The sequence below is a fragment of the Callospermophilus lateralis genome, chromosome 4, assembly GCF_048772815.1.
Source record: "Callospermophilus lateralis isolate mCalLat2 chromosome 4, mCalLat2.hap1, whole genome shotgun sequence".
Taxonomy (NCBI): Eukaryota; Metazoa; Chordata; class Mammalia; order Rodentia; family Sciuridae; genus Callospermophilus; species Callospermophilus lateralis.
Genome location: NC_135308.1, coordinates 138,432,572 through 138,720,929, shown reverse-complemented (window position 1 = coordinate 138,720,929; position 288,358 = coordinate 138,432,572).

Here is a 288,358-nt window from a genome sequence, read left to right as displayed (position 1 = left end):
ATGACTGGCCCATTCAACTGCTTGGTGAACTGTGGAGAGCAAACAGAATTGTTTTCCACCAGTTCTGTTTGCAGCAAAGAATTCTTTCTAATTCCCCTGTCCTGTGTGTTGCCAAAATTCTTAAAATACTGTTCATGGAGATTTTTTTTTTTTTTTTGTAACCCCCCTTGGAGCCCAGATGTAGGAACCAAGCCAGTGCAGCTGGTGTAACTTGGCTGAGTCTCAGAGATAATTCAGTGTTTGAACAGTCTTCCTTTTCTTATGTTGATATTATTTTGGAAATTTTTGGAATAAATGCCCATGGATGTGCAGGTTGACGGACTAAGCAGCAAAACAGACTAATGTTCTATCCATGTAAGGGCTTTATCAAACTAGATAGATACAAAAAAAGAAAAAAATCTTATTTCTCCTTTCCTCAAACCCTTTGCCCTGAATGGAAGAGACACACTGTCAGGGGAAGGGAGAAATTAGGACAATACTCCTTTAGCTTTATCTTTTCTTCAAAAGACTACGTCGTGAGTATAAACATATTATACCCAGAAGCAAAATTTAACAAGCAAGAGAATTTTAGGAGTGAAAAATACTCATTCAGAAATTCCAACACAAAACCCAGTGCTGCTTAGGGCAATAAAAGTGATTTTACACTAGACTTTCCTTCTGCTAAATGCTGGCACCACATTTACCACTTATAAAGCAATTGCATTTTATAGCTGACACCATATTATACGGATATGGCATGAATATAATATTAATCTCTCTGACCTACATTCCAATTTGCATTCTTCCATGGAATTTGATGATAATAATAGTAGTAACTATTGGTGGAGGACTTACTGAATTGTGTTATGTGTGTTACATGGATTAACTCATTTCATTCTCCCAACAAATGTACAAGGAAAGTGTAATTACTGTGCCTATTTTACCAATAAGGAATCTGCAACCTAAAGAGTTTAAGTGATGGACCCAAGGACTCAAAGCTAGTAAATGGCAGAGCTGGGATTTGAGCCTAAGCCAACTAATCCCAGAGCCTGAATCAGAATGCTACATTGTGCCACCTTTTCAAGGAAGGGGAAGGATGCCTGCTAAAATACAAGGAGCTGTACACAGCCACCGCTGTGCACAGAGAAGTGTGTTCTGCTTTATTATCCATCAAGTATGCCGCAATGCAAAGAGCTTAAGAACTGACTAGTCAGCTATGCTGAAATTTCTCTCCTCAAGGAAAATTACCTGTTTTTTTTTTTTTTTTTTTTTGCTTTTTCTCTGCAGACTACTAGTTAATCAGATAAATAAATAAAAGAAGGTGGTATTAATTATGGGTAATTATTTGATATGCATCCCTTCCCTGACTCATATATGTTTTATCGGAAATCATTAGTGCCTTAATAAAGACTGAGTAATGTGAGAAACTCCAGCATTGGATGAATGGCAGAAAAATTCTCCATCACTAGATGTTTCACCACTCTTCAAACATATAGCCTTTTATGTTACAATCTACGGCACCTGTGCTGATCATTAGGCAACCGTAAAACAAAACACTGGAACTTCCTTACAATTGCTGATCTTAGAATTCTCAACTTTTTCCTTCTCCCTATATATTTATTAACTCAACAACAGTATTAAATGTAAAATAGAAGACCCTACCTTGTTTTTTTTTTTGTTGTTTGTTTGTTTGTTTGTTTTTTGGAGAGTGATTTAACACTTTCTCCTAATGCTGTCTGAATTCTAATGGTGTGCTATTTGTACAAAGGAAGTTCTTTTCAAACTTCAGATCCCACGAGCTTTTAAGACATCAGCATTCGGGCAGCAATGCATGTTCATACTAGCTACAGATCTTGTGTTGTGCCAAACTTTCCAGACCATACAGAATTGTAAGGATAGACATATGAAGATAATGTTTCCAATATGAAATAGCTTTCAGAATTGGGAAAAAAATTAATAATCAACTCTAACTTGAGGATATTAAAGGTAATTAAAAATAGCAACAGTAAGTCTCTCCCTTTGACCCTTATAAATCTAACCTGGGCAAACAAACACAACATAAAAACAAAGAAAGAAGAAGGGGAACATCAGAAATTTTAGAAAGGAAAAAAAACGTAAAGCCGTCTTCCAAATATGTAAATCCTTTCAGTGTGGACTATTTTGTACATGTTGTTATTGCAAAAGCCATTAATGTTATGGTTTGTCCTGGAATTTAAGTGTCAGATAATAAACACTTACAGTGGAACTGGAAATAATGATATAACATCATGAAATCATCATCATATGACTCTAAAACATTAGAGAACACATCATGAAAATAATCATGATTTACAACTGGAGTAAAGCTTGGTGGCTCTATTTTTCAGGGGGAACTTGGGAAAACGACTGGAGTCAGCAAGAGAGAAAGGGTCACAGGATTCACTTTCATGCATGTAGAGTGTCTTTGGATCATAATTAGAATTTCACATTTTTATGGCTTTTAGTCAATAACTTTCTATTCATCTGACATAAAACGTAAGAGGAAAAACTTCATCTGTGTTCATCAAAAGCAAATATCTTAAAGTACTTAAAGAACTGAAGCACTGTATGTTAGTGCAAGCATGTTTCAAAAATAGCCACTGAACCAATCCCATTACTGGGAGGACTGCTGCACTCTATAATTACATTTGACAGGTTTTCAGAACTCTCCTCCTTCAAATTACCTGAATTTGAGTGAAAGCCAGAGGGCCATCTTGAAAATTAATGGAAAAAAAAATGAATGTACTTTTCTGAAGTATCAAACCTGATATGACATAGCACAGAATTCTGATAGCCTTAAAAGTTAATGTTGAAAAAATAAAAGGACTTCTCAAGCACCTGTCTTCAAGTGTATATGCTATCATATATGAATAATAATGTCTAATGGAAAAAGAGCTACTAATAAATCAGAGAATCTGGTCACAGTGGCACATACCTATAGTCCCAGCAATTCAGGAGGCTGAGACAGGAGACAGGAAGATTGGGATTTCAAAGCCAGCCTCAGCAAAAAGAGAGGTGCTAAGCAACTTAAGGAGACCCTGTCTCTAAATAAAATACAAAAAAAGGGCTGGGGATGTGGCTCAGTGGCTAAGTGCCCTGTGTTCAATCCTCAGTACCAAAAAAAAATTACAGAAAGTATTCTTGTTGGCATTGATGTTTTTAATCTGAGGTTATTTATGTAACCAATGACCAGTAACTCCAGTGAATTTATTCAACACCCGTCTGAGAAATTGCCAAAACTATACAAGAAAAGAACAAAAGATAGTCTCCTGTCCTTGAGATGGAGAGACTCATATGCTTAACTTAATAGAACACACTGCCATCCCTAAATGTAAGCCCTGATGCTGTGAAACTACTAAACAAAAACAGGAAAAATACTTCAAGACTTTGGGGTAGGCAATGATTATGGGAGTACAAGCCCCAAAATATAGGAAGTAGTAGCAAAAATACACAAATAGAATTACATCAAACAAAAATGTTTCTGCAAAGCAAAGAAAACAATCAACACGTGAAGATGCTTTCTACAGAAAGAGGAAATATTTGCCAACCATTCTTCAGATAAAGAATTGCTCTCCTGAATATGTTAGGAACTCAAAAAAATTTAACAACAAAAAACTCCAACTAATCTGATTAAAAATGGTAAATGATCTGAATAGACACTTATCAAAAGAACACAAATTACCAACAAATATAAGAAAAATGATTTAAAGTCATTAGGCATCAGAGAACTATAAATCAAAATTACAATGAAATATCTCACACAAATTAGACAGGCTATCATCACACGCATGAAAATATGTGTTTTTACCAAAACACACATGAAAATGTGCTGGTGAGGATGAGGATAAAAAGGACTCATTTATACTATTGGTAGGAATATATACTTGTAAACATTATGGAAAACAGTACAGCTGTTCATAAACTCATAATTGCTCTACCATATAATCCCTCCAGCCCATTTCTGGATAGATGCTCATAGGAAATGAAATCAATATACTAAAGAAGTACTTGTGTATCCATATTTATCTTGGCAACTATTCACAATAGCTAAGACATGGAATCAACTTAGGTGCCCATAAACATTGAATGGATAAAGAAAATGTGCCAGGCACTGGTTCACCCCTCTAATCCCAGTGATATGGGAGGCTGAGACAGAAGGATCTCTAGTTCAAGGCAAGCCTCAGCAATATAGCCAGGCCCTAAGCAACTTAGTGATACCTTGTCTCAAAATAAAAAGAGCTGGGGGTGTAACTCAGTGTTTGGGCACCCCTTGGTTTAATCCTCAATACAAATAAAATAAAATAAAGTTGATATACATGTGCAATGGAATAGTACTCAACCATAAAGAAGAATGAAATCCTGTTGTCTGCCGTTAAATGGATCGAACTTGAGGACATTATGTTACATGAAATAAGCCTGATGTAGAAAGCAAATACAGCACATTCTTTCATATGTGGAAGTTAAAATAAAAAGTTGATTTGAATGTAGAATAGTGTTTACTAGAGGTCAGGAATGGGGAACAGAGTGGATTAAGGGAGGTTGAGTTTGATCTGTGCACAATGCATGTGTGTATTGAAATATCACACTAAACCATTAATATGTAAAATTAATATGCATTAATCACAAATAAAATAATATAACGTGGCATAAAAGATTGTTCATCAGTATATTTTAAAAATTGATAAAAATGATAAATCATAGCTGGTTTTGTATATTTCTCACAATTAATATCCACACATACTCTTCTTGCATCCACTGAGTCCCTACTGAGTTAAATTTTAATAATCCAGAGTTCACAAAAGTCATTATCTATTAATCAACTGATGTTTGATAAACATGTTCTGTTTTACCCATGCCCTTGGCTCTTAGAGACTTATCTCAGTTATAGAAAAAATATTTTAGAACACTTTAAAACACCATTTCCATTATTATGTATTCCTTATTTGTAGGCAGAGACATTGAGGAATAGAGAGGCATTAACATGATCTATGGGAAATATATAGGAGAGAGAAGGGATATCCATGAATGTCACAATCGAATAAACTTGCAGTTCATCTCCCCAGCTGTATGTTGAGAATCAAATAGAGATATTTATAACATCAAGCAATATCACATTTCTGAATGAAATTTATATTTTGCAAATGAATATATAGTACATTTCCCAGTCTATATTTCAAATCAGATTGTGATATTTCTGTCTAGATGCATCATTGGAGATTAAAAATACATTCTTCTCAAATGTACTGTCTTACTTTTGTGTGTCTACAGTTTATCATTCCAGCCATAACATTGCCAATGCTCCTTAATATTATATTGCACATACTTTGCATATGTTTAGGGTAGGTTTATTCTTTTTTACAAGTTAATTTTTCTCAATTATTTCCCCCTACATAATATTTTTTTAAATTTAGTTTTGATTTTTAAAAAATCACCATGTTCACTTTAGAAAAAAACAGATGGAAGAACAAATAATTGTCACATATTTTCATATTTAGACCATATAAAGTAAAATAAATTATTGTCAGTTCTTAATGATTATAGATATTTATTGACCTCACTCCACAACCCCAACCCTTCTTCTAAAGTTTGATGCTTCCTTCCCATGAAGGCAAATGAATGAATATAATTTTGTGTCTGTCTTTGTCTTCTTTCACTCTCTCTCTGGGAAGAAGTCACTTTTGAGATTGTAAACTTGAGCGGAATAACTGAAGATATCCAGTCCCATCCTCCTTCCTTGGGGTGTAAGCTTCAAGGAGAGAATAGGTGACCACCATGATGAGTCTCTGTAACTACAGCAGTGTGGCCTCAGCCTGTTTAGATAAAGCTACCTCGTTCAGCTGAGAAGGTTTATTTGGTTTCCACATATGCCTTCCAGTCTGGCCTCTATAATTAGCGCAGATGCTCTTTTGACTTCTATCTATCTTGATTCCGTTTTTATGTATGTGATTTTCTCAGCCAAGAAAGGTAATGTGAGGTTATTGTAAAATAGTACCCCCCTTCTCCAGGTGATTTCAAAGATTAAGAATCCCATGGCAGACAATGAGTCAAGCATGTTCTACACATGATCCCCATGTATCTCTTAAAAAAAAAATCAACAAATTAATTAGAAAGAATTTAATTATCTAATAGGAAATAAGTAATTTCCCAAATTACTTATTTCCTATTAGAAAGAAAAAAATAAAGACTTCTTCCTCCTTTCAGCATCTTTTCATGGTCATTTGTTAATAATGTTGTGGTCATCTTATATAAGAATAGAGATATATAAGGAAAAAAGTCCTTTTGATGGTAATGAAGTCTCAGTGTATTTAAAATATCTCTCTAAAATATTTAGGCTTTGTTTTTTCTTACTTTTTTTTTTTGTGTGTGTTTTGATTTTGGCAAATTTGTTACACTGGGATCACACTAATAGTACCAACTTTGGAAAGAAAGAGGCACTGAGATGGAACAAATGAACAAGTATCCATAGTGTGTGTGGTTTCCTTTAGGAAATGATGTATAGTTAAAGGTGATTAAAATACTTCCAAGGAATCTGGCAGTGCATTAGATAATACTGTAAAAATAACTACATAGTAATATAGGACTTTTGTTAAAAGCTGAAAATATCTCTTGGATTTTTTTTTTTCCATTCAGCATCCTTAGATCATAAACCATTTGGGAACACTGTAGTGTATTTGGGTGTTTAAAATGTGTAAAATGCATTGTCAATTATTTTCAATATTATATCTAGATTAATGCTTCAGGCTTTATGCTGAAATTACAACAATGCTCTTTAAAGTCTTTAACTGTGAAAAATAACTAGAATAAGATAGTTTTCTCTCTTGAGAAGGCATCACTAACTATTCTAAAAATAACTTTTTATAAAATACCAACAAAAAGGAAATAAAACATTAATTTTCTTATAATTCCAAGAATATCTACTATGTATTGATACAATTAACAAAATCTAATCTCCTATTAAAGTGTGAAACCAATCAATATATTGGGTCCAGTAATTTTTCAATTTTAATTTTATATTTGAAACTAATCATGCATCTGTTAATTTCATAAATGACTGTCTTAATTTGATTTCCCTGAGAAACATATATTGAGACTCTGAGACAGATATGTGGATGCATGAGTTTGTTGAGGAAGATTCAGGAATAATATCTTTAAGAAAGTAGGGAAGCAGGATTAGGTAAAACTATGAGGAATTCCTACAGAGACTTCAGTGGATCTCATTGACAGTGCATCCTTGGAGTAAGGATGGCAGCTCAGAGATGTTTCACTAGGAGACAAGACACCTGGAACCACTTGACCTGTTTCTGCACAGAATTGGATGCATACTATCCCTGGGAATGGACATCACCTTAGGTGAGCCAGTTCTTTTTGGCTAAGATCAGTTTCCAGGGAGGAACTCAGCTATAATCTGTCAATAGCTAAAAGAATGAAATCTTCCCCACTGACAGGCAACTAGGTGAAGCTTTGCACCATCCACACTGCACTGCCGTGAAGGGAAGGATGAGACAAAAGAGGTTGGATGAATTGCTTCCTTTTATAAAAAGCACATTGGTAAACAAATCATGATTATTATGAGGACAGTTGTACAATACTATAGTAGAAGTGGATTACATACTTTAAAAGGAACATAATTAGGGTTTTGTTATATTTTTTTGTCTAAAGCAATGCTCAATGTCTTCAGTAGGGGAATTATTTATCACACAAGGACCACTCTTTTATACCTAATGTATTGTTCCTTCACTTCAGCGATGTTGTATTTTGGAGGCCCCTATTGCTTTAATTGAGCACTTTCCATAAGCCAGAAATTGTACTAGAACTAAAAGATAGGGAGAAGGAGATGTCTGTTTCCTAGAGCTCACTGACTGGTGGAACAAAGCACAACTGAACAGGAAATAGCAAGCCAGCGACAAGTGCTTTCATAGTGCTGTCCTAAGGTTTACCCAGACTAGATTAGGCTTGTGTTTTCACCAGGTAGCCTTGAGTGAGGCATGATAAGAAACTGCAAAAAGAGTTTTAGTTTTTATACCCACAGTTCCCAAAAGAGAGCATAGCCTCCTAGGGAAGGGGCCAAGAATGGTCACGAGGCAGTGGAAGGGAGAAGAACCACTGAGGAGTGCCTTCTCTATGGTTTCTAAAGGAAGAAGAGAGGATGCAGGGTGAACAGGTTTAGGATGGGACATCCTAAACATGTGCAGAAAGCTCTAGGCCACAGAGGGGAAATCACCCTTCCTTTGCTTTTTCATTTCATTCAGAACCTCAACAGAGGGGATAATGCCCACCCACAGAGGTGAGGGCAGATCTTCACTCAGTATACTTATTCAAACACTAGTCTCTTCTGGAAAAATACTCAGGAACACACATGGAAATAGTGTTTGCCAACTACCCATCTAGCCCTTAATCCAATCAAGTTGATTCCCCAATTAACCACCACACCTGGGTTATATGGTACCTGGTTCTGGGACAAATAGGGTGGGTGAACTGTGGCCCAGAGTATGAAATCCCAAAAAGAGGGAATATCAGGTATGTAGACTTAGTCGGCTGCTCAGGAAGGGGAACTGGTTAGCCTCAAAACTAGATGAAGATAGAAATTTTTAAAAATTATATTACAGCCTGATTGGGGGGTAGGAAACTTCAGAGATGATAATTTCCCAGAAAGTATCACTGAAACAGCTGTGAAGTAATGGGTGGTGTTTATTCTTTTTGTGTGGGCCAGATTTATAACACTCATCATCTAGTAAGAGACACAATGATGGTGGAAATTAGAGTTAGTATTTATCCTTTTAATTATAAAGAAGGATACAGATGTAAGAAATCAGTATTATTATTAGGGTGAAATACTTGCTTCTTTGGATAAAAGACTCTTGAAATTTTTCCACCCGATTAATTGATATCAGCTATAATGTTACACAATAGTGACTAATAGAAAGCAGCTAGAATTTATTGGTAAACATTCTGTTTCTGTGCTATTAATTTTCTTAGGAAAGAATATTACAACAATACTGATTTGAATCCAAATGAAAAAATGAAAAGTTCTTTGCCATTGTATGAATAAAGACCACTGCTGACAAAAGTCAAGAATGGGCAAGGTCACTCTTTTTTTTTTCACAAAATATAGCAACATCCTCATCCTTTTCTTCTATTTCCATGTTATTTTCTTCTGAGATATTCTCTTTTCTCTTTCTTTTTCTTTCTGGCTCTACTCACACATTTGACTTATATTGATATGTAATAATTGATTCAATATCCTTATGGCCTTTCAAATTAAAACCCCTATCTATATTGGTTTTGGTCCTTGATTTCTCTAGACTGTGCTGTCTTATACTTCTTATAACCTTAATCTGTCTTCCCTAAAATCCATTCAGTAAGTGGCAATGGAGAACAGACCACCAGCTGTGTTAACTCCTATAAAACACTAATCATACAGGTGGCTTTCAGTTTTCTATTGCAGAGTAAATACACTATTTATTGGGGTTCAGAAAGAAACCATTCAAATGCCTATTTATGTTTAAAATTAATAAAAATAATTAATGAAATATTAAACATTTCTAATGAGAGTATATGCCAACACTATCCACAGTCAGAAACTCAGCTGGTTTCTTAAGAGAACATGCGATGGGGTCCATCCATATGGCACCCTCTCTCCTTCATTTATTTTGGCATTACAGAGTGCAAGAATTTGTGTAGCATGTAGCCATTTTTTAGGAGGAAAAAAAACACTTTCAAATCCTTAAATATCCTTTGTAATGAAATTAAAGGTACTTATAAATTTATGTACAATACACAGTTTTGTTGGCTATTTCATGGCAGAGCATTTAAAAGGGATATAACAATATTTAATAAAGAAATAAGCAGTTTTCCTTGTCAAGTAGACCAGTTTCCAAATATGCTATTTCCTTCTGTAATGAGGAGTGGTTTTCAGGATTATGTTGCCCAACATATGTTGAAAAAAAGAAATATGCTAAATCTATCTATACCCCTAAAGTAAAGATTATAAATGAGCAATGAGCTAGAAAGTAACTCCTGCTCAAAAGAACTCATGCTATTTAGAAGGCATTTTTACAAGAGATATTTAGAAAAGTAGCTGTCCAAATAAGATATTATTACTGTAAAAAAAACCCTGTCTTATTTGCAAATATTTAAAAGTGGAAAAAGATTTTCTAATGTGTTAAAATACCTTCCAACTGCAAAATTTTATTAGGTTTAGAAGCTACTTGCTAATAGGATAAAAATATAACAGCTTTTCTTAAACTGGGAAGAATAAATGATTGACATTAATAAAGATGAAAATTTTCTTCTCAAATTTCATCAGAAACAAATTAATGGATAAGTTTTAAAAATGAATATCATGATTTAATAATGACAGAGACTGGTACATTTATTCCACTTGTACCTACATTCCTTTTTAAGGTACCCTTCAGCAGTGAGTAAAACCAAATAGAAGTAGGTAGGATAAGATTTGGGGTTGCTATTATCATATAAAGTTAAAATGAGACCACAAAAACAATGAAGCATTCACTCCTATTTTTCACACTCTAATATAGTTAATATTTAATGGTGTAATAAAATATTAACAATATTTTGGGGAGAGAAAAGTGAGTCATATATGACTAATAAATAAGATTAAATAATATATAAATATATTAAAGATTTAATTTATCTTCATTTAATTATATATATATATATATATATATATATATATATATATACATGCTAAACTTTTTGTTTGTAGACAATGTGCAAAATTTAATAAGTTTGGGACTCATTTTCATTTCACAGTCTTGGCAGTATGAGATTTGGGGAACTTATATACTTTGTTATAGAAAGCTAGCTTTCCCATGCCTAATATGACTTGTAGCAGCATCCCTTGTACCAGTAGATACTGGGTAGCACACAAGCACACCATAAAATTGCAAAATGTTTTCAGACATTGCCTTCTATCTTCTGGGGAACTAAGTTTTCTTCTATTGAAAAGCACTACTATATAACTTAAAACAAAAATTGCCAAACCCAAATTTGAGTCTTTTTTTTTGGGGGGGGGTGTACCTGGAATTTAACTCAAGAGCATTCAAACACTCAGCCATATCCCTAGCCCTATGTTTGTATTTTATTTAGAGACATGGTCTCATTGAGTTGCTTAGTGCCTTGCTTTTGCTAAGGCTGACTTTGAAACTGTGATCCTCTGGCCTCAGGTTCCAGAGCCGCTGGGATAACAGATATGCGCCACCACTACCGGCCCAAAGTTTTAGTCTTATATTATCTAAGCCTGAACTAATGTTTCTAAGTGTATCCTCTAAAATCTGTATTTCTTTTTTCTGTTTTTGGTATTGGGGACTGAACTCAGGAACACTTAACCATTGAGTCACATTCCAGCCCTTTTTATTTACTTATTTGTTTTAAGAAATGGTCTTACTAAGATACTCAGAGCTTCCCTATACTCAAACTTGAAATCCTCCTGCCTCAGCCTACCAAGTCATTGGGATTACAGGTATGAGCCACTTCGTCCAGTTTATATTTCCAACTTTTGCTTTACAACTTTGTTCACTGATCACCCTTCTTTCCCATCATTCTGTGATCACCCACTGTAGAGCAGTTACATCAAATCTGTCCTTCATTATTTACTCCTAGGTTTTTGCTCATGACCAGAATGATTTTTACCCCATTTATTTACAAGCAACATTTTACTTATTGTTATGTCTTGGATCTGAAATGTTCCCCAAAAGCTCACATGCTGAAGATTTGGTTCCCAATTTGGCAATGTTCAGAAATGGGGATCCTGGGAAATAATTGAATCATGAGGGTTTTGATTTTATTAATTATGAATTAATAATTTGATGGCATTATTGGGAGGTGATGGAAACTGCAATAGGTGGAGCCTGGCTGGAAGAAGTAGGTCACTGGGGCATGCCCTGGAGAGGTATACCTCATCCCCAGCCACTCCCCCCATGTCTCTGCTTCTTGATTGCCATGAGGAGAGCTGCTGTGCCTCATCATAGGCCCATAGCAATACAATCAGCTAACCATGAACTGAAACCTCTGAAACTGTAGGCCAAAATAAATTTTTCCTCCTTTAAGTTATTTTTTGCAGGTATTTGCCACAGCAACAAAAATAATACACTCGTTGTTTGAAATCTGTCTCAACCCCATCATTTTCAAGATTTATTTCAAATTCGATTAATATCAAATTTGCCCACCAAGAATAAATCTGCCCACCAAGTACAAAACATATCAATATGCCTTAATTTTAGTTTTATCACAAATTATCTTGTTTTTATTCTCTGATGAGTTTTGTGGTTTTATTTTGTTTTGCCCTTCTCAAATCTACACTAGATCCCTTATAATAATTTTGCACAAATTAAAATTATTACTGATGCTAATGTTGGATGATTACTAATCAATGAGCAATGATGAACTATGAAGCAGATATGAGGGGAAAACAGGTGAACAATATAGGTTTACAAAGAAAAATGTTCAAAATATATTGTTGAATATAAAGTGTCACTAATGAAATACTACATAATTATGATAGCCTTGAGGAAAAAAAATATAAGTATTATGTTATATATGGAGAGATATTACTTTAACCATTAACAATGATTAACTCAAAGAAGTGAAAAAGGACTAAGGAATTAGAAATTTTTTTTTTCTGACTCTATACCTCTATGTGCCCTTTGGATTTTTTTCTCTCATATACATGAATTAGTTTTAAAATTAAAAAGTTATAGTATTGAGTGTACTTTTTGTGGTTTATCTGCATTTTTTATTGAAAATATGCTTCCTGGGAATGCAAATTGGTGCAGCCAATCTGGAAAGCAGTATGGAGATTACTTAGAAAACTTGGAAAAGAACCACCATTTGACCCAGCTACCCCACTCCTTGATTTCTACCCAAAGGACTTAAAAACAGCACACTACAGTGACATAGCAACATCAATCAATGCTCGTAGCAGCATAATTCACAATAGCCAAACTGTGAAACCAACCTAAATGCCCTTCAATAGATGAATGGATAAAGAAACTATGCTATATATACACAATGGAATATTACTCAGCAATAAAAGAGAATGAAATTATGGCATTTGCAAGTAAATGGATGGAGTTGGAGAATATCATGCTAAATGAAGTTAGCCAATCCCCAAAAAACAAAGGCAGAATGTTTTCTCTTGATAAGTGGATGCTAATCCATAATGGGCAGTGGTGGGAGATGGTATAGGGGTGCATGAGATGAGTGGAGGAATTTTGGATGGGGCAAAGTGGAGGGGAAGGGGGCATGGGGGTAGGAAAGATAGTGGAATGAGACAGTCATCATTACCCTAGGTACATGTATGATTGCACAAATGATATGACCCTACTTTGGGTACAACCAGAGAAGTGAAAAATTATGTTCCGTTTGCATACAATGAATCAAAGAGCATACTGCTGTCATGTATAACTGATTAGAGTAAATAAGTAAATAAAATAAAAATCTACTTCCATTTGGACTACAAGTTTCTATAGGAATGGAGTCCTAGCTCAGCCTGTGCATGGCAATGACAACCATTTTTATGTCTATAACATCTATAACACTGTTCTCCCAGGTCCATTATCCTAACTCAGTCTTGTTGGCTTGACAGAAGTTGTTTCTGGAACATCATCAGTGAGTAATCAATGGATAATTCTACTTTTATTTTCTCTGTAGCTATTCAGAAAGGTAAACCAAAATTTCTAGCAGTAAGAATTTATCTTAAAAGAAAAGTTTAAGTTGGGATTAAGAGGATCAGTTTGTCTTCTGGTTTTACTTTAAAAGGGGAAAAAAAAAAGTTTGCTCAAGATGGTTTGGTTTTTCCAAGGTCTTTCTTGTTACCTAAATTAGGTGCCTGACCAGAGTTGATGCTTTTAAATTAAACTAAAAGAGAATTTAGGTTTTTATACTACAATTTTACAAATAAGAGAAAGGAACTCATGAATATACACTGTGATACCCAACTTTTTTTTTTTTCATTGAAGGTTAATTAAGTTGGTCATAATTCATAGTTTTGGTCAAAAGTTGTGGGTGCCCAGCTTTCCATCTCCTGTGCTGGGGATAGCAGAAGATTCCCATGCTTCCTTCTACCACAGTGACGGAAATGCTGACTCCTGGCTTAGAAGAGTCTCAAATGAAAATTACAAGGATTGTGGGATTTAGGGGCACTTTCTTTGTAAGACACACAGTATAAAAAGCCACTCAAAGATACAATTTTAGGACCAAGAATATTTTTTGCTGATTTTTACTGCAAATTGCCACAGATAACATGGTAATTATGTATGTTGAAAATAGTCTAATTCTGAGTCACTTGGTAAGGATTAAAGGAAAAAAAATGATGGAGAAAAAAAATCTATTTGAAAATCTCAGATAAAATCCTTTCAAAATACAGTCCTGCTTTTCTAGGAGAGTCCTCCTTTGTTCAAGGGTCATTTAACAGAGAAACTGATTTCTCTAAGCAGCTATTTTATTTCTTAGAGAAATCATGAATTTTTAACTCATGAGAAGATGACCAACCAATACAAATAAAGGAGGTTACGAGATAACATTATTAAAGGAAAACAGTCATTGAGAAAACATTGTACCACTTGTGCTTTATAAAATGAAATTGTGAACAGGAACATGCACAAGGAATAAGTGGGAGAATATGGAAGACAGTGGCCAGGAAACAGACAGTGTGAGCCACTGGGAAGCATGTAAGTACAGAATTATTTTCATCCCTGTTAGGGATGAAAGTTCCAGAGTCAAAACACCTTTTTAGTAAGAACGAAGGCAAAAAGGCAATCTGAGATATGAGTGCTGGAGCTCAAGGTCCCAACAGGATTTATGACCATTGTTTGTCATTTCGTACTTGTGGCACAATCAGTGCTTATTGCATTTCAGCTATGCAGGATGATACAAGCAATGACCTGCTGTTATCAGAAACAGCTTGGCATTCCAGGAATTTCCTGACCTAGCATGCAGAGGTTTTCCATCTTTTGTTGACCTCTTCTTCTTGAGGTTAAAGCAGGATGTTTCTTTTTCTGGAGGTAGAAAGGAGGAAAGAGGTTTCTCTTATCAGGTTTTGACTCCCTACCATCGGGAAGGAACCATAAATTTTAAAAATGAAGGCCCTTTCATTGTTCAACTATGAAATCTAACAGAGTACAATGTTGTACTCAACAAGAAATCTTGGCTCCCTGACAGGTCCAGAGGTGCACACCTATAATCCCAGCAACTTGGGAGTCTGAGGCAGGAGGATTGCACATCTGAAGCCAGCCTCAGAAACTTTGCAAGATCCTGTCTCAAAAGAAAACTTAAACCAGGCACAGTGGCACATGCCTGTAATCCCAGTGGTTTGGGAGGCTGAGGATCGTGAGTTCAAGCCAGCCTCACCAACAGTGAGGTGCTAAGCAACTCGGTGACATGCTGTCTCTAAATAAAACATAAGATAGGGCTGGGAATGTGGCACAGTGGTTGAGTGACCCTGAGTTCAATCTCCAGTACCAAAAATAATAATAAAGCAAAAATAAAAAGGACTAGAGAAGTAGCTTAGTGGTAAAGTGCCCCTGGGTTCAATCTCCAATACCAAAAAAGGAAAAAAAAGAAATTTTGGCTCCCTTTGGCTATCCTAGAAACAATTAGAAAGATACCCACCTATTTATTTCTATATTCCCTTCTCTGCAAACACAGAAGAGGCAGAGTCTTTTCCTGTTTGTTCACTGGTGCAGTTTCATAGTTTTAGGATATAAATAATAAATACCTATTTGTGGAATGAATGGATGAGTACTTAGATACTACAGTGGTGACCGCAACTCCGGAACGCCAGCAGCTAAATGGAAGGTAAAATTGTTGTCTTTGGAGATAAAACACTGATTTGTGTTCAAAATAACTACAGTCCTAATGCATACTTTGATCATATGAATAAGTTTAAGGTCTTTAAGACCACATCAAAAAGCATAACCTTTTTGAAATAGTAAATTGTTCCATACTCATTCAAAGTTACAGAGGTTTATTCAATTTACTTTCAGCAAATGGTATCAAGTAGAACCAAAATCCATTAAGTTTTTTTTTAATCAATTAACATTATTAAAGGACCTAGAGTATACAGGTAACCTGGGGTGCCATTCAAAGCTCAAACAGAGAAATGGATCCAGTAGGAGAAATATATTAAGGGATTTGTTGCAAGGAAGTAGCTCCTATGACTGTGTGAGCTGGCAAAGCAAGTCTGAAATCTGAAGATAAGTCAGGAATTGCTCAGCACATGCTGAAGGTGCTCTCCACAGGCAGAATGTCTTCTTTAGGAAATCCTCAAGTCTGTACTTAAGACCTTTTGATTGATTGAATCAGAATGACTCATGTTATCTAGGAAAATTTCCCTCACTTAAAGTCAATTGATTATGAGCTCTACTCACATCTACAAAATACCTTCACGGAAACGTGTGTTTGACAACTTAGTGTTTGACAAACTGGACAATGGTTTGGCTGAGTTGACACATGAAAGTGTCAATCACACTGCAGTAGTTTATTTATAGGAAAGTAAAGGTGATAGGATAACCTTTTTATTTTATAATTATTTGGAGGAGTACTGGGGATTGAACTCCAGGGCACTCAACCACTGAGCCACATTCCCAGCCCTTTTTTTGTATTTTATTTAGAGACAGGGTCTCACTGAGTTGCTTGGCGCCTCCCTATAGCTGAAGCTGGCTTTGATCTTGAGATCCTCCTGCCTCAGCCTCCAGAACCTCTGGGGTTACAGGCATGCACCACTATGCCAGGCAAACTTTTTATTTTCTCAAAAAGCTGATTTAAAAAATAAGAACTTATTCCACAAGGCAGAATGTGATGGCTTCTTGTAGGAAACTTTAACTGAAGTGCTTCAGGGGAAATTTAGGAAAGAAAGATAGCTTTCAACTCGAGATGAGAAATCTCAAGATTAATATGGCATTTGGGCAATAGGATCGATTAGAAGGGCACTGGACCTAAGTGCAGCCTTCACTAATGACTGTGTGACTTTGAAAAAGACTTTTAAGCACTGAACTTCAGTATGAATTTTAAATTGAGATCGTGTTGCATATGCAGCCTAACAGAACAATTTTCAAAAATAAAATGTGAAAATACTAAGCTATAAAGTAATTTATAATGACATTTGATATTTTCTCCATATTTAAATCTCTAAATTTTTATTTAATGATGGGTTGAATAATGCCTCCCAAAGATGCCTGCATCTTAATCCCCAGAATCTGTGAATATGTTACTCAAAATAGGCAAAGAGACTGGGCAGATGTGATTAAAATTAAGAACTTTGACAAAAGGAGAATATTCTCTTACCCATGTGAGCCCACTATATACCCAAGGATGTTGGAGAAAAAGGAGACAGGAGAGTCAGAGATGGAGAGAGTGATATAGTGAAGGCAGCAGAGGAAAAAGAGGAGGTGTGCTGAGAGAACTAGAGGTCAGGTGACATGTTGCTCCTGGAAGTGGGTTATGAGCTAAGGATTGTGGGTGGCTTCTTGATGCAAGTAAACACCAGGAAGCAGATTCTCTCTCCAAAAACCCTCTGGAGAAAGCATAGCCCTACTTACACATTGATTTAGATCCAGCAAAACTCATGTTGGACTTCTGGCCTTCAGAACTATAATAAGTTTATATTATTTTAAGTCATCAAGTTGTGGCAATATGTCGCAACAGCAAATAGGAAAATAATATAAGTGTATTGTCCTGAAAGATATTTGCTTTGTCACAGAAAGCTACTCATCCCAAATATCCATTCTCTCATTCTCTCATTTTTCACCATCTTCAGGTGAAAATAGTCGGAATAAAGACAAAATTTTCCAGCTTTCTTTCCAACTAGGATGGAAAAAAATTAAGAATAGGAGGTAAAGGAACAAGGTGTTTGCAACCTCTGCCAAATATGCTCACAGAAAGTAGGCCTTTATCTTGTTCTCTTCTTTCTGTTTGGCACTGTGTGCATTAAAGGCATGACAAGTAAAAAAAGAGCCACCAGTGTTGATCATGAGATGGAAGCTCATGTTCAGGAGAGCAGAGAAAAATGAAAAGAGCAAGGGTCCCCAGGGTTATGGAGTATGTATTGACCCCTGGCCAAGTACCCAGACTTTCGTTTGAGAAATTAACTTTTGTCTTCTTTAAAACATTTTGCTTTTGAGTTTTCAGCCCCTCACAGCTAAACTTAACTTTAGTAAAGATATTTCTATTCCTTAATGAAGTGGACATTTCTTTTGTGTACTGTTGCTATTATGGTTTAGATATAATGTGTCCCTCCAAAACTCATGTGTTAATGCAAGAATAATCAGAGGTGAGATGATTAGATTATGAGAACTGTGACCTAATCAGTTCATCCTAGTTTGACATTAGGCAGGAGAGCTGTGGCTGGAGGAGGTGGGTCACTGAGGGGGTGTGTGCCTTGGAAGGGTTCGTCTTCCCTGTGGCTCCTCCCCATCCGTGACATGAGCTGGCAGCTGTCCTCCACCATGCTCAGAGTGATGGAATCAGCCAACCATGGACTGGACCTCTAAAACTTGTTAGTCAAAATAAACCTTTCCTCCTCTAAGTTGTTCTCATCAGGTACTTTCATCATAGCAACAACAAGCTGACTTACTTAGAAATTAGTTTCAAGAAGTGGAGGTTGTTACTGTTGACCCAACCTGACCATGAGATTCAGAAGCCTTTGGAACTGGTTTTCAGGGTGAATTTGGAAAAGATGGAAGAGGCTTCATGCTTACATGCTTCCACGATACAACAGTGGAACAGTTACAGGGTAGATATGCCCCATTCTGAAAGGAAGGAATAGAAAATGGAAGGGTCCCCTGCAAAACTGAAAAGGAGCAGGAAAGACACCCTTAAAGCTCCCTTCAGAGGAGCAGCATGAGCCATGCCTGATGAACCTGGCTGGATGGGCAGTGTGTGCTTTATTAGAAAGCAGCCAGCTGAATACCCTCAGGAGCACCAGGAAGCAAACTTGCAGAGAGTGTTGAGCCCGTTTCTGGAAAACACTCAGCCATCCAAGGCCTCTGGCTCTGCTATAGGAGAGGTGGACTCCCAGGTGCTCTTGGCCCTCATTCCCACTGTCCTCATGCCCAGCACCTGAATTTGTTTTATCTGTGCTAATCCATTTAGCAAGTGGTTGCTGGGCTGCACCCTTGTGTGCTTTTCCTTCATTCTTTCCCTGGTTAGGCTCCATGCAAATTTTCCAAATCTTTTCTCTCTGCTTTTCTTTGAATTATAAATTTTGTCTTCAAGCCATTCCTTTTCCTGGAATCTCAGCATAAGTGGTTACACGTAAACACACACAGGCCTGAAGGCTTTGTTGTTTATAAATTTTCTCCACCAGATAAACTAGTCTCTCTCTCTTAAGTCTCAAAAAGCCTAGGGCATGGATTCAATGCAGTCAAGTTCTTTGTTCCTTCATAACAAGGATTGGCTCTATCTAAATTCCAATAATATTCCTCTTTCCATCTGAGACCAAATCTCCATGACCTTTATAGACTGTATTTTTATCAGCATTCTGGTCAATACCAGTTAGCCAATCACTAAGGAGTTCTAGCTCCTACCTAGTTTCCTTCTTTTCAAAGACTTCACCAGAATCATCCATGATCCTTCATTTACATTATTCTGAGCTATTTTCTAACCTCTTCTTCCAAACTCTCCCAACTTCTGCCCATTACCTAGTTTCAAATCTGCTTCCGTGTTTTCAGGTATTTTTCTAGCAACAACTTCAGTCCACAGTACCAATGCCTTGTCTTAATCCCAATTGTATTCATATAACAAGATATCCATGGCTGGAAAAAAAAAGAGAAGATTTTCATTTTGATCACTGTTCTAGAATTCAAGAAGATCATCCTAGCATCTTTTCAGGTGTATTGAGGGTCTCATGGCGATGCCATCACAGGTGGGAATACGATTAAATGCCAAAGGGAGATTCAAGAATGGCACCAGGCTTCCTTATAATAATGGATTCTGCAGGATCTAATCCATTCCCACAAGCCTGCATTAGTCCCTTTTTAACATGGTGCCCTAGGACCTAATTACCTTCTACCTAATTGAGCTCTTAAAAGATTCCACCACTGCAATACCACCACCCTGGTGGCCAGGGTTCCAGTGCAAGTCCCTCTGGGGACACATTCAAGCTATATCCAATCCATAGAAGCTAAGTAGGGTTTTATAAGATGAAGATACTAGAGAAGAGAATGCCATGAAGAAAACTGTGAAATCCAAATTCATATACTTTCTTAGCAAAATGTAAGTAGGATGATACATTCTCAATAAAACAGAAATTTACTGATCTTAACTTTGCCATGTACACAAACACATCCTGTTATTATGTTTCTAAATAATCACCATCTATTACCATAACTGAGTTTGATACTGCAAATCCACTTAGCCTACTGAATGTCTTAAGAGATACTCTGTCCTGAATTTTACTTTGAAAGTCAAGAGGTTTCCATTTATATATTCTCCATCATGCTACAGAGATATACTATGCATTTACAGGTAAGGGAAGTCAAAAAATAATAATAAATAAATAAATAAAAGAACAAAACAAAAAAATGGACTTTTCATTCAGATACCAGAATATACAAAAATAATTAAATTCTACAGAAAGAGATAAATAAAATCTATGTAAAGCTATATGCCTTCACATATTGGTCTTGGCTTAATATTGCATGATATGATGGATAATTTTAGATATTAACTTGACCTGATTAAGGGATCATCAGATCACTAGTAAATTCTGAGTATGTCTGTGAAGGTGTTTCCTGAAGAGCCTGGCATTTGAATCAGTGGACTGAATAAGGAGCAGCTGTCCCCAGCATGGGCAGGTCAACTCAGTTGGCTGAAGTCCAAAAATGGAAAACAAATGGCTAAAGAACAAAAATGGAAAAAAAAATAGTGAATTTGCATTCTTTCCAAGACCCGGGACACTCTTCTCCTCCCATGGGTACCAGTATTTCAGGTTCTTTGGCTTTTGTACTCTGATGTGTACCCTAGCAGCCCCAAGGTTCTCAGGCCTTTGGATTCCAATTGAGAGGTATGCCATTGTCTTTTCTCATTCTGAGATCTTAGAACTTGGAATGAGCCACACTACCAGCCTTCCTTGTTCCCTCACTTACAGATGGCCTACTGTGGGACTTCTCAGTCTCTATTATCAGGGGAGATCATCCCACATAGCCAAACCCCCTCATTTATCTACCTTTCCAGATATCTTATTGGTTCTGATTATCTGGAGAACTCAGATACACATGCCATTTGCCAACATCAGTATGCAGAAGCTTTTCCTCTATGTTCTTTTTCTTCTAGGAATTTTGTAGTATCAGGTTTGCATTTCAATCTTTTGTCCATTTTGACTTTTTTTTTTTTTTTGAACTGGCATTTGAATTAGTGGCACTCTACCAACTGAGCTATATCCCCAGCCCTTGACTTATTTTTATGTATTTGTAAAATCACTATTACACTTCTTTAGTTTTTCTTTTTTTTTTTTACATGTGGAAATCCAGTTTTCCTAGAATCACTTATTGAAGAGACTATCTTTTCCCTTTTGTGTCCTTTTAGTGTCCTTATCAAAGATTAATTTACAGTGTATGTTTGGTCTCTCTGCTTGGTGAACACAAGGCCATCCTTAATATCATCCCTTATTTCATGGCATACTTTGGTAACACTACACCACATAATAGCCACAGACTTGGAGAGTGAGTGGTACCCCTACAGCATGAAATCCACGCTTCACTGAGTATTTTCTCTTAGAAGGCACCTCTGCTATGCCTCCAACAGTCATTTGATCATTCATTCTATCAGTCATTCTATCAATCTGGCCACTTCTGGAAGATGCACACAAGTGGCATAATTCAACACAGTAAGACATACAAGTAAATAAAGGGAAAATAATTATTCCCTGCCTTTACGTATCTTGTATTCAATGGTGGAAGATAAAATCTTTTAACCAAAAAGCTATAAACAATCCAAAGTTGAATCTTTCCAACAGCATAGCATAAGTCAAAATAAAACAAATCTAAGCACGGACAGAACTAAAAGAGGAATGGACAAATATACCACCATCATGGGAAATCTCCATATATGTCTGTGAGAGTAATGGTGGAACTAAAAGCAACAACAAGATGGTAAAAATATAAAACATTTTAACAACATAAAAATAGCCTGATAACAATTATTACGAAGAACATTGCTGCAAACAACAAGCCTGGACTATTTCTAAATATTTTCCACATACTCACCCATAAAGCTTATCTTCACAAGCATTGAAAGATTGAAATCAAACTGCAGGGCAGTTATGTTAGCAATCAACATTCAAGGACTGACCAGAAGCATCCCATATGTTTGAAAATTAGAAACTCCTAAATAACTATTGAGTCAAAAAAGAACTCAAAGAAAATGACAAAATAGATAGAACTGATTCATAATGAAAATACTATATGCCATACTTGTAGCTGGCAACTAAATTAGTTCTTAAAAGAAACTCAGCAGCTCCAAGGTGTTGTTTTAAAAGAGAAGAATAATTCAAAATTAATGAGCTAAGCATCAAATTTAAGAATTTAGAGAAAGATATAAAATATACCCAAAGAGAATTCAAAGAAAGCAAATAATATATATAATAGCCAAAATAATGACATAGAAAGCAAAAATAAAAGAAGCAACAAAGCCAAAAAAATGCTAATAAAATTAACAACATTCTGTATGAAAGTCATCAAGAGAGAAATCAAGAAGACTCAAATAAATAGAGTGAATGAAAATGAGCATATTGGAAGAAATACTTATAATAGACAATTACTGATAAAACTAGATAATACTAATCATATACTAGGTCTAAGTCAAGAAAAATATTAACGTTTGATTTATCTTACCTGTTGAACTAATATTCCCTAAAATAAAATAATAGGTCTATTGGCAACTTCTTTTCAATATTCAAGAAGTGAATATTTCTATTGTAAAGCAAAAAGAAAGAGAGACCGAGTGGAAAAGAACTATGTTCAATATAATTAATGAGGCTATTAAATCTTAATGTTAAAATATGACAAAGAAAATATTAGAAAAGGCTTAAATACAATATTACAGAATTGACTCCAGCAATACATTTTAAAAGGATAATACAAAATAACTGGTTTAACACAGAAATACAAAGATTTTTAACATTAGAAAATAAATTAAAATAATTCATCATATTAATGAATTTAACAACGATAATGATCTCAATGGCTGATAAAATTCAACATCTCCATAGTCCAAAGGAAACCAAAAAGAAGTCTTGGTAAATTGGAAATAAAATGGAACTGTTTACCCCGATTAATAGCATTTTACTCCCCCATCCCCACTCCTGGAAAAAGCCAACTGAAGCATTCCTTTCACAAGTATTCCAAGAGAAAGTCACCCCCTATTACCGTATCTATTGAACATTGCACTAGAGGTTCTAATCAGCACAAAATGCAATGAAAGAAAATTAAAGTAAAATAATTGAAAATAAGGGAATAAAACGATTACTCATCAGAGTTGATATTATGTTCTACCAAAAAAAAGTAAATGAATATATAGTTAATTATAAGAATAGAGAATTTAGCAGATGTTCTAAACACAAAATTAATTAACAAAATCAATACATTTTATAACCTCTCAGCAAGTATTTGTAAATTATAATTTTAAAAAGATGGTTTCAATAGCATATTAAGTAACTAAGAATATATCTTATCAAATATGCACAATTTTTATAAGGAAAAAAATATTTTTGGACAACACAAAACAGCCTTCATATATATTGAAATAAATCATGTTTATGGTCTGAAAGACTTAATATCATAGAAATGTCTGAAGAATGATAGAATATTTAAATATTTGGTAGAAAAAGTGGCTATGTATGTCACATCATCTGTAAAAATCAACTTGTGGTGAATGAAGTTTTCACTGTGTAATGCAAAAGTATAAAATTTAAGGACATAAGTTAAAAAAACTTATTTATGACATTAGAAAAAAGATGTCTTTAACAATATACCTCCCCAAAAGGCAGAAAATAATAAGGAAAATTACAAATAATGATATATCAAAACACAATATAAAGAAAGTCTTAAAAAGGAAAAATTTGGAAAAGTTATTTTAAAAATAAAAGAAAAATATAACAGGATTGAAATGAATGAATTAAAAATACATGAATCAACATGAATATTTTAAAGAAAATGTAGAAAAAGAAAATGACATAGAATTATTCAGTATGATTCTATTTATGTAGAGTTGAAGAACATAGAAAACCGTGAATTTAATTTCAGGAGTGGGTCTTTGAAAAGATCCCTTTTGTTGAAGATGAAACATTTGGCATACAGCTGATTGCAAGAACTTTGAAGAAAGCATCAGAATAAAACAATGACCATCTGTGCATAACAGAGACTTGTAGTGGCTGTGGTTACAGGTGTGGAGAGTTACTGAAAACCATGCAATTCACAAGAAAATGTTGTTATTCTCACGATACACATTTTGAGAAAATAACCAGAATTATGATTGATAATATTAAACAGGCCATGTGATGGACAGCAATAGCACTGACAAATTTCTAGCACCTTTCTATAACTTTGAAACACTTATGCTAGTAACATGTATCCATGCAAATTGCAATCCTAAGGTTATGTATGTCAAGTTTGAATACTTGATTAAAAAGGATTGCATGTAGCTATAAAACAATACTTAGTTATCTAACCAAGCAACAATAAAAGATGTTAGGTATAGGAGATAACATGATTTTTAAAAAAATTAGAAGAAAACTTATCTCTTTTAACCTTGAAAAGACTCATTCTCTGAAAGATGTAATAAGGACAACACAGATTATTTATTTGTTAATGCTATTGTATGTCTTATGCCTATTTTAAAACTTATTTTTATGTGGTACATGATGAACCCAGTGTCTCATACATTCTAGGAAAAGGCTCTACCACTGAGCCACAACCACAGCTCCCAGATTATTTAAATAGTAGACATAATCTTTGTTTTCTAGGAAAATTAAAATATATAAAATCCCTCTTTACAATTTCATGTTGAGAAAAGATCTATTTTAACAGAATAAACAAACCTGTAGTTTTATACCAATACACTGTTTATATTAGGGTTCATTAAAAATTGTAAACAAATCAATTTATGTCGGAGCCAAGTTGGCTACATGAGATAGTATTTCTTTTCCATAAACCTTTACCAAGTTTCTATATCCGTTGAGGTTTAGTTCCATACCTCTCTTCTCTCTTCTCTTCTTCTTTCCCTCTCCTTTCTCCCCCATCCTCCTCTTAGGGGGAACACCTATCTTTTCCTTAACACAGCACATCCTAAGTTTCTTGCATACCTGTTATATAAAATGTTTACATTCATCATTATAGTTTTATTAGCTGTTTTACATATATTAAGTATAATTATTAACCTTAAGTAGCATTTATTTTGTGGAAAAAATACGAAGTAGACAATTATGAAATCATATACCATCATTCTGTGGCAGCTTATCAAATTTTATAAGTATATCATCTTAAAATTTCTAGAGGTATATTTTCTTCACAGTAAATGTTTTTAATGCAGGAAAAGTATATGCTTATTAACTGATCCAAGAGTATTCAGTCTCCCCATAAGAATGAAAAGCTGGGGCCAGGGTTGTGGCTCAGTGGTAAAGCACTTGCCTAGCATAAGTGAGGACCTGGGTTTGATACCTGACACCACATAAAAATAAAAAAAAAATAAAACAAATAAAATAAAGGTATTGTGTCCATCTACAACAACAAAAAAAGAAAGAAAGAAAAAGAATAAAAAGCCAACAGTATATAAAGTCAAACTTTCCATCACTTCAGTATATTATTTACTTAGAAATTATTTAGATAGTTAATGCATACCTATTATTTGCTAAGCATAACTTTAAGATTGTAAGTTACCCAAAAGATTCTGGAGGCTATTTTGGGGCAAAAATATTTATTTTACCTTACCTTGTACTTCATTATGCAACATGAGATGTACAACATTTTATCATAATGTTTAGGTATTATTAATCTGCATCATAGTTTTAAATTAAGGGGTATCAAGGAGAAGAATGTGAATTCTTCATCAACAACTTCACCTTCTTTTCTGAACAAAGAGTTAGCTAAACTAGGTATGGTGGCCCATGTGCATATAATCCCAATGATTTAGGAGCTTGAGGAAGGAGAATCATAAATTGAGGCCAGTCTCAGCAACTTAGTGAGATCCTGTCTCAAAATGAAAGATAAAAAGGGCTGGGGGTATAGCTCAGTGATAGAGGGCCCCTGGGTTCAATCCCCCAATATATATATATATATATATATATATATATATGTGTGTGTGTGTGTGTGTGTGTGTATTTTGTTATTGTTGTTGTTGTTGTAAGCAGGACAATTGTGTCATGTTAGGAGAAATACAACCTTATAACTATCTTTATTTGGAGCACAAGTTTGATTTAAGAAAATACATATGGGCACCACTTCAACAAAGAATGAACTTGTTATGATTAAGTTTATGTATCAATTTGGACAACTGAGTGCTCAGCTATCTTGTCAAATATTTTACTGGATGTTTTTCTATGAATGTTTTTGAATGAGTTTAACATTTAAATCAATAATGAGTAAAGCAGAATTGCCGTGGGTCGGCTTTAGCCGATCAGATGAAAGCCTGACTAGAACAAGAGGCTGATTTGTTCACAGACAAGAGGGAATTGCTCCTCCCAGGCTGGCTTCCAGCTGGGACACTCCTTTTTCTCTGTGCCCTACAACTGAAAAATTGACTCTTCCTGGGGATTGAGCCTTCTGATCTTCAAGCTATAGCTACACCATTGGCTCTCCTGGTTATCAGGACTTGGGACTTGGGCTGGAATCCACCATCAACACTCCTGGTCTATAGCCTGCCTACCCACCCTGCAGATCTGGGCACTTACCAGCCTTTGTAACCACACAAGCCAGTTCCTCATAAAATCTCTCTCTCCAATATGTGTTTGTGTATATTTGTATGTGTAAGCAAATACACATCCTATTGATTTTGTTTCTCTAGACAACCATGACTAATAATAAATTTATTATGAAATGATTATTCTTGAAAGTTACATTCATAAAACTTATTTTACATAGATCAACTTAATGTTTGTGCTCTTTACAATTAGACTTGGACTGTGAAAATCTCATAAGATATTAGACAAGCTAAACAGTATCACAAGTTCTTTCCTTTTTAACTGCTTTTTAAAACATGTTCACATTAGGCAAGTATCAAAAACATCACAAAAGCAGATAGTCAAAAAGTTAAATATATGGGTTTTTATCTGTTTGATTTACTACTGCAGACATCTGTGAAATAATGGACATAATGCAATTCATTTTTATTGTATCTTATATATGAGGATGAACTTATAATTAGCTTAACTTATAATTTATATAGTCATAAACATCTAGTAGATATAAATTTATTTGACTTATAAATCAAGGCACAATAAAAATATATGCTCATATCATACTTAATTCTGATAGCTCAGAAGACATAGATGCTTTTATTAGACTAACAGTATTAAATAAGTCTTATTTACCAAAGATGTATCCAAATCATGTGGGCTTGAAAAACATTGGACACTTTTAGGGATAGTTAATTTACATAAGCATTTATTTCTCTCTAAGTCAACTAGAGTAGAGATTCTTTATTCATTTGGTAACATTATCTAGATGTCATATTATAGATTCTTTATTCATTTGGTAACATTATCTAGATGTCATAATATATCGCATACTTATACACAGACAGACAGATTCAAATAGAGGCATTATGGGCTTTGTTCTCATATATCAAGCATAAACACAGTAATATAAAATTAACTAGTATATAGATAAATTAGCTCTTGTCTTTATTTCTCTGTATATTTTTATTTAAATGATGTTTCTGGACATGAAGGAAGTTGTTACCTCTCAATGTTTTTTTATCCAATATGTGTGAACGAAACATTTTATAGAGGCTCTGAACTAAAATTTGGGTGAATCTGTGCAGCAAATGCCCATTTGGATGCCTCCAAAGCCTGTCTGAGTAAATTAAATATACAATCTATTTCAATGAGACTTTTAGTTCCAGGCGGTTTATTTTGCTGTTTCTAAATCCTTTAAGAAAACCCTGGTGTGGTTTAGGGGTGGGTAAAGTTCCAGTGACCATAGAGAATTGAGTGGCTGTAAGGGGAAGAGAAAAAGGAGCCAGATTAGGAGATCTCACATGGAAGTTCTAAGTTATCTTTAGTAAAGTCATGCCCTCAGAAAGTAAGCAGACAGCATGAGTACTGTAGTGACAAAACACATCAGCTGTAGGGACACAAAAAACAGACACAAGGAGAACCTCATCCACTTTGGTGTCCCACAAACTCAACAGTCTATGAAGCCTTCTCAATAGGTTTATATACCTATTTTCTAACTGTGTTGCATCCTACAATTCCCTCCTTATAACAAACAACACAAAAGACAGGGATAATGGGAAAAGACACAAGGTGTGTCCCTGGCAGGAAAAGATCCATAACAACAATTTTCAATTCAAGAGTCATAGTCCTCAGAAACGAATTCCTACCAGTGTGTTCTCCTGATGATCTAAATTTTGGAAAGACAAGAAAAGGCTCTTACAATCTTGCTCAACTGGACCCCAGATGGAGATCCAACAGTTGGATTAGTAAGAAAGTTTACCCTTCCTGTCTTATTCAGAGGTTCTGAGGTCTCAGCTGCAGTCCCCAGAATGATCAGGGAGTACCAACACTCCCATCCCCATCTTTGAAACTGTTGAGATCAATCTGCTATCCTCTACCCCTTAGATGGTTGAGGGCCTGAAAATTAATTAATATCAAGTGGATTAACAGGAAAGAAAGATAAAGTTTATTTATAAATGCACACAAAAATCTTTGGGGACTATTCATTCATTGAATACCCAAGAGTAAAGGTTTATATACCACCTTAAAACAAAGAGGGTGAGGGGTGACTCAGGGCTCCAAGAGGAAAGCATCTTTTCTTATTTTATGCTAATGAGATAAGCAATTTATTTTTTATTTTTATTTTTTGAGTTTGAAGGAAACTCCCTTGGAGAAGGGCTAATGGCATCTGTATTTGTGGAGGCTGTTTCAGCCAGATAAAGGAAATCAGGTAAGATTTTAAATGTTTTCACTTCATAAGAATGAAATGGGAATAACTGGAAACTATCTTATTATGATAAGAAATATGATAGTTATAGTTGAACCTTTGCAAGCTCTGAAATATCTATGAACTTGGAAACAAGACACACTCCAAATCCAAATGGGATTTTCTGGTTGTCTTGAATTATACTGACAGGGATATTATGCTTTTGACATAAGACGATCTCATTACTAAAGAAAAGGAAGAGAGAGTACTCATGAGCAATCTTTATTACTATTCTGGCTGGCTATTTACCTCAAGTCAGTAACTAGTCCTCTATATTTCACAACATTATCATAAGCACCAAGTATATCATTCCCTTACATTGTTCCTGCATTGGTAATTCAATTGGAAACCCTTTTTACAAATTTGCATAATAATTGCCAGTTTCAATATGCTAGTAAATTATTTTCGATTGCATGAAATGTGAGAGCTTAGTGATGTGGGAAGTTTTTCTTCCTGCTTAATGTATTGAATGACCTCTCTCCTGTGCTTTCCATCTTTATATGGCCTTCAGGCCAGTGGTGGCCCTGAGATTCCTGCCAGTCTGAGGCAGGAATGATAAATATATAATATTCAAGACAATTTCATTGTTTTACTTATTCATTTAGTCAAACGCTTATTAAGGACCAGTTAGTATGGTGAAATATGGGATAAATAACCGAGTTTATGTCCCCATTGAGGTTATAGTAGGAATGATAGACTTGTAAATTAGAATTTACTGGATTAGATTCTGTCATGTAAATGTATCATGGTGTACAACTATCACAGAAGAGGTAAGAGTGGGGAGGAAGCAAGGGAGAATTTTCAGAGTTGATATGTGAGTTGGATATGGGAGGAAGACAGGACTTGACAGGGACAGTTCTAGGAAGTCTCCATTTGTGGACACCAAAAGCAATTATTCAGTAACTTTAAAGTTCTAAATACTGCTAGGCACCTATAATATAAAATAAACAAAAACAAAAACAATTATTGACTTCAGAAACTTGTATTCAGAGTTGAGAAACTGATCCATGTATTTGAAATATCAAAATACAGTGCAATAATTTTTAAGCATGTGATTGAACAAAAGTACAAAACAACAATTTTGTCTGCCCAGAAAAATTGGGAAGTGCTTTCCAAAGGTGTCGTATTGAATAGCAAAATTTCTTCTAAAAGACATTTGCACATATTATTTAATGCTTGTAATTTGGGGACAATACAGATATACAGTGTTTACACATTCACTCCCTCAATATCACCAAAATACAATTACAATCCCAGGTGCATTTTTGGAAATAAAAATGTCTTCAATTTTCTGCTAGACCTGTCACTTTTTTCTCTTTTTCAGAATTTTTAAAAGTAGCTTGTATGAAACTATGAAACCTCTTAAAATTTCTAGTTTAGCTATAATTTGTTGTCCTTCATAAACAAATATTTACTTTCTTAACAAAGGTAAGCATGGAAACTTTGAAAACAATTTTATAAATGATCTTTATGATTAGAACTCCTTATTCGCCTATACATATATTGGCAAGAGGTATATGGAATGGCTCATTATACCAGCATTTTAATAAATATACATATAGATTATGAAATCTAAATTACAGATACTTTGTTTTAAATAATGATGACAAAGGTACTTGATTTAAGGATCTAGATATTAATATTTTTCTTTTCATTTTTAGACAAAAAAATTAAGTATTTTAATCTTTATTTATTTGTTGGTACTGGGGAATGAACTCATGGACACCCTCCTCTTGAACTACATTGTTTTTATTTTATTTTCAGACAGCATCTTACTAAGTTGGCCAGAGTGGCCTCAAACCCGTGATCTTCCTGCCTCAGCCTCCTGAGTAGCTGGATTACAGGTGTGTACCAAGGCACCCAACCAAAAACTAAATATATTTTAATTTTATAAATGTTGACTGATTATCCGGTAAGCAAGGTGCTTAAAAGAATTAATAACTTTCTATGAATACTTCTTGAAATGTCTACAAAAATATATAAAACAAAATAAAATGTGACTATATTAGAATTTCTGTTAAAAATACCTACAAAACCAGAATAGAGGAAGAACTTATGTCCAATGTAAAGACTGGAAAAGCCTTACAGAGAGGCAGATTTTAGCATCTTTCTATTAGAGATAGTGGGAATAGTGTCTTTCAGGTGGGAGGAACTGCATGAGAAGTTCTTAGAGTTAAGAAAGAATAATATATGCTCAGAAAACACTAAAGAGTTCAATTTGAGCAGATTATACATCTGAACTAGCCAAATTCTTATGATCCATAATTAACTGTAGTTATATCTCTGAAGTTATAAAAAATTATATCGCTATATCCAGGCTCAATAGGCAGAACTACCATAAGCAATTAGCTAGGGCTACTAAGGTGAAGAGGGGAGGAGTGGCAGCCCATGACCTCTGGGAGAACAAGTTGTCTGAGCTATAGTGAGAAGTGGCATAGATAACTGAAACCAGGTTCAGGAATCACAGGGCTTTAAATTGCAAGACGCCATGGGCTTGCGTTTTATTCTCCTGTAGGCAGGAAATAAGATCTTTTCCATTCTGCCCTTTTGGGTTCTCAGTAACAAATGGTAAATGAGTGCCAGGCACCTCACACCTGTAATCCCAGAGGCTCAGGAGGCTGAGGCAGGATGGTCAAAGCCAGCCTCAGTAAAAGCAAGGCACTAAGCAACTCAGTGAGACCCTGTCTCTAAATAAAATAAAATACAAAATAGGGCTGGGGATGTGGCTCAGTGGTTAAGTGCCCCTGAGTTCAATCCCCAGTGACCACCCCCCCGCAAAAAAAGATAAATTAGCAAAAGAAAAGCATTCTAATTTATTTAATATAAGTCTTATGTGATAAAATAACCACCCAAACAAATGGTAAAAACTCTGAGTATTTTTATACTAGGTTCAATGAAAAATGGAGAGTTGCAAAAAAAAAAAAATGTAATAGGACAAAGAGGATATGAACTGAGTACTGAACAAAGAGAAGCTCAATAAGAATGTTCACCCAGATTCTTCTTAGGGTCCCTCCATCTTCAGAGATAAGGATGCTCCTTTCCTATGGGTATAGAGAGGGCCCCTCTCACATTAGGATCTATGACCTGCTTTGCAGGAATATCAGAGAGCCTTCCTGTATCTGTTTCTCAAATTCCTTCAAATTGATATATTCAATATTCAGGGTGCCAAATTTTAAGGTACTGTGTCCCAAAATGTTATAAGTCCTTTTAAATTTTAATTACAAGTTACAACTAGTTATAAAAGACTTTTTAAAACTTAAAGTGTGTATAAAAATATTTTTAAAAGCTCTTCTCCAATATTAATCTAAAGAAGGAATAAATCAGTGTACATTCTAACTTTTATATGTATGTATATAAAAAATATAAATCATGTACTCTGCATAGACTTTTTATATGAAAATAAGTTCCTATCGTAAGCAAGGTTCCACAACTCACATTTTTATATAGAAGCCTTTTATGAACATCCATAGAGATTGATCTATCTTTTGTAATTGCCGTATAATATTTCTGGTATTTTCTATTACTGACCTGCTCTTTGGCAAACTGGGAGTCATTGAAACTTTTCAGTGGAAGAGGAAATGACTATATATTTTTTTTTAATCTGAGAAAAATCGGAAGATTATATTTCTCAAGGAGAAAGAGGAGATAAAGAGGATCATTGCAATAGTCTAAGTAAACTAATAAGAGTTTGAATGGAACTCAACTAATAAGTGAACTAATGAGAGTTTGAATGGGACCTAACTATAAGAGATGTTTCAGGTGATGTGATAAAAACATTTTACAATTATCTTACTCGACCATGTAGTAACAAGAATCATGATAAATAAGATAGGTCAAGTGTGGATGAAGAGGGAGAGCATGAAGCTTTCTCTACGTAAAAGGAACAGAGGGCAACAACACAGTTAATTTAAGGGTGCTCCTTTCCTTGACCCTTCTGTTTTATTAGTTGCCCCAACATCTTATCACTTGCCTAGTTATATCAATCTGGTCACAATACTTTCCAATTTTACAGGACTTGATCTATTTCTATCATTACCATCCTCATTAATACTCTCTAATCCCTATTCTTCCACTTGTGATTTATCTAACACTATCAGATTAATCTTACTACCTGCCAAAAATCAAGATAATTCACTTTGCTAGTGCTCATTATAGTGTTTAGAGTTCTTCAGAGAAACAGGATAGATAGAATACATGGATATAAAGATAGAAATGATGAAAATATAGTGATAGAGATACTGATAGAGAAGAAGAAATGTAGACAGAGATAGAGCTATATTATAGGAATTGTTTTATATAGATAGTAGTGGTGGCTGGGATGTCCCATAATCTGCAAGTTGGAAATCTAGGAAAACTTTTTGTATAGTTTAGTCCAAGTCTGGAAGACTGAGAACGGAGGTTCAATGGTATAAGTGCCTGTCTGAGTCTGGTGACCTGAGAACCAGGAATATTGATGTCTAAGGGCAATGAAAGACGGATGTTCCTGCTCAACTAGAGAGAGCAAATTCTCTCTTTCTTCTTTTTGTTATATTCAACCTCTCAATGGATTGGAAGATGTAAGCATCATGTGGATGAGGGTGATTTTTACTCAGTCTCCTGACTCAAATGCTAATCTCTTAATGAAACACTCATATACAACCAGAAATAATATTCTACAAGCTATCTGGGAATCCCTTGGCCCAGTCAAGTTGGCACATAAAATTAGCCATCATACTCAATGATATCGACTGTATATCTGCTCCATATTGGGCATCCCGTTTGCCTTGAACAGATGTTGTGTTAGGTCATCAAGTATTCACAGAAAACCACCTTTTGCTTTTGTGACTTTGGTGAAATTATTTAGTATTTCTCCAAGAGTCAGTTTCCTCATTGTCAAATGAGGATGACAGTATCTGCATCATTGATCTCTTTCATGGAAAGAATTAGTAAATGTTGATCATTTAGTATGACCCTATTACATAGTGTAAATAGGAATGTTACTATGAGTTCTCAGCCACACCAAAAACTGTGTTTGCTGCCTAACTCCCCTGAATTCCATGCCTATTATGTATTTTTATATATATTCCATATGTTCCCATCTCACTTCCTTAGTCAGTGCTGCTCTGACTAGAATGCTTTCCTGTCATCTTGATCTCTATACTTGTAAATTCTCCTCACTATTATAGGTCACAATCACATGAAAATTTTGTGATTTTCCTATCCAGTAGTAATTTATTGCCTCTCTGAATTGCCGAAGTATATTATATATAGTTACCTTTTAGCACTTTCCCTTAACTGGAATTCTATTTTTGTACTTGGTTCTTTACGTGCTTTATACATGTGACTTAAATACTTACAGATATATGCGTCTTTACTTCTAGGCTCTGAACTTCTCTAGAAGTTTGGAGAAGGATAACTCTTTATCCTCTGTGAAATCTAAAATGATATATTTTAATATAAGAGACACAAGAAAAACACTTGTTGAAGTCTTTGGTAGATGTCTTTTATTTATCCCTCCTATCCTACTCCGTCCTGTTGTCTGAGCTCGCAAGCTGACCTATGAACCTTACCAACAAGCAATGAAGAAGTATAGGTAAAAGAGCAGCAGGGTTGAAAGTGAAGCCAAATTCTATTCCACTTCTCCCAAAGTCACCTTGGACTGACTTTATCCCTCAAAGGAAGGTTATTGCTTTGGTTAAACCTATAGTACCCTCTCTTTCCAAAACCCAGTAATACACTTGTGAATTTGGGCACAAAGGTCCCTAAACCTACTTACTACAATCCCTACCTTTGTAAATAATCCCTTTAATATGCCAGGGGCAGAGGCACATGCCTGTATTCTCAGTGGCTTGGAAGGCTGAGGTAGGAGAATCTAAATTCAAAGCCAGCCTTGGCAACTTAGTGAGACTCGGCCTCAAAATAAAAAATAATAAAAATAAAAAAACAGGTTGGGGATGTGACTCAGTGGTTGAATGACCCTGGGTTCAATTCCTGGTACCAATAAATAAATACAACAAAACAAGAAGCCTTTTCGTAACCTCCCCCTCTTCTTGAATACTCTTAATTTAAATATGTGATTTTTTTTTCTTGGAATTATCTCTTTATAGAGGATAATTATTAGATAAGGAGGACAGAATGCAGGCAAGTAACTCCTTATGAATTAAGTAAAAAGAAAGAGTCTTTCCTTCAATTGAAGTAGACAATTGTACGGTTGGAGGCTGGAGGAAATTGAAAAAGAATTAGCACAATCGCTGAAGAAAATGCTTTAGGAAGTCAGTTAATGATGAATAAAAGGACGGCAGAACTGCAGGGAGGACCTAATTGCACAGAACTCGATTGGCAAGCTCCCTGAACTTCTCCAGCCCTGCTTAGCAGAACAGGATCAAGAGGGTTGTTAAAAGCAAACAAAGCAAAGCAAATGGAAACGGGAGCGATAGGGTTTAACTAAATTGGGAAAGATAGGAGATTAAGAAGTCCTGGCACGCAAAGGTGCTATGAAGGGTCACAAACAGGGCTGGAATAGAAGTCTGAAGGGAGACAAGGGAGGCTAAGAAGAAGTTGATGGATCATCTTTCCCTTTTAGCCCATTTAGAGGAAACATTCATCAGACTACTCCTACAACATGACCAATAACCAAAGGTACAATGATGACTTTCTTTTTGTTTTTGGAAAAATGTACAACTGGACCTGGCTTTGCTGCTTGTACTACAGCTATATGGGCTAAGAGTTAGACTTTCCATAATTTAAACTTCCTCTTAAGGTAATAGGATTTGGATAATGTCCTCATTATTATTCAGAAAGTCCTCCGTGTGCTTCCCCTGAAAATTTAATTTCACAAACACACACTTCACTTTTTAGAATCTAAATCTTTAAATTCATCTAAATTTTGCCTCAGTTCTTCTTACTTTGCTTCCAAGAATTTGCATTCCTGACAAATTAAGAAGCACCACCAGATTTTTAGGGCTTGATGTGAAGTAAGCACAAGGGAAAGGAAAAGAAAGAGAAGAAATGCAAAATAATCGTATTAATGAAACAATCAAGTTCTTGATTGCACTATAAGAACAGCAGAAACTGCTGTGCTAACTCACTTGCTCTGCACAAAGGTTACCAGGGGAACCATACTTGCACATTTCCTGTTCTCAGAAACATACCGATGTGATGTTTGCGTCTGTCTCTTCTCCTTTCCTTTTGGAAATCTCAACCGAAATTCTCCTCTATGCTTGTAATTTCCTTGTTATTCACCTCTTAAATTCATTTTTTAATGTTCACATCACAGCATCCATTAAGCTGGCAATATATGAAAAGACATTGATTTTTCTTTTCTCCAAAAGTTATGAGTGCAGTATGCAATGAAATTTCTGTCCTCCCTGGAGCCTTTAAAAAGAGAAAAGTGTAAATTGGTTTTGCCTTTCAGTATCTTTCATTTTTGTTTACTCTCTTTCTCTTTTTAGATTATAAGTTCCTTCAGGGCAGGCACTAGATCTAACAATTTTTCATATAATTCCCCACAGAAATTAGACAAATCTAAAATCACCAGGCAAGGTAAATAACTGCTTTCAGTTGTTATTATATTTAAGATTAAAAAGCCATTCTGAAAATTGTGAATTGATTTTCTATTTGTTTTTTGTTAAGATAAACTCAGGTCTTAGATTTTTCCACAGGTAAATATTCATATCTAAGAAACATGAGTACAAAGAGAAAAAGGTGGTCTTCCTATCCTAGTTGGACGTTTGGAGGTAGAATGAATAAAAAGGGCTTGACATTTTACTCCCAGTGTCTACTCTAGCATGGGCAGCCTTTCATTTATGTAACAGAACATACCAAACTGATTAGGCATGAAAAACTTTAAGACTATTATATTTAGGGGTTTGGTAAGATTAATACTACATCATTAGCTAAGACTTTTGGATTAAGACCTATATTGGTTATGTAAACAAAATGAATTCATAGTAATAAAATGAAATATAATGACAAACATAAGTTAATTCACCTGTTAAACATAAATTCGTGGGTTTATGGTATATGCATTAAATATTTGTATAAATGCACCATGTTAAATGTAGCAGGTATACAAAGTTACAGAAGATAACACTTTCCCTTCCAAAAAGTATAGCATCCACTAATATGTTTTCATAGGAGGATAATAATTTCTCTTTCTACATTTTCTTAGTCTCGCCTGGTTTTTAAGTACAATTTCAATTTTACATACAAGTCTTAAGGAAAAAAATAATTCTGACATTTCTTAAAACTATAAGGAAGAACTGGGCATGGTAGTTCACACCTATAATAGCAGTGACTCCAAGGCTGAGACAGAAGGGGTGCTAGTTTAAGGTCAGTCTCAACAATTTAATGAGACTCTGTCTTAATACAAAAAAATGAAGAGGACTAGGGATACAACTGGGTTATAAAGTGCACCTGAGTTCAATCTCCAGTACCAAAAGAAAAAAAAAAGACTGTAAGGAAGACGGTATTTGGGACTGTTTCAATAGGCATCAAGAAGATAGAAAAGGATGGACAGATAGAGAGGTAGGGAAGGTACAGTGAAGGTCAACAAGAGGGCAAGCATTGGAGCACCATTTCAACATGCTCTGACATGTTATAAAACACTTCCTGTTTCACATAGGGCAAAATTCCCAACTTGTGTAATCCAGCCCATAACTGAACTGAGACGATTAAGATATCAAGAACCAGTCCAGAGGAGCTTATCAACTTCTCCTTTTGTGCTTTTAAAAGAAGGACCTGTAAGACTTAAACAGCACTCCTGTCCCTCCCAAGAATGTTGTGCCAGGAGTTGTCTCTCTTTCACCTTCCTTTTTTAGTAAAATTCCTGCTCACTTGCTTACCTACTAAGCATTCAAGGTGTTTATTCTTCCAACTGCATGGAACATGAACTGGATCCCAACTCTGGCTGGTAACGTTGAGGATGTGGCAATAGGGAAGAGAGCTCTAGCCGCCTCTGAATACAGCAAAGACAGCTCGTGAGCAGAGTGAGTTGCACAAATGAATGGAATGTTATTAAGGGAAATATCAAGGATGCAGCATTCTTATTAAATCAGTTTAATAAGATTCTTGCTGAAGGCAGGCCAGGGTGATCAGACGTCAAGGGTAGGGAAGAATTTGATCAGATATTGAGGGGCAGGAATCCCACCTAAACTGAGTTAGTATGACTTTAGCTATAATTGACTAGGCAGACCAAAGAAAAGGTCCAGGGACATGGATTGAGGAGTTGGAGGAAGCTATATCTAAAGTTATGTTTTAGTCAGTTTTTTTTGCTGCTGTGACTAAAAGACCTGACAAGAATAACTAGAGGAGAAAAACTTTATTTGGGTGCTCACAGTTTCAGAGGTCTCAGCCCATTGATAGCTGGCTCCATTCCTCAGGGCTCAAGGTGAGGCAAAACAACATGGCAGAAGAGTATGGTGGAGGGAAACAGCTCACATGATGATCAGAAAACAGAGAGAGAGACTCTACTTGCCAGATACCAAATATATGTACCCCAAAGTCATGCCCCCAATGAGCCATCTGCAGCCACACCTTACCTGCCTTCAGTTTCCACTCATCATGGGATTAATTCATTGATTGGGTTAAGGGTCTCATAACCCAAACATTTCTCCTCTAAACCATCTCACATTTTCTCACCCATGAGATTTTAGGGGAATACCTCAAAGCCAAATCAAAGCAACTTGGTTCAAGAAGTATTTGTCATGCTATTATTGATGCTGCTTTGCTAAATTACTAAATAAAATTGGAGTCTCTTGAACTGAAACCACAGAGTTATGACAGCAGCAATCAGGAATCTCTCTAAGGTTGTTAGGAGATTCAGCCCTTCTATTCATCTTCTTCTGTGGTGTGGTGTGTCACTTTTCAGCCATGGCCAAATTTCTCATTGCTGCTCTGAATCCCATCACCATGAACATGGCCTGTGTTCATAGACTCTGTGTAGCACATAAGATACTCCAATGAAAATATGTTGATAATTCTTTCTATGAAAAAAAAAGCCAAAAACCCTTATGCCTTCCTTATTCACCTAGTGAAATTAAATAAACCACTAACCTGATGCCTCCTAGACCACAGACAGAGGCAGCCACTATCTCCTGAGACTTCGTCTGTCTCTTGTTAATCTCCAAGGTAGCCTTTGTGATTTTGAACTGAATTTATCCAGGGATTCAGCATTCCATTCCACTGCCCTTTCCTTAAGGTGGAAAGATTATGCCATTCTTCTGGGTGTTCACCATGCCTGTATTTCAATAGGTATTTGCCAAAAAAAAAAAAAGAAAAAGAATAAATACTTATTCTTTTGTTCCAGGAATATCTACTAAGAATTATTTATCTCTATAGTTTTCCTGAAGAAGTATCTTCGAGCACCCAAAGAAGTTCTCTGTCTTCCTGACGCTCCAAACGCTTTTTTATGGTAACAGACTAACTTGAACTTAAGTTCAAGAAGAGCATGTAAAAAGAAAAAGAGTCAAATTTGCCTTTGAAATATTTCCCATGCTGCCTTTTATTTCTCTTTTGTAGCATTCTTTTTCTAGGATACTGAAAGAAAAAAAATGCAAATGAAAGAGGATTTTCCACATCTTTTAGCTGTTCATAAGCAATTTTTCTAAGATAAATGTTTCTATGATGAGTTCTATTGTATTGTTGGGTCCTAATTCCCACTTTCTAATGTCCTTCTTTCCCCAGAACTGAGACCTTGCAACTTTCCACTTAGGTTTAAATCTGCATTGGTTTCTACCAAACTAAGACAAGGTAAAAAGACCCAATAGGTTAAAATTCACCAGAGGGTCAAGTTGTTGCCTGGCTAGTTTGTTCTGATCCTGATACTGAGTCCCAATTGCCGCTAGGAAATTTCCAACTTTTTTTTTTTTTCCCAAGTTCACCTTCATTGTCTCTTGTCCCATAGAGATAATTGTATCTCTGCCCTTGTCCTGATGCATTGGTCCCTGACAGAGGAAGCTCCCTGACACCTTTTTCATCTAGCCTTTGGAAGTGGACTTAGAATTGTTAATTAACTTTTAACTCATACACATGGGAGTCTTTTTTTTTCTTTCTTCAGTTCTTACCCTCTACCTACATTCTTGTTCTATTTTCAAATAGTTTTTCTAATCAGTTCATCTTCACCTATTATTAACAGATCAACTATTATTTACTACTTCAAAGAGGAGTCTACCTCTACATCTAACAGCTACTTCTAGGTCCTGAGAGTCTTTCCTTGCTGCTCTGAATCCCATCACCATGTGATCATTCTCTAACTCAGTTGGGGAAATTCAGGTACATAACTGGCTTTTTAAAGAAAGCAGACTATTATTATTAACCATAGCTGATACACATTGAAGAGATTTAAATCATTTAACATAAAAATCGCTTAGGAAATAGCAACAGATTTCTTCACATATTGACTATCTTGGGATTTTCTATATTATAAGAAAAATAATATTCAAAACTTAGTGTCTAATTCATTAACTTTTTTAGTCATGAAGAAGTAATTATTTAGAAAACTGGCTCCAACACTGGATTGAATTCATATCTTTGATTATGTTCAATGGGTGATAAAGGATGACCTCTCCATCAGGAGAAAGTGAGAGGACATGAGATCCAGGTTATGGTCATTATGAGATCTTCTGGAAAAAAAAAAGGCATTTTTTTCAAAAGTCTCTTTCAAAGATGTGGAGTCACTTAATAGAATGTCCTTCAGGTTGATCCATGCTTTCACATTGACCAGATTTTCATCTTTTTTAAAACCAAATAATATTCTATTATGTATATAAACCACATTTTTGTAATCCCTTGATCCATTGATGGATAGTTTTTATTTTAAATATATTGGCTATTATGAATAATGTTGTGATGAAAATGAATTCAGATGTTTTCAAGATCCTGATTTCATTTCTTTGGGATATATATCCAGAAATACAATTGCTGGATCATATTGTAGGTTTGGGGTTTTTTTTGCAAAACTTCTACATTATTTTTCATAGTGGCTACACCAATTTACTTTACCACCAACAGTGCACAAGGATTCCAATTTCTCTACATTCTTGACAACAGTTATTATCCTCCTTCTCCTCCTCCTCCTCCTCCTCCTCCTCCTCCTCCTCCTCCTCCTCCTCCTCCTCCTTCTTCTTCTTCTTCTTCTTCTTTAATAATAAGCATCCTAACAGGTATGAGGTGGTTATCTCATGTTAAGTGAAACAAACCAGTCACAGAAGGACAATTATAGTACTGCATGCTTCTACTTAATAGGAGGCATCTAAATTAGTCACATTCATAAAAACAGCATAGAATGGTGGTTGCTGGGACCTGGGCACAGGGTAAAAGGGATGGTTGCTATTCAGTTGTATGAAGTTTATTATGAAAGTTGAATGTGTTCTAGAAAACTGCTCTACTTCATTGTGCCTATAGTTGGTAATAATATGCTGTGCACTTAAAATTTGTTAAAAGGACAGATCTCTAGTTAAATGTTCTTATCATAATAAGAGATACAAAACAAAATAAAATAAAACAAAAACAGGACCAGGTGCTTTTCAGTTGGGAAATAGTGTATTTTTGGTTACAGAAGACTCCGATGTGTGAAAACAAGATTCATCAAACAGTTTTTTGTTTGTTTGTTTTCTTGGAGAATGTCCATCAATGTGTGACTTCAAATTATATTTTATACAAAATTATATTTTGTATGAACACACATATACGTTAGATAATTTAAAAATTTATATAATTTGTATACACACACATATACACATACACACACATACACACACATACATGTATCCTGCTCTACATCTTGAATTAGACTTAGAATGTCAGATGTGAGGTAAAAAATCAGAAGAACAAGGTGATGGTGAATATTAAACTTTATAGACAAATCAAGGAACTCTGAGAACTGACTTATCTGGACCCCCTAATCCACCTTCAAATACCTTTAGCTCAGATATGATAGGAAATGGGCCTTATTTCTCACACTAACATGATTTGAATTAATTCCTTCCTACTGTTCTTTCTTCTTCAGGCAACTGAGACATGTTTGACCCAGCTGCACAGACATAGGAGACTCATGGGCTCCTTGCAGAATGCTGACTGTATCAAGGAACAATAATAATATTCAAAGTGAATTTTAGAAGCATCTTGTGAAAAGCTAGCCTCGTGTTGAAAAGCACTTGGTTTTGTGATTCAAAACTCTCTAAAGAAAGAAAAAAGAAGACATTCAAGACTCAGAAAATACAATTGGATTTCCTCCTTTGTCTCTTTAATACAAGGAGTCCTGAATGACCCTCTATGTGTAGTGCTTTGTAAGATACTTAGAGCAATGTAAACACTTTGAACCTTCACTCAGTCTCTCCTTAGCCATATTTCAAATCCATTTTTTTCAGTAAAAATTGATAAAAGACAGGATTCAACAACCGTATTTAAATAATCTACCAATCACATTTAAAGCGCATATGGTTAGAGGTAGCAGGTAGACCTTTTTTTTTTTCTTTTCCCATTGCATTTTACAAAAACAAAATTATTTCTACTCCACAGATAATAAAAAGATGGAAAAGCATATTTGTTCTGGTCAATGGCTAAAATGGGGCTGGCTCAGAGGAAGGAAATAAATAAAAATTATTTACTGCCTGATTTTTCCTTGAAGCCCTTTCCAGTTTCATACAAAGCATGACAATTGTTTATTAATCTGCTTTCCTGACTGTAATCACAGCTTTTAAGTCATACTTTAAATTTTTTTCTACTGTTCTTGTGCTTGGGAACAACTCTTTTGCAGGTTTACTGAAGGGATTTGGCATTTTGATGTTGATTAGGATAAGACAAATATTCCTGAAGAAAGAACAGTGTATGAACACAGCATTACAAGCCCCTATTAAGAAACAATTATCAGCAATCTGAAGAAAACTGGGCTTGCACAAGCTCAAAACAGGAAGACAATTGTATAAAAATAATTTAACAGCCAATCAGGTTCACCAAAGAAAATGCCTTCCATTGTTAGCATTATCAGCCTGCTAGAAATTAACAAAAAGTATGTTTTTTCTGTGAATGCTGTTGACAAGGGGGAAAAAAAAGCTTTTTCAGTTTTCTAAGATTAGGTTTTTCCTCTTATTTTAATTGCCTGGGAATCAACTATCATTTTATTTCTGAGCTCATTCTGCTAATTTATAGCTTAGAAGCACACATGGGAGTTTAACTGATGGAGAACTGAACTAGCCTCATCTGAACTCTCAACCTTATCATTCAAATTTCCCCTATGATGGGTAACTACAAGGACAGTTGTTTTCTCTTCATTTCCATAATTTCATGCCTATAAATCTTCTTCATGTTTCTTACATGATTTCATAAATTATATATAGCTTCTAAATTGGTTTAAAATTTACCTTGCTTTTGCAAATAAAGCCATTTGCCAGAGTTTCTGAAAATATATACATTGGATTAGTCGTAAAAGAATTTGAGGAGCTCAGGCCATGGCTGTGGCGGGTCTGGAGTTGTTTTAAACCACCTGTGTTTTGCCTGGAGTGATGGAAAAGCAAACCATAAAATGAAATACTACAAAAAGATAAACAAAGGGAGAATAAAACAAGCGGAATATCTTAAGAATGACAGTGTTTTACAATGAATTTTTCTTATTATTTTCCACATGCACACCAAACATACAATAGATTCACTCAGATGACTCATTGCTTTTCCAGAACACATGCTCCCAGCCCAGCTTTGTAACCTCTGTACTGTCCAGGCCCATCTTACCTCTGAGGTTCATCCTGGATTTGGAAATCATGAGTGATCAATATTCCCCTTATAATGCTCAAGACAGTTTCAAATCCATGCTGTTTCCTCTAAGGGCCTATCAGCAACTCCATGATGGGAGTGTGCAACAAAAGACACCAAATTGTTTCTTTCTCTATACTAAGAATATTTCTAGATAACATCATTTCCTGGCCCCCTCTTTTGGGATCTTTCCCAGACCTACTGGATTTTCTGATGTTCTGCTTTAAAGAAGTAAAATTATTATCACACATATGAACAAAATATAAAATGACAGTTTTGTGGCATAAATTTAACCCAAATCTCTAAACTGAATACATTATTAACAACAATTTATATTGCAAAATTCCAACAGTTCAGCTGACATATGGCTCCCATTGATTACAGCTTGTGTTATGCCAATAAATAATAAATTTCATTTAGCATAAAATCATTGACAATTCATATGCCAATAGTAAATGAATCTTGATTTTACATAGTTTGTTTAATCCTGGATAAATTAAGGAAAAGTAATTTAAATTTCTTTTTAAAACTTGTTTTAACCTTTTATGCACACGGAGATGGATTCGGTAGTTAAAATATTTTAAAATTGGTGTGTTTGTTCCAAGTTCCTTGTCTAGTCATTGTATTAGAGTTTCTCAGTGAAACAGAACCAATTGGATATATATACACCCAATTGAACTAACAGAAAATATTTCTATCTCCTCTCTAGTTGTATTTAATATATGAAATATTATATATTTCTAGGGCATATAAATATGTAAAATTTATATACATAAATACATTTCCTAATATAGCTTATATAAAATAACATATAGAAAGAGATTTATTTTGTGAAATTGACTTTTGTAAACATCAAGGTTGAAGTCCCGAGATGTGCAGTCTGTAAGCTGAAGACCTGAGGCAGAAAGACTAGCTCTAGTCTGAGACACTGAAGGTCTGAGAACCAGGAAAGTTAATGGTATCAGTCTGGATCTAATTTTGGAGACAAAAGGAAACCAATGTCCTAGCTCAAGGCAGGGAGAGAATGACTGTTCCCTTACTCTTATTATTCTATTCAGGCCTAACCATATTGAGGACAGCAATCTGTTTTACTCAGTCTACTGATTCAGATATCAATCTGGTTCTGAAAGTCCCTCTCAGACATATCCGAAATGATGTATGACAAATATCTGGACACCAGTGGCCCAGGCAAGTTGACACATTAAAATTACTATCATACTCTTTAATCTTTACAAGAATACACAGCCTACCAAATTACATCGAAGGTATACAGAAAAATTCTTTGAAAACAAGCCTACTTACTAACCAAAATAAATACCAAATTGCCACCTGATTGAGAATAGTTTATAAGTTATTTTTTTTAAAAAAATTAAGTATTTTGATATGATATAATCTGTACAATAAATACTTTGGATTATAAGAATTGGGTCTTTTAAATCCAACTTTTTATCCTAAACTTTTTGTATTTTTCATCTGTCAAAGTCCTTTGAATATCTATAAGGTCAGCATAAATAGGTAGTAGTGTTTTTTCAGTTTTTATGAAAACTTTGACTAACATTATGCAAATTTGAATTCAGGTGCTTTACAATCAATCACAGAATTATTAAGTAGAAGTTAGTTCACAGGAACATTAATAGCTGCCAGATCTAGTAGGGGAATCTTCTAGAACTCAAAAATTGCAGTGGTGCTTTGGAGTTGATGGTCATAGTGAGGTGGTTTCTTAATTTCACAAGCAGGACCTCCTCATGGTGGAGTTCTAACCTAACCCATGGAGTTTATAGTTTCTCCTAGAGAGTCTCCTTCCCAGAGAACACAGGTTTAGAGTGTTTGTTTGAGAAGCATCTAGATGGTCTGACTAGAATTGCAAAGTGACGTATGAACTACAGTCCAGCCACAAAGCCTATTACAACAGATTTAAAAACTAAGCTCAGAGAGGTAAGGGAGCTGCCCCCATCGGTCACCCCATAAGGAATTGCCATGAGAGTAGTTCAAATTCAGTATGACTCAGGCTGAGATTCAACCAAAAGACACTAGTACGTCACGTCAGTGATGGTTGTTAAAATATTGAAATATTTCTGTATGAGTTGGTAAATTACTGCTGTCATGAGTCTCCTGTACATCTTTGACCCTTCCCTTAGGGCCCCATGGACTTTCTTTCCATTTAGAAACTAATAGGTAATACTGGTTACAGCAGGGGTGTCAGTGTTCCAGCCACTGTCCTTTCTGATTGTACAGTACATGCCATCTAATTGTTCAAAATCTTTATTCCCACCCTTGGGTATGATGCTGCAGACAAGTGCTTTCTATCACGCCAAGTTATATCTTCACTTAGTAAACACTTTATTGAATCCCACAGAATTCTTGGATTTAAAACTGAAGTAACACAATTTTCATTTCTCTTTAGAACAATAACAACATTACTGTCTATGGAGGAGAGAAGCCATGCTAGAAACACAGCAAATTTCTGTTATGAGGGCGAGATCATCCAGTGAGATCAATTTATACAATTTAATTTTTGACAGTTGGGTAGCAATCTTGTAACTCTGGTGCCATGCTTAACAAACCAAAAAACTAATTCAAGATAAAAGACATATATCTTCACTCATAACAGATAAAAAGCATAGTATTAAATGTATAAGATTTCATAAATTTTTAAATATTTTTACATCCATACTTTTTAACCAAAGTTATTCTTTGGTAAGAATCCAAGTGAAAATAAACCCAAAGACCCTTTGTCTACATGACACTGTGCAAATGAGTTATTTTTTACTTCAGGAAACACTGGGTGTTGTGACAATATTCTTCATATTCATACCTCTTGGTATCAGGGCTTGATAGCTGCATTTAGCAACAAAACAGGCAGAATAACTATCTTCCCATTATTGCTTGTTACCATAAATTACTCCTAAATTCTCAAAATGCAAAATCCCCAGACTTTCTAGACCCTTGATCAATAACGAGTGAGTCATTATACACAGACTTCTGGGATGATCAGCCTCTATCCGAGAAATGGAAGATAGATTTTCTGATCTTTCCTGGCACCTAATTCTGCTGCAAAATAAATGTGTCATAATTTATTTAAAGTTCAGGGAAAGGAGAAAGCCCAAGAGTTCCTGAAGTCTAGTGTACTTATTTCATGGAAAAATTGTAAGTGGTCAGATGATAGTGCTACTGGAATTTAAAAATAGTAGCAAACATAATAGTATAATAAATGAGAGTAAGTTGGAGAGGCTTCAAGAGTCTCGAAACAACATGCAAAAACGGTAGACCTCATAATTTTACTGAGAGATTCACAAAAGAATCTAAAGAAAAACACTTTTCAAGAATATTAAAAATTATAAGCTAATGCTTGATATCCAGGTAAGCATGGTTAATTAAAAAAAACACATTTAATCCACTTTACCCTAAAACCCACTAATATAAGAGCATAGGCTGATATAAATAAAATATATTTTAAGGTGCTTACTGCTCACATAATTAAAAATACCATGAATGAAGAAAACAGCAGAAATGGAGATAAAATATAGAAGATGGAAATAGTAATTTATGTACCAGACGAACAAAAGCTGAAACAGAGCACTTTCTTGCATATATTACTTGCCAATAATGAAAGAAGCACCTACTATGTGTCAGGCACTGTTTTAGAGAGGAACAATAGAGTAGCAAACAGAAGCAGCAAAATCTGTGTAGTAATGAAGCTTAAATAGAAGCCATTGAGAAGAATCACAAACTGGAAACAAATTAGAGACACAAAGTAGCTCTAAGTGGGTGAGTGAGGAAAGGTCCTAAAATTAGGAGAGGGTAAAATTCTAAGGGAAAGTCAGATGGCGGCATCCCTTCTCCTACCCAGCACACGTGTGCCTGCTCACCCTTGCAGAAATTGAACAAAACAAGCAAAACAAAAGTGCGAGATGAGACACTGTACTGAAGCCAGAGGACTTGAATGATCCTGTATTAAACTGGAACACCCAGAGCTATAAGCTGATTTATGTTTTCCTTGCAACCCAAATTCCTTTCTCAAGGCCCTAGGGCCCTCCCATTGTGATGGTATTTGGAGATGGGGCCTTTGGGATGTTATCAGGTTTTGGGGGGTTTTTTTGAGGGGGTACCAGGGATTGAACTCAGGGACATTCAACCACTGAGCCACATCCCCAGCCCTATTGTGTATTTTATTTAAAGACAGGGTCTCACTGACTTGCTTAGGGCCTTACAGTGGCTGAGGCAGGCTTTGAACTTGTGATCCTCCTGTCTCAGCCTCCTGAACCACTGGTGATCACCTGCCACTCCCAGCTGGTGATCAGGTTTTGATGACACCTCCATCATACCATGGGTGCCATTTTGAGAAGAGTCAGCAGCAAGTTCACTCACTTCACACACACACACACACACACACACACACACACAAGAGAGAGAGAGATGTGAGCACACAATGAGATGACAGCCATCAACAAGCCAGGAGAAGGATTTGTACCAGAATCTGCCATGCTGATACCTTGATGGAAATCCTTCCATCTCCAGAACTGTGAAGAAAAAATGAGAGGGTTTGTAAACTACTCAGTGTATGATATTTTATAATGGCAGTGCTAGCCTAGCTGACTATAACACCACCCACCTCTGGCTGTCTTCCTGATTGACACACAGACCATAGTAGATTTATTCCTGTGAGTGCTATTGGTAAAGTAGGGGAGAGCTCCTTATGCAAGTGATGTAGGCACCAACATGCGTTACCGATGTGATCAGATCCCAGCTGATGTTAAAGCCTTCTCCTCAAATGTGCATGCAGTCAATGACCACTGTGTTTTCAAGGAAAGGCTCTATCATACAGGCATAAGCAAAACAGGGGGAGAGGGAGGGAGGGAGGGGAGAGAGAGAGAGAGAGAGAGAGAGAGAGAGAGAGAGAGAGAGAGAGAGTGCTTTCAGCAAACAGAAATTAAAATATCTACGTATAATCAAAGTATTACCAAAAAGAGAAGATAAAGCATCTTCTAAATAAAAACTAAAGCCTAAAACATATTCAAAGAATAAGGAAAAACACTCAGAAATTATAGATATAACTGCATAAATACTAAACTCAGAGGAAACAGTGAAGAGAAAGAAAAAGAAACCTCTTAGGAGACAGAGCAAAACAGTGAATAGAATTACAGAATCAATCCAGGAGTTGTAACTTCCCATTAGGAGGTGCAGAAAATACCAGAGAAAAATCAATAAAATAAGTGAAGAAACTTTGCAGAGTTGAAGAAAATGAGTTTGCAGAATGCACACATCACTAGATACCTATTACAGTGAATGCAAAAGAAGCACATGTAATTACACCATTTTAAGGACAAATGATAAAACGGTACATCCTAAAAACTTGCAGAAATGAAAAATGTCACATGCAAAGAATTAGAAGTCAGAACAGCATCCAGTAATCGCTAGCCACATTTGAAAGTAGCAGTAGTGCAGTAATATCTTTAAATCTGTGGCAAAAGTATCTCTAACCTAATATTTTATGCCTAACTAAGTATCTTTCAATATGAAGATAATGGCATGCATATAATTTTGGACATGCAAAATCTCTTAAGAGTTTGCTCACTATGCACCATCTCTCTATGAATCACTTAAAGAGTACTCCACCAAAATGAGTATAACATTTAGGATATCATCAGAAAATCAGAAATGCTCTGTGTAATGTAGACTAGGAGATTCTTTATAAACATTAGAACACAGCACTTCAGGAACTGTTGAGGCATCTAGTGTCAAGTGTGAAGTCACTATAGGTTTACCAGATAAGAAGATGGAAAAGAAAGCAGGATATAGACAAGAGGAAGGGCAAATGGGAGCCAGGAAGGATACATGGGAAGTCATGAGGACAGCTGGATCCTGTGAGGACAAACCTGCAAAGAAACCCCATCTATAACTCTATTGCTTGGCGCCTGCCACCCTGGAGCATCAGGAACCTGCAAAAACTGGCATACATACATAGCTCTGGAGCTACACAGGCCCTGAGCCAGAACTTGGAGAAGTTGAAGGAAAATCTTGGGCAGCGGGTAGGCGGGGTGCTAGAAGACCTCTGGCACCAGGGGCTAGCCCATGTCATATAAGTGAACCAGCATCTGCAACAGCATGAAGAGGTTCCACAGCACACGGTGCCCTGAACCAACTCTCCAGAATAAGCAATAATGCTCCTGCTTTACTTCCATCCCACAAATCCTTGGCAAAAATGTTGCAGCCACTGATAATCCAGAATCCTCTAAGCAGGGACATTCTGGGAAATGAAACTCCATTTCTCTAAGTGAACAAAGTATAAAACCATCTCAAAGAAAAAGACCTGGGATTCAGGAAATAGAGGATGAAGTAAAATTGAAGGCTATGGTACTCTGGGGCTGACAATGAAGGAAAGAGCAAGGAACGAAAACAACTGAGCAAATGTCTGAAAAGAAATCAATCCAAATTGAAGCAAGAGGACAGAGGTCTCCAAAAAACAAAACAAAAAATCATGGTTCAAATCATGTAAACTAATAGTAACAGACTGAGGTGTTTGATTATAATTAGAGTGTTTTTTTTCAGTTCTTGTTGAAAAGTAATTAAAGCTACAGCAAAGAAAAAGAAGAGCTAGGTAAGAAACAAAGTGTAATCATAATATAAATTGTTGCTTGGTTATTAATGATATTTACATCATCATAGTTATCTCTGCATTGAATGGTATTCAAAAGAATGAAGAAGAGATATATGGTGAAAGAAGGAAAGAAGGTGTAAGAAGTAAAATGAGCTTATTCATAATAGTAGGAAGTCAAATAGAATGAGTTTATTTTGACTAATAGAATTTACTTTTTAAAACAGTTAAAATACACAAATAGGAAACAGAAAAGTGGCTGCCAGAGGCTTGGAATGAGAGGGATGAATACATAAAACAGGGAAGTTTTAAAGCCACAAAACTATTTTGTACAGTAGCATAATGGTGAGTAAGAACAGAGTACCTTTCAGCCCCTTCTCTCACCTGTAGAATTATACAGCATAAAGTGCAAGCTTAATGTAAACTATGTCCTTTAGTTAATAAATATTTATCAATATTTAACCATTAATTGCAACAGTTATGCTATACCAATGCAAGATATTAATAATGAAAAACTGTGTATATGGTGAGGGTTCCTTGAGAACTGTGTAATATATATGCAATAGTTCTGCAAATCTAAAACTGATAATTAAAGGAGATTTAGTGCCTATTTTGAGGACATACAAATATAATACAGTTATTATACAAGACAGCTTTTATAGCAATAATGCTGCCTAACAAACAATCACAGATGACTTACCATAACAAAGTCTTTTTATCTTATATCAATATCTGGGAGAAGTCAGTCTGAGAGGAGTCCAGTGTTTTGTCTGATCTTGGTTGTTGGATTTTTTATTTGTTCATTTGCTCAGCTTTGTACCCAGTATTAAACTCAGAGGTGCTTAACCACTGAGCCACAACCTTAGCCCTTTGTTATTTTTTACTTTGAGACAGAGTCTTCTTAAGTTGCTTACGGCCTCACTAAGTTGCTGAGGCTGGCTTTGAACTTGCAATCCTCCTGTCTCAGCCTCCAGAGTTGCACACGCATGTGCCAATGCACTCTGCTTGAACTTGCTTATTTTATTGGATTCTGCTAGGTTAACGGGCAGGTCACACTGAGGTTTACTCCACATATCTTTCTCAGAATGTCTCAGAGTTAAGAATCAAACAGTAAAGTAGCCTTTTCAGATTCACTTCTTTGATTTAGCTATATACATTTAAGGTTTCTCCATCTTTTCATGGCTTGATAATTCTTTTCCTCACTGAATAACATCTCATTTTCTGTATATACCCTATGTTGTTCATCCGTTCACTTACTGACTGACATCCCAGTCACTTCTGGATTTTACTAATCATGAATAAAGCTATTATAAACATTCATGTCCAGGTTCTGATGTGGGCTTAAATTTTAAACACATTTGGATAAAGATCCAAGAGAAAGTTTGCTTTATTGTATGGTAAGATGATGCATGAGACTTCCATGGAAACTACCATTCTGCATTTCTGCCAGCAATAAATGAAAACTCCTACTGCTCTGCAACCTTATGAGCATCCAATATTGTAATATTTTGGATTTTAACCATTTCAATATCTGTGTACTGGTATATAATTGTTGTTTTAATTTGTAATACATATATATGTGAGTGTGTGTGTGTGTGTATGTATATATATACTTATGAATGTATAATGTCTATGAGTATATCTCTGATGGGGTCTCCCTTTGGATATTTTCTCTATTTTAAGAGTTATTTATATACTGGGGGATGAAATTGATAAAATTATGCTATATGTATATGACTATGACATACTGAAACCCACTAATTGTATAATTATAATGTATCAATAAAAATTATTTGTATATTTTAGATGCAAGTCCTTTATCAGATGTTTGCATTTTGCAAACATTTTCTACTTCTGTGGCTTGTATTTTAATTTTCTTAACAGTGTATTTGGAAAGCAGAATCTTTTAGTTTTAAAAAATAAAACTTGTCAATTTTTCACTAATGGAATTTTTTCCAGTATAACTTATCAGATAGCAGAATATATTTGTTATGGTTTAGACGTAAGGAGTCCCTCAAAAGCTCACGTGTGAGGCAATGAAGGAAATTCAGAGATGAAATGATGGAATTATGAGAGTTTTAGAATAATCAGTGCATTAATTCCCTGATAGGGTGGTAACTATATGCAGCTAGGGTGGGGCTGGAGGAGGTGGGTCACTGGGGCCTCCCTTTGAGGTATAATAGTTTGTCCTTGTTGAATAGAATCTTTCTATTTCCTGATCACATGTTCTAAGCTGCTTTTCTCCACCACACTCTTCTGCCATGATGTTCTGTTTCACCTCTGGCCCAGAGCAGTTGAGTCAACCATCTGCAGACTAAGATCTCTGAAACTGTAAAACCCAAATAAATTTTATCTCTGCCAAAATTGTTCTTTTCAGGACTTTTGTTCCCAGCAACAACAACAACAACAAAAAGACAACTAAAACAGCATTATAAAGTCAAAATGATCAGAATAATGTAACACTTGTACCAAAATAGACCAAAATAGAATATGAATAGAAATCAGTGGGTAGATGGCTAACTAGGTAAGAGTTTAGACTATGGGGAATATGGTCTTTCAAATCAATGAGAAAAAAAAGAGGAAAATACTTGGCTAACAATAGTGAGAAATACCAGCTGAGGAGCTTACTTTATACCTTCAGCCAAACTGAAGATATAAACATAAAACATAGAAAAGTAAAAATTCTAGAATGAAATAGAAACAAATATTACATAGTTGTAAGTTGAAAATACCTGAAAGTAAAACAAAAAATAGTTAATAGAACTGGTAATTTAAACATTAAAAAAAATTGTCAAGGACACTCTTAAACAAAGATAAAAATAAATAAGAAGTTGAGGAAAATACACCAATTATATATACTGTATCAAGGAATAATTATCGCTAATGCATTACATCTTCTTACAAATGGATCAGAATGATAATAACAGAAATTGAAAACTCAGAAAGGTCTATGAATATCCAATTAAAAAAAAAGAAAAAGAAAGACCTATAAACATGAACAAAGAAATAAATATGTTCATACTGAAACAATGATTTATCTTTTATTATATAACAGATTATATAATAAATAAGAATATAATGTGAAAATTAGCACAAAGTTTTGAAAGAAAATCTGCTACCATATACAAAAAGACTTAAAAATATATAGACCCTATGACCCAACAATTCTATTGTTTAGAATTCACCTAAAGACAATATCAACCAAAAAGTTAAAGCTTCAACCCCTTTTGTTCTAGGAAAAATCTGTGTCCAAATGTCTAAATATGCAACGTAAGCCAGTGTCTTTATTAATAATGACTACGGGCATACTCAAAGATTGAGAAATGTTAAAGAAAGCAATAGAGGTGGAAAAAGAGAGTTAAGAGTAAAAATTTTGTCGCTACATATACAGAAAAAGCACAGAACAGTGTATACCAAAATATCAGTAGACATTGCAAGTAATGATATCATAGATGATCCACTTTCATTTGAATTTTTCAATATTTCTACAATTGCTTGAGAATCATTCTTTAGGAGGATGCAGTTTGAGAGATAGGAAAGTGAAGATAAAATGAACTTCCAATTAATGGAGACAGGAAAAGTGAATATGCAAGAAATGAACTTTGTCTAACTCACAATTTGTTTAAGAGTGAGTCCTGATCCTGGAGACGTCATGAGGTGATTGGGAACACCCAGAATATGCCTCAGTGACTCAAGAGCATTCTCCTCTGGCTTATTTCTCAGACAATAATGCTAGCAGAGAAAAGAGCTTTGATTATTAAATGGTGATCCCACAGAGGCTATTTGACAACAAACATTTAGCTTTCCATTTCTTTGTTGTTTAAGATTCTGAGGATGCCTGACATTTCTTGTCAAAAACTCACTCATCTATCACGCACCACTAAATCCGTGTGGTGTCCTACATTTGAACTCATCTTCTACAACACACAGAATCTGTTGACAAATGTCACTTTTTTTTTTCTACAGCCTTCATGATACGATGACTCATTCCCTGGTGGGTGGTAGGTAACTCTGCCCTTGGTCACTAAGTGAATGATTTGGAAAGCCTTTGTGGCCGAACATATTGGAGCTAAATGATTCAGTGGGAAAGATGGGGTCGTACAAAGAGCATGGTGCTGCAGATTGTCAAATGGTGCATGGAAGGCGTCAGAACTGTGGTGCAGATGGAGAGGCTGTGAATACATTTCAGGTACCGCAGCAATTAGGGCAAGCAGAAATCCACACAGGTTCCCTTTGGATACTGGAATATGGTGTCAGTGTTCTCAAAAATACAGATGGTGTTTCAATACACATAATAGCCTTACCTCTCACCATCTGGACCCAGAAGACTCTTTTCTGCTTGGATTCCTTAATCGGTGACCATGTTTTACTGCATTAGTAGCAATTAGAAGCCACATTTTTGTTTTGCTTTCTTAAAAATTTTTCTTAGCTGATAAACTTAACATTCCTATTTTCTTTCTCTGATTGCTGTCTCCAATCCTGTCACTTACAACCCTCTCTGCTCTGAGTTGATTAGGACTCCTGATTCCAAAAATTCTCCTCTACCCTTTATTTATCATATGTGAGAATAATTATAGAAAGAGACTTAGGATAATACCCACTCTCCAAGAAAAGGTGATGTGCTCATGAATAATGTGGTTCTGTCAACAGAGGAAGAGACATCTGACATGAGTTTTACATTGCCTGTGTTGCATGGTCTGGGAAGGAGGTGCCATTTCCTGAGCTGCGCTCAAGGCAGTGCTGAGCCATCACTCAAAACACCACCAGAGAGGCAGAACAATCTTGCAGATATTGACTTGTGTTTTCTGCTGCTTTCCGTTTTAAGAAAGAAGCCAGACTTCTTATGCACACCCTTGCTCTAAGGTACCTTCTTATTACCAGGATGATAGCAGAAGTTTCCAACAGATATTCATTTTCTGTAACTGAATTTCTGGAAAAAATTACGAGTGAGTAATTTAAAGACCACAGGAAATACAAGTGTTGTAATGTAGTTGGTCCCTCAAAAAAAAAAAAAAATATGTTGCAGTCCTAAACTCTGGTACCTATGAATGCAACCTAATTTGGAAATGGGGTCTTTTCAATAATTGAGATAAAGTCATACTGAAGTAGAATTAGGTGGGCCTTTAGTCAATGATTTATGTCTGTGTGTAGACGCAAAATCTCAGAGTCACTCAGGAAGAATACTCTGTGGCAGTGGAGACAGAGGACAGAGGGATGTAGCAGGAAGTGAAGGGAAGCTAATGATGGCCAGCCACCAAGAGAAGCTCAGAGAGAGAGGAGGATCAGATTCGCTCTTAAAGACTTTAGAAGAAGGAACCAGTGTATCTGCGATTATGAGAGAATTATATTTTTGTTATTTTAAGCCACCCAGGTTTTTGGTAATTTATTATGGCAGCTCGAGAAAACTAACTCAAAAAGGAAGTCCCTTTGGGTAAAAAGAGAGATTCTTCTGAGGCTGGAATGAGGTCATGATTGAAACAGGAAAGAAAATCAAGAGCAGAAACTCTGGATAGTTTGCCACTTTTAACACTGTGATAAAGGACAACTTACATAATGTTTCTAAGGTTTATTTTCCTCCTCAACAACAAAAAAAGTAAGTAAATAAAAATAAACAGTTTATTTGAACTAGAAGAGTGATACATACTTCTAGTTCAAATAAACTGTTTATTTGTATTCTTACCCTCAGGATCACTGTTAGTAGTAGTAGTAATGCCCCTTTCTAGAGTCTTGAGATGGGAAGATGGCATCAGGACCCAGGTCTAGGCAGCTATGGTCCTGACCAAGCTGTAATCCATGGGAAACAGTGGACAGAGCCTTAACCCAGCAGAGCCACAGAACTACCTTAGAAAACACAATGATCCCAACTGTTTTAATGAGCTTTTTCACTGTGACTAAAAGACAAGAACAATTTTAGAGAAGGAAAAGTTTATTTGGCACCCACAGTTTTGAGAGGTCTCAGTCCATAGATGGCCAACGCTATTCCTCAGGGCCAGAGGAGAAGCAGACCTTATGATGGAAGGGTGTAGCAGAAGAAGGCAGCTGGGGACATGGTTCCAGGAAGGTGGGGGGGGAGAGAGAGCTCTGTTCAATAAGAACAAAAATCAAACTCAAAAGGCATGCCCCTAGGCCCCCACCTCCAGCCACACTCTACCTTCCTACAGTAACCACTCAGTTAATCCCTATGGGAGATTAATGCATTGATTAGGTTTAGGCTCTCATAACCCAATCATTTTACCTCTAAACATCTTTGCATTGTCCCCTACATGAGCTTTTGGAAGACATCTAAACCATAACACCAATCCAGTTAATGCCTGTGTCTCTATTTGAGAAGAGTAGGGATGCTAGGCAGAACTACCTAGTGCCTACCAAATAACACTGTCAAAGTAAGGATTGAAGCTGACTTTGAGAATGGAGACTGGAAATTTTTTTTACAGTATATTCCTATGATTGGATCTATTTTGGCCCACTGTAAGCAGCAATAATGTATAAAAATAAGAAAAAAAATCATATTTCTAGAGTGTTTGGATTCTCAATTCGCACAATTATCCTATTGTGAGTCTCTAAGGGGTCTCACTTAACTAGGGCATGGTTTTAAGTTTAATTCTGAGTGATTTCTTGAACAACAACCAAAAAGAGAGAGAGAGAGAGAGACCCAAAATTAAAGACTGGTCAATTCATGACTGGTCAGCAACTTTCTAGACATGAATCACTCAAGGGTTCTGGGGCTATACCACCAGTTTTGTAAAACTATCCCATAAATCAGTATATATGTTTATAGCCTTTGTAACATATACTGTTTTAATGCTTATCCCAAACTTTTTATTTGTTGTATGGGGGATTGAACCCAAGGATACATTGACACTAAGCTGTTACAGCCCTTTATATATAAAAGTTTTTTAAAAATTTTTGAGACAGTATTTCACTAAGTTACCGTGGCTGGCCTCAAACTTGTGATCCAATTGCTTCTGCCTCCAGAGTAGCTGCTCCAGAGTAGCTGGGATCGCAGATGTTAGATTCCCTCTACATGCAGTAATGGGCCTTTTTAAAAGCTCAGTGAAATTATATATTCATCTTGCTACTGTATCTATGAATTCTTTCTACAATATCTACTTTCTTCTTACGTTGGCTCATTGAAAGACATATGTCAGAGTAGGGGTTCTTGACTTTTCATACAATCTATAAAACCTTCTTTTGTGGCTCATAGCCAAAGGAATTTAGTGCATGGTATTGAAAATCAAAATCACCTGCAATATTTAAGTACTATTTAACATTTTCTTGTGCCTGGTTTCTGAATATTAACTCAGGCTATGAAGAAATGCCTTAAATATCTATGACAGAATATGATACATTCCTGCACGGAGATCTCCTTCAGGACTCTTACTATGGAAAACAATGTATAAAAATACATTTAATAATTGTGGTACAAAAAGTTAACCTTGAATTGTTCAAATCTTATTTTTAATTGTCTTTTGTAGACCACATTTAAAGAAGTAAAGAGGGTGTGGTTCTTTGGTCTTGGCTTTTGGGACTAGAAACACAATCTTCCTAAGCATCTACCTATGAATTTAATTTGTTCTTGCAGAATGACCTGCAATTAGGTTTTCTCGGATGATATGTATATATATATTTTTTTCAGATTAATTCCATGGACCAAGACCAAATGCAGTCATTCAAATAAAGGGAGGTGCAGGTATAAGAAGACTGGAAGAACCATGGTTATCTAATCCCCAGCTAGTTGGGTTAGCAGGCCATGGCATAGAATGGTCATACGCCAATCAACAAATGGGCCAAGGACTTGAACAGAAACTTCTCAGAAGAGGATATACAATCAATCAACAAATACATGAAAAAATTCTCACCATCTCTAGCAATCAGAGAAATGCAAATTAAAACTACTCTAAGATACCATCTCACTCCAATAAGAATGGCAGCCATTATGAAGTCAAAAAACAATAAGTGCTGGCGAGGAGTTGGGGAAAAAGGTACACTCATACATTGCTGGTGGGACTGCAAATTGGTGCAGCCAATTTGGAAAGCAGTATGGAGATTCCTTGGAAAGCTGGGAATCGAACCACCATTTGACCCAGCTATTCCCCTTCTCAGACTATACCCAAAAGACCTAAAAAGAGCATACTACAGGGACACAGCCACATCAATGTTTATAGCAGCACAATTCACAATAGCTAGAATGTGGAAACAACCTAGATGCCCTTCAATAGATGAATGGATTTTAAAAATGTGGCATTTATACACAATGGAATATTACTCAGCACTAAAAAATAACAAGATCATGGCATTTGCAGGCAAATGGATGGCATTAGAGCAGATTATGCTGAGTGAAGTTAACCAATCCCTAAAAAACAAATGCCGAATGTCTTCTCTGATATAAGGGGGGTGATTCAAAATGGGATAGGGAGGAAGAGCATGAGAAGAAGACTACCACTAAATATGGAAGAGAGGTGGGAGGGAAAAAGAGGGAGAAGGGGAGTTGCATGGAAGATGGAAGGAGAACCTCATTGTTATACAGAATACATATATGATGTTGTGATGAGAAAAAGAAAAAAAAAGTGTGTCACATTAGATTGGATAGAGAGAAAGGATAGGAGAGGAGGGGAGGAGTAGGAGGGATAGGAAGGGCAGCAGAATAGAATAGACATTATGATTGATGTATGTACATTCCATGTATGTATTATATGTCAAAATACATTCTGCTGTCATGTATGACTTAAAAAAAATAAAAATAAATCATATGGTTAAAAAAAAAAAGAATGGTCATACGCATGTGGTCAGGGAAAATGGGAATTAGGAAAGGCATTAAGTGTTCCCAGTTACTACACAAATGTAAAGTATCATGGGTGGCTATGGTCAAGAGGGTCCTATAGAGAACAGGTAGATTGTGAGGGAGGTATACCTGTTATTACTTTCATATACTCTACTTGCTACCACTTCTACATCCTGCGGTTATGCCTAATATGTAAAGAATCTGTGATTTGGAGCACAGAAACTCATTAGGAACTAAACTAGCTTAATAAATAGGATTTTAGAAGATATGCCATTCGATTATATAAAAGGGTTTTGAATATCACCTAAAGTTACCTTCTTGAACCTTTGCAGGTGCAAATGATATTAGATTGTACAGTGAGCACTCATTATTGACATAGATGCCTTATTTTTAGTAAAATAGCTCCCAGAATACTTTACAGCTCCTACACAGAGAAAGAAATCTACATCTTAAAAAATACAGAAAAGCTGTCAATTTGAACATGTGATTGCATAACAAACTCTATCAAAAACTTATTTTGGGAAGCAGGGCTATATGCTAAGAACTTTCCCTTGGTATTTTTCTATTAAACCATTGGAACAATCAATTTCTTCAAGGATGTCTTTGTGAATATTTAGAATGTTAAATATTTCTGGTCATTTACTTAATAGTGTTGTCCAATGATCAGGGTGAATTTGATGTCTACAGCATTGTGTGTGTGTTTGTGTGTGTGTGTGTGTGTGTGTGTGTGTGTGTGTGTGTATGAGTGTGGAAGGAGAAGACTGCAGCTCTTAGAAATATTTAGGATGCGATATATAATACTCTGATCACAGGAAATATAATCCAATCAGAAACAAAATGTAAACCAAGATGGTACATAACAGCACAAAGGAAAATCACCTGAGTTTGTGTAAAGTCATTTGGCTTTTTCTCTCTCAATAATATTTCTTAAATTATTGACCATTTCAAACTGAGTTCAAATAAATGAGAAATCACAGCCCAAGAGGCAATGACTTTATGTATTTCTTGGCATTCTTATTAGTAATCTACACCTTGCACCAAACTCATCTTCATAAACAGTGATGCTAACAAACTACTAGATCCTCTGAATTTTGGTTGAACAGCTTATACAAAAACCCCTTTCAGAAATGCATTTGGAACTGATCTCTTTTTTTCTACTGCTTTGGAATATTCTAAAAGACTAAATTTTAAAGCTATGTTTCCTATTCTTCTCTGAAATGAAAATAAGTTCATAAAAGAGGGCCCAACTTACTGTGCATTTCCTATATTTTCATAAGACATATGTGGTGTTTTATCATAAATGCTTTTTATATCCCCTCTTGACTTTCAGACACTGGTTCTTACACATTCAGAAGGAGGTCATATTTGGTGCCTTAAGACTTCATTTCCATCTCTTTCAAGATTTCTAATTGAAATTAAGTTGAGAGAGTCACAGCCAGGAAAAATGATTTCCACTTAATTTTCATTCAATGTATTATTAGGATAAAGTCTAAGTTGCTGTAGTAAAAAAAAAAAAATCCCAAATGTAGTAGTTTTAAAAAATGCATACTTGGTTGTCTGTGTTGCAACAATTTGAGGGGTAGGCAGACTCTGTCCCTTAGAATTGTTCAGGTACCATGCTTGGTGCACCAGTTCTGCCATCTCCAAGAAGTGGCTTCCGAGGTTGTGTTGCTCTATTTATGGGGTTTCCAACCATGAAGATCAGTATGATCTTTGTCCAGTGCAAATTTGAAAGGAGAGGGTGCTCCAGGTTTGCTAAAATATTTTCAAGAACAGAGTAAAATTTGTGTACCACATTTACATTTTTTTCCTAATCAAAATTTATTCATTTGATGGCACCTAACTGCTTAGAAGGCTGTTAAGCAGTCTTCCAGGATAGCCATGTGCCCAGAAAGAGAGAGAGAGAACAAGTCTTTGGAAATGACTCACATTTACACACTCTGAGACAGCCAGAGAGCACCTCCATCACATTCTGACAGAGTGCATTAAAAAAAAAAAAAAGAAAGAAAGAAAGAAAAAACAGCTCATAAGAAAGCAAACCATAAATCTTGGTACTGTTTTTGTTCCTTTTCCATTCTGCATATTCTAAGCCAAACAGAAATATTTCTAATAGCAGACAAGGCATCAAGTGCTATAAAGTCATTTGGCTGGAAAAAGTGACAGAAATTTCTTGTTCAACAACCATATTTTCATCTTGTAAAGCTCAGTGGGCTTGCTCTTATCTGTTGAGTACTGGGAGTCCTCCTAGCCCAATTGAAGGAATTCGAGGAGCTTCAGTTCCTCTCTGAAAAGCCTACAATTACAAGTTAGAAGTGAAAGACTTCAAATACGTCCAGCTTCTAAGTATGCAATTCAAGCAAAATGTTGCGTGAGGTTCATACAAGATAAAATACTGAATATTTAGAAGAATAAGAAATTCTGTTCTAGAAAAAAAAAGAGGGAACTATTTGGGTAGATGGCTAAATATTTGTTAAGACAGAGAATAACTATCAGAGTAAATTCAGTCCTGCCTATCTTGGCTTGTTCCACCAAGAACAGTGCAATTGCTTGACAGGAATATTCTCAGGTTATCCGGCTAAAGAACCTCACTTAATCAACCTTCAAGTTTTAATCTGTAACAATATTCTTTATTTTATATTTGCCCCTGTCAACTATGGCTCTGTACCTTTATAGGTAGGCAATATTAATATTTACAATAGTAGTGAGCACCTGAAATCCAACAGTTGCATATATTGCAGGCATTTAACAAAAATCAAACTTTCACTGAATTTCTGAACCTACTAATTAATAATTACCTCTGTCTAAGTGCTACTCCATAGAGTACATTACGTGCCACAGCCCTCGCTCCCAGTTGGGTAACTATAGACTTTTATCTTTGGCCTACTTCTGTGTCTTTACAAGGTCCAAACCTGAAGATATCTCATATGCCTGACTGTTTTCTGACTATCTTCTTTCTTCAGCACCTCCCTTCAGCAGAATCAGATCCTCATCATGCTTTAGCAGAGTTGGGTGGGGAAGTGGATTTAGGTGGAGTCTGGGTTGTAAGAGCAATTAACAATCAACAAACAGCCATTGTGCACTTTCTATAGGCAAGGTACTAGGGCAGATATTATGAGCACAATGTAGAAGTGCCATTCCTAGATTCTTAAGAGGTATATTCTCTAATGGAGAGACAAAAGGACTATGCCAAACATCTACAGAGCAAAATAAATGTGTACCTGGTACTTATAAAAGCAATAGAAATATATTGTCTCTATAATTTAAACTGACTCCTTCCCACAGTTGTGATTAAGTCAGAAGTTTATTTTGGAACCTGAATGATTCATACAATGCTCTAAATGTCTTAGTTTTGTAATAGAATTACATTTTCTATGAGAGATGATTTTCCATGGCCATCCTGTTATTGTAAGACAAAATAGTATTTGCTTTACCTCTGTATTGGCACTAAGGGCTATACAAAAATATAGCTTGAAATAAAATGCTAAAAGTACACAGCAGGGTGCTAAAGGCATTGACTTCAGTCTTTCCTAGTTAGTTTGGGTAACTGGGGCAACACGTTGAAGTATGTGCTTGATTCCCATGAACTTCAGTATTCTAAGAATTGATTTTGTACATAATCAAGGAAATAAATACTATTGACTACAATGGGCAGTTGAAAAACCAAGAACATTACCTCCACTTGTGAGTCAGCATTTTCACTTAAAATACTAGGCTGAATATCATGTGGGAAGAATGGGTTATCTCTGATTCTTGCTTATACTCCAGCACCCAGCATAGCACCTGGTTCATAAGTGCTCAAAAAGTACTCTTTAAGCTTATAGATTCAAGGAGCTATAAAAAATTAGTAGAACTTAGAAAACTACTAGGACTTAAATAGGTAGAGAATGGAAAAGAAGGACATTTATAGTTAAGAAACAGGTATGACCAGTAGACCCTTACTGCAGAGTCTATTAACTGAGGACTTTGTCCTTGACATACAACCAACAAGTTTACCCTTTTCTAAACAAAACCACATCCCTGCTCCAACCCACCTCTCAAATATCTTCCCAAATATATGTTTGATCATTTAGGTGTAGTCTGCTCAGGATGCCATAACAAAATGCCACAGACTAATGCCTTAAACAAAAGGAATTTAAATTTTTTTTTACAGTCCTGGAGATTGGAAATCTGAGATCAGGTTCAAAAGAAATGTTTCCTTCTGGCAAGTAGTTGGCAATGGGCCTATGAGACCTTTCCTCTATATGTATATGGAAAGAGAAAAACTTCTTCCTCCTCATATTAGACCACCAATCCTATGAGACCAGGACCTCAGTCCTATGACCTCATTAAACCTTTAATAATTTCTAAAATTTCTATCTCAAAATATTGTCATCATCGGGGTTAAGGCTTCAAAATGAGACACTTCAGTGATACCCTGCAGTTCATAGCCCAGAGAAATTCTCATGTAAGTTCCCTTTCATTTTTTCCAACTGAATGTAAACATTTCCTAAGCTACAAGGCTTCCTGTTGAAGCCTGCTTCTTCTTTGGCATGCATGCTTTGAAACACATAATGTCTGCTCGCTTAGAAAAATCAATCAACTTTGCTATATTCCTGGGCTCAGAGAAGTGGACTCCTTGAAACCTTAAAGTAAGTCTCAACAACAGACCTTTCAACCATAATTCACCTAAGGGAAGTGGTGACATCTTCCCAGACTTAACGGTTATAATAAAACTTACCCCTCTCCAAATTACTAAGGATCTTCTCCTAGAATATTGGGTCAGCTTTTCATTGTGAGACAGATACCTGAGAAAACTAACTTAGAGGAAGAATGATTTATTTGGACTCATGGTATTTTCAGAGGTTTTAGCCATTGGTCGGTTAACTCCAAGGCAGAAACATCAGGGTAGAAGGGCAGAGCAGAGAAAAGCTTCCTGCTTACAGCAGCCCTGAAGCAGAGGGCAGAGAAGGAACAAGAAATCTCTTCCAGGGCACATCCCCAGTGACCTCCTTCCAAAAACCAGGCCCTACCTTCTACCAACTTCCATTAATGTCATCAAATGATGAATTCATCAGTGGATTAATCCACTGGTGAGGTGGAATCCTCTGATCCAATCATTTCCCCAAATCCCCACCTCTGGACATTGCTGTATTGGGAGACAAACCTTCAACTCGTGAACCTTGGGGGAATATTCCAGATCCAAAACATGATAAATAGGAAAGATTCTGAAATGCAGAAATCTTGATCCTGTAACCTCTTCCAAGTTAACTATAACAAACTTTGCAAAACACCTTGATTATGAAATATGAATTATCTAATTTTCAAGGCATTAGGTCTTGTTGGTGATATATAGCCTCGTTCTCAGGTAATCTCCGAGTGAGCATGTCAAAGTCCCATTACATATATAATGGTGTTTAAACATGAGTGGCGCTTAAATTCAGCCCCTAAATGAGCTAGAAATGGTAGGTATTAATGTGTGTTTTACTCTTGCCAAAGAGATAGGAAAATTGATACACACAAAGTGGCAAACAATTTCAGATGGGCTTGCCTGGAACAACATGATCAATTGATGAATTAAACAAATATCCCTTAAATATTTGATTCAACGGATATGGAATTATAAAAGTCAGGAACATAGAAAAACATGCACATTTACTGAAATAATATTCAAGCATATCCTGAGCTCTGAGTTTATTAGGGAGATAGAATGGCTATTGTTACAGCAGACAGGGACAACATCAGAGATGAGGCAAACTGTGACAAGTAGGGACTTGGGTGAGCAGGTATCTTTGTGACCACTAGAGAAGCAAATTTTTAAAAAGGTACTCATTTAGTATTTTATTTTAAGAGGAATGTCAGCACCTTCTTACTGTCCCCTTTACCCATAGATGAAGAGAAATATTTAAGTACAAGTTTATGTATTTCTCTATCCAGGTCTTAACAACTTTCTAAACTTCTTGGTGAAATACTAAAATAGTCACTGGAATTTGTTTTCTAGTGGAGCATCTTCTCAGTTGTAATGGCTATGCTCATAGCCTACTCTTCGATTACTTTCCTTCTCATCTTGCTTCCAAAAGAGAAGCCTGGGAATGGAGCCACTCTTGTCCATGCATCTACTCTGCCACTTGAGATATTCTAGGCTCCATAAGTAGAATAAAAAGCCCCTCTTGTTCCAGTCCTAACCCATATGCTATATGATAGCTCACCAGAGCTGAAAGACAATGGAGCAAAAGAAGGTGCATCCCACATTTGGCTACCATTCCTTGTTTATAAAGCTCCCTCACTTTCTAATAGGGAACATCTAGAGGGAGAATGGTGGGTGTCTGAATTCAGAGACCAAAACCTCATTCCCAAAACTTTATCATCAAAAACAGCTTGAGCTGAGTCTTCAAGAATAAGTAGGATTTTCTAAGTGAAAGGTAGGAGGTGGGGGTGGGTGGTAGCTGGAACAGGCAACACAGCGGGAGCATTTGAGAGCAGAGCAAACTGCATCAGTGAGACTGTGACACAGCGATAGCACACCACAAAGAGGTGAATAGGAGATGGTTAGACTGGATGGGGCCAGGGCAGGTGAAGAAATGCCAGCTGTCATGCTGAAATGATTGGCATTTATTCTGGAAGATAGGAGAAGCAATTGAAGTAATTTTAGCAAAAGAACTACTTAATAAAGCAGTATCTTCAAAAGTAGTATGGATAATCAATAAAAAAAAAGGATGAAAGCGGCTAGGAGATAATTATAATTATCCAGGTAAAAGAGAAGAGTGACAAAAGAAGAAAATTAATATTTGAGTGTCTGATGTGCAATCAATACCACTGTTGTAGAAGTTCCAGGCACTTCATACACATTTACTTTTATTTCCTCAAAATAACTTTGTGAGAATGGAACTCTTTTATTTTATTTTGCAATAGGAAACTGGGACTCAGAGACCGCATGTTACTTAGCCTGGAGTCTCAAAAGCCATAAAATGAGAGAGCCAAGATTGGAACCATGACTGTCTCATTTCAACCCTTATTCTCTTTTCACAATAAACTGTCTTTCGTGCCAAAGGGAATGAGGAAATCAATATAGGTACAAGAGAAGCTAGCAGGTCAAAATAATGAAAAAACTAATTAGATGTGGTAGAGGGTGGAAAAATGGAGGAACCACTTGATTTGTGGTTGACACAATAAGCTGAAAGCAGGCTATCACAAAACAGGGTAGATGCCCAATGTGGTTGCATGTTCACACAGAGGACATCAGAATAGCCTGTCTAGAGTGTAGACTTCAGTGTGTCTGTAGTGCAGAAAAGCAGCCCAAGGAAAAAACAGATGGAATGAGAGGAGAAGAAGAAGAAAATAAGGATTCTGGTGTGTCCATGGGAAACCACACCATTTTTGTTGTTGTTGTTTTGTTTTGTTTTTTGTTTTCTTGATTTTTTTTGAACAGAGACAATATAAAGATTCTTCAATTAGTATGGAAAAACTGGGGCTGGGGATGTGGCTCAAGCGGTAGCGCGCTCACCTGGCATGCGTGCGGCCCGGGTTCGATCCTCAGCACCACATACAAACAAAGATGTTGTGTCCACCAAATACTAAAAAAAAATAAATATTAAAAAAATTCTCTCTCTCTCTCCCTCTCTCTTAAAAAAAAATTAGTATGGAAAAACTGAAATGTCAGAATGGACCACTATAGCAACAGCACAAAGCATTTTCTAATCCTGGGACTGGGAGAACAGAGGAAGTGGAGACAATAAAAATTTAGAAGTTTAAAGAAGGGTCCTGCGGTACTGCCATTCAGACCTCTGTGGAAGAGTGTGTCATGTGTCCCTAAGACAACTGTCATACTCAGTGATTTGATAGAAGGACTCCCAAGACCAAGAAGAGGTGCTATACTCTGTTATATTTATGGTTATGAAACATTGAAATGAAGCAGTACAGATTAAAACCTGCCAATGGAAGAGATGCAGAGGGAAAGATCCAGCAAAACCAGGCATAGGTTTCCAGTGGTCCTATCTCAGTGGGAACACATGGATTCCAGAAACAATGTGTCACAACAGGTAAAAGTTGTGGACAGCCAGAGACACTTATCGCAGCATGGTGGATAGGGTTTTAATGGTTATTATTTTTTTTTTTTGTAAATTTATTTTTTCCCTGAAATGTTACATCCAAGTCCTAACCCTGGTTGACTGTGAATGTGTTAGAAAATAAGGTCTTTGCATATGTACTTAGGAATCTCAAGATCAGATCATACTAGATTTGGGATAGACTCTAATTCCAATGATCATAAAAAGAGAATACAGAGACATAGGGAAGAAGTCCACGTGAAGATGGAGACAGAGACTAGAATTAGGCTGTCACAGGCCAAGGAATGAATGCCAGGAGCAACCAGAAGACTTAAGAGCATGGAAAGGGCTCTGCCCTTGAGCCTTTGTGGGAAGCCAGATTCTGCCAACCACATAATTTCAAATTTATGATTTCAAGAACTTTAAGAGAAGCCACCCAGTTTGTGAAAACTTGTTTCAACAGCCTCGGGAAATGAATACAGATGTTGGTAACAGGAAGTAGGAAGCTGCTATACCAAGTACCTGGAAGGGCGAGGGTGGCTTTGAAGTGTGGTACCCGGTAGAAGCTAGGAGGGCTTGCGGGTATGTACTTAGAAAGCCATACATTGCCTTAAAAGGAAGCTTGACTGAAACATGGACATTAAAGTTGATTCTGGGGAGGATTCAGAAAGAATTGAAGCATATAGAAAAGACTTTGATCTTGTTAAAGAACGTGTTACAGTCCAGAAATATGAACAGTCAAGGTGTTTCTGGTGAGATTTCAGAAGGACATGAGGGCCATGTTTGTGGAAACTTGAAGAAAGGTGATCCGTTTCACAAAGTTCAGAAAACTTGGCTGAATTGTGTTGTGCTGTTGGGTGGAAAGCAGAGCTGGTTTCCCCTTTAGGAAACTCAGCAGAAGAAATTTCCAAGCAAAGTGTTAAAGGGGCAGCATTGCTTTTCTTCACTGCTTGTCCCCACATGTCAGAGCAGAAAGATAAATTGAGAAAGAAATTGCCAAGCGAAAAAAGGACGTGCATTTTATGATTTGGGATATTCTCAGCCTGTCCAGATCACAAGAGATGCATTAAGTATGCTCTAGAGATAGGTCCAAGGATATACAGGGCATACTAGTAAAGATAGTAAATGTGTTGCCATTAGGTGGATTGTATCCAAATAAGCAACTGAGCAGCATCCTGGATTAGAGTTAGGATTATTCAAGAAAGATCTCTGAAGGAAACTCTTGTCTAAAGGTAAGGATCCTGTAGAGATGCAAGAGGGTTTTTAGAATACTGTGTCACCAAAAGGCTTTTAGATTGAAATAAAATAAAGGAAGGCTGTTGGATTTCTGGAACTCTATAGACAGAAAACAAGCCGACAATCCTCTTCCACTCAAATGTGGGTTCTTCTTCTAGAAAACACAAGGATGTCTGAGGTGACAAAGATGCCATTTGGGGCTCACCGGGGAGAGTTCATTGAGCCCTTTCTGGCACAAGGGTGCACTGTTTGGTTACCCCTGGTATTATAAAATCAGAGAGTTCAAGATGTCTGCAAAGAAGGACAATAATCAATCAGTGCCAGAATCCATAAGGAGAGTGTGTAGGCTATTATATTCATTTTCTATCTCTGTGTAACAAATCATCACAAACTTCACAGCTTAAAACAACACTCATTTATTAGTTTAAAGCTCTATAGGTCAGAAGTGCCTGCCCAGAAGACTCAAACTGAGGTGTTGGCCAGAGCTACTGCTCAAGGTTGCTTTCAGTTCACTGTTTGTTTACAGGATTGAGTTACTTGTAGCCATAGGACTGAGGTCCTTATCACTTTGCTGGTGGTCAGTTGAGGACCATTCTCCGCTTCTGTAGCTTCCTTTATTCTTTGCCATGTGGTCTTTTCAACTCATAGCCATCAACAAGGGATATTCCTTTTACTAAAAAAAAAACTTAAATTTCTAATCTCCCTTGCCAGGATGGACATCTTTTGAAAAAATTCACCTGATTAGAATAGGCCCTCCAAGGATAATCCCCCTATCATAAGGTCAACCAATATGAGACCTTTATTATATTTCCGAAATCTCTTCACAATGATAGCTACAGTTACTTAACTGGGAAAAGTGTGCGTAAATCAGGGTCCAGGAATTTAAATATCAAACAACAACAAAAAAAATGGCCAGTGCCTTCCCCTTCTTCCATTCTTCCAGCCTCTCCCACTGCCAGATTCCTCTATGGCTCCTTTGGCAGAGCAGAAATACGGTTTACTGAGTTCTGCCCCTAACTTCACAGACAAGCTATAGCAGAGTTGGTTTGAAGCTTAGAGGCAGTAGTTTATCACTGTCCCAGAGAACACAAGTTAGGCTAGATAGAAAATGTGAGACAGAAAGGATAGGATGAAGGGTGTTTGGCAGAATCACGGTTCCCCCAGCACAATCAGGGAATGCTGCTCTCTTGGAGATATTATATTTTAATAATTTATCTGAGGATATGATGATCCAAAGTAATCCTAATTATCATATAAAAATGGAAATAATTTGGAATGCTTTTCTGAGATTTCCCATACTACTTCAAAGTCAACCCATAATGTGTTTATGTTCCTGTGTGGGAGACTCATATAACAGTTCTCTGAATGATTAGTGGAGAACTAAAGGAGAATACAAAAGGTTGATACAAAGACTAAAGGCCACTAGAAGCAGACAGAAATTGTCATTCCCAAAGTCACTGGGAGGAATTGGAGCACACTTTTGGGGGGATGACAAATTGCCTTCAATTTTGTTATTCTATGTAACAGTTTAAAGCAGGAGTGTTTGAAGTTCAGACAAATTGTGATTTACAGAGGTTAATGTGTTTCCAAAAAACAATCAAAACAGGCAGAGCAGGTGTGAGAAGGAAATTGATAGCCACAGGATAATATCCAGGGAAGAGAGCACCACCTTTTAACATTTCTACTTATTCAATTCTTTAATTATATGCTTAAGAAACCTATAATAAAAGCACAGAACTAAGAAAAATCTTTACAGAGCCTACTTTTAATTCCAGGCATTAAACCTAAAAATAAAAAAAAAAAGTGTATATCATGATGGTGTCACATTTACCTAGAGATTAATGAATTCCTGTTCTCAAGAACTTTTAGACACCACCAGTAGAAACTCACGAATTTCTATTCATTTAATCCTTTGCTAATGTAAAGAAGAATGACTTTTTAGTGTAGCAATGTGACCTCTGATTATTTAATCGGCCCTGACAGGGACAAGTGCTGGAGGGAGTCAAACCCACCATTAGATGTCCAGTTTGAAAGAAAACTCTCAGAAGCAAAGACAACAGCAAAATTAGCCACAGATTATGTCAATGATATCACTAATATCCTAGCTTCCAGGGTAAATAATGAGAAATTAAATAGTATTTTATTGTTTTTCTTATCTGCATCATTGTCTATTTCCCTTCTCATTAGGAATCAATCAACCCCAGGCACAGTAGCATCCCTGCTCCTCCCAGATACACCCAGAAGTCTCCTGCCTTAGGACCTTTGCATCTGGTGGTAAGGTGCCTGGAACACACCAAGGTTCAGATCTCTTTTACACAGAGCACTTACCTGTGAAGCAGGTATTAATATTCCTGTTGCAGAGAGAAAGAAACACAGCCAGAGAGACAGTTGAATTGCCCAATGTCATGTCAGCTGGCATGAGACCAAGCCAAGGATCTCAGTTTACTTCTGGCTGACTGAAATCACTTGCTTTGGGCAGTCTTACACCTGCATTGAATTCTACAATAAACAAGCACAAAGGCAATCCTTTCCATGCTTCTCTGAAGCTAGGCCCATCCTACAGATCTAAATAATATGTTCACTACAGGCTCCCCCTTTCCTCAAAGCTTCCATTTGTCCACGTGGCACTTTTGTGATGAGCGGAGGATCACCCTCAGGGTAGACCAGTTTTTAGAAAGCACTTGTACATCCTACAAGAAGAAAATGCCTTAGTGCAAAAGAAAATGTGCTTTTTAAGTTGCCCTCAGTTCTTTACTCATGAGCCTAGAGAGTTGAAATAAGGTAAAGAGGGTTGAAATGTATCTGATAGCTATCTATGTAATGTACAATAGTTTATGTTATTATTTAATATTAACATGGAAATACAAATTTTAAAATGTTCATCTATGACTTGTGAATCCCCTCCTTAACTTGTCAACAAGAATTTACCAGATCCCAGTTTGAAAAATACCCATTTTTCAAGGTTTTCATGAAGAACAAATGGATGGGAGATAGTAAATGAATAATATATGTGAGTCCCAAATAATATATGTTTGCCCCAACCCTAGAATCCCACATACAAATACACACACACAACACACACACACACACACACACCACACACACACAACACACACACACACACACACACACACGAGATATATATAACGTATATCATTATATACATTTGCACTTCAATTGATCACAGACCATATTTCAAGAAATATGGCTATTTTGCTTCAATGATTGCAAGTCTGTGATTAAAATAAATGAATAAAAGCAGAAATGTTGTCAGTGAGCTTGGCTATTTTTATTTCTTAGCATTTACCCTAAAGTTATCATCTCTATAATTCTTAGTCAACTAGCCAATTGCTTCCATCTTCAATTCATTGCTTCTAAGTTTGTCCAATGAGGACACAAAAATAGACCATTTGGCATAGGATAAAATCCATCCTGTGTTGCTCGCATAATGGTGGAAGGAATTTAAACTTAGTTCAAAATAATTTGTCTAGCAGAAGCTAGACAAATATCAGACAAATAATTGGCTGTATAGCATATTATATCCAGTGTACTTAAAAAAACAAAACTGTACATTTTCACAATTTCAGGACTATAACAAAAATGACCAGAATTTTTCATTTTATTTTCAGATAAAAGTAAACCTTCCCATGGCATAAAATTACAGGAAAAAAATATTCAGAATAAAGAGCATTTAAGAAAATTTCTAGAAAAATAGTAAGGATTCTTCCAAGAGTTCAACCATGTTTTTCAGGTGGTGATCAACATTTAATTTTTTTACATTATTTCTGTAATTAAAATCTCTTTAATTGGCTGATTCTAAAATAAATCTCAATTACTCAAAAGTCCTTTTAATTATTTGAACTAAAATGGGTTTGTGACCTCTGCTGTCTACAGCATTGACTTTGTAATTTTCTGTAGTTTTATTGTAATTCTAATGCACTACAAATATGAATTGTAAAGAGGTGACTTGGGGGAAAAGAAGAGATAAATGGAAAGAAGTATGATTCACAGTAGAATATAATTATCAAATCTTCATTTACTCCCTAAAATAACATTTATTCTAGGAATAAAGCTTATTCCTAGCTTCAGTGATTACAACAAATCTCTATGAGAATTTTCCTTTGCACTTAAAGTGGATTTGCATATTATAATATACTTCATTATCATAAAGTCAAACTTACATATTTTGTCTTGGTAGACCAGTGTTGAAATCTATTATAACAACTATTGTACAGGAGCTGTGACAAACAACTAGGGATAAAAAAAAGAGTTTTGGTCCCTGTACTGCAGAAATAAGTCAAACCAGATATTTCTCTTTCTTAGCAAGAATAATACAACCTTTTCATTTCTGGGAGAAAATGCAAAGATTTACATTTCATTCTGAACAGCCCAGCCAACAAGTAAAACTCTTATATTAGTTATTGAAAATTATATGTGCATTACATTGAATACTTATTAAATTATATTGCATTCCCATTCTGCAGTGTAAAATAGAAAAGAAAACTTCCAAGAGAAGAGCACCTTGTTCTTTAAGCAGATTAATTGGGAATTGTAGGTATTACTTATCTTAAAGTATTTTTATTTTTATAGTATAGTGGAAAAGGAACAATACTGATGTTAGTGATAATACAATTGAGTCACATATTAAAATGACCAAGCTATGAATACACTAAACTTTTCATTTTATCAGACACCCATTGTATTGTACAGTGTTAACTGTAAAAGAAAATTGAAGACTTAAATATAAATGTTAAATGCAAGATGTACAGTATCAAAAATAGTAGCTGAGCATAGTCTCAAAAATGGAGGAAAAACATGTTATTTAGAAATTGAAGGGATCCACTGGAAAAAAATCAGAAATAATTTGTAGGTAGAGATCAACATTAAAATATTATAAAAGATTAAAAAGTCAACTCCATAGAAACTAAATAGAAATCTAGCATATCCCCCAATTCTCTATATCAAGAAAAGGTGGCTTAAATTCAATGATCTCTGCGCAAGTTTCCAGAAGAGTTAAAGAGTCTTGAGTCATCAAAATCATCTGCTCTATCTCCTGAAAAAGTTTTTTTTTCAAAATTTCTTGTAAAATCACCATCAGTAATTTTTCTGACTAACCTTAAAATCAATTTCTTCTCTCTACAAAGAAAGCTAGGATAGCAAAACTACAAGATAAAATGTTACTTTGAATTATCATTTCAATGTGTATTCTCAACATTTAAATTAAATCTTTCTCACTGTATTGGAGTAATATAAAAGTTAACAATCATGATAAAAAATAACTAGGTGTCCTAAAATACATTTTAGCTGTGTGAAGTAAACATGCCCTTCTTGCCCAAATTTTGTAGGTTTTATTTTCATAGACTTTTTTTTTTTTTTTGCATGAAGAAAAGTAAATGCAGTCATTCAGTATCCAAGAGGGTTTGTTTCTAGCACAAATACCATTATCTATGGAGAGTCAATCTTATTTTATAAAATGCTTACATAAAACATACACACATTTACCTTGAAGTCATCTCTAGATTATTTACAATACCTAATAACATGCAAACATGACATAAATAATTGTAAACTCTTTGGGGGAATAATGACAAGGAGAAAAGTCTACATGTTCAACAAAGAAGCAATATTTCAAATATTTTTGATCCATGGTTGATTCCATCGGTAGATGTAGAACCTGTGTGTTTTTCAATGAATATTGATTGTATGCTTGAGTGCCCCTGACACTAAACCAGGACCTGGGGTTGGGGGTTGTAAGAGACATAGCACCAGCTTTCATGGAATTAATACCAAAGAGTGCCATGACATAGTCAAAGAACAATGATACCTACAAAGTTGAAGAGTCTAGCTCCAGGCCAAAATCCTATGTGTCATCTTCAGACTCGACCCTAGGTAATTACAAATACTTTACCTGATTGGCCTCAAGGAAAAGATCTGCCTTCTTCCCTCCACACTTGGTGCATGGACTGTGCCTGGCAGTCTTCTGTTGGGAGCTGCAGTGTAGAACTCAGGCTTCCTCAGCAGGAAATGCTTTTATACCTATCCACAGGACTCCTAGCCGTGGACTTTCTCAGGTGCTTCTGCTAAGATCACCTTATCTGGGGGCCTTGAAGACTCATGTCTCCACTCCAACTCAGTATCCAGTACTTTTCCTTTCCAAGCCCTTCCATCTCTCCTTCATCCACCTCCAGCTTTCAGGTCCCCTGCATGGCTGGAGCCTTTATTCAGAGATCTCTCCATCATGAGAAGATCCTCTGCCCACCCCATGCCTGTCCTGATACATCTGACTCTCCCTTGGCACTGTTCTGTGAAGAAAAATTGGAAAATAGGAATAACTAGCATTTGGGGTCTCTTGCTTACACTATCACATTAGATGTTTAAAATTTTGACAGTTAATTTCATTTTAGCTTGTTGTCATAATCAGCTACCTCAATACCTAGCAGTTCAGCTCTTCCTAGCTCAGCTCTGCATACTGTAATGCTTTGATGAGTGTACTCTTTGCATAATTGAATAGAGAAAATTGGTAGTCGAGACATCAGTGAAAATACTCAGGAAAGGAGAAAGGAGAATACATTATTTAGGCAGAATAGATGTGATATTGATTGGGAAAAAAGCATGAGGAACTGAAGGACTTACAAGTCCTATGGAATGGCTAAATTACTGGTCCATCTTGGTTGACTACTATTGGGGCAAGTAGGAAATTGATTAACACTCTTCCAAATTTCCCGTAGGCCTTGATAAGGAGTCTGAGATAATAACAATTCCCATTAATCTTTACAAGTAGATAAGTAAAATTCCTTATTTAACAAACAAAACTTACTTTTTATAAAAGGTAGATTTTATATCCCAGATACCCAGAATTGTCCAACAGGCCACACCTTGTAATCTGGACATTGTCGTATCTTGCCAAGAATATATGAAGGCACCTAAGATATTGAGGAAGGATTCTGACCCTTGACTTTCCTCTCTGAGGATTGAAATCTACAAATGAAGATCCTCATTTTCTCTGACCCCTGTTTCAAAAATCAAGGTAAAACCACAATGGTATCTGGTTGCAAGTTCACCTGCATCTCAGTCCATTTGGAGTGCTGCAATTAAATACCATCATCTGGGGCCTTAAACACAATTGAAATTTATTTCTGACAGCCTTGGAGGCTGGGAAGTCTAAGATCAAGGCACTGGCAGATTTGATGTTTGATGCTTCCTGGTTCCTAGATGGCGCCTATTCCCTCTACCCTCCCATCGTGAAACGTGCTAGCTAACTTCAAGGGCTTCTCGTGCAAGGGCACTAATCTCGAGCAAGATGACTCCAATGGCTTCACCTTCATGATCCATTCACCCTCCAAAGGCCTTCCCTCCAAACGCCATTATCTTGGGGATTTGGATTCAATGTAGGAATTCCGGAGGGACACAAACATTCAGACCAAAGTCCTCTGGTTGCTATCTACTCTCCAACCCCAAATCAACTTCTTTATATAGCATCCTCACCATTCGATCTGGGTCTGTGAGCTACCTGTGAGTCCCAACATTTTAAATAGCAATGCCCCTCAGTTCACAGCATGAAGCTGATAGTTTTGGGGAATAATGTTCTAAAGAAGGTCAAGTCCCTTTCCTTTATCAAAAGAACCCATTTCCTGGATGTTTTGTGAATAGTTTATGTTAACATGCTTAAAAATAGTCAACGAAACCTAAGGAAAAAGTATTAGACAAATCTAATTAAACGAACTAAAATATATATAATTTTTTATAAACTACCTGACCAGTACTTTACAAAACTGTCAAGATCATCAAAACTAAGGGAAATCTCAGAGACCACTCACAACCACCAGGAGGTGAAGGAAACACGACAACTAGATACGATGTGAGATCCAACATGGGATCCTGAAACATAAATAGGACACTTGAGGCAAACTGAGGAAATGTGAATTAAGTAAAGACTTTAGTTAAGAATAATTATCATGATTTGTTCATTAGTTTCATTAAGCATATTATGCAAACATAAAATGTCAGTAACAGGGAAACACAGTGTGGCTTATGGAAACTCTGTTCTAGCCCGGCAATAATTCTGCAAATCTAAAGCTGTTTTGAAATGAAGCTCTTGAAAATTAAAAGCAACATAACATGACAACTATGATATATTTTGCTTTATTTCAGAAATTATGCTCCTTACCGTGAGTTTTCAAACCTCTTTTTTATTATAATTAAATTCAATTCACTCAATTCTTTTTAAGAGATTTACAGATTTTTTTCCCTTTGTTCTGAACACACTTATGAGGTTATTTAAGGTCAGGTTATCTATAAATATTATAACTGGCTTCATTTGGGAATGGAAAGGAGAACACTTAAAATCATTTTTAGTTAATAATTTATTCCTGAACTGATTCTTCCTTTTGTGTATTGATTTACGTGAGCACAAGCAAACATTTTGACGGCTTTATAAAGGATTCATTTTGCTTCTTTTCACTATCTTCGAAATGCATCTTCTCAATTGACCCACTTTTTATCATCTAAACACCTGAAGAAAGAAGATAATGTCCTCACTCTCAGCAGTGATGATAATGGAGACTGTGGCTGATTTAGGAAAATGAGAAGCTTCCCTATGTAGTAGGATTTTGACCTTGGATAAGCTCTGCAACTTTGTCCTTCCATCTCCATAGCAGAAATAATACTAGTAACTCCTATGTTGTATGGATTAAGTGAAATACTGCATTTAATATGCTCAGCATAGCACCTACCAAATAATAAAGTCTCAATAAATACTACTCTAGAGGAGAACAAGTAATCATTTTCTGACCAATTGCAAGGTTCCTGGCTGAGGCCTCTGTAAGAAAAGACAGATTAATAAGAGAAAAGCACAATGAATGCATTTAATATAAGTTTTACATAATTTAAAACTTGTATTAAACAAAGGAAGTTTTAGAAATGAAGACTTAAAGAAACAGGACAAAATATGTGTTTGTGGCCTGATTGATGATAGGACAGTTAGGGAAGTATGATTGGACAGAGGGGTGTAATACATTAGTAAGAAACCTGGGGCACATGGCAAGACCTGCCTGCATGCTCAGATTCTTCTTGGCATCTCTAGGTCTTTGAGCATAAGGATGCCCCTTTCCTCTAGGTCCAGGGAAGTTTCATTTGAAATGAAAATTGTAAGATCTGTCTCAGAAGTGAAGGGACAGGGGAAGGTGAGGGTGACTTTTCTGCTTCTGCAATTTTCTAAAAATCCAAGGTGCCATAATTTGGAGTAGTGTGTCCTGAATCCCATGAGGAGCTGTGTTTTGTGGGGGAGTATGGCCAGCTATGGACCCATGTGCAACAGAGAAGGCAAATCATCTGCAGTGAAGCAGGTAAAATATAAATCTCTGCCAAGATCCAGGTAATACCAATCCTGGAAGTCGGAACAAGTGAAACTTGAGAAAAGGTCTCCAAGATAAAGCAGTGATGGTGAAGGCCTGGGAAAGCCCGGGGTAACATACAGCTTCTCTTGTGGCCTCATGGGATCTATGCAATGCACAATAGCCACTGCCAGACTGTTGCCTCTTCATATGTGTAAAGAGATCAATGGCTTTGAATTTAGGAGAATTTTATTGTTGAGATCCACTCCAACATCTGGGGGTGGGGAGGCAGGGAGAAGAAGAAAGAAACAAAATGTCATCACCCTGTGCTCTCTCTCTGGGGTTTATTATAAGAAATAAACACCGTGTGATTTTCTTCAGTACTAGTTGAATACATTAATCCCAAACTTGTAACCAATAGCTCTATTTTATTGTATCTTGTATAACTTGTATTGTGTCTTATATAACTTCAAATAGACTCTGGGATATTCACTGGTCAGATTCTAGGGATACAATTGTATGCACAATATGACTCCTGCTATCAAGCAGTTAATAGTCCAGTGGGAAATGCAGGTAGGGTAAAAGAAGTATGGATATTATGGGATTACTCCTCAGCAGAATCTCACCCAGAGACAAATAGCCACTTGGTGGCTCACACCACTGAGAAGGTATATTTTCCACTTGGCTTGGGTGTGAGGGGTCCTGCATAGCAAATCAATCTCTTATTCTTGAGTAATGCCACATGATAGGTAGTGGTTCAGCATAACTTCCTTAAGGACAGTACGTATGGGCCCAAATAGCACTTAACATCATATGGTCTTAGATATTCTGTGCTTATTTTTTTCTTCTGATAAAGAGGATGTTAATTATCATGCTGCATCATAGGGAGGTAAGTTCAGGAGGCACTTGGATAGCACCTGCCACTCAAATGTACCTCTGACTCCTTTCTGTTGGCAGTTAGCACTATACCTGGCAACAGGTGACACTCAAGTCAACATTCTGAATCAAGACAGAGGTCATGGCAACTTTGAATATATTTTAGCCAACCCTGCAAATATACTCAAGATTTAGGTTTTCATGAATATTCATCTGTGACTAATGGTCTCTTAACTTCTTGGCACAGTATATTCCTGCTGTTCATTAGAGTGGAAGAGATCAAAAGAAGTAGAATCAAATATGGGAAACAGAACTGAGATGAGATCAATCTGAACTTTGTAGTTTCATTAGAATAGCAACTGACAGAACCCTCCAAATTATTAGCTAAAAGATTAATTCTCAAACCTCCTTATTCTAATACCTTCTCTGAGAAAGAACCAGAAAACAAGTAAATAAGCAGCAGTGTGATGACAACCTAGAATTTTCCAAGTAAAAAGAAGTAATAATAAGAGCAAAAATGAATAAATATTATTTTTAAAAGTATATTTCCTTTTCTATATGGGACCAAACTTTAATTTCACATCTGAGTCTCATAAAATTAATCATAATGAATTCATTAACATGATTGCAGGGTACAGTACAGATGTTCAGATGGAATTTTGTTCTATTGTATTTTTATTCCAGAGCACCATATCACTGAAGTGAAATAATAATGATATTTTTATTACAATTGTCAAAAAATTGTAGACAGAATTCCAAAAATATAAAAGCTTGGAATGCTTTTAGAAACCTACATTTTTAAAACGTACTGTTCAAAAATATTTGATTTCTTAAGAAAATAATGTATAACGACTCTCATTTATCACAGGTATTTATTATTCCAAAATTTTATAAATGCTTGGCTGAACCAAAGAGCAGCACTAAAAGAACTTACATGAAAGATTAATTAGAATAAAATATTTCCCTTTAGAATAATTCTAAAGGAGCTCAATGTGTTGGTGTTCATTTTAATTAGAATGTTCGCTTTTGAAAAAGTAATACTTTCAAGACTATCTACCCTGAGAAAAAGAATACTTTCAAATCACAGTTCTTTGGGGGATATTAAAGTAGTGTGTTTGGCTCTCAAAATGATTATGTGTAACCTAAACCTCTAAAATATGTCTTGTTTTAAATTCCCATGGACAAAATTAGTATGAATCCTGAACAACTATTTCCTGTGGAAAATACTAGTCCAGTACTGGGAATAAATTTTCCCCCAAAATCTTACTGGTACTATAGAAATTTTGACTATAGCACTGCTAGTAAGAAAGAGCTTTTTAGTTTTATTGTTTTATTTAGTTGTATTGTTTTTTGACATTATGAAGTTGAATAAACTCTTAGCACCTTAAATTTTATTCAGGAATTTATTTCAATAAGAAGAGGTTAGAGGGCTGGGGATGTGGTTCAAGTGGTAGCGTGCTCGCCTGGCATGCGTGCGGCCGGGGTTCGATCCTCAGCACCACAAACAAAGATGTTGTGTCCGCCGAGAACTAAAAAATAAATATTAAAAAATTCTCTCTCTCTCTCTCCCTCTCTCTCTCTCTCATTCTCTCTTTAAAAAAAAAGAAGAAGAAGAAGAGCTTAGAGAAAATTGTAGCAATTTCTCTTTTATGATCATTTTTCCGTTTCTTTTGTCTTTCTTACTCTATAAAACCATAGCTAACAAATTGAAACAGTATGTAGATTTGGTAGGCAGATCTAAATAAGTGAAAAATTTTCTCTCTGGGAGAAAAAGTATGACTAGAACCTGAAAAGAAAGCATATATAATTGTCAAAAAAGTCAAACTGTTTTTCATTTAAATATCCAGAGTTCATATATATATATATATATAAAAGACCAAGATATGGTTTGATTTTATAAGAAGAAGAAATAAAGTGTTTGAGGTATCACTTTTTTTTTCAAAATTTAATTTTACATTTTCAAAGGATACATCTGGGGACTTTGTTTATGATTTTATTTTTTACTCTGTTTTTAAATGTGTCTCCAGTCAACTTGGTTATCACATTATCAAGGTTATAGAGAATCTAAGTAGTTATTATTTTCTTTTGTCCAGGGGAGTAGAAAATAGGAAAAAAAACTATAAAAAAATAAATCCCAAGTAAGCAAACAATAAAAGAGCAAAAGAAATCTGGGCTAATGGATGACCAAAGTATTTCAATCTTCCTTCATTCATGGAAACAAGAATCCTCCACTGAATAGTATAATGTGTTATAAAAGTAATGTCCAAAAGAAAAAAAAACCTCACTTATCTCTGATAAAGAATGCATGAAATGATATACTGATATAGCTCCTCTCTTGCTTGATCTTAATGAAATACTTCTTAAAATGTAATCTGAATTCATTGGAGAGAGTTGGAAAACAGATTTTGGAAGAAATTTGAAATGTTTAAGGATGGACTATAAGAAGTGAGCTGCCTGTTTTATGGTATTTAGCATGAAAATGACAATAGAAAATCTGCGATTTTTCTATCCTGAATGTCCAGAGGATACGATACAGAGAAGAGTTTTTTAAAATCTTGGAAAATGAGGAAATTCTACAAAGCAGAGATCTGGAGAGGTTGAATTTCACATTTTGTATGTAAATTTGTCCAATTATTGGAACAATGAATGATGCATGCATAGGACCGATTCAAAACATTCCAGGTAAAGATTTTTTAAAAGCAAAGTAAGATCTGAACTGCCACCTACCAAAAAAGAATTTGTAGTTTGAGTCCCTAAAAATTAATCATCCGTGATCACAAGATCCTGAATACTCTATGGAGGAATATATGACAAAATCCTGAATCTTAGCTACTGAGAGAGCTCTGGAGTCCCAGTTCATGCCAGGCTTCATCAGCCTCAATATCTCCTGTACTATCACCAGCACCCTGGTCAGGCATCTGACTGAGGCTGCTGAATGTGGAGTTCTGCCCCCAAGACTCATTGTGGCCCCTGTGTACTGATAAGAATGACCTCAGATACATTGGCATCAGGTGTGTTTGCTGTTCTGCAAAGAAGCAAAACACAAAATTGGGAAACCAGAAAATAGAACCTTGTATGATGACATAAATTCTAATAATTGAGATATAGATATGGTTGAAATCTTTCCTAAACCTTTGTTGGTGGAGGGCAAAAAAAAAATAATAATAAAGGTAGGTATCTCTGAGAGTCTTCCAATTTGTTGATCATTTATCAGGAGCTGAAGATCAAAGTGGAAAAAAAATGATAAATGAAGAAGTAGCAACCTGCCATTAAAACGAAGAATTCTGTTATGAATAAAACAATTGTAATGAAGAATATACAAATGTTTACATCAGTAGGACTAAACTTGGAAGTGACATCAGAGGAAGGGCAAAATACTTGACGGCAGTGAAAATGACTACATTAGGTTGATGAAAAAAAAAAAAACAAAAATAATGAAATATAAGTAACAGAAAAATTATATGATGATTCTGCTGCTGGCAACAATAATAATGATGAATTTATTTTTAATAAATGAGTGGACAAACTGGTAATCAGCAATTTCCCATTAAGGAGAATGAATCACATGATGGCTCACCCATGTGCCCTTTGATCCCACACCAAATGATAGAGACAAGTTTCCATCACACTATAGGGGACCAGAAAGCATAGTTCTGAATCATGGAAGGATCCCATTGGTACTTCATTGTGGCTGGACTTGCATGGCACTCTTCATATCTGATAGGATGAAAGGAGGAGTGTTCCTACAGGACCTGAAAATAAAGATGGTAGAGAAATATATCTTCATGGTCTTCATAGGAAAGTGCCATGTCACTAAGAAAAAGTATGAATCAAGTGGTATCTCTCTCAGTTCCATCCTACAAGTGTACATTTCCTATTTGGGGATGTGGGAAGCCTCATTGTGGATGTTACAGGAGAATCAGGAAAGGTGTGCTTATTCCAGAAAAAGTGAGATAATGTTATGTATGACGTGGACCACATGCTGTACTCTTTCCATGGAAGTCTCTCATTTTCACAAAACTAGGGGAAAATCTCTGTCTTGAAGCACAGCCTGAAGATAGCATTTCCTAATACCCTGAAGACTTTTACTTAAGTAATTTATGGTTCCATATTTTTATTGCTCACTTGCTGTTTCACTATGTGGCAAAATTGAAGTCTGCCTACTGAATTCTTCCTCAGAGTTTATGCCAGAAGATATCAACATGATGGCCATGTCTGCCTCCAGTTATTTTATCTATAAATGTGATGGATATAGTAGTCCATGTCCTCCTAAAATTTCTTTTGAATCAATCAGGAAAAAAAAATCTCCAGGAGATACAGGCTAGCCTATGCTTTTTCCCTGGCAGTGCAGCAATCTCCAGAAGTAGAACATGGATTGAGCACATGGTAGCATCTGCAGATACTTTCTAGGAATAACATTGTGGTTATGTCTCCATCCCAAGATCTGCAGGATCAGGAAAAATGAAAGGTGGGGTATTTTGCACTGTGTATAGGTATAGTTAATTGTTATCTACATCTGGAAAAACTTAGTATTGGGAGTTTATTGCAAATCATTTAATTAGAGATTATATGTAAATATATTTTCTGGTGCAGGATAAGATGCTGTAAAACATCTAACAAAACTCATTATAAAACGCAAGGACATAAAATGTAATAAGCTTATACTTTACTTAAAATATTTCCAATGTAAGAAAATATGGACATAATGGCAGCAGTAATTTCATCTATACTGCATACATTGTGACCCAAGCCCTTCCTGAAACACTTTTGATCAAAACAGATATGGATTCTACATCATATTCTAATATGACTCTGAGAAATGAATTGTTTTATGCATGACTTACAAAACCTACCCGATCAAGGAGTAAGAACTGTGGTACTATGTATTAAAACACTGGTGATTTGGATAAGTTCAGCACATTCTCCATGGGTTATATATGTCTGGATTTTTATTCTGGTTTATCTCAATTCATACCCCAAGTACAACGTATATTTAGTAATTCATCATGCAAAAGGGACAAATTTAAAAAAAAATCCTGAGTCTTCATAATATAACATATGAAATGTTTCTAATATAATCCAAAATTATTTGGCATATAAAGCTCTGGGGAAATGCAATTCATTCTCAAGAGAAAAGATATTCAAGAGGACCCTAATGTAATGCAAATTTTGAACATTACAAAGCAAAAAAAAAAATTTAAGTTTTTGTAAAAATAAGCTAAATTCAAGGAGATAAAGAAATACATTGGTAATGATGAAACACCTGTAGAGAAATATAACATCTCTTAAAGTGGAAATTTTAGAATTTAAAAACACTATATAGGGGCTGGGGTTGTGGCTCAGTGGTAGAGTGCTTGTCTAGCATGTGTGAGGCACTGGCTTCTATTCTCAGCATTGCATATAAATAAATGAATAACATAAAGGTCCACCAACATTTAAAAAAAAATAAAAATAAAAACACAATATAGCTAAAAGAAATGTTAATCTAATGAGAACATACCAGAAAAAAAATGACAAAGGAAAGAAAATGAATATAAAAGTAAAGTAATAGAAACTATTGAACTTGAAGAATACAAGAGAGAAACATTTAAATTAAAAAAGAGAAATTTGCTGCCTTCTGGAACAATAACATGAAGTCTAATAGTTACAGAATTAGTATTTCAGAAAAAGAAAAAGAATGTGCATAACAAATACTTTCAAAATCTCAGGCAAACATAAACTTACAGATTAAGAAATTCAGCAAATAACTTGCAGGAAAACATAACAGAAAAAAACATGCTCATTCATAGAATTATCAAGTTGCTAAAAAATAAAGAGAACATTTGAATGAAACTACAGGAAATTAACACTGTACCTGCAGAGAACCAACTATTTGAAAAACTGCTGATTTCTCATCAAAAATTATGGAGGCCAGTAGAAAGTAGAACCCATAGTTTTCAAGTACTAAAATAAAATAAATGGCAACCTAAAACTCTATACCAAGTGAAAATATTATTGAAGAATGATAGTAGATAAAGACATTTTTTTATGAAACAAAGCAAGAAAATTTGTCGCCAGAGAAAGTGAGAAAATTTGTCACTATAGAAAATGCTAAAGGAAGATCTTTTAGCTGAAAAGAAATAGAAATGGGAATTTGAATTATCAGAAAGTAATGCAGTACATCAGAAGTGTTGAATGTCTAAAAAATATTAAAGAATATTTTCCTAAACTTCTTTAAAATGCAGGAGGCCATTTAAACAAAGTAATGACATTATTTTATGACTTTATAATTTATGCAGAATAATTCTATCCTAAACAGTAGAAGAAAATGAACTTACAAGGCTGCAAGTTGTCTTCATTATACCTGGAGTGTTATAATATTAACTCTAAGAATATGAAAATTTACAACATAAATTGCAAACTTCAGAGCAGGCACCAAAACAAAATAAAAATGCAAATAGTTGTAGCTAAAGAAGACATTAAAAAGAAGACATTAAATAGGAATTCTGAAAAGAAAAAAAAAATTCAAATACTCCCAAAGAGAACAGCAAGGAAAGGACAGATGGACTTAAAACAGAAGAGATATAGAAACATGAAACAAACCTTTAAACATAAATCAAACCATATAAATAACTGCATTCAATGATTATGAAACAAACACCCCCAATAAGAAGGTGGAATTTATTGGAATAGATTTAAAAAACAAACAAATGTTGCCAATAAGAAATGTACTTTAAATATAAAAGCAGATGGATTGAAAGTAAGTGATTGTCAAAGAATATACTATGAAAATAAGCTTAAAATGTCTGCTTTAACCAAAATAGAATCAGTTCATAGTTTCAAGATAAATAACATTATCATAGAAAAAGTGGACTATAGTGTAATGATAAAATGTTCAGTTCATCAAGAAGATAATAATCATTGATGTATAAGTACCTAACAACAGAGCTTTAAACTTTGCAAAGATAAAACTTAAAGAATGAAAGGAAAAATAAACAATTCAACCATCACAGTAGATTTTAAGAGACTTCTCTTCACAACTGATAAAATAACAACAACAAAAAAAATCAAGTAAATAGATACAGGACCTGAAGGAAGCTGTGAACCACCTTGACCATGTTGCTATGTATAGAACACTACACCCTGGAATCCCAGGATACACCTGTTCTAAGCTGCACACAGTACATTCATTTACTAAAATAGGAACACATGCTGTACCATGAAGCAAATCTCAATGAAAATGAAAGGGTTGAATTTTTAGAAAATTTTTTTGGCCATGATGAAATTAAATATTAAACTACCCATTGGTCAAAGAGGTGATCAAAAGGAAACTATAAAATATTTTGAACTTAAGCATAAAAACATAATTTATAAAAAATTGAGGGATTCGGTTAAAATAGTGATGAGAGGAAAATTCATAGCTAGAAGTTCTATTATTAATAAGAAAGATTGGTTCAAAAACAATAACCTAAGTTTCCACTTTGCCCTAGAACAAATAGCCAATCCAAAATTTGATCATTTGAAAAGGTAAACAGATTTATATAATCTTTGCTATACTAAGCAAGGTGAAAAGATAGGAAATAGTTACAAATATTAAAACTAAAATAAATACTAAGGATATCATTCAGTGGGAGAACACTTGTCTAGCATGCATGAGGCCCTGCATTCAACACCCAAGATCAAAAAATTAATAACACAAAGGCAAAGAAATAGGGGAAAAAAGGAAAGGAATATGTACTATCATTAAAGATCCTACAAAATTTTAAAAGAAAACTAAAAGCAACATAAACATTTTATACCAACAAACTTGACAAATGAAAATGGCAAATTCTCCAGAAAACACAACTTGTCAAAATGTACAAAACCTGAAATAGAAAGATGTGCATGTTGCTACCACCATAAAATAAATTAAATCGTTTATAAGAAAATTCTACAAAGAAGGCTCCAGCCTTACTTTCTTTCAATGTTGAATCCTATCAAACATTTAAGAAATAAATATAACCAATTTTATGCAATCACTACCATAAAATACAAAAGAAAACCAAAACATTATTAAAAAGTTTTAAACCAATATGCTTCATGAATAGATGCAAAATTATTTAGCAAAATAGTATCGAATTGATTTGAGCAACATATAAAAGGATAAAACACCATAACCAAATAGAATTTATTCCAAAAATATAAATTTGATTTAGCACTCATCAATTTAATTTAGCATATTAACGTACTAAAATAAGGGGGAAATATGATTATCTCAAAAATACAGAAGAGACATTTAACAAAATTTAACCTACATTCATGATAAAAACTCTCAGCAAACAAGGCATGAAAAGGGACTTCTTCAAACTGAGTTTAAAAAAAACATGTAATCTCATACTTTCTAAGTTTGGTAGTAAAGCATTGGACAAGAGATTCTAGCTATTGCAATAAAATTAATCAAAAGTAATAACATTAGATACTTATTAAATGCCATCAAGTAAAATTTTGCATATAGTATGCCTCTTTTCACTTAAAGATCCTATAATATAACATAATGTTTTTAAGATTGGTTGATACTGATCTGTGTATCAGTAATTTGTTCCTTTATATTGCTAAGCTATATTCCATTAAGTAAATACCTACAATTTTTTTTAAATATATTTGTTTTGGTTGTAGATGGATGCCAACTTTTATTTTATTTATTTTTATGTGGCGCTGAGGGTCAAACTCAGTGCCTCACACCTGCAAGGCAAAAGCTCTACCACTGAGCTACAAAGCCAGCCCAAATATCTACAATTTGGCATCTTATTGAGAGACATCTTTTTTGATTAAAATTTTTGCATGTTGAATTTTACCTCAGAAGAAAACTACACTATTTTATAAGTAATGATGCATATGCTGAAGTGCTTGAAGGAAGTATACTGATGTCAAAATTTACTTTGACATGAACCAAACATAAGAAGGTGTAATAATTGGATGGACAGATGAATAGATTGATGAGTATATGTTGAAGCTCATACCATAAAATATTCATGATAGAATCTACATGAAGTACATAGGGGTGGCTATTGAATTCTTATAGAATTCTTTCAACACTGCTGTAGAATTCGATTTTTTAGTAACATTTTCTTAGAAAACAAAGAAGACATGAAATAGAATAAAAATTATTTATTTAAATATTTCACATAGAATAGAAAAAAAAAATTAATTTTGACACTTAAATCATCCATTTTTATCTGCAAAAACTCGACAATGACCAGGCATAGTGATGCAGGTCTATAATCCCAATGGTTCTGGAGGCTGAGGCAGGAGGATCGTGAGTTCAAAGACGGCCTCAGCAAAAGTGAGACTCTAAGCAACTTTATTTAAGACTCTGTCTGTAAATAAAATACAAAATAGGCTAGGGATGTGGCTCAGTGGTGCCCCTGATTTCATTCCCCAGAACTGACCCTTGTCCCCACAAAAAACTCAATAAAAATTTATTTTCCTTTACTAGAAGGTAAATAGGGTTTTTTGGGGGCAACATTTTATTTTATTTTATTTTAGAGAACAAGTTTTATTTAAAGGATAGAACAGAAACAGACTTCTAAAGACAGAATCTTTTCAAGAAAATTTTTATTTTCTTTCCTTCCCCTCAATGAAACATCTTCTGAAATAAATTTTGTTCCAAAAGTGCTTTGGGAGTGGCATATATACTGTGATTTGCTATCTTACAATGTACATGTTAAAAACATTATTGCCCTGTTTTTATAATGCCTTAGAAACTGTATTTTCCTTTTTCTTAATAATTGATATTTGTTATTTCTGACTACTCTTTCATTTTTCTTTGTTTTGCTTGAGTTTTGACAATTTTTAAACATTTTCAATATCCAAATATTTGCTTTTCATATTCTTTATTGCACATAGTTTTTTATTTCATCAATTAGTAGTTAAACTTTGTTTTTCTTCTGTTTCTAAGGGTAGGGGAGTTATTATTGTGTTCTTTCCCTGACTTTCTGACTTGATTTATTTATTTATTTATTTTTATGTCTGCATTACAATCTATAACTTTTCCTCCAAAATATTTCCCTTGTGTTTTAATGTCACGTTTGCAGTTCACTCAGTTCAAAATATTTCACTGTGTTTTTTTTTTTTTTTTTTTTTTTTTTTTTTTGCCCAGTGGGTTATTTTAAAGGGTAGTGCTTGATTTCCAAATCTTCGACTGTGGTTAAAACACATATTTGGTTTTATTTTAGAATTTCAAAAGTTGTTGAGACTTACATTTTATTACCAGCATTTCTTTGTAACCATGAGTATTTAGTTTAACAAAATCTAAACTTAAATACTGCTTAATTCCCCACACAATATTTTATCACTGATCAACTGCCTGTATATTTACATGATTTTTTTTTCGTTTTAGTTTTCTTTTATACTTCACAAACTAGAGATTATTCATATTTATACAGCAATGATTTTAAAGTTCTGTGCATATTGACCATTCGTCTTTGTTCAGCCTTTATTCTTGCATTTCTGATTTCAATTCTGAATGTTGGGATTTTGTTTTCTTATTCCTAAAACTTTATTCTTTAAAATTCCTTTGATGCAAGTGACATATTTCATTTTGTTAAAATTACAGACTTTATCAAAAGTTTATCAAAAGACATCCACAAACAACAGTGAGGTTGAGAAAACAAATTTGTAATACATGTAACCAAGAGTAAAATAATACCCAGAACATTTTTTTAAAAAACAGGAGAACTCTAAAAGTCTTTAAGTCAGGGATTTTACCAAAAGACACAATGACACTTCCCAAAGGAAGATATCCAAATGAGCAGTACCCAGAAAAAGCTGCCTAAGCTCATTTGGCATTAGGGAAATAAAAGTGAAAATCATAAAGGCAAGCTGTTATACTCCACAAAATTAGGGAAATGTTTAAAGTAACAATTCCAATGTTTGAAAGGGATTTAGATAATATAGAACAGTCCCACAATCATGATTTCTGCTATTTTTGGATATGTGGATTTAATTACAACTGGGTATTTTAAAAATGCATGATAAAATTGCAACATAACTATTAAAACATATACATATATATGTAACTAAACACACATGTGTATGTGCACATGTTATACATGTGTGAGATATGTGTGTGTGTGTGTGTCCTGACCTAGAGGGAGAAAAATGTAATGTATAAAGAGAATGAAAACACCTAATAGTACTTAGGTAGGAAGAAATAAATTTAGATCCATATTTCATTCCAAATACCAAGATAAGTTCCAAATGGATTAGAGATCCAACAATTTTCCAAAAGAGAAAATTTACAAGATCATGAAGAAAAAAATGGGCAATTTCTGCTGTAATCTATGATTAGAGAAAAATCCTCCTAGCTAGAACCCAACTCAAAAGAGGATTAATAAAAATATCTACGTTGCTTTTATTGCCATTGGGGAAAAATATCACAAAAAAGCAAAAACAAAATAGTTAATTGGTTAAACTTCTGTCATAAACAAAATATTAATGAGATATATGAAAAAGGTCCTAAAAATAAAAAAGAAATAATTAACTCAATATAAATAAAAGAAAATTATATGGGAAGGAAATTCAAAGAGGAAAAAAATTAAAAGAATTCTCAAACATCTGAAAAGGTGGTCAATTTGTAACAGGAAAATATAAATTAAATTATTTCTAAGTTTTCTTTTGTCACAATCAGACTGGCAAAAATCCAGCTTTTACAGCATGTCAGTTGGTTGTGAGAAAAACAGTCACAGTCTTAAATTTCTGCTAAGAATATAAAACAAAACAAGCCCTGTGCAGGAGAATTTGATAACATTTAGTTTACATAGTTGGTAATATTTGATTATGCAATTTGATCTAATAATTCCGGTTTTTAAATAATAACTCAAATTGTCCTTATAAAAGAATAACTGTTTACACATAATCACTATTTATGGCATTATATATAATAAGAAATATTGATAATAATCCAAATACCCACCAACAGAGAACAATACAATAGTATTCTATACTGCTATAAAAAGTGTTGAGGACAACTTTTATTCCCTGATAGGACATTATTATTGCGGTGTATTATTAAGTGAAAAAAATACATACATAACTCTATAAACAAGGGATTACATTTCAGAAAGAGATTGGATAGAAATGTGTGTGTGTGTGCGTGTGTGTGTGTGTGTGTGTGTGTATATGCTCTCATATTTGCAAAGGTATATCCTACTAGTGAAAACCAAATCTAAGACAGCTAGCTGTAAGGTCTTGGGGAACAGGAGTCAAGATGAAAGATATTTCTCTTAATAGACCTAAAGTATACTTTTATTCTAGACCACAAAAGTGTTAATATATTCCAAAAATTATATATAAGAAAAAGAGAAAGGTGAAAACTACAATAGAAACCAAGCAGAAACAAATGAACTTTTAACTGTATATCAAATTGATTTCAAAATCACACAGAAAATAATTATTTTGTGTGATTTGGGAATACAGTATTTTATTAAAAATGCTATGGAAATAGAGCTATAAAGACACCTTAAATTTCATTAATACAGTTGATGCAGTTGTATATGTATTAGGATAAAGTTATAAGGAATTTTACTAATGTTAAGAAAATTGTTAGGGCAGGGGATGTGGCTCAAGTGGTAACAACGCACTCCCCTGGCATGCGCAAGGCACTGGATTCGATCCTCAGCACCACATAAAAATAAAATAAAGATGTTGTGTCCACCGAAAACTGAAAAATAAATATTTAAAAAATTCTCTCTCTCTCTCTTCTCTCTCTCTCTCTCTTCTCTCTCTCTCTCTCTCTTAAAGAAAAAAGAATATTATTAGGAAAAAAGATATTTTCATTTAAGATTTTTAGTATAATTTTCACATTCATGAAAATCAATAATCATATATAAAATACAGATGACTCATAGGCATATAATGGCAAATGAATTAAAACCCAAGTCCCAAAGACACATGCAAATAATTCCTTTTTTTATAACTTAAAACAATAAAAGCCAAGCAATATGAGGAAGGCGGTTGGAAATGACCTCCCATGATCTTCACCTCCTGATATTCTGACCCTATAAGCCTTTGTGCTTAGTGCAGGATAGACCTACTGACCTGCTTCTAGTGAATACAATGTCACAAACTAATGGGATTTCACTCCTGTGGTTAGGTTGTATTAAGAATGGCTTCTGTCATGGTGCTATTTGTATTTGAAATGTCCCCCCAAAATGTTCATAGTCTTGGTCCCCAGCTGGGGGCCTAGGGTGCTATTGGGAGTTGGTAGAAATTTTAGGAGGTCGGGTCTATTTGGAGTAAGTAGGTCACTGAGGCTATTCTCTTAATGTATATACTGGAACCCTGGCCTCTTGCTCTCTGCTTACCAGCCACCATGAGGTATGCAGTTATACTCTCAGAATGGTAGAAAAGGCTCCCTGCCATGATATTCTGTCTCACCAAAGGCCCAAAGCCATAGGGACAAATGACCATGCACAAAATCCTCTAAAACTTAAGTCAAAATAAACCTTTCCTCCTGTAGGTTGATTTTCTTGGATATTTTTTCACAGCAATAAAAAGCTGACCTTGTTTCACTTGCTTTCAGAGTCTGAATTTCAAATACTTTAAATATAATATCTAGGAAAAAAAACACCAACAGTTATTGTTATGGACTGAATATTTGGGTTCCCCCCAAATTCATCTGTTGAAGACTTAACCCCCCGCCCATATGATTATATTTAGATATTGAACTTTGGAAAGTAACCAGGATTAGATGAGGTCACAAAGGTGTAGCCCTATGATGGGATCGGTGCTCTTATAAGAAGAGACACCAGAAAGTTACCTTTCTCTCTCTACCAGGTGAGAATATCACATAGAGAGATGAAGCCAAGAGAAGAGATCTTCCTCAGGATGAAACCTACCTCCCCAGTACCTTGATCTTGGGCTTGCAGGCTCCACAACTATGAGAAATAAATTTCTGTTGTTCAAGCCAGTCTTCTGGGGATTTTGCTGTGATGGCCCAAACTGATTAGGACAGCAATCCCTAACTCATACATTATAGATGAAGACACTGATTATCAGAGCTGAATTTTGGTCAAAACCATATCTTTCCTGTCATCACTAGGATTCTAGCTCAGCTTGCTTGTCATCAAAGCTGAAAGTCTGCACAGGCCCCACACCAGAACTAACAGTCAGATTCAATAGTCAAGAAGCATGACATTTCCACCCTACCCTTCACTGTAGATATTTCCTTGGGTATGGAATCCTGAGACATCACTTTATGAAACCGCAGAACAAACTGTGAGGGGGGCTCCTGATTTGAGGTAGATATTAAAGGTACTTGACTTAGACTCTTTCAACCAAGGCCATCTTTATGGGCATGCAACCAATGCAGTCCCATAGGCCCAAGGACTCAAAGAGGTCACTGTAATTGATATTTAATACTTTGTAGTTACCATTTTGAAATTCTCAATCATAATTTTCCTTTGAATTTGTGCTTTGTAATAAAGTCCGATAGGATAATAGAACATGCATGAGGGGTTTAGAACCCTGACTCACAATCCCTATGTCGATAATGGGTATTCTTCTAGATCCACCCAATATTCTAGCAACACTGCCATTTTTTGCTCTTATGACAGAATTAAGATCAGATTTTCATTCCTCAGACAGCAAATTATAGTTTAGGATGTATGTGACATGCAAGACTCTCTGTGCTCTAGGGAGTGTGACATTATATCAGATCAAAAACAATTATAATCAACCAAGAAAGAGACCATAAAAGAAGGAAAAAGCTCTTCTTTTTAAACAGGGGACCTTGCATTTTTGTTTTACATGTAAGATTCTATGAGTCTGATAAAATGTTCTAGTACTAAAGGAGACTCGATACTGTCACAGAGAGGATACGAGATTCTAATACAACAGGCTGCATTCCAACTTCTGATTTGAGAACTTTTTGCCTGTACTCATGAATTTCAGCTCTATCACTTGAACATCCAAATGGGCAACAGAAGGGCGGCTTGCCAAATCAAGAACATTCTATTTAATTAGTGCTAGTTGCCAAATGCTTCACATTCTCTGCCACTTCCAGGCCGGAATAGTGTACCTTCTGGCCTCCTGATACTTGGGTCAGAGCATTGGACTTCCAGCCAGTAAGTACAAAGTGGAAATAAAGTGCCACTTCAGGATAAGTATTTATTTGTCATTGCAAAAGCTCTCTTTTCTCTGTCATGGCAACCAGCATCAAAAAGACTGTAGTAAACTGTGCTACTAAAAAACAAAACAAAACACACACACACACACATTGTTCCTCTTTTACATAGTCCCTCCTTAAATATTTGTTCTAATTAAAAGGATTATAAGTCATCTCCAATGTCATCGAGTTTGAACTGTATCATTGGCTTTTGCCAGGGAAACATGAGTAGACATGACATGTGTCTTTGAAAAGTGGCTTTAAGAATAATCTCTTTGTTTAGCCATTCTTTCTTCCTCTTCTGTGATACCAGGATGTCCCAGTCCTCTCACATACATTCAAAATGCTAAAACAAATTTCTCACGGAGGTTACGTTTTCCTTTTTTGGGGGGCATACAATGTGGAAACTCATGGGGATCGAAATTCATGACTGCAATCCACAGGAAATTCTTTTCTGCTTTTCTCACATCTGCTCAATTCACAAATCAGCACTCTATTTAGCCAACCTCTCCTCTCCACCTACACCAAATGTCCAGTCTTGGCTTTTTCATGCAGGCTTTCAACTAAGTGGTGTGGAGAAAAGATACGTGCAGGCTGTATTATTTAACTATGAACATTTTGATGGCAAATGACTGAGTCAACTCACTCTGGATAAGGTAGGGTGGGTAGAAGGCACTTACTGAATCTTATACCTGGACAGTTCAAGATTTGACTGACTAGACTGAGTCACTAATAGACCAATAACTTCAAATAAGGGACCCCTTCTTTGATAGCTCCAATTTCCTTATAGCAGGCTCTCCATTTGAAGATAACTTGGCCCCTGATATCTGACCAAAAGTTTAGCAGTACTCTCAGAAGTAACTTTTTATGACAATTTCTACAACTACAACTACAGGTCTATGAGATGCCAAAATAATTGCTGTGACCAAAAGTATGTGATAGATACTCTTGTTGACCAGGCCTGCCATCCCCTGAGCACAGAATGGCTTCAGTCCTTCTTAAAGAAGAATGTACCAAGATTGGGGGTTGGTGGTTTGACAAAGGAAATCCTGCTGTTTTTACCAGAATTAGGGCACCAGTGACACTAGATATTCTCCACAAGTTCTTCCCATGTTTGAAGTACTGTCTTTATCTCTGATTTCCTTATTTTGCAGTCTTGTTGAGACTGGCATTCCTTTTCCAGATAGCAGTCAATATAAAGTTGGTCTGCAGCCCATACTCTTAGAATTGAGGCATTGGAATGGAACTTATTTGAGTCCAATCTCTTCTATTACAGATAATAGGACAGAAACCTACAGAGGTTAAATGATTTGCCCAAAGTTATATAGGCAATTTCTCAGACCTGGGCATAATCTCCATCTTTTGACCTCTAGGCCTCAGTTGTCACCATCACATTCTGTGTAGTTAGCACAGAAGGATAAAACATGTAACCAAGGGCTACTCAGTTGCAAAGCCACTGGTCAATTTGAAGAAAGGTACTGATGGACGTTTCATAGAATTAGTGAGTGAGGAGAAGACTATACATGAAAATGCATAAGACATACATAGTTTTTGGGAACACAGGCAGCAGGGAACACATATGCCATTGCACATAAAGAATAGTCTGGCCGATGCATGGCCACTGAGATAAGTATATGTAAAGCCACAAAAACTGTTTGTGGCTTTACATTAATCACTCTGCACACACAATTCTAGAAGAAATTTTTTACTTGCAAGTTGGGTCATTCTCACATGCTTAATTGTGTCAGGGAGTCAGAAAAATAATCTTAGCTTTCAGACTTCCAAAAAGTTTGAGTGGATTACATGTAGACCTAACCTTCTATAAAACCAGGGTCAGTTCCCTGATGGTGACTGAGGTATATTGAGATGGGACAAAGATGCTGGGGGCCATAAGTTTAACATGCAAATGCCTGTTAAAAGAAAGCATTTGAAAAAATAATAAAGATAGCTTTCCTATTAATATGGGACAAGAAATCAACACTATCAAAATAAAATATGAAAGTATCTCCCCATGAAGTAAGAGCATACATAAGATAGCCTGCTTTGAATTCTTCCTCAAATTCCTTTCATTGGAATTATAGGTGTGGCGTTCAACAATTCAAGTCTAAACGAAGAGGAACAGGCAAAAGCAAAGCTTCAATCAAACCACCCTCAGCTTTGTTTTTTTCTTAACAATATTAAAATGTTTTGCTTTGGCTACTAGAAAATTTTATTGAGCTCTACTTTCAATCACACAGAGCCCCACATACACACAAGAGAATTTACTGCACATACAGCACTGAGCAAAAATGTAATCAGACTGATACCACATCACTTCCATCTTAATAAAGTAAACAGTGAACTCAAGCACATTATAAATCATTTGTTTTCATTCTATTTTGCAGAGAGACGATAGCCTACATCAGATTTATGCTCACCTCATTACAGAGGAGTGAATCTCTTCCTGTCTTTGATAATTACTATTTCAAGTTTTTCCAGGTATTTTTTTTTCAATTCAGGGTGTGTGTGTGTGTGTGTGTGTGTGTGTGTGTGTGTGTGTGTAAAATGCTAAGTAAATACTAAGCAATTAAGCTGCTAAATAAATAATAGAAAGAAAAAGAGGAATGCATTGTTATCTCCTAAGATGTATTACTGGTTGGCTTCTCTGAAGTTAAATCATTAATGTACCACAAGTCACATGCTTATAAATTCCTGCTGCATCACAGAAAATGGCATTCTGATGAGGCTCCACACAATGCACACTGGCACGTTCCAGAGGCAGCTGCCTACTTGCAATTTCTTATCTGCCTGATGTTACTGTCCTAAGCCAGCCTTTGAAGGTTTCTTTCTTGCCCATCAGTTGCCCATCTCAGGGAGCAGGCAGCATCCAGCAGCACCTGGCAGCACAGGTGGATTTCTCCGTCCAGCAGGTGCTGTGTTTGCTGTTCTCTGCTGCAGTCTGCACACGCACGTTGTTCTCTCTGAGAGCTTTGCTCTGGGTCTTGGATCACTTGAAGGCTACCAGAGTTCTGATCATTACCAGACAAAATACTCAGGGAATGAACACAGCCTTCTGGAAATGCAGCTAGCTAGCAGAATTAGTATACCCCCAGAGAAATGCTTTTTGAAGTGTTGAGATACAACAGCCAAAGTCTGAATATTTAGCCTAAAGGGAATATTATTTCAGGTCCTTTCCTTACTGAGACTCTAATTTTTATTCTGCAGTACTAAAATACAAGTATTTTTAAAAAGCAAAATATTCCCTGTCTTCTATATTTTAGGGATTTATCAGCTGGAAGATGTTACAAGAAGAAATTCCAAAAGGCCTATAAAGTTATCTGGAGAATACTTTGGGGAAGTAAGTCCAAGGGATATGTTTACCTTAAGAACAAAAGCCTCACTTCAGTTTTTAAGCTTTTGGAGATTACCTGAATAAGTGTTTAGCTTACCTGAACAGAGAATCTATTGTACAGCATAGTTAAAGCAGAGCTATTCCCACCATTTTTGTTCTGGTCTTTTCAAAATCAACATATTCAAAACACATGAGTATTTCTTTGATGTTCCCCCAAACCTATTTGTGCTATTAACTTTTTATCTCAGTTATAAACTCACCATCTCTCATTATTCAAACTTTAAATCTATAAAGTGATAAAGAAAAAAAAATTCATCCTCCATCTCTGTATCAAAAAGTTCACCAAAGTTTGTCAATTCGACCCCCTTTGAATTCTTGCCTCTTTCTCCATTGGTCACTTTAGTACTTTTATTCAAGTCCCTTGCACATATTTCCTGGATTATGATAATATGCTCCTGTTCCCAAAAGTATCACCTTCCCTTCAGTCTCTCCCATCCACACCAACTCATCCTCCACATTGCTTTCAGAGTGACTTTTTTTGAAACACAGAAGCAACCTGTCATTTCCAACTTGAAAGCCACACCATGGCACTCAGACCCCTTCACTATTCAGCCCCAGCTACCTGTTCTGTATCACATCCCCCCCCTTTACCCACCAACTGCACCACTAGGCTGCACTCCCCACCCTTTCCTGACACACTACATGTTCTGAAGCCTCTCTATTTTTGCCTTATAACTGTTAAGAGTCTCTTGCAAAAAAAAAAAAATTGTTTTGAACAATGAAAGTCTAATGTAAACGATTATTAACTACGTGGAAGATTTAAATGACTTAGGGACTGCCTAAAAGGAAGTAAAGCGAACTCAAAATATAGGAATAGCAGCTCAAAGGTAAAGACTCCACCTCTAGAGCTGAGAGGAAACATGCAAGGAAGACCCACCTGCTGCCAAGGAGTAGAACTGGGCTTTGTTGGAAAGGGCATGGCCATGGCTTGGTGATGGCTGAGAAGTCTCTGTTGCACCATACTGGAGAATCTGCCAGAAATTCACACTCTGGAACTTGTTCTTGGGAAGGCCTCTTGCTAGAGGCACTCTGCTGTGACCCAAGGGGTTCCTGGGGCAGCTTCTGGTTTTTGGTGCTGGGCTGGTTGATGTGCACTGCAGGAGCCAAGACGGGAGAAGCCACAAGAGCATGTGTGTGCCAATCGCACCAGAAGCAAGAAGCAAAAAACCTTTCCCTCTGGTAATGCTGCTCCAGCACCCACTGCTGACAAAGCTGAATACCATTCTAACTGGCCAAGGGAAAGTATTAAAGGGTCTGATTCCAATGCTGCAGGCAACAAAGAGCATACAGACAATGAAGGGGGAACATGGACCTGAAAGGCAATAATCAATCATTATCACATGCCCATACATTTTTCTTAGCATAGAATGCCCTTCTCTTGTGATTCACTTCAAATGTTGCCTCCTCTATAAAACTTTGCCAACATCTCACCCTAACTCCAAGAAAGACAACAATTTTTTAGGATGTTGTCCGTATCATTATTGCAAGCAATTTTATCATGACTTATCTCTGTGACACTCTTACACTATTTTTGTCTTTCTGTGATATATTCAAGGAGAGTTAATGTGTGTCTCATGGTAGACTTATGCATCTAGGTGTCAGAGCCCTCCGCAAGACCTGATATCAGGAAAAGGAAGCAATAAATAATTTCAGAATACAGAGAAAAAGAGAAAAACAGAGAAACTAGGAATTGCCAGAGAATTATACTGATTTTTGTTGCTATCTGTTATTATTGTTATTATGACTACTACTCTTATTATTATTGTCTTGGAGTTAAATGAACCCACTGATCTTATATACTATTGTCCTTTAGCAGCCACATCCTAGAGAGGTCAGGTCAGTTATAAAGTACCATATGTTACAATGTCAATGGCAAAGCAAAGGCTGCAACCTGATTGACAGGTATGACTTCAATTTCAGCCCTGTTTCCATGCTTTCATACTACTTCCTCTAAATGTAATTTGCACGCTATTTTTTCTTAAAATTTCCTTTTCCATAATTGGTAGTTTAAGTCATCAGATTTCTATGAAATTTTTCATCTTTTTTAGCATTCAAGAGTAGAATTGTGAAATTGGAAAACATGAAGATTACATCATTACATACCCTGTGCTCCCTTCTAGTTTGACTCATGATTTTTCCCTCTTTGTAATTTCCTTCTCCACCTTTTCATCTGTCTTCATTAAGTCTCTCTACATTTGAAATAATAGACACACATTAACTCTCACTTAATTAAAGAGATAACGTGGGTCTCCCAAGGTACTGAATATGAAATCTGGAAAATCATAAAGAACCACAGCAGTCTCTCTCTCCCTTTCTCTTGCCTCTCTGTTATCTATTTTCCTTCCTTTGTCTTTTCTTTCCATCTATGTTTCTTTCATATTCTTCATTATTGTCTTGAACCCCACCCAGTCTTCCTTGCCCCTCTAGGCATATTACAAAATGGTAATACAGTCATCCTAAACTTTAAGTTAACTTTTCCATGTCCCAGCAGGTCCACCCCCTGCCATTAACTACATGGAAATCTAATGTCACAACTATAAATCTTTGGGAGATAAAAGTTGATTAGGCCATCTTGGATCAAGATGTCAATTGCAATCTAATCAACTAAGGCTAGTGGGCTAAAACAGAGCTTCTTTGTTTTATCTTGCCTCCTCCCCAAAATGTGTCTGGTCAGACAGAACAGAGAAGAAATCAATTTCACAGAAGGAGATGGTATTCCAAGTCAGAAATGTTAATTTTTGCTGTGCTCTGCTACTGAAATCCCCGTTTGCTCCATAGACCCATTTTCCTGGATCTTGGAACCAAAAGTAATCACTCCTGAGATCCTTTTGTTATTAGGTGTCTCACAACTCAACTCATTCTGCCAGTTGTACATATTTGCTTATATAGATAACCACATGATTCATCTTTGGGTCTCTCAAAGTACTTAGGACAATACCATCGTATAGTACGTGTTTCATATTATTCATGGCACACTGGAAAACCTAGTAAGTAAATATCATCTTATCATCCTTTTTTTAAAATTTCTTGAGTCTCTGAACACCTATGATGAACTCATTTACTACTTCAGCAAGGCCCTGTGGCAGATATCCTATGTGTAGTACTGGACAAAAGAGGCGACCATATGAAGTTTTTTCCCTACTGTAGAATTCAAATAATCAATCAAGTTAAATGTAAAGTTATGAATAATGGTCTCAAGAAAATGTTGGATACTGTGTCAGTAAAATAAGGAGACTTAACTCAGATTTAATGGTCTGAGAAGTCCTCTCCAAGAAGTGGCAAATCATCTGTAATGTAAGAAAAGGACAGAAGCCTGTGGGGTGGGCAGTAGAAGAAGCCTTCAGGGAGATTTTAGGAACCTGTGAAGATGCCAAGTGGAAAGAAATCTGGTGTGTCCCAAGAATGACCAAAGATCAGTCTGCCTACAAAATAATGAGTGACCAGATGAGTGGAACAAAGTTTTGCTGGACAGGTATGACAAATTCAGCTTATACAGGACAACACTTGGTGATTTGATCCAGCAAGTTATAGATGTACCACTAGGTGCTTCAAACAGAGCAGACTCAAGATTGGAATTTGAATTTTCAAGGTATACTCTGAATTCAGATTAGAAAATGGATTGGAAATTGAAGACAGTGTAACAATGGAAGCAAAATCTGGGAAATGATTTAAGGGAAGTGGTACACACATGCTAACTCTGCAGAGACCTCTGTCCCCTCAAAATGTGTTCCCTCTCTACCATCTCCTTCAGGACTGCTGCTACGTTCAATGACTTCCTTTCTGCTTCCTCTTGTGGCTGAATCATGGATGCCTCTTTACCCCTTCTTCTAAGCTAATTTCCTGTCTTCTTAAATGACAGCGCCTGCATTTTTCTCTTGGGTTTTGAAATTTCAGACAAACCCAATTTGACCAAAAGCTTTATTATTGATTCATAGAGTCTTAGAAACTGTGATGGAGCTCAAGTACCAGTGATAATGGGAATCATTTAGGAAACTTTACAAAATACAGATCTTTTTTAGCTCTACTTCCAGAGATTCCCTATCAGAAGGTCTGTGGTAGGCTTTAGACATTTACATTTTTAAATAGATTCCTTAGATAAAACCAATGTTTGAGATCCTTTCGTATTAGATGATTATCAAATTCATGTCACAACTATTCAGTTTTCTAACATCTCTTAGATTTCCAGAGGTCAATTGCGGGGAATGTTGCCAGTGCAGATTTAGAAATCACAATCCAATACTTTTTCAATGAGTTTTCCAAGGCTAGCAACTACCTTTTCCAGTTGTCACTATAACCCACTGTTTATATACCTGTCCTAAGTGAAAGGGAACTGCTTTTTAGATTTAAAATTACATTGTGGAAGTTTCTAGATCCTGCAGCCACATTTTATTACCATATCGTACATAATCCCCACGAGTAACAAAAAGCCTTTTGATCCTGTTTTACTGTGAAGGAAAGAAATTTGCCTGGTTTTCTTATTATTTACACATTTCTAAGGTTGCTGAGTCTACAGAGAATCTTTACAACTGATCCTCTATTAAACTGGCAAAAAAAAAAAAAAAAAAGATATCTCGTCATGTAAGAGGAATGGAGAATATGCGCTTATGTGATCTGCCTACAAGCAAAAAAAATAAGAGCAAATTCAAAAACTTTGAGCTCCCAAATTTCCAGTCTTCTGTTTCTCGCCCAGAGTCATGCTACCTCCCACACTGCACATGTTGTAAACTTTATGTGGTCCATCTGTTAAGGAGTTGGTTTTCCAAGTTTGCAGGGGCTTGGCACTTCTGGACCGAGTACCAGAACTAAATGTGACACAGATCTTTACCTTTTTAATAATTTTCAATGGTGAGGCCACGGGTGCTGGAAAGGGTCAGGGGAAGGGACAAATACAGAAACAGTGCAGCAATTGTCCAGCCTCATGACCGGGGCAAACATGCACTTGACATCGCCATGATGACAGCAGTGGCAATGCTGGGGGGTAGATTGAGTTTTCAGGTTCAGTTGTGGGCTGAATGTGGACACAGCTTGGCATTTAAAATGCGGCAGATTCAGACCATGATGTTTTCTCACAGTTAATGCAGAGACCATAGATAATAATTATGTTGCTGAGCCTACAGAGGAGCTTTACAACTGATCCTCTATTAAACTGGCAAAACAAGGGGATGCTGTCTCCAGCACTAACGAGCTGGCAGGGAAGGAGCTGGCAGCTCCTCCCACTAATGTTCCATCTGTGCGAACCTTCAGTGTGATCCAGGATATTGTTTCCCCACACAGGTTGTGCCTGCAGTATGATCAAGGAAGAGACACGAAGCATAGATATCTCTATTGTTTTTGCCGGTGAGCACTGCCTGGGATTGAGCGCTAATACCTTTAAGCCATTCTAAGGAGCTGAAACCATGTGGTGATGTCAACAGGAGAATAACCATTTCTAAGCACCAACTTGTCATCCAAATGACATCAAAGTCACAGAACAAGAAGAACCCTTTTTAACCAGGATTTGTTTAGAAAAGCCTTTTGTTTCATGGATGCTTAGAAAATTGTTTTTGTTTAAAAACATCTTTTATGTTGGTGGCTATTAGTGTATCATACCTTTCTGGGCTTGATTCTGCTCCAGTGGCCTGTGTTGCTGCCTCATATTTTCCTTTCAAAGCACAAAGTGGAAGGAAAGAAAGCTTGTGAATTGCAAAAGGGTTGCATGAACCAGCTGAAGCAAATCCTGACTCTAATTCCTGAAGTGATGTCTGTCATTACACACTTCCAATGCCACCCAGGAACATCCTCTTCATGTTCCAGGCAGCAGTTACAGCTGCCTCCTCTGAATTCCTAATCCTTCATGTGATATTTACAATGCATGGCCTTGTGTTGGAATTACTGCAGTATATGGCTTATTTCTCTTAATATGCTTCATAGTACCTGGAATGGAGCTTTACCTGAATGTACCTTTGTATCATAATTAAATAAATGGATTCTAAACCAACCCATTGAAAGTCATAGACAGGGAAGAAACCTCAGGTTACTCACCAATGCACAGAGGCACATCACCCTTACTCACCTCACCAGGGTGGTGGACACTATGAATAACCAGTACCAATAACTAATACTCCAATGCCTATATGTGCCAAGCTGACTCTAAGCACTTTGTGTATTTAACACATTTAAAGCTCAGAAGAGGAAGTAGTTATTGTTATCATTTCCATTTTATGGATGAGGGGACAAAGACAAAAAGAGCTTAACAACTTTTTAAGATCTAGTAAGGGGGTGTTGGCAAGTGATCTGACTTCAAAGCCCAAGTTCTTAAGCCTCTGGATGGGAGTAATAAAAAGTCTACAAGGGACATGAATCCGATTATACCATTTCTGCAGCCTCTCTAAGACCTTGTGCAAGACAGAAATATAGAGGAGGCAAAGGAGGCTTTAATTATCTACTTTTTCATGTGTTCTCCTTCATGAAATTGACTTTTTGAATACATTTAAGGAGTTTAAAGAAGCCCAGAAAGTTACTTTCTTCTATCTTCTCTTTATCAATTCATACCCACACTCCTACCCTACATTTGTTCACTGTTTCCTCCTCCAAACAAAGCAGAAGCAAAGAAAAATATTAATGCTACAGAAGACATTTGTAAAGATCTATGCAGTTTCTCCCTCTCTGGAAATTTCCATCATTGCCTGATTCACTTAGCAACTCCTATCATCCAAACACAGTCCCAGTGATGATTTTCCTCACCTATAGGCAGCTCAGTGACATCCCATAGTCTGTTCACACTGGGCCATAGCGAATACCTTTTTTTAGAAGACTGATGCTTAATTCTATTGAGATCTCTCCTCCCAGGCCATAAATTCCTGGGGAACAAAGATCGAATCTTTCATTTACTTAATATTCCTAGTTCTGTACATTATAGTGGGCATTTAAAATGTATATTCAAAATCTAATACAGAATCTAATTCAGAATCTAATACAAAGCAATCATTTTATAGAGGAAGAAATGGCAGTGGAGGTGGTAGTGACAACTCACTTCACACAATCACAGAACTACTGAACAGAAAGCTGAACTCAAGTAGGCTACTCTTTCCAGCATGAGTGCTGTTACACTGCATAGCCTAAATCAAAGCCAACCTTCTCAGACTCCGAAAATGATAGCCCAGCACTAACAGCTGTCTTTTCTGAATTTCATGCTCATAATCCACAATGCTCATTTAGCTCTAGGTGCATATGTATATATTTTACTTCTCTCTGCTTTGATTATAATTATTTTAAAGTTAGAAATGCAGTTTATTTTTTTTTCTGTTCTGTTCACAATGCTCTGATTACTTAAGTGTTTGAGCTTGGGAAAATCAAGAATTGATTGTCTTACCCACTTTTACCACTTCCATCATCACTTCCAACTACAGTCCCAAGCATGACCTCAAGTGACAGGCTTTTTTAATTCCTGTTTGTTTTTGCAGTCTCATGTCTCTGTCACCTGGGGATCTTCAGGACATGCCTTTGGATGACTAGGAACTATCACAAAACTAAAATTAGGCAATTCTGAGATTGGGCTGAGAGGACTTATTCTTTTACCTTAGAAGGTCTCTGTGGAAATGTAGGGATAAACATCCTAGATAAAGGTCTATGTTTTTTGTTGTTGCTGTTTTGTGAATTACAAAGACCCCTCATGATATTGTGTGTGTGGGGGGGGGGGTCTGTATGTGTAGGCAGGCAGCAGAAACTTGCAACCCGACCAGGAAGGCAGTCACAGTACAGCAAGATAGTCACTCTTCCTGTGACTCTCTCTTTGTCATCCTCTCTCTCAACACATGATTTTTCTCCTACATGGATGCTTTCTCATTCTGTCTTCAGATCTGTTGTCTTTAGTCTATGTTTTTACAGGATAGTCATTGCCTCATAGTTCCCAAGTATTCTCATTCATGTAACAGATATCTTCAAATCCTAATTTCAAGAATCTGAAAAAGCCAATATAATTGCATCATCTTGGGCTAGGTGTCTTCCCATGGTCCAGTCATTTGTGGTCTAGGAGTTACTGTCACATAGAACAGAGATGAATTTGTACCATTTGATATCATTTCTACCAGACACCATGGGAAAATGCAAAGAAAAGTGAAAGCATTGCCTTCAAAAACTTAATAACAGGTTGAAGAGACAGAACAAAACTGTATAGATGCTCCCCGACTCATGATGGTGTTACATCCCCATAAACTCACGGTAAGTTGAAAATATCATAGGTTGAGAATGTATCTAATACACCCAGCCTGGCAAACATCAGAGCTTAGCAACACAGGACACTGTAGAGCATCAGTTGTTTGCCCTCTGATCTCATAGTTAACCCAGCACAGCATGAGAGTATTATTCACACATTACTAGTCCACAAAATTTCAAAATTCAAAATGTGAAGTGCAATTTCTACTGAATGCATATTGCTTTCACACCATTCCAAAAAATCATGAGTCAAATCATTGTCAGTTTGAGTTCATTTATGTTTTTTAACAATCTGCATTAACTTTCCTACAATCCAGGAAGACAGGAAGTATCACCATTATTCAAAATAATGAAAAAACTATAATAGTTCCTCGATATTCTACCATTACACACATCTCAAAAAAATTTATTGATGCTCTCTTTTTCTATCCAATGATAATCCCTTTACTTAGAATGGAGAAAATAGAAAAAAAAATGTCAGACTTTTATAACCTCCTTATAAGGCTAGGATTCTACTCCCAGCTTCTAGGATTCGACATGGTTGCTGGGCCCCCAAGCATTACACCAACATGGCAATCAACCTGTGAATGAAGGGAGTGAGAAAGAAATTCTCTCTCCTTCTAAAGGGTACCTGCTGGAGATTCCAATCAAAAATAAGTCTTTATTTAATTGCTCAGAACTACTCTTATGGCCATATAAAGACATATAACTGGATGACATTGTGTTCAGATAAGAATCAAAAACATACTTGCCTATAAAAAGAAGAGCAGAATAGATATTTTAGAGGTCATTACTACTTCTCTGCCATCATCTTCAGTTCTTGTCCTTAGTGTATTTCACTTGACCATAGTTTTGATCCTATTGATAATCTTTCTCGCCTCTTTTAAATATTATTCTCCCTTGAATATTGTACTGAACTAGGCTAACTCTTCTTTTCTGATTACTGTCTTTACTTTCCTCCATTTCTTGTTCCCTCCTGCCCTCTGAGGACACATGCCTGAAAGGCTTTGTCATTTTCTCCTTGTATCTGTTTTCAGCCACTACCATCATTTAAGCTATTAGTACTATTTCCTAGCTCCCTCTCTCTCAATTCCAAGTTCCCAGGACTTATTCAAGACCATTTCATTTTCAATGAACCATTGCACCAATTAAAACCCCAACATCTCTCCCCAAAATTTCTGTTTGCGCTTAAGGGCAAGAATTCATCTTCAAAGCATAATGCAGAAAAATGTTCCCAGGGAAACACTCTCCGATTCTCCATCTCAGGTCATTCCACTCACTCCATGCCAGGTTCATCCACTGCAGTTCTTCGTAGGCCTTCAGTGGTAAAAGATAACTGCATGAATAAGGATTTATTCAATACTAGGTCTCAAGGACAAGAAAAAATATGTCTCTTGCTGTTCCTGCGTCTCCGATGATTAACACAGAGCTGGGCACGTAGCAGTCATGAAGGATGACAATGGGCAAGTGCATGTGTAAATAATGATATCATGTGGTTGTCTTCCCAAAGTTCTCATGGGGTGAAAATGCTTTATTTCTCCATGTATTACCTGGTTTCTTAAAACAGATTAAGAATGGAATTGTGCTCACTGGTGTTATTGACTCCTGTTTTTGTGAGATCATTGTTCCTATAGCAAATAATTTTCAAAGAGATACAAGCACAATAACATATAGAAGAATTAATTGTGTCTATCTAATGGTGGGAGACACAGATGAGAAGCCAGACTGTATTCAGAAAGTCGCTTGATGATCACAGAATCACAGCAAAGATGCATCACCTGATGAATCAATATTGAGTTTATATAGATACCAGACTGGCTAACAGGATAAGAAATATCTGGAATAATTGTGATCATGAGGTCACAAGACTTAGTATGCTGATTGGTACTTCCTTTCCCTTACACAGTCCTTAAGAGTGTAACAGAGGTAAGTTTGAGTTTCAGCTTTGGGTGGGTGACCTTGAGCAAGTTTCTTTCCTTCTTTGCCTTCTGTTTCCTCATATGAGAAATTAGAAAAGGAACATTAATAACTACCTTTGGGGACTGTTGTGAGGATGGATAAGATAATTATATAAGGTTTCCAAGGATGATTAACCTCTTTTTAAATTAACATGTTTTTTTTAGGTATGTCTAGTTATACCCCAGTCCTATTGGGCAGGGAATCCATTTTTAATATCTCTATATTCTGCTACAATTGTGTTGATTTAATAGTGTAACCCTCAGAGGGTCTTGTCATCTATAGCTCAGAAGTCTCCAGGTCTCATCAGTCTCTTGTACAAAAAAAGATAAAAGTCACAGTAATAATTTACATTTTCTGAATTCCTATTCCCATTCTCAAGGGGAAGAAGTCCAGCTACCAAGAGAGCCCCCCAAACCACCTGCATATTACTGAGAGTGCACAGGGTCAGTCTCACAGGGGCTGGCTCAGTATTACAGCTGCAGTGAAGGTTCTTCCTCTCTCTCTATGTTGTTTCTGTTCTGCTTCCCCTTTATTGATGGACTTCTCTTGCCTTCTCTCTGCCAAAAAGATCAACTTAGTCCCAGAAGCAAGACTAAATGAAAAAAAAAAAAAATTGTCCCCCATTTCTCTTTTCCATATGCATTTTCATCAGCTTCTCTTCTCTCTTCAGCCAAACCCCCCAAATCCCATATGTATATCAACACATACCCATGGGCTTCAGGTGGGCAGAGAGTAGGGTTCTGGGCCCCACAGTCCCAATCCCTGTTCAGATTCAGCCAGGACATCCTGCTGACTTACATTATTTTTAAGTAGTTGGATCATAGAGCATTGTAGTTCTTATTTACTTAAAATTTCTTACCAAATTCCTCTTTTCTGTGTACTATATTTGGGGTAATAGTACCAGGATCAAAAATCTCATGTCACGTGTTCTTTGTGTCTTCTCTGTTTCTCGGGATCAATTCCAGCTACTACACATTTTACCTCTGTAATCTCTCCTGTACCTTTCTCTTTTCTCAATTTTCTTAGCTGTCAATTGAGGTGAGTCATTAACCACTTTCTCCTAGATTGCTGAAAAGTTCTCCTAATTTTTCTCTGTCTTGTGTCCCTTCCACCCATCTATACAACAGTTTTCTGATTTATGCTATTTGGACGCTTGACTAGATCTTTGAACTCTTAAAGCCACCCAATTTATGAAGATCAAGTTGAACAGACCAGGTATTTTCCTACCAATTACATCACTGTTTCTGTACATTTTGGGTAAATCTGATCAACTAGGTTATTAATTTTCTGGTTCAGGTCGAAAACTAGTTGTTAAAATCCAAACCGTACTCTTTTGAAAACCAAATGTAAATATCCTAGACTTCAAATGTAGAAGTTGCAGAGATGTACATCCATTAAAGGCAGTGACGTGAGGCTTCTTTTATCTTAACTAAGTAGTTTTAAGAAACTGTTGGAATTCCTCAGAGGCTATTTTGAGTAGCTGCTATAAGGTAGGAGCAAAAGTAATATTCATGGTGTCCTCCTTGACACTATGAGGCCCCATGACAACAGGATAGTGTCCACCTTGTGTCCTCAGCACTTCACACAAAAGATCTGGTCCATAGTTGATATTAAATCACTATTTATCAAATGGATGAATGAATGACTTTCTAAAATATAGTTCCAATGCTTTTTTTATTTTTAGGGGCTGGGGGATACCAGGGATTGAACTCAGGGGCACTCGGCCTTTGAGTCACATCCTCAGCCCAATTTTGTATTTTATTTAGAGAAAGGGTCTCACTGAATTGCTTAGCCCCACATTTTTGCTGAGGATGGCTTTGAATTCACAATCCTCCTGCCTCAGCCTCCCAAGCTGCTGGGATTACAGGCATGTGCCACCGCACCCAGTTTCCAATACTCTTGATAAGTTATAATTGGAAGCTCCATGAAGTCAGGGACAGTATCCTTTGTATACCCCATAGGGCTCTGTACAATGAATCATTCAAATTGATTTAAATGATTGAACTCTTAGAATTTACAGCACATTCATGTGTAACACCAGAGGAAGCAATACTCTCAGCAGGGTAATTCACAACAGATCTGGCCAGGGAAGAAGTTGCTTCTCCATAAATTCTTTCACAATCTGACCAGAAAATCTTACAATGTCTGAGGTTACTAAGGGGAAAAGCGATGATTCCTCTCCAAAGGAATCCCTATAATTCTCCAAAGCCTTCCTCCCAACATTGTGCATACCATCTTCAGACTCCATTACTATTCTTTGGAACAAAGTAACTTTGCCTTCTCTCAAAAAGAATGGGAGCGGCTGGGGTTGTGGCTCAGTGGTAGAGCGCTTGCCTAGCAAGCATGAAGTACTGGGTTGGATCCTCAGCACCACATAAAAATAAATAACTAAATAAATAAAGGTATAAAAAATGGGAAAATTATTAATAAAAGGATCTTAGCCAGACTTGCAGATAGATTACAAGTATTTACTAGCTGCATACTTTGGGGAAGTTCCTGTACATTTCAGAGCTCAAATACAATGTCTATTGAAGAGGCTGAAAATAACATTCCTGTCTTCCAAATAGCATTGGTCAAGGAAAAAAGAAGATCATTTACATTAATGTGCTTTTAAAAACATGAAATGAGATGTACATTAAGTATCTTATTTCATTATTATTCATTTCATTGTTTTCATTATTGCTGCTGCTATTATTTTATATATTGGTGATCCTGGTTTGAATTATAAAGACCTGAATGCATATTCCTAAGATGTGACTGTTTAATTTAATTACAAAGAATGATGTCATAATAAGATTCCCTACATAAATCTTCAGTTTGGGTTTCACTATATTCACATGATTCCTGGTACAAGCTCAGAAACAAAGGAGTAAAAGATAATTAAAACTACTTTAATCAAGGGAAAAAAAGTTTTAAAGATCATTGGTATTGCATAGAAGGGAAAATATGGTAAAGGAATATGAGTTGCACATCTAGGATATTGCATATTTCCGATTATATTAAATAGAAAAATCAGAAGGCATTCTGGTTTTATTATTTTTTAAAAATCCTATCCTCCAAGACTAATCTCTTAGTTCATCCACTTTCTTTCATCTGTCATTCATTCTTTATTTCTCCTGGTGTTTTCTCTCTGTCTTTTAATGTTCAGTGTGTTCACAATTCCACATAGTTCAAAGTTTTATCATTTTTCTATTTCTGGCTTAATAACAAAACAAAACCAAAAAAATCCACATATTTTTCTTCATTCTGTCGTCTTTTTGCTTCAATTTTTTCATTTTCTCCTGTTACCAATCATTTTTAATTTCCACTGCTTTTGATCTTCTCCTTAGTTCTTCATCTCATCCACATAGCTGTTGGGATGCCTCTTCGGCTGTTCACCTCCCTCTTTTCCAGTCTTATCCGTCTGTCCTCCTTCTTTATTATTTTTCAAAGAACGAGTGGGTGGCCCTAAAATGTTTCAGGAACAATTTGTTACTAGGATATTTGAGAGAAGAGGTGAAGCCATAGCAAAAAAAAAAAAAAAAAAAAAAAAATCCTTTATCAGGATGAGTGCACGTCTGTGAGTGTGCCGGCTGGGGCGGACAGCTGACTCAGATCGCTAGGTGGCGGTGTTCCAGATCTGGTTCCAACAGATAGCTGTGCCCCTCCCCCTTCTTCCTTAATGCTTGTGTCCTATATAGGGAATTTTCTTCAGAAATTCATTTGATTGTCTGCAGCGTCTACATTTGAAATCTAGGACATGTCATATCAGTTCTCGAAAATAACATAACTTAACACTTCAGAATTTATGACTGTTGTTTTTAGGCTGAACTAGGGAGAAAACAGTTTGGTAGGTTTGATTTTTATTTTATTTTTTTAATAAAAAATATATTTATATTTAAAGGACTTTATATATAAATGTGCTGATGAATTAAATTGAAACAATTGTACAAACATCCTATTAAGTAGAATTTATTAATGAGTATTTCCTAAAAACAAGCCTTTTGAGACTTCCAAATGTTAATTGTTAGATTGTGCATGTAGGCAATCCCTAGTGTGTCTTGTAGAATATGGAGTGCATTCTTGCCCCTCTTTGCCTACCCTGAACCTTAGTTTTTTGGGGAACTGTCTCTGTATTACCATTTACTAACGTAGTATAACCATTATCAGTGTGCCTTTTCCCCCAATACATCATGCAACCTTGTTGTGCCTAAGTTTCCCCGCTTGTAAAATTGGACTATTAATGGCACACACCTCAAGAGATTACTGTAAAGTTTAAATGAGTTGATATGATAAAATATTGAGAATAAAATCTGGTATATAATATCTCAATGTTAGCTCTTATTTGCCCAAAATATCATAAGAGTACCCATTATTTTAAGCACTAGATTGGGGAAAGAAGATGAAAAGAGAACTTTCCCTGTGTAAATTATAAAGTAAGGATACAGAGAAGTAGCCAGGTAAGTACAAAGCAGCATGTTAAGTTTTAAGAGATGGAAAAGCACAGAATTCTGTAGGATGAAACAGGATCAACTAAAAGTATTTGAGTGTGTGAAAAAGAGGAGAAACCCTTCCAGATGGTTATCTCTCAGTGGAAACAAGAGGCTGAGAAAGTTTGAATGGATGAATTGAAGAGCAGAGGTTGGAAAAGTGTCTCTGGCAGAGAAATGAGCATAGACTCTTCCTGCAGGAATGACTAAGAAGATGATATTGGCATTATTCAAGCACTGGGCCATTTTTTCCTTAATGTTCAGGGGTCTCTTTAAATAATTCATTTTGATTCCCTATAAAGCAGAAGCAAAGGAGTCATTCCAAGGGCCAAGAAGAAGCTATTATAGCCCAGCCTGCTGAAGTATGACTGTGAAATAATGAAACAGATTTTTAAGCAAAATGTGGCATGAATCTTTTCTCAAATAGTATGTGGATCTCCTTACTATAAAAATGCTACTAAATATTTTTGAATAAAGAATGCATTCATGAATTATATTTTCCGGGACTCGTGACGGGTTTACACTGAATCATCAATTGTTCTCTCCTTGGGGCCAGTTGTGTGGATGTACAAATCAGCTTTATGCATAATGGAAGAAGGGCACAGTCTGGAGCCAGTCACAAAATGAAGCCACCAACACAAGAACAATAAAAGTCTGGACTAAAGTTTTTTTTTTTTTTTTTTTTAATCTATTTACAATCAACTGACCTTAGGTTTTACTCACTGGAATGAGATCATCAGGGATTGGGTTTGGAGGGAATGAGTTCTGCACAACCTCTAGTCTCATAAAGATGTAATCTCAATTCCCCAAATGGATAAAACAAACTTCTTAGAGTATACAAAAACTGAGCTGGCCTCAACCTTTTAAAAAGTGGACAGAAGAAATAAAGAACAATGCGGTTAGCAGTCCTGAAATGAAGCAGGAAAGCTATATACAAATTCTTACAGGAAACATATGTTTCTGGAAGGCTGAATTGTGGACACTGTGTGATGAAAAATATATAGCAGAAGCCCCACGGGTCTGTGTATGGATGCAAAGTGATTGAGTTCAGCACTTACTGTAATTGCTTTCTACCATTTAGTCAAGTAGTGATTAAAAATGGCAGCTATAGGGTTTGGTGGCAGAAGGGTCAAGTGTATTCCTAGCTATGGGTATGTCCTTTTTCAATGTTCTTCCTTATATGCATCTCCCTTTCAGTATTAATATTGTCCAACTCCAGAATTAACACTCTCAGGTACCAGAGAGTACCTCTCTCTCACTCCATGACCCTTAGGACCCAGATTTATGGATTCAAGATAGTCAGTAACTCCTCACTGATTTAGAGCAAAGAAGAACTTCAAATAATATGGGGAGTTTGAGATGAACCTGACAGTAATGTTTCTCCAGATCCTGCCTGTCTGCAAGTTTGTGGTTGCACTTCACTTCCTGAAGGTTAGCTATTGGCAACCACTTAAGAATTTTCCCTACAAGTAGTTTTCCAACCAAGGGTCCCACCCTGAAAACAGCCGCATCTTTCAGTAATCTTAATTCAGTAATTACTCCCACACTTCCTCATCTTCCTTCTATTTGGATTATGGAAAACCCTTTCATCCCTTCTGAGCAACTTGTACCATCTGGTTTTTCAGGGATTTCCTGGAATGGAGAATGAAGAGCTAATGTTTCTGGGTTTTGTTGTTGTTTGTTACTTTCCAGTTAAACCATGTGGAGTCACAAGATGCTGGAAAGGCCAGGACAAATTTCTTCTCTCTTTTCATAAACCTGATCATAGTATTTCGACTTGAAATAGAAACCTATCTACACTAATCATTACTTTTCTTCTTATGTCTGATAAGGTGCAATAACCACCTGGCTTTACCATAATATCCCATAAAGTTCACATAATTTAAATCTTCAATAATGCTCTCCCACAGCACACTAATATGTATGACATATTCTCTCATTCATTTTTCTGCCCTGACCCATTCTATCATTACTATGTAGTTATATCCTTATTGTCTAAAATAAGCTTATTTAACTATTCTTGGTTTCCTCCCAACTTGGATTACCACCTTGAGACACACAGGTGCAGCCTCCCTTTCCTACAAGATGCTGTTCAGTATGAATTTTTATTATTTTTTCCAATTTCCCTGGTCTTGTTTTTACCTCCCACCCCCACACACAAACACACACACTCCTACCTTCCTTGATTAACTGTTGGCTCCAATAGTTGCTTCTCTTTCTCTCCTGCCATCCTCAGGCCAATATCTGAGCATCTGAGAGCACTTCAGCAGTTTCCCATACCATTGCAGGGCCACACAAAGTCTTTTGAAAACTTGCCCAGTTTGGAAAAGACTCAAGGGAAATTCCAAACCCATAGAGTGCATTTTAAAAATCTTACAACATATATTGAGAGAAGAGTGAGGACATAGGATGTCATCCAAGCAACTCTTAAAACATTTGCTTTTAGAGTTGGGGAATGGATGTCGGAGACAAATGACTCGGGCTAATGTGCATTCGTGGGGTGTGTGCAAATACTATGCTACATATTGGATATGAAAGGATAACCCATTAACCCATCTGTACCTAATGTGTGGGGGACGTTTTTCAATAGCAGACAAATACACTATGTACAACTTACTCTTCTGGCTGGGAAAATCAATGTCCATTCTCAAGCAATCTGCTGCCCTGGTAATAGCAGTTCCAGTTCAAAGAAGGCTTGAACTTAGATGCTCCATCTTTTTATCCCACTTTAGGCTTTTGGAAATGGCACAGTTTGTGATCATGATTTTTGCCTTGATCCTCCTTTTTGCACACCATTTAAGAACCTGAGGCTTTGGGCATGACTCATTGAATAGCAAATATAGCATCTTAGTGAGCTGCAGTTTTTCCTAATCAGAACATGAGCTTGCTGTATCCCATCAGTCTAAGGACAAAAACAAGGAGAAATGGTCATGCAATCAACCTGTGCTCTCAAGGAAAGGTGTCAAGCTAATTATGAGAACTACACTATATTTCTTTAATAGTCACAGAATAATCAGGAAGTTATAACACTTCAATTTTATGCCCAGATCCTAAGGATACCAGGATTTTTTTAAAAATCCCATATCATCAGAGTTTATTACAAGTACAGATTTTGAGGTAGATATTATCCTTCAATGGTCTCCATATTTCCTTGTAGAAGAAAAGCACACAGGATGACCTGGTATCAAATATAAGAAGTCTTCCAGGAAGCCAGCCGTGTCCCAGAGAAAACATAAACAGGGTGGGCTATTCTGGGATTCAATGCCGAGTCATGCCAGTCTTCTTCCCTTTTTCCCAGCTGCCTCCTCCTCCTCCTCCTCTCTCTCTCAATCTGCAGGAAAAATTCTAAAACCTAACTAAGCACTTCCAGTCAGAATTACCCCTGACTTTAGCTAAAGAGGAGAAGCTAAGCTTTTCTGGGCCCTTGCCCTATGGCATTTGCCTGGTAGCAGGATTTCCAAGAATAGTTATTTTCTGTGGTTTTCTCAATCCCTACTCCCTAGGGAAACCAGGGAGTGTAAACGGGTTTTTTCCTTTCTTTCTTTTTGGTACTAAGGTTGTTTCAAGCATCAGCAAAATGTTTGCCTTGGTTTTAGCCAGCATCTTATTTCATCCAAATGAATTCCCAAACTCCATCTGCACAAACTGAAATGCCCCCCAGATAGATCTGGAAGTTTCTCTTCTGCTATGTGCATAGAAATTGAAAGAATAAATGGAGGTTAAGTGACCTCTAGAAAGAATATTTGGTTTTGAGTGGCAAGTAAGGCCATTGAGAACTGAAAGTGACTGGATTTAAGTACTACTTTGAATCACAATTGACATTAGTTGCTACTTGCTAGGGAGGGGAGCTCTTTCAAGACAAGTTGACTAATTTGCAGAGACATTTAAGAAGGAAAACAGAATTATCTCTGAAAATTCATTTGTGGAATGGAAAATGGAAAGCAAAGTAAGGCGCTAAACAAAACGTTCATAGCTTCATCCAGCCCCAAACGCAAACAACGTAAAAGATCTTTCTGAAGAAATTGTTTGTGCCATTTGTTTCAAAATTAGAATTATAAATAGAATACTTGTGAATATCTTTACAAACTTGAGGGTATACAGAGGTCAGTCATATAAATTTGGTTTCTTATTCACCCATCTAAGCCCTCACCTGTCTCATTAACAGGAAGTTCACTAAAATGTCAGCAGAGTATAGCAGGAAAGTACACAGACAATAGGACCAAAGGGTTCCACGTCTTCCTCACTTACAAGTTAATTATGGGATCTGGAAAATGAAGTAACTTTCCTGAGGTCATTCTATGTCAGGGAAGATGGGATAGTCCAAGCATCCAGAGCTCAGGGTCTAAATAACTCATTTCTGATCCCCTTTCCTTGCCAACCAATATGGCTATGCACATGTATCCCTATGAACTGGACAGATAATGCTCTTCACAAATAGTTCTCCTTTCAGTCTGACAGGTAAAGCAAGTCTCCACAGATACAAATGCTCAAACAGCCCACCCTGAATACTCCAAGAAAATGACTCCCTTACCACCAAGTTTGCCCCTTTGATAGTATTAGTTTCCTGTGGCTGCTATAACAAATTTCTATAAACATGATTCCTTAAAACGATAGGAATTTATTCTCATATAATTCCGGAGGCTGAAAGTCTGAAATCAGTTTCATTGGACTGAAATCAAGGTGTTGGTAACTCAGTGCTCCCCCCAGGGGCTATAGAGGAAAGTCCTATTTCTTGCTTTTTCCAGTTCCTACTATGTGGAAGCACTTGGGTTTGTGTTTGCTTTATGCCAGGATCTGTGTATGTTGTCATGTTAACTCCTCCTCATCAGTGTGTATGTCAAATCTCATGACTACTTCCTAGAAGGGTACCTACAGTGGGGCATTTAAGGCCTAACTTGATGACACAGAATAATCCCTCATCTCAAGATCCTCAGTCACATATATAAAGACCCTTCCCCCTCCCTCATATAAATTAACATCCCCAGGTTCCAGAGAGATTCAGATGTAGATATCTCTTGGAGCAGCGGGGGAGTTTCTTTTCAGCTTTACCCTTGAAAATTGGGCACTTTCCACTTGAAGACCAAAAACATCATCCCATTCCCTCTCCTAACAATCAACACATGATCAGAGGCAAACAAATAACAGTGTGTTTTTAAAATGTTTGTTATAATATGCTTTACCATATCAAAAACATCATATCATTTTCTCTCTGGAAATAAAAAAGCTACCATGTAGCATGCTTAATACAGTTATTGCCTTTAGAAAGTCTCAGATAACCGAGAGCTTAAAATCCTTACTTTCCCAACAACAAACCTACCTTCCTGTTATACTAATTGCAGACACAGTATTTAAATCCCAGGGAAAATCTACATCCTCCTACACCTCTGTCTTGGGAAAATGGGAAGATATTCCAGTGCTTCAAAAATCCAAGGACATCCAAGGTGACACTCTAGCTTCTCTCTCACCAAAGCAAAGCAAGTCAAAGGAAATGCTAGGCAAACCCAAACAAATGAACAAATAAGTCCCAATCTGTGTTGTGAGGGGTTGTGAAAACCAGGTAAGGAGATTGCCCTTCCTTTCACTGAGATATTTCAAAGTAGTTTTCTTCTGGTTTCCCACCACAATTTACAGAAGCTTATTCCTCTAACTTCATGGTCAATATTCTCCTCCTTCACAGCTTGTCCATTCAGTCTACACCATTGTTGGCATGTCTGGCTGTTAATGATGTGGCCGCAGGCCCCAAAAGGCTCGGGTTTAAAGCCATACAAAGGCTTTTTCTAGTTGTTTAGCCATAAGCGAGAAACTATACCTCCTCTCTGTACTTGTTTCTGGTTTGTAAAATAAATCTCTCTCTTTTTTGTCACTATGGAGATTAAATGAATCAATATAATACTTGGGCTAGTGCCTCACACACACTGTATGTGCAATTGACAGTGGCCATTCATATCTTTTTTGCCTCCTTTGTTCTTTGCATATGGAGAACTATCATTGGTTCATTCTTTCTCATTTGCTGAAGGTATCGGAATACAGTTGACAGGCTTCCCTTCCACTTCAAGGGCTGGAACATTGATAGATGATTTTGGCACACTCAGTGATGGTTCATTTCCAAGTTCTAGATCTCCAGAGTTAAATTTACTTTGAAACTAATAAAGCTTAAGTGTCCTAACACTGCCTGCCCCCACACACTGTCCAAGGCTTTAAATGCTAGCGCTCATTTGCATTCAAAATTTGAATTCTGGTGGGGTTTTTTTGTTGGTTTTTTTTGGTACCGGGGATTGAACTCAGGGGCACTCAACCACTGAGCCACATCCCCAGCCATATTTTGTGTTTTATTTAGAGACAGGGTCTCACAGAGTGGCTTAGCACCTCACTGTTGCTGAGGCTGGCTTTGAACTTATGATCCTCCTGCCTCAGCCTCCCAAGAAGCTGGGATTACAGGTGTGCACCACTGTACTCAGCTGAATTCTGTTTTTTTCCCCCAATAGTGTAAACTTCAGACCCCAAAAATATAAATCTATATTTGTTTCTTCCCAGTGATTTTCTATACCTTAGCCACATTCTCCTCGGGCTATTCTGGAAATTGGTAGCAGTCTAAACTACTTCAGCTCTGATATCACCTTCTACTTTGTCCAGTTTTCTCTAGAATTCCTAAAGGATCAGTACTTTGATCTTATCATCACTTCGATCTTCATAAATTAATAATTCCCTTATATTCCAAGTTAAAGAAATTATGTGAGTTTTATATTTTTATTGTTGCCATTGTTGTTGCTTTTGTTTTTGTTTTTTATTCTGAGGATTGGGTGATTGAACCCAGGGGCACTTAACCACTGAGCCACATCCCAAGCCCTTTCTATTTTTTATTTTGAGACAGCGTCTGACTAAGTTGCTTAGGGCCTTGCTAAATTGCTGAGGCTGGCTTTGAACTTGGTGATCCTCCTACCTCAGCTTCCCAAGCCTTTGGGATTACAGGTGTGTACCATTGCATCCGGCATGAGTATATAATCTACTAATTACCAAAAAATTCAGTTATTCTCATGTGAGAATTTGATTACGAAAAAAAAAAAAAAAAAGAGAGAGTCCAAGTACTCAACAGTTCAGCAAACTTTGCATTGGAGTTACCAGCTAAATCAAACCACAAACCAAGAAGTTATTTTGAAATGCAGACCATCAATTTCCAACTTCCCTGTTTTATGTCAGAACTTGTCCTTCCCATTATGATGGTCAGTGAAGCTGTATCCAGTGAAATTATTTTAAGAGCCTATCTAATCACAAAGACACACCCAGTGTCTCCTGTCACTAAGAGCTTTGCCTCAGAAAATTTGAAATCTCCCACCAGTGTTATTGCTTTTTTGTTTTCCCCCTAGGTTTCTGTCTTAAGCCAAAACCTAATATTTCAGTATCCTAACCCTGGAAATTCTAATTTCAAATGTTAATGAGTGAAACTAAGGGCAGTTTATTTTTAATTAGCTTCAAAGAAATGCCTTAGTTGTTTCTTGGTTTTGTTTTGTTGTTCTAGAAAAAAAAAAATGTGATAATGAGGAGTAGGCTGAACTTTAATCCCAGATCTATGAATCACCAGAGATGAGACCACAGTTCAATTAACCAGTTTCTCCTTGCTTCAGCTTCCTCATCTGTACAGTGGAGATTAAACAGTATCTACATATTGGGGTGGTTTTGAGGCTTAGTTAAAATTTGGAAAAGTAAAATGTGGGAAAACTCACAAGCAATACTCAATCAATAATAGTATTTTTATTACTAAATATTTCTTCAAATAAACAGGCCAGTTGTGGGAGAATAGAAATAATTCTAATCATACTAAAAATTTGTGTGGGTTTTGGTGTGATTATATTTCATTTAAAATTTTACCTTCACCATAAACTTTGCTAAAATTTGCTCCAGATACAAAAAAGTTATATGGAGGAATCTTAAGATCTTGGTTTCCAAATGGTAATAATATCATTAAAGGAAGAAAATTCCTGATAAACTGTTTTTTAAAACATTCATTGTCTTCTTTGATATAATGAGAGCAACCAAGAACAGAGCAGGGAGGAAGAGCAGGAGGAAAAGATTAACATTAAGCAGAGTCATGAAGTGGGAGGGAAAGGGAGAGAAAAGGGAAATTGCTTGGAAATGGAAGGAGACCCTCATTGTTATACAAAATTACATATAAGAGTTTGTGAGGGGAATGGGAAAAAAATAAGGAGAGAAATGAATTACAATAGATGGGGTAGAGAGAGAAGATGGGAGGGGAGGGGAGGGGGGATAGTAGAGGATAGGAAAGGTAGCAGAATACAACAGTTACTATTATGGTATTATGTAAAAATGTGGATGTGTAACCGATGTGATTCTGCAATCTTTGTAATGTTTTGAATAACCAATAAAAAATAAAAAACTAAAAAATAAATAAATAAATAAAACATTCATTTGCAGGTAGAATATAAGACAGAAACTTCCAAGACTAAAGAGTAGTTTCAGGACTCTGTGCCTTGCTAAAGAAAAGTATTTTAGGAGTAATTCATTCATCAAGTATTTATTAAGGATACCACAGTGATATGATTACAATAAAAATATTAATGGAAATTTAAACCCCCATTAGCTTACACTCTAGTAAGAAACACAACTAAATGCACCTTTGTAACACTGTGAAAAGTGTACCATAGATGAATATACAGAATTTAATTTTAAATAAACCACACTGTAAAGATCATATTAGCTATATTGCAGTTTTACCATTTGTTTTATTATCTCTATTTTAGACTTTTTTTATCAATGAGTTTATCTTTTTACCATCACTACCTGAGGCTATGAAAATGTGTTTTGTTCTATTCCCTTGAGGACATTTTGGTGTAAAAAAAAAAAAAATGTTAATTCTAATGTTTCATTTGTTCCTCAAGGAAATGTAATACTGAACCATTCACCATTATGCAACAAAGCAAATAGCCCAGTCTCTTAGAAAGGAAATAACTAAGCCACTTCTCCTGCTTACCAAATCAGGAAAAAAAAAAGAAAGCCCAGAAGAAGATTAGTGTAAATTCAGATTTAGAGCTAATCTAGTACCCAAGATAGGGCTTACATTTCAAATCAAAACACGGGGTTTTGCATTTTGACATGAATTCAGAAAGTTAGAGAGTCACCCATTGAAGGCTGCAGATAAAATGGAAATATCCCACGTGAGTCATTTCTCTGTGTGGGGGCAAAGCAATTGAGGACTTTCCCCAAGGTGTGGAAGGATGTGCAAGTTATGCTCCCACCCACTAGGTGGGGTGCCATGGCTGAGGCATAACTGGGTGTGGCTGGGCTATGACACAGCACAAATAAAGTCCCAGCAACGCAGTGGCTTGGAGTGAACCAAATTCAACCTCGCTGCAGGATCACAAAGTGCAGTGTGCTTCTGTCAACCTCACAGGGGCAGAAATTAGAATGGTAGAGTGCTATAGTCCGGGCTGGGTGAAGTGGGGAGGGACTAACTTTCTGCCCCATATGACATAGGAGAGGTCTAGGGGGCAGATGTAAGAGTAATGAATTATACATCTCAGCTCCTCCACTCTTATCTGAAATGAATGGCCTGCTCTGTCCCTCAGCTGCCTGAGGCTAATCCTCCACACTCCTACAATCTTCTCAGTCTACCGCCTGAATACCTTTGAAGCCAGGATTTAAAACCCTAAAAATGGAAGCAGGATTACTGGTTGCAGACTGCTGAAAAACTTTAAATGCTTCCTGGAAAGAGCAGGAAAGGCTGTATGCTGGCATGTGAAGGGAAGAATGAGGAGGGGGAAAAGTCAATTTTTGAGAGAAATAGGGAAGTCAAACTTGGCCCCTTATTTGGATAAACCTGACTTCTCTCTTCCTGACATGCAAGGATTTTGGCAATGTTCACAATTAGAAATAACATCCAGTCAATTTGAGTCTCTATAAGATATCCTGTTCTCTTCCACCAACTGAAATTCATTTTTGCTATAATCTCTGCATTGCTGCCAAAGCTGCTTAAAAATGTCCATCCACCAATTCTGCTGGCTCATTTCAAGCCTGGGTTTTCTGGTTGACATCCCTGTTCTGTCCTCACTTCTGTGATTGCACCACAGATAAGGGTAATCATTGCCTTAGAGACAGGATCCAGCAAAATGCCATTTCCTGGACAAGTTTTAGGCAGACCTGTTGATTCAATAGCCAAGTCTCATGCAGATGCCCACTGACTTATAATGAGGGTACCTCCTGACAAACTTACTGCAAGTTGAGAGTACTATAAACTGAAAGATCACTTAATACACTTAAACTAAAATACATTCTAGCTCAGCAATACAGTGATTTTCCATTGAATCACAGAGCTACATCTCCATACCACTGCCTAGCATTGCAATAGAGTATAGTACTGCATATTACTAGCTCGGAAAAAGCTCAAACTCAAAACTTCTAAGTATGGTTTCTACTGAAAGCGAATTTCTTTCATACCACAATAGATTTGAAAAATCATAAATTGAACTGTTTTACATGTTTAAACTTTTATAAATCAAAGTCTTCTAGGTTATTACAGAATAAAGGCTAATAATTGTAATAATTAGATTTAGAATTCATTATGAATAAGACCCTGTAAGTGCCTGGGGTCATAGGAATAAAAATGAATATTTATTTCCATACTCAGCTACATTAGGATGTCATTGCCTCATCCTGAGGAACCCAGGTGTATCCATGTAATTTTCTTTGACTAATGAGTGGTTATTGAAAGTATTATTTCCAAGAAGAAGCTTTGAGAAACACTGAAAATTTCCAAGTGGTCTCTTGCTTTTCCTATAGTAAATGACAGTGTCTTCAATAGTGACTAAATCACCAAGTCAGGACAATGACAGCATGGGAACATGGGTGATAGTCAACTCTCAGTGGATAGCAATGTCTTTGTTGTTTGAAATGAGTGGTAAAATTGAGGGCTGCTTGTTACTGCAGCACAGCCTTGTCTTTGCCAACTAATACATATCATAAAATACTTCTTGAGTACACTTAAGTTGATGAATATCATGATCTTACACATCTAAATTCATCTGAGAGTTACTTTCACTGGTTCTTCAAAGCAATTTTACATATCTTAAAAGCACTAAGAGAAATAGTTAAGTTAAAGCTAATGAAATCCTGGAAGAATAGAAATAGGAAAAGCCCTGCTGTCTTCTTGCTTCTATTGTATAAAATCTCCATACAAAAAATGTTTTATAGACTAACTAAGCAAATTCATTACCTACCAACTATTAGAAAAGAATGTTTATTCTTAGTCACCAACTCTATCCTAAAGAATATTGTAAAACAGACAAACACAAATGTATTTGAAAACAGGAAAGGTAAACAGAGAGTTCCAGCTCCATCTTACTGAAACAAATAATTCAGCACTCCAAGGCATTTAGTGAGAGTATTTTATTAACAGCCAACATCTCTTCTCATAATCCCAGTGGGATTAGTACTCTAATCATTTCCCCTGTCATTAATGGAAACATTTTCACCCTTTGCAGTTTTTCTCCTGGCTCTATTTTATTTTAAAATCCATGGGATTACAGTCTCCTTCTCAAGGTTTTAATAGAGTAAAACAAAATTTTATCTGTTCATTTTTCACATATGAATTAGAATGTGGGAGTGATAAATGTACTTGTTTCTCCAGAAACCAAAGGTTAGCTCCAAAATCCTCCTGAGAAGTTGCATGACTTAACTTTACAACATGTGAACCTCATTCACTTTAGTAAGTTAAGAGTAACTACTCTTTGCTTCATCAGGGTCTCCTTAGCAATAGAGCATGTGTGATACATAGTACGTTCAGAATACCAGAACTTTCTACCTATTGCTTAGGCTACAGATTCTTTCAAAAACTGACAAAGATAAAGACCAGAAAGCCATGAGTGACTCATACTCCAGCCAGCTATTTTGTAATAGTAAAGACAAAATTGGAGTCAACATGTCTTCCACACACCACTTATAATGGGGACTTTTCTCTTGGTGGGCCTGAAGGAAACTAGCAAGACTTTCACTCACGTTTTTCCAGTAGTGATTGCCATAAAAAAAATGATGTAATTACTGTTATTCACATTCTAAAATTTCCTTTTACATTTATAAATATTTCATATATGTTACCTATGTTGTAGGCACTGTAGCAATCTTCATTGGAGAGGTCTTCAAGAATGCAGGTGAGCAGCATCTACATTAGTCCTGTTTTGGGAAAGCAGATCATCAAACCAGCAACAACAGAGAGTATGGTAATGGAGATGTTCCTGGGTGACAAGAACATGGAGTATAAGCACTGCCTCCTCACGGGTCCAGGAATGAGAGCAGAGGGGGAGGCAAGACATCTAACCTATCACCACTAGAAATGAAATCCACCATGCAAAATGTGTAAATATACGTCAGGCTGTCAAAATCTAGAGAAAGTACCTCTGAGCATAAAATTCTTACCAGAATCTTTAAAAAACTAAAGGGGGCTTCCATTGTGCACCACTGCAAGATCCTGTCACAATTATTATCTATAGTTCTAAAAGTACCAGAAATGAAGCCAAGGAATGAAAAGAAGCAAGCAAAAGACCATCAGGTCAGGAACAAAAAGGATACAAAAAATTTGTGGAGGCAACACAAAAGGATGCCAGCCAGAGTCAGGTGACTTGGCCAAGGTGCCAGTCCCTGGGACCAGTCCTCTAGCTAACTTTTCTCTTTTAACTGTCACTACAAAGCTGTATAGCAGACATCATATTACTTCATCCTAGTGAATAATGTAAAGGCTAAGGAAGGTTAAATAAGCTAGTTTTTACTGCCTTCCAATTCTGAGCTGCAAACCACTAACCTGTCACCTATTAGAATCATCTACTAGAATCGTATAACAAGATTTTTTTAAAATATCCAGTGCCAGCCAAACCAATTAAATCCTCTGGAGTAGGGCTTATATGTAACCATTTTAAAAAGCTTTCCAGGTAAATATAATTTGCAACATCAATAGTTACTCTGGCTTCTGTGACAAAATCACTAGATAACTTTAAATATATACAGAGAGAGAATTTTTCCACTCAGGTCCTTATCAATAAACCAAAGAACTGAAACTACACGATTTTCAAGGTCCCTTCCAGTTCAAAACTTTTTTATTCTATATAAAAAAAATTATATTAAAATAGTTCTTCCAAAATATGTGACATTCAGTAACAGAATGTGTGGCCTCAATAAGTTATTAAATACATAGTGTTCATCTTGTCAATAGTTAGAATATTCCTGTATATTTATGAATCATCAAAACTCATGTCTTCCAATATCATTATAAGTCCACCATTGGAATCCAGTAACTGAGTGAGATAATCACTTCAGTGCTATCTAATGTGATGTATTAGAGAAGACAGGGAAAGCTAAAAGTCAATTCCAGTTAGGGATGTCAGATGATATATAAGCCACTGCTGTCAAAATTATGGAAAATTATGAAGCTTGTTATTTTTAGAATTACTATGTAACCCATATGCTTTTTCTTCCCAGAAGATCCTGATAACATAGAATTTCAGAAAACTGCTAAATTGATGCAGCTATGAAATGGAGTTGGATGTTTGAATCTCGAGATGGAAATAGATGCTGGGATCTTGTAATGAGAAGGAGTCTGCTAAGACCTACAGAACATTTTCCATATGTACTAGATCAGTCCAAATAAAAAGAGAACGGAAAAGGAACAGATAAATTAATGATTATAAGAGTCAGAAATCCATGTAGATTTAACAATTTGAAAAATAATCAAATAATATATTAATGCTGCTAACAAAATTGATTGAACCCATAGAAAACAGAAAGGGAAAAAAAATCATTGCTAGTTCTAGAAACTGAAGAAGAGACAAGACGAGAGTAATTTTGCTTTTTCAATTTTTAAGCTTTCAAATTTACTGCCACCTTGAGAGCCATTTTCAATTGCCATATGATGGAGGAAGAACCATTCATAAAGAAATTCAGACTTTTGGTCCTGACAAACCAATAATCGGATTTTAGGCATAATCAGATGCAATCTTTGCAATTAAAAAGTGACAACAATTATCCGTGAGGATTATTCATACAGAATGGGTCAGAAGGTGACCTGGGATTTGGAATGCCCTGTCCCTTAGTTATGAGCATTAGTGCAGGATCCCTAATAAACAACATTTAATGCTTTGAATATTTCCCGTGAATATTGCATCTTAGACAGGAATTAAACATTGAAAGGCATGAAGGCGTGGACTCTTCCTCAGCACCTCAGCCCAAGTTTGTAGGTCATGACAGTCTTTCTTCCAAACAATATTATACAAGTACAAAATGGGTGAGTTCTAGCATAATGCTTAGCTTGTCTCATTTTGTGTCAACTTTACAACTTCTCACAAGGAGATCTGTCTACAGACATTTCACCAGTCCTGCAAGATACTCAGCAAATAGAAGAGGCATTGGAAAGAAATGATAGAAGAATCATTAAAGGAAAAGGACAGAAAAGGGAATTGTAAGATAAGGAAAGGAGAACAGGAAAGAAAAAGAAAACTAGAAAGAACTGGAAGTAAAAAGAAGGATGGGACTGAAGTGATTCTGGTGAGACGAAACAGCCTTGAACTACAGTAAGAGTCTAATTTAATTCAACAAGTACTTGTTGAGTACCAACCAAGGGTGAAGCTCTGTCAGAAGAGCTGGGCACATAACAACATATAAGGCATGGTTTATTATTTAAGGAGATCATAGCCCCTTGGGATAAGTAGACACATGTGTATTTAAATATTCAATTGACAAACCATTATTTCTGTAAAGGCTATTACCAGATATCATCCTTAAGGCTTAGCATACAAAAAGCAACATAGCACCCTCAGTACCAGGCAAGCAAGAGCAATAAAATACCACCACAGAAGCACAAGGAAGAGAGTGAGAGGTCATGGGAGACTCCAACAAGTATTAGTATCAGAGGTCTGGGTACCAGTGCTGAATTTCACACTTATCAGCTGTGTGAGTTTCAAAATCACCATCACCCACTGCAATATTGTTAGAAAACACAGGGCTTATTTTTCTTTTTATCCCATGACAATATAAATTCACAGATTAAAGTCATTGAAGGAACAATCCTTCTCACTCTACTACCCACAAGGATGACTTAATCAGATTTTCCAAATTTAAGACAGACGCAATGAAGCAACTCTTCTATGCTGATCACATTTCTAGACAAATTTGGCTTGAGAACAAAGAAACAAGTAAAAGAAATCAAATACCTGCTTTCTACCCATCAGGTACAGTACAGGTGAGCCAACAAATGTGATCAAATCAGACTCTGTACCTAGACAGCTGTGCCCATGGTCATCCTACTACCACAACTGTTTATGGTACATTGAAAGTGAGAGAATTCACAACTCGACATTTTGTACAGGCATAGAGAACTAAAACTGTTTAAATATTATCTGCTCTAACTCTTTCCTTCATACTGAGCAGAAAGGAAGTTGAATCAATATGATATGTCAGAGAAGGGGTTAATAAAGTAGCTAATATAGATGGTTTCTCAACTCAGGAAATGAGTTGACAGGGTAAAAAAAAACATGATGATGCTCTATGCATCTGCCTATGCTCCTGTGCCAGGAAGATGGTGAGTGGGAAGGGGAAGGGGTCTCTGAGAACAAAATTGGAAGGTGATGGAAGAACAAAGTACACACACACACACACACACACACACACACACACACATACACACAATCGGTTTTCAACATCCTTAGCCCACCTGCTCCTTGAATATTTAAAGGAAATATTGAATCCAAGAGAAATAACTCCCATACTTATGCCTTTGCATTTAACAGAGTCGGCACTTCTGCCTTAACAGGAAAGCAACCCAATTTCTTCTTTATGCCTGAAATATTACCAGTTTATGCCTAAAAAACTAATAGCTTCAGACAAGTAAATCTCAAGAGGCCCTCAAGGTACAGCTTGGATGTTTGTGTTAATAAGTCTAGTCTCAAAGTAGAACTGGCAAGCTCGAAAGGAAATTGTTCTGAGCAATTCGTATCTCCTCCTACTGCAGCAGACACCTCTCCATGAGTGTTTTGCTTATGGGAACCACCGCCATCGTGTCAGCCAGCTTTCCATCACGGCAACAAATACCTGAGACAATCAGCCTGTAAAGAGAACATGTTCATTTCGGCTCACAGTTGTGTAGGTTCCAGTCCATGATCAACTGGTCCCCATTACCTTTGGGTCTATGGTTAGGCAGCACATCATGGCAGGAGTACATGGCAGACCAAAGTCATTCACCTCATGTCCAGGAGTCAAAAGAGAGAAAGAGACAGTAGCTTGGGCCCCATTTTACCCCCAAGGGCATACCCACAATAACCTAAAGACCTTTCCAGAGGCTCCATCCTCATGAAGGCTTCATCACCCTCCAATATTAGTTCCCTGGGGACCAAGCCACATAGGCCTTTGGAGAGCACTTAAGATCCAAACTCTAGCAACCATATAATGTGATATGAGTATGTCAAGATATACTTGTTAAAAATATCAAAGAATTGCTGATTACAGTTTAGATGCTATCGTTTATCTGTAAGAGTTTAGTCTAATTGTTCCTCTATCCTACCAGCTCTCCAGCAAAACTAATTCTGGAAAATTCCATCAGTGCCCCTCCTTCCTGTTTTGCCACATATTAGCAACTTCTCACCAGAAAGAGAGGGGGACAGTTGGACTCCACGCCCCCCTTCCTTTCCTCTCTCTCTTGCATGCTCTGTGTAGTGGCAGAAGGGAAAATTACGGGTAGTAGAGGAACCTGTAATTCCCACTGGGATTTAACTTATTGCTTATGCAAAGGTCACAATAATTTACCTGCTGGTTAACATAGTTGTTCATTTCTCCTATCATGGGATATTCAAATATGAGGTGCCTGAATGTGAGTGTGTGTGTGTGTGTGTGTGTGTGTGTGTGTGTGTGTGTGTGTGTGTATGGGGGGGAGAGGGAGAGAGGGGAACTAAAGATGAAGGGAAGAAAATAGTCAATAAATAAGTGGTAATGATAAAACTTCGAAGCAGTACCTTGAAGGTTAGGTCTCATACTATTAAAATGATTTATAAAAAAGTGACAGAGTCTGTCCATGTGTCTTTATAAATGGGTTGAATGAAGTCTAGACATTTCAGTGGATTTTTCTGGTACAAAATGGACTGAAGATAGTGAGTGTTCATTGCCTCCAAGATGATCATCAATGCCTTTATACCTAATGCTTTATCAAATTCTATTTAACTGATTGATGCCTTTAGACATCTCTTGATTTATATTGGCAAATATTCTATTATCTCAACATGACAATAAGCTCCTTCAAGTCAGAGACTATCTGCCCTGTTTTGCTGTACTTCCATACATATTGCCACTTTGTCCCTTTTGCCCCTCCACATACCTCTCATAGAACTATGGACAAACTCAGGAAATATGCAGGACCTTAACCCAAGTCATAGCACCTTTCTAAAGCAGCATGCATGTATGTATGTATATGTGTGTGTATATATACATACACACATATATATATGATGTGTGTGTGTATGTATGTATATATATATATATATATATATATATATATATATACTTCCTAAATTTTTGTGATCACAACTTGCTCTTATTTTTATTTTCATATTTTCTTAACTTTGTCTGATGTCTTCAAGCTTTTAATGCAAATTATGCTTTCTCAACAAATAACTGTTCGGATTTACTCTTGTTTATCACAATGTGAGATAAGAAAACACTTTACCTCTCATTCCTAATGAAATTCTGAAATATTCTACATTTCTCAAATTTTTTCCTTCTCCCTTTTCCCTCAATCTTAGAAAATTTTTATTATTACAAATGCCATGAAAGAGCATTGGACCAGGAGTGAAAAGATGCCAGGGAAGTTTTGCTTCAATTTATCCTGGACATTGTAGCAATCTCAATAAGCATGTGCCATATTCATGGTCTGGTAGGTGAATAGTAATCAAATGAATCAGTGTCACAATTTACTATACTTTGAATATATTAGTTTATTTTGGAAACTTGGTTGTCATTTGTATAACAATTTTTTTGTGTTGTCTTCTGTCATCTTAAAATTAAGAGAAATATCAGGTACTTACACCATGCCAGGTATTTAAATATATATTATATCAACCTGTAAATGTGCAGAGAATGATATGGATATAATTTGGTCATACAATAATCACCATTAACCCCTTATTACACTAGAGGAAAACTGAAATTATCCAGTGTAAATGGCCCAAAGTCATACAGTAAGAAAGTGTCAGGACGGATTTTCAAGCCTATGTCTGTCTGTGCAAAATCAATACTGTGACCTCCCTCTCACACTGTTTCTCATCATCGTTCTAGTTTTATCTCTGTATGAATTCAACAATGTCAGTCTGTGCTTGATTTAGGTAAAAGCATGTGTTAAATCTTAGTAGTTTCAAATGTTTTTTAGTGTCTTTTTTAAAGAAAAGCATGTAGACTCAGAAGAGGTAGAGACTGTTTTCTATAATTAACAGACTAAAGCAATGTTCAGGTTATGAGGAACACAGATAAGTATCTGAATTTAAATATATATAAATTTAAATATATATTCAAATATATATATATATATATATATATATATATATACTTGAATATATATATACATATATACTTGAATTTTTTATATATATATATATTTCATGTTTATTCACGGTAGACACTTTGGGGTCACTTGCTGAATGGCATTTAAAACTCTGCATGAAATTATATACCATGTGTCAAGAGCCTTTTCTTTTCTCTCCCTGATTCACTGAAAGATAATTTTCCTAATAGTCTGACATATATCTATATTCTAAGAGTGCTCTCCATCCATTTTGCCATACCCTGCATCTTCCCAGTAACTAGCTATGTTCATTTTAATACTTCTTTCAACCTACAAACCAAAGGTTGGTGACAAGAATGCATATTCCTTAATCTTTTCTGCTTGTGCCCAACAAAATATGGTTTCAAAAAATGGTGGTATATTCTACTTTTAGGCAAGTGTCCTAAATGCCCCTGATATAACGTGGAGAAAATTTTGTAATCGTTTTCCATACTCTTTCACCTAGTTTGCATGTGTCTGGGTTTTCTTTTCCCTATCAAAATGAACTGAGAAACAGAGGAAGAAATTTATTCTGCTGTTTTTAAGTTGTGATATCATTAATATATAAAAATATATAGATTCCTTATGATTTTCTGTTAAAATCCAGCTTATATAAAACAGGGTGCATTATCAAATTCAAATCAGTGATGAGGAACTTTCCTTGCAGTATAGTCTTAGTTAACTAAACTGTCTCTTGCCCATGTCAGTGCATCCCCTTTGCCTTAATCTTGGTCCTTAGTAACTAACTTTGTCTTCCTTCTACATTTATACTATTATCTTTTTGACTACTGGTGTTGAAAATGATGATCTGAGGATGTCATAATACCAGAAATGTCAAGAAAAATCAACTACTTCCAATGTCAAAAAAAAAAAAAAATCAACTGTTTTAAAAAATGTATCCAAAAACAAAAAAATAAAACAAAAATAAGCATAGAATGCATTCTTAAGTAGCCAGAAATTCAGCTAAATAGAACAACCTACTTAGCAAAAAAATCTGGTTGATCATATATTCTAGTGTATTTTATACTTGAATTCACAAAGTCAGGAATGTTCTGCTGTCAGTGAAGTTAATTTGGGATTGATTCATGTATTACAGGTTTTACAGGGGAAACCAGGCCAAGTGCTCCTGCAGAAAGCTGGTAGATTTTTACGGTTGCTCTGCTCACATGGTGGGAGGCAGGAGACAAAAGAGGATAAAAAGAGGCATAAAGGCCTCTGGGGTCAAATGCCAAGTTCTATCGAGGTATGGTTCACACTGCTCCACTTATTCAACCCGACTACATCATGGCAGAGATCGCGATGCCACAAGCCAGATGTAAATATTCCCTTTTGGAGCTGTCAGACATTTTTTGGTGGTTCACCAGCCTGACCTTCAAAATCATGTTCATGACATTTATCTCAAGCCTAAAAGTTTCATGCCAGAGAATTTAAACTGTGTAAGCATAGAAATGGCAAGCTCTTACATCAAAGTTCAAGTCTCTATTTAAATTTTTTTTTTTTTTGTCCCATCACTTAATTTTTAAAATCCTGCCATTTTTATAGTTGAGGGAATGGAGAAGAAAAAAAAAATCAAGAGTAAAGCTTGCTTTGTTGTATTATGAAATTATAGCAACTGAAATTTTAAATTAAAGCTGGGGCACTACATATCCTTTGTTACTATAAATAGACTTTCAAGAAAAGTCATATAAAGGTTTAGTTTTTCAATGTTGACCATTCAAAGAGGCAGATTTGGGTTTTGTTTGTTTGTTTTATTTTCCTTCTCTGTATGTGTTTTTTCTTTTTTTTATTATTATTTTTTTACTCTTAAAAGCACCTAAAAAACTCTCAGTCATAAAAGTAAAGTATATAGTGAATTTTTTTTTTCCTAAATACCTCAAGTGTTTTTAGAGCCAAAGCTGTCTGCTGTCTTTCCTTTGTAGAACCATGAACCATGAGTTCACCTCCTAAATAAGAAACTCTTTCTTGTCAGTGGTGGCATGCTGAAATTAAAATAGGCTACATTTCGTAAAACTATATAAGAAATTTGCAGGAAAAAAAAAAACATGGCAAATGCACCTATACCTTTAGTAGTCGAGGGTAAATTCTCCTGTGGATCTCTCCAACTATTTCATCTTTCTCCAACTCTGGTTTGTCCTGCTCGAACCCCGATTACACTTCCAAACAGGTAATAGACACATAGGTACTTTCTAATGTGCCTATTGACCAGTCTCCCTGTGCACGCTCATCTTGAGGAAGAAATGTTGTCCTTTCTTCTTTTTGAATCCTCCCCAACACTCATCTAGTAAGTACTTAAGAAGCACTTGCTGAAGTATTGCTTTTTTGAAACCACAAAACTACACACATGTGATAGAAAATTGCCCTACAAAGATCGACTTTCTTGTCATATGACAAAGATGATCCATCAAACAGAAAGAGGTTCAAAGGCTGAAAGCAAATCTAAGTTGTGCTGCTTCAGGCATCTGGAAACTAAAGTAGGGCTCTCATGGAGTGGCAGCAATGAAGTCCTCTCTGACATTTGCACTTCACACCTGGGGCTCACCCCGCTAAGTGGGCCAGCAGACTAAAGCAATTATCCAAGTGACTCATGGAAATAAGCCATTTTTAGCTGAAATATCTAAGCAGCTCAAGCTAAAGTAGGTTGTTACCTGGGTCATTCAGGCAAAAGCAGGTTCTGTTTAAGTTTTGGGGTAGGAGGAGGAAAGGAAGAAGCCAAGTGAACAAAAGGTCAGCAAGAAGCTCTCTCAAAACCCTAAAATTGCTGTTTATGGCATGACCGATGAGTTCCAGGAGCAGCTGAAAGGGAAAGGAATTCACATTTTAGTTGTTTCTTATTCTACTGCATGCACACACAGACATAGTCTTAATTTGAAACCAGGAGCTTTTGGTCTTAAGAAATTATCTTTTGGCATCAGAAATCAGCGTGGAGAAGAACCATTGATAGAAAGTGCACTGAAATGTGCCTCACAGGCATCTGTTCATTTAACAGAAGAGCCTGACACAGAGACTTCGTGTGTTAGTTGGATTTGCATTGCTATGACCAAAATACCTGACAAGAACAACACAGAGGAGGAAAAGTTTATCTTGGCTCACCGTTTCAGAGGTTTAGTCCATGGTGGGCTAACTCCATTGCTCTGAGCCAAAGATGGGGCAGAACATTGTGGTAGAAGAATGTGGCGGAGCAAAGCAGCCAGGAAGCAGGGAGAGAGAAGGGAATGAGCCACAGGGAAGGTGAGTCCTTTCAGAACACACCTTCTGCGACCCACTCTTCCATCCAGGCCCCCTCTGCCTGTAATTACCACCCAATTAGTCCATTCAAATTAGGATATACTGATTAGGTGATAGCTTTCCTAATCTAACCATTTCACCTTCTGCATTAGCACAGGAACCTTTGTGAGACACCCTGTATCCAAACCATATCACTTGGTAAAGTTTGTAGTCTTCATGAAAATGAAAATTTAAAATCAGTTCTGTTCATGTTGAATACGTATTGTTCCCTGGATGTTACTTCTATTGCACATGAGCCCCTTACACTCTTTACCTAAAGGATGACTAATAGTGTTAAGAGAACTCAATGCTGGCACGTAGTTCCCCCTTCTCATAGTCTTGTAAATCCATTGGAAACCTGCTTATCTATATGTGCCTGCTATTTCCTACATGGGCCAGGACCATATTGTTTTGTTGGCTCTTTGCAGCAGCATTGCTTGGACTTGTGTCTCAGTAGGATGTTCCCTGATTTATTTGCATACACAGTTCACTATAGCTCTAAAACCTAGACCCTGCTTCACTGAAAGGGGACAGAAAGTGATGCCATAGGAGACAGAGGAGGGAATAAGACACTCCAAGTAGGAAGGAGTAAGGATACTCTAAGTGCAGTGACATCTCTTGACCACAAAGCAGTTCAGTTGCTGCGTCCTTGATACTGATTGTCAGTATAGACTCTGAAGTCAGATTAGGCAGACTAGGAATTCTGGTTCTTCCATTAATTAGTGCAATGACTTTAAAATTTTTAAACATCTCTAAGCCTCAATTTTCTTATTAGTAATATCAGAATAAATGAGTCTTTCATACACAGTTGTTGAGAAGATTAAATGTGATAATGTCTAGAAAGCACTTTGCATATGGTTGGTGCATAATCAGCTTTCTAGAGCAGGAGCTATTAGATCAATCTCATCATCACTTTCTTCCTACTTCCTAGTGCCTTAAGGATTGTCCAGTTGATTGCTCCCCATGAGTGACATTTCTTCCCTGGAACATTACAAAACAAACAAAACAAAAATAGCTTACTAGTTTTCATCTTTCTTTTGTAACTCCAAATTATGTTCACAGCAGAATTGACATTTGGCCAATAATAATATGAAGAACACTAAGAATGAAATTCCTTCATCTTATGAGCTGGTCTTCATCTTTTTGATGTTTCTGGTCCTTTAAACATATAGTCACTTATGAATTTGTAAAGCCAAGCTTAGAAGGACTGAGAAATTCAGAAAGAATACTCTTCAAAGACAGGAAGGGCAAAGCAATCTATAAGGGACCTTTCATTCATAGATTGAGGACCTAAGGCTCGAAGTATAGAATACCCAAGGTCAAGGATTCAAGTTTGGGTTTTTAGAATGAGACAGAAAAAGAAAGAGGAAGAAGAGAAATAGGACAGAGAGGGGATGGGAAAGGATATCCTAGATGAGAAAAGCAGAGGAAGAGAATCTAGATACTGCTAGATATAATGTCTATTCCTAAAACCGAGGGAGTCACATTGTTGTCCAAAAAGCTAACACAATGTAAGAGAATATTTTATAACAATACTGTCCTAGAAAATTTGGAATTTGGGGTTACTACCATCGAGAACAATAAATCCTGGAGAGCGCTTCATAAATATTAGAGTTGGGAAATTATGTGTTTTAATCTAGCATGAAGCCTCATCTTATGGGACCTCCCTATCCTGCCGCCCTAGGTCCTCACCAGTATTGGATGGAGCCAGGTGTTTCGGTAACACTATTAGCCTTTGAAAATTTGACTTCTCCTTGAGAACTGTAAAGAATCTCTCTACATGTTTTTTCTAGTTTTCATATTTGCCACCAAGTTTTGAAATTCACCTTGGTTATATATGGGACATTTAATTCATAGATAGAGGTCCTAGGGCTTGAGGTTTTTTCTTTAATTAAAAATGTATCTGGGGTTGGGGATATGGCTCACGTGGTAGCGCGCTTGCCTGGCATGCGTGAGGTACTGGGTTCAATCCTCAGCACCACATAAAAATAAAGCTATTGTGTCCACCTAAAAAAAAAACTAAAAAATAAATATTAAAAATGTATCTGGATATATTTCTGGTTTTTAGTATTTGATTGCTGATAAGTGATTCACCCATTCCAAGTCCCAATACAACAGATAACTCAATTCAGCAGATTTGCTATTTATAAGTGTTTATGTATCAAAATGACTTCAAAATAAAAAGAATGATATTCAAACTATCTTCTTTACCATGTGTGCAAGAAGTTAGAATAACAATTAAATTGAAGAAGTGTGTCTTCACTTTAAAAAATCTGAAGAAATGTTACTTCTGTAAGCAATAATAGAATGCATTATTTCACTTTCATTGAACTATTATGTTTAACATGTTACTCAGCAACTCCCCTTTCTCTTCTGTCAAGTCCACTACACCTAGCATGGCTTAGCTGCCTCCATCTCTCCAGACTTATCTTCTGCTACTCTCCACCTGTTTTCTTTTCTCCAGTCACACAAGCCTGCATTTGATTTTACTGAAGTACTAATTCCCTTCCTACCCAGGCCCTTTGAATACACAGACAACTTTGCTTTGATGTTCTTGCTTCTCATCCCGCCCCATCCCCCCAACTTTTCCTTTGTCCTAATGCACAGTCTCCTAGAACCCTGTTCTTATCCATTACAATACATGTTCTAACCATAACTGATTCATTATTTCAGTGATCTTCCTTCCTGCTGGACTCAGATTTTAATGAGACTAGATACTTTACCATTCTCATTCTTTGTCCATTTTCCTAATAGGAAAGTTCACAGTAGGTGCTCACTAAAAATTTATGGGCTGATAAAATAAGTACTGGGGATTTTAGTGAAATCTATAAAATTATCATCCTACTGATTTTTCTTTTAGTTTTAACTAAAAGTATTATAGTTCTTCCATAAAGCTGGAACTCATTTACAGGTACCCAGAGAGAGAAGTTAATGTCAATAGTCATTTTTCAAGACCCAAAGGAAATGATTACTGTAACAGTGTCTAGTGGGCAGAACTGCCTTAACTCAGATCTGCCTAACATGAAAGTATCTCATCTTTTTATTAAAATTCCCCACCTCTCAGCCTGTCAATTTCAACTAGAATCCTACCCACCCCATCTAACTAAGACTATAGAAGATAAAATATTTTCTCTCCAAGGTTCAAAGTTGGATCCTTATATACCTTTTAAAAGGAAAAAATTAACAACTGAAAAACTGGTTCCCTATCAAATTCTAATCCTTTTTCCCCCTCTTTCATTCTTTTTAGGTAGTTATGATATCACAGATTCAACTCTAGTGTCCCACCAAATGCTCGAGACCTAGAGCTGAAACTACTCTGCAATTGTCCAAATTATAGTGAACATCAGATAAAAGGTTTGCTATCTCCTGTTCTCTATTTTCAGAAGCCATAAATAACTGAGCACAAGCAGAGCTCCCCACTGCAAGCAACACAATGTATCCTGGAAGTCTGAATAGGGAGAACAGTCTTGCAGCTTCAGTAATAGAAGAGGAAGTCACGTAAATTATGTTCTTAACGGTCCATGTTGACCAGAACATCACGACCAGCCAAGCCTCCTCTTGTGCACTGCATTTTCCCACCAAAATGTCTACTCTTCAATATGGCTATTATTTGTTATCCATGGGTGGTTAGCACTAAAATAGAAAAGTGAACGGGTCCTTTCTTGTGCAGTTCTTTTAAAATAACTTTCACATTAAGGTAACTCTCAAACTGGGCTGCCCGGAGTTTAAGACACCAGACCCTTTTGAATAAATAGAATGGAAACACTATTCCTAACAGCTTGAAGACCAGTGTGTTGACACTGGTTTCCTTCAAGATACCAGGTAATCAAGTGGAGTCAATAGGACAAGTGTCCTTCTGGCCTCAGACAGGGCTAGTTAGGGACCAGCATGGTTCACACAGGATCAGTTACCAAAGTGTGAGTATAGGCTTGACTTCCTCTCCCTTGAGAAAGGAAAGAATGTGGAACATGCTGACACATTGGATGTTGAGTCAAACTTGATTCAACAATTGAGGCTCTGTCTGCCTAGGATGAAATAGAGTTGAAATACAGTGATTTGACTAATGTCCACCCTCTTACTCCTGGACTTCAATCCCCTTCTTTCCTAACACCCCCCCACACACACACACACACGCACTTTGACATTATTAACTCATTAAAAACTCAGCTCAGTCATCTCCCTCTCATTGTAGTCTTTTCTGATCTCATTTCATGCACCTCCTCTGGCCCCTTATCTGTGTTCCATGGAGCCTATATTTATCTCTAGGACTTATACTTTATTTTAAATTATCTGTTTATTTGCTGTTGCCTTAAAAAGACCATAAACTGCTTAAAGAGAGGAGTCATTTTATTTATCCTTAGATCACCCCAGTACCTGGTTTTGTTTGTTTTATTTTGTTTTGTTTTGTTTTCTAACCAATAACTACTTGATAAAAGAATGAATTAAGGAATTTTACTAAAAGATTGGCCTTGGATTCTCAAAAGAGCTGAGAAAGTAACTTTCTTCACACTGTGGATAATGCATCCTCTTACTGTTATCCTGGAATCTGCAGCCTGAAAGCATCCACTGAGATTTCCAGGACTGCCCTGGAAGCATCACTTTTCCCAGAAGCTCATAGTTGTCTATCAGGACTGGTAACTCAAACATTAAAGGGGAAATCTTTTATCTAGATTGGTGCCCCGCTTCAACATAACTTTGCAGATTCTTCTCTCTGCAATCTTCCCATATGGGGTGCTGTTCCCCACTATTCACTCAGCTTCTCATAGCAAAGAGGCAGAGCAGGCCTCCAACTTCCCCCAAGCTGATTCCTGATCCACCATATTGCTGCACCCTAGGAACCTTCCACCCACTGAGACTGTTGTCCCCCTCTCCATTCACCATTGACCAATGTGATCCCTACATTCTTTGAGGACATTGACACTTCGTTTACAGTTGTTCTCTTCCTGTGTCCATCATCAAACAGAACCACAATACCCACAAGGCATCCCCAAGTCTTTGACCTCCTCTGCTTCAGTATCTTTTATCCAAATACAAGAGTCCTGATTCTCTGGCTTACTTACCCGCTCCTTGCTGATTTCCCCTGGGTGGGGATGCAGATGGACAAAGGTAGGGGTTTGTCTGAGGCTAGGAACTGGAGGCAAAAGGGAACTTGGCTGTGAGCCATGTGACATAGGAAAAGTGGTAACTCACCTTGGGCAAAGAAGACCAAGGAAGTAAAGATGGGTCCAAAGCATCGAGAAAGTTGAAGGAAGGTAAAATTAGTCTGACAGGTAAAAAAGCAAATAAATAAATAAGAAAAAGAAAAATCTAGAAAATACTAAGATAGAAATAGTCACCATCTTTAGCATCCTCTGATCTACCTAAAAGTCCTTGTAGTGAAAATGCCACTCAACTTCCCCTCACATTCCTTTTTTACCCTCATCCTTGTCTTTGAAGACAAGCCTGAATCCTTCAGATCCTCCCTTCTCTTTTGTGATACAGATGGAAAGGAAGTTCTAATGGGCCAGGAGGAAAAAAAAAAAAAAGGGAATTTATTGACTCAGGTCAGAGGCAAGGGAAATTAATAGAAGAAATAATCATAGGACAGCTTTGAAGACTAGAGTGACAGGGAAGAGTAATGAGGCTGAAATAGGAGACTTAAGTCGTATATAAAACAACTGCAAAGGAAAGAAAAAGAAATTCAAAAATTTCAGTCCTCTTGATGCCTTCCAAAAAATCCAAATGGATTTCTCCACCCTCCCCCCCCTCCGCCCTCTCTCTCTCTGGGGGGAGGTGGGTGGTATGTGTGCGTGTGTGCATCCATCCCTTACATTGGGCCTGGATCATGAAGGTTAGAGCCTCAATTGAATTACTTTGGAATTCAACATGGAATTTTCATATCAGACATTGGACCAAACTAAGTAAGAGCATTGAGGATGCAGCACATTCCACAAAGAGCTAGTGGTCAGCTCCTGGGCAAGCAGTGAGCTAAGGAGGCACAGAACCAAGTTGGGCAGCCCTGACCTCCCACTACTGCTAGTTTAGAGAGTCCAATTCGTAACCTGGATCAACCCAACCATCTGTTTCTGTGGGCTTGCTCCCAAGCTATCAAATGCAGTTGGAGAAAATTGGCTCTAAAACAAAGTTATGATTTTCAAGCTCAGCTGGACTGTCAGTGCCGTTCAGCAATTCTTTTACTTACCCACGATTGGTTCCCTTTCTCCTTCCCAAAAGCAGCTGTGCCAATATTGTATCCTTATTTTTCAGGACTCCAACCCATTCTCTCCATTTGTGCATGTATTCAACAACCATTTACTAAGCACTTAGTGTGTTCCAAGCACTTTCATGGGGCTTGAGCAAAATGAAATTACCTCTTATCAAAAAAGGTGAAAGCTCTTCTCCTAGCCCCTGAATCTGGTCTGGCTCTCTGATTTCCTCTGACCAATAGAATGCAGGAAAAATAGTGTAAAATGCACTACTTTGAAAAAAGATCTCAAAAACTCCATGGCCCCCTCTCACACTCTCGGAACCCTGTTCTGAAACCCCTGATATGATCTCCTTAAGGATCAACTTGGCCATCACAGCTGAGTTCAACCACCAGCCAACTCGCCACCTGAACATAGCCACCTGAGGAAGCCCAGGTGAAACCTTAAGCCAATCACAGAACAAACTATTGGTGCTTTGTTATGTAGCACTTGGCACTTGCCAGTAAACTGCTCTCCTAATTCATTGAACAAGAATTCCTGAATTTATACACTAGTGAATGTAGCTTCTGCTATAGCAGAAAAACTGAAATCTTAGTAGCTTTACACAGCACTTTATTTTTTTCTCTTTTGAATCTAATCTGCTGATGATTGGCTTCTTACAATTGTTGAAGTCCCATCATTGAGGGATGTAGATTTCTTGCATTTTGTGACTATCGTCTCTGAGTCTTCCAGTTCCTTTCAGTCGGCCAGCAAATGAGAGATGGGCTGGAGGAGAAGAGGAGGAGGAAGAAGATGCCCTGAAAAGTTGTTAAGAATCAGATGTGGAATTCAATACTGTTACCCACGTCTGTTATCTTGAATTCAGTCAAATGGCCATATCTAAATGCAAGGGTGTGTGCAAAATAGTTGATAGATCCAGGAAGAAAAGAAAATGGGTTTTAGTGAACACAGAGCAGTCACCAATTGTCACCAAGTGGATGTTTTACTTTTCTTTTTTTTTAAACATTAACTCTCTCCCCAGAGAAGACAACCCAGCAAGTCACCCATTCTTCCCTGATGTTTCATATAATATTTAGGGTTGTTCATAGTGACAAACACACTCTTCAACAGGTTCCTTAAGCAATAAAGTCAAGGTCCTCCAAGTCAGATTTCAATACTCACACTATACCATTATCTATCATGTCCATCAATCTCATTTGTGGTTCAAACCTGTGGCCCACACCCCAGTTTCAAGATGTACCATGTACTATCACACCATGTTTTCACTTTTCTCACCCCTGATGATTAAAAATCATGATGTAACTTCAACATTCTAAATGTATCTTCTGTGAAATTGTCCATAATGTGATCCCTCCAGAAATATCAGTCAAAATGAGTTTCTTTTTCCTCTGTTGTCTTAAAGCAATTTGTTTTTAATTCTAGTAGACTATAACTTTATGTTAAAAAGTTACACATTGTATATTTCTCTTCATTCCTCAATTCACTTTTTCATGAATAGCTACCCCAAAATAAGCATTTGGTAGTACAGATCTTTGTGTCATTGTTATGTGATTGGAATGTACTGGGAGTTCAGTTAATACTTGCTAAAATGATATAGATAGAGACATGGATATAGATAAATATAGATAAATGCATACAAGACTAAAAGTATTCACCAATATCTCACAAAATTTCCTGTCCAAATCAAATATGCAACAGTCTACCTCTGTTAGTTAATTCAGGCAAAATAACCGAGCCAGCATGGAACAATCTGGTCATTTTGCACTGAGAGAACTATTATAATTTTTTCCAGAGCATTAAAAGAGAGAAGTTCCTAAGAATACACATATGGACTAAAAGAGTTAATGCACTCAATCTCCAGAGCAGGCACTTTATTTTCCGCTTGCCACCAAGACAAGACTCATTATCTAATTTTGTGTCTTAAAGTTATTTATAAATATAGACTGTTACTTTAAAAGGAATATTTTGGTAACTGTTTAGAACTACTTCATTTAAATGCATTAAAACCTGAAAATGTAATGCATTTTCAATGCTCAAAATCATTGAAGAATGCAAAGAGGCATAAAATGGATATCTTTAGAAGGCTAGTTCACATTGATTTGGTTTCTTCTCATAGCACAAAGTTCTTGAAGAACATATAATCTCATTTTGTGAAGGTCACAGATATGTTTGTACCATATTTTGTGATGCATCTTTTATGTTCTACTCCTATTTATTTTGATGATAACTTAAATTTTAATAATTCCACATGTGCTTTTTCGTTTGTGGTTTATAATATTTTTGTAGATGTATAGTATTTGAGAGCCAGAAGAAATCTAAAAGTTACACAACCCATCCCTTTAATTTTTATGAAATTCTGAAATATAAAGTGACTTATCCAAGATTAAGTAAGAAGAATGAAGTCTAGAACCAGGATTACAGAAGCCACTAAAAATGGAAGTGGCATGGTAAAATTAACATTTACTAAAGCAGTGTTGTTAGGATCTGTGTTCTACCTCTCAGTTCAGTTCAATTGAACAATTTTTCCAATTGTAAGAAATTGGAGAGAAAATATAATACTTCTTTTCTAAACTGGCAGAGCATTGTATAAACTTCATGCCTTCTATAATTCTATAAAAGTATCTATGATTTTTTAAAAATTTCCATTTTTATTTAGACTAGCATTTTATTTCATTTCAGCAGTATTTGTGTGCATGCACAAACACACACACACACATACATACACACATATTCAGTACCCTACGTTAGCTAGAAGATGTTTCCATAAATAATGTTCAAGTCTAACTAATCAACAATAATAAAAATCTTACTACGGAGGGCTGGGGAGAGTATTCCGTGGTAAAGCACTTGCCTAGCATGCATGAGGACCCCATCACCACATAAAAAATAAACGTGAAAATATTTAAAAAATTCTTACTATGCCCGAAATCTTCAGATGCAGCAGTCACTTTTTTCTTGGTTATTTAATCATTTCCTTCCATTTAATTACTTTGAGGATTAATGTGGGCAAATGTATTCCAATAATAGACCAATCTACAAAGAACAGGAAGCTTTCCCCTTGGTCTCAAGGGAAATTTAGCACTTTCAACTGTAACTCTGCATTACAGCTCTCATGTTTCTTTTAGCTCTTAAGCCATGTGTGTCACCTTGCCTGTTTGGGTGTTTGAAAAAAAAAAAATGTCATGGGTTACACTGTTTACATGCCAGCATTTGTACACAATTTCTGGCAGTAGTAAAGATGACTCTTCTTAATCCAGGCCATACAGGAAGCTATTTCTTTCCAAATCAAGTCATTAATGCTTAAACAAGCAAACACTGCAGCCAAGACAAAAATCAATTTGCAAAAAAGGGAGGCTTTTTTCCAAACACTCCAACAGTCACTGGGGAAAGATGTTTTTACAAATCTAATGCTTGAGAGTATTACAGTATTAGGTTAGGTTGATCCTATTTTTCTAGTTGGATTTATTTTATTTGAGAGTCAAGGTGATTAATAGTATTGAATACTATTAGCAACACTTTCATCACCAGAAGAAATACATTCTACCATATAGCAAGCAGAGAAATCTGTCCAGTGACCTTCATTTGACCTCTTGGCCACATGTGCCTGCGTGTCTTCCAGTGACTGAATGTTCTATGACGGCAGTTTCCAAACTTTGCTGCACATTAGAACCACCTGGGGACCTTTGTAAAATCCCCATGTTCAGTTTGCACCCATCCCAATTAAATCAGAACACATGAGGAGTGGAAGCCAAGCATCAGTATTTTTTAGTAATCCCCAGATGATTGCAATGTGCGGCAAAGCCTGGAAACCACTATTCTGTGACATTTTTGATTCAAGTTGTTTCTGGGCAATAAACTCTTGGAATAGAGAATAAAAGTGAATTGATTTCTCAACTCAGACTCCCAGATTTATAAAATCAAAAAATATTAAAGAGTAAATGTGATAAATAATAAATATTATTTATTTAGGAAATGCATTTATTAAAATAGATGGAAATATTTACATTAATGGTTTATACACTTTGATCTTTCTATTTTAATTTACAAATATGTTTTAAAGAGATAATCAAAAGTGTGAAGAGGCATGTACAAAGATGTTCATAGTTATGTTCATTAAATTTTAAAATAGCTAAACAAATTGCACTGTCCATATGTCATGATTTAGTGATTTATCAAATAACTATATGATGAAATATGTGTTTTTTTGAGTGTTTCTTCATTTCAAGGAATATTTTCTCAATATAAAATTAAGTAAAAAACATATGTATGTATATACCATATTATGGACACATGTAAAATATATATCCTATGAATATAAAATATTTGAAATATATACATACACAGACAAATTATCTTAATACCTAAATGCAAAAAGACAGATCTGAAAGTCTACACTTAAAATTGGGAACAGTGTTTGATCTGGCAGTGTTCCATAGCTGTGCAAAGTCAGGTAGACTTTCTGTTTTGCATGTTTTTTTTTATTATTTGCATTTTACAGTGTCACTCTATAGGTCACTAGTTTAAAATAAAATTAAAACAAACCACAAAAGTATTCACTCATACATAATAGAGGAAAAAGTCTCACTGAAATATAAATGGATCTTTGGTCTATTGGACCATACAGGTGTTTTTCTGTATATTCTTTATTGTTCTTTTCCTGTTTTTCCATTTTTTACATAGGATCTGTTATTTTATAATCTGAGAAATAAAACATGTCAACCCTAAAAATTGATCATTGGGTAAACAGATCCCCGGTTTTAAACAAATTAATTCACAATGCAAATGGGATCCTGCCCCACTAGCCAGTCCAGGAACAATATTTGGTTCTCAGTCATTTTTTTTTTCCACTAAGGAGTTTAAAAGCACTTTACAAAACACAATTCGGATCTTTCTGATTCCATTATCATTTTATCTTTTGCCTATTTTAACGGTGTCTTTGCTAAAACTGTTAACCTATATAGTTGGCAGATTAAAAAAGGAGAAAAAGTTCAAGGTAAAAAGGCCTTGGAACATTTTAAATGTCTAAATATTCCCACAGTTGAAGCTTCAAGAATCTTTACATGAAGAAAATCATCACACAGATAAGCACCTGCCCCAAAAGAGAAGTGAGAATCTTAGTGCAACCAAGTAACATGGAAAAAAAAAAAATGGGAAGCAATCCTTATGAGTTAAGAGAGAGAAATGAGGAGGGTACAGCAATAGATTCAAATGGGGGAATTGGAGATGATGGGCCAAGACAAACTGGAGAGAAGCTTGTTGGCATAACATATCAAAGATCCTTGATTTCGAGAATTTTCATCTGTTTGTGAATTTACTTAAAACCTGAAAATTAAGAGTTGATAAAATTAGACAAGAAGTCAAACCCAAACCCACCAGTCAGTAGCAGAGGTTTGGAAAGCTTTGTAAGTTACTAAGGCTAAATATGAGGCTTAGTGAGAAAAACATAAGCAGACAAACAATGTTGTTGGAGAAAGGAATATTATATAAAAAGTTAAGTGGACTCTTCTGGGGATCAAACAGGTCCATTCTGACATATGTCCTGCCATGTTTACTCAAGAAAGTTAATCACCTTAATCTATTCTCCCAGGTAAGCTTAACCTTCTGGTTATTTGATTTCAAAGAAAAATGAATAAATCCAAGGGGAATATTCTATAGATAACAACGTTTTGTACACAGAATTTTTATAGGTGCTTTTAGGCCCCACTTTGATTGTCATAGCAGGACCAATTTCTCAGATTTTTATGAAATTCCTCCCCTAGCCAGAGTTATAATACAACAAAGAAGGTGTTCAATTAATGTTGAACTGGACAAAATGTCTTGATTTCCACTCAGAACCTCATCTGAGAAACATAGCACGACTTCTGTTTTATCTCTTCTTTTGCTGTAAACTCTGAATGAACTGTCAGAGTGCTTTTCACTTGGAAAATAAACAAATGACTTCTAAGTAATTAGTTGACCTAGTTTTATGTTAGGTAAATATCAAGTTTAAATTAGATTCTCTCCATTGCCAATTTACATCTTATCCTCTTCCTCTCATCTTTATATTTTAATCACAAAACATTTGTTCCTTTTATGTATTGCTCCTCCTCCTCACCACTGTTCGCATGGAAGACTCGGCTATTTTCTGTCTCTTTCATGGCAGATTCACGTGTTCCCTAGGTTAGTTACTATACTTAACTAATTTTTTGGATAGCCTATAATATGTGGCTAACAGACAAGCCATTGGCTTGGTTTCCATAATTCTGCAATGGCATAATGATTTACAGAATGGTTACCCTACTGATGTCCACTCACATCCCCTCTGTTTTAATAAACATAACATGTGCATTTCAGATTTTCCTCCATCATCGTAATCTATTCAGTCACCTGTAAAAATTAGCCATGTCCTTCTTGCCTCCCTAAGTACAGCCAGTAAATCAGTCATTCACTGCCTGTGGCAAATCCCCAATGAACATGAAGGCTATCAGAGAATACTGCTGGGCATGAGAGTAGAAATGGATCCCGTCCGACCCATTACTGGTACTGGAAAAGCACATGCCCTCCTGAGGGTGAGTCATATATTACGACCAGTCTATTTTTACATCTTTACTTTCATAGCCCAGATGAATCTGGTATAACTCTATTATAATAATTTGAATCCCATTGTCTATTACCACACACTGTTGTTGAGAATAGAAGTCCTTGAGTGGTATGGAAAATATCTAAAAATATTGTGTTTAAATGATGGACAAATATATATATTTGATAACTTCATAGATATAATATAAATATTATCAAATATGCATATTTTATAATATATATATATGATAATTTTCTCTAAGACGGACAATTGCTCTCTGTTATGAGCACCTACTTCATATCAGTGTCTAAGAAAATACAATACCTAGATGTTTCTTCAGTCTACATTTGGCTTATGTCTATTTGCCACAGCTGTAAGCATTTCTTAGTTGTGTCTGAGAGAGAGAAAAAGACAGAGAGACAGAATCTGTGATCTGTAAACATTATTGAGTGGTACGATCAAAGTTGTGATATTGCTTTATTTATCTCAGAACTTACTTAACACAGCCTTGTTGCCTCCATTAATATGCCCCTATCTGAGGTCATTTTATGGTTGTCACTTCCTAATATGTTCTCCAAATTTTATTCTCATTAACACATGTGTAAATAATCATCTATGGCATATAACACACTGTTGGGAAGAGTAGCAATGAGGTACCGAGAATCCTCAGGAAAAATAAAGCAAAACCCCCATTTGCAACCCAGATTTTAGGGTTAACTGCTTCTGTGTAATGTAAATGCCAGCCCACCTTTCACATAATTAGAAACTTCTCCAGTCCATTTTCCCCTCCATATCACCAGCCACCAATCTTGATATCCTAGATTGCATATTGCATTAGTTGGGACTGGGACTGAATTTGAGCCACCTAAATTCTTGAGGACCTCTCAGCCTGAACAAAATTACTTCTTTTCTTTTTTCTGATACCAGGATTTAACTCAGGGGGAATTGACCACTGAGCCATGTCCCTCCCCAGTCCTATTCTGGACTTCATTTAGAGACATGATCTCATTGAGTTTCTTAGGGCCTCACTTTTGCTGAGGCTGGCTTTGAATTCGTGATCCTCCTGCCTCAGCCTTCTGAGCCCCTGAGATTATAGGCATGCACCATGCCTGGCACAACCTTCTTTATTTTAGCTTTAAATCATATGTAACAATATCTATATAGTCTTATTCAAGCTGTTAGAGGCACTCCTTCTTCTGTGATATTCTCACTTCAGAATATACCATGTGGAGTTGTTGTCTGGTTAAATCATTTTAGTGTAAAATACCATCATCTTTTCTGACCTATTTATATAGACTGCAATGGTACTGCTGTAGAAGCCCCTATTCTTGTCAGCAGAAGATTAACTCATAATAATACTAATAAATAATTTTTAACTATAAATCAGTTCTATTCTTATGCATTTCAGGCCATTGCTTTATAGATTAATTTGCTGCATAGAGCATTTCCAGGGACTGCTGTTTATTGCTGATAAATATAGCATGCTTATTTAAGCTCTTTACCTTGCTCTAACCCTGCTGAGAGATCTTCTGAAGCAAGAAGCTTTAGAATGACATAGGCGGGTAATGTGCTGAAAGCATTGGACAATCTCTTACCGGAGGCACCGGGATCTGATAATAAAGCAACCACTGTAACTCAAGGTCAAATGATCCTTAATCTAAAACAATCTCTAAATGACATAAGAAGGGCTTTAACCTTAACATCCTCTGCATTTGAGGCCCTATTTCATCTCTTTGCAGAATAAAGTCAATAATATGAGAATCATAAACCGAGCAGGATTGCAAATCCTCTTATGCTACCTGCTGGGTATCGAGTGAGTATAGAAAGCATTGTTCCAAAATTTCACCAATGTGAAGAGACGAGAAAATAGTTCATAAGGTGATTGTTCTGTGTAAGTAGTGGTCAAATAATGTCATTTGATGGGAACTGTGTTCTCTGCTTGCATTCCAAGAAACCATTCTAATGGAAGGGCCAAACATATGCAAAAAAAAAATAATAATAAGACTAGGCTTATTTCACATTTGGCAACTGGTTAATTTGATCATTTATATTTTCATGTGTATGTTTACACTTTTATACAATGTCTCTGGACTAATAACTGAAACCCTAACTGCATGCTTCTGACAAGGAGACTAGATGAGTAAGGGGCAGGTGGGAAAGGACAGTTTGGCTTCATATTTCATCATTTTGTTCCTTTTATAGTTCAAACAATGTGAATGTATTATCTGTTGAAATAAATTTAATTAAATGATGAAGAAAAACAAATATCTTTCAACCCTCCCCCTCCCCCAAAATGAAGCTTCCTAGCTCCACCCTATTCCTTCAAATAACTTGTCATGTAAAGCAGAAATTAAATTCAGCAACTCATTTCTGTGTTGAGTTTTATATCTAAGAATATTTTATACTTTTTATTCCTAAAACTGAAGGTAGAAATCAGTCATTTGGAAACTTTGAGAAAGAAAATGGGATTTTTAACTTTATTGGAGGCCAATAGATTTGTTCAATAATGTCTCTCAAACTTTAATATGCAAACCAATCACATGGGGATCTTGCTAAAATGCAGATTTCTACTCAACAGATTTGAGGTTTCACCTGGCCTGAAACCTGGTATTTCTAATAAGCAAGCAGGCATGCCAATCCTGGTTTAAGAGTCACACTTTCAGAGGTAAAATGATAGAATTTTATCTTATACCTGCAGGATTTCTAAAGAGGTGATAAAAGTCAGGGAAGTATAAAAATAGATTTTCTGAATTTATGTCTTCATTCTCCATTTTTATTTGTATGTATGGATATGTGTAGAATTTTTCATAAAGCAACCAGGAGGTATGTGCTCTACCTTTTTGAAAATGTAAAACATAATACAAATGCAAAATGATCACTATTACAATTCATACTAACCTTTGCATCAACATCTACGGCATCATTTATTAATTCGTGTACCAATAATTTAATCTTACTCTGATCAGGCAACAAGTAGACTCCTCTGAGACTGTAGAGGAAATGCAAATTTAAATACAGCCAATCAAAATGTTCATTTCGGTTCCATCAAAGGGTTTCTAAGTAACAGAGTAAAAAAATCGTTTTAAATCAAAAAAGCGCTCAAAGTAGTATTTTTCTTTATTGAGCTCAGAAATTAACATATTTACTTAAAATGCTGACTCAGATCTTGGACAAGCCATTTACTTCACTGAAGAGTTCAAACTATGCTATAGCTTTTAATAAAACTCTGGGGGAAATTCCACTGCCATACAATAAAATTCCATTACGTATGACTTGCTTTTGGCTCCCCAGCTGATAATAAAACATATCAAATGGCATTTCCCTTTATTTTTTTCCTCATACTATTTATATATTTTTTAAGAGAGGGATTTTGCTTAAATATTTTTAATTTCATTCTTCAACAAGTACTAAAATTATGTACATTCTATTATTATACTTATGTCATAGTATATTAAAAATGATATATTAGCAATTACCTTGCTTAACTATGTCCAGAAGTACTCTGCACTTATGGTATTAAAAATGCCAAGGAATAACCTTATGGCATAAAAGATTCAAAGTCCTTGATTTAGTCAGCTTTTTCACTGCTGCAACCAAAAGAGCTGACAAGAACAATTAAAGGAGGAAAAGTTTATTTTAGAGCTCAGAGTTTCAGTCTTAATCCATTGATGGGTGATTCCATTCCTCAGGGCCTGAGGGTGGCAGAACATGATGGCAGAAGTGTGTGGCAGAGGAAAGTACCTAGGCACATGGCACAGGGAAGCAGAGACACCAAGCTCAGCTCACAAAATATATATCCCAAAGGCATGTCCCCATTGACCCACCTCCTCCAGCCACACCCTACCTGCTTACAGTTACCACTCAATTAATCCCTATCATTTTACCTCTATACTTTCTTGCAGTGCTTTACACATGAGCTTTTGGGGGACACCTCACATCAAAACCGTAACAGTCCTGCACAATAGTTAACATCCGGAATATACCCCTGTGTGAACTATAACTTGAATGGTTGGTGGAAGACAGCTGACATGGGTCAAGAAGGAGAGCAGCTTCGAAAGAAGAAATAACTTATTCAGCAGAAGATAATTCAGGTTCAATGTTTTTATCCATATCAAGGAACTATCTTAGAGTAGACCTTTAATAAATGTTGAATGATCATACTATTGATTATAAAATTAATTAATATTTATAGTAAGTTTTGTAGTTGAAAAATAATTTCTCTAATGGAACACTGTCTAGTAGGTAAGAAACATATATTACCAGGTGTCCCTAAAGAAATGACATTTTTGTCTCCATTGCTAAGAGAGCTATCCACAGACATCCTTCAGCTGGCAACCCCTTAAGAATCCCCAGCCAATACTTCTCAAAATGCCCACATCCAGTGACTGATGTAAGCTGAGATATATTAAAGTCCTGGGCATTTCAAATGAATGCAGGACAAACCTTTACCCAGTTTGGACTTTGTACCCCTAATTTGCATAGGCACTGATCCCAAGAGCCTTCTGTAATAATCCTGCACATTAACTTCCTCTAAAGGTCTACTTGCCAGAGACTCCAGGTGGCACAATAACCATTCTCATCTCATTTAACAGGTAAGGAAACAAAGACTCAAAAAGATAAAGATCAGACCCAAGGTTAGGTAACTTGCTCAAGTCTTGGGCTAAATCCTAATCATTGCAAATCCTAGTTCCTCTCCTATGGAACTTTCATCTTGATGGCTTGTCAGATCCTTGAAATTGATTTTATCTGTCCTTCAGGAGATAAGGTCAAATAAAAGAGCTTGAGGTCCCCTAATCATTTTAACAATCCATGGTGGCATTGCTATCCCTTTGTCCTTTCTTATCTCCACCTCAGGAATTGAGAATAAAGACTGACTGTCCTGGAGCAAAACTCCTACATGCTTCAAGTCAATGTCCCCAGGACTTCAGGGAGAAGGAAGACACTCAGATAGGAAGAGGCTGGGGCAGAGCCAACACAGGCCTAAACCAAAGTGGGACCAAGATTCAGAGTTGAATAGGGTAGAAATAGTAGGGTAGAAATAGGACAAGGGTAACAAAGTGTTGATGCAGAAGTAGAGGTGAGGCAGATTAGAGGAAGGAGCAAATAAGGGACAGAAGCAAGAGAAGGCAGAATTAGAGGCCCTCCCTCCAGGGTTCCTATACTTCCCTATCTATGAGCCTGAGGGTATTGCAGGTACTGCCTGTGCTGTGCTGTTCTTAGTACTCTGTGCCATTTTTCACATCTCAAGTTGTACTGTTTCAGCCCTAGCAGATAGGAGGGTCTCCAAAAGCGCCACATGGGCTACATTCTGTAGATGGGCAGCTCTGCACATACTGTTTTGAATCAAGTCAAAAACTACCACTCACAACTCAAATTGGTTCTCCATTATGAGGATCACTATTTTTAGAAAAGGAAATTTGAAAACCCAATCTATGAGCCTACTAAGTTTAAGTATTATTTGATAGCATGCATACAACATGAGAAAAATGAGAATATTTTCTTTAGTATTTATTGTCACGAGAATGAGCTTATTTTGCTAAAGAGAAGAATTTTTTCATTAGGGTATTTATCAGTTTGTTCCAGAAGATTGTAAGTTGAACAAATTGAAGGAAAAAATAGATGGGAGAATGCCCAGGTAAAACTGTAAGTCCAAAACCAGTGTAGAGCGTACCTAGTAATTCATAGCAGTAAATAAATCAGGATGCAGTAGAATATAGCAGTTGGGTTCTTAGTTACTTGAATACCAACATACCAAACATACAATTTGATGTCCACACAAATTTGATAGGTACACACACACATACACATACACACACAAAAAAAATCAACACCACTCATAGCTATTTATGCATCTTGGCAAAATAGGATTCACATTGAATGGTACCACATTGTGCAAAGGTAACAGTACTCTCTGTCAAGAAGATGTATATCTTTGTGAAAACTCCAAAATCAAAAATGGCAGAATGATAAAGAGCTCTAGGCAGAGATAAAAGAAAAGAGCATCAAAATAATATTGCTGTTGGCAGCAGGAAAGGGTGGGGACAATTGGTAAAACAGCCATTCCAGGCAAAAAGAAAGTAGACTATTACATCCTGACATCGATCACAAATCTGGCTCAGAGCAGAAGCAAGATACAAAAGTGATAAAGGGTTGTGCTTATCTAGACATCTCCAGGAAGCTACAGTCAGCTAAGAGCATAGCATTGGAAACATGTTTTCTATTTTCTTTCAGAAGGAAGAAAAAATAATGAAAGGAATTACTGCTTAGGATCTAATTTTGACCAGCAAAGCATATTTATTGACCAAGTTGAAATGACAGAATCCTTAGGGATGTGTGGTAGCATCTTACAGTCAGTGATAACCAAAACTCTGAACCCTAAATAAAGCTAGATGTGTGCCCCAAAGACAGCTTTTCAGGGACTCAAGGAGAAGATGGGCATGATCTATTGGCTAGACACTGGAGAAGCAAAGAACTTTAGGTTTTCAAACACAGAATCCTGATAGTCTAATCATGGATGAAGGAGAGGCAGCTAAGAAACCAGCTTAGTGCTCAGCCAGTTCTTACATAAACAGAAACATTGTAAAGATGTCATTTCTAAAGAATTAAAGGGCCAAAATGCAACCACAACAAATATAAATTAATACCAAGGAAATAAAGTATAGTGTATGAAAACTGTCAAGAAAGATGAAAATAGGTTTTCTAAAGTATACAAGGAACAACAGAAAGATTTGGGGACAACTCTATAAATTCTGCAGAAGACAGGCAGGAAGCAAACTTCTCAGGTCTTCTTTTTTCTGTTGTGGCAGTTGAGTGTTTCATGGAACTTCCTGCTTCATCACCCTGCCCACTTCTCAGGAGGTAGTGTTGCACACATGGCGAGGCTGCCCTGGCCATGGCTAGAAGACACTCTCAGAGCCTAACCCATGCCCAACATGAGATTTGATAAATCAGTGCAGAGAGAGAAAAAAACCTCCCTTCATTTTGGATTTAAATCAAATCCAGTAGTTATTTCCCCTTCCATGTGGAAAGCTGCCTACAGAAGGAACCAGAGTTCAAATTAGGAAAAAAAATATATAACTGGGTTACCAAGGACATCCTCTGAGTCCCTAAATTCAGCCATGATTGAAACAAGTCTTACCCCTGAACCAAAGCATTCCTTTTTCACCTCAAGACCTTAAATTAGATTCTGATTCGATTCTGAGCATTTTTGATTAACAAAGCTTGATTAATTCATTAGTTAAGAAGGTTAATTGTTGGATTAGAAAGGAGAAAGAAAATATCAGGAAGAATATATTAAAGTCCAAGCTAGGTAAGGAAGTTGAAAAAAATTTCAAAGAACTTTGAAGACCAAAGAAGGCTCTGTTCCATAAGACCAAAAGAAGGCTCAGATGACATCAGTGAACCATAAATAGTCATCTTTGTAGAACTATGGAGAACAGAAGTCTTGCTGGCAGGTGGGGAAAGGTCAAATAAATGTTTCCATTTTCAAAAAGGTGAAAGCAGTTCAATCCTTTAAACTGTATGCCAAAGAGACTGGATATATCCCTAATAAAACTTTAGAGTATAAAAGGCTAGTAAACATTGGGGAAGTAAAGAATTGATTGCTAGGTATCAAGACATGTTCATAAAGTTCAAATCATGCCAGGATTATATCATTTTTTTAACCTACATTTAACAGAGGAGATAAAGGGAATATTCATCATACCAGGAAATGTTTGAAGCATTATTCTGATACAGTAGAATATCATGTGTGATAGCAGTAGTCATAAATGGTTTGACTGGTTAATTATAATGAATTTGTGCATTTCCAATCTATTATGTTCCAGAATACATATATGAATACATACATAAATGTCCACAACCATATACATACGAACACACAAACACACACCTATCATATAGTAATATGCCCCCAAAACATATATCTATACATATGTGCACACATACAAATACATACATAAATGTGATATATATGAGCATTGTGCATATGCGTACACATGTAATATAAACAGACATACACATAAAAAACCACACATACATGTAATGCCTAAATACATGTACACACATTTACATATTTACTTCTATGTACACAACATGTCAGAAAATAATATGAACAATAATCTATTCCCCATGATACAGGGGGAAAAAATGGGGCAAGACAATTTGAACAAAAACAAATAGCATGAAAGTTAACAGCAAAATAAGGATTTTTACCTAAGATTTTCTGATCCTTAAACTAATATTCCTGTCAACAAAGGGTATCTTTGTTCTGCCTTCCACAAGATGCTAGCTAAAAGAAGGCAAGCTGAAGAAGTATTTGATGTGCCTTTGGCCTCTTGAACTTTAAAAAAAAAAAAAGAACGAATAACAATAAAGAAGCATTACAATTAAGTCTGAAAATAAATTTAAAAATAGCTAATATGTTGTTGAAGAAACTGGAATTTAAGCTGCATATAATATAAAGAAAGGTAATAGGGATAAAATGAGCTCTCAGACACAGGCCACACAACAACACAATTACCTGAAGGAGAATTATTCTTAGCTGTGAGCTCAAGAAATTAACCATGAGAAGTTGCTGCTAAAAGAATGAACTCATCCCTGAGCTGCATGAACAGAAGCAGCACATGAAGTTTGGGAGAAGGAAGAGCATGATCATGTTTAACCCTGTGTGGACTAAATCACTCAGGCACTTGCCCACTGGGGGCGCTGACCTCAGGAAGGAAAAAGTCAGATCTTGTCATAGCACAGATTAGAGAACGATGAACACTGTGTTTGAGAAATGAAGACTTCCACAGCGAGTGGGTGATGAAAATTCACTATCATTCCTCCTATCGTCCAGGGAGCTTTAAAAGGCAAAATGGAAATTAGCGAAAAGAAATTACTGTGAGTCAGAATTCAAAAGAATATAAATATAAGAGGTTCCTGTTAAGGCAGAGATTAAAGGTAGTGATTAATGCTTGAGTAAGATGATGCTTCCCTGCCATAAAGGAAGTCAGAGTCACCTTGGTCCTGACAGGAATCAACTGAGTGGGCTCCCAAGTGTGAATGTCAGCAGAGTGGGCACCTGCTGCCCTAACTGCTCTCTCAACACAACCACTGAACGATATCTGTGGAAGGAAATAGATCAATTCTACTGGGGTTTCACAAGAAGCCCAAGGTTCTCTGGGAAAGAAAACCTGTGGATCCCAGGATTTTGAAATCAGGGAAGCCTATAAGTGAGGATGAGGGTGACCTGAATCTCAAAGGGAGAACTCGTCAGAACAAGAGAGAGCTGTTCATTGCTGTATGCTGAGCACATGGGAACAAGTATTTGTGGGAAAGGACTCGTGGTGACCCAATGTACAGCTGAGTCTGAAATCCCCTCAGTCTGTAGATTAATGACTTCAGTTTATCGGACCGTTATGTTTGAACAATAATTAGTAAACAGATGTGCAACCACCTGGACATCCAAGTGTGACACACCCCAATGACCTGTGCAAAACACAGGCCAACAGAGGCCCAGTCAAGATGTAGGAAACCTCAGCTCACCTGTGCAGACCGGTCTTCAGCCAGCCAGCAAGGGGTGGGCAGTAGCAAATCAACAGGGAGCCAGCTGATCCCAGTCTCCATTTCTGTGTCTTTGCTACCATCAGGCGCATGGACAATGGCCTCCCCTTCTCTGCACTGACCAGCCTCTGGGATTCCTGAACAACTGAAGTGGGATGGTGAGCAAAGGGGAGATATGGTGCTTCTGTTAGTAAGGACAGTTGAATCCTTGTCTGCCCAGGATTAGGGGAAACATTCTTCTTTAATCACCATGAACTTTGGTTTTTCTACTTACAAAGGAATAGAAATCACTGGGCTAAAGAAACAGAAATCAGTTACAGGTTTTCAGTCGCACTTTATTTTCTTGCTACTTTGCTACCCAACCATACTTTTTTTTTTTTTTTGAGAGAGAGAGAGAGAATTTTTTAAAATTTATTTTTAGTTTTTGGTGGACACAACATCTTTATTTTATTTTTATGCAGTGCTGAGGATTAAACCGCATGCCAGGCGAGTGCGCTACCGCTTAAGCCACATACCCAGACCCCCAACCATACTTTTTAAAAATATTTTTTAGTTTTTCATGGACCTTTATTTTATTTACTTATTTATATGCAGTGCTGAGACTCGAACCCAGTGCCTCACATGTGTGAGGCAGTCACTCTACCACTGAGATATAACTCCAGCCTCACTACCGAACCAACATGACCATACTGCCTTCAGAACTGTGCCTGAAAAAGGAAAACCAACGTGACCATACTGCCTTCAGAACTGTGCCTGAAACAGGAAAACGTTAAAGTATTCCAGAACTTCCGAGTTTCACACCAATGCAGGTGAAATAGGGAGGGTTTTTACAGCTCTATTACTTTCCTGTTTCTATTATAACAAATCACACAAACTTGGTGGCAAAAAAAAAAAAAAAAAGGAAGACAAGTTTATTATGTTTATGGACCAGAAGTACAAAATGGGTCTCACTGGGCTGAATTCAAAGCTATGGTAGAGCTGCCTTGCTTCTGGGGCTCCAGGGAGATTCTTTCCCTTGCCTTTCCAGCTTGTCAAGGATGCCTGCATTCCTTGGCTCATGACTCCCTAAAGCGCTCTCATCAGTACAACCTCAGCTTCTGTTGTCCCAACTGCTCCCACTTTTTTTTTTTTTTTTTTTTTTAGTACTGGGGACTGAACTCAGGGACACTTGACCACTGAGCCACATCCCCAGCTCTATTTTGTATTTTATTTAGAGACAGAGTCTCACTGAGTTGCTTAGCACCTTGCTGTTGCTGAGGCTGCCTTTGAACTCACGTTCCTCCTGCCTCAGCCTCCCGAGCTGCTGGGATTACAGGCGTGTGCCAGGGCGCTGGCCCAACTTCTCTCACTTTCTTGTCTCCCTTTTTTACATGTAAGGACCTTTGTGATGATATTGAATTTACCAGAATAATCTAGGATAATCTCCCTATTTCAGGATCTTTCGTATACCCTCGTCTGTCTGTAAAGCCCATTGGCCACGTAATTTATTCACAGGTTCCAGAGATTAGGGAGTAGACAACTACTAGGATTCAGAAGCATTATCCTGCCTACCACAGAAGCAGCAGCTAAGCTAGCAGGAATTCTGAGCGTCACTATAGGGAGTAACTGGAGGAAAATCCTGATCTTTTCTTTTTCTAAATCTCTAAAGGGCCAGAGTTTTGAGATTTTGGTAAAATATCCACAAAAGTTCATCCATTAGACCTTGAAAAGGACAAAACTCCAGGAATATCCTTGAACAAAGACACAGATCTGCCAAACCAGATGAAGCAGAGGAGTACAAAAAGCCAAGAAAACTACTACAAACTCTCCTGCCTCTGTATGGATGTACAAACATCCTACAGAACAAGAATGATCTCTGGTTTTGGAAACAAATTTGATTTTAATATTTCCTATCCCCAGAAGAAATTAAAATCATATTTGACAAGAGGGCCAGTCCCTCATGAGAAAATTTCCCCTGAATTTCCCATGTCAGTGCTCATGAAGTTAATTTTAAACAAAGAGGAAGTACCCTTATTTGAAGCTTAACTTGGTGAAAAGCATCACAAAGACTATATCAAGACAAATGTTTTATTTAGTACAATTTCCAACAAGACCTGCCTCTTTGATACAATTCTCATTTTTTATTCTGGCAATACCAGGCCATAGCCAATTCCAGATTTTACTCACTTCACAATGATTACAAAAGACAAACCAAGAGCACCTATTCCCATTCTGTGGTCCAATTTCTTTATTAAAATTGGAGATACTATATCCCACACTCAGACAACCAAAGTCCAAAAGTTGGTGGGCACTTTGACTGGCAGTCATTAAGAACCATAAAACAAGACATGTAAGGTTTTTTACTTTGTAGTTTCTTTATATGAGGGCAAAAAAAAAAATTACATATTCCCTAATCAGTAAAGGACAAACATGAACTCATTCTCTGGAGTCAGCCCAGACAACTCAGTGTCACCAGCCACAAAGAATGAATGGCCAAAATAGATACCTGGGAATGCCCTGTCCACAAGTAAAATACAGTATTCTTCATATTACTATTTCATATACAATTAAAACAGCGCTTTCACTATTGCTATCTTATTCTGATGAAACTAGTACATTTCTTCGTCAAGGCTGTTAACTCTCAATTTTAGCAGCCATAAAATGGAGAAGTCAGCCCACATGTCCCCAAGAGAAAGGACATACCAAATTGCAGATAAAATCAGTTATGGAGAAATGACTTATAATAATTTTGTAATCTTTGTTTGTTACAAGTCTTGCTTATGAAGATACATATAGAATTGTATGATGTCAATATAGATTTTGTTTTTTTTTCATAGCAGACATAGCACTGTTAATGCGAGGATATTTTTATGCAAGAGTAATTTTTGGAAATTCAAGAACAGGGATGTGACATCAAAGTTTAATCAAATCTGTACAACCTCCACCCCAATTTTCCTAATCGATTCACCCTGTAGCACTGCTGTGACTGTACTTGCCTACCATTTCCTTCTGGAATGCAGACAGGTGAGTAAAGATAGTCACTTCAGTGGAAGGAAGCTGATCAGAATGAGCACCACAGATAAACACTCCCCTCACCTTTGACTTTGAGTTCATGAATAACCGTGAGCTGCAGGAGGGGTCATATGTCTCTGTTATTCATTCAGCATTCATCAACCAACTTCTCTGTTAAGGATCTGAAAGCCTCAGAAATCTCAAGAATTTTACTGATTTTAGCACTTTGAGGGTACAACTCTATTTTTATTGTCCCTATTTTCCCTATTTATAACCAAAAAGGATGTACCATTATTCATTCAGTTTTAAAATTGAGAAGGGATACACAATCACATGCTACGCTGTCTGATATAACTGCTATACTCTATTATTTAGCAAATGACTTAGCTTTAAGCTTCATTTTCCAGTCTATAAAATGGGGAAAATAATACTTCTTAGGGTACTTTTACAACTAAATAAGGTGATTCATGCTTTCCAATGAGTAGAGTAAGCATTTGAATATAGGGAGAGAGGCTCAGGGCAGACTTCCGCCATCCTGTGGGAACTCAGTCATCTTCTTTGCCACCCACTAGTTCTCATCCTGGACATGTTATTTTTCTTAAATTTAATACCTTGGCTATGAAATAGAGAAATAACAATACTTATTTTCCATGGTTTTAATGAAAGTCAAGTAAATATATATATATATATATATATATATATATATATATATATATATATATAAATTTGTTACATATATATTTGTTTCAAAGTTTTTAACTTGGAACATGGTAAGGTTATTAGCGCCATTCAGCATTTGGTTGCTAGTGTCCAACTAAAAGTAGCTTAAGCACAAAAGGAAATTATAACTGGAAAAATTAAAAAGTAATTGTGCTTTTAGCCATAGCAGATCCCAGGCATGCAAACTGAGTCAAGTTTCTATCTTACCATCTTTTGGCTCTGTTGGTTTCTTCCTGGTTTCATTCTAAAACCAGCTTTTTCCTTCCCTAGTGGAAAGAGAGTACTTTCCTAAAATATCCTGGGGGAAAGCCCAAATTGGTTTTGACAGTGACTGGCTTTGTTCCAATTATGTGCCATTCCTGTTCCAATCTCTGTGGGTAGAGAAAAGAATGGGGGCATGGATTCACTCACTGTGCCCATTCCTTGACCCCTGAGTGGAAGTTGTTTGTTCCACTATATTCACAGCAAACAGACTCCTTATGGGAAAAAGAGTCCAAACCAAAGCCCAAAGGGTGATGAATAAATCAAAATATAAATATTGAGCAATGTTAGATATTGGTGTTGGTAGTGGCAGTGGTGATGATGGCATTACTATTTTGATAAAAGTATGCATCTGGCTTCTCCAAAGAAATAGAACCAATAAGATCTATATCTATATATCTATAGACTATTATAAGGAATTGGCTCATCTGATTATGAAGGATGACAAGTCCCAAGATCTGCATGGTAAGTTGGGAGGCTAGAGACCTAGCCTCTTAGTTTGAATCCAAAAATGGAAAATTCTATGACCCAGTTCAAAGAAAGCCAAGCAGGAAGAATCATCTTACTTGGGGGACTGTCAGAAGACTGTCAGACTTCTACCCTATTCAGACCTTCACCTTAATAATCACACTAACAATCATTATAAGATACCCACGGAGAGGATAAAGTGTTTTCTTCAGTTTGCCAATTTATGTGTTAATTTCATCCAAAGACACCCTCTCAGAAACACCCAGAATAATAATATTGGACCAAATATCTGGAAAGTGATCAAGGAAGCAATCAAGTGACATTAGCTGATGGATATGTCCATTATTTTCTCTCTCTCTCTCTCTCTCTCTCTCTCTCTCACACACACACACACACACACACACACAAACACACACACACAGACACACGCAAAAAAAAAATATGATCACCCATAACCATCAAAGATGTATACTGTCACTTTCAGAAATAAAACAAAAAAGAGAAGATTTGGATAAAAGTTTTAACCCATTATATCCCATGATCTTTTGTCTAAGACACCTATAAATATCTATGAAATTCTATAGGACACCTACAGAGATGTTTATTTTTATAGGTGTCCTATATACATAGGATGGGGCATGTTAAAATAATTTTTCTCAAGAGTAAGCAAATTGCCAAATCTCTGACATCACTTTAGACTCACGAAACTGAAGCAGTAACTGACTCCTTAATGTAAAAATAGCAAATCTATATATAAATGGTTTGGGGTTTGAGAGTCAACAGACTAGTTACAAACATAATTTCTCTAACACAGACTTGGTGTACAAACCACCTACTTAGTGTCTTCCAAAGAAGTTCAGGAATGGAAATCATATACTTAAGAGAGACTCTGGCTTAGTGTAAGCAGTGACAGATGTTTTTGAAACTAACATCCAAACAGAGGCATTTCCTCCCAAACTGGGTGGTGTGACCTAGTCCTGGGTTTCTTATAATTGCTGGTTATGACCTTTTGAAAAGCTCACAAAAAGCCTTGCCTGAGAGGGGTTTTTGTTTTGTTTTGTTTTGTTTTTTGGTGTTTCTTATTTGTTTGTTACCTTCTAATTCATTAAATATTTTGTCATTTTGATAGGAGACAGGGACTTTATTATCAGACTTCTTTGGAGGAAACCTCTAGGAGAAAAGAGTCAAACTATACTAAATGTTTCTTTAAATTTGACCTAACATCTTTAACTTTTTCCTTGACCATGGCACTGTTGACATTTTGGGCCGAGTAGTTCTTGGTCGTAAAAGTCTGTTTTTGTATTATGAGATGTTCAGAAGCATGCTGAACAGACATCACCAGATGCCTAAGCCTTTGCCCAGTGGTGATAGCTAAAATTGTCTCCAGACATAAAAAAATTTGTCCTGGGGATCAAAATAACTCCAGGTTGAGTATCACTGACTTAGGCAAATTGCTGGTTGTGACAATTTTAAAAAGGCAAACAATTTGGCCTGCAACCTTTTGGTGATCTTTATTTGTATGCTACTTTCTAATGTATGAGATATTTTGCCATCTTCATTAAATTGATAGATGACAAGGAGTTTTATTATCAGACTAATTTGGAGAAAAGCATCTAACTGAATGAAATGCTTTTTAACTTTCACTTTTTGATTTACATACAATGATAAACCGCCACAAAAAATTTTGCCTTTTGACCAGAAAGAAAATACACAAATCATAAACACCATATCCAACATCAAAAAATTTTGAGTTGAGAGTTCTTTAAATACCATGGTTAGATTTAATTTGAATTTAATGTTTTGTGTCACTTCAACAATGTAATACATTAATACATTTTTAAAAATTATTCTGAATAACTTACTGTCTAAAAATTAATTTAAAGGAAAAGTAATTTTTAAGAATTTGCCATCTTTAAGTATTAAATATTTGATTCTGAAAGAATTACCATTGAAAATTTGTCAAAGTGAGCTATATTGCAATGTCTCTAACTTCAGATAAAGTGTTATTCTGATGAGACTGCTTATCATAAATAATTATATAATATATATAATATTATATAATTATATATATATATATATATATATATCACAGCAGAATGCATTACAATTCTTATTACTCATATAGAGCACAATTTTTCATACCTCTGGTTGTACACAGAGTATATTCACACCAATTCATGTCTTCATACCTGTACTTTGGATAATAATGATCATCACATTCAACCATTATTAATAACCCCATGCCCCCTCCCTTCCCCTCCAACCCCTCTGCCCTATCTAGAGTTTGTCTTTTCCTCCCACTCTCCTTCTCCCTGTCCCACTATATAAGCCTCCTATATCAAAGAAAACATTCAGCATTTGTTTTTTTGAGATTGGCTAACTTCACTTAGCATTATCTTCTCTAACTCCATCCATTTACCTGAAAATGCCACGATTTTATTCTCTTTTATTGCTGAGTAATATTCCATTGTGTATATATGACACATTTTTTTAATCCATTCATCTATTGAAGGGCATCTAGGTTGGTTCCACAATTTAGCTATTGTGAACTGCGCTGCTATAAACATTGATGTGGCTGTGTCCCTGTAGTATCGCTGTTGTTAAGTCCTTTGAGTATAGACCAAGGAGAGGGGTAGCTGGGTCAAATGGTGGTTCCATTCCCAATTTTCCAAGAAATCTCCATACTGCTTTCCTATACTAAATGTTTCTTTAAATTTGACCTAACATCTTTAACTTTTTCCTTGACCATATTGGCTGCACCAATTTGCAGTCCCACCAGCAGTGTATGAGTGTACACATCCTTACCAACAGTTATTGTTTGTATGCATAATAGCTGCCATTCTGACTGGAGTGAGATGAAATCTTAGAGTGGTTTGATTTGCATTTCTCTCTACCTGCTAGTGATGATGAACACTTTTTCATGTGTTTGTTGATTGACTGTACATCATCTTCTGAGAAGTGTCTCTTCAGGTCCTTGGCCCATTTATTGATTGGGTTATTTGGGGGGTATTTTTGGTGAGTTCTTTATATACCCTAGTGATTAGTGCTCTATCTGATGTGTGAGGGGTAAAGATTTGCTCTCAAGGTATCGGCTCTCTATTCACCTCACAGATTGTTTCTTTTGCTGAGAAGAAACTTTTTAGTTTGAGTCCATCCCATTTATTGATTCTTGATTTTAATTCTTGTGCCACAGGAGTCTTATTAAGGAAGTTGGGGCCTGATCCCACATGATGGAGATTAAGGCCTACTTTTCCTTCTATTAGACTCCGGGTCTCTCTGATTGTATTCCTTAAGGAATCAGTTTATCTGCCTGATATACTAGGTTAGCAAGTAAACATAAATTTATTTATTATAGAGTAAAATCAAAGCTCACAATCTTCTATTGAAAAAATTAGTTATATTGGCCTGTATTTATTGACCTGAAATAATGTGCAAGAGATAGCGTCCAGTCAAAACACAAGTTCCTGAGGTGTTTTGTGTGGGTTTATGTATTTATTTTAAAAAATAACATCTGAGTAAGAATAGGCACAAACATGGAGGGAAACAAACTGAAATAACATAAGAAGGGAACAAGAAATATGGAAGGAAACACAAGCATTTGGTAAAATTAAAATTTTTTTCAAAATGAATATTCAATTTTTTTTCATATTTATTTTCAACATATATATAATTCATTTAAAGCCAACTATTCCTTCTCTTCCATATTCATGGCAAGGGAATCTGCTACAATACAAATGGACAAGAGTATTAGGTTTGTTTAATATAGTTTGTTATAACAGCATATAAAATATGGTTCAATGTGTAAATTAATAACATATGCATTTAAAAGAAATATTAGAGAAATATTCTGGTAGATGTTCATAATGGATATCTCTGGCTGAATCACGGAGGCACTTTATGTTATTTTGCTTGTCTGCATTTTATTCTTTAATGAATATGTATTGCTTTCATAATGAGGAGCTAAAAATAAAGGAAAAGAATTTGGAGAGTGGGGAGTGGAATAAAGAAGGAATTGACTCTCCAGAACACAGAAAAGTGTGTCAGAAAAAGCTGTGTGAATAAGCAGTCTTCAAATGTGTAAGATTGGCTTTGAAATATGTCTTGGAGATACTAGTCCAGAGCTGCTGGAGGAACTGAGTCATACTTTCACAGAAATCTCTTTGTAAAGGAGGGAGAATGAATTCCAGGAGAATTCACTTATCAAAATTTATCAAAACAGGTTGGTGGAAAATGGCTCCTGGGGATTTGTTCTCTTCTGGGTATGAGTTTTAGTTCAGTTCAAGATTTTTTTGATTATGAATAGATACGGGAATGCACTCTCCTGTGATTAGAAAACTAATTTACATGGGATTAAATCTAAGAATTCATTTTCCATTTGAATGCATTTCCTAAATCCTAACCTCACCCCTCTCTTCACTGTGCAGAGTGTGGACTGTAAATACACAGGAACAGAGTGAGGAAAGTGGATATTTGTAGGTATACATGACCAAGGCCTTATTTGGAAAGTAATCGGTATCTCTGGGATGTAAACACAGCCCTTGAAATTATGTTCTCAGGAATGGAGTTGATGCTTTCCCTGTCTTGTTCAATAGTTGTACAGGATACAGTGAGATAATTGTATGTTTTCAATATCTAAAGATCAAATCAAGATAATTAACATTTCTATTTCCTTATACATTTATCATTTATTTGTAATCTTCAAACCTCTTTCTTCCAGTTCCTCTTTAAAATGCACAATAAGTGGTTGTAAACGATAGTCCCCAATACCATGCTGTGGAACACTAGAACTTATTCCTCCTATCCAACTGTATTTCAGTACTAGTTGTCCAACTATCTCTACCCCCTACCTTCTACCCTTACAGGCTTCTAGCAACCACTGTTCTATTCTCTTTTCTTTAAGCTCAACTTTTTTTTAACTTCCACAGATTAGTGAGAGCATGTTATACTTGTCTTTATGTGTCTGGCTTATTTCACTTCACGAAATGGCTTCCAGTTCCACCCATTTTGCTGCAAATTACAAGATTTCATTCTTCTTTATGGATGGATAGTACCCCATTGTATATATATATGCCACATTTTCTTTATCCATTAATCTGCCTCTGGACTCCTGGGTTCTATATGCTACAATTAATATGGCATTGCAGATATATTTTTGATAAGCTAATTCCATGTCCTTTGGACATATACACAGAAGCAGTATATTTGAGTCATATAATAATTCCACTTTGAGTTTTTTTGAGGGTCCCCCAACCCCAACCCATACATTTTTTCAACATGGCCACATTAATTTACACTCCTACCAACAGTGTATGAGAGTTTCTTTTTTTCCCCATTTGTGCCACCATTTGTTTTGGTTTTTTATTTTTGGTTTTTGATAACAGCCATTCTGACTTGGGTGAGATAACATTTCACTGTGATTTTGATTTGCCCTTCACTGGTGGCTAGTGGTGTTGAGCATTTTTTCATATACTAGTAAGGCCATTTGTATGTCTTCCTTTGAGAAATATTTCTTCATCTTATTTTCCCACTTTTCAATTAGATAGTTTGGGTTATTTAGTTGAGTTTTCTGAGTTCCTAGCATATGCTACATAATAATTCCTTGTCAGATGAATAGTCTGAAGATATTTTCTCCTATTCTATAGGTTGTCTTTTCACTCTATTGATTATTTCCTTTGATATGTGGAAGCTTCTTAGTTTGATATAATCCCATTTTTGTTTTTGTTATTTGTGATTTGAGGGTCTTATTCAGAAAACCATTTCCTACACAGATGTCCTGAAGTGTTTTCTTCTAGTAATTTCATAGTTCCTATCTTACATACAGGTCTTTGTATGTAAGATCCATTTTAAGTTGATTTTTGTACATGGTAAGAGAGTAAGAGATATCAATTTAGTTTGGTTCTTCTGCATACGGATATCTAGTTTTCTCTGCAGAATTTATTGAAGAGTCTACTTTTGTAAAAATATCAGTTGGTTGTAGATACATGGATTTGTTTCTGGGTTCTCTCTTCTGTTCCATTGGCTTATGTGTCCGTTTTTATGCTTATATCATTCTATCTCGATTACAATAGCCTTATAATGTCTTGAGATCATGCATTGTAATGACTCTAGTTTTGTTCTTTTTGATAAAATTTGAGAAAAAAAATCATGATTTCTAATATATAATACATAAACATAAAAGTTCTTTTAAAGTTTTAAAATTCAGTTAGTAAATATATAACATATACTTAACTTGCTTTATTTCCATTTTTTATTATCATTTATTCTAAACATCCTTAGTTACAACAAGATTTAAATGTGAAGCAGTTTATTCAAAGAAGTATACTGGTTCATAAGGATGTTAGCCAAATTAAACTTGATTCCGGGATATGTTTAAAAGAAGCAAAAATGAATGTTTCTAGTCTAGGAACCCCATAAGAAAGATGCTAAATCCCAAAGTGAGCTGTTGGACCACTGAGCAGAAGTTCCTAATTAAGTGACCTAAAGGAGGTTCAAAGACTCAAAACTTCACATGAAAGATATAAAAAACTATAGGAGCTAAGCAATTTAAGCAAGACCCTGTCTCAAAAAAAAAAAAAAAAAAAAGGATTAGGGCTCAGCAATTAAGCATGCCTTGGTTCAAAACCAACAATATTAATCTTTACTGAAAAAACATAAAAATAAAAAGCTATAGGAGTGGTAACCAAGTGTAGATTTATGAAGCAATATTTTGGAGAGGGCTAGTTCAGTCTGTAAGTCTCCCATCCCCCTTTACAGCAAGAGATGAAGTACTTCCCCCTTAACCTCAAGCCTGGGGAGCCAGACTTTTATTGAGTCAGAAAGTCCCATTTGTTTCCCCTGGAGCTGGGAAGCAATGCTGTGCCAAATCCAGAGTTGCTGGAGGGTCTGTAGCTGACAGGTGTGAGGGTAGATCCAGGAAAGAGGTGTTAGTGTACACTATATTTCTTGAGTTTTGTTGGAGAGTACCTGAATGTGTCCCCGAGATGAAATGTCAGGCCATAACAGAGAAAGAGAGAGAGAGAGAGAGAGAGAGACTCTGCCTGTGGACATTTTAAATGATATTTTTCTCAGAAAACTTTACTCAGAGTAGAGCAGACCTCTATTAGAGTGTCTGTATGGAATGCACCATGGATATCCAGAGCCTAAGGTTGGGGTCAGAAGTAGCAGCTGAAGAAGCAAGTTATATCATTTGAACCATGAGTGTCCTCATGGGCTCACAGAGAGATCTTGAAGGAATCCACTAAAGTACCCAAGAGACAAAAAGAAAGTTCCATTGTCTTCCAGAAAACACAAAGTCATCTTATAAGAGTAACATCAAGGGAATGATATCCTACTATTTACCTCTATACGTCCTCAGCTTCTACCTGGCCCCATCAGAAGAGATCAGAAACACAAGACCATGGGTTGATGGATAACCAGATAGCTAGAAGCCCAAAGTCAACTATACTACTGCCCAGAGGACAAGCTGCTGGACTGAAGTCAGGCCCTAGTTCATGGGAAGAGGCCATTTGAGCCACTGAAGTCCTTCCAGAAAGACGTGGTCTTTGCCATGCAAAATGGCACTCCTTCTCAATAGGTCCAGATAGTGGAAAGCAACTTAGTGTAATTAAAAAATCAGCATGCATCATCTGTACATTATACTAGACAACTCAGTTAATGTATCTATCACAGGTGGTTCAATATCAGGTGACAGGTACAGATGAGCCTCACTTCATTTGTTTTTATGGTTACAATATGTGTACATAATTAAGAGCCTGTATTTATATATTTATAAATGCTCTTATATTTTATATGTTTGTATGTATATAAACACACACATATATAACAAATGTATATATATATATATATATATATATACACTCTTCGAGTAGAAAATAAAATTTTCCTGGACAATCTTTAAATATTCTTGCTTTTTTAACCAGATTTTTAAAAATCTTTTCTTCATTTATAATTCTTTGTAACATTCATACATTATTTAGATCACCAAAAAAATGCTTATCTGTTAAGTCTAAACTTTGTTTTAAATAACTCTTTTCCTCTGTCAATCTTTTGAAATTAATTTAGTTTTCTTTATTTACAACCTTTACCCTTGCCAGAAATAAGTCACACAAACCTGTTGAATATTTTTTTAAAATTAAACTAAATCAATAGCAGAAGCTAATAGTTCTGACTTCTACTGCTTCTTAGCTGTTTAAGAAGACAGTAGAAGATATCCTAATAGGTATCACCTACATTAGTAAATAGTCTATATTTTAAGGGTTATAGAAAGTTAGCATTGACACCTTACAGTAATTCAAATTCAACCCTTCATTTTATACACAGTAGCTCGTTAAGCCCAGATACATTGTATGGGTTCCCCAAGGACACACAGCAGATAAAGAGAAAGCCAAAATAGAAAGCCAAGTATCCTGAAGATGCAATATTTTTCTAGTCCATAATGTTGCCTGTTCTACCAAGACAGTCCCTTCTTAAAGTTGCATAACAGAAAGAGCATATTATTGGAGAACTTTTGTGATACAGGTAGGGCCTTAGAATGGATGTGACAAGACAATACTATTTGAGGCAAAATTCAAAAGTTTCAAGATACTTTTTGCTCCATTATACTTAAAACAAAAATGATTTTGTTGTGCTACATACTATAAAATGTAATTATAGTCCCTGGGAACAACTCAGCAGAACTGGAGCTATATTTTGCTGTCTTAGCTCACCAAAGTCCTGGAAGATACTCAAGAAGAGATTGTATAACAAGTGGCACACATCATTTCCTTTAGGTCCTACTCTCTGATGACTCATTAATAATCAGTGTTGATCACCAAAGTTTAATCACATATCAATATGCACTGTCCAAAACTAGGCGATAGATATTGCTCTTTGTACACATCAGTAAATATTTATGATTCTTTTACTGTAGCCTATATATTTCTGTCCTAGGAAGATAAAACTACTGCTCTGAATAACCAGCTTTTCCAATTTAATCTGAATCTGACTTTTTGTCATCTTTATTTTTAGTTTATAAACTGCTGGGGAAGGGCTTTTTTTCTTCCTGATTCCTGGCTAGAGTTGAAACTGAGATTACGGAAATACCTCAAGAGTGGTTATTTCTATCCACAGTGAAATGAGAAATTTGGGGATGTTTAGCTAAACATTCAAATTTTTCAGCTCTTATCCTTCACTATTAATAAAACCATCATCTGTCTTTCACACAGAAAAATCTTTCCTTAACTTTCCACTTGAGAAATTTTCTTTCTCTTTTATTTTATTTCCTTATAGAGTCTTCCTGGGGTGAGTCACAACATATTGAGGTCATATCAGTTGCACTCTGTTACACAGGATGATGTTTCATTTCCAAAATGTGCCACCAGATACAATGTCATGTTATTAATCTTGAGCTTGTGCCATTTGTGCTAAAGATCCAAACCCATAGATCACAGGGCTCAGAGTCTCCTTCAAACTGTTCTTCCCATGTAAGATAAAACCATGCAAAAGGAGATGGAGAGGTCCTTTCTAATCTTAAGTTTGGGTTTCCATCTCTACTCTTTATAGGAATTCACTTAATTTGATAATGGTAACTGGTCAATAAAAAAAAACAAGAGTTCTAAATTTCTTTTGCTAATGTCAAAGTCTCCAAAATCAGCTTTTTAAAGACCTTAACCTTTTAATCCCAAATGGCTTTTCATTCATTTTGACCAGTTTAAATTAGAATGTGGCAGCTGAAAAATTTGAATTATAAATTATGTAGCTAATATGGGGTTCTTAGCATTCTACTGAATTATTCACTATCCTAAAGTGAAGTAGCATCATTTCCTGTGTGGGTATATACAAGTTAGGGAGGAACTTCATGATTTCAGTTTCATTCTCTATTTAATATCCTTCTCCCACCATGGACATGTCCCCAGGCCCACCATCCTTATAAATCCCACTATGGACCTCAATACAAGATTTATCTCGTTACAGAGAACAAAGTGTTGCCTATTAATTTTCTAGTAGACTTCTGATTAGAATACTGTTTGCCAAAGCCTAGCAATGTGTTTCATTTTATATACATCCCTTAGTCTACCACCCAATGGGGAGAGAATGTTGGAGAAATTCACCCACTGAGCAAGTTGCTGCCCAGTCTCAGGGCCTCTTCTTCCTCTGGTATATAAATGCTGCCCAGATGCCTTCCCCTATTCCCATAGTTCCAAAGTGTTGACTTTCCCTGATCAACATTCAGGTTCAGCAGAGCAGTGACTCCCCACTCCCCTCAAACTCTAACCTGCCAAGTAACCTTATGCATGACTTTGCAAATATATATAATCCAACTTTTGGCCATCGAATCTCCAAACTCACTCATCCACCCTCTTATCTTTCATAATAAGCATTGTACTCCTATTAAAGTGAATGAAATATTTCCTATTTAACATAATCCTGCTTGTGCTTTGGATCACATCCCCTCCAGCAATTCCAGGGGTTTATTCTAAAGTATTCCCTTTCTCCCAAATTTTCCTTGCTACTATCTCCATTGTCTTCTTTCCATAATCATTTAAATATAGTTAAGCATCTCTATTTATCTAACAGCCCCTAATTTCTTTTTTGGTTCCCTTTTGTTTGCCACACCACTACATTCCAAAGAATCTGTCTTGGATAAATCACTTTACCATTCCCTGAGCTTTGCTACCAAATCTCAATACATCTACTGCACATTTTCAAGCTGATGATTCCCAAATCCACATCCCCAAACTTTGCTTGTGTACACTCTCCCCTCCTTTCTCTCTTTCCAGACATTTTCCTGTAAAGACCCTAGAGACACCTCAAAAATGACATATCTAAAACCAAATACTTGATCTTCCCTTATGAGCTTGTTTCTTGTTCCATCAAGTGACAGCTCCATCCAGCTAGAAATTATCTTTAACCCCCAGTCACAAAATATATTTTTAAAAATACTCAGTTTGGTCCTCGCTCTGCACCTTAGTCACTGCATAATCTTGACCACATGGAGAAAGGTTTCTATGCTTCAGTGATATCTTTCTTTAAAATAGAGATACTAATAGTGATTATGGAGAATTAAATGAAATCATGCAGATATGACACCTAGTACATAACAAGCATTCAGCAATTTTATTTATGATCATAAATACCATTATTATTATTATTATTATTATTATAATCAATACATATCTCAAGTCAAACTCCCTTTCTCTATGTGTTTAGAGCCACAAGGTTTGTTCAGGACATCCTCATAGCTTCTCCAAAGTCTCCAGGGCAATCTCTCTGCCCTTAGTCTGCTCTCAAAATTGCCTCAGTAAGAGATAGGCTGAATGTTTCAAGTATTTCCAAAGGCATTCAACTGCTTCTCCTTGTTACCAGATTAAAGTTCAGATTTCTTGAAAAAGCCTAAATTTATCTTTATCATCTAGCTCCTACTCACTTCCCCAGCCTCACCTTGGTTTTCCTCTCATTCATCACATTTGAACCAAAATGATTCTTTTTAAGAGTCTGCTAAACCTCATTAGGCCTCACTCATACCAAAACTTTCCCATGTAGTTTTTCTACCTGGAATATTCTGGGTACTAATTTGGACTTGTTATCTCCTGAGCATGTTTCAGGGCTAAGTTTCTATGTCATTTTTTTCAAGAAAGCTTGAGCTAACTTTAATTTTATTTCACTCTTCTTTTTTGTTTATTTGATGTTATTGGTTTCTTAAAGTTGTTGTAACAAAGTCTCATGCCTGTATTGGCTTTAAAAAAAATTCCTTTTGTCACTCTTGGGAGGCCAGATGACCAAAATTGAGGTTTGGGCAGGGCTCCACTTCCTTCAGAGATCTAGGGAAGAATCCTTCCTAGCCCCTTTCAGCTATCTGTGGTTCCTGCTGTTCCTTGGCTTGTGGCAGCATCACTCTAACCACTGTCTCCATCTTTGCATGAGTTCTCTGTATCTCTGAGTCCCCACTCTTCTGGAATGCCCTAAATCCAGAATGACTTTATCTTGAAGTTCTTAAGTAATCACACCTATAAATACATTATTTCAAATTCTGTGTTATCTGGTAGTTTGGGGTAGGGTGGAAGGAGACACCAATCAACCCATTAACTTGCCAATCTTATTCTCAGAACTATATGCTCCAGGAAGGCGATGATTATATCCATGGTGATCATCACTGCAAAATCAGATTGGCATATGGTCTACACTTAGGAATTAATTATGGAATGAATATGTTCTTTTCTTTCAATTTTTACCCAGTCTTTCTACCACATTATTATGGCATCCAACAACCTCAAAGATTGACTCCAATTTTTGAAATTGGTTTATGCCTTGGCCTAAAAAATGAAATAAACCTCTCTACCAAAAGTGGATATATCCAAAAGCAGAAACAAGTAAGGACAAGGCAAACTCAGAAACATCAATCAATTGCTCAATAGAATTAAACTAGAAATCCATAACAGAAAGATACCCAGAAAACCAAAAAAAAACTATTTGAAGATTAAACAACACATTTTTGAATAACACATTGGCCAAAACAAGAAAACTTAAAACAAATTTTAAAATATTTAAACTAAATGAAAACAAAACACACAACTTATCAAAAAGGCATAATGAAGGATGAGTGATAAAAATTGTTAGATATAAATTTATAACATTAATATATGTATTATATATTAGAAAGATATTTTATATTATTTAATATTAGATATAAAATCAATCATCTAATTTACCATCTTAGAAAATCAAACAAAAGCAAATTAAATACAAAGTAAATAGAAGAAAATGAATAATAAAAATTAGAGCAAAGATCAATGTCATTAATAACAGGTATCAATAAGAAAAATAACTAATTCAGAAACTGCTCCTTTGAAAAGATCAATAAGACTTTTTAACTAAGAAAGAAAAAGATGATGCAAATTACTAATCCTAGAAAGGAAAAGAGGTTACAAGACTACAGGTTCAATGGATCTTCAAAGGATAACAAAAGAACATATGAACAACTTTGTGCCCACAAATTTGATCAACAAGATGAAGAGGACCAAATCCCTGAAAGACACAATTTGCCAAAACTGACACAGGAAGAAATAGATAATCTGCTACACGCAGTGGTACACCCATCAGCTACTTGGGAGGTTGAAATAGGAAGATTGAAATTTCAAGACAAACTTCAGCAATTCAGCCAAACCCTCTCTCAAAATAAAATGCAAAAGGGGCTGAAGATGTATCTCAATAGTAGAGTGCTCATGAGTTTAATTCCCAGTACCATAAGAAAAGAAAAAACAATAATCTTAATGGGACTATATGTGTTAAAGAAGTTAACAATTGATAATATTCATTGATAGTATATATTGGTAAATTCCAACAAATATTTAAGGAAGAAAACATCATTCTCTGTAATATTTTTCAGAAGATAGAAATAGAAAGAATACTTCATTGAATGAGGCCAGAATTACTCTACTACTAAAACCAGACAACAAATAGTACAAGAAAAGTACAAGCCAATCTCTCATTAAAATAGATTTATACAGAAATCATCAATAAAATATTAGCAAATCAAATCCAACAATGTCTAAGAACTATACACCATAACCAAGTTGGAATTATTTCAGGTATACAAGAGTGATTCAGAATTCAAAAATCAATTACTATAATCTATCACATCAACAAGCTAAAGAAAAAACTCATGTGATTTCAATACATGCATAAAAACACCTGACAAAATCTAATATCCATTCACAATAAAAACCCACAGTACATTAGGAAAAGAACTTCCTCAGTTTCATAAAGAATGTCTTTAAAACACCCTATAGCTAACAGAATATTCAATAATGATAAATTCAAAGATTTTCCACTAAGATAACAATTCTCACTCCTGAATTTCAACATCATAATGGAAGTCCTTGGTGGTGCAATAAGACAAGAAAATGAAGTAAAAAGTATACAGATTGATAAAGAAGGAATAAAACTGTATTTGTTCACAGATGAAGTGATCATTTATGTTTAAAATCAGAATGAACTGACCAAAAAAAACACTCCTGAATCTAACAATTTTAACAAGTTTGCAGGATACAAAGTTAATATATCTAAATCTATCACTTTCCTATATACTATCAGTGAACAAGTTGAATTTGAAATTAAAAATTAAATACCAATTACATTAGAATCCCCTATAAATAAAATAACACCTCTAACAAAATACATACAAGATAGATTCAAGGAAAACAAAAAGCTCCAATTAAAGAAATGAAAGCACTAAGTAAATAGAAGGTCTATATTCATGGATACAAAGATTCCACATTGCTAAGTTCTTCCCAACTTGATCTATAGATTCAGTGAAACCCCAAACAAAATCCTAATAGACCACTTTGTGGATATTCTGTTCCATAGATCTGTCTATTATTTTGCCAATACCACTGTGTATTTATTGATCACTGTGTCTTTATAGTAAGTCTTGAAGTGGGGTAGTGCCAGTTCTCCAAATTTATCCTCCTTTTTATTGGCTAGTCTGTCTTTTGTTTGTTATTCTCCATATCAAAATTAGGAACAGTTTGTCAATTTCCAGCAACTAGCCTGTTGGGATTTTGATTGGGAGAGATTGAGAAACTTCACAAAAATTAAAGATTTCTACTCTGCAAAAGACACTGTCAAGACAATAATGATACGCCATGAAATGGAAGAAAATATTTACCAACAACTTGTCTCATAAACGACTATTATCCAAAATATACAAAGAATTCTCAAAGCTCAACAATAAGAAAACAAGCAAACCAATCCAAAAAGTTCACAGACTATCAAAAAAGATACACAGATGGATATGAAAAGATATGTCAACAGGAAAAAGTAAATAAAAACAACAATGAGATACCACTATAATTCTATGAGAAGGGACAAAATTAGAATACCAACAAGTACCAAGTGCTGGTGAGGTTATGAAGTTGTACCAGCAACTCATTCATTGCTGGTACATGTGTAAAATGGTACGACCACATTGAAAGACATTTTGATAAGCTTCTTACATCAAAATGTAATTTTTTAGTATTTACCCTGAAAAATTAAGACATATAATTCTTACCATATAATTCAGCAGCCATATTTTTTTATATTTACCTCTAAAATTTGAAAATACATTCACACAAATATCTACCAAAAAATACTTAAAGTTGACAAAATTTAAAACAAAGATGTCCTTCAGCAGGATACTGGGGGGAAAAAAATAAATAAATAAAACTATAGTGTAACCAGACAAGGAGCTAGGATTATTTTAAGACAAAAATTTTAACTTTTATTATTTTCCATATTTTATTGGTGTATTATAGTTGTACATAATGATGAGATATGCTGTTACTTATTCATATACATACACAATATAATAAAATAATTCATCCAATGTTGTTCTCCAGTATTTCTGCCTTTCCTCCTCTCTTCCCTTCCCAGTTCATTTCCTCTTTTCTACTGATCTCCCTTCAATTTTCATGAGATTTCCCCAATTTTATTTTTCTTTTTTCTCTCTAGCTTTCACATATGCAAGAAAACATGACCTTGACTTTCTGAGTTTGCCTTATTTTGCTTAAAATAATATTCTCAAGTTCCATCCATTTTCCTGAAAATGCCATAATTTTATTTATCTTTATGGCTGAGTAAAACTCTGTTGTGTATATAAACCACATTTTCTTTATCCATTCATCCATTAGTGGATACCTGGGCTGTTTCCATAGTTTGGCTATTATGAATTGTGCTGTTATAAACATGGGTATGCATGTATCACTGTAGTAAGATGTCTTAATTTTTCAGGGTAAATACCAAGAAGTGGTATAGTTGGGTCATATGGTGGTTCCATAACTAGTCTTTTGAGGAACCTCCATACTGATTTCTATTGTGGTTGTAGTAATTTACAATCCCATCAACAATATAAAAGTTGATGCCTTCCAATAATTTTGTAAGCACCAAATACTCTTTGTTCAATTTTCTCTACATCCTCAATGAGATATTATTCAGCACTAAAGAGTGAGCCATCAAGCCATGAAAAAACTTAAATGCATATTACTAATTGAAAGAAGCCAGTCTGAAAAGGTTATATCCTACATGATTCCAACTGGATAACATTCTGGAAAAGGCAAACCTATTGAGACAATAAAAACATCAGAGATTACGGGGGATTGAGTAGCAGGGAAAGATGAATGAGTATAGCCCAGAGGTACTTTAAGGTGGTGAAACTACTGTGTATGATACTATAATGGTAGGTACATGTCATTATACTTTGGTCCAAACCCATGGAATGCACCCAAGAGTGAATCGTATAAATTATGGCCTTTGTGGGATAATACTATTTCAATGTAGGTTTATTGATTATAGCAAATGCTCTATTTTGGAGAGGAATATTAATGACTGGGAAAGCTTTGCTGTGTGAGGTTGGGGGTGTATGGGAAATCTCTACTTTCTGCTCAATTTAGCTATGAAGCCAAAACTGCACTAAAAAAAAAAAAGTCTATTTTTTAAAAAACTAAATAAATAGTATTTAATTATTCAATCTCTTCTCACATTAGCATGGGCATGGGTTTTTTCCTAAGCAATTTACATCTAGCCATCTTTTTTATACCTTAGTATTTCTTTTAAAACTTCTTTAACAGCAGGAATTATACCTTTTGTTATTTATACTCCTATAGAAGGCAACCACAATAGCTCAACATAGAAGATTTTCATAAAATATTTATCTTTCGTAACTCTAGATTATTTATTGATATATAAATTCAGTTCTATTAGAATTAAATTTATTTAAACATAATAGATTATTGACTCTGACTTCTAAAAAAACAAAAAGGAAAGTCCCTCACTCAAAGTGCTAACAGGTTTTTCAATTCTTTGATTTAAAATTTTATAAAACCTGTTAATGTTTCCAAGTTGGAATGCCCTCCGGGTACTATTTTAGATTTGTTTATTTCCTTGGTTCCAATGATTTTATCTTCAGATTCAGGTACATTCAGTGGCGGCACCTTCATAGATATACTCACAGTATTTATCACTGATTATTTTCAAAGCATTATTTTTTTTTCAAGTTGACACGTGACAAGATAACCACACTCAGAGTAAGGATGTAACTCAGCTGTACAGCACTTGCCTAGCATGTGTAAGGTCCTGGGCTCAATCTCCAGCACCTCAATAAACCAACCAACCATACCAATATTCACATATATACATCATGTTCTAGGAAGAACAAAATTTAACAAAGAATATTTGGTGCTCACAAAATTGTTAGAAGGGCAAAGGCCAGAGAAAATTTCCATTAGCACAGGTTGGCCATCAGAAAGATACTATTATAATTCAGTCTAGGAATTCCACTTATATATTCTGGAGGTCACCAATATCTGCAGCATTGATACAAGTGACAATAATCAATGGAACATTCCAGAGGCCACTGCAAAATCTCACTTCTGTCAAAGCCCAATTATTTGCCTGCCAATGCTGGTAAAGCAATAATATCATTTCTACCTAGTGGTATACCAAAAATATCTAACTGACTCAGTGGGCATGAAAAAAAAGTGTAGTACTTTCCTATTTCTGTAATTTCTGTAGTTTAAATACTCCTACCACAACTGAGTTAAAGCCACAAATGCATAGTTGAGAAGAGATGTGCCCAATCAGTTCCTTTGAACTTGTATGAGCTAGCTCAACACATCACTGCTTCTGCCCCTCTGGCCTTCCAAATATTGCACTAATATATCTCACTGATGGAACTTAATACAAACTCAAAGTCCTGCTGGCAAAAGAGACAAACAAATATATAGCTCTCACACTGCAGGTCCCTGCCACACAGTGTAGAGCAAAGAAAAGCATGTCAAGTGCTCAAGAACTAATTTACATGGCCTACAGACTAATGTTAGACCCCACTTTCCCTTTTACATGCAAATAAAAACAAAAAACAAATAAGCCCTGGGTGATTTCATCTACATCATGGCCCAATTCCCAGATCAAGCTCTGCAGGGGTCATTTGAAAATTAGTGTTAAGCCAACACAACAACACTAATTCAACCTAACATTTATGGAGCCATAATGATGCGCTAGCCATTGTTTTAGGCTTACATGTGTGTGAGTTACCTTTCTGTCACTGTAACAAAGTATCTAAGAAAACTCATTTAAAGGAGGAAATATTTATTTTGGCTGATGGTTTTAGAAGTTTCAGTCCATGGTTGATTGGACCACCGCTTTGGGGCCTGTGATCAGACAGTGTGTCCTGGCAGAGAATGCATGGTGGAGCAAAGCTGCTCACCTCATCATGGCTAGGAAGCAGAAAAAGAGCAGAGGTTATGCTTTCAACATTCCCTACAAGGGGATCCTCAGTGACCTTTCTGTCCCCACCTCCTAAAAGTGCTGTCAAATAGCAATAACAAGCACACAGGCTAGTGACAAAATCTTTAACACCTAGACATTTGGGGTACATTCCAGATCCAAACTATAGTGACATCCATTACTACAAAGCTTTCTGAACCATTTCAGGTTTACCATCATCCTCATTTTGGAGATGAGAGAACTCAGATTTTGTCAGATAAAGTAAATGTTTCTGATCATACAGTTACTGCATAGAAGCACAGTTCACTTACCTCTCTAGACATACTACCTGAAAATCATCCAGTTTTTTATAATGGTTTTGGCTTCTGAGCACCATGTTTGGTATCAGATGCCTGACAGCGTTGAGTATGTCATAGAATCAAAATATAGTTCTGAATTACTTTTAGGACTGCATTACATCTTAGCAATCATCTGGCATCATTGGAAATGCTGTAATAAGCATCTAAGGAAAAATAATGGTGTAATTTACAGTTCACCATAATTTGACCATAAAGTATCTCTTTTCCTCTGTTTGCATCATTACCCCAAAAGTTTTCATTTCTTATATTCTTCTGGTTTAGATGAATATTCTCTCCTGCTAAAAGTGTCACTGACTTTAATGTATAGAAAGAATAAATAAATGATCTGTATAATTTTCAAAAGGGAAAAAATGGGTGAGAAAACCAGAAACCAATCTTTCTTTCAATAAACTTAAGTTTGCTTATGCTTTTTTTTTTTTACATTTTTCTTACATTTCCAGATACCGTGGCTGGTTTTAACGTGTATGTTGTGTATTTTATACATCACTCAGAATCACCTCTCTAATTTTTCATGTGCTTTGTCTTGCTTCATCCAACAAAAAGTCACTCTATGCTTTCATGTCACATTCACATACCTCGTATTCCCAGTTCTAGGTTTTGTTTTGAAAGCAAGCAAGCATATCTGTTTATTACAAACCATTAAATGATAATTTAGTCAGTGTGCTTTATACCTGTGTAATTTCAAGCTAATTGCACAGCTGCATATTTGTCCAAACCAACATAATTGTGCTTTCTTCCCTATTTGGTCGATCCTTAACTTTAAAATGAATAAATAGAAGACATATGATGGGGGAGGGTCTGACCTCCGATTTATGGCAGGCCTGATTTCAAGGACAGTTACTATCTGTAAGATCCTCTATTAGTTCTGGCTATAATTTTGCCAAGGCAGGCTTTTGAATTTATGCCAACTAATTGCCCTGACACATTCAGGGCTTGTCAGATACCAGAACATAAGATGTTTCTCAGCTATGTGATATCTGGTTGAAGGCATTTCGAGTATCAGATACACTAGAACACATCAGGATACTGACAGCTCTGAGGATTATATTTCTTCTCTCACCTTCAACCTGATGACCAGCAGTTGTCTGGTGACAGCTTAAGAAATATGAAGTGGTCATATTTTCAAAAGAAAAAAAGCACTATGTTATTTAATTGACCAATTTACCAAGAAGAGTTCAGTATTACAAAAATCAGAGTTATTTTTCTCTTTGAGCATTAGAACAACCAAGTATTTCTCCTCTTCTGAAGGTATTTTCTTTAAGATTGGCTGAATTTTTCCGGCATTTGACATATCAGCTAAAGGAAGCTAGTTAGCTATTTGATACCCAGTTATGGTCAGTAGGTGTTAAACAGGATTGCTTAAACCTAATTTGACACAGGTATTGTAAATCATTCCTGAAGTCTGAAGAAAACAAGCTTAGATCTTTGTCCAGGAGAGCCACTAAGAAAGACAAACCTGTTTTCAAAGTTAGCAAAGGTTGACCATTCCTAGTACATATAAAACCAACATAAATCCCCTCTGATATCTATAAACACACCCATGCCAAAAAAAAAAAAAAAATGCTAGAGTTTGAATGACTGTAAATGCTGTCTCCCATCTCAGCACAAACTGCTGTGTCTGGGAATAAATTTATCATTTCCTGAATTCTGCTCTGGCCAGTGGCCAACAGAGAATGTACATCAAAATTAGAAGAGATGGGAGGCGGGACTTGATTCCGCATTGATCTGGATGATGATGATGGCAAGCTTAGAAGCTGCCTCCCTGCTTAACAGTTCACTGTCTGTTTCCAAGAGTAAAAGAACACATTCAAGAAAATAACAGGAAGCCAGTCTACAGCATAGAGAGAATCTTGCTTGATTTGATTCCTTTACAGCATTGCATTATCATCTACATGAAAGCACAGCTCACCCTGACAAACCCTGAAATGCATAAAATAAAGAAGAAGAGGGAAAACGCCTTTACCACCCATCTGTTTGTGTCTTAGGAAATGTCTCCAGTGCATCTGCTTGCTGTCTCACCAAGAGGTTTTATGTGACCACAGTACACAGTGCAGATGCCAAGGAGGGACAAACGTGGATATGTGCTGGCTTGACCTAGCTCTCAGAAAACCCCAGATGCATTTCGTCTTAATGAAGCACCCACGTGAATCCACTAAAAGGGATTCTCTGCTCTGAAACTCAGCAGCCACTTGTTCCTGAATCATGTTAAGTCTTGTTGGGAAGTTTGAGGCAGCTTCCTGCAGTATGCCATCAAGTTACTGTTGACAGAGTCAGAAGAGGTCAAGAAAATCTGTCCTGGGTCATCATCCTAGAAGCAATTATGTAAAGCAATTATGTTTTTATGCAAAAGTGATATATCCAAGTAACGACCTCGAATAAGGGAATATAATGTAAGTGGAATATGAGAATTTTTATTTATCTAATAATTTCACTTACTGAAAACATAAAGTTACATGGCAGAAATTTGAAATAGTTGATAACTTCTCTCTCATGCATAACCATGCGTTCACACACATCTACACATATGCACACATTCAAACACACAGATAGTCCTAGTTTCCTAGGGTTATGGTAACAAAGTACCACAAACAGGTTGGCTGAAACAATGAAAATCTATTCTTATTTTCCCATAGCTACAGAGTCCAGAAATCTGAAATCAAAATGTCTGCACAACCACAGGCCCCATGAAGACTCTAGGAAACCATCTTTTTACCTTACAGTGGTTAACCAGCAATACTTGGCATTTATATAGAGAGATTAAAATTATTAGATGTCATAGGTGATCATCAAAAAAAATTTCCACCTCATTGAAAATTACAAGGTCCTGTATAGTCCATTGAAAATGCACAGTTCAGGGGCTATGGATGTGGCTCAGTATGCAAAGTGCTCACCTAGCACGTGCAAGGTCCTGGGTTCAATGCCCAGTGTCATTAAAAATAAATAAATAAATAAAAATATATTTTTATACATAAATAAATATTTATATATATATATATATATATATATATATATATATATATATATATATATATATTTGATATTTCCTTGGTCCAGGAGACACTCTTTTAATTCAGAATAACTTTTAGACTATTGCAAGAAAGTATAGTAACATTTAGAATGTCTGCATCTAAACAGAAGCAATGCTATAGAAATGAACATGGCTCTCTGAAAACTTGCCACTTGGATTTTTCCACAGATGCATAGCTCCAATTATACAGTAAAAATCAGCAGCAAAATGGAATTTGATTTTTAGGTATTCACTTTAGAGCTAAAATGTGTTGGAATAACTTGGAAATTTAAGTGATAACTGCATTTTTAAAAGATATTCTTATTTTAAATCTCAACCTTGTTTTCCCAAAAGTGGGTTTTATTCCAGATGCTCGTCTTTTGGGCTTTCTTTTCTTTAATTCTAGCAACTAAGTCTCCTGTATCCACACACACCCTTTCTTCAGCCCACTTTAAAGCAAAGTCAAACTTGCTTGGGTAATCTTACTTGTTAGGCTTTTTTCTCCACCTCCCCCAGCCCTGCCTTCCATTCTAAGGATTAAACACACAGGTGTTTTACCACTAAGCTACATTTCCAATTCTTTTCATTTTTTTTTTTTAAATAGTCCAGGCTGGCCTTGAACTTGCAATTCTGCTGCCTCGGCCTCCCGAGTCACTGGGAGTGATATCCCTACCAGTGATATTGTAGGAGTACACCACCATGTCCAGTTTCAGCTTTATTTTTTTAAAAAGTTTCTTATAAGATGTAGATAGGCATGGTACCTAGAAAAACAAAAGAGCCCAAACATATATTAACCTTCTAATCCCTAGAATCTGGGAATATCACCTTATTTGGAGAAAGAGTGACTATTACTTTCTATGGCAAAAGACAACAGATGTGATTACATTAATGACCTTGAGAGAAAATGCTGATCCTGGATTATAGGGGTTGGACCTAAATACAATCACAGGGACCCTGATGAAAGAGAGAGAGAGAGAGATCAGACAGAGACACCGATGAGATGAGAAGGCAGTGTGAGCAGAGAGAAATACAGCCATGAGCCAAGAAATGTCCACAGTCCCTAGAGGGAGAAGTATGGGATTTATCCCTGACACCTCTGGAAGAAGCCTGTGTCTCAATTTTAGGCTTCTGGGTTCCACAGCTGTGGAGAATAAATTTAACTTTTAAAACCACCAAGTTTGTGACAGTGCATTACAACAGCTATAGAAAGCTAATACAATGGGTGAAAACAGGAAACAAAAAGAGAGGTGATAGAAACACAGTCTCTACCCAGAAAGAATGTGGCTTTTTCTACTGAAACCTGTTATTTAAATAACCACCTACTACCACGTAGGTACCAGAGAAGGAGTTGCATGCACACATCATCCTGTAGCTTACAAAAACCCAAGCAATGCAAGTGTGATTGTCCCTATTTTACAAATGAGAAAACTGATGGGCCCAAGGTCACCCAAATCCCAGACTGAGGGCACTTGCATTCAACTCCACATTTTTCGCTGCTTCTGTGACACTCTTCTGTATCTCATACTTCTTTCCAACTGTAGTGCACACTTACAAATGTGTTTCTTTTACTCTTAACCAGCTGCTAGCATTTCCCTCCATATGCCCAGGGACCAACCAATTGCATTCCTAGCTTCTGTGGGAAACACAAAACATAAAAATAACCCATGAGGCAATGTGCCTCACACACCATGGATTGTGATCTTTTCTGAGTCTCCTCAATTCCTAGATCTTGGCCCTAAGCTATCTAGACAGGTTGATTGCTCCTCCACACCAAATCCTTACTTATCTTCAACTAGACAAATTGCCAGCAATTTCCCCAGTTTCCACTGTAACATTCTTGTCTGGGTAGAAACAGAATTTGAGATTACTGGGCCACATCTTATCCATTCTGCTAAACTCTCTCTTTCTTCCAGCCCTCTGCTACCACCACAAACTTTCCAGTGTTCAATGCAGCCTTCATCCACTGCAATTTCAGGCCTCAGTGTGTTTCCTGAAGGCAGGGAATCGCTAATGAAATCTCATTCTCTTTGAGATATATATAGGTATATGTACGCACGCACACATCACAGCTTTAGCAGGTATTCATTTCTTGAGGCACAAAAAGACAGGTGTGCAGAAATAGAAACCTTCACTTTCTCCATAGTTAAAGGTAACCTTAGTCCTCAAACCCCCATTTCTCCTAATGTGGGAAAGGAATTCTATTTTCAAACTCATCTCTGTAATTGCTCTCCCTGCATCAATCCCCTCCTTTCTTTTACTTTCTCCACGGGAGAAAGTTCTTTTCCTTTCTCCAAGGGAGATCTAAATTCTCAGAGTTTAGGTATCATGCAGTCTGGGGGCAAGGGCCTGTCTTCTGACCTCCCCTGTGTGGCTCATCCTCCCTGTCTTGGGGTATACATCCAGGATTCTAGGTAGTGACAGGACTCTGTCTCTCTGCTGTCTTACTGCCTTCTCCTCAGCACTTGCTGGAGCTGCTGACTCTCTGAGACCTCTCTAGCCTGTTTCTCTGCTATCCAGGCCTTCCTCTTTCAGGAACCTGCTGCTGCTGATCTCTGGCAAACAGATATCTCTCAGTTCTCAATTTCAATTCCTATGCCCCTAAGCACAGGTACTGTTCCAGGTTTCCTAGATACATCTGAAGAAGTAGAGGGTAACTCAGACACTTCTGTCTGAACATCACCATCTCTATCTCCTAAGGCATCCCCCCACAGATAGAAGAGCCCGAGAGATGTTTCCTTCCAGAATTCTAGATAAGAAGCAAGGTGTCATCTCCTCCTCCTGCTCTAGGATTCATTCAAGCTCCTCTTTGAAAATTCTTCCTGAACTCCTCCTCTCTCAAGCCTGGAAAAAATCCCAAAGTTCTCTCCACACGGGAAAAACAGCTGTGCAAAGGCTTCATTGGCTCCTCCATGTTCTCTGGTTCAGGGTGTACAACCAGCACTTCCACTTACTACTAAGCTTTGCCTTTGGTTTACCAAGTCAGATTCTTTAATTTTAATATAACCTTTCCTCTCCCATGCACCTCATAAGGGTACTTTGTTTTTGAGGGTACTGCGTCTGCTTTGGGCTTCCAGTGACAAAATTCAAAGTCAAGTGAGAACAAGTGTGTTTCCTGTGGACATGACTCCTTTCTTCACAGTAGATGCCACTATTTCAGTGCATGGAGAGCTTGGCATAAAATTAGGACTTAATGAAATGTGAGATGCATCTGTTAGCATTTGGAAGACATTTCTTTGCAACCTGATACAAGTACTGTAATCTAGGTTTATGATATGGTTTATAACTTTATGTAATACTATTATTTTAATGGTACTATTTAGTCATTTTTTAGAAAATAGGATGTTTAAATTTCCTACGTGTTTAGTTTTGAAATCAAAACTAAACTACACTTATTTTCTCATTTTTCTTTCAAAGTCAAACAAAGTAAAGTAGTTTATGCATTTAGAGCCTAATTTAATATGGAATATCAGAACTAATAATACTGTTCATAAAAGGCATGTGTATGTTAAAGATTGCTCATTACTTTTACATTTTGTCATATTTTATTATTGATAATAGAAATACTTGAGAACATGCTTTAATAATCACTCAGCTCATTCTGTGTAGCTAATGGAATATACTATACATTACTAAACATTCCATCTTAATGGATGAACTTTTTTCTAATTATGCATGGTTATAGATGATGATATAATAAATAACACGTTTTCTTTACTAGATTACTTACCTGTGATCAAATGCTAAAAGTTCAATTATTGAGTCAAAAGTTAGAGTTGGAGCCATCCAGAGTGTCTCCACAAAGCACAAAGGTTACCCCAGTGGCTTCCCTTCTTCAACTCAATGCCCTATAATGCTACCCGTGAGATTTTTATAAAGATAATCACAATAAAAAGGGTTTTATAAAAAACACTGCTTTTATTTCTTTATAAGAAACTGACCTTCTACTTTTTTTTCTGTTTACACAATGTATTATAAAACAGTCTGTAAAGTTGAATAGGTTTAAACTCAGTAACCTATAATGTTATCTGCAGTCATTTTTTCCTATAGTAACAGAGTGAAGGTGAACTAATTGGCATAGTATGAGTCAAAGTACAATGTGACAATCTTTTCATATGGCTTCACATGTAGATAAGATGTTAAATGAAAATGAGTATACCTTTAAACAGGTAGTAAAGTTATAAAATAAAATTCTTCTATTGAGTCTGTATCATTGTGGTAAATATTAGACCTGAATCACCAAGGAAATGGCTGATAAGAGAGCATGTGTATTTCTTCAAACAGAAAGACTTCTTAGAAATTTGAAACATAACCCTTTACATAAGAGTGGGTATGTCTTTAACTTCATTATATAGAGCTCTGTTCATACACGTCACAATGTTGTTGACTACTATTTCAGAAAGGTATTTTGTTGGTTCACAGTGGTCTTCTGAAGAGCAAAATGGGTCAAAACAGTAAGTGATTAAATTGCTACAATTACTACGGATACTGCATATTTCAATAGCTGACAAACACCTAGTTAAGCCAGACAACAGGGTGGGGGATTTTATTTTATGCCTAGCAGAAGGAGTTCTAGGAAACTGAGTTCTTGAGAATGCAGTGAACACCCTAGTTCTACTCTCAGTGGTGAGACAGCCTCTCTCTGTTTGAACATAAAGGGAAAGCTTTGGACACAAGGACTTCTAAGACCTTTTCAAGCCTCAAAATGCTACCATTCTATAGAAGTGGCATCAACAGCAGCCCAACCTCAGCATGCCTACAATTGATTCATAAACAACAGCCAGTGCAGCAACTTGTAATTATAATGTAACCTCTTTATAGTTAGTCAGTGGGCAATATGTATGGACATTTCTTCAACTCTCTCTTAAGTATGGTCAGTGTCAGGTAGTGCCTGATAGTCACAGTATTACAATCACAGTATGTAAAATCACATATTTGTACTTAATGATCCACAACATCTTGAATGGTATAATTACATGGCACAGCCATTAAGGTATGGGTCTCTAGGAATATTTTTTGTTTAGTGAACCATTCCCAGGAACAGAACTCTACAGGGGAAACAAGGAAAGAAAATAAGAAGTTGATTGCAAAATCGTAAGATTCTTTTCTGATGTTCCCACATCAGAGGTGACATCTCTCCCCCTTCCCACCACCATATCTCTCTTCTATAGTTCCATCTTCTTCAAGGACCTTTTCACAGCTTCAAAGTACATAGGTCTTTATCTCTTTTCTGTAACACTGGGTGAGTACATGTCCTCATGTAGATTACCAGACTTTGAATTCTTTCCGAGATTCAGGCTTTCTGTGTTCATCCATATATTTCTCGTAAGACATGGTATCTTGACAGTATTATATTACTTGTTGACTCAAATTCACAATAATTTAATCAATGTGATCAATATTACTTTATATCCTATCATTGTATTTGTGTGATAGAGTGGTGATACGGAGCTACCCAGGATTTAAATAATGGGATTTTACAGGAGCCTATGTGAAAAGCGTGCTTTTTATTGGATTCTCATGGTACATCATCTGGACAACACACGCTGTGGTTACGAAATCACGAGAATCATGAAAACACTTGAGCTAATGCACACAGACAATCTGTGATGAGCATCCCGAAGAGTTTATGTTCTGAGTCCCTCCTTCAGATTGTCCCCTTGCCAAGGCACCAGAACACCATTTACCACAGCTCCCATGGCATGGAAAATCCCACAGGCTCCAATCGGCTGCTCTCGCAGTGACCCCCTACACTTAGCACTGTGTGGCCTGCCCTTTCCAAGCCTCACTACTCTGACATCTGGAGGAGCAGAGACTGTTGGGGTAACTTTTCTCACAAAAACAGCCGCTCAAAGTCCTCAAAGACCACAGAGAGCTCAAAGGGAAAAAGCAGGGTCATCAGTTTCTAATCACATTGCTTCTTCAGGGAATTTATTATCCTTGCATAAGTCAGCACAAATCAAAGTCATAAAGCACTTTTAAGTCACTAAAATTAAACTTAGCCCTTAGCTACTGTGTTAGGCAAAACTGGATTAAGATATTTTGCATAAATAACCCCAATAAAGTCATCACCTTAAAATGCCCAAATTCTGTTTTTCACATAAAAGCATATAAGCAGCCAACTAGAACAAAATAGTGTTTAATATCAAATCTAAAAGGTAATGTTCATGAATTTTTTTTGCAAAAATCTCTGGTTTGACATATATTGAAATAAAGCCTGCAAAATATCTTAAGTGAGTCAATCTGTGATTTTACAAACTCTCTTTTAGGCTTAAAAGAGAGTTTGGTTATATATTTAAGTTCCATTTACAGGAAGTCAAATAAAAACAAAACTGACAAACTAACCTGACAAACCTTGCCCCAAATTGGATCCAGTAAAGTTTTGAGATTGTCCAAAACCTATTTGGCTTACTGTGCAATGCTTTCTGAGTTATGAATGGAAGAAAAGTTAGGCAGCTTAAAGCCATATGGTCCCCATACAAATGCAGTTAAAATAGAGATAAAATTAACGTCCTTTATCATCAAGTAGCTGACTAATCTATATTCTATCAACTAGATCACATTAGGGGTCATGCTTTTCATTTCTTTTGTGTCCCAAATATAAACCTCAGTTATCTACATATGCTAGATAATGGTCATTAAATGAGACAATGTAATTTAGCCCAGAAAACAGAAGAAAAAATCTAGTTAAGACTAGAAAGTACTCATGAATCATGGGATATAACTCTGACACCTAACTTCACACCTATATAAATCTTATCTTTCAAAATTCAGCAAAGCTTACATCTTCTACACATTCCTTTTAATTTTCTTCCTCCAAATTCCTACAATACCTATGCTTTCCACATTTCACAATTTAGGAAAAATTAGGTGGGTATATTATTTCTCCTGCTTCCTCTTTTTTGTCTTATTTCTACTACTAAGGGAGATTGTAAGTGTCTTGAAGGGAAATAGTGCCTCTCTGTTTTGTGTATCCTCCAAAGTGACTAGTGGTATATTTAGCATCAAGTGGATATACTGTTGAACGCATAATTCAACATTCCTTAAATGAGATCTCATGTTGGTAAAATGCACTCTACAGTATTTCAAATGACTGACATTTTTTAATATTGTAAACATCATGTACCCAAGGGATACCTATGCATTTGCAGGAAGTCCTAGCAGAATATTCATGTGACTTTAATGACTATGTAAGGCCTAAGCTACCTAAGATGCATCATGACACAAATAGAAGGGGTGGGGAAAGAGAGGTAATTATAAGCTTCAGGTGTTTTGTATGCCTTTTCTCGAATGCAGCTGCTATTATCTCTACTTATCATTGACGTGTCATTTTACATTCTGGCAGCAGTGATTATTCCTAATTATACACAGGAAAATAAATTGTAATATGTGTTTAATACAAACAGTCTATCATTTAGGTAGTCATGTCAAATGGTTAATCATGTTTAAAACTAACAGGAACAGGTTAGGGGGTAGAAATATGCAATAAGACAACCTCCTCTATTCTTAATTTTGACTTAAAATTTAATCTGAAGGTCAGGAAAAAAATGCTTTCAAGAAATGCGCTAACATTTTACTGAAAAAAAAAAAAAAAGGTTTCTCCTGGAAATATAAAGAATTCTTTTAAATTGCATGACACATCCCCCTATCCTTGCTTAAAAACCTCTGCAGGTAAATATCTGTTTCCTGTGGGTCTAATTTCCCATATTTGGCCACCTGCCTCTGCCTCGTCTATGAAAAGGCAAAAGAATCCATCATTTGGGATGCAACTCAACCATTTCCTAGCTGGCAAGGTATTAGGTAGACTCAGTTCCAAAGGGAAGCTTGATTTAGTATTATATGACTGACCTCTCCTGTAAATGTGATTATTCTGCTTTTGTTCAGGCTTAACTCTGCCTTGCAAATAAGAATCATTCTTTCAGACAAGTCCAATGCAACTAAGTAGGTTTAAAAACAAATAGATCTGTATTCTGCAATCAACTAGCAGAATTATTTACCTTGCATTGACCTGTGTCTATTACAAAATAGTCCTGGAGAGTGCTGCTTCTTAGCTAAATATTATCACCATTAATAAAGTTTGGGAGAAAAGCCAATGGGAATACAACAGTAACACTCATATGTGTGAGCTCTCAAAATACTCCCAGACTTGGGCAAATCTACCTATGGGCACATGATAGCTATTTATTCACAGAAACTTGGATTGGGTTTTGGGTTTTTGGTGGTGGTGCAGGGGGGTTGTTGTTGTTGTTGATATTTTTGTAAGAAAATATTAGGGTTTTCATCAATTACTACATTTCTCTACAAAATAAATTTTCACCTGGCAAAATTCCAAGTTAGATTGATGTTTTTCAGACTCTCAGTATCTCCAGTGTCTCCTGCAGTGGTCATTCACACCTCTCCAATACTTTTTTAGCATCACAAAAGTGAAGTATTTAATATTATAAGACCCTGTAGTGAAAAATAATGAGAATTCAAAGCTAGCCATCTAGCTGGACCTATTCCATACACGAACCTACAATGGATTAGTGCCTCTCTATACCCAACTTGGAGAATACCAAAAAACACATGCATGACTGAGTAGATTTACTAGGGTCTCAGAGAGTAAATATGCAGAAAAACAAATGAAAGAAAACCTGGTGTATGTTAGAAGAAAGCAAGGGGAAATGACCACAAATTGGGCTGAAAAGAGGGAAATAACTACAGCTATCATCAGAATCTGATCATAGGCAGAATATTTCTAATGAGTAAATGACATTTTGCATCCCCAAAACAATAGAAAACAAAGAAAGAAGATGCTATTCGAGTGATATGAAGTCAAGATTCTGAGGCTTTAGGGTCCTGTTAGTCCCCATGACCACTCACCTATTATTAACAAGCCAAAAATAGAGGAGCGGGGACCACATTCTTCATCTCCTATAACTTGACACAGCTATTCATCTTCAGTGAGATGGAGGTCACAGGGAAACCTCGTTTTATGTGCAAGAGAAGTCTAGAAATAAACACTCCTAGTTTGCCACTAGCCATTATGAATAAGGCAGCAAAATTAATTTATTTTAATGTTATACCCAAGAGGCACATGTTTTCCTTTCTATGTGATTACGAAAATACTGAATGTCCCCTGAGGAAAGAAGTTCTTTTTTAGACTTCAAGAACAGACAACCCAATTTTCTCGGAGTTTGTTTTTTCTCCTTTGAGAGCACACTTAATTTGTTAATGCGGGAGTGCATTTGTCACCAATAAAATTCATCTTCACTCTATAAACAGACTGCCTGAAATTAGTCCTGATAGAGGGAAAGCTGGGGGAATGTACTTGGTTTCATATTATGAAAACATAATTCAATGGTTTAATTTGTAATAAGATTTTTATATATAACTATTGCATGAGCAACATTAGAAAGACCCTGAAAGGCCAGCCACGATTTTATTCACGTCTTCCAAGTATGGGTTTTATGATTACAAGTCCAAAAAATAAACAAATTCTTTTTTTTTAAAATAGAGATTTCACTGCTGCAAATGGCGCTGAAGACTGTCAGGGTATATTGCCTTCAACACTGGTACTTATCAATGAAGAATGAAATTTGGACTATTTGCAAGACACTTGACTGAGTATTTTGAAGAAATAAAAAATGGAGAGGATGTGGCTACTACTTTCAAGTCATGGACAACCTATTAGGGACACCCACACTGCAGAAGTAACTGCCTACCAGGCATACGTGGGAGTGCCATGAGTGAGTTTGGTTTCTAACCGTTCTTGGCTGTAAATAACAGAAACCCAAATTAAACCAGCTTAACAGTAAGAAAATTTGGTATAATACAGAAAAGGAAATGAAGTTAGGGCAGGACATGCCTCAACCACATGTCAGAGGACCCACTTCGTCCCCTCTCTCTGAGCATCAGAGCATCAGTTCATCTTAACCGTTGCTTTGTCCTAACATGGCTGCCAGCAGCCATCAGAGCAACATGCTTTTTAGCTCACATCCAGAAGGAGAAGAAAGACTCTGCTCTTTTTCCAAAATCCAATTCCTCATAATGCATTAGCCCGCACATGAGCTGATGTCTAATGAGGGAGAGGAGGCTACCTTGAATGATATCAAGTAACCCATAAGTTACAGAAGAGGTTAAAAAGCCAAACACAACGTTCACCAAAGTGTGGCAAAGAAACAAAAGCAGAGGTAGATCTTTCATTGCCTAGACAAAGCAGCCTCCATAGGGGTTGCTCGTTATTTCAAGGTTCAAAATTGCCAGCCATGGTATGCAATAGGCAGAGCTTAGAATGGGAAAATGTTTTTAAAGCCTCTGAGGGATGATTCATTGTGCCTCCATGACATTTCTAAATTTGGCTAAAGAGGAATACCTCAGTATTCTCCCTTTCTCCTAAAGTCAGATAATCATTCTCAAGTGGTTGCCAAGCATTTTCAAACTGATATTTCTAGCTCCTTCCAAAACAGTCTGTCACTAAACTCACCCACTCCACAGAGGAGGGGGAGAAGGAGGAAAAGTTGCAGTGATATTACTTTTTATAGAGACATGAAATCTTTAGTTTTGTCAGTTTTTGAAGGGTAAAAAAGTGTTTTCAATCTTATTATGCCTCTTGCCTATGGGTACCCTGCCCTAGTCTGAGTCCACACCTGGTCCTTTGCACTTAATTGTAAGATTCCCTCTTTCTTTTTTAGTATTTACAATATGCCATGTGCTGTTATAAGCTCATTACAGGTGTCATAAGCTCATTACATGCAAAACTTCATTTAATTTTCAAAACACCTTCTGAAATAGGAATTATTATAAATCCCACTTCACCAGTGAGGAAAGCCGAGCCATTGAGATATTGAGTAACTAACTCATCACACAACAGTCAGGGCAGAGCTGGGATTTGAATGCAAACAATTAAGGTCCAGGATCTGAATTCTTACCCCCAATGCCACAGTTACCTAGGTAGCCCATGGGTAGAGGTACCACAGGACTCAAGAAACCTAAGAAGGGCAGGCAAAGGAATAGTGAGTGTATCCTGTAAGATGATCAGAAAACTTAAGTACCTGATATCCAAATAATTTCATAATGAAGAAGAGAGTGTTGTTTCTGGGAAAAGTTGGAGGAGAAATGTTGATTAATATTTATTAATGAACTAACATCTATTATACAGGGTACACATGCCCAGTGCTTTGGGCCTGAGGCTTGTTTAGTTAGAAATTTCCAAGGCTTAATTTCCCTTATTATGATAAGCTCAGAGAAGTGAGGCTTCCTACCTATGGTCTCAGGGCAGACCTAGAACTTGAGCCTGTATCTGATTCCAATATCCATATTTCTTTTCCATTTGTCCACCTTAAAGACTCCTGAGCTCTTCCAAGCCAAAGTCCAGAAAGGAGAAAGAACTCTTACCTACAAATCCTCATTCATCCTATGAAATTATATATCCTCTTTAAATAATAATAGTAATGGTAATCACTGTACATGAAATAACTTAATATCACTCTGACAAATTTCTCGGCTCCCAGACCTTCTAACAAAGAGATTAGAGAAACACGACCTGAGTAGATGAGTAAGAAATATTAAGATATTCACCAAAAAAAAAAAAAAAAAAATCTGATATCCCGCCAGCATAGAAATATGATAAGATACTGAAAATATCTTCTCTTCCTTTCCTCAACAAAGAAGAGGGAAACCCCCAGCTCCCCAGGGAGAGCATAAATTCCCCTGAAGATTCCTTTGGGTAGCTCAGTACATCATATTCATATCTACAAAGTCCACCAACCCTGCAGGGTTGTGAGGTCCATTTCTGCTTCTGACAGAGTGACCTTACAGGCCTGAGCCTTGAGCTCGGGAACAAGCTCCAGGAGAAGAAAGCTCATTATTTGGTAAGGCTGTGTCTTTGTTTGTTATGTTCACATGAATAACTTATGGCCGCATGGCCTTGTGAACAGCAGCCTTGACACGGCTGACATGACAGCGTCATATACAGAATCCCAGTCCACCCTCCTGGGAGAAAATGGAATATTTGCTCGTTTCACATTTCACATAGACAGGCTTCTCAACTATTTATAAGTTGAATAGAAATTTCCACTACTTCAACTGACACAACTGGCTCTTCCTAGCAACTGATAAAACAGATCCAACCGGAACATATAGGAAAAGGCTTTGGCAAAAGTCAGTAGTGCAGAGAAAGGGCTGAGGTCTGTATCAAGTCAGACTCCTCTAAAAAGGACTACTGTCCTCCTTGTTCCTTTTTCTCCTCCACCTCCACCACTAATATCCTAGATTTATAGCTCATCCAGAATGGATTTTGCTAGTACTTTTCACAAACATTGCTGTGGTGGGTACCTGTCCCTTATCAATACTTATTAAAGACTCACTGAAATTGACCTTGATCAATGTCAAAGTGTTATTGTACTGAAATAAGGCCTGTCTCCTCTAATTTGGTATTATTCCATTCAAAGAAGATTTGTTGAGGGCCTTCATTGTGCTGATTCTGGGAATTTAAAGATTAATGAAATTAAGGCTCAAATTTAGTAGGGAGACAGACACATACACAGAAAATATTAACAAGAATAAAAGTTCTGCCACAAGAAAGTACATAAAGTGACTGGAGAGTAGAGAAGGACACTTAACCCAGGCTACAAGAATATTTTGTTGATAACAAGTACAGACCCAATGAGGAGTAATTCCTCATTGTACTTAATCTTCACAGCAATCCTCCCTGTGAGACTAGTCCTATTATTCGTCCAGTTTTCCAGATAAAGAAACCTGGGCTCAGAGAGATTAAATGATTGGTTTAGTCTGACAAAGCAAGTGGCAGATAGAAAATTTAAATAGCCCTGTCTAACCACAAAAATCCTGCATTCACTTATACTGGATTTCCTCTGAACAGCAAATTGCAAAGTTTAACATTCATGACGGCATTCAATTATTATTCAAGAAATATTGGCTAAATGCCTGCTGTGTTCACAGCTCTCAAGGCAAAGGACACACGCTATTCAGGGGTGTTTCAGGACTTGCCTTTGAAAATCATCTAAGGCAGACTTTTGAAGGAGATAAGTCAGTCAGTTATTCTGGAAATATTTACAGAGTACTGTAATACACCAGGTAACATGCCTGGTTCTGAAAAATTGAGTGATCTAAAACACAGTCTCTATCTTCATGGAGTTCATATTCTAGAAAACATGCAAACATACACAATGAATTGAAGATGGTATAGGCTATAAGGAGAAAGAAAGGGTTTAGAAAGCATGGATGAGGGACAAGCATTTTGGAATGGGTGATCAATAAAGCTTCTCAAAGAATTTGAGACGTCTGATAAGGAGAAAGAAATGAGTTCCGTGAGATCATGTTTGAGGAGTATGTGCGGCCAGGCAGTAGCAAGTGCAATGGCTACTGGACAGGAATGGTGAACCAAGAATGGCCACAGGCCAGATCACAGTGACAGAGGTTGAAAGCAACACAAGGTGGGTGAAAAAAATCAAAGGGTAGATCATCCAGGATCTTGCTAGCTATGTAAGGGGCTCCCATTTTCTTGTCAGGGCAAAAGGAAACCCTGGGAGAACTTTGAATAGGGACATGACATGCTCTGATTAACTTCACTCTAACTGCCACATGGAGACTTGATTATGTGGGCACACAAGTAGAAACAGGAAGACCAATTAGGACACTATTATACAATTCTAAGTTTGAAACGATGCTGAGCTAAACCAAGAGGAGACACAGAGGTTGTCAGATTGGGGATGTATTTTTCATTGCGGTGCTGACAGACTGAATTAGATGTGGGTTGTGAGGCAAAGAAGGAAAGCACTTAAATTCCTGGAACAGTGCCTAGCACAGAGTTTGTACTCAGTGTGTGGAGAGTCTTCCCCTCCTCTTAGAACTCAACAGATTTTGCTTGGGGGAAAATGAGTCACAGGCCTAACTTCACACTAAGTCTCTAGGAGTGGCCCTGACCAAGTCCAATCTTAGGGTCACAGCATAGCCATAACAAGTAGATGATATTCTGTCTCAGTGGCTTTGATCGTACCAGGAATCATCTCTATGTTGCATTCCAATAAGCCAAGTGGAAGAATGACTAAAAGAATTCTGGTTGTACCAAATGCAAAGCAACTTCCTTGGTGGGAGTGTCCAGCTTCTATAGTTCCATCTAATGTAAACTCAAATGGCTTTTCAAAGGAAGTCTCCCAGGAGTTCCCTAGCTCTCAACAGGTCTCCTTCTCAGAGCGTCTCAAAAACTCCTGTATCTTTCCATCCTGGCTCTTTTCAGTGTCTACATTTCACTCTTACAACTGGGAGTAAATGACCTGTGGAGAAACGGAATGGAATTTAATAAGTGATGGGTACTTAGATCGATTTTAAAAGTTCTATTTGTAGTCACTAGTTATCCTACCAACTTGGAGAAATTGCTTGTCACAAGCCATCATGGACTGTAGGCTATGGAACGTGGTGTTTCTTATCAGGGTTGTGAGATGTATTTGGATCTCTTGGGTATTGATTCAGGACACTGTCCTCCAGATGTAGAGAGACAGCCTGCATGGATTACAGCTACTGTCTCCCAGCTGTTCACCAGGCTTTCAAGTTGCCCTCTTAGACACTATTTTCAATACCACAGGTGGACTGTTTCTTTTAGAATAGGGGCTACTCTTCTGTGTCTCTCCTCATCTTATTCAGAATAAATGCCAACAGCCTCATAATGGTCTGTAACACCTTTATCATTCAGGGCTCTCCTAGAAAAATAGGTACATGATTAGACTGGTCATTGGAAAGAGTTAATAAAGAGATTGCCTTATTCTGTTGCTGCTGCTTAAACAAATAAATTGTCATAGGCAGGGTACTTTATTAACAATAGAAATCCATTTCTTATAGTGCCAAGGGCAGGGAAGTCCCATGTGGAGGATTCCAGCAGATTTAAGGTCTGGTAGGATTTATCTTCACTTTGTCTATGATGCCTTCTCTTCTTGCAGTATCTACACATGGTAAAAGGAGCACACAAGGCCTCTTAGGCCTCCTGCATGAGGGCACTAATTGCATTTGATAGATGATGGTCTAATCATAGAAAGGTCCCACCTCTACTATTGCATTGGAGATTAATTTTCAGCATAAGCATGTGGGGGAGATATAAGCATTAAACCATGGAAGGGGATATTCATAGAGGTGAGGTTGAGAGTCAATAAATATTGCAGCTGGTGTGCAGCCCTGAGGCTAGCAACAGTCAGGAGCTGTTATCATCCCTAGTCTGATGGGAAGATACAGGATGAATTGGGAAAAGAAGAAGCTAATGGAAAACATACAGCATAATGCCCGGTTTGATCTGCCCTTTGCCTCCGATTGTCCTGCTGCTGAGCTTCCCTAGCCACCCTGGTATAGCTTAACATGTCAAGCACTGTGTCCCTGTAGTCTTTGCATTTTCTGTTCCCTTCTCTAAATAGCCAGATAGCTCATTCTCTCTTTACTTCAAGTTCAAATGTGTCCTTCAAGTTCAAAGGTGCAAACTGTCTGATAGGTCTTAAAATCAGAAACCTCCTCCTTCAACATCAGAATCCCCCTTAACCATATTTGACTTTTCTCTTTTTTTCTCCTTTTTCCCATTGTATTTCCTACACAGTTATATGTAATACACATCCTCTACTAGAAATAATAGCTCCAAAGAAGTGATCTTTGTTTTTTTTTTAATTGATGAGCTCTGAATGCCTAGAAATAGAAACACATAAACAGAAGGAAATAACCACCATAAGTGCAGTATTCAAATGTCCTTATGTTGAATTTTGGTTATAAACACGAGTAAAAAGTACATAAATATATTAAAACCAATCAGTCTTTCTTCCAACTCTATTCTCAAAAGGTTAAGTCTGATTAAATGTTGAATGAATTTCTGTCCCTCTTAGGTAGTTACAGAAAATTTTTGCCAGAATGGAAGTTCTTAATGTTAAATTTCATTACACTACTCTAGTAAATGACAGTGAGCCTTCTACTGTGATCCTTGAGTCAGATCCGTCCTCACAGATGTATGGAAGATCTGAGAGACTGGTTTTGCCCTTTGAAACTCCTAAGAATTCTCAGGCAAGAATACAGCAAAGCCACTATTCAGGAGGTGCTTTAATTGTGCTGAAGGAGAAATAAAACTCCTTACAGTGTGCAATAATATGTCTTGATAACCTCTCAGGGAAAGTTACAGAGTTCTACAGCTGAAAGAACTTAAAGAGCATCAGGAAAAAAAGCAACACTCTCACTTCACAGACAAGGAGACTAAGGTTTTGAGAAACCCAGAGGCTTGATCAGTGACAGCAAGCAAGTGTCCTGCGTGAAACATAGAATCAAAGTCCCCTCTCCCTGGGCTGGGGCTCTTCCATCCATATTACAAAAAAAAAAAAAAAAGAACAAAGAAAGAAAATTTTTAAAACCAAGAGACCAAAGGCCTTTGAAATGATTCTGTTTGTGCATGTCATCCATCTATATTTAACTAGCATCCAAAGACTTGGAGTCATAATAAAATGTTTATCCCTGTTATGCATGCAAAAAAAAAGAGGTATGTTACACCAAATATATGGGGTTAAACAATGATGACTTAAAAATTTCCTTTATAAGGAAAAATATGTGTCTCATAAGCTTATGAGGGCAATAAAACTGAGGATAGCAGACCTACAGTGAGGAAAAGTACTTTCTAATCAGGCTTCCCACGAATTTAAACGAGGATGGAAGTAGGCGATGATTTCATCTTCCCCATCAGTTCTTCCCCCACAAAGCAGGGAACTCTCAAGCTTATGCAGATGCACAAATCCTCTAGAGTTCTTAAAATGAAGGCATATTTTTATAGTGTCATCAGTAGCCATAAAAGCTTTGCCAACAGGATTTATGTGCATTGTGGTAGCATGTTTAAATGTTAGTTCAGACTCTAATAAGAAATTACAAGTAGGTAGTGTTCAAAAGCAGAAAATTGGTTTTCTTAAAATATCTAATTTATTTGCAAGCCAAAGGGAAAAGCTTCTTTTTGGAGACGATATCACAATATCCCGTTTAAAGTCATCAAAAATGACAAAAGGAAGGTCTACCTAAGGAGCCATGGACCTCATCATAGAAAGGAAGTTTCTTTAAACCCCTGCTAAAGAGATATTTTTAAAGTAGGTTAGGCATATCCTTGAAACAAGAAAACCTCTTTAGATGTCTGGTTTTTGTACCCTTCAGGCTATTGTGCCATTCAGCCCACTTTATCCAATTCGCAGAGGTTATAGCTTCTGAGAGGCAATGTGTCGAGATAAAGGCTGAGCATCCATAGGGCTCTGCCTTCATCCCTTCCACCTTGGGCAGTTCCTCTACAAGCTCACTTCTTGGATAAAAATCGACAGAATCAGAGCATAAAATATAAGGTACCTTGAACTTGGGGATTTTCCTTTTTTTTTTCTCCTAATATCATAAACGAGCTGGTGATTTCATATATGGGTGAACATCAAGAACTGTGACTATGGCCTGTCAAGGTTAGACAATTTAATCTAAGTAAGTAGGTAGGTAGGAAAGGAAGTCTTGGAGAGAGGAATCCAGCCACACATAGAATTCAGGCAAGTCAAAATTTCATTTGATTTGCTGTAAGTAGAAAGAGAAAGTATAAGATTGAATATTTTCAATAGAAACCTGTAGAAATTAGATTTTTTTTTGGCAGCTTCTAGAGAATTAGCCCAGGAGATTCATTCCAACATGGGAGGGTACACAAATCTCAATATTTGATTGTGCATTTATACACAATGTTCACATTCATTTTTCTGTCACTTTGATTTGTGTGATGATGCCTCGGGTTGTAAAATGTTGACCAAGAGAACTTCAGTTGGAAATACCTCAAGTGTTTATGGAAAATGAAAACTATGCTCCTGAAGAGGGTTCTATTAGATTTGAACAAGACTTTGATACATGTTTCAGAATTAAGTGCTATAAACAGTGAAGAACAGCACCCCTGAGCCAAAGTAGTAAGAAGCCTTGTTAATCAATGAGATACATGAATGAAATCCATTAGCTGAATCATGACAATTCAAATATAAGTTACATGTAGGCAAGGATGCTTTCTTTATTTTTTGTTGTGTATTTCCAATTCCCAGTACAATGTCTGGCACATTAAAGCAGCTCGATAAATAATGTTCATTAAGAGAATAGTACAATGGATGAATAACTTTTCCAAATTCAAATGAAATATTCTCAGAAAACATAAGACCAATTCATCAGAAGACCTTGCTAGCCAGTTGAAACTTCTTTAAAAAGAACTACTTCTCTTTGCTCTTAAAATGCTTTCACCAAGCAACTGCACAGACAATAAGTAGTTCTCCCAAATTCTTACACTCACAAGATGGTAATTTCTAACTGATTAAAACTAATCACAGATCAGTCCCTTGTCCTATATAATGTGAGTTGAATGAACTAGCTTGCCCACATTTGAGGAAGTCTCACCATCTCAGAGAGCAAACTAAGATGCTTTTAGCTTGCCCACAGCTCCCTGTGAAGATGAACCTCACACCTGGTGCACACTACTTTCAGCATGAAAAAAAATACCTTCCATGATTTCAGTATCCTGATACACTTAGGAAACATTACTCACCTCTTATTTCTTAAATATCTGCAGTGTAAGGACTCAGTGAATATTGGATGACCAATAAAACATGTTGAAACTTTTTTATGTCATCACTACCATTTGTCCCAGTAGTCAACCCTCCTAGGGAAGAAAGTAATTCAGACTGCCTTTCTTTTTTTTTTTTTCAATTAATTTATTTATTTTAATTAGGTATATTTGACAGAAGAATACATTTTCTGCATGCATGCCTGCTTCTAAACCTTTATTCTTTTACTCTACCAATATATTTGATGTGCCTGTAGGCAACTGGTTGGCTTCAGTGTTACTATTAAACACATTGATGTGAGGATGATATTGGTTTGACAGTTTGATAAATTTTAACTAATCGTATTAGTTTGCTGAAGCCTCCACAAAATACTTAGTAGCTTGAGCAGCAGAATTTTTTTTCTCATAGTTCTGGAGGCTGGAAGTCTAAGATCAAGTTTCCAACAGGGTTGTTTCCTAAGAGACCTCTGTTCTTGGCTTGCAGACAAATGCCCTCTTGGCGCCTCTTCACATGATCATTCAGTGTATAAGTGTCTCGTCCAGGTGTCTAAATTTCTTCTTATAAAGACACTAGTCATATTGGATGAAGGCCCTCCCTGGTGCTCTTATTTTAATTTATGTACCTCTTTAAAATGCTTATCTCCAAATATAGTCACATTTCAGGGTACTAGAGATTGGGGCTATGAATGGGGGAAACAGTTCAGGCCACGATACTGACTTAATGCTATGTGAAAGCAATAGGAAGTAGGTACGGAAGATGTAGCCTTGGAGAAGTAGAGAAAGAGGCACAAAGCAGGGTCTTATCTGTCCGGGCTTGGTAGAGAGAAGACAGACTTTAATAAAGCAGACAGGGTAGGATGACTGTTTAATGCAGGAGGGAAGTGACTGACAAAGGCGGAGCTAGCTCTGCCTGAAATGCCCTGGTGACCCTGATGGAGCATGGGATTGTGGATAGGCTTCAGTCTTGGTCTCCTAGAAATTAGACCATTTCCCATGTAAGGTGGATTTGCCACAAAGCAAATGAAGCTCAGCTCCAGCAACCCCCAGGGTCGTTTCCAGGGCTGTTGGCCTGATTTTATATTCGTGGTTTAGTTTTCTTTTCCTTTAAAAGGACTTTAGACTCCATAAAACCTGGATCTGCTTCTTGATTTAAAGTATATTCAACCATTTTTAGAAAGAGGGGTTTAGGGCATTTCTTGGGCCAGATCTTAAACTGAGTATTTACTTACAAGAAATAATGCATATGTTATATGAAATACAATACTTGAGTCAATGGCCTTTCACTGAAAGGCTGAAAGAACAGTTAATACAATCTGAATTCCTGCAACTATGCACCTTCAACTGACTTTCAATCCCCCCCCCCATACACACACCCATATGTATTTTTATATCTGCATTCAGGACTGGATAACGAAGCTGTGCAATTAATTTAAAAAGTGTATTGTATATGCTTAGTAACTATAGTTGAAAATATATTGCTTAGAATGTTCCAAATTTCCTTTCATGGGGAACCATCCTTCTATCACCTCTTCTCATACCCTAGGTATTAACTCTTCCAATACCCTGGGTATCAGTTCCTGGCAGTGCACATGTCTAAGCCCAGTGAATGGTTATTTTCTTATTTTGACATTAACCACAAATGATTCCTCCACTTTCTCTGCAACAACACTAAAATAACCATGAAACAACCACTCCAACAAAAACGCAGTGTAAACATCTTAAATGATGCAACACACTATTGCAGGGTGAGCACTACCAGAGGCATCCTCCTCTAGAAGATTTTCTACATTTCACTTTTGAATTTTACACATAGCTCTTCCTGGGAACAGCCTGTTATTGAAGACATAAAGGTGGCTCTTGGTTGGAAAGCAAAAGAGGGAAGTGAGATGAGATTGGTGAAGCAAGACAGTTCAATTTGCCTAACAAAGCAAAATTCCCGAACTGAGTTACTCTTACAGCACTGTAATCAGCCATGTTTCTTAAAATGCCTGGGTTATATCGAGCCCCACTCACTATGGTAATTATCAGCTGCCACCACACACAAGTGCTGCATTCCCTGATACTTTTTTTTTTTCTTCAAAATGTCACTTTATAATCTGAAGGAAAATTACAAACCCTACTTTTTTGGGAATGTTTAAAATAAACTCACAAAAGCACCAAGCCTGTTACAATTACTGTCCTGCTTTGAGGGAGAAATATCCCAGGTGGTGTTTTATCTCTGCAGCATCTATTTCTAAAGTTTAGCCACAACGGAAGAAGCAATTGTGCCTTATATAATAGCAAGCCAATGCCAGTTTGGAGGAGAGGATGAAATTTCTTTGAGAAGACTCGAGACTTTATTCTAGATAAACATAAATGACTCTAAAAACCATACCCACAAATGCTACCTTAATAAAATTTCACTGTTTAAAAAAATGGAATATTGATCATGTTGGATGATGTTGCTATGTATAAAAGTTACTCTCTCTTTTTTAATAGGTACATAAAACCCATATCAAGTGGAGTGTTGTATGTTAATGACAGTATTTCCAATTAGATTACCAATATAAATCATTCTGACATGCCATCATTCTTTATTTTAACAACTGCTTTTACACCCTGCACCTTAGAGTCCTTGTATCTTTCAGCTTGTAAAAGAAAAATGAAATATCAGTCAAAAACATAATGGGTAGAACTCTACTGAGAACGTTTTTTAGCCTAACAAAATTCACATGAGCTGAAGCCACTCAAGGTTTATAAGAAGATTCTGCCCAGAATACTAAAAAGCCTTCTAAATAATAGAAGCAAATCCCTGAGAAATCTAGAGATTCTCCTATCTTCAGACTTCTTGAGGTAGACCTAAGACAGTAGGCTGAGAATTTAGACACAGAGGATTTAATCACGGTCATGTCTCAGTTGGGAGTAGGTTGAGTGATTCTGAGCAAATCTCTAGCCTCAGTTTCTAGAAATAAAATTCCTTAAATTCTCTTCCAACTCCAATGTACTGCAACAAGTTCCATTAAAAGATGAAGGAAGACTGTGTCTCTTCATGAATTCAGTGCAATGCAGGACACAATTTCCAGAAAGAGCTTCCTCCTATCCCTTCTGAAATATACTCTACCTCCATGTTTGTCCTCTGTTTATGTGTCCTAAAGGAGGAAGAGTGTGCAAGGCAAAGCTGGGTTGAATCCCATCTGTAGCCCTTCACTAACTATGTGACCTTGAACAATGTACTTAACATCTAATGTTTCTCCATGAATAAAAGCAGGACTAAACTCTCTTTTTTACAAGGCTGAGATGATGATTATAGATATTTTTAACACACATTTTATAATATCTGAAACCTAGTAAACACTCAATAACAATAGTTATAGGTATATATACCTACACACATATACACACACATGTATGTTTATATATAAACCAAATACATGTACTCATTCATATATAGTATTTATTCTTCCTGTCTTGGAGAATACTACTTCCAGTTCCAAACAGAAATATGAGTGAATAATTCCTATTTTATATTAAAATTAGGAACTTCCATAGCTGTGGGCCCATTATAATGGGATTGTTAGGAAATCTGGAATTCCAAGATGGCGTTGCAAACTTTTAACTATCCTGGTTGATATCACTAGCAGCTTAAGCCTAGAATGTGTGCTTTCTGTCTGCTCAAGATGTGCCATTTCTAGCAGGTAGAATGGATTACCACTAGAGGCTTAGTCAGCTATTCCACAGCCATTTTGAATAAAATGGAAAAGGAATGACATCATTTTTCTATAACAAATCAGAACAGCACCAAGTTCAAGATAAAATTGAAGCAGAAGTAATCAAAATTATCTTGTAAACTCACCCGTTTCAGATTAATTTAGTCTAGCCAAATAACAAAACCAAAGCATTCAAGATATTACAGATCTCAAATGTAGATCCTGGCTTAGGTGCTCTACATTCTAAGAAAACTTCTTCCCCTTTGCTACTCCCTCAGCCCAAATAATCTAATTTAATCTAATTACTTTGTTTTAAAATTTCTTTTATTCACCCAAATTCTTCAGCGCAGTCCATGTTCACTGCTGTAATTTGTTTAACCCCTGAAATTTTTCTAAAATCCTGATTATGTCAGGATTGCTAGTTTATTTAATTTGATTCATTGTAATGATCATCAAAGATGTCCTATGGCCAACTCCATATAGCCCTTAACTGCTGTTCACTTCAAGCTTTCTGTGGCACTTTTTTATTTGACAATGCTGTCTTCTAGAAGCCTTGTCCTCTGGGCTGCATAACTGCTCACTCAGAGATCTTTTTTGTTTTCCTTCCTTCTCTTTCCAAGGTCTTTCCCCCATCTCAACCCACAATTTGGGTGATCTCAACACCTTATACTTGTCCTTCTTCTACATCCTCCAAAAGCAATTTTACATATTCCAATAGTTTTAATATAATTATATGCAGGCGACTCCCAAGTATAAAATCCCCAGTCTTGACCACTTTCTGAGAGCCTCCACTGGACATCTCCTCACCTCAACCTGAGTCTTAACAAAATTCCTCCTCCCTGCTGTAAACCTGCTTCTACGGCTTGTCTTCCAGTTCTCTCGGCCTTACCAACATCCTCACAAAGTCCAAGACCCAAAGCCTCAGTGATTCTTTGCTCTTTTTCAAATTAGTTATCTTTTGCCAACTTCACCTCATAACATTTACAGGTTTCCACATCTATGTTCCCAGTGAAGATGCCCTAATTTATGACGTGGTAATATGAGACTGAGAAGGAAAAGATTCCCCAATTCAGGTCATTTTCCACTTCAGTTTTTCTAACAAGTTATTCCTGGATTAAATACTAGAAAAGTGATCATTTCATGTCTGATTATTTTCATTCCTTGCTCAAACACCTTTGGTAAGACCCCATTTCTTAAGGGTTAAAGTCTAATTATTAGGATAACTGATATTTGTTGAACATTTGTTTAGTAAGTACTAGTTAATGTGTCAAAAACATCAGTTATATAACTCTCATATGTGACTTTACAGTTATTTGTATGATTGTATTGACTAGACCTTTATTTCTCCAATTAGACCATAAACTCATTGTGGTCAAGGATCTAAAATTCATGCATTCAATAACTATTGACTAGCTGAATTAATTGATGAATAAATGAAGCTTTCTTTTATTATCACCACCAAAAGTCCCCTTCCCCAAGATTTTTATGTCCTATATCATATTATATATTATATTTTACTTACTTATATCTGTGTTAAATTTGGGGAGTGATTACAAATGAATGATAGCAAGATGACTTCTATTCCTGCTAAGGACATATACAAGACTATGTCAGGATTGCTAGTTTATTTAATATTCTCAAAAAAAGCAAAGTTTTCCATTCTCTTTCACCTTTATTGTTCAGCTTTTATATGTGTGTGTGTGTGTGTTTATGTACACATGATGTACACAGGTATATATATATATATATATATATATATATATATATATATATATATATATTATATATATATATATATATATATATATACACACACACACACAAATATATCGTTTTTAATTTTTATTTTTTAGTTGTAGGTGGACACAATACCTTTATTTATTTATATGTGGTGCTGAGGATCAAACCCAGTACCTCACACGTGCTAGGCAAGAGCTCTACGGCTGAGTCACAACCCTAGCCCCTATTGTTCAGCTTTTTAAAATCCAAGTCCTTTGCTTCATCCAAAACTGAATTAACAAGTGGGTATTCCCCTTCCAGAACTTCCAAGGGAACTTTTCAAATCATTTTTTTTTAAAGTCAATACTTAATAGATCAAAGTAGGCCCCCAAAATACAAAGGTGAGTTTGACATAGATCTTGGTTTCAATGGACTTACAGATTAGTAAAGAAGATAGAGTATATGCTTAACTGTCTGTGATTCCTAGGAGAAAGATATAGGTGGCATAAGCAATGTAGATCTAAACTCAGTGAGAGTTCAAGATAGGAAAACACCAACTCTAGTTGAGAGGGTGCCAAAAGGATTTATAGAGCATTTGGTTTTGATACAGTTTATGAAATATGAGTAGGATTTATGTGTTCAGGGATAATAAAAATGAAGTATTCCAAGACGAAGAGAATTTTTTTAAAATGTGGAAGTCTGAAATACCATAGGCTGTATAAGGAACATTAGGTGACAGAATTTAATTGTAATGGCTAATGAGATCATGACTATTACATTCCTTTTGAAATATGCAAGTATAGTAATGTTCTATTCCCACACTTAAAGAGAAAATAATTATTTTCATCAAGTTCCTTGGGTTGTTGGGTTATCATATTGGTAAGATGACATTTTTGCTAGGGTAATACAAGTTTCCAAATACTTGTTGCTGACCATTGTTTGTTTTAACAGGTCCACTCTCTTTGTCACAGAATAAGGCCAAGGGATTTGGAAATCTCAAAATTATATGGAACCACGTGGGGCCCGATTTTGCATAGATGTTTAAATCTTAGATACAAATTCCCAAGTCTGGGCATTGTAGACAACTGAGGTAATTGGAATCTCTCTACGTCAATTTTAGTTCGAATCTTGTTTTTAAAATAGTCTGAGAAAACTTGACTTTGGGGCTAAACATCTCTGGGTTGATATTTTGTTTTGTTTTCCCTATTGGGTGAGTTGTTATTTTAGTTGATTTTGGTTTAAGGTTTTTCCCCTTGGATGTATGCTATAAATCAGGCGATGGCAGTTTGCATTCCAATGATGCCTTATCTTGGCTGTACAACTGTTATCTCATCTAAATCCCACAGCTGTGTCACTTCCTAACGACCACCATCCCTGCAAGACAGCTGTTGCTCTTAATTGGCAGGAATAAAACAGATGAGCATTAAAAAACTAGCCCAGATGATGTGCTGCACAAAAAAAAAAAAAAAAAAAAAAAAAAATTCTCTTTTTTCAAAACTATTTTAAACTAGAAAGAAATTTACATTTTTTTCTGAACTATTCAAAACTAGAAAAATGCTGGGCAAGAGGCTCCATCAGAAACACGTTGAATCTCTCTTGATCTCCCATCTAAAATTTTACAGCTGAAACGGCAGAAAACCAAGCTGCTTCTTGGCCAGTCCATGAGAGAGTCCCACCCACAAAAACATTGAAAAGCAATTTAAAATCCCTAACAAAGTTTTCTGATGAGCTGGCAAAGGAGAAATCTCTCATGAATCACAGTGAAGCTTTTTAAATCCACTTTTTCCACCTCGTATGCCATAGCACATATATCACAGCAGCTTACCCAATGCCTAATATCTTTGATACTCAAAGTGTGGTCCATGAACCAGTAGCATTGGCATCACCTGGGAATGTGCTAGCCACACACCCACAGGCCCCACTTCAGACCTATTCACTCAGAACCTGTATAGTAAGATCTCCAGGTGATTTATATACAATATATTTTTATTTAATTTGAAAACCCTGCTTTTATCCATTAATTCATATGCTTTACTGTACTGGACATAAAAATCACCTAAATGCTATTGCCACAAAGATTATTAAATCCCACCCCAAGAGTTGCTGATTCAGTAAGTCAGATATTTGTATATTTGGATGCCCCCCTGAATTGTTAACTGGAACCACAGATGGTCTAATGACCATACTTTGACCTTAGTCCAGGAAAACTAAAATCTTCTTAATTCAGCCTGCCTTGTTTTTTCCTCAATCTCTTTTCTTCTCAGCCTTTTTTTCTATACACCTCTTAATGAAACTCTAGCATTTCAGAACCTGTGTATGTGTATATTAATATGTGTTATTAAAATTTCCCCTAAATCATCTCCCTATAATTACTCTTAGCACCAGAATTCTCTTAGCACTGTGTAACTTTCTATTGCATAAAGCCTACCGAAAGTATACAATCCAAAGAAACACTTATGACTTATCTCTTAGACAAGAATAACAGAATAACTTATTTATTCCCATCTCTCTTCTGCTATTGAATTAGGGTAAAAGTTAAAAGGCCAATTCGGGGTTAAGCAAATAAAGTTCACATAAGCAAGGAAAATCGGGACTTTGGAGAATGGGAATGAAGACACTCCCATAACAATAAAAAGTATAGATACATGCAGGTAGGTGATATAGTTTCAGAAAAGAACCCTGGACTTGGAGTCACAGGGTGCAAATTCAAGTTCTTTGTAGATTCCTCATAAGTACTGTGGCCTTCAATGTATTATAACGTCTAGTGAGTTCTTGTCCATAAAATGCAATTAGCACCTACACCACCTGCCTTAAAAGGCATTTGATGAAGTCAAATATTAAATAAAGTATTAATTGCATAAATATTTACTGAGTAATTTAGGTTGGTGTTATGGAGATAAAGGAATGAATAAAGCATAGTTCTATTTTCAAACAATCTACTGTCTAGTGATTGTTACAGAGAGACAACATGCTATAAAATGGAAATAATCATTATTGAAAATACAAGTAAGATGCTAAGGGAAATTGAAGAATGAACTAAACTTGTAAAAAGAGAGTAGGGCATATCCATTGTGAATGTGAAAGTTATCTTACAGTTATTAGGCTAATACTCTAGTAGCATTCTATCACTGGTACATTCTACTGATATATGAGCTAATTCTGGAAAAATTATAAATCATGATGATAATAATGACATTGATAATTAGTACAACAAAAATTTTATAGTATAGCTTGGGGTGGGGGGGAATACAGTGCTAATAAATGGGATATTTTACAGTTTGACCAAGACAGTAGAAACAGATTCAGAGAATGAAATTTTCCCATTCCACAGTGTCTACATTCAGAAATGTTGAAGTTATAGAATATTTAGCATACATTCATGCTTCACTCCAAAGTAAGAAAGTGCTGAAGCTAATAAGTCTATCTTAGAGTACAAACTTTTATTATAAGAAAAGGGAGTATCAGTGGAGCGTAAGATCTGTGTGAAGCAAATGACCGGCCAGATACACAGGCATATATGTTCTACTGTGTGACCAGTATTATTGAAGTTAGTATCATTCTAGACTTTAAATATGGAATAGCTTTTACAAATTGTGAACATTTCCATATTATAATTTATCTTGAAACAAGAATTCATATCTAGCTATTATTCAAAAAAAGACAACCAGAACTTTACACTCACATGCCAAGCTCATTTATTTAGCTCTGTTTATTTTAATTACCTTCATATATACTTTCTTCCATTTCCCCCAGGACTACTACTGGTATTATGTGGAGTTAAGTAACATTTCAGAGATGGGTTTCTGTGACTTTTCATCTTTAACACATTTCTCTAAGTAATATTTTTTTCTGACTTTTTGTATCTCGCTTCATGTAACTTATAGAGTTATCTCTCATCTACAGAACGAAGGTGTTGGGCAAGATGATGATAGGGCCTCTCTCTCCAACCCTAATATTCCATATACCCTGGCACTTCCTTTACTTTTAAAGAAATTGTCTCGTTAATAGGCTCTGGAGAGCAGACAGCTGAAGTAGGCACTTGAGTAATTGTGTAATTACTTTATTTTTCATCTTTATTTTATGTAGCTATTTCATTTAAAAAAAATAAGAAACTATAAAAACAGCTTCACTTTAAAAGAAAAGGATATTATGACTAATTGGGGGATGGAGAGAATATCATATGTTAATGGCAAAGATGAAGAATAAATGAGTATGTTACAGTTTAGATTAGGTGTCCCCCAAAATCTCATGTGTGCGGCAATGCAAGAAAGTTTAGAGGTAAAAATTATTGAGTTATGAAAGCCTTAACCCAATCAGTGAATTCATCCCCTAATGGAGATTAACTGAGTGGTAACTAAAGGCAGGTAGAGTATTGCTGGAGGAGGTGTGTCACTGGGGGCCTGACTTTGGGGTTTATATATTGTCCCTGGAGAGTGAGTGAGTCTCTCTTTCTGCTTCCTGGTACCATGTTTCCAAACCACTTTGCTCTGCCACAGCTTTCTGCCAGGACATTCTGCCTTGCCTTGGGCCCTAAGGAATGGTGTCAGCTGTCTATGGACTGAGACCTCTAAATCATGAGCCCTCACATAAACATTTCCTCCTCTAAAATTTTCTTGTCAAAACTTTTGGTCACAGCAACAATAAGGCTGACAAAAACAGAGCACAAGCCATATGTATCATTAGTGCAGATGTTCCCTTTTATTGGATTACAATTTAAAGGATACTTAATTTCATATGACTTCTCATAATCTGATTATTCCCAAAAGCCCAGGGATACATGTGTAAGGAAAAAGTCATAAAAGGCAATTATAATTTTTCTTTTTATACACAATTTTAACCCAGAAATCTTGTCACAGGATATTTTCAGAGAAAAGAACCACAATAACCCCACATACATACACACACACATACACACATACATACTCAAAACTGGCTAATGGAAAGTAATATTTCTAAAATCTTCCATAGGAACTCAGACAAAAAGGTAGGCCTTAGTCCTCAGCAGAGAGCTTAGATCTGAGGTGACAAGGAGAGAAGGTGGTTGATTATCTACAAAAAAAAATGACCATCAACAATTCCTTACACCCTCTTTTAGTCAATTTCCCCTTCCCTTTGAATCTGGCTGGACTTTCCACTTGTCTGAACAACAGAATGGGGGGAAAGTATCTGATCTTTTCTTTAGAGGCTTGGAAGTTTCTACTTTTACCCTCTTGAATTCTGTTCTTGAATCCTCAGGGACCACTAAGCAGTCAATTATTCCAATAGCAGGTGAGGCCAAATAGAGAAGACACATAGACCCCAGATTTTTTGTGGGGATGTGTGGATAAAAGAACCACCTTGACTCCATAATTTTTTTAATCAACCTACTGAGGCCACCTGGAATTTCCTAACCTCATCAAGACCACCCCAGCCAAATGATATGGATCAGAAGAAATGCCCCACCAAATCTCAACAGCAGACTCATAAGCGAAGAACTGAAATAACCAATCCTTAAAACAAAGGAAAGAAAGCTAAATTAGCCAAATTTCAATTGCTCATTTAGTCAAGTGGATGCAACAGCTATGTCAACATCTTTGGGCAGTTGATGGGGATCAGAGAACTGAATAGAATGCCTTGGACGAACTCCCCATCCAATGACAGTGACACATACAGGTCATCCCGGGAAGGGGTGAATCCACCCAGAAACCACCCTCCTAGAAGTTAACCTGGAACAGGGTCTAGGGAAGAGCCAAAGAGGAGGGTCTATTTCAGCTTATATATCTGAGTATTTTGCTTATAGATCTGAGTAGGAGCGCATGGCAGACGGGAAGAAACATTCCAAGGAATCAGATTCATTTGTGTACAACGTTTACCCTTGTTTTACTCAGCTTTTTCAATGCTGTGACTAAAAGACCTGAACAGAAAAATTGTGAAGGAGCAAAAGTTTATTTGGGGGCTCACAGTTTCAGAGGTCCCAGTCCATAGAATGCCAGTTCCATTCCTTGGGGCTCGAGGTGAGGCAAAACATCATGGTGGAAGAGTGTGGCAAAGGGAAGCTGCTCACATGATGATCACAAAGCAGTGAGAGAGAGTCCACTTGCTACATACAAAATATATATACTCCAAAGGCATGCCCCCAGTGACCCATCTCCAGCCACACTCTACCTGCCTTCAGTCTCTACCCAGTTAATCCCATCACAGAATCGATTCACTGATTAGGTTAAGGCTCTCATAACCCAATCATTTCTCCTCTAAACCTTTTTGCATTGTCTCACCTCTGAGATTTTGGGGGACACCTCACATCCAACCACAATGACCTCCTTGTTAACGCTCTGAACTTCACATATGGGATCTGTCAACATCACCTACTGAGAGTTTCATCTTTTTCCAAAATTACTTAGATAGGAAAAGAAGGCATATTCTCCTTTCTAGTAAGAATATGTTGTTGTTTGCTCAAACTCTCACTCTGCCTCCAACCTTATGGCTTATAATGTGGCTAAGATAAAGAAACTGATGTAATAAATAGACAATTAAAAGCGAAATGTTCATTCTTTCTCTTTCATTTTTTCTTGACATAGACAAATGGTAAATAAAAATAATTGTTTTATTTATCTTCATTCAAAAGCAGTTCTCAAGCTTCTTAATTGGAGAGACAGATTTTTCTGTTTGCAATGGCAGAAAAAAAGGAAATTTTTTTCTACTGACATTTGTGATTTTAAAGGTCAAACATATCACATAACTTTTATGAAAGAAGATAAGGTAAAGTATAGCTCATATTCAGTACTAAGTGAACTAGACAAGGAAACTAAAACTGGGTAAAAACTAATTGTCCTCATAGATTGCTGAAATGTTTAGACATTTGTTTCCACTTTTTATTAATTCTGTGTAGATTTGCAACTGAAATTTTCAAGTTTTTGAAGATATTTGCAACCTAGAGGACGCTACTAAAACCCTTAGGCACTAAAGCTTTTAGAATTGGTGCTTTTTCTACTCTCTTCATGCCATATTATATTTATTTTCTTTTCTCTTGGAATCAAAACACAAGGATCACATAAAGTTAAAAAAATGCCTCAACCTGCCACATGCTAGTCATATCAGTGTCCTGGTTCTTGGAGGAAGCACACTGTTTGAAGTCTGAAGTGAGTACATTATGTGCATTACCTCCCAAAGTCCTCCAAACCCCACCTCAATGAGCTATCAGCATGTCCATTTTACTGATAAGGAAACTAAGACTGAGAAAGATGACTCATAGTTTCCCAGGGATGATGATAATTATGTCTATCTGATTCCAAATGCTATGCTCTTGCTTTCTATGATGCAGTTTCTTCCTAAGGAATTGGGAGATTCATTTTATTTCTAGAATGCCAGTTAGATCTCTGCACTCAAAATGGGGGGGGGGGTATTTTTAACAAAGTCAGAAACATTGGCATAAAAGAATGTGCAACATTTGACCTGAGATTTAAGATGACTAGAGTTTGTGATGAAAATAATCAAAGGCATATAATATAGAGGAAGCAGGGAATCAGGCAGAAATAGCATGACTTTGGGACCTTGTAGAACTCTGTTTGAATCCCAGTTTGGGCTCTTGCTATTTTGTGACCTTGAACAATTTATTCAGGTTCTCTGATCTACAGTTTCCTAGTTTATAGAATAAAATATTAATACTTGCTACATACTCAGGTTGTGAAGAGTGATAAATCATATAATGTATGTAAAAGCCCCTCATACAATGCTGTCTTGTTTTTGATACTCAGAATTGGCAGCTTCCTTCATTTGCTGCAGAAACCAGAAAATAAATAAATAAAATTATAAAATGTTGTCACTTGTAAGTAAAGATCTCTCTGATTTGAAAGCTGGGAAGACAACGAAAGCTCAGGGATTCATTTCTCATGTCATAAAAATATTTTTCCAGCAATGGTTGAAGAACACTTGCTCTGTTATGCTAAGACCATATTTGAAACATCATGTCAAAGGAAATAAGGAATTCGTTAATGGATAAGGCAGGTATATGAGTGGGGTTGTTACAGGCAGAAAGACTGAGGGAAACATCCATATCTGGTCCAAACCCTGGGCAACTAAGAGGAAAATGTACAAAAAAAAAAGAGAGATTCCCCCCGCCTCCCTTCAGCCAGAATGGGAACCAGCTTCATCTGCATCACTACCCAGCAAGACAGTACAACTGCCCAGGTGCCCAGACTAACCATCTGACTGTAGATGAGATAACAGATGTTCATTACATGCTACTACAGGCTGACTCAGTGCTGGGCATCCAGGCATTTATGAACAAAACCATGTCAGATATGCCTGGGATGATATGTGTTTTGTTTGCAAAGTGGGTAAAGGTGAGTAATGAGAAAATGGGTAACCCATAATGTGGATCCCTGAAGTATGATAGTCCCTGAAATTCTTTGCACAGAAGCTAAAAGGAGAAAATACTCCCTTCTAGATATCAAGTTTTGAGCACTTACTACACAGTGTCTTATGCAATTTCCACAATGTTTCCCAATTTTTAGATGCATAAACCAAGACTTGGAAACATGAAACACCTTACCAAAACCTCAGATTTTAAGTCCTGGAACTGAGACTGATCTCAGAAAGATTGGACTCCAAAGTTTGAACTCATGGAATAGGACCTAAGACTGTTAAAACATTCTGATGAGATTATTTTTTGTGTTTTAATTGCATCTGCTTCCTAGAAAAAGATTCTTTACCTTTTTATTCAGACATCAAAAAATTAGCTAACAATTCTTGCTTCAAATGTTGGTCAATGACAGGACGATGTAACAGAACCTGTTACATCCTCACAAGTTGATTTGCAAAGGTCTTCTGGCAAGGTCAGCATACTTTTCTAATATGCATGCTGCTCCTTTGCTCCTCTGTATAAAGGCATTTGTAAATTATTCTAGTTATCTTTAGAATACTTAAAATTGTTCTCTGGCATTTATATAATCAGCAAGAGATAATCAGATGATCTCTCTCTTTTTTTTTTAACAATGAGCCACTTCCTGTTCATTATACTTATTATGTTTATTTATGGCATGAAACCCATTTTCTCTGCAGAAGGTCACCTGTGGGTTGGTGTGGAGGATTTCTTCCCTCCTATTTAAACCACTTTACCAGTTTCTGGCATTTCTATGACTGTTGATTAATTATGGTCCTGTCTCAATCATTTATGGAAGAAATAATAGCCTATGTTTCCTTTTACCAGCCATTGGGTTATTCATAGCTCGAAAAATGGCATTAAGTTCTTACACATTCTGAGGCTTGTAACAGATAATCCATACCTATGCTGTGTACACCCACTTATCTCACAGGAAGGCTGAATGTTTAAAGCTAGAAACCACCTGACACCAGAGGTCCAGCAACTTAAGTCTCCAGTCACATATTGAATTTGTGCTTGCACCTGTTTGGGGGAACCAGTCTTCCAAAATTCAGTCCAATGGTCCCCACACTTCCTCCCCGACCTTTTAACAAGTTCCACCTTTGGAACTTGTGGGTTGTTCCATCGGAGAAACTACTTCCTTTATGAGACTATGGTAAGAGGTCATACCATACAATCTACATGTACCTAGTGTGAGAGGTGAGGGAACCACCATCACCTTCCATTCCAGTTCAATTAAGCTTACTATCCATTACAGAGAATTTTGTTGAATTCTGACATCATGCATCCATTTTTTTAATGTGAAAATAATATCCCGAGTTTTGTTCAAGTATAGGGTCCTCTCTCATTCATTCAAAGTGCTTCAGGAGGAAACTGATCCCTCCCTATTCCTGAATCCAATTAAGAAAGCCTATTCACATATCCACACTGATTGTGTCAGACCTAAAGATGGTGACCCAGTGCAGACCAACAACAAGGAGACATTGGCACAATTACTCTTAGTTGACCTTACGGAGTTTCTTTTTCTTCTTAAAATGGATATGAACTCTTCATAATGGATATGAACAAGGATAAATATGGCGTCCAGGAGGGTTGATAGCCATTTTGCATTGAAAGGGGCAAGCTATGGTAAAGCTGGTAGATCCAGACTTATCTCTTTAATGCTTTTGCTTTACAGTCACATGAGCAAAAAAAAAAAAAAAGAAAGAAAGAAAGGAAAAGAAACTTTATTTTGGCAGTATGAGTCATATTCTCTTTTATTTTCAATCAAAATATTCCTAATAAATATGTCCACAATTGACCACAATTACATGGTTACAATGTCACCACCTGCATTATGGAATCGGTTTATGTACTTCTTTCCTAAGGCCTTAAACTTCTGCTACTTTCCCGTGAGTTCCAAAAACACATGCAATGAATTATACCAAGAAGATTATTAAGGAAGTTTGGAATTTTCTGTATGCCTAAAACACTATCTTACTTTTTATTGTCCTCATGTGGGCATAGGCTGATTATATTCATATTTCAATCCTCTCTATAAACAATAACCAGACAGCTTTCAGTAGAGATCTCACCAACTCCTAAGCAGAAGTAGAGAGAAGGCTGCCTCTGCTGTCACCTATAGCTCTCCTGATTTTCCCTCTTCCTCCCCTGATTTGCTCCCCTTATTTTTTACTTTCAGGAACATTAACCTTGCATACCATTCTGTCAAGCATAGCATATTAATCTAGAATTATGGGGTTCTCTTTTATCTCTGTTTATGTGTTTCTTATTTTCAAGTTCCAGCTCCACAGTGTCTACTCCACATTTGTTTCCTAGATTTCTTCAAGATAGCCCTACAAGTTTTTTTTAATTACTATTATTATATCTGACTCTAAGGAATCTCACAGGCTTAGTCCTTAGGAATAATTTTTACATTATTACTTTCTGTCCTTTTCCCTCATTCAAAATTCTTTGTCTCCCAAGTGAATAAACATCCATCTTTCTTATTTTTTTAATCATGATAATCAATATCATTTTATCACCTTTTACTACTTGAACATCGAACATACCCAGTCAATGTCATGGTATTTCAAGTTCATGTAGAATCTTAGTGCCCTTCCACAGTGACCTTTGTGTATAACCCCAGGGTCAGATTATTGGGAGAGACAAGAAGGATATTATAGTTTGAGTTTGACATAATGAAAATAAATACACACAGTTTGTCATTCTAATAAAACTCAAGTGTGTGTTTTGATAGAAGAGGCTGGCACAATTACTATTAGTTGACCTTAGGGAGTTTCTTTTTTTTCTTATAAAAAGGTAGGACAAAAATAATCAGCAATCATGTTTGCTCTTCCATGTTCAAAGCCACTTGTAATTTAACAAATAATCATAGAAATTTCCTGCTAAATTGTAGGGTCACAAGACACACATTTGGAAGTGGGATGGGGTATAGACAGTATGGGGAAACTAGCATTCAAGACAATAAATTTAGCAACAGATAGGTCATCTCTCTCTCTCTCTCTCTCTCTCTCTCTCTCTCACACACACACACACACACACACACACACACACACACACATTCTTTCCTTAACAAAGAATCTGAGCATCAACAGATGGTCCTTGTAATTGTATGTGTGTGTGTTTATGTGTATAGAGAGAAATTTTTGTCATTATAGGAAATATTCTCAAATGCTTTATTATCACATCATAGTGAAAGACATAGAGTCAGTCCTCCATATTTTCAGAATATGCACTTGCAGATTTTATCGATTATAGATTGAAAATATTTGGGGAAAATATTTTAATGTCTTTACTGAAGACATACAGAATTTTTTCTTTTCATTTTTCCCTAAACAATACAGTATAAAAATTACTTACATACATTTACATTGTATTAGGTATTATACACAATCTAGAAATGATTTTGAGCATACAAGGGATATGTTTAGGTTATTTGCAAATATTATGTCATTTTACATAAGAAACTTCAACATCTGTTTGTTTTGATATCCATGGGGAGCTTCAGATCAAATTTTTTATGAATACCAAGGGATAACTGTAACTGTCTAGGTGGTTGAATACCCTCTAGGAAGAAAATTCTCTCCCAGTTGGTATATTTGATGGGAAACCAATTTGAAAGTATTACACTCACACATAACAGCTTGAGAAGTTTTTCTCTAATGGCCAGCCTCTCCCAAAATAATTAAGCACCCCCCTGTTATTTTTCCAAAGTGCTCTTTACTTTTATTTTTATGTCACTCATAAGATCATCTGTTCAATGTTAGTCTCTCTTAAAAGTATGTGAACCCAATGAATGTAGCCTTTGTGTCATAGCCAGTCTGCTGTGTCCAGTGTTGTATTCACAATGCCTACCAACGTGCCTGGCACATAGAAGAAGCTTAATCAACATTTGAAGTAAGGAGATATGGGAGGGAAAGAGTTAAGGAGGAGATGGAAAAGGATTGGCTCAGTGCCTATCATATTATTGGTGGTTTCTATTAAAAATTATCTCAATTAGCCATTTGAAATAGTACATAGTTGTTATCTCATAGATTTTATGAGTTTAAGAAGAAAAAAAAAGTAGGGCTAGTTTAACTAGATCCTCCAGGTCAGGGTCTCTCACAAGACTGCAAAGTGTCATTCACTACCATGATCATCTCAAGGTTCAACTGAGGCAGGACACCCTTCCATGCTCACTCAGTGGTTGTTTGCAGGATTCAGTTCCTTGTCATTTGTTTGACTAAAGGCTTCAGAGCCTGGTTGACTATTGGCCAGTAACTGGTCACCCTTACCTCACTGTCTCAGGAATCTTTCTACAGTGCAACCCCTGATACAGAGGCTGGATTCCTCAGAGTAAGTGAACTAGCCAGACAGTACCAGCAAGACAGAAATCTGTCTCCTATAAACCCATCTCAGAAATGATTATCCCATCATTTTTATCATATTCCTTTTGTTAAAGCCTAGTCATTATGTCCAGTCCACATGCAAAGGGAGTAGGTAACACAAGAGCACAAATATGAGAACAGAGGAATAATTTGGAGTCCACCTTAGAAAGCAATTGCATTAGCCAGCTTTTCTTCCCTATGACCAAAAGACCCAATGTGAAAAGCTTAGAGGAGGAGGAGTTTATTTGTCCCATGGTTTTACAAGTCTCACTCCATGGTTGGCTGACTCCGTTATTCTGGGCCTTAGATGAGGCAGAACATCATAGTAGAAGAGAATGGAAGAAGAAAACTGTTCAGCCAGGAAGCAGAGAGGACAGGGAGAATATATAACCCAAAGGCATGCCCTACTTCCTACAGTTATGACCCAATGGCCCAAAGTTACCACCCTGCTAGTTCATTCAAATTATTAATCTATCAAACCAATTAATCTACCAATTAGAGCACAACTCTCATATTCTAATCATTTCAACTCTGAATATTCCTGCATTAACACAGGAGCTTTGGGGAGACATCTCATTTCCAAACCATAACAGAAGCTTAGCAAACTTAAGCATGCAATCAAAACAGGAACAGTCATTTAAAAGAGTCATCTATTCAATAGAATTGGGCCAAGCTGGCCTATTTTATCTTTTTGTACAATAAGGAGAATTACTCTCACTGTAGCTGTGATAATAAATCCATGCGGCAAACGTGTTTAAAGCAATTATTGTGTATTCAAATGCCATCTAACTTACAGCTGTCCTCCACTGGAAGTGATTTTTAGCAAACCTGACATGTTCTCAGGTGAGACTTTCCTAGTATATCCAACAAATGGAAGTGATTAGACTTTGGCAGCTGAAGGAAATCTGGACAGAGGATACACACCCCAGCAGGAAGCAAGTGTACGACATTCTCCATATTTCTCCCGACCCACAGGACATGCTGTGTGGTCTGTAAGAGAAAAACATGTAATGTAGGCAAAAGTCCTGAATAAACCAAGGAAAGTATTTGTGGGTGGCTTAAAATGGGTGAGTCTCTTTCCATGAAGGGTTGGGTGTGCCACAATCTTGACCAGCAAATGCATGCTAATGGATCCATCTAGAGTTCTGTAGTCTAATTCCTGTATTCCAAATAATTGACCAGGATATTATTATATATACCCTAGTCTTAAAATCTTAAAAGACTAATTGACTCTTTTGATTCTCTGTGAAATCTGTTTGATATTTGGATAGGGCCAAAACAAGCAGTCATATGGAAGTCCTAAAAACTTTCTGACAGTATTCCTCGTTACTTTTTGAGCTTCTTCAGATTATATGCCAGAAAGAGAAAAGATGTGGAATTGGTTACTGTGTCCCCTGTGGCCTGAAAATGCCTTTGGCTGCTATACAGGTGCTTGAAATATTCTGAAAGCCTCCTTATAATCCAACCACACTCCCAATTCTGAGTTGTTTTTATTCAGGCACATTCAGCTGTCAGTCTTAATCCAATGTCACTACAAATAGAAAAGAGATGATCTGCTTTTTCAAAGCCCAAACTAAACCTCCAACCTGCTAATTCATGCAGATTGTAAGGACCATGAGATGCCAAAAGTAAAATCCAGCATGCCACATAATCTCTCCTGATTTCCGGGAACACATTTTCTGTTTACAAAAGCCAAAGTATATTTGAATAGTTGATGCCACTTTATCTATGAGACCACATTATGGTACGTGTTACAGTGGAGAAAAATTAGCATTTACCAAAGGCCTTGCTTTCTGAAGGGTTTGTCCTATCCATGATCATTGCCGCTGTGCAACAGCATGAATTGTGAGCTGACCATTCTTTTTTATATGCCCTGCACTCAGAGGAACAGTTTTACTGATAAATCACACGGTGACAGGCAAGCCATTAACTTAATGACTCAAGGTGAAGTTCCTATAGAGTGAAAGCATCTATAAACAGCTGAGCAACAGCAGTACCACTAGCCTCTTATATGAAAAGGTCCCATTTTCCAGTACTGATTCAAGCAGAGTAGAGTCCATTCCATGGAAAACAATCATTCAGGCACCAGATTGTTCCTTGAAGCACAGATTATTGAAACACTGGAAATCAATTTCCAAGGAAGCATTTATTATCCCATTCTGTTTCTTTTTCATACAGAATACATAAGGCATATTAAAAAGAAAGAAATTAAATATAAAGACTATTTGATTTATATTCAGCAGTGCACATTTAAATTTGGAGTCCCCAAGTAATACTTAAGAAGAGACTCTGCCAACCATTTTCCATCTTCATATTTTCTGCTATTTTATAAACTGTCTAATCCACCCTTACAGATCTTCCTTGTCTGGAGTTCAAAATCTTGAACATATATATGCATATAAGCCAAGTCGTGAAAACTCATGCAGCATACCATGACCAAAGTTTATAGCTATTTAAAAGTTATCATCAAGAAAATCTTGATATAGAAAATTAAATTATATAAGATTCAATCACAATTTCCAAGCCTCATTTTATTTTTAACTGATACATGGAAAGAGTAACACCAACCTTATAGAGTTATGGAGAGAAGTCAAGATCAACTCAATACAGAACATGACTCTCAACTCATTCCTTTATTTTTATACCCTCCAAAACAGAATTGCATTGTGTTAGTCAGTTTTCCATTGCTCTGACAAAATACCTGGAAAAATCTACTTAAAGGAGGAAAGATTTATTTTGGGTCACAGTTTCAGAGTTTTCTTGCTACAGTTGGCTGCCTCCATTGCTAGGGGCCTGTGATAAAGCAAAACATCATGGTAGAGGGCTCATGCTGGAGTAAATCTGCTGAGTTCTTGACAGCTGGGAAGGAAGAGGGTGAGAAAAGGGCTGAGGTCCCAATATATTCTTCAAGAGCATACCCCCAATGACCTACTCCCTCCAACTAGACCCTATCTCCTAAGCATTCTACCACCTCTCAATAACACCATCATCTAGGGGCCAAATTTTAACAAGTGAGCTATGAGCTCTTGGGGGACATTTAGGATCCAAATGATAGCAGACTGTCACTAGACAAAGCTGAACAGAATCCTAGTTCAGACCCTTACAGCTCAGCACACTTGAACACCCTATCTCACCTCCATGATTTTGGGTATTCTTATCTGTAGATTAGAGATAATCATTGTACCAAATTAGTTTTGAGGGAGAATTAGAACTGAAGCAGTCCTTGAGTGGATTGCCATATAGAGATTCATGATTGAAATGGAAATTCTAAAAGTCATAGATAGAGGCAGCATTTCTTCTTTCCCCACATTATTTCATTCTCTTTTATTCATGTGACACTCAGCAATTCAGGGAAACTGACAAAATGATTATGTCTAAATTTATACTTTGGTTTGAGCCCAAGAAGTGTGAAAGCCCTCAATCTGAGAGCATCATCCTGGGTGGTTAAGCATGGATGGTAAAGGCTTCCCAGACAGCAATGGTACCTTCTCATCACCACCAAGTGTAGAGGGCAGATGTCTCAGTGCTTCTATCTGTTTCAACATCCTATAAATAATTATTGAGTGCTTATTTTGTCCTCAGCATTATGCTATATTTTTAAGAGCATGTCTTTGTTTGCTTGCTTTCAATAAAAGATGACAATGACCTCTGTGTCCATTATCAAAGCACTGCCTCTCATCTCCTTATGATTCTATTAAGCAATCATAGTTCTATCAAGATAATGATCAAATAGTAATAGTATATCATGGTTGGGATTGTTTTGAAACAATTACTGTTAGCTACAAAATTCACATCATAAGGTATACCACAGCCTACAGAGGTCTCAACACTCAATAGGTATGATATTCTGAAGATGTGTAAATGAGGAATATCTCAGAGAACACTCCAGAGTCTGTCTGCATTGCCAAGGGAATGCAGCAAGCCCAAGTAATCAGTTCAGAATATTGGATCTACTTAGAAGCAGTGGGCAAAGAACAGAGAACCTTGGCCTAGTGTGATATAATTCAAGTCTCTGGTTTATAATTCAAAGTCCTTTCGCTTTATAAATGAATGGCACATTATTGTACTCCAGAATTCCCAATTGTTCATGCAGAGTGTTGTAAGGCTGGCTGGAGGCTCCCAAACATGTGCTAGCATATCTTGAAGCTTGGTTTTCTCACATAAAGGATGGTAGTAATTAGCTTTTTATGACAATCAAAGCAAATACTCTTTTTACAATTAATAAGGCCCCATAAAACACACAATAGTATTGTTAATTTCATCATTTATTGACACAGATAAAATGTTACTGGAATTATTCTTATAACTCATCTAATTATGGAGCCTTGAATGCCAAGCTTAAGGGATCAGGTTATATAATGGGTAGATTTTGTTTTGTTTTTAGCAGAGTACACTCCTTTCGCTGAGTATTTAGGAAGATTAGCAAGAAAGTTAGGAATGGTGGGAACAGAGAGGTCTGAAGGCTAAAATAAAGAAAGAGGCCTTTAAAAGAATGTGTTGAATAGGAACCAAAGAACACCAGAAACAAAAGTAGATACAGACAATGGGATTATAGCAAACCACAAAGCTTCTGCAAAGTCAAAGAAACAATCAAAAGAGTGAACAACTTTTTACCAATATTCATCTGACAAAAGATTGATATGCAAAACATAAGGAACTCATAAAACAAAACTAAAAACAAGTAATACAATTTTAAAAATAAGCAAACAAATACACAAATATGCAACAACAAATCCCACCATTATGTACCACTATAACACACCAATTTAAAAATGGTGGAAAAATAAATAAATAAAAATAACCAAATGATCTGAACAGACACTTCTCAAAAGAAGAAATACAAATGGCCAGCAAGTATATAAAAAGATGCTCAGTATCATTAGCCAACCAGAAAATGCAAATCAATTCTACAATGTGGTAATATCTCACTCCAGTTAGAAATTGCTATTATTGAGAAATAATAACAAATGCCAGGAAGGATGTGGAGAAAAAGTACTCTCATACATTGTTGTTGGGAATACAAATTAGAAAAATTTTTATGGAAGAATATGGAGGTCCCTCAAGAAACTAAAAATAGACCTGCCATATGATCTAGCTATTCAACTTCTGTATATACATCCAAGGGAAATTATGTCAGCATGTCAAAGAGACATCTGTATGCCCTTGTTTGCTACTATTCACAAGAGCTAAGGTATGCAAACATTAATGGATGAATACAACAGTTACTAATATGGCATTATGTAAAAATGTGGATGTGTAACCAATGTCATTCTGCAATCTGTATTGGGGGTAAAAATGGGAGTTCATAACCCACCTGAATCTAATGTATGAAATATGATATGTCAAGAGCTATGTAATGTTTTGAACAACCAATAAAAAAAAATAAAATAAAATCATTAGCATTTTTAAAAAATGTGGTATATATACATAATAGTATTCATCTATATAGAAAAATGAAATTCTGTCATCTTCAACAAAATGAATGAAATTGGAGGATATTATGTTAAGTGAAACAAACCAAACATAGAAAGACAAATCCTACAAGTTGTCTCTCATATGTAGAAGCTTAAAAAAAAATCAATCTAAAAATAGATCATCCATTATTAAAGGATGGGAAGAGGGGCAGATCATAAGGAAAGACTGGATTTGATTAGTGAATGTTATATGCATTTATTGAAATATCCCACTGGATTCCATTAATATATACAATCAATATGCATTAATCAAAAATTTAAAAATTTTAAAAAGGAAACCAGAAAATAAAGCAAAAAAGTCCCTTTTTAAAATATCTCCAGAAAAGCCAATCCTTCATGCAGCTTGTGACTGTGACTACCTCAAATGGTGCCAAATTCATAGGCGACTTACTGAGCCACTTCATTAGTATCCCTCCATGCCATGGTTCTCATTAATCAGGGAACTAACTCAAGTATTGGTGTCAAACAGTGGCCAAATGGCCAACAGAAGGGACAGAGTCACTGTGACAAGGGTGGGCAGCTACCCAGAGGTACAGTACAATAACTGCTGAGGAGCGACAGCCGTGCTGTCCAACCTGGTTTGCAGTGAACAGAAAAGGAGCAAGGTCTTCAGAGCAAATGAAGCCTGCAGAATGTGAGGGGAGCAGGCAGTTCCACAAGCAGGAAGCACAACCAGGGACAGCAGAGAGTCACTAAGGGCTGGTGCCAGCTGGGAGGACACGGAGCACAGGCTATGCTTCCAGTCTTCTCCGCAACATTTATCCACATGGATGGACACGCCATCTGGGGCAGCATTTTTATTGGTGGTGTTTTACTGTTTTTGCTTTTTTTTAATGTAAGAAGCAAAGATCCATATATGGTATAGATATGGATACACAAAGTTTTGTTGTTGCAAAACACAGATTTAATGCCTCCACTGAACTCCACAAAGAGTTTTCTTGAATTTATAGCTGACTCCCTTGGCAAGGAATCATTCACTTTCATAACTAGACGGAATAATCTCAGGTCACAATGTGTCCTTTTGTTTTAAGGACCACTTCATTACATACATCAGAGAGATGGCATGTTTTCACTTTCCGTGTTCAACTGAAGCTGACTTTTTAATAAAGAAAAAAATGGAAAAGTAGGACACCATTAAAATACAGAATTCCTTTTCTGACTGGTTTCTGGTCTTTTTTTTTTTTTACCCTACCTTGGGAATTTTTTTTTTTAAACAAAGGAAAAGCTTGTGGTTTCTCTTGGGGAAAACTTAGCAACTACCAGATTTGTAAAAACCAGATAAATATGTGTGCCTGTTGAACAAAAAGAAAATCAAAATGGCATTTTTTTTATCCTCTCCTACTCACTTATGCTGAAACATTGCACCAGCCTTATGCCGACCTTTGGTAGATAGATATGTGGCATTTCCTTTGCCACATCTACAATGGTGACTCTTACAGATCTTGTAAAGTGATTGGTAGTATCATAACATTCAACACTCCATTTCCCTGACCTTTATTATGCAATTGCGATTTTGAATACTCCTTTAATATATATGTCACCAGAGTGTTTTCTAGGTCTTTAGATTTGTTTTAGAAATAAAAAAAATATATATATATACCAAATAAAATTCTTAAACCCTTGTTTCTTTAGATAAACTACTTTCTTAAAAATAAAATAATGAATGAAAAAAAAATCTTGCTCAAATAATTTAATTATAGGGACTTGGGCTTATAGAACAAAATTCCATAAAATGAATAGCTTGTAAATAATGGAAATTCATTTCTTAGAGTTCTGGGGACTAAGAAGCACAAGATCAAGTTTCTGGCAGATTCAGGCCCATTTCCTCACAGACAGAGCTTCTCATAGGGCTTTCCCATCGTGGAAGTGGAGAACAAGTTTCAATTATAAGTCCACTAATAGCAGCCATGAGAATTCTGCCATTAAGCGCTAATCAGCTCCCAAGGTACTCCCTCCTAATTCAGCCACCTTATGGGTTAGGCCTATGAATTTTGGCAGGAACACAGCCATCCATACCATAGCATATACTACACTAAGTGGCTTCCTTGTCAGACATAGGCAATCTTAGGAATGTGGTTAAGAACTTTTTGTTTGACCAACCTTGATAATTACTGATTTACCTTGATTATCTGATAAGTTTCCACTCCAATTTACTAGCCCATGGGACCAGTACCTGCCTTTCAGCCCCCAAACTCTTGGCCATAAAGAAACAGAAGTCAAGAACCTAAACCATAATTGGTACTTTTGAGGGAATTCTAGAGATGCTCCGTTCTAGTCTCATTCACATTGTTGCTGATATCTCTGTGTACCAGCTACCACTCCAAAGTTACAAACACATCTGCTGATAGCTGTGTTTCTCCTGGACTTTTCCTTAATCAATTTACTCAACCAACAAGAACTTACTGAATCACCTTTGTGTGTCAGGCATTGTTCTAAATGCTAGAGGTACATAGATTAATCAGATATTATCACTTTTTTTGAGTTGCTCATAGTGTAGAAAAACATTTCAGGGAAATTTATGAAAAGGTATACCATAGATCAATGTTCTAAAACATGTAGATCCAAAGTGGCTAAAAGGAGAGGACAAATGGTTATTATAGTTGCTAGGAAGTCTTCACAGAGAGATGAGGGTTTCATATTCAAAGTGGGACTTGAGGGATGAGTGAGGAGGCAGGACATCTATTCCCTCAGTTAACACATATTTATTCAGTGCCCTACCACATTCCATGGGCTGTCCTAAACCCTGGGAATTCTGTTGTAAACAAACAAACAAATCCTGCCCTCATGAAGTTTTCAATATAGTGGGATAAGACTGATCTAAAAGAAATAAAACTAACCAGGGTTTTTCAAATGATCATGAGACTTGTGCTTACAAAGAAAAAAAAATAATGAAATAAAAGAGACCAAGAACATCAGAGATGGGAAGGGATGCGATTTTAAATACAGTAGTTGAAGAAGCCTTCTCTGGGATAATAACATATGAGCATAAACCTGAAGGAAGGAGGGGAATAAGCCATGCAAGTATCTAGGGGAAAAGCATTCCAGACAGAGAACTGTATGTGCAAAGTCCCTAGGGAGGGGACATGGCTGCCACTTTGAGAAACAGTGAGGAGGCAAGTATGGCTGGAAGAGTGAAATAAGAAGCTAAGGCTTCAGACCCTAGAGATTATTCTGATGACTCAAGCTTATACTCTGGATTCTTTAGGATGCCCATAGAAGACCAGAGCAGAGTGTCATGATCTGCTTTCCATACCGAAAGTATGGAGAATAAGCTATAAGGGGACCAAGGTAGAGGTAAGAAGACCTGTGAAGAAGCTACTGAAATAATGCAGGCTGAGTTTAGGTCTCATTCCAGGAGAGAGTTATTTTAAAGGTAGAACCAAGAGGAACTATTGATAGATTAGATGAGGATAATAAGAGGAAGGGGCTTAAGTACATTCCTAAGAATTTTAGTCAGAACTAGAGGATGGAGTTCACCATAGTTCATTAGAGCTCACCACAGTTAAGAGAGAAAGGGGATATTTTAAGCATGTGTATGTTATAGTCCACATGAAGGAGCAATGGTAATTAAAAATCACTATTTAGCATAATCTCTTGCATCCCCCAAAAGGCATTTTAAAAAAATTTAATAAGCACAAAACTTTAAAAATAAAATAAAATAAAATAAAAAAATAAAAAATAAAAAAGAACAAAACTTTTATCTTCCATAGAAAAAAAGATGGAGTAAAAGATCTATCTTAGGGCTGAGGTTGTGGCTCAGTGGTAGAGCACTTGCCTAGCAGTGTGAGACACTGGATTCTTCCTCAGAATCACTAAATAAATAAATAAACAACAAACAGACAAATATTTTTTTAAAAAAATAAGCATTAAAAAAGAGCTATGCTTCATAATTCAGAGGCCAACAAGATAAAATTCTAGGCTTATACAAAGTCCTTGCTCCCCACATTTCTAGATGACTCTAAATCAAAAGATAAAAATTGAATTTTGGAGATTAGATTATGATTTTACACCATAAAACTGGAGAAGTGGTCACAGATCAAATACCACTAGCAGGGAATAGAATGTATACAAAGAAAAATAATTACAATAGAAATACCTAAAATACCACCGTGGGAGGAAAAGTTCTCAAATTGTATTGTACTAGCAAGATATAAATACAAAAGAACATTGTGAACTGAAAGGAAAACACACTGAACAGGGAGTTGAAAGGTCTGGGTTCTCCTCCTGACATTGACCTGGAGAAAACTCAGAGAATTCACAGCTTTCAAACAAAGACATCTGGCATCTAGAAGATGGTCAATGAATGTTAGACTTGCCCTCTCTTCTGTTGAGCTGCAAGACACATTTATTTGTTCATTTGTATTTTTAAAGACCTACTATATGCAAGATAAGAAATCAGAGTAATTATGCAAAAGACCTAAGATAAAGTCTCTGCCCTCAAATTGGAATTGATTTTCTTTAAAAAAAGGAAAAAAATGTAAGCACATAAAGCTGTGTGAAACAATCTTTAGCAGAGAAAGAAGCACAATGAGTATTTTCCTACTTGGATTGTTGCTGAAATTGATGACTTCATATTTTCAAAGATGATTTCACCTTCCCAAAGTGACTTTATGATACTTGGATGACTATGTTGATACACAATGTAAGGTTTATAAATGCAACTTTGGGAAGACCCTTGGTGGAGTACCAAGAGTGCATCCTCATTTACCCAGCCTTCTGCCATATGGATATCTGGCTTTTCCAAACTTTCATGTTATGCCTGCCAGCCCTCCTATCTCCTTGACTGAATGTTACACTGGAAAGGGTGCCATGTGTCAGCTTGCCCCTCAGAATGAGTCCCCAAATTCCTGTCAAGACCCTCTCCTTGGCAGGTCAGAGCATTGTCATTATTGCTCCAAGCTTGCAAATTTGTGCTTAGTGCATCCAGATGGTATCCGATCAAAATCAATTTAGATATGGCTTGATTATACTTCAGTGATGCAAGAACTTTCTTTCCAAGAATATAGAGAATATTGCATGAATCTTCTAGGAAAACACTTGCAATAATTTATCAAATAAAACTCAATTGGTGCTTATAGAAGTTGATGACTTCATAGCTTTATTTTCAGCAGGGACATTAGGAAAATCATCTGCCCTGTCTAGTTCTCATGTCTACACTCATGAGGTCTGTACGCATAGGACACTGCTGGAGAAAGGGGAGAAGAAAGGCAACTATCATTTACTGGACACCTTAAATGTGCCAAGTACTAGATTGGGAGTTTTACTATTATCATCTCTACTAATCAGCAAACAACCCTCTGAAGAAGAATCATTCGGTCAATAAATTCCTATTAAGAACTTACATTGTATTAGTGCTGTATCAGGGGCAAAGCACAAGACCCTGGAGTGAATAAAATGAATCGCACCTGTGTATTATGATCAGTTTCACAAATGAAGACACTTGAAGTTTAGGGAGATAAACCACACTTGGTAGCTAGTGGGTGGAGACTGCATAAAGTCCTTCTAACTCCAAAATACAGGATTATTTTCTCTGTAGATCTTCTCAACGTTTTTTTACTCATAATGATGAAAGACTCCCGTGACCCCAAAGCCTTTCTAGACTTTTCTTTTCCTAATCAGCCCCACAAAATAAACCCTACATTTTTGTCACATAGATTTAAGTTTTGAAGAGCCACAAAACATTGCAACATAGAAGATAAGACCAATTTTCACCTCTTATATCACTCACCTGGTTGAGGTGAAAATTCCCCCACAGACGTGTACAACCAGAGAAATGGAAAGTTTTTTGTGCTCCAATTGTGTACAATGAATTCTGCTCTTATATATGCCAATTAAGATAAACAAATTAATTAATAATAATAATAAAGAAAAGAAAATTCCCCCGGAGTGATGCAAACTCCTCCATTTTCTTTATGGACATTTTCTAGGTTCTGTGAGTACTGGAATGAAAAAGAAGGAATGAGACATACTCCCTATTCTTAAAGAAATAATGTAATTTACACCACTGAAAAACTCCCAGCAACGGGATCCTATATTTCCAATTCTTGGTGTATTTAAGATTACTAAACCAAAATTGTAAGGGAGAAATGAGTTACCTATTTAGGAAACAAGAAAAAGTTGTATTGGTTTAGGTTACTGAGCAACCTTGTGGAGATCTCTGCATGCAGAGCCCTTAAAAACAGGCTAGATCTGTTCTTACCTTGGAAATTCAAGGGAGTGGATCTGTTAACAGCCCCTCCCATTGGTTTCCATTGCCTCCCCTCTCCATCTTTTATAACCTCACTATTAGTTAGAAGGCCTTGTTGAAATTCATTTGGCTCACAAATCAGCTCATCATAAATAATACAGACCCCTCTCATATCACTCACCTCCTCCACATTAATGACACTGAATGGGCACCATTAAGGGGCTCTTCTTTTATTCAGAAGAAAGGATTTTGATGAATCCATTGCTTACAGGCAGAAGAAAAAAATAGCAATTCAAAACCACATTTGGAAATTAAACCTTCTGTGGTCTGAACAAGCATGATTGTCAGTTCTTTTATGCGTTTCCAACGTTGCCACAATTAATATTTTAAAAGGAGCTTCACCAGTGACATATTTAGAAACAGAAATCTTAATATTCTTTTCCCGGTAGTCTCATTCCATTGCTCAGCAAAGTGGAGGGAGCCCCATTGAAACACCAGTGGCCCTGCCAGAGGAAATTGGGTAGATGACTACGAGGGCTTATAGCTGAGCCTCTGCAAAGCCTTTCTGCCGCTCACCTCTCAGAATGATGCCCCAGGAGCTGGGGAAATTGTTCTCCTCTCCGCCCCTCCACCAGGCTTATGCCTAGCACTCGGGGGATAACCACAGTTATTTATAGATAATCCCCTCTTGGAGAGGTCAGATTTTATGATGTGTTTATGACCCTCTCTGACCAAATACGTTCACTTGCATAGGATCCTCCAGGGGGCAGGGGAGTGGTTTTAAACAGATTAAATTTATGTACAAAGCTCTGTGCTTCGAGCAGGCAGGAGAGCTTTAACTCTGCAGCCAGCATCAAAAGCTAAGAAGGAGCCAACTCTTTGAGGCCCATCTTTATTGCTCCCAACTCTTTTCCCCGTGTTACGGAGCTTTCCCTGCTTCTAGTCACTGCCTTGCATTCACATGGAAAGATCCTGAGAGATGGCTCTTTGGACTCTGGTCACTTTCCGTATTTCCACTGGTCAACAAATCAGCCAGGGGATGTGTACTGGGGGATGGCCACCCCTACCCAGGCTGAGTCAAGAACCACCAACCGGCCTGGCTCATGCTGTGCTTTTTCCTGGATGCCTGTGATTTCAGTCCTCCCTTCTGGGCAATGACTTGCACTCATTGACCTCCAGGCCCCACCTCTCTCCCAAGCTTCAGAGGCATATTTCCAACGGATTGCTCAATATTTGGAGAGCATCCAACTTTTTAGATCCAAAATTCTATCTTAAATTTACACCCCTAAGACTAAATCTGCCCAATTCTGTACCTATAAATGGCACCATTATTTCCTCTAGTCATCTAAGCTCTTGGACTGCCCCATTAGCCGGCTTCCCACTCCCACCTGTCTCCTGCTCAGCTACAGGTTTAGATTCCCTCATCATTCATGAGTTCTCTGTTAACTCAGGAAAGAAGTGAAAGACCTTCACTATTAATGCAGTTGTTCTCCCTCCCATTGCCTCCAGAGCTTTGCTCCATTCATGACTCTCACCTCTCTAAACTCTCCCCTGCCTCCGTTTAACAGGGCTGGGAAAGTCACTTTCTGTCATTTACCATCAAATCCCATTCAGATCCTCTAAATTCAGAAATAATACCTTTCGTACAGGTGTGTTATGAGGATAATCCAAAATAACCCGTTCAAGATGTCCATCTCATTATCGGCACTTAAATGCACTCATGGAAGAAAAATCCTTACTAGTCTTCAAACACTGACATAGGTACCAAGAATAATAATAACATTTGTATTGGCCCTCACTAACATGTGTATTGTCACTAAGTGCTTTTTTATACATTAATTCTTTAAATAATTATACCAAAAACTGATAATTATTATGATTGTAAAAATAGTCATTATTAGTGGGGTGCTGTGGTGCACATCTGTAATCCCAATGGCTTGGGAGGCTAAAGCAGAAGGACCTCAATTTAAAAGTTGGACTCAGCAACTTACTGAGGGCTTCAGCAACTTAGTGAGACCCTGTCTCAAAATAAAACATAAAAAGGGCTAGGGATGTGGCTCAGTGGTTTCATGTCCCTGTGTTCTATCCCTGCTACCAAAAATAAATAAATAAATAAATAAATAAATAAATAGTCACTATTATTATGCTCAGATGAGGAAACCAAGAAATAGAAAAAGTAAATAGTCACTCTTATTTGACTGACTATAATCAATAACAATGTATTGTATTCTCAAAACTTCACCAAGGAAGTAGATACTAAGTATTCACACCACAAAAATATCACAATTATATGCAGTAATGCTGTGTTAATTGGTACTGTGCGTGATAAACATAAGCAATTTTGATTTGTAAATTCAGAAAATAAATAAACTAAAAACAGTTTTATAGAAATAGGAGTTGGGCCTGGACAGATCTCAACCACTGCACCACACTTCCTATAAGAATGTCACTTCCTGTAAGAAGCCAGGACTCCTCAGGTTCTACAGATAAGTAGACAAGTACAATGTGGCATAATAAGTGTTCTGGTTCAAGGAGTCCTGAGGTGTGATAGGAACATAAAGGAAGGACAAATATTTGCTGAGAGGGCCAGCCAAGCTAAAATTTGAAAGACAAATGTGGGTCTCCTTTTCTTTTTGGTCTCGTCCTTATTCAAATAACTCTAATCTCATTGCCACAGTGACCAAAGTTCAGGTGCTGCTCAGTTCCCCCAGATCTATCCCCTGAAATGCAAAATCCTCAAGTTGACCCTCCTGAACTGCCCCAGCTGGATCCAAATCTTTGTTCTTCTACAACAGCTTTCTCCAAACAGCTCTTCTTCCCATTCACCCCTGTGTCCAAGGCCTCTGCATTCTTTGAAAGCTCAATAAATTCTCTTCCAATGAATCATCACTAACTTTTTAAATTTAATTTTAATAATTTCCTATTGTATTTACTTATTTTTAAGTGACACATAAAATTTGTACATATTTATAAAGGAACCATATGGTTTTTGCTATGGTATAGGCATCAAAATTTTAAAATCAGAATAAGCATATCTAGCTCCTCAAATATTTGTCATTTCTTTTGGATGAAAATACCAAAAACATTTTCTTCTGGCTTTTCAAAATATTTTACACAATACAGTGTGACCTATATTCACCCTACTGTGCTGCTGCACATACCAGAACTTTCTTCTCTCTAAATGTAAATTAGTACCTGCTGGCCAAACTTTTCCCATCTCTCGGCTCCTCCTGCTTGCCCCAGTCTGTGGCATCCACTATTCTACTCTTAACTTCTATGAGGTGGACATTTGTAGACTCCCATCTGAGTGAGATTGTGCAGTATTTGTCTCTACGTGCCTGGCTTATTTCACTTAACATGATGAACTCCAATTCTATTCACATTATTGCAAATGATAGCTCTTTACTTTATGGTTGAATAGTACTCTACTATGTATACAGACCACATTTTCTTTACCCATTATCAATTGTTGAAAATGGAGATTGTTTTCATATACTGGGAATCATGCTGCAATACACATGGAGTGCAGATATCTCCATGAAACACACTGGTTTCATTTCCTGTGGCTATGCACCCAGTAGTGGGATTGCTGAATCTTATGATATTTCTATTTTTAATTTCTTGAGGGATTTCCATTTTGTTTACCATAATGAATATGTGAAGGTACATTCCCACCAACAGTGTATATGTTTCCCTTTTCTTTACATACACTTGTGATAAAATCATTCATCTTTTTAATAATAGCCATTCTAACTGGAGTCATATCTCATTTTGGTTTTTATTTGCCTTTCTGTAATGATTAGTGATGTTGAGCATTATTTCATACCCCTGTTGGCCATTTATATGTCTTCTTTTGAAAAACACCTATTGCCCAATTTTAAGTCAGATTGTTTGTGGGTATGTTTTGCTATTGACTTTCTTATATATTCTGAATATCAACTCTTTGCTCAGATGTATAGTTTGCAGATTTTTTTCCCATTCTTTAGCTTGTCTCTTTGTTGACTGTTTCCTTTACTGTGCGGAAGTTTTTTAGTTTGATGTAATCCCATTTGTCCCATTTGCTTTTGTAGCCTGTGGCTTTGGTGTCTTATCCAAAATATCCTTGCCCATTCCAGTGTTCCAAAATGTTTTTGTCTTTTGATTTCATATTTCCATTAATGACTTTAGATATGGTGAGAGATCAGAGACTAGTTTCATTCAATTTTCTCAGCACCATTTATCAAGTAGACCATGCTCTCCCTAATGTATATTCTTAGCACCTTCACTGAAGATCAGCTAGTTATAAATGCTCAGGTTTGCTTCTAGGCTCTCTACTCTGTTTCACTGGTCTATGTGTTTAGTTTTATTCCAATGCCATGTTGTTTTGATTACAATAGCTTTTGGAATATATTTTGAATAAGGTAGTTCAGTGCCTTTTGTTTCACTCCTTTTTCAGCTACTCAGGTAGGAGTGTGTGTGTGTGTGTGTGTGTGTGTGTGTGTGTGTGTGTGTCCGTGCCCCCACAGAAAGCTGAGGATTGTTTTTCTAGTTCTGTAAAAATGTAATTGGTATTTGTTAGGAATTATATGGAACCTTTAGTTTGGTTAATGTAATATGGACATTTTAAAATAGTAAGTATTTCTACCCAAGAATATGGGATGTCTTTCTGTTTCTTTATACTTTTCATTGAAAAGGACACAAAACAATTCACTAACATTTTATAGTTTTCATTGTAAAGATCTTTCACCACTTTAAATAAATTTATTCTTAGGATATTTTTAAATTATCATAAGTGAGATTGCTATCTTGATTTCTCTTTTTGAATATTTTCTATTCACATAGCAATGCTGCTTCTTTTTTGAATGTTGATTTTATAGAGTGCAGCTTTGCTAAATCTGTTTATTAGATCTAATAGTTATTTGGTGGAGTCTTTGGGAGCTTTCTAAACTTATGATTACGTCCTCCAGTGAAATTTGACTTCCTCCTTTCCAGTTTGGATGGTTTTTGTTTTTGTTTTCATTTTCTCTTGCCTGATGGCTCTGGCTAGGTAAACTTTCAACTAAACTTGATGGTCTCTCTTTTCCCTTAAATTCCTTAGCCTCATTATTTTTAACTTGTCTTAAAGATTTTTATGTGGATATAACATTTTTTCTACTATATGTAAGAAACTCCTTAAAGGCAAAGAGACCTTCTTTCACATCCTTATACAAGACATAATGCTGGAATGATAGCAAATGAAGTTCCAGAAAGCAGAAAAACCTGCAAGATTCCTGTAACTCTCACAATCTCTGCCTTTTCTTTTTGTCCAGTCTCCAAATTCTATCTTCTGTGTAGCTTTCTATTTCTCTCTATTCTCACCACCCCAGGTTCAGTTGAAGCTGTCATCTTCTATTGCCTTGACTCTTGCACTACTTCAGTTAGATAGAAAGTATATTTGGCTTTGTAGTGAAGCCAGAATTAAAAGAGGCAGTCAGTATAGATAGGTACATCAGGACCCATTGGATCAAGGAGGCCAATTTGGGTCTGGGAAGTGGGAGAGGGATTGAAATGCTAATGTCTCCAGAGTCCTTCTTCTACCCTTACCAAGAAAACCTGCCCCTGCTCCAACCTGTTGCTAAGGTAACCTGTCCCAGGGATTGTCCCTCCCTACAGGGAGTTGTAAAAATTGTTAATGTACCCTGGGCCCCCTTCCTGCTTGGCCCCTCCAACCCATCTACTTCTGACCTTTTGGCCATCCCACCTGAGCATCTCCTGTACACAGGAAAGAGAGAGATAAGGGGAAGAGAGCAGGAGAGCAAAGGAAGCTTGGACATAAAAAAGTCAGAATGCCCTTACTTCTTGGGATACCAGGATACCAGCTATGGCCCCCCTTCTCCCACCCAGGAGACGTCTGTGTTGCCCCTTTTTCAAAATAAACCCTGCTTTATATGCTTGCCTTAGTATGCTTCTCTAATGTTATATGTCAACATGTGAGGAAGCAGGACTCATCACCAGTACCAGTGGTATCGTTAGGACATAAGATCTGTGTTACCACGGAGTATAACTTATTCTAATTAGGATCCCATTCTTGTGGTTGAACATGATGTAGAGTTAAACGGGTCTTTTATTCATATATGAACACAGGAAAGTTATGTCCAATTCATTCTACTGTTCTTCCTCTTCTCATCCCCCTTCCTTTGCTCCATTCCTCTTTGTCTGATTCAGTGAATTTCTATTCTTACCTCCCCCCACTTATTGTGTGCTAGCTTACTCATATCAGAGAAAACATTCAGCCTTTGGTTTTGGGGGATTGGCTTATTTCACTTAGCATGACAGTCTCCAGTTCCATCTATTTACCAACAAATGCCATAATTTCATTCTTCTTTATGGCTGAGTGATATTCCATTGTGTATATATACCACATTTTCTTTTATCCATTCATCTGTTGAAGAGCACTTACATTGGTTCCTAGCTTAGCTATTGTGAATTGAACTGCTATTATTGTTGATGTGGCTGCATTATTGTAGGATGCTTATTTTACATCCTTTGGGTATATGAGAGGAGTGGGATAACTGGGTCAAATGGTGGTTTCATTCTGAGTTTTCTGAGGAAACTCCATACTGCTTTCTGGAGTGTCAACAAACTTTTTTTATGATGGAAGCGAGATTAAGGTTGCATGTGTTTTCTGTTAATCTTATTTTAAAGCATCCTATTAGTAAACATAAAAAATGGACAGGCAGATCCTGACTTTTATCCCAGTGTGGTTCACTTGCTCAAGTTCTTGTTCCTCTTCTGTGGCAGCTGCTCCCTTGAAGTGTGCACGGCCTGTCTCCTGCCATAGCTACCTGGTGACAAAGCCCAGCCGTGGATCAGGGCCTGAAAACTCCTATCCAGCCAGCCAGCCAGTTGATGGATCAATAAATGCATATCCAGCACTTAAAAAAAAAAAAAAAAGATCTGTGTTACCACTACTCAGTTCTCTGATGGTGTGAAAACAGCCACAGCCAATCCATAAACAAATGGGGGTGACTATGTTCTGATAAAACTTTATTTACAAAAACAGTTGCTGGGCCAGATTTGGTTCTGGTCGTTGTTTATCAAGCCCAAATTTAAATAGATTGTTCTCAAAACTTATATTCAATCTGATCATTTAGGTTGAATGCAATTAATATTTTTAACTACAAATATGATCATGCTTCCCCAAAACTCAAAATGAACTGACCCTCTGGCCTTTATTAAAAATACCATTTCCTTCCAAGCCTCCCCCCATTGCTTCATCCCCTACTCTCTCTTCTATCCATCTGACAAAATCCAGCTCCTAATTGTCTTCTAAAATCTAGTTCATGGCCCTCTACCCACCACCCCCAAAGCTACTTACAGATTATTTTTTGTGTGTGTGTCCTAGACTTACTATCAATTTATTTTATTTTGAGGGCCTCACAAATGGAAACTGCTGTATTTGTTTACATGACAACTTCACCTATTACACAGGTAGCTTTTTGTAAAGAACAGGGACTAGCTCAACTACCTCCACACCCTTCAGTTTCTGCCACATAGCGGACATTCAACAAATGTTTTCATGCTTGTATGATGGCTACTCCTAACATAAATGCAACCACTTCCTGAGACTCAAAGACATGTTTGTCTCAGTGTTGATGAGATAACATCAGGCCAAGAAGTCAGGGAGTGGCTGGGGATAACAAGCAGCAGCCAAGGACTCTGTTCAGGAAGCACAGAAGTGGTTCTTTGTGGAATACTCAGAACAGTGTGAGGCAATAATTGCCTTTTCATTAGTTTTCAAAAAGAATGGAAAATCTCATGTCTTGCCAAGTGGCCTTGCAGATATTTCCTCATGCAGATTAACTACACAGTGAAACCAAGTCGTGGGTAGGCACTAGGAACGGTTAGCTTGAATGGAGATGGCAAGCAGCTCACAATTGTCGTTGCACTGAGGTTACAATGGGAGGGAGGAGGTGAAGTCAAGGAAAGGACAATGAGTTAATGCAAGATAAAACAGAACGGGAGGAAAGCACTTTGTTCCAATCTAGAGGATGTGGACAATGTAAACGCCACGAGAGAAGAGGCCTGTACAATCCCTTGGCTTTCCTTTTATTAACAGTACACACAGAGATCTAGCAGAGTGTGTGTGTATGTGTGTAATTATGATAGCCATGATCTAGGGAGAAACATTAAATTAAAGGTCACAGATGTATTCCTGTCTTTGAATGATCTCTCTAAAGATAAAAAGAATAGACAGAAGCAGAAGGAGAAGACCCACAGTTAAAACGGTGGAAACCTACTCACAAACTAGGAGCACAGCCACCAAGATAGGTTCATGAGAAGATATCTCTCCATGGAAATTACATTTCTGGAGAGTCTTTCCTTTTTTTAAGTGATGAATTCTATATATCTCAAGGCATGTAAATGTCAAAACTTGAAATCTGACTCCAACTCTGTTCTCAGATTATAGAGGGGAAAAAAATCAGAAAAATAAAAGTCATATCTATCTTTGGATATGAATTTTTTTTCCTTATTATTGTTCGATTTGGAGAGATGGTACGTCCATACTCTGTGATGACTTCTCCCCAGCACATTGTGAAAGTCAAGCTCAACAGCTGTCTCATTAATTTGACCAGAGCAGAGAACTGTGTGGAGAATTAAAGCCAAAGGAAAACCTCCTCAGTAGGTCTGAAATACCCAGACTGGCTTTCTATAGCAGTTAAATTACCCAGATGACTCTTTAATCTCTCACCTAAATGCTATGAAAATAGAACTACGTCTCCATTTTATCCAACTATAAAGGAGAGCTCACTCACTTAAATAAACAGCATTTATTTCTTAATCTCCACTGCAAGCCTGGGAATGTGGTTCAAATACCAGGTAACTGAAAAGTGAAAGACTTTTGGTCATGGGCCATCTTAAAAATGGAATTCTTTTTTTGAGAATTGCTACAGAATTGAAGAAACAAGCTTTACATGGAGGAAAAAAAAAAAAAAACAGTGAGGAAAAGAGACAGACCCAGTACACAAGATTATATAATCATCTAATGGAACTGTGACTCAGAGAAGACTAGAATCACAGCTTACTTTTTCTTCTGACCTCATTAATTAATCCCTGAAAGTCCTGAAGCTAATTTGCATTAACCTCGATGAGCCTTTGTGAGCTCATCTATAAAGTGGAATACTTAGAGTCTCTGCTTCATTCACAGACTTCTGGAAAGCCATAAAGATGTGTGAAAGTTATAAATCATAAAGATGTGTGAAAGTAAATGGAAACCTGTACAATTCATAAAGATACCATCAACATGTAAATTATCATTTTCGTTGTTATGACTGATGCGTTCCAAAGAGTGAATAATCAGTGTGAACAAAGAACTCCAGGCATCTTGTAAGCCCTAACTTTGGTGATATCAGAGTAGCCTCTCGTATGCTTGTATAGGCAGGTGTTAACCAATGCACCCAGCCGGTTTATACATGATATAAGATAGAGACTCTCTTGTCTCCTCCAGTTTTAAGACTCTAATAGGATTCCTGATATCAATGTTTCCTGATATTGCTCATTCCATTGGGATGTTCCATTGTTCTAGTTGTAAGAATGGTTTTTACATATTTGAGTGGGAATGAATTCCTTTTGGTAGTACCTACCCATCACTTACTAGGATCCAACAGGAATAGGGACAAGGAAACCTACATTATTGAATCTTAATTAACTCTTACCTTCTAAAGCATTGATATATTCAACAACCACCTCTAGGTTAAAACTGTGAGCTCTTCTGGTTCCCACCTCACCACCCTTTCTGGTTCTGTTCCTAACCTTCTGGCTACTCTTTGTCAATCTCCTTTTCTGTCTCCTTTTCCACAAATGCTCCTTGAAGATTGGCATTCCCCCAAGTTTTGTTTTAACTTTCTTCCTTCTCACCCTAAATGATAACATTTTTTGACTAGGGATATCTGATGGACATAATCAAGAGACTGGCAACTGCCAATTATTTTCTTTTTATCAGCAGCCTATCACCTTTACTTCAGTCTCAGTTTCCAACTATCTACTAGACACCTCCATGCTCCAGTCAATAGTAAAAGATGTAGCACATAAGACCCCTTAATCTGACATTCCCTAAATTTTAAGCCTTATATCATGGAATGGCCTACATACCCTTAAGATTCATATAGGTACCATATTTTCATGGATTAATCCCAAATATTAACACCAGACAACCCAGATTTAAATCCTAGCCCTACCATTCACTAACTGCACAGAACAGCCAGACTACCCAGCCCATGTGAGACTCATATTACTAATCTATGAAGTGTTGTGAGATCTAAATGAGACAATATATGTTAATCTAGCTCAGCCTCTTAACACGACTTAGCCGCTCAATAAATGTTGGTTCCTTTCTCTCCTCTAAAAATGCTATGCTACATACATTTTCTTAATCATACCGTGGTTTAATTTTCCATTTACCTGTGCTCTTGCACATACTGTGCCCTTGGCCTTGAACACTCTGTCTCCACCCACCCCTCATGCCTGTCAGGTGCACAGCACTCAAGAATGTGATTATCCAGAAATATGTCCTTAGCAGGACTACACTGCAGTCACAGCCAGGCTGTGACTACTGCTGAGAGTTAAATCTAATATGCTTAGTTTAAAAAATTTGAAATTAAAAATTTAATTGGTATTTGTCTTTTGCACAAGGATATACAAATACTGTATGAATTTCAATCTTCTCTTTAGAGCCACAATGTTCATTACCAAAAATTGTAATACTTGTACATATGCCAGAACATTTTTTTAAGACAAGTACCTGAAAATTCAATAAGAAAATTTATTGGTTTAGAACAATGAATATATAGTGAACAGCCAACATAGATCAGATGGGTCAATAATATCATCAAGAATTTATATTCTTTCTTTTCTCCAACTTTATGATTGCAAGATAAATAAAAGCAAAAAATAAGGTTACATGCTTCCTTTTTCACAACTAGAGAGAAATAAAGTGTGCCTCTTCCCCTGTCATGGAACTGTCTGATTTGGCCAATGGAGCCACCAAGTTTAACCCTGAGCCACTAACTGGCTCCATAGGAAAGTCATAAGAAGATTGGCTCAGTTATGGAACTTTAAGTAACCATTAGCAAAAGGAGTAAGATTCTCTGATTGTATATAGTAAGTCAGTTTTCATGTTGGAACTGAGGTCAAATTGCACTAATGCCTCATATTGCAGGGGAGAGTAGAAAAGATGTTGGAAAGTCAAAAGTAACAGCTACATATCACTCCTATAGTTAAGTCATGAGAGGTGAGAAGATGATCTCTCTTTAGCACACACAGAAGCCCAGGAAAAACTACTATGTTTTAACAGTTTATTACTAGTTATTTATTACAGAGTAAACCAAAATGCATTTATAAGTTGTTTTACTTGATCCATTCACTTAGTGTTTCTTCTCTACAATAATTTAGAGTGTGATAGAATGTTTGTATTTCCTCCTCCAAATTCGATGGTAGTTAGAGGAAGAGCCTTTAGGGAGACAATTGGTTTAGATCAAGTCATATGAGTGTGATCTCCATGGTGGGATTAGTACCCTTGCTGGCTCTCTCTTTCCAAGTTCACACAGTAAGAAAGGTCACAAGAGCACACAGTGGTTAGGAAGAGAGCTTTCATCAGAACAAAGTCATACTGGCACTCTGAGATGGGACTTTCAGCCTCCAGAAATATGAGAAAATAAATATTTATTCATTAAGCCACCCCATCTATGGTATTTTGTTATAGCAGCCAAAGCTGGCTAAGGCACAGAATGTGAGAAGTTTTCCTGGTTTCTTTTTTAACTCAAATTCACTTTTGAGTATCCAACATCTTTTTAGCTACAGGGCTATCTCTTTATCAGTTATGCCAAACATCACAATTATCTACCTCAATTTTTAAAGTAAACATCTCAATTCCCACCCAGTGGTTACAGTTTAGTTAGTAGAAACACTTTTTTAAAAAACTTCAAAAAACAGGTTTCTGTTCAGTGGAAATGTTCTATTCTTTTCCATTCCTCTTTCCTCTAATGTCTATAAATGAAACATTTATTTAAATATGATGAATTAGTTGCTTTGATTTCTCAGTCACACTGCTAGCAAAAAGGAAAACTGAATCCTCATAGAAATTAAATGAATTAAATGATGGAACGAATAAAATGAAAATTTACTCCTAATGTGGAGATATAACATACCATAACCCATATCACCCCTACCTCCATCACCACCGATAGACAGACAGACAGACACACACAGCCTTTTAGAAGTGAGAATAGAATGTACCATTAAGGAAAAAAAAATGTAAAAAACAAGGTATCAATTCTCCAACTAGACATCTCTTTCAGCATGGCATTTTGCTAGAGAATTAGTATGCAATTCTCCTTGGCAGAAGAGGCATGAAGCCTGTGCATTCCATGGCTGGGATCCCAGGGTTACAAGGTTGGGGGTTAGAAGGAGGAGGAGATCAAATATCTCAAAAGTTTCTCTCTTCTACTAAGCACCTTTGGAAAATTACTGTTAAATACAGGCTGTGACCTTTACCCCCATGAAAGCTTTAAGAAATATCCTAGAGTTTATTTTTTTTAACTTTCATTCTCCTTATGACTGCTTAATTATCATCAGTTATCAGTTCTCACCATCCCCTTGAATAATCCTTCGGTTTCAAACAGTGAACATTTACCAATAATGATGTCAAGGAATGCCAGGTTCAGGTTTCTGGCTGGCGCCAATCCTCACTCTTCTTATTTGCGGCTATTCATGCTCTGTCCTCCATCCAGGCTAGTGTATCAGGAGAGGGGTCTGCTCCACTTTCTCACATCTCAGTTGTGGATGATGCAGACTTAGCCAGGAGGTTTATTCTGTCGGAATGGAGACAAGCTACTTCTGCTTAAGAAGGAATGCAAGCTACAGTTCTGAGAAGAGGACTGCAACCAATGGACAATGTTGATCTTTCTTCTCTCTTAGAAAGGAAGAACATTCTCTCTTTCTCTATTACTATCACGATCACACTTTGGAAAGACTTCAGTGCTCTAGGCTCAGCATACACACACACACCCACACACACACCTCAAATGTGCAGACTCATTAATGATAGAACTGAAGGTCCTCACCGAAGGTAATATCAAGCTAAGAAAAATCTAGCAATGTGTGTCAAAGGACATTGCTTTCCCTCAGCACACACCTAGTATAGAAGCAGTATAAGATAAATCCCGCAGAGATTTGTTGCAAAGAACAAATGAGCTAATTCATGTAAAGCACTAACAACTATGCCTGGAATACAGCAGGTGCTTAGTTATTATCATCACATGAAACAACCTGGTGTTGCAGAAAGAATGGCATTCTGTGGAGTCAGAGATGTGAGTCCTAACGTTTCCATGTAATACTTGTATGAATTACACAAGACACTCAAGTGCTCTGAACTTCAAACTCTTGATCTAGAAAATAGAATATATTCACCTCCCCTGCAAATTTCTCAAGGGATGATAGGATCAAATGGGATAAAGGTTTTGAGAGCCTTTCATGAGCTGTGAAGTGGGGTATAAATCTTAATGAAACTGCAAGTACATAAGGGAATCAAGTCAAGTTTCTGTTACAGAATAAGAATATTTGTCACCTGGATCACGGTACCCACAGCAGCATTACCATCATATCATTATCATCTTGTCATTAAAATGTGTTCTTCTCTTACCAATTTGTGTTCCTTCATTCAATCAAGGCTGATACGCAGCTAATAATATTGGTAAGGCTGTACCTGCTAGTAAACAATAATTCAAGGTTTCATTCAAACACTTGTTTTTTTCTTTTTAATAAGATTTTATTTATTTACTTACTTTTTAGTAGTGCTTGGGATGGAACCCAGGGCCTTGTACATATGAGGCAAGCACCCTTTCAACTAAGCTATATCCCCAGCCCTGAACACTTGTTTTCTATTAACTATTTGAATACAAAATTCATAAGGCCATGTAGCACATCTCAAAGCAATCTGAAGTAAATTTTCAAAAGCAGTTTTCCATATATTATCTTATATAATCCTGAATATAACCTTATGAAGTAGGCTATTTTATTTCTTTATTTGATTTTTTTTTTTTTTTTTTTTTTACTTGACAGGTGAAGGAACTGACTTAAAAATACTAAGTGCAAAAACAAAATGGTTGCTGATTTCCCACAGATCAAAGCTGAAATCAATTTGCTGTGTGACATCATGGTTAAAAGTACACACTATAAAACTAGGCTGCCTGGAATTCAAATCCTAGCTCTTCCATGTACCTCTTTGTTACCTTGGGCAAGTTAATCTCTCTGTACTTCAGTTTCTTTACTTACAAAGTCAAGGTTATAAAAGCACTTACCTCATCAGGTAGTTGAAGGAATCTCTACATTCAACACACATAAAACATTCATAAAAACCAAGCACTAAAAGAATATTAGCTGTTATCATAACTGACATTCCATGTTCTCAACAGTCCAGGCCTAGTCTGTCTTCTTAGGTACTTCTCTTCTCTGCCTTTGTACCTGTCTGTTCTCCAGCAAATCTCATCCACAGCAGACCTGATGTGGTATGAAACATGTTATAGATGCTTGGTAAATGTTAAAAAATAACTGAAAGAAAAAAAAAAAGTCAGAAAGGAGAGGAAAAGGAAGCCATCTTGAACCTTGTTCCACTTTCAGGCCTCTCTCCTTACATCCAGCCATCATGGCCTGCTCATCTTCTTTAAGGAGTATTTAGTGCTGTGATCATTTGTAGCAACAGAAAAACCAAGTTTTTTTTTTTTTTTTTTTTCGGTACCTAGTTCTACTTGCCTTTCCCAAATAACTTGTGATTATCTATGCATTGCTATAAAGGTTTTTTTTTTCTCCTATCATAAACTGCCTGTGAATATTCTATACATATTGCAACATGATGAGATGCTACTGAATTTATTTAATTCTCTTCTTGGTACATATGCATAAACAGAAGTGATACCCCTGAAAACAATTTTTTTTTTTTTTTAAGTTTTCAAGCCTTGAAAAGAATTGCATTCCATCTCCATGAAGGAGTTTAGGATCATTGTGCTGTCCAGTGCTGAAAAACAAGAGAGTGAAATTCTTGAACACTCTAATTTACCTATTTCTTCTGCTTGTTATTAGAATTCATAACCCTTACAAAAAACTGATTCTGATCAGATCCTTTAAGGGCATGTTCCTCAGACTTTTCTCATTATTTTGTCTTCCTTAGTATAATCCCCACCCTCTACATAACACTGGACACACAATGAGTAAAGTGTTAGCAGCAAAGAATGTTATCATTAATTTTTAATAAGATAAATGAATAGTCAATATTTTGCCTGATTCTTAAAGCATGCTTATATGTTCAATGTATGCACTATCTGAAAAAAAAATCCATTTAAATTTGTAAATACTGGATTGGAAGTATCAGTGAAAAGCTTGTCATCAAACTATGTCCCATAGAATCTCAGATCAGACCTGAGTTTTGGTTTGTGTCTCTTTTTTAGATGGATATTACATGTCCCCAGGAAGAAAATGTCTCTTGGGCAGAAAGAAAGGGAATCTTTCAGAGTTTTTGTTGTTTTTGTTGTTGTTTGTTTTCCATTTCTCCTTCCATAAGTGAGATGACGCTTATTTCTGATTTGTTATCTGAAACAGACAATTAGGGAATTTGGGCACATGGGCACAACGCTCAAGAAGACATCCTAGTAATTAGTTGAAGTAAATCACTATTATGCTTTTTTTTCTGCCTTTTTCTTGTACTAGAGCTCATAAAACTAAATCTTCTTAGACCAAGACCTAGAATTAAAGTTTACAGTATAGTTGCCATGTTCCCATTATTCCTAATTTTAGTGTGTCTTATTTTATTGTTGCTATTTTTCCAGCCAAGCCACAGGACTGAAGTCTTACCACCATCAGGAACATGGGAATTTTGCCTGTGGTATAATTTCTTAGGGAAAATTTTTGTTTTTCCTCTATAGCTCCTCTATGATTTTCTTCATTCTTAAACCAAAATGTCAATGACAGAGCTACCCAACATTTTGTGCTATTTTCCCAACTGTGAAATATTTGATCTCATAAGGAGATATTGTCTTTATTCAAAGGGCTTATTTTAAATGTTATTTAGTTTGTGGTGGTATTTTTACTCAGGCATCTTACAGAAAAATTAAGTAAAATGCAATAATGTTCCTGTGGCAGAGGAGAAATTCTCCACAGTCAGTGGAGTGTAAATTGTGAGTATAAAATAATAATGTACATTCACTGGTCAGTCATTCCACTCCTCTGCCAGGAAAGGTGTGGAACATTTTTCATAGTTAGTTTATTGGATAGTAACACCGTCATAAAATTCTTTGGCAAGGAACTGATTTTTTTTCTTTTACAATTTAGTCAAGAATCTATGCTTTAAAGGAAAACAAGGTGGGGGGTGGGGGCTGACTTCCTGGAGGCGGACCTGGTCAAACTGGTTACACAGTAGCTGCTTTACAAGGGTAACCAGAATGTGAAGGTAATGAAGTATCAGCAAGAGGAGAGTGAGCTCTTCTTGATCAGACTCTCCTATAAGCTGTGTGTCATCACCCATCAGACACTTGTAGTCAGCTGGATTCAGTCGTAAGTTCACATCCCAAGGGTTGCAGCCATAGCTAGATAAGAGGTGGTAGTGGTAGACAACGTTTGTCTAGAAAATCTAAAAGGTTAATATTGCATATAATTTTTATTTTAAATAATTGTCTCCTGAAAAGTATCAGCTTCCAAGAACTAAGAGACTCAAAGAGATGTCACCACAAATGGAAAACACAGCAACAGAAACAACCACTGAAGACCAGAGTTTCAGTTTATTTCCAACTTCACAGGGCAAGCCAATCGTGGCCGGAGGGCAACAGAGCTAAAATTTCAACTCCTCTGCATTTCTAGATTCAGTCTCCATATACTCCTAATGCAGTGCAAACCTATACATGATGAGTCATCTTCCCTGTGCTTGTAATGTACAACAGAGAAGGCCATGCTCTTTTCTCAAGAAGCACAGAAGCTTCCCATTTTTATCCTCAGATTACAGACAAGCCAGCACCTTCTGCAGCCCCCTGGGTGTCCACTTGTCATGATGTGTTGCTGGAAGAATATGATAACTTGCAGTGGACTTCTGGAAACACAGCTCAGATAAGGAGTGTATCTCACGCTGGGGCAGCCAGAGCCTCTAGTGGGTGTCCAAGATTGGGTACTCAAAGGACTTTCTGATCATATTGTTCTAGGACATTTATGACCTCAGCTTGGGGTCTGTGACATACAAATTTCTAGAACTACCAATTTCAGAATTAACTGAGCAATAAGAGTCAACTATTAGAATTATCCCACTTCTGGAATTTTCCTATTCTTTTGTCCTTCCCACCTCAACTTCCCATCTTTAAAAAAAAAAAAAAAAAAAAAACTTTAATTTCCCCTCAGCATCCAACTGCTCTCTTGTATTTGAAAACTTAAGAGCCCCTCAGGAAGTGCCCAAGCCATGAAATATCAAAGATCTGCACATTCTTTAGAAGGGCAGGGGCATTCCTGTGCCTTCTTTCTGGCCAGTAACTTCCTTCCACCTATCTGCTGAACTGAGATAATCAGGGAGACCTCTCACAAGAGCAATGGGAAATAAAACTCCAGTTATGCTCCCAGAAGGTCACTTTATCATTAATAAGATGCATGTGGCAGTGAATGAGGGTCGCCTCAGAGAAAAATCAAAATCTCCCTGTTTTTGTTTTGTCTTCCAAACAAACAAACAAACAAACAAAGCCAGGAAAGAGGAGAAAAGAGAGGAAATAAAGGAAGGAAGAAAGTAAAAGAGATGAGAAAGAAGATGGGAGGAGAAGAGAGAATGGGAGAGGGGAAAAACAAGGAATGAGTTTTCAAGGGAGGGGAAAAGGGAAAGGCAGAAAGAATGACAAACTTTTAATTATGTGATTGAGTATTTGGAAAAGTTCTGGACATTTTCATAGTAACAATCTGATAGACAAGCCGTGTCATAAAACACTAAGGTAACACCGCATATTTCAAAAATAATAAAAGGGTACCTTTATATGGTAAACCCCAAGCCTCCTGAGCTGTAAATGGGTGCATTAAACTTGGCGACCCTGCTCAGAGAGGACATGATTGCACGCCCAGGACTGTTCTAGGAGTGAGGTGTTGTTGAAATCTTGCCAATTGACTTTTGAACACAGAGCCTGTCTCATTTAGTTCCTTGTTCATAAAAAATTAAAAAAAAAAAAAAAAAAAAACACCTCTCCTTCATAAGCAGTCTGTGTGCACCTATTATCTTGACTGGACCACAAAGGGTTGCCTCTGTCTTCACACTGGGCTTGTAAATTCCTTGATGACAAGGGCTCCTAACTAGGCAGGAAAGCAAAACAAAACTCATTGAACTCCCAATCTGAACAAGATAGCAAATCAAGCTCAGGGAAGATTGAAACACCATTTTTAGAAAAGTGATCATGCATGTCACTTTCCCTAGCAGGGCTGACTAGGGATGCACCAGTTCCCTTACTGGGAAAACTGGTAATGCTCCAAACCAGCAAAGACCTTTGTGGCTAGCCATTTCCGCTTGCCAGGGACTAAGGCATTTCCTGGAATGTGGAGCTTTCAATACCAAACCTGGGAAAGTCCCAGGCAAACCAGAAGGAGTTGATCATCCTTGGAAAACCTCCCACCACCCATCATCTCCCTCCTCACATCCTGACTTGTAGTTGACAAATGAAACTTGGCAGTTCCCCGGAACCAAGCTTCCACTTTGTTGGGCAAGCATCTGTTTACCCAACCTGCCCCTCCGCTGGACACAAGGGGAAAGATGTGTCTCATTTGTTATTATTATTATGACCCTCAAGTCTGGTACATTGTGTGGCACTTAGAAGTGCTTACTGAACTGAGCCAGGTGAGCATTTGAGCAGATCCTCTGCCTAATGTCAACTCAACAGGCACTGTGATATCTTTAGGCAAGAACTATATTTTTTTGGTACAGTGTACCCTCTTTTAGGCTCTCCAAATGGAACTCAACTTGGTCAGGAATAGAATCCCTTTGAAGTCTTCACCATTTTAAGCTGTGTGGCTTTTAGAAGACACTTTCATACCACAGGCTAAGGGCTCAATTCAAGGGTCCAATTAATCTGGGTTCACCTTGAGCAAGTCGCCTAACTTCTCTTCAGATCACTGTCCTCATCTGTGTCTCTCATGCTTCTGGGAAAACCAAGTAAGACACCTTTATAGAAACTGACTAACCCTTAGACTAATGGTGAAAACCTCCATATGGTAGTTATTGTTATTTTATTAGGAGTTTTCTTCCTGAACACTAAGGCAGCAAAGATGAAAATAATTAGAAAACAATATTTTAATGAGATCTCCCAAGTTCTTTTTATACCCTGAGGCCGCCATATTTTTTTTTCCACCAAATGTGCCCTCTTATGATAATCTGCCTATGTCTGTAATGGGTACAATACTATAGGTTAAGGCAACCCTCACCAGATACTCTACTGTGCACATGGCAGGGGAGATTTCTTCACCTTACCGTCCTCCCCTTGTTATTACTTAAACTTCCCATTATGTGAGCCATTTGCTCAATTTTCACTGAACTTTCCCAATCCAGAAAGTCACTGGACTTAGTCCAATTGCTATAAAATTTTACTGCTCTTTTTGTTATTGCATAATGATTCCTAAGAGTTAACGTTTTACTTTTCTTCTAAAATAAGGGATTTGCTTAAAGGAAGAAATCTCATTATTAGTGCTAATGATGCTAAATCCAGTGCTTTATTACTCTACTAAGAACTGATAAATTATCTGAACAAAGTTCAAAGTCATGAGTAAAGCACCGATTATTGGTATAATATTACATTTTCTTCTTCTCTTCCTCTACCCTTCTTCCTCTTCCTTCTCCTTATTTCTAATTACATATTTAATGTTTATATACCCAAAAATATGCCATTCCCTGGAGATGCAAGTTGGAAAAAACACAGAAATAATATTTATTTAATAATAAATGCTGAAAGTACATATGTTATTTCTTCCAAAATGTTGTGCTTATTTCTGAGTACGAGGTGCTGCCACAATAGTCATTTCTGGTGGTTTGTTTTTTTGGTTTTTTTTTAAATGCCTACAAAAAGCATATCCTGCAAAAGTTTATATTAAAAAATAAAATAAAGAGGTAGGAGAAAACCACTCAGCACTTACAGGACTTTGAGAATACTGAAAAGGTGATGGTTGTGGCATAGTTTTTTAATGTCCCTAAATAAATCTTTCTTATAAACAAATTAATACACCAAAACATCTAAAGTGAAATCAAATGACAAGACATTCCCTGTAACCCAAAATTCATGCAGAAGAGGACAAACCATCATACACATTTGCAGTCCCATGGCAAAATGATGGCTATAAGAAAAAAAAATGCAATATGCATTTGATATTCACTGTGACAAAATATATATAGTGCAATTATTAAAAGTGGGAGAACCCATGGAGGTCATCTAAACAGTAGAGGAAATTTGCTGATTATCTTATAGTTATTAAAAGATATTAAATATTTTATTACTGATTAAATCGATGCGCAATGTTAGCTAGTATTAATATATCTCAGAGCTTGGACACAAAGACAAAAAAGGCAGGAGGTACAAGGAGGAATGGGTATTTAAAAAATTGTTAGTATAAAGGCAACTATTGAAACAAAAGGGCAATCATCCCTGAATACTCGAAAGGAAAAACACATCATTAAGTGAAAAACACATCATTAAGTGAAAAAAAGACAAAAGTGGTAAATAAAAATTGTGTAGAGTGTACAACTATTTAAGAAAGGGGGAAATTCAAAAAGGGAGATAAGCTTACACATAGATATTCCAAAAGCAACAGAAAAATAAAACAAAGTTTTTAAATTATCTAAAAGGAGAGGGTTGAGAAACAAACTAAGTTTCTTAAATCCTCCTTATTTAGAATATTTGACTCAGGATCAGGTAAAATTTTTAATAATCACAAAATAATTTTAAAGATATTCCTAAAAATAAAACATAAAACAAAATTCAAGTAATTCACTACCCAGATATTTTCAAAGCCACCCAGAAAAATCTATTTTAGATGACTTTTTTAAAACAAACAAACAAACAAAAATGAACTTTGTCACTAATGGTAAGTAAAAGCAAAAAGAAAAATCAAGTTTTTAATCCAGGATTTTTATGTAAAATGAACTATCTAAAGAGTAATTAAAGGGATGTTTCACTTCATAAAAAATGTTTCAGCTAATAAATGAATAATAAATCATAAAACTAGAACATCACAATTTTGCAAATTGTAATGAATTAATGGTTCATTAATTGAACATCAATGTTTGCTAACTTCACAGCCAAACAAACATCCTGAACCTATGCCTCCTGGTAGGAAGCCCAGCATCACTATGAAGTAGACATGTCATTAAAAAGGTCTCCCTTGGGCCAGGTGTAGTCGTGCATGCCTATAATCCCAGCAGCTCAGGAGACTGAGGCAGGAGGATTGCAAGTTTAAAGCCAGATTCAGGAATTTTGCAAGGCCCTCAGCAACTTAGCGAGACCCTGTCTCAAAATAAAAAAAATAATAATAATAAAGAGGGCTGGGAATGTTGCTCAGTGGTTAAGTACCCCTGGGTTCAATTCCTGGTACAAAAACAAAAACAAAAATTAAAAAATCTCACCTGGATTGGATTCGATCAAGCCTGTACACCTAACTATCTGCTTGCAAGAAATACAAAACATACAAAAATCTGCTAATCTACAATGTGGGGATGCAATCAGTCCAGACTCTGGAAACATGGCAGGACAAACCACCCTGTTCACTGAACAAAGAGACCAGAAAAGGGGTAAACAAAGAATGGAGGCAGAACCCACAATTTGGAGAAGATATAAGTAACAAATCAACCAATCACATTGTATGAACTGGACGTGGATTCTGACTCAAAGAAAGAGAAGGGAAGGGGTGGGGAGGGGAGAAAAGAGAAGGGAAGAAATAGCTGTAAGAAAGCTATGACAATTTGAATACTTCGTGGATATGCATATTTATGACTAAATAACTATTTTAAATGTTTTGGCTTTGACAATGTCATTGCAATTATAATTTTAAAACGAAAAACTCTTTTAGAGATACATAGTTAATATTTATGGATGAAAACCCTTTATTTTCTTAACTGAGTTTACAGGCCAGAAAAATATTACATAGAGTATATGAGTTGTCCTATGATTAACTTTTATAGCATAATGTCTCAATAAAACATTTCCAGGATTGCACTGCCATTACCATTGCTTCAAGTCACTGTCCTTCTCCTCCTCAACTCTCTCCACTTAATGATATGCTAGGCAGCAAAGGACTCCCGGGGAGGGGTATTATTGCATGGTATTTCTACTTCCTCTTCTGAAGGCAAAAAAAAAAACATGCAGGCTATAAATAAAGGAGAATAAAATAATAATAACTATTACCTTAAATACATTATTTAAATATAAATTGTTCTCAAACTTCAATGTGCCGGTGCTTACCAATACAGCACACTATATTGTAATTACTGTCTACCTGTCATTTGCCTCCTTGATTTTGTAGTTCACAAAAATTACAGACCATGTCTGTCTGGCCCACAGTTGTAGACTCAGAATCTAGCATGTAGCAGGGGTGCAATTCATGGTTTTCAAATGAGTAAGTAATCCTGTGAATGATGAAATGAGCAAATATAGTTCAAAACTGATCGCATTGTGCCAAGACATGATGTTGAGTCATTCCACTAGAAATAGTTTATGTATTATCTCATTTAATCCTCACCAAAAAAATACAAGGAAGATATTATTATTTTTATTTTACAGGTAAGGAAGTGGGTCTCAGAGAGCCAATAGGATTGGCTCAAGGGTCACATGGTGAGGAAATAATGAAAAGTTCAACTCATAAGGTGTGACAGACTTCAGAGTTCTTGATCTTTCCACTGTCATGCTGTCTGCCTCAGAGTAAATGAAAACAGAGTCTGGTGGAAAGATCCTACCTTTACAAAGTGGAGAGGGTGACCTCACAGTCACTCACACACCAGAGCAAGGACACTGCCCTCTTGCAAAACAGAAGTTTCAGCAAGCACACGTCTAGTAAGAACGGAAACAGTGTGCTCACATTCACATATATTTTCCATTGTGTTCTTTATTGTGTTCTAAACAGATCTTTCTTTCTCTTTTTTTAGTCACATTTCTGAAATAACAGAACATTATGCTCTGTATCAAATCTCAACAGAGCCTCACATAAAAAAGTACACCTCAAAGTTTCTTATTTAAAGTGATGTAGAAATACAAGATTCTAGTAAGTCTAAATATTTCCTTATTATACAGTTGGTAGGGAAAAAACAGTTTATTCATCTCTTCCAATTCTGTCCTCTTAATATCTCTGGCATTTCAAATTGTCTATGGGGCCAACCTTAGAATTGCCTGTTCTTCCTAGGATACATACAGATAAGTTTGGTTCTGTTCTTCTGCCAGGACAGGAAATAAAAAAACAGGTATGTCTCATCTGTCTTAATGCATTCTTATCTTCAGGGAAGAAAAAGAGAATTTTTTTTTCAGCATCTTGCTTTTTGCTAATGATTAATATTTCCCAGATTTTTGCTTAAGAAATATTTTTAGGCTGAAAAGGCAGATTCATTGCCTTAATGACATCCACCTTTCTCATTGACTAGTAAATTATTTGATTTCAACACACGAAATAACTAACCAGCTACCCCAAAGGATGCAAAATCAACTTTGTCCAAGAATTAGAAATCAGTTAAGAATTGAACCCAGGGTTTCACACATATTAGGCAAGTGCTCTACCATTGAACTACCACCCCAGCCCTCTTCATTTCTTAATAGGTCAAGTAGCCTCTGAATTATAACTGGGCTATCAAATACATTCTGATCTTCATTCCATAGCAACTGGACAGGCCAGTGGAGAATAAAAGTACCAGTATACAAGTCAAAACATTCTTTTCTCGTCTCCAAACTGTCATCACCTTCTAGCAATCATATTATTTATTACCAAATTTAACAGTTATCCAAGGATTTTTTTTATATTTGCATGATTTATTATTGTTCTGTCTTTCATAACCTTCTGGAAAACTCTAGTTCTCCGTGAATCACTTTATCAGAAAAGAAAAGCACTCCCCCACATAAAATAATTATTTTTAAGTATAGCAAAACTTAAGGATCCTTATTTTGTTCTGTCAGATCCTTTAGACTAGAACTCTGTTTTGTCTGTTTTGCAAAGTACTTTGCCAGGCACAGAGGGGAGTGGAAGAGATAGTAGTTGATGGTAATTATGATGCATCCTGTACTTGTTCACAAGGGACATTTGCTGAAGATTAAAAATAAATTCACAACTAATTGACTGCCAGCCATAAGCTATACTTCTGGGACCTCCAAACTACCAACTAGAAAGAAAATGACTGAGCAGATCTTGCCAAGGACCAACCCAAAGATTAAAAACAGCCTCCCTACTTAACTCGCCGACAACAAAACTAATCAGATGAATGGTAACTTTACTATTTCTGCAATTTCCCCGAAGGGCTCTCTTTGGGAAATGAACCTTTGATTATAAGTGCTATAACTCATCCTCCTAAGTTGCCCCTTTTAAGCCATCAGTGAACAAATATTTATTAAACACTGTCAATGGGCCTGGTGCTTGTAGACTCTAGGGATACAACCATGAATAAGACACCCATAAGTCTTCCTTTGTGGTTTGCGATTCCAACGGGGAAGGAATATTGTAAGAGATTTAATTGACAGAGAAATACAAGGAAGAGAGTCATAAGTCCATTGTCAGAGACTCCTCCACTTCTTGTTCTCATTTCCTTGTCACACCTACCTCCAGTCTGAGGCAAGAGTCTTTATGCTTCTATGCCTCATGCATGAGAGATGATTCAGGAAACCGTAACGATCACCTTTCCCAATAAACCATGACCCACAATGCTGGCAGAACATCAATAGAACATGATCCACAATGGTAAAAGAACAATTCATTTACTGATGTGTGCATGGTGGATGCAGAGAAACTGAAAAGACAAGACACACTACTTCAGGACAGGAACGAACCTTGCCAGAAAAGCCCTACTAACCCACTGAGTTTTTTCTCTTCTGCTCACTACTCATCTCTTTCTCCCTGGATCTTTCTTCTCCCACCCCCCCCCCCCCCGCCCACTCCTCTGTCTTTGCCCTTTTACTCGGACTAAGGTCCTAGATGATGGTTGTATTACAACTAACCTCTAATTCTCTTTCACTTTTGGCTACACATGGAACAACATTTTTATGCTCCCGTGAAGTCAGATGTACTGAGTGACTTGCTGGAGCTGATGCAAGGTGACTGGTGGGTGCCCTGAACCGAAGTGTCATGGCTTGAGCTTGATTTGCCTGCTCTTTTCTCATCCCTTCTGTGGTAAACCCTGAAGTTTGGTGACTAAATGGCATTACCATCAGATGGTGAGTCTGCTGCAGCCTGAGTTCCTAGGGGACACCATGAATGGGAAACAACCTGAATTTTTCACATCTGCTACCTCAACATAGCCTGAACCACAGGAGCACACACTGAAGAAGAAATCGGCTAATCAGAGCTCAGTCACAACGATGAGGGTAACATGGATTAATTGGGTTGCCGTCATGAAAGGGCTAAGATCTAAACAGGGAATATAGAGAGGAAAAGGGGCTGCCCTCAGTGAGCTCATTGTAAAGTGCAAAAGAAAAAAAAGAAAAGAAACAAAATGACAAATTACAAACAATCATAGTAGCATATCACATTATGGTAAGGGAAAGTTTGGGGAATTTTGTCTCAGGCGTATACAGCTGGACGTCAGGAGAGCAGTCTTGCCATATTTTTTCTGTCATTACTGTGATGATTATCATCTATTTATTATTATAGAACATGTGTGACCTTAGGCAAGACACTGAACTTTTGTTTGCATCTTTAAAATGGAGGAAAAACAGCATTCCTTCCTTTTAGATTACTGAAATGTGATTAATACCCAAGAGCAGGAATGTCTATGTACTCTGAGTTCTTGGCAAAAACAACGTCCCAGGCAGGGTGTTTTGTGAAAAGTCCTCTGGCTGTGGTTTAAGTAGTTGTGTGTAACTGAGCAAACACCACTCCCCTGAGCCATGGTCTTCTTATATATCATCCATTCCACAGGTGTCCATTGAATAAGCAGGCCAGGCACTGTGCTAGGCTCCTAGAATGAGCCTATGGACAAAGCATGGTCCATACCTCATTCCACAAGCCAGTAGAGAATATGAACACTAGGCATTAAGTATTGAAATCATTAATTGCATAATTAACAGTGTTCTATAAAGTGGGTTCCATTGGACCAAATGGTTGAGGGACCTAAATAGGTCCTTAGGGATAACTGATAATTAAACTGAGTTCAGAATCCTATATAACAATATATAATTTTAATGTGACTATAAAGATTCTGAAAAAAAAATAAATGTATAATTCCTGGCCATATAGTAGGTCCGAGTTATGGAACAGTGTCATAGAAATCTGCACTTCTATAGTCACAAGCAAAGTCCTCAAAGGGGAAAAAGGATGCAGCTTTTATGCCAATATTAATACATATTTTACTACTATCGTAGTGACTATCGATATTAAACACTGCACTGAGCTGTTTCATAATTGTATTTTTTACATTTCCCCCGACATCTCTCAACTCAACCACAGGGGAAGCCCCTGTCTTCCTGTTTGCCTTGTTTTGGTTTTGTTTCATGTACCTTTCCTGGCAACAGGGTCCACTTTGTTCACTGGTTACCATAGGAGCCTGCCTGCTCTCAAGAGCAGTAAGTGTTCCCGGGAAGTCAGCAAACTACAGGAAAGGACGGATGAACAGTCTCTTGCCCAGATTATGAGTCAACAGGTACATTCAAGTCCCTCTATTCCAAATTGTTTCTAGGTGGGGTCTGATCTAAGGTGCAAATGGCAACTGAAAAGTTTTATTGCTTCCATATCTGTCTTCTATCAAATCATTTTTATCTTTACTTGCAAGATGGTAAACAGTTTAAATAAGTAAGTCTCTTGATTTTACCATTTTATTTTATTTGATGACTAACTTTCTTTTATTGCTTCATAAAATGAACCTCATGGAATTTTTAGCTTATTCCCCACTTCTTGGGGAGTAAAAAGGAACTGTAAAAGTGAGTTGGGTGATAATTGTAAATGAAACAGAGAACAGGATTGAAAACACAGACCTCCTTGAGAGTGGGCAGAGATAAGGAGAAGGATTTTGAACAACTATATCCATAAGCTTATAGACTTCCAGATGGAGCCGTGGAAAGAAAAAAATATAAAAGGTATTCATCAGTACACAATCCAGGGCTGAAGTTAAGCCAATATGGATTTTACTTGAGTAAATTGTTTCAATCATTTATAGAGACAGAGAACTAACTTTGTCAGACACATACTATTTCATTTAATCCTTATAATAACCCTATGAAGAAATATTGTTTTTCTCATTTTTGATGGAGGAAATTGAAATTAGAGTCACAAAGAAAGCTAGTCAATACTTTTCTAAAAGGCTCTAAATCTCTCCAGAAAAAAAAAAAAAAGTATTTTTTTTTTTATTTCAGTTGTTTATGAAGTAATTTAAAACTTAGTTGCTAGCAACTTAGGGAAAGTTTGATTTTTAAAAACACAAAGACGAGGACAACTATGCCATGGGTTGTGCCATAATAGCAAAGTATCAGAGAGACAAGAGTATACAAAAATCCAGGGCTTTTTCCTTTTTTTTTTTCCTTGAAATAAAAAAAGTGCCTATATATTAGTGGAAAGAGCCCTGTGCTTTCATTCAATGGAAAAACTCAGAAAGTTCCTACATCAAGCTTGTGCTTAGTGGAAAACCATGTCTTAGTGCAAAAGTAATTGCTGTTGTAGATAAATAGCCCCTTACAGCTTTTTATCTTGGTTAAACTGTTATCTTCAAGTCTGAAAAAGATAACTTGGATTTTTTGAAGCACGTTTTTAAGAAAATGCTCTGCCTCATACGACATCCATCTCCTCACACTTTGCACAGGAACTTGACGGAGTTCTGTCAATATCTTGGAAATAACATCTCTGAAGAGCAGACGATTAGCTCTGAGTTCCATCTCCCACCATTGAATTATATTTTCCTTGCCTAAACAGCAAATGGAGCTTCAAAGCAAGAGGATGTTCCTGAAAAGAAATTCTGAGCTTTCCATCACAAAAATCTAAAGATATTTTAGGAAAAAAGCAGAACTCTGGCATCCAAATCAATTTAACACCTAGTGGGGAAAGTGCAAACTCATTGGAACAAATCAACTGATAAAGCATTAGATTAAAAACTTTGTATATCATAAAATGGCCTTGAGACAGGTGATCTAAAAGTCACATATTAAAATTAGACTGAAAGCCACATATTAAAATCCTTCACTGAGATTCCTAAAATTAAAATAGGTTCTATTACTAACTATGTTATCCTTGAGAAAAGTTTTAAGGGTCTATCTTCTCTTAACTTTTGTTATTGGAAAACTAAGATAAAAATTAAAGTTATATTTGGCAAAACTATATAAGATGATATTTCATAATGTAAAATGCTTTCCACTTCTAAGATACACTATACCATCAACTTTCAACACTCCCATTAGCAGTGAGTAGAAATGGGTGCAGCCTGTTCAACTTGGAAATTCCCTGATCAGAACGTGTACCAGTTCTTCATAGGTACCGGAGGAATCCTCCATGGATACATGGAGACTTCACCAACCATAAGGCACACAGCCTAACATAATATGGCTGTGGAGACTCTAAAAAGTACAATTATTAAACAGGCAGAAACTATGGGCTTCATGTCTATCCACACTTGGTAAACAAACAGGATCTAAATGGTAAGCCCCAGGACTCTTCCTGTGTCTTGCATATTCTATGTAGTTTGCTCTGAATCACTGAAAAAAAAAATTAAATCCAATGATTCATTAATCTTAGTAGAAAGCATTTCCACACCAAAGTGGACTTTATTATTCCTTCCAGGCTCAGTTAGCAAGGAGTAAGAGAAAAGGTCAGAAGCTGCTTTTTGCTAATCCCTTCTCTGCTACAAATCACCTCTAAGATGTTGAGCAAGTTACTCCCCATCTGGGCCTTCCTTCCTTCCTTCACCTCTAAAGTGCAGGGGCTGAGCAGGAAGATTTCTAAGGCCCCCTCCAACTTGAAGATTCTATGATAATACAGAGCAGTTCCCAGGTGTCTGGCAAAACTCCTAGTTTCTGTCTCTGTTGTTTCCTGATGTACACTTAAATTATGGGTCCCTCAACTAAATTTCAATAAAAAGGCTCCTTACCCAGGGTTAATTGCAAGTTTTAAAACGGGGAAGGGGAGAGCCCACACAAAGAGTTGTTGAGAGTCCAAAGGTTGCTACCAGGATTAGAATCAGCATTTTGCTAAAATTCTTCTCTGAGGTCACACTAGCTAATCCTCTTAACAGACAGAATCATCACTGTGGTGGAAATTTCAGGATGTTGTTAAGTATCTGTCATAAGAAATTGTTTTATATCTAATCTGGTATTACTAGCATCTCTTGCTAAAGGGCAAAACAAAAAACAATAGACTTCTAACCAGGAAAAAAAAAAAAAGAGGTATTAATTTAAACCCAAGAAAAATATCTATTGCTTTTCCTCAAACTGCCCATGCCCAGGGTCATAGTAAAAGCTTCATGGGTTCCAGATCCTTCTACCAAACTATTAATACACATCCCATCTCATCCTAATAGAACATTTTTGCTTTAAACACTGAACACATTGTTATAATTTTGTTTTTGAAATTGCTTTATTTTGGGGTTTCTTTCCCTTGTTTTTCAACCTATAATTTCCTTTTCAGATCATGAGCATTTTCGCTGGCTTTTCAAAAGTTTCATGCCTATACAGTCCAATGAATTAAAATCCCCAATGATTCAGCTCGTGCTCAACATTCTGAATAAGTGCCACGCTTTCTCAGAACTGGGCCATGTAGTAAAGGCACAGTCAGTGACAACTCATCCAGATACCCTAAGGGCCAGCTACATTCCTGCATCAAACTATTCTTGAGACTCCAAAGTCAGTGCAGATTGGATTCCAATTTAATACCAAGGATCCTGACCTTTCAGATGATCAAATTAAGGAGAAGAAACACAAGTAAATGGAAGCTTTTGCCTTAGAATGGCAATTTGAGAAGCATTCAAATATTGTCCTAGGAGGACTTCGTACCTTCCTAGAAATTGACTCTTCCCTTCTCATTATATTATGACCTTTGAAATGGAGCACTTTGCTCCAGATGCAGTAGCCAAAATGAACCAGTACTTTAGGTTCCAGAGAAGGCGGTTTTCAGGCAAAGCAACCAGGCACCAGGGAAGGTGGAGACTGTAAACCAGAAACTTTGTACTATACTTGGAATTGAAAATGGATCAATCTGCCAGAACAGACATCTCCTGTATTCTGACACCTGGTATCTAATCTAGTAAACATTCTAATTGTTCTCATTTCTTCCATGACAAAATACAAACTGCTGCCTCAAGAGGAAAAAAAAAAAGGAAATTCAAGATAATGTTGATTATAGGGTCAAAGATACACTCTGAACAGCTTCTTTTCTGCAGCTCATTGACTTTTCTCCAGTTCTTTTCCACATCAACAATGTATTTCGAGAAGGCTCTCTGGAGCGTTTCAAAGCAATATCACCTTGAGTCTTCATGAAATGAACTACATCAATAAAGTTTATTGAAAATTGAGATGGAAAATCTATATAAGAGCTGAGTGTGGTGGCACACACCTGTAATCCCAATGGTTTGGGAGGCTGAGGCAGGAGGACTGTGAGTTCAAAGCCAGCCTCAGCAAAAGCGAGGTGCGAAGCAACTCAATAAGACCCTTTCTCCAAATAAAGTACAAAATGGGGCTGCGGATTTGGCTCAGTGGTTGAGTGCCCCTGAGTTCAATCCCCAGTACCCCCCCAAAAAAATCCTATATAAGATCATATATATGAGAAATTCCATCTTAAGATGTCTGAGACTCTGGCAATGCCTACAATTCTCTCCAAATGGTCCATAACCAAGGCGTAGGGGCACCCAGATATGCACTTTGGTGATTAGAGACCCTCCCATATACATGGATTGTCTTCCCTACACTCAAAACAGCATGTGCCTGGTGGTGGGAACAAAACATGTCAAATCCATACTTTCCTGTAATATCCAAAGCCTTTGATCTCCACAGTAGACAGCCCCTCTATAGAGTAACATTTTGGGGATAGAGTCAAATGCCCTCTACAATCTCATTCAATTCCTACTGATAAATTGCTTTTTAATTCAGGATGAGGGGAAATGGCAGAAAGTGCATAAGAGTCTTAGGGCACAGTCTCACTGTCCTATAGGGCTCTTCCCTTCTAAGTCAAGAACAGCACAGACTACAAAGAGGGGAGAGAGATCTGTGGAGGAAACTAAACAAATTCCAAGTCTTTCTACCTCTCCCTCCCACTCTTGAGATGAAACAGCACATATATCCATTTCTGTATTTCAGAAGTGCAGCCTGGCCTTCCTCAGAGTTACCTATTATTCCACTAGAGAAAATGATAGAAATTTGTGTAATTTAAAGAGGACTGACCCAGCCTCCCTTTGCTCAGTGACAGGCTGTTTTTATTCAATCAGAAACTATGATCAGATAAAATAGTACTTTTCATTCCTGACTTAACAACAAATGGAGAGCAGTTGGTATATTTGTTTTGAAAGTTGTTTTTTAAAATCTTTCTACTCAAATAATCCTATGTGGGTGTTGCTGACTCTGTGATATATTAACGGCACCATTTCTTTTCTACTAATTGTATGTTGGATAAGGCAAAATTCCTAGTAAAAGCAAAACATTGTGGTCAGGGTATTACTGTTCTCAAACAGGATATGACAAAAGACAGGTAAGGATATTCTCTAAGAAGAGGTCTGTATTAGAAGAAAATTGAGTTAGGTGACTTATTAGGATTTTTATTAAATTTTAAGAACTTTCTGATTTGTTTTGCTCTTAGCAGGGGCTCCTGCCCTGTCCTTTGAAAGCATATTATGTCATCTATAACCATATCGTCCATGATTAACATTTTGGAGAGCATTTAATTTTTAAATGAACTAGGAAGATGAGTACTTGAACTGTTTTTAAAACCGGGTAAGTATTTCAGACCCTATTATGAAATTTTTACCTCTTTTCTCTGACTCTGGTTAAAGTATGTTTAGAGCCTCTTCATTTCAGTTAATGTTTTTTTCTTACTAAATAAGAAATTAAGGCCCCAAGTTATGAAATGATTTGCTTCACTGCTGCTTAGTGACAAGAAACCCAACTTCTAGAGTTCTTTCCATCACATGTTGGTCTATTTTACTAATTTGCATTAGTTTGGTTACATCTCTCAGTGGTTTTTTTGTTTTGTACGTGTACAGCTATTCCATTTTATCCTCTAATGAGGTATTTGAGAATCTTGAAATTAATCACTCATTCACTCATTCAGTAGATATTACTGAACCAATAATATGTACAAGGGATTTGAAATGGCTAATGTAGGAATGGAGTACCAAGCTCATAAGCCTCAAGAAGGTTTCATGCTGGTAGGAGACACTTTATACCATGGCAATTCTCAGGGCTGAGTCACCCTGCAGGCACAGTAAGCACTAAGTCTAGGCCAATGATATTTTGGGAAACCATGAAATATTTTAATTTTAATACCTTTCAAATCAGAAGGAAAAAAAACAGAATGTATCCTACCTGAATTATATTTGTCTTTATACCAACACTGTCATAAAACATAGCTTTCACTACTTTTTTGTGTGGATAAAGGGTAACACAAAAGCCAAAAAGCCCAGCATACGAGAAAATCATATTGTCTGGAAACAGTACCCCAAACATTTTACCCCTCAATTCCACCCTAAGGCATTCAGAAAGCTAATAAGTTCAGAAAGGGATCGCTGCATTAGCCCCAGTTCCCACCTCAGAGGCCAATCTACATACCTCCCATCTCCACTCTGGATAGCCCTCTCTGGAATTTTGCTTCGGGCTGAATTTTCCTTTGTAGAGGTCAGACCACAAAGATAGCTCAGGTGATATACCAGCAGACAACAGTTTTTGGATCTTTGGAAGCAAGCAGGCCTTTTGTACAAACATCCTAGAATTAAAGCACCATGTATTGGTAAAGATGGTGCCCGGAGCGCTTCTCTTCAGGAAGCTCAGGTACATGGCGCACTGAATGGCTCGGGAACCATCACCTCCAATTCCTGTGAATGGCGGGAACTTTGAATGGCGCACCTCCAATCCCTGAAGGTGTGCGAACTCTCGGCCAATGAAGAAGTAACAGCCTACTCGCCCTGCTCCTCCTCATCCTGCCTTAAGCCCGTAAATATCAACACCCTGTTCTTGCTCTCTCTCTTACTCTCCCTCTCTTTTTCTCCCCCTCTCTTACTCTCTTCCCTCTCTCTCCCTCTTTCTCTCTCCCCGCCCCCTTCTCTTCTGTGACTGGCCACTAAGGTCCTGTCAATAAAATCTCGGACAGGTAAACAGTTGTTTTGGCTTGTTAAGTTTATGGAGCTTTTCCACCGTTCCTTACACCATGGCCTCAAATTTATGTCACTACATGATCCTGGCAAAACCTCCCAAACAAAGATTTCAAAGCTACTTGATGTTAATAGATATTCCTGGAGGGGGTGGGGGAGGTGTTCTAAGTCTAAATAATTTTAAGACAAGCTATAGATAATATACCCTGTTCTTCTCAATTATAAAGGGGCATAGTTATTAAATGTGCAACCATAAAGACATCTGGTTCACTTTGTTTAATCCAAATTTTTCAAACTTATTTGTACATAGGACCCATTTTTTAAGAATGCTTATTGTTAGCATTCATGGGAAACTAAATGCCATGGAACAATATTTGGAAATCTTTGGACTGTACCAGGACTCAGCAATTATTTTTTGTAAAGGGCCATTTCATAAGTATTTTAGGCTTTATGGGCTGGTTAGTCTCTGTCACAGTACTCAAGTTCTGCAGTTGTAGTGGGAAAGTAGCCATAGAGATTACATAAATAAATGGGTGTGGCTGTGTGCCCAGGTACAACTTTACTGACAAAACAAGCAGTGGGCTGGACTCAGCCCAAGTGCTCTCCTTTGCCAACTCCTGATCTACACTTTCCACTATAACTCTTTAGAATAGCTATAGCTCCACCCAGAAAGGTTCCAAAGTCATGTCCCCTCATGTTCATATTCAAAAACAATCCATTCACCCTACACTTTGACCTGAAATTAATGTGAACCTAAATAAATGACAAGTCTTTCCATCAAGATGTCTTAAAATGTTTGCCAAAAGACAGGAAGGATATTTACTAAAAAATTAGCTGTAGTTATCAACAAATATAGGCCTATCGGGAATTTTCGTTTTCTCTGTTGTGCTTCTCTGTAACCTTTTTTTGTAATCAAAAACAAACTGGAAATTAGTTTAAAATATCCTCTATTTGAATATTTTTCAAAACCCTTGTCTAGAAGGCCATCTCTTTTTTTTGTGTGGCACTTGGTAATTCCCAAAGCCTTGTATATCTATTTCATATCCCCTTCTGGGTTCTTCTTTCATGTAGAACAGGACTCACGCAAGTTCTGCTCTCAGTTTTCCTTGTTCCCATCCTTCCATTCTCATTCTCGCCTACATTTAATTCTTATCTCTTCATGACTGTTTCCTAAATGCATATTCCTTATCCTGAACTATCTCATCATAATCACCTTAGAATTTATTCAGTTTGCAGATTCCTGATTCCACCTGAGACCTAATTAATCAAAATGTTCAAGGATAGAGCCTGGGTGTATTTGTAAAATTCCACAGGAATTCAGATGTGTTCTTCTGATTTTAAGATGTTTTAAAACAGTCCTTTTAAGAGACTTAATCATTTTTTTCCCCTTGGTCTGTCTTCTGTACCAGATTGTTAGAGGCAAGGAATATGGCTTATTTATCTTTTTATACTTTGGATATCTAGTTACCAATTCTAATGCTCATTGACTTGCAAGATGGATCTCAATTTAACCAGCATGACAAAATAAATATGCAATGAGTTTGAGAGATATATCCAAATTCTATTTTCTTACCTTCCTTATATTCCCTAACCCAATGTGTTTAGGTTTCTTTTTCTTGCCACACCGCTTACATACTTTCCAAGGTCACCAACAGCCCTTGCTAAATTCCAGAGACACACAGGCACCCATCTTTTATGTTCTCTCTCCGGCTGTGGTGCTGATGACCATTCCCTAGTTCTTGAGATGCTGCTACTTGATGACTATCTTAAATAGTCATAAATACCACTAGCTTATATCATTTACAAAATGAAAAAAATAAAAAGGCAAATTTTCTTTACTTAAAACCCTTTCATTTTTATTTTTTGTCTCTACTATAAAGTACAAAGTTAAAAGGTAGCCTAGAAAGCCCCAGATGATCCCCACCCCCATGTAGCATCCTCAGCTCCATTTCTCATCACTTTCTACCCACTACTCAGTCATTCCAAACATCTTCTATTTCCTTCCTGCCAAGTCTTTAGGATGGACTCAGTAAATAATTTTTTATTTTTGTTAATTTTTAATTTTTGTTTAATGAACAAAAAGAATCTTACTTTGTGGAATTCTCTGAACAGAATTCCACTATTTCCTAATTATTTTTCCTTTTAGTATGAGAAATGTGAGGTGGAAGCAGCAATGAACATAATAGTATCAGTTAATAAAAATAATGATATGGACACGAGCAACTTAAATTTGATCAGATGTAAGTGTTCTATTGCCCTCATGACCTTCAAAAGCACTTCCTGGAACTGGAGCCATTTTCTACTTGCTTCTTCACTAACATTTAGCATTCTCAGTAGTTGTGCCTCTAGTCAATGATATTAAACATCTTCCATGCACATAACATATGATATGCTATCTATGAGTTATTTCTGATAGAGATCATCACTTTAGTTTTAAGGAGGAGGAAACTGAAACTCCTCTAGTTTGACTGATTTTTCCTCAAGGTCTTAGATTCAACAAATGACAGAAATGGGATTTAGATCCAGTGTCTTCATCTGTAACACTTTTTCTTTCAGCTCAGTGAGAACTACTCATACTGCTAGCCACAGCCTGAACTGATGACTCATGGGTGACAGGGAAGAGAAACCAGTGGGAAAGGCCAATGGTAGCCTTTCAGAATAAACAGGAAGGTGGGTGGTTGTGGGGGAGCAGAGCTTATAAACTCCTTAATTGTAAATACATCTAGCTAGGTCGTAAATTCTACCAAGAAAGGGTTCAAATTCTTTTACCTCTCTATCTCTTAACACTAACTAGAACAGGCTGGGAACAGAGTGGGTACTTAATGAACACTTAGGAATTAACCTCTTATTAGTAAGATATAGACTAACCACAACCAGCATTAATCACTGCCTACTCCCTCAGCTCTAAGATAGAGTATAGTAGAAATCAGGGCAAGGTGTGGTAGGTGTAGTGAGTTTTACCACTAAGGAGAATTTTAATGTCTTTGAAGATCTCATTAAACTCTTTGACCTAAGATAATATTTGAAAAAGTACTGAAAGGCCAATAATCCAAAGTCATGAGTTTTACTTTCAAGGAATTATACTGATAAGAAACAAGTTGTATTTCTATCAGTCAGCTGTTTAGATACCTGTAAGCAAGGCAATGGACAGACATTATGCAAAGAAATATCCAAACATCCAGGTGTACACAATGGGCACAAATATACCCTACCATGGCATTTTTTTTGTTTGTTGTTGACCTAAAAAGTCCACACAAATCAATCTAAGGAGAATGGGAAATAAGTCGCCTTACTTATTGCAAAAATTGTGTCATCCTTGACAAACCACTTTACAAATTCTCACTTTTCTGTATAGAAAACTGTGTGTCTGAATTCTGCTTCTTGGTGGAAAGACTACTATGGTCCAACTCTGTGAATAAAAGCCCATGCTGCCTCTGAGAGTCTCAGTGAGGGAAGAAGGCCTCTCAAGTGTACATGTGTATATTTATGTGTATTCGCTAATTTTTAGAGGAAATAGAAAAGATGAGTCCCAGGAAAATTTAAAACTAAAGAACTCATGAGAATAAAATAGAAACTTGTAAAATTGAGAGAAGTTAAAATGGGGCCAAAGCTTAGAGTTAAGTTGAGCTTCTGAATGTGCTTAAACCAGACTTTTCACAGAGCTGTGGAATCAGAAGGAACTCTCCATTTTCATGGAGGTCAGTGCAAATCAGTCCTTTATACCTTGGCTTAGGGAACAGAGTCAGGACCCAAGGAGTAGACACCATAAATTCTTAGAGCCAGAAGGTCACACAGGCCATTGCTCCAGTAGTTCCTAAATTTTGTTACTATTTAAACACCTGGAATGCTTTTTAAAAAATTGGAGACTGAAGTCCAATAAAAGCAGGCTGACTACCTATATTTCTAGATGGGAAGGAGCTAAGAATCTGCTCTGGCACGTTCCCTAGGTGATTCTGCAGCAGTCAGCTTTCAGATATATTAAATGGCATTTGGTAACCTTGATCCATTCATTTTATAAACGAGGAAACTGAGTCTAGTGGGACTTAAATAAGGGGTTTGAAAATAACTTTTATCAGCTTTTTTTTTTCTAAAAACACCACAAAAATTAGATTAATTATTTTAAAAGGAGTAAATAAAAAAGACAGCAGATGAAAGTTGTCAATAAAATATTGAGATCTAAAAATGAGAGAGAAGAATGCTAATTTAGCAGGGTAGAGAAAGATGAGCCGAAACACGGAGAGAGAGAAATTTTTCTACTAAAGTGGGGAAAAGCAATTATATTCATGGCACATGTGCTGAGTTAGCAGATACCCAAAGCAGTGGTGAAATTAAAACCAAAAAGATTCTTGAAAGTAGGATCTCTACTTGCCCTCATAAACCATTTACCTAGTTCTCCCTAAATAAATAGAATTAGTCTTTAGAAAACAGAACCTGAGAGTCTGGACACAGGAATACCAGCCATAGCTAAGATCAGGCAGGAGGCAGCATATTAAAAATGAAGAGGAAATAAAAACCTACATGCTAAATGATCACACTCTTTGCCTCTTAAATTAAAGAGCTACAAATCAGGGAAATGGATTCATCTCTGCAGAAGAAGTTCAGCCCAATTATAAAGAATTACAGACACTGGCATTGGAGTTTACCCAATGGAATGACTAAGTCTCAACCCACTTTACAGTCAAGCTTTCCACTAGTCAGTACGCTCTGTCCATGAAAACAGAGCTTCCCTAAGTTTTTCATTGCCTTATTTTAAAGTATGAAATAAGATGAGCAGACACCTAAAGAAAATCAGTAACTTAAAAATAGACCAAAACTATATATATAATGCACAGGAATTGCTCACAATAAAAGGAACAAAAAAAATCTCAAAAATTATAATTAGTCACCTCAGATAGTTAATGCATTTAATCCATGAGTTAGATGGGATTGTCATAAAAGGAACATAATCAGAGAATATAAAAGGGCTCTTTGAAATTAAAACTATAATAAAGAAGTGAAAAGCACAACAGAGTATCAAAACACAACCTTGAGGAAATGTGAAAGATTGAACAAAATGATAAAAAGATGAAAAATGGAGGAAACAGATAAGAAAACTACACTATTAGCTAGTAGGAGTTATAGGAAGAAATCACAGAGAAAATGTATGGAGAAAATTATTACTGCAGCCAAAAAATAAAAAAAAATTTTTAAAAAACTAAAAACATTGATTTTTTGAGAGAACCAATAAGCCCCAAATATATATATATTTTTTTCATGAAATGTTAGAATACACATACAGAAAATGCCACTTTCAGAGAGAAAGCCTAATCGATTAGATCAGATTTCTTTTTTTTTTTTTTTTAAGAGAGAGAGGCAGAGAGAGGTAGAGAGAGAGAATTTTAATATTTATTTTTTAGTTATCAGCGGGAACAACATCTTTGTTTGTATGTGGTGCTAAGAATCAAACCCGGGCCACACGCATGCCAGGTGAGCGCGCTACCACTTGAGCCACATCCCCAGCCCTAGATCAGATTTCTTAACAGCACTGGAAGTTAGAAGATAATGTAGCAATGCCATTAAAATTAAGGGGAAAATAACTTCCAACCCAGAATTTTGTACCTAGCCACACTATCAATCAAGGAGAGGGAAGATTAAACAGTCTACCTTTAATTAGAGATAACTAAATTATCAGATATGTAAACTGGCCACATTTTTTAACCTTCAATATGATGTTCCTAAAGACAATCCTGGAGGGGATGCTTAACCAAGATGAGGGAGTAAGTACAAAAATTGACAGACAGAGAAGCCAGTGTAGGGGAGGGGCAAAAGGAACACCCAGGATGAGGGTGTAGGGTTGTCTCAGGGCGCTGACCACACAGCAGGTCTAGAGAGCAACCATCCACATTTTAAATGAGAAGGTGGAGGGCTCTTGGAAGAAGTCGGGGAAGATCCTTCCAGAAACAATGAGGCTTCAGTTTGCTAATGCCTTAGAAGGTACTAAGAAGAGGTCCAGACCAGAGTTTGGCTATTGCTGCGTGACAGGTACACAGAAAGTTAAACAAATGAACATGGTAGCAAATATTGAGTTCAACAAAACTGAAATTAATCAAGGAAGAAAATTGGAATTACAGTATGATGAATGACTCAAGAACAACATGTAAATTGTCTCAACAAAATAAATAATATTCATCTTACCATACAGTGGGAGACTATTAGAAAGACAGAACTCCAGTACAGGTTGGAGAAAATCAGAGAAAAGGGGTGCAACAGAGATTACAGCATCAGAAATATATTCCTATGGGGCAGTCAGAAATAACAATATGTGGTCCCAAAACTCCAGAGGATACATCCAAAGACCATTCATAACTAGGAGAAGGCACAGGGTTACTAGCTAACTCCCTAAATAAGCTGAATAGAAACACCACCATGTCTGAAACATAGGTGTGATCATTGTGTTTAAACAATCCATGCCTCATCTAAAAAACAGAGCTTTCATAAAAATTCCCTAAAGTCTATTTTCCACATTCCAGAATTGGAATTAAAGAAAATTATTTTTCCTCTTAAGGAGTGAGCCTATACACAGAGACACTGCGGCTCATCCAAAAGAAAAAAAAAAAAGTAATAAAGCTGAACAGATTTTGTCCTGCTCCCATCCTAAAGAGATCTTATGAGTGATTCCTATTTAAAAAGTGAGTTTGTGCAGAAAAAGCGAATGTTTTGGGTTAAATTAAGTCCCCCACAAAAGATATGTTGAAGTCGAAACTCTCAGTCCCTGTGAATGTGACCTTATTTGGAAGTCAAGCTAAATAAGGCAAAAGGAGCATAGACCTAGTGACCTCTGATTTCAGATTTCTTTCAGAACTATGAGATGATACCTTGTTTTGAGCCACCAACTCTGTGGCACTTTGTTACAGCAGCCTCACAGAACTAATTTATATCAGTGATATCCCCCAAGATCATTAACAAAACTCACAGACAAGAAAGAGAGCTTCCATTCATGTGTCCCTGTCAGTGTAATGGCAGGAGCACCACTTGGGGTTATGTCCGTCTGATGCTCAGAGAAATATTTACCAAGCCCTTCCCAGAGAATAGGGCTGACACCTCCAGGCACAGGGTTGACAGGCGTTTTGTTCACTGATCACAGTGAGGGTGGCCAGGACACTGTAACTCTTCAATGTATCAAAAGCAAAATAAAGCAAAACACAAGGTTAAAAGCTATAACATTATTTCAAACATGGTTTTGGCATTGCAAGTCAAAGAGCTGAATCATGCTCACAACACATCAGTTAGCTTTTTATATAAAAGCCCGTAAGTTTCACATACTTTATGGGACAGTTGGGTGACTAAACTGTCCATTACAAAGTGGCATTTGTTTGGTAAGATCAAGGCCCCACAGAGGCAGAATTCTTTTCTGAGACATTGCCTTGCAATGTCCTTGTGGAGTGAAATAGTGTGGATATCTGAGCAAAAAGCATTACTCCTCCCCACCACCAGCAGGGATTAAACCCAGAGGTCCTGAACCACTGTGTGACTGATTTCTTAATTTCCTATCAACATAGTTTTTCAAAGTAAAAAAAAAAAAAAAAAAAAAAAAAAGGAAAGTTTATCGTACCCATTAGTTGGTCTCTGGTGGAAATTAAAGAACAGAATGAAGAAAGAAGCAACTATGTTCTCACTATCAGACATGCAAACCAAGTGTGTGAACTATCCCCATAACTGTCTGTCGACTCAGAGAATCAGGGCTGACATTCCTTATAGGTTAATTGGGGGTGGCTGCTTGTTTAAAGAGTCTAGCAATTATTCTGAGGATTCAACTAGCCAGATCTATCTCATTTGATTATGAGTGAAAATGCAGAGCTTAAGTCTTTTCATAAAAAAGCATGTTTTGAAGGTGGGAGGAAGGAAATCTGAATTCTGCCCAACAGTTGATGCTGACATTTAATACTGTCAAGAATATTAAATTGTCTCATCCAGACTGCTTTATAAGCCACATATTACAAACTGGTTAGCCAGGCACTCAATACAATGCAGCCTCTGTACCAGCTGGGAACTCAGTGATTCTAAACTATTCTAGGATTGTTGTCTACTTCACTGTCCCTGTAGAATCTTCTGATTAAGTGAGGAAGCCCAGGAATACAGGCATGAAAGGAAGATTTTTATTTTTAGTTGTTGCCTTTGGCAAAAGTTCTCTGCCTAAATGGAGGGAATTTATTCTGAAAAAAAAAAAAAAGAGTTTTCTTTCTGCCACATAAAGAAATAAAAATAGCTAAGTCCTCGTAAATTATCATTCCTCGGTGTTGGGATGTCTAGTTGTGAATCTGATTGTTAAGTGGGGGCTGCTACAAAGTCACTCTTCAGGCAAGAGTCCCTTCCTATTTATGAACAATAAAATGATGACTGGAAACAGGTGAATAGGCCCTTGGGCAAGTATAGAGATTTTTTTTCTTTTCTTTTTTTTTTTTTTTTTTTTCCATGTACAGGTACAGGTTTCAGAGAAGGCCAGAGATGACACAGACTTCCTCATCCTTATTATATACTTCTTTTCCCCAGCAAAATTCTCAATGTCAAAAAATAGTCACACACATTTTACACCATTCTTCAAGGCCATCAGAAACAAATGTGTTCTACATGTATACATGCCTGGGCAACTTCCTCATCATTCTCCTAAACCACCTTGCCAGTAAACGTGCAAAAGAAACTCAGTTCAGGACTGGTGATTGGGCCATAGCTGCCCTATGTCCACAGTTTGGTCTCATTGGCCTAAAGCAGGAGAAGTTGAAAGAGCTCCATATACTGCAACTCAGTGTCCCAAGCAAGGTTCCTTGCTTACTAGGCTGAATTCTAAGATGACCCTTCAAAACTTCCCTCCCTCCTCACTAGGCCTGTGAATATGATATATTATGCCCACAATTATGTTACTTGACATGGGAAAAAAATGAATTTTTCAATGCAATTAAGGTTACTAACCATTTACTTTAAAATAGGGACATAATTTGAGTAGGCCTGTTCCTATCATATTAGCCATCGTTATCCATCTAGTAGAAGAAGAGAAAGCAAGAGAGATTCAAAGTGTGAGAAGGATTTAATGCAAGGGAGGTTCTCCATGGCTGATTAGAGGGGGCAGAGGCCAGGACCTGAGAGCAGCCACTAGGATCTGAGAGTAGTCCTCAGAAACATCCAGCAAGGAAACAGGAACCTCAGTCATACACCCGCAGGGAACCGAGTCCCACTAGCAAACTGATTGAGCCTGGAAGCAGAGTCTTCATCTGCCTCCAGATAAGAGCTTCATGGGATGAACACCCTGATATAGGCCTTGACATATCCCAAGCAGAGAACGGAATGCAGCCTGTCTGGGCACATGACCTATAGAACTGTGAGCCTATTGTGAGTGCTATAGTCTGGATCTTAAATGTCCCCTGAAGGCCTTATTCCCCAGGGTGACACAATTGGAAGGTGGTGGAACCTGTAAGATGTGGATCTCAGTGGAAAGTCTAAAGGTCATTGGGAACATGGCTTTGAAGGGGATAGGTGGACCCCATCCCCTTCCTCTCCCTCTCTTTTGCTTTCTCACCAAGAGGCGAGTACTAATACTCTGCCACACATTTCCACCATGATGTGCTGCCTCACCACAGGCAATGGGGCCAAATGATCGTGGACTAAAACTTCCAAAACTGTGAGCCAAAATCAACTTTTTTTTTTTTTCTTTGTAAGTTGATTTGTCTCAGGTATTTGTTATTTTTGAAAGAAATTTAACTACCATTGCAAGCAAGCTAAGTTTGTGGTGATTTATTACTCAGTAATAGAAAACCCGTCCAACCTGTGCCTGAGACATTATCACTGTGGCTATCTGGTAACTCAGTTCCTCAGAGATGAGAGTCATGCCTTCCTCTTACTCAATGCTCCTGTCCCTTCACCAAAATTTCCAGCCCAGAGACTGGGTTCCTGCTACCTGTTCAAAAGATTCCCTAAGGGATTATACTCCTACCTAAATTCCTGAAATCCAGGCTGCTGATTTACATATTCTAGGGATGCCTGATCACTGGACTCTTCTGCCTCTTACTAAACACAAGCTCACATCCAATGCCTGTGATTCATGTTCATTTACAAAAAGAGCATGGATTTTGAAAGCAGCCAGGATTTTAATCTCAGCTCTACCACTTGCTAGTTATATAACGTTAGGAAAGTCATGAAATCTCCAAGAACTCATTTCTCACACTGTAAGATTTTTTGTGGATTAATTAATTGCAATGTGTATAAAGTGGAAGATAGCTTATGACCATTGCTACCATTTTTTTTTTTGTTTTTGTTGTTAATCAAACCAAACAACTATATCATGTTCTTTCTGCTGAAGCAGAGTCCCCTAGAAGTTTCTAGTAGATTGGTCCCTCCAATTTCTTCCTTGATGGGCGAGTTTGGTTCCAAACACCCAGCAGGCACACCATATTCACCTCACCATGGGCCAGCTCCCAATACAGGACACCCCATTGATTCATTCATTCAATGAACAGTTATGAAGGGCCTTTCTATATGCCCAGTGCTACAGAAGACACCAGGATAAATTAAAGAACTAAACTAGTAAAACCTCAGATTTTACATTCTAGTCTGAACCTCACATGATAAAGTCATTCCATAAAACATGTGAATTTATTGCCATTTTAAAGTTACCTTGGGAATTTAGTCATAATAACAACTATCATTGCTCTGAAAATGTATGGAAATGTAATCAATATTGTTCTTGCATCAAAGGGCAGCAAACATTGCCACTTACATATGATAGCTAAGATTTAATACTTCGTTTGCAAGAGAAAAGAACAAAGGTAGTAACTTTTATGTGGTAATGAAATGCTCCTGTTATACTTCAGTGAGCTAGTGAAAAAAAAAATTGCTTCATTTTAGAGATTTTGGTAATGAGTCCATAAAGAGAAAGCAAGGGCTATGGCCAAGGCTGAAGCTCTGTAGAAATGTGTGAATAATTTTCTGGTTGCATCTCAAATTGAATGCTTTGTAAAAGAAAGAAAAAAAATCTTCTTTACTTCCACTGGAAGCTCAAGGTCTCAGGGAAGCCATTTTGTAAACCAAAAGAGCTCATTCCAGAGAACCACTGCATTTCTCAATGATAGTTCATCAAGGTGGGTGTCAAAGCTCAACAGTAGAACTGCATGAAAAGCCTGTGTGTCTTGGACCCATCCAACACCATGGATTTTTAAAAGAGAGTCCTTCACAGAGGTGTTGGCCCAAAACTATCAATATGAACATTTACAGCTTGTGTTGAAAATAAGTAAATAAAAAATGAGGCTAAAATAAAAACAGAGTTTTCATTGAATTACCTTCTATTTACCAGTAATCACACCAAGTGTTTTTTGGATTGGCAAAAACTGAGCTCTCTACATATTTATATTGGTAACATTTTCCAGAAGGTTCTACCAAAAAGGTATCTGAGCACGTTGTGTTGTGAAATTTAGAGAAATGGAAAACATTAAAACAAATAAGCCTTGTCTCCCAGTATAGCCTGCTGGAAAAAGAAATCCTACCTTTCCAAGGGCATCAGCCTAAATGAGGCCTCAGTTCTTAAATTCTTTAATCAGTTGCCTTAGAAACCACGAGAATGTGGTGAATGCCTCCAGTCAACAAGGTAATACCCTGATGGGTTTAATCACCTGTTTCTGGCCAAACATACACTTGAGTGAAGTTGAAGCTGGTATTCGCTGTGACTGCAGGTCTGCATTTTGCAGATCCTTTTGAAACTTAAATAATAGTCTATCTTCTGCATCAGGAGGAATGTTATTTAGGGTCCTTGGAACTGGGAATTCCTGTTTTCAGCCTTTGGTGACTTATCTCAACTGGAAAGCACTCTTTTAAAAAGTGGAATTCAATCCTTTTCAGTAAACTATTGAATTCTAACTATAAAGCACAAAGTAACAAAGCATAAAATTAAAAAACAGTAACAAAGTATATTAACTCTCATGTCTAGAAAATGCCGAGAATTTACAAAATATGATATTTCCTCCATGATCATATCAACAAGATGAAAGAAAAATCATCTGCCTATCATTTTGCCAATTGAAGACAGTCTCTGAATTGACAGGTAAACTAAGGAATCATCACATTTTAAAATTATACTTCGGAACCTCCAAAACATTTATCAAACCTGTACAACTAAAAGTAAAGATCAGAGTGTGGGTTGTGAAATCAGCCTCCAGTTTCTGCCAAGGAAATTAAAATGAACTCTTAACTAGTATTGCTAAGTGGAGTTTCGGGTAGTTTCCTTAAGTTCTCTTCTGTCTGACTCTGTACTTACTCCAACCCTGTAATGGTATCGTCTTCTATCACAGCACTTAATTCCAAACTCTTAAGAGTATTTCGTATGTTTGTTGCTTTATTCTTATTTTTATTTCATTTTTTTCTCATGTTCTTGCTCAAATTGGTTCTTCACTTTATTTTTCAATATTATGCATGCCTCTAGAAACACAGACGCAATAAACATCACTGAATACCTGCTCTTTTTATTTTATGGCCCAGAATCACGGGAATGTAACTTCTGAGTCAAACAATGTGTCTATTTTTATTGAAAATTTTTAAAATAAAATTTTGGCTTTAAATTATATATATATATAAATTGCTTCCCTAACGATGCATGAAAATATCTTTTCTCCAAATTCCCAGTTATGGTAGGTGTAATCTTCCTTTATAAATTTTCAAATTGATGTGTAAAGTCTTTTCATTTTTCTTTTAATTCATATTTCTCTGACTTATAAAATCATTTGATCATTGTATTTGTTGTCCACCTAAACTTACCTCATCATAAATTTTCTATTCAAATCCATACTCCATTAGGCTTTGTTGTGTTCGACTTATTAATTTGCAAACTCTTAATATATTTTCTGATAGCACTTTATCTTTTATGTTGCAAAGTTTTTTTTTTTTAAATATTGGTGTTCACTTATCACCTGTGTATTATTATGCTATTTTTATAGGTAATGATTTAACCTACCTGGAATTCATATGATGAAAGATAAGGGTCTAATTTTATTTTCTTCCAGGTGGAAATCCAGGTCTATCAGCACCATTATGAACAAACCATCTTTTCCTCATTGAATTTTTAAATAGAATGCCTTTTTAATGCCCCTATTCAACTTGTTGATTTCTATGTTAGTTCCTCCTCATTTGGATTATGGTGTCTTTATAGAATTTTTTTTATATACATCGTACTTAATCTTTCCTCACTATTCTTGCTTTCTTAATTTTAGTGGATATGCTAACTAGATAGTCTTCAAGGGGATTTTTAAAATCATCTTGTCAAATTACTCACCCCAAGTATTCTGAGGGCTTTAATTTAGCATTGAATCGAATTTTTATATGGATTTTCAAGAACATATTTTTCATAATTTCAATTTTTCTCAACTAAAATTAAGATGTCTTGAATTCTATCTTAATATGAGAATTTGGGTTTTTTACATAGGAATAATTTTATCCCAAAAGACACAGAACCAAAGTATTGTCACTATAGTAAATGTGGTTATTACTTATCCATAGAAAAACTATATTTATATTTTTTCATTGGCTCTGAAAAATATTTTAATATTGTTGAAAGTGAGGTATATCCTATAATAATAACATCTTAAATATAATTGGAAAAATATTTTTCGTTTTTAGTGGCACATAAAATAATGAGATGTCTTAAAAATCATGACATCTTAGATTCTTTGAAATACAATATAAACAATTGCTAGTTTGGATATTTAGTGTTTCCCCAAAGGTTCATGTGATAAAGACTTGGCCACTCTTGGGAGGTGATGGAATCTCCAAGAGGTGGTGCCAAATGGGAAGTCTCAGGTCTTTGGGTTGTGCCCTTGAAGGGGATAATGGGAGTTGAGTCCCTTCCTCTTCTCTTTCACTTCCTGGCCATCAGGTAAAATGATTTTGCTCTACCATGTACTTCCACAATGATGTGCTGCTTTGCCACAGGTCCACATGCAATGAAGTTGACTGGCCATGGACTGAAACCTCCAAATTGTGAACAAAAATAAACCTTTTCTCTTTATAAGTTGATTACGCAGGCATATGTCATGATAATGGAAAGATGACTAACACCCATCAAGTCACTGCATTTTCTTCTTGCTTCTACCTGGTAATACTGGAATTTTTTAGGTTTCCCTGATACATAATAATATCTGAAATAAGATGTAATTTTCTCTCTCCTTTTATAAATTTCTACCAATTATTTGATTTTCTTGTTGAGGGTAATTACTATCTTGTTTTCATTTTATGGAGGGGTTAGCATACACAATTTTAATTGTTTACTGTTAGCTTTGTTAGATTTTAATCATAAGTCAATAATTTATTTCTTTTTCTGTTTTACTTAGATATTAGAAATGCACAAAAATTTTTAGCAAATGCCTTCTAAGCATTTTATATTCATTGGTAAAATCACATGATTTTTCTCCTTCAACATATAAAATCATAACAATTTTCCTGATTTCATTCTTGCATACCTTGAATTAATGCTACATAGCAACAATGTGTTTTAGTTTGTATTTTTGATACCATTCTACATGTAGTTTCATTATATTTTAATTTGAATTTTTGCTACTATATTCATAAGAGTTGGACTGTAGCATTTTACCTGCACTACCATAATTGTGTTAAGATTATGTTGGTTTTATGAAATATGTGAGGAGATTTACATCTTTCACTATGATCTGGAATAGTTTAAATATGTGGATTGCATAATCTCTTGGGATTTAATAAAACACAGCACAGAGCCATCTGCTCCTATCAATTTCTTTAATGTCTTATTTTTATTCACCTCTCCAGTATTTTCTCTTTAAAAAAAAAAACTTCAAGTATATTTGTGTTACATAAATTTTAAATTTTTTATTGTCACATTATACTTATACATAATAGTAGGATTCATTGTGATATATTCATATATTCATATTGCATAGAACAATTCAGTCAATTTTTATTTTCTATAGCATTCACCATATAAACTTCTTCTGGATCAATTTTAGTAATTTACATTTATCATAACATTCTTTTTCCATGTTATCAAGACAGTTCATGAAGTTTTTTCTTATGCCATTTAATCTCTTACACATCTGGGATTTTGATTCCTTTCTACCTTTTTGATAGTTTACACCTTCTCTTTTTTCCTTAAATCAAGCTTATGAGAGATTTACTCATTTTATCACTCTTTTCAAATAGCCAGATTCCAGGTTTATATATCCTTACTATCTTTTTTACTTATTTTCTATTTCATAACTTTTAGATTTTATATTTAGTACATTCTGGCTTATATTACAGTAATTAAATTTCTAGGGCGAGTACAAGTTTCCCTTGTTTTTATCATCCTTTAATAATGATGCCAATTATAGCTTTAACTTTCATCTGAGTGTAATTTTTACTGTGTTCCTAACTTCTGAGTTATATAGCTATCAGAGAATATGAACTGTAAAATCTTTACTTTGGTTTTAAGTTTCTATTTAATGACCAATTTTTATTTTAACATGTCCAATTTTTGTGACTATCCCAGAGATTTAAAAATCACATGATCTATTTGAAGGATGTAAGATTCTGTATGTAGCTATTAACAAAATTTAGTTGTCTATATTATTCATTTCTTCTATTTATTACTTCTGTTTTCTCCACTTGATCTAATCTTAAACATGTGTATCAAAATTGCCCACTTTTTGTTTTGCAGTTTTTGCTCTGCATATTTAGTAGCTGTGATATCTGATGCCTTCTGGTAAAAGGAGGCATATATTGTGTGCTTTTAGGGAAATTAAATGGGGTCCTGGTCACTGTTTTCACCACTATCCTGGGCTTATATTTATGCACAGAAAATATTCTGAGTATTACAGAGCAAGTTCAGAAAGCATGCTCCTTCTAACTGAGCAATGTAAGTAGTTTGACAAGAACTTCCTCCTCTTTCCAACTGTTTTACAACTACCTATGCCACTGGGAAATCAGCGAGCTTAATGGTGAAGACTTGGGAGCTTAAGACAAACTATAGGTTTTGAGTTAGACTGCAGGCTCCCGAACAAACCTAACTTTGTTCAGCTTTTTCTTCACACATGGTAAATGGGATAATAACACAGCCTATCTCATCACGTTGTCATGAAAATTCAGGAATAAAATCTCTGTGGAGCTCTGAGTTCATGCACACTCAGTAAAGAAATCTATTGATAGTATATTATATTGAGTTCTTGAGGGTTCCCTTAAGCTATGTGTGTAAACATGCTTTGAAAAGAATATACAATTATACACAAATATAAATCAGCAACAGTGCTACCAAAGCACACAAGAACAAGGCAAATATTCCAGAAATATAATTATATTACAGATAATTATAGAGAATAAAATTACATACACAACAGTACCATAAATTATGTGCAAGTAAAATATAATAATCAGGGTTGGGGTTGTAGCTCAGTGGCAGAGTGCTTGCCTAGCATGTGTGAGGCACTGGGTTGGCTCCTCAGAACCACATATAAATAAATAAAAATAAAGGTCCATCAACAACTATAAAAATTTAAATATATATATAATAATCAAGGATAAGGACTGTGCTCTATGTGACTGTTATACTGTTACATACATAGAGCTAGGCACACTGTAGATTAAAGCAAGACAGTTTTTGATTCTATGTTATTTGTTCTCAATAAATTCTTGCTGAATTAAGCAGAATAAAAATTCTAATTTATTGTCTCACATCTCCTTGTTACAAAAAGAACACCTTTGAAATGTCTAATAAAAATACTGTTTAAAATATCACTGGAGTAGTATCAAAGTTCATCATTCACTTCAAAAGAAGCAAGAAATCAAAAACCAGGAAACTGGACCAACTTTGAAACACTTTGAAACTTTGTGCCTCCATTTCCTAATACAAAGAACAGGCTTATATTTTTAAAATATTAGATGTCTCAGCTACTTTTGCAGCATTATGCAAAGTGGTCCCCGGCCTTGAATGAGTTTAACTTTGGCTTCAGATTCATGGCACACACTTAAAAACTGTTATGAACCCACATATAAGAGAGTACAATCTAATATAATGCAAATTGAATACCTGGACGCTGAGGGGAAGAAAATCAAGAAGCTATTTATGTGAGATAAAATTTACCATGGAGCATCTGAACTCCCTGGCACTAGGATGCTTTAAAAACCAGGGGCACTTGTTAAAATACCGATTTCAAGTTCTCAGAGACCTGGAAACCAGAGATTGATTCTATAATGGGATCCAGGAATTAGGGTTTTATTAGATTCCTAGTCAGAAGAGCAAGATAATGTCTATTTCTCTTTCCCTATTAAAAGGGAGAGAGAGAAAAAATAATGCCTGACATGCAGAGGCAACATGTCCTTACTTCACATTCATCTCCTCACCAGACTAATGGGTAGAAAGTGAAACAACCCATGAACCCTCTTGGAGCATTAGGAGGCGTATGTCTGTATAAAGTCAATTCATGTACAACACACAACATTTTTCAAATGCACCAAAAATCTATACTCTCTAGATTTGTGCCTTTTTTTAAAACTACAGATAAGTCTTTACATACAATATAGTAACATAACATTAAATGTTGTCATCATCACAAACAAATTAAGTATCTATCAACAAGCCAGAGAATACCTACCAACAATGACATTAAAAGCCAAACTGATTAATATATAGAAATCATTCATGAATAAGTTTAATCAAAGAGGAAAAAGAATTTAATTACAGGAGAGACATAATTGGTTCAAAAAACAACTCCGGAAAAAACTCAACTTCACTAACTTTTTTAAAGAAATGCAAGTTGTAAATAACAGATGATAAGAACTTGTATTCAAGAAGAATCTTATGAAATTTTATATTCTAACAGTCCTGTTTTTGTTTTTTTAAAATAGTTTATAGTAATACCAACAACATTTAAAAATTCAGATCATCTCAGTAATTCTTGTTTGGTAAAAAACACAAGGAAAACAAATTCAAGAAAAAATATTTCTAAAAAGTTCATTACCACATGAGTATAACAATAAATAAGAAAAAATCTAAACACAAACAATGAGAAGGAAAGTACATAAATTAAGGTATGTTCAGATTGTGGAAATAGTATTATAGCTATTAAATTTATTTTTGTTTTAGAGAAATTAAATAACATTCAATACAAAATGTTAAACAAGAGAATTAGCGTTAAAATGATATATTTGGATAGCTCAAATATTGATTTTGCATACATGGATAACTTGAAAAAATGTGCATCAAAATATTAGGTATTACTTCTTTGTAGTGGTATTATGGGTAATCTCCATTTTTCTCCTGATGATTTTCTATACCTTCTAAGCATTCTACAATGAGTACTTCTTTCTTGCATTTTGAGAACTTAAAAAATCAATACCTTAGTATGTCAATATTAATAGGATAGAATCTCTTCCCCAAATCAATTAAACACATTGGTTCCAACCAAAGGCAATTGTGCACTAGTCTAGCCCTGGTATCATTAATAGTCATGATAAGATCAGTTGTGAAGACCTCAATGCACTATTGATATTTACATATTTGGAAGAACTTCCAGCAATAATATTTTGAAGCTAATTTGTCTCTCTTAAGAACTGAGGAAGAATTGATATCTGAGAAATTTGGAGGCCACCCAAAGAAGTCTATGCCAACAATGAAATCAATACTTGATTCACAAAATTGTTTTTTACTAAGCTCCTCCTGTATCCCAGATTGTCCTGAATGACCTCTAAAAAAGGTCTACCAGGTCTCTGTCCCTCCTTGGCAACTAGAGGAATAGCCACCTCCATAATACATAAAGGACTAATTGGAAAATGAAACTCTAATGGAGATTTAGTATCTGCACAGAGGAAAAAACTGGAAAAACCCCACTAGCTTCTATACTTCCATATTCAACAGAATCATCTGAGAACCTTATTAATCTGGATTCTTGACATTCAGAAAACAGAAAAAGTTTCACAAAATGATTTTAAACCTATGTTTTAATAAAGTCCAGAGACCAGCATTTGAGACCCATGGTAGAAACCGACAAGGCCAGTTAGACCCAAGAAAGGTAAAGATCACTTACATAATTTAGCAACAAAATAAGAAAAACATGAGGACACCTTGACTACATATCAATATTTTTTCATTATATTTTGTATTCTACAGCATTCTCCCTCCCAACAACAAAACAGTCATATAGGTATAAGGAGTGGACACAGGGTCAGGTATGGATATGGGTATGTGTATGGGCACAGTATGGGTATAGATACAGGTAGAGGTATCCATATAAGACCAGGCAGTCTCACTCCTGGAGAGTTTCTATCTATAGTGAAAATGAGGAGGACTTATCAAAACCATGTGAAGTAGAACTCTGCTTCCTCAGTTCACTGCTTGATTCATTACAGAAGGTAAAAAGATAGAAAGACACACAGGCTGGAGAATGAAACAAAAATACCTGTGACAGCAATGAAGGGGCAGCAGAATGGGGTCCCCTCTTGATCGAACAAACGCCTTGCCATGGATGACCTAAATAATAACATATAGGAAGTACTACAAAGATAAACGCTCTTTCCTGAGCATGAAACGTAATCAGTTTGAGTGGATCAGGGAAGGGCCAGGTTCTAGGAGGAGGAAGAGTTCTACAGAGTGGCACTGCGCTAAGTGCTTTATCCAGGTACGTTCCTGCACATTGATAGGGAATTTGCATGGCTCTTTCAAAAGTCCTAAGTGTCAGGATGTTTCCCATGGTGGGAATACTCAAAACCCAGCTTGCAAACTAAAAAACCACATATGGCAAGACTTTTTACTGGCTCGTATCATTCCATTAACTTTGGGGAAGAACAACACATATAAAATCAGTGTGTATTTGCTGCATAATGTTGCAGCTATTCAAACAAACACTGACACTAGCTCTGTTTTCCTTGAATTTTTCCAATACTAAGGTTCTAAAATCAGGGAAAAAAAACACACAATGATGTCATATAAATTTTTATATCTTCAAGTAGAGATACTCACTTTCTACTATGAATATTTGGTTAACCCACATGAACCTCATTAATAGTCATTATTACTCCTCCTTTTATACTTCAAAAATTCAAAAAAAACAAAAATCAGATTAAATATTTGACTAAAGCAGAAAGTGACCAAGTGGGAATTTAAATCCAGAACTGACTGGTAAGTTCAGGCTCTTTCTGCTTCCCAGGATTTATCCTTCATCACTAAAAGTCACTTTGTCAGTGAAGCATACTTGAATGAAAGGAACAAAACATAAATGTCACTCTAGATGCTGAACTTTGTCTGCACTTTATCAATAACTATAATTCTTGATTCACTATGGTCTTCCCAAGAGATGTAAAAAAAAATAGTACATTCTGAAGTAGATTTTCTTAAGTTATTATTATATAACTTACTAGGAGACATTACAGATCTAAAAATCATCTCCTTAGTATTTTAATCCTTGAGTGGCAGTCTAAATTGTTCACTTGTTCTTTTTAAATGGCCACTGATTGCAGGATTGAAAAGGCTTTGTTATATCAGAGTGGTCCAATTTTTTGAAATGCCCCTGTGGGTCACTGTATTCTCTCATGTGGTACAACCTTTCCCAGAGGGGGGCTGGGATTTCAGTGGAAGCTACAACAGAAATCTTACCCATTGCCAGTTTCTCTTTGGATCCAAGGTGTACTATGATATTCTCCTTTTGGAAATCAGTCCACTTTGGAACAAAGAGAGAACCAATAGCACAATGATTGCAACCAAGAGAGTATGAAATGGAAACACCTTCAATACACACTGTCTTATCAGACCATTGTCTCTTTCCATTGAGAGCAGAAGCACATTCTAATTAAAATTTAGGAGAAGAGTATGAGAATAATTATATCATCAAGAAGACAAATTTCTAACCCATAAAATTATTATTTACAATTATTAGCTTCATTATCATCATCACCATATTCATAAAACATCAGAGTTCTAGAGAGTTCAAAAGCATATTCCTTTGCAACATCAAGGGTCTCCTTGTATTAACACCAGATTCCACAGACTTTGAACTTATCCCCAACGGGCTATTTTTACTGGAACTAAAGACAATAAGCTGCCTGAGTGTACTGTGAAATATCCATAGATATGCATCCCCTGGGCCTTTCCCAAGTTGTTCTCATTAGTTCTCACTAGGTCCCCGTGAAGCAGAAGAAGTGGTATTATCTTTAGTCGTTAGATAGAAAAGAAAAAGAAATGGTGACTTAAGCTATCTATCAAGTTCATTACTACCCCCCTCACAGATGACCCTCAGGTCTTGACATATGAATACAATAATAATTCCCTCCAGGTCTAAATATAGAAGAAGAGTATGGGATGAGGTACAAGAAGAGGAGAAAATACATATGCCCCTACCTCTAAACCCCACAACTTCTGCAGTTCCTATTTCCACATTCCCCAAAGGACAAATAGGGATTTCTAAACAGACAAAGCAGAATAGGGGAACCATGGAAAAGGTTAGATTTCCTGACTTGGTGTAGTGCTTAACTAGCAAAACAGGCTATGTTTTTGAGTAAAGTAACATATAACCTCCAATTCCCATTCAGGTATAATGAAATCTCCAAAAAAGTAAAAAGGGCTTAATTTTCCATTTTCAGCTATTCTTTCTCTGTGTTCTTATTCTTAGGAATGTATGGACTTATACACTTAAGTTCTCATCTCTACCTAAGCCAGTCCAAATTTCATTACGTCCAATGCAAATTTTCAGTCAGACCTTAGTACCATATGTCCAGGACATACCAGAACATCCTGATTTAATTCTTATAAGTGTCTGAAAATTAAATTAAGGCACATTTCCAGCTGAATAAGCTTTCATTTCAGTTACATTTTTCCCTCCACATTTTCCAAATCACTCAAACTTAAACTTTAGTCTCATCTTCTAGTCTTTCCTAGAAATCTAGTAAGAATTTAGGAGGTATGTACAGTTGACAAGCCACATTACAGGAAAGAACACAGCCTTGAGAAAGAAGGAAGTTTCACAGGTTGAGAATACAAGTCTAACACCAGAATGACATTCACAAGCCTAGAATCCTGGTACCATGCTACTCTTGCTTAATTCTATGCCTTACCCAAGGCAGATTGACTCTCTACATAGAGTTTTGACTTCTGTTTATAAATAAAACTTTATTGTAGCAAGCTTTTGGGAAAATATACAATTGAATATGTTATGCCATGTATGAACCTAATAAACCTAATTATTATGTTCATATTATGTATGAACATAATAAAAAGTTGTATTATGGCAAAGTCATAATTGAGATTTCTTCTGTCTGTTTAGAAGTTGTTCTGTAAGCATACATTGTTCTGTATGCCCCCAAACTGGATCATTAGTCTGTGTTAGGAAAATAAACACTTAAAGTTGATTTCCCTAAGAACTTTGTAACCATTTCCTCCAGAAAAGTGGCTGAAGTCTTCTGTACTGTATTTTTGGGACTAAAGAACCAGGCAAATGTTGAGCTTGAGTGTCTTGCTTTTGTAACCAAGATCTCTACAAAGTTAGCAGCTTATATCTTACTGCCATTTTCTGTTCAGCTGTGAGCAGGGCAGAACATGTCATAGAGCCAGTTACCTCCTTTGCAAGGAATAGTGTAAAATGAAAACACAAGAGTTGTTTGTTCAAATTATTAGAATTTCAAGGTAGTATAGCAGAGCATTAATAAAAGTAAGGTATCCTAAGCATGGGCCCTCTGTGCTCAGAAAATCAGCCCTGCCTCCATTTAGACATGGTTTGCTGATAACTACTAGTCAGAAATGTGCCCTTGAATTCCTTAAGTCACAGAACCTATGGCTGTCAAGTCTGATTTCTGACTTGAATGGTCCTACCTTTTTGGATGCTAAAACTTCTAGAAGCCTTTAAATTTAAGTATTCAACTTATGACTCATTTCCAGATTACTAATATTTATACCCGTTTTATGCTTTTTCCTACTAGCTCATAGCCAGATCCAAAATTCATATATATATATATATATATATATATATATATATATATACACATATATATACATATATGCATATATACACATCATAGATTGTTATTATTAACAATCTTCAGAAATCTGATTAAACCTTAGACCTTTATTTAAAGTCAATTTTTTATTTTTTTACTGTTACCACCAAATTATTCTTTGATATAAAAGCAACCCAAATTTTCAATATGAAGTGTATCTGTTATCCTGACTATTTGCAGTTTGGAAAACCATTTCACTACACAGCGATTTATATCATATAGGTGGCATTTATATTATTTTAAGCACCTATACACATTCCTGTTATGATTACAGTGATTAAAATAAATACCCTTCCAAAATGTTTGAAGAACTTAATAACATTGTTCCCGAAACATCTGTCTCAAGCCACTGGGATCTGTGTTTATACCACAAGGAATAGCTACACTTTTACTTGAGAGCTGAATCATGCTACCAATTTGGCATAATTTTTGTACACACGGACTGATCATTTCAGATATTCCAAAGTCACTTCATCCTTCTTGCCATTCAGCATTCTAAAGAAAGTAGCAGCAACAGCTTTGCACAAGCTGATCCCTACCTTTTGAGAAGGAAGTGAGAGGAAAAATAGGATTTTCCCACAGTGCTGTCATAAAACTAATAGGAAATTACTTCTGTATAGATCTGATAACATGTGTCAGTATTATAATCCTAAAATTATTCAAATTATTGTCTGCTTTGGCAAAGATCATCTATAAATCATTTTCAGGGCATATTGACTTATTACTAACATATATGTCAAATTACTATAATTTGGTGCTATAGATAAATTTCTTTTTTTTTTTTTGAGGTAGGGAGTGGTAATCAGGGATTGAACCCAGTGGTACTTAACCACCAAGGCACATCCCTGCCCCCCACTTTTTTTGTGGTGCTGGGGATTGAACCCAGAGTGAGGCAAGCACTCTACCAACTGAGCTCTATCCCCAGCCCCCCAGCCCTTTTTAATATTTTATTTAACGAAAAACCACTAAGTTGCTGAGGCTGGTTTTGAACTCACGATCCTTCTGCCTCAGTCTCCCAAGCCACTAGGATTACAAGCATGAGTATCTTGGGCATAGGGTGCAGGTTAGAATTGCTGATGAGCTGCTTGAAACCCAGCTCATGCCTGGCTAGATAAATTCTTTGTGAGAGAAAAGGTAAGAAATTGGGAGGCATATTATATCAGAGTTTGCTCAATAAGTTAAATTTTCAGTTTCTGGAAGTAAAGTGATCCATAGTAAATAGAGAGTCCCTGATAAAATCCTCCCATTGCTCAATGATATACTCACAACCTCACCAGCACATGTTCCCTCTCTGAATATATGTGGCAAATTCAGGACTGTTTAATTCTGTAAATATAGATTGAGTTCGTTATGTCTGTTTATTGCATTTTGCGGTATGGGGAGGCAGAGACAGTTGATGCAACCTCTACCTCAAATAGTTTCTAATCTTAGAAAAGCAGATGGATAGCTAACTATAAGACCAACCAGAATAAAATGAAACTTGCACAGAGACTTCCAAGCTGTTT